This window comes from Coregonus clupeaformis, chromosome 5 (assembly GCF_020615455.1).
Source record: "Coregonus clupeaformis isolate EN_2021a chromosome 5, ASM2061545v1, whole genome shotgun sequence".
Lineage (NCBI taxonomy): Eukaryota > Metazoa > Chordata > Actinopteri > Salmoniformes > Salmonidae > Coregonus > Coregonus clupeaformis.
In genome coordinates, this window is record NC_059196.1 from 640,740 (window position 1) to 873,888 (window position 233,149).

The 233,149-nt window shown below is 46.1% G+C and overlaps 3 protein-coding genes and 1 pseudogene across 7 annotated transcripts; 2 read left to right on the plus strand and 2 right to left on the minus strand.

Moving 5' to 3' along the window:
- The first annotated feature begins 15,857 nt into the window (after positions 1–15,857).
- LOC121567024 (phospholipid scramblase 1-like) lies at positions 15,858–16,389 on the plus strand. The gene has a single exon (XM_041876963.1). It carries the CDS (start codon positions 15,893–15,895, stop codon positions 16,214–16,216), a length of 324 nt encoding a protein of 107 aa, XP_041732897.1. The 5' UTR covers positions 15,858–15,892; the 3' UTR covers positions 16,217–16,389.
- A 245-nt stretch (positions 16,390–16,634) lies between these two features.
- On the minus strand, positions 16,635–17,877 carry LOC121567025 (annotated as a pseudogene).
- A 518-nt stretch (positions 17,878–18,395) lies between these two features.
- Positions 18,396–171,680, plus strand: LOC121558156 (unconventional myosin-XVIIIa-like). Of its 4 annotated transcripts, XM_045211602.1 has the most exons (47): positions 69,142–69,278; positions 71,127–71,365; positions 72,186–72,233; positions 75,511–76,857; positions 78,026–78,136; positions 78,393–78,455; positions 79,573–79,638; positions 80,594–80,659; positions 81,953–82,040; positions 82,227–82,333; positions 83,366–83,542; positions 84,173–84,383; positions 86,802–86,944; positions 87,037–87,137; positions 87,305–87,368; positions 87,515–87,659; positions 103,249–103,422; positions 103,647–103,737; positions 104,020–104,212; positions 106,184–106,270; positions 108,074–108,375; positions 108,504–108,690; positions 109,371–109,578; positions 109,717–109,826; positions 115,572–115,637; positions 118,167–118,295; positions 125,811–125,954; positions 127,833–127,922; positions 128,135–128,254; positions 128,701–128,812; positions 132,782–132,909; positions 138,817–138,971; positions 140,105–140,228; positions 142,425–142,625; positions 142,839–142,949; positions 143,154–143,258; positions 143,453–143,599; positions 143,836–143,949; positions 146,416–146,532; positions 147,098–147,181; positions 158,644–158,781; positions 161,547–161,732; positions 161,966–162,105; positions 163,044–163,088; positions 167,434–167,553; positions 168,657–170,249; positions 171,590–171,680. In XM_045211602.1, the coding sequence occupies exons 2-46, from the start codon at positions 71,327–71,329 to the stop codon at positions 170,239–170,241; spliced, it is 8,289 nt and encodes a 2,762-aa protein (XP_045067537.1). In that variant the 5' UTR covers positions 69,142–69,278; positions 71,127–71,326; the 3' UTR covers positions 170,242–170,249; positions 171,590–171,680. The 4 variants fall into 4 exon arrangements, with proteins under 4 accessions (XP_045067538.1, XP_045067540.1, XP_045067543.1 ...); XM_045211603.1 differs by lacking the exons at positions 69,142–69,278; positions 71,127–71,365; positions 72,186–72,233; ... (2 more) ...; positions 78,393–78,455; positions 79,573–79,638 and adding exons at positions 18,396–18,476; positions 20,467–21,693; positions 99,306–99,317; XM_045211605.1 differs by lacking the exons at positions 69,142–69,278; positions 71,127–71,365; positions 72,186–72,233; ... (3 more) ...; positions 79,573–79,638; positions 80,594–80,659 and adding exons at positions 18,396–18,476; positions 20,467–21,693; positions 99,306–99,317.
- A 10,898-nt stretch (positions 171,681–182,578) lies between these two features.
- On the minus strand, positions 182,579–196,671 carry LOC121567026 (peroxisomal sarcosine oxidase-like). Of its 2 annotated transcripts, none has more exons than XM_041876964.1 (5): positions 196,554–196,671; positions 189,661–189,813; positions 188,856–189,005; positions 184,463–184,538; positions 182,579–182,995 (listed from the first exon to the last, which is right to left on the minus strand). In XM_041876964.1, the coding sequence occupies exons 2-5, from the start codon at positions 189,802–189,804 to the stop codon at positions 182,865–182,867; spliced, it is 501 nt and encodes a 166-aa protein (XP_041732898.1). In that variant the 5' UTR covers positions 189,805–189,813; positions 196,554–196,671; the 3' UTR covers positions 182,579–182,864. The 2 variants fall into 2 exon arrangements, with proteins under 2 accessions (XP_041732898.1, XP_041732900.1); XM_041876966.2 differs by having other exon boundaries at positions 182,905–183,254.
- Between the last annotated feature and the right edge of the window lie 36,478 nt (positions 196,672–233,149).

The following is a 233,149-nucleotide window of genomic DNA, read 5'->3' on the forward strand; positions in this document are numbered from 1 at the left end:
GGGAGCAATTTCCAAACGCCTGAAGGTACCACGTTCATCTGTACAAACAATAGTACGCAAGTATAAACAACGTGGGACCACGCAGCCGTCAAACCGCTCAGGAAGGAGACGTGTTCTGTCTCCTAGAGATGAACATACATTGGTGCGAAAAATGCAAATCAATCCCAGAACAACAGCAAAGGACATTGTGAAGATGCTGGAGGAAACAGGTACAGAAGTATCTATATCCACAGTAAAACGAGTCCTATCTCGACATAACCTGAAAGAAATAAAAGCTGAAAGAAATAATTCTCTACTATTATTCTGACATTTCACATTCTTAAAATAAAGTGGTGATCCTAACTGACCTAAGACAGGGGATTTTTACTAGGATTAAATGTCAGGAATTGTGAAAAAGTGAGTTTAAATGTATTTGGCTAAGGTGTATGTAAACTTCCGACTTCAACTGCATGTGATATCAACAGAGAGGTATATTTTCTGGGTGATTTAAATATTGACTGGCTTTCATCAAGCTGCCCACTCAAGAAAAAGCTTCAAACTGTAACCAGTGCCTGTAACCTGGTTCAGGTTATCAGTCAACCTACCACAGTAGTTACAAACAGCACAGGAATGAAATCATCAACATGTATTGATCACATCTTTACTAATGCTGCAGAAATGTGCTTGAAAGCAGTATCCAGATCCATCAGAAGTGGTCACAATATAGTAGCCATATCTAGGAAAACCAAAGTTCCAAAGGCTGGGCCTAATATAGTGTATAAGAGGTCATGCAATACGTTTTGTAGTGAATCCTATGTTGTACTCCTGAGTGGCGCAGTGGTCTAAGGCACTGCATCGCAGTGCTAACTGTGCCACTAGAGATCCTGGTTCGAATCCAGGCTCTGTCGCCGCCGGCCGCGACCGGGAGACTCATGGGCGGCGCACAATTGGCCCAGGGTAGGGGAGGGAATGGCCGGCAGGGATGTAGCTCAGTTGATAGAGCATGGCGTTTGCAACGCCAGGGTTGTGGGTTCGATTCCCACGGGGGGGCAGTATAAAAAAAATATGTATTCACTAACTGTAAGTCGCTCTGGATAAGAGCGTCTGCTAAATGACTAAAATGTAAATGTTGATGTAACTAATATTTGTTGGTCCGTGGTGTGTAATGAGGAGCAAACAGATGCTGCACTTGACACATTTATGAAATTGCTTATTCCAGTTACTAATAAGCATGCACCCACTAAGAAAATGACTGTAAAAACTGTTAAATCCCAGTGGATTGATGAGGAATTTTAAAATTGTATTGTTGAGAGGGATGAGGCAAAAGGAATGGCAAATAAGTTTGGCGGAACAACCGATTGGCAAACGTATTGCAAATTGAGAAATAATGTGACTAAACTGAATAAAAATAAGAAGAAACTACACTATGAAACAAAGATAATGACATAAAGAATGATAGTAAAAAGCTTTGGAGCACCTTAAATTAAATGTTGGGGAAAAAGGCTAACTCCATCATTCATTGAATCAGATGGCTCATTCATTACAAAACCAACTGATATTGCCAACTACTTTAATGATTTTTTCATTGGCAAGATTAGAAAACTTAGGCATGACATGCCAGCAACAAACGCTGACACTACACATCCAAGTATATCTGCCCGTCAGGAAGTCCAGGATCCAGTTGCAGAGGGAGGTGTTTAGTCCCAGGGTCCTTAGCTTAGTGATGAGCTTTGTTGGCACTATGGTGTTGAACGCTGAGCTGTAGTCAATGAACAGCATTCTCACATAGGTGTTCCTTTTGTCCAGGTGGGAAAGAGCAGTGTGAAGTGCGATTGAGATTGCATCATCTGTGGATCTGTTGGGGCGGTATGCGAATTGGAATGGGTCTATGGTTTCCGGGATGATGGTGTTGATGTGAGCCATGACCAGCCTTTCAAAGCACTTCATGGCTACCGACGTGAGTGCTACGAGGCGGTAGTCATTTAGGCAGGTTACCTTCGCATTCTTGGGCACAGGGACTATGGTGGTCTGCTTGAAACATGCAGGTATTACAGACTCGGTCAGGGAGAGGTTGAAAATGTCAGTAGACACTTGCCAGTTGGTTTGCGCATGCTCTGAGTACACGCCCTGGTAATCCGTCTGGCCCCGCGGCCTTGGGAATGTTGACCTGTTTAAAGGCCTTGCTCACATCGGCTACGGAGAGAGAGCGTGATCACACAGTCATCCGGAACAGCTGATGCTCTCATGCATGCTTCAGTGTTGCTTGCCTCGAAGCAAGCATAAAAAGGCATTTAGCTCGTCTGGTACGCTCGCATCACTGAGCTGCTGGCGGCTGGGTTTCCCTTAGTAGTCCGTAATAGTTTGGGAGCCCTGTCACATTTGACGAGTGTCAGAGCTGGTGTAGTAGGATTCATTCTTAGTCCTGTATTGACGCTTTGCCTGTTTGATGGTTCGTCTGAGGGCATAGCGGGATTTCTTATAATCGTCCGGATTAGTGTCCCGCTCCTTGAAAGCGGCAGCTCTAGCCTTTAGCTCGATGCGGATGTTGCCTGTAATCCATGTCTTCTGGTTGGGATATGTACGTACGGTCACCGTGGGGACATCGTCGTCGATGCACTTATTGATGAAGCCGGTGACTGAGGTGGTATATTCCTCAATGCCATTGGATGAATCACGGAACATATTCCAGTCTGTGCTAGCAAAATAGTCCTGTAGCGTAGCATCCACGTCATCTCACCACTTCCGTATTGAGCAAGTCACTGGTACTTCCCGCTTTAAATTTTTGCTTGTAAGCAGGAATCAGGAGGATAGAATTATGGTCAGATTTGCCAAATGGAGGGCGAGGGAGAGCTTTGTATGCGTCTCTGTGTGTGGAGTAAAGGTGGTCTAGAGTTTCTTTTCCTCTGGTTGCACATGTGACATGCTGGTAGAAATGAGGTAAAACAGCTTTAAATTTGCCTGCATTAAAGTCCCCGGCTACTAGGAGCGCCGCTTCTGGATGAGCATTTTCTTGTTTGCTTATGGCCTTATACAGCTTGTTGAGTGCGGTCTTAGTGCCAGCATCGGTTTGTGGTGGTAAATAGACGGCTATGAATAATATAAATGATTACTCTCTTGGTAGATAGTGTGGTCAGGTGAGCAATACCTCAAGACTTCTTTAACATTAGACATCACGCACCAGCTGTTATTGACAAATAGACACACACCCCTGCCCCTCATCTTACCAGACGTACAGTGGGGAAAAAAGTATTTAGTCAGCCACCAATTGTGCATGTTCTCCCACTTAAAAAGATGAGAGAGGCCTGTAATTTTCATCATAGGTACACGTCAACTATGACAGACAAATTGAAGAAAAAAAATCCAGAAAATCACATTGTAGGATTTTTAATGAATTTATTTGCAAATTATGGTGGAAAATAAGTATTTGGTCACCTACAAACAAGCAAGATTTCTGGCTCTCACAGACCTGTAACTTCTTCTTTAAGAGGCTCCTCTGTCCTCCACTCGTTACCTGTATTAATGGCACCTGTTTGAACTTGTTATCAGTATAAAAGACACCTGTCCACAACCTCAAACAGTCACACTCCAAACTCCACTATGGCCAAGACCAAAGAGCTGTCAAAGGACACCAGAAACAAAATTGTAGACCTGCACCAGGCTGGGAAGACTGAATCTGCAATAGGTAAGCAGCTTGGTTTGAAGAAATCAACTGTGGGAGCAATTATTAGGAAATGGAAGACATACAAGACCACTGATAATCTCCCTCGATCTGGGGCTCCACGCAAGATCTCACCCCGTGGGGTCAAAATGATCACAAGAACGGTGAGCAAAAATCCCAGAACCACACGGGGGGACCTAGTGAATGACCTGCAGAGAGCTGGGACCAAAGTAACAAAGCCTACCATCAGTAACACACTACGCTGCCAGGGACTCAAATCCTGCAGTGCCAGACGTGTCCCCCTGCTTAAGCCAGTACATGTCCAGGCCGGTCTGAAGTTTGCTAGAGTGCATTTGGATGATCCAGAAGAGGATTGGGAGAATGTCATATGGTCAGATGAAACCAAAATAGAACTTTTTGGTAAAAACTCAACTCGTCGTGTTTGGAGGACAAAGAATGCTGAGTTGCATCCAAAGAACACCATACCTACTGTGAAGCATGGGGGTGGAAACATCATGCTTTGGGGCTGTTTTTCTGCAAAGGGACCAGGACGACTGATCTGTGTAAAGGAAAGAATGAATGGGGCCATGTATCGTGAGATTGAGTGAAAACCTCCTTCCATCAGCAAGGGCATTGAAGATGAAACGTGGCTGGGTCTTTCAGCATGACAATGATCCCAAACACACTGCCCGGGCAACGAAGGAGTGGCTTCGTAAGAAGCATTTCAAGGTCCTGGAGTGGCCTAGCCAGTCTCCAGATCTCAACCCCATAGAAAATCTTTGGAGGGAGTTGAAAGTCCGTGTTGCCCAGCGACAGCCCCAAAACATCACTGCTCTAGAGGAGATCTGCATGGAGGAATGGGCCAAAATACCAGCAACAGTGTGTGAAAACCTTGTGAAGACTTACAGAAAACGTTTGACCTGTGTCATTGCCAACAAATGGTATATAACAAAGTATTGAGAAACTTTTGTTATTGACCAAATACTTATTTTCCACCATAATTTGCAAATAAATTCATTACAAATCCTACAATGTGATTTTCTGGATTTTTTTCCCTCATTTTGTCTGTCATAGTTGACGTGTACCTATGATGAAAATTACAGGCCTCTCTCATCTTTAAGTGGGAGAACTTGCACAATTGGTGGCTGACTAAATACTTTTTTTCCCCACTGTAGCTGCTCTGTCCTGCCGATGCACGGAAAATCCAGCCAGCTCTATATTATCCGCGTCGTCGTTCAGCTACGACTCGTGAAACATAAGAGATTACAGTTTTTAATGTCCCGTTGGTAGGATAGTCACGACCGTAGATAATTGAGTTTGTTTTCCAGTGATTGCATGAATCCTCACAAGGCACCCCGACCTTCTGCCTCTGTATCTCCGCCATTTCTTAACGCGAATGACAGGGATTTGGGTTGGTCTCTGGAAAGCAGTATGTCCTCCGCGTCGGACTCATTAAAGAAAAAATTCTGATGTCCAGAAGCTCTTTTCGGTTATAAGAAACGGTAGCAGCAACTTTATGTACAAAATAAGTTGCAAACAATGCAAAAAAACAAACAAGCTCCAGCACCGTTATTATCTCATCACATCCAGGTAGAATCAGGAATTCCCCAGGGCAGCTGTCTAGGCCCCTTACTTTTTTCAATCTTTACTAATGACAATCCACTGGCTTTGAGTAAAGCCAGTGTGTCTATGTATGCGGATGACTCAACACTATACATGTCAGCTACTACAGCGACTGAAATGACTGCAACACTTAACAAAGAGCTGCAGTTAGTTTCAGAGTGGGTGGCAAGGAATAAGTTAGTCCTAAATATTTCTAAAACTAAAAGCATTGTATTTGGGACAAATCATTCACTAAACCCTAAACCTCAACTAAATCATGTGGAAATTGAGAAAGTTGAGGTGACTCAACTGCTTAGCGTAACCCTGGATTGTAAACTGTCATGGTCAAAACATATTGATACAACAGTAGCTAAGATGGGGAGAAGTCTGTCCATAATAAAGCGATGCTCTACCTTCTTAACAGCACTATCAACAAGGCAGGTCCTACAGGCCCTAGTTTTGTCGCACCTGGACTACTGTTCAGTCGTGTGGTCAGGTGCCACAAAAAGGGAATTAGGAAAATTGCAATTGGCTCAGAACAGGGCAGGACGGCTGGCCCTTGGATGTACACAGAGAGCTAATGTTAATAATATGCATGTCAGTGGAGTAGAGATTGACTTAATCACTACTTGTATTTGTGAGAGGTATTGACATGTTGAATGCACCGAGCTGTCCGTTTGAACTACTGGCGCACAGCTCGGACACCCATGCATACCCCACAAGACATGCCACAAGAGGTCTCTTCACAGTCCCCAAGTCCAGAACAGACTATGGGAGGCACACAGTACTACATAGAGCCATGACTACATGGAACTCTATTCCACATCAAGTAACTGATGCAAGCAATAAAAATAGATTTAAAAAACAGATAAAAATAAACCTTATGGAACAGCGGGGACTGTGAAGCAACACTAACATAGGCACAGACACATGCATACACACACGATAACATACGCACTATACACACACGTACACATGGATTTTTGTACTGTAGATATGTGGTAGTGGTGGAGTAGGGGCCTGAGGGCACACAGTGCCCCAGGAAGAGTAGCTGCTACCTTGGCAGCAGATAATGGAGATCCATAATAAATACAAAATACAAATAGTAACGATGTGTGTGTGCCCTGTGGTGTTGGCTGATTGGTGGTGGTGCTGATGTTTCCTTTCACTCAGAAGTTATGTAGCAAGCTAAGGTGACAACAATGCCTGCCATGGACGTTTCCCAGTTGCTTTGAATGTTCAAAATCATAGTGTAAGAACACTTTTAAAGCCTTTTAAAGCCTCAAAGGACAAGATGATCCAACTTTCAAAACGAGTCCTTTTTGGCTAGCCACAGCAGTCAAGCTAGGTAAGTAGCTGTTTAGTTTTCTTCCACATTCAGCTATTTGTTTGTTAACAATTAACAAGCTAGTTCCACATGTTCTTGTCAAACTGTCAACAGAGTAGCTAGCAACAAGATATGCCAAATAACGGTCTAAAAACCACTTGAGGGCAAATAAATCAGATTGTGTCTGATTGTGTGGCTTGAAACATCCGATTCCATGTGCTTTTTGGCTGTTAAGACTTCAGGAAAAAGAACCGATTCGAATCGGATATGCAAAAAGATTGTCACTTCAAACTGCCTATATGAACAAGGCTTAAAGGAAAATAAAACATGTTGTGGCCTAGATTAAGCCTTGTGTCTGTGTTTCAGCCCAACAGTTTCAGCCCAACAGTTTCAGACCAAGACAGCTTAAATACAGCTGAGAGATGGGACTGACTGGGGAAATAGGCAGTAGTCTCAAATTCATAGAAAGGGCAATTGATGAAATGCAAGAACTGACAGTCCATAAGGTTGACATGTTAGCTTCAAACATTGTGATATGTCATGGCCTACTTATTAGTTTATGAGACATTAAGAATAAGAAGATATTATTCCAGAATCAATATGCTATCACTAATTGAAATGTCCATTGTCCAATTAGGCCTACATGTGCGTGTGCTGTTCACATTAATGCAGAACATGGTGCAGACAGTCAGGTGATTCCTGCAGTTTTGTACTAAATAGACCTAACTGTCTGTATTTCATTTAGCCCAGTTGTCTGTAATCTCATGTTTGGGAAAAAAAAGAGAACATTTCAGACAGCACACCTTCGCCCATGGACATGGGCAGCAAGTAGTGCACAGATAGGGCTCTCCCTGTGCAGAACACTTTTTTTTTTATATATATATATTTGTTTTTGTCGTTGTCCTGAACCCGCTGCCCACAAGTCGTCATTAAATTAATGATCATGTGATGGGTGGTTTGTAGGAGTAAGACGCAGAAGGGTAAATCACAGAATACAGAGTTTATTCCGGAATACAGAGTTACGCTATATAGCGTCGAACAGTCCAGTGCGCAAAACAGGCGCACAGGAAAAATATACCCCGGCAATACAAAATACATGTAGCTCAACCAAGCTACTCTCTCCTCACATTAAACAATCACCCACAAGGACAAGGGGGCAGAGGGAACACTTATACAAGTACTAATGAGGGGATATGAACCAGGTGTGTGTAATAGACAAGACAAAACAAATGGAATGATGAGATGAGGAGCGGCAGTGGTTAGAAGGCCGGTGACGACGAACGCCGAAGCCTGCCCGAACAAGGAGAGGAGGCAGCTTCCGAAGAAGTCGTGACATATCATCTATGCTTCAGAGGCAAAACGTGCCGCTTCTTGACTGTTAACCAATGTCATCAACGTTGGTGCACAAAGGCAGGCGTACATATCCAGATAGTGACCAGAAAGAACTTGTTTCATTTCCTCCAGTTTTGTCTGGCAAAAACAGAGTAGGCCTACGTTTATCGTCCATATAAAATACAGTTTAGCAATCTACTACTGACTCATCTTTGCCAGAACAATAGGCTACCTGGCGATTTGATTGATCATTTCAGATAGCCGGGTAGCTACTGGCAATATGCCTAAAGATAAGCAGCTGTAGCCTTCAGGATTCTTTTTTTTCACAACTGGCTACGTGATTATTGCAGCTCAATGGGTGTAACTTTTGTTGACAATTTTCGATACCTTTTGGAAACAAAACACATTTTATAAGGAGGATGGGATCCACCCAAATCATTTTGGTTCCTGGATCATTTCACAGCATTATAAGGCTGCGTTGAGACAATGATTTATCAATGACCCAAGTCCAGCTCAGTTAATCCCTACTATTGTGTCGCTGAGTCATCATAATGCTTCAGCAAATGTACATTACACCAGGGGCATTGGTAGACAATGTAAGTAACCTAATTTATGTCCCTCTTACTGCCCTGAATGCCTCAGCTGATTGTACAGCTATTGTATGCAGCAATCATGTGCCTATGAACCAGATTTATGCTGTTAGCACTGAGGCGGTGTGCCCTAGTAGGAAGTCCATTGTGTGCAGCTCACTCTGCACTAACATAAATAACATGTGAATATCTACTTCTGCTAAGCTTCCCAGTAAATCAATGAAACAACCAAGCATCCCAGAAAAGTGCTCAAAATAGCCCACGATAACATAGGTAGCTTAAGAAACAAGGTTAATGAAATTAATAACTTGCTAGTAACAGATGACATTCATATTCTGACTATCTCTGAAACTCACTTAGACAATACCTTTGATGATACAGTGGTAGCAATACAAGGTTATAACATTTACAGAAAAGCCACTGGTGTAGATGTTGCTGTTTATATTCAGAACCACATTCCTGTAAAGATTAGAGAGGATCTCATGTTAAATAATGTTGAAGTAATATGGCTACAGGTTCATCTGCCTCACCTAAAGCACATTACATTTACATTTTCGTCATTTAGCAGACGCTCTTATCCAGAGCGACTTACAAATTGGTGCATTCACCTTATGATAGCCAGTGGAACAACCACTTTACCATTATTATTATATTTTTTAGCTGCTATAGACCACCAGTCAGTATCTGGATAACATGTGTGAAATGCTTGATAATGTAGCCTATGTGATATCAACAGAGAGGTATATTTTCTGGGTGATTTAAATATTGACTGGCTTTCATCAGGCTGCCCACACTAGAAAAAGCTTCAAACTGTAACCAGTGCCTATAACCTGGTTCAGGTATCAGTCAACCTACCAGGGCAGTTACAAACAGCACAGGAATGAAATCAGCAGCATGTATTGATCACATCTTTACTAATGCTGCAGAAATGTGCTTGAAAGCAGTATCCAGATCCAGATGTATTAAATTGCTTATCCCAGTTACTAATAAGCATGCACCCATTAAGAAAATGACTGTAAAACGGTTAAATCCTCGTGGTTTGATGAGGAATTTAAAAATGGTATGGTTGAGAGGGATGAGGCAAAAGGAACGGCAAATCAATCTGGCTGCACAACCGATTGGCAAACGTACTGCAAATTGAGAAATCATGTGACAAACCTGAATAAAAAGAAGAAACTACACTATGAAACAAAGATAAATGACATAAAGAATGATAGTAAAAAGCACCTTCAATTACATTTTGTACGATGTAAAAGGTGGATTTTATGATGTAATATACATTTTATTCATTTCTATCCCGGGACCATTCAAATTTCAATTTACCCAGAATCCCATACCTTTATCACTGAGTGACAATGTAGACACACTAATCTACCAGGAGGTGGCATAATACTCATTTTATGCAGGAATTTAACAATTTAATTACGCCGTTACATAGGCAAGTCAGTTAAGAACAAATTCTTATTTACAATGATGGCCTACCAAAAGGCCTCCTGCGGGGACGGGGGATTAAAAATAAAAATATAGCGCAAAACACACATCACAACACTACATAAAGAGAGACCTAAAACAACAACACAGCATGGTAGCACCACAACATTGCAGCAGCACAACATGGTAGCAGCACAAAACATGGTACAAACATTATTGGGCACAGACAACAGCACAAACGCAAGAAGGTAGAGACAACAATACATCAATCAATTTTCAATCAATTTTATTTTATATAGCCCTTCTTACATCAGCTAATATCTCGAAGTGCTGTACAGAAACCCAGCCTAAAACCCCAAACAGCTAGTAATGCAGGTGTAGAAGCACGGTGGCTAGGAAAAACTCCCTAGAAAGGCCAAAACCTAGGAAGAAACCTAGAGAGGAACCAGGCTATGAGGGGTGGCCAGTCCTCTTCTGGCTGTGCCGGGTGAAGATTATAACAGAACCATGCCAAGATGTTCAAAAATGTTCATAAGTGACAAGCATGGTCAAATAATAATCAGGAATAAATCTCAGTTGGCTTTTCATAGCCGATCATTAAGAGTTTAAAACAGCAGGTCTGGGACAGGTAGGGGTGCCATAACCGCAGGCAGAACAGTTGAAACTGGAATAGCAGCAAGGCCAGGCGGACTGGGGACAGCAAGGAGTCACCACGGCCGGTAGTCCCGACGTATGGTCCTAGGGCTCAGGTCTCTCAGTTGGCTTTTCATAGCCGATCATTAAGAGTTGAAAACAGCAGGTCTGGGACAGGTAGGGGGTTTCGTAGCCGCAGGCAGAACAGTTGAAACTGGAATAGCAGCAAGGCCAGGCGGACTGGGGACAGCAAGGTGTCATCATGCCCGGTAGTCCTGACGTATGGTCCTAGGGCTCAGGTTCTCAGAGAGAAAGAGAGAACGAGAGAATTAGAGAGAGCATACTTAAATTCACACAGGACACTGGATAAGACAGGAGAAGTACTCCAGGTATAACCAACTAACCCCAGCCCCCCCGACACATAAACTACTGCAGCATAAATACTGGAGGCTGAGACAGGAGCGGTCCGGAGACACTGTGGCCCCATCCGAAGAAACCCCGGACAGGGCCAAACAGGAAGGATATAACCCCACCCACTCCGCCAAAGCACAGCCCCCGCACCACTAGAGGGATATCCCCAACCACCAACTTACAATCCTGAGACAAGGCCGAGTATAGCCCACAGAGGTCTCCACCACAGCACAAACCAAGGGGGGGCGCCAACCCAGACAGGAAGATCACGTCAGTAACTCAACCCACTCAAGTGACGCACCCCTCCCAGGGACGGCATGAAAGAGCACCAGCAAGCCAGTGACTCAGCCCCTGCAACAGGGTTAGAGGCAGAGAACCCCAGTGGAGAGGGGAACCGGCCTGGCAGAGACAGCAAGGGCTGTTCGTTGCTCCAGCCTTTCCGTTCACCTTCACACTCCTGGGCCAGACTACACTCAATCATATGACCTACTGAAGAGATAAGTCTTCAGTAAAGACTTAAAGGTTGAGACCGAGTCTGCGTCTCTCACATGGGTAGGCAGACTGTTCCATAAAAATGGAGATCTATAGGAGAAAGCCCTGCCTCCCGCTGTTTGCTTAGAAATTCTAGGGACAATTAGGAGGCCTGCGTCTTGTGACCGTAGCGTACGTATTGGTATGTACGGCAGGACCAACTCGGAAAGATAGGTAGGAGCAAGCCCATGTAACGCTTTATAGGTTAACAGTAAAACCTTGAAATCAGCCCTTGCCTTAACAGGAAGCCAGTGTAGGGAAGCTAGCACTGGAGTAATATGATCAAATTTCTTGGTTCTAGTCAGGATTCTAGCAGCCGTATTTAGCACTAACTGAAGTTTATTTAGTGCTTTATCCGAGTAGCCGGAAAATAGAGCATTGCAGTAGTCTAACCTAGAAGTAACAAATGCATGGATTAATTTTTCTGCATCATTTTTGGACAGAAAATTTCTGATTTTTGCAATGTTACGTAGATGGAAAAAAGCTGTCCTTGAAACAGTCTTGATATGTTCGTCAAAAGAGAGATCAGGGTCAAGAGTAACACCGAGGTCCTTCACAGTTTTATTTGAGACGACTTTACAACCATCTAGATGAATTGTCAGATTTAACAGAAGATCTCTTTGTTTCTTGGGACCTAGAACAAGCATCTCTGTTTTGTCCGAGTTTAAAAGTAAATAGTTTTCAGCCATCCACTTCCTTATGTCTGAAACACAGGCTTCTAGCGAGGGCAATTTTGGGGCTTCACCATGTTTCATTGAAATGTACAGCTGTGTGTCATCCGCATAGCAGTGAAAGTTAACATTATGTTTTCGAATAACATCCCCAAGAGGTAAAATATATAGTGAAAACAATAGTGGTCCTAAAAACGGAACCTTGAGGAACACCGAAATGTACAGTTGATTTGTCGGAGGACAGACCATTCACAGAGACAAACTGATATCTTTCCGACAGGTAGGATCTAAACCAGGCCAGAACTTGTCCGTGTAGACCAATTTGGGTTTCCAGTCTCTCCAAAAGAATGTGGTGATCGATGGTGTCAAAGGCAGCACTAAGGTCTAGTAGCACGAGGACAGATGCAGAGCCTCGGTCTGACGCCATTAAAAGGTCATTTACCACCTTCACAAGTGCAGTCTCAGTGCTATGATGGGGTCTAAAACCAGACTGAAGCATTTCGTATACATTGTTTGTCTTCAGAAAGGCAGTGAGTTGCTGCGCAACAGCTTTTTCTAAAATTTTTGAGAGGAATGGAAGATTCGATATAGGGCCGATAGTTTTTTATATTTTCCGGGTCAAGGTTTGGCTTTTTCAAGAGAGGCTTTATCACTGCCACTTTTAGTGAGTTTGGTACACATCCGGTGGATAGAGAGCTGTTTATTATGTTCAACATAGGAGGGCCAAGCACAGGAAGCAGCTCCTTCAGCAGTTTAGTAGGAATAGGATCCAGTATGCAGCTTGAAGGTTTAGAGGCCATGATTATTTTCATCATTGTGTCAAGAGATATAGTACTAAAACACTTAAGTGTCTCTCCCGATCCCAGGCCCTCGCAGAGTCTGTGCAGATCCAGGACAGCTAAGCCCTGGAGGAATACGCAGATTCAAAGAGGAGTCCGTAATTTGCTTTCTAATGGTCATGATCTTTTCCTCAAAGAAGTTCATGAATTTATCACTGCTGAAGTGAAAGCCATCCTCTCTTGGGGAATGCTGCTTTTTAGTTAGCTTTGCAACAGTATCAAAAAGAAATTTTGGATTGTTCTTATTTTCCTCGATTAAGTTGGAAAAGTAGGATGATCGAGCAGCAGTGAGGGCTCTTCGGTACTGCACGGTACTGTCTTTCCAAGCTAGTCGGAAGACTTCCAGTTTGGTGTGGCGCCATTTCCGTTCCAATTTCCTGGAAGCTTGCTTCAAAGCTCGGGTATTTTCTGTATACCAGGGAGCTAGTTTCTTATGACAAATGTTTTTCGTTTTTAGGGGTGCAACTGCATCTAGGGTATTGCGCAAGGTTAAATTGAGTTCCTCAGTTAAGTGGTTAACTGATTTTTGTCCTCTGACGTCCTTGGGTAGGCAGAAGGAGTCTGGAAGGGCATCAATGAATTTTTGTGTTGTTTGAGAATTTATAGCACGACTTTTGATGCTCCTTGGTTGGGGTCTGAGCAGATTATTTGTTGCGATTGCAAATGTAATAAAATGGTGGTCCGATAGTCCAGGATTTTGTGGAAAAACATTAAGATCTACAACATTTATTCCATGGGACAAAACTAGGTCCAGAGTATGACTGTGGCAGTGAGTAGGTCCAGAGACATGTTGGACAAAACCCACTGAGTCGATAATGGCTCCGAAAGACTTTTGGAGTGGGTCTGTGGACTTCTCCATGTGAATATTAAAATCACCAAAAATTAGAATATGATCTGCTATGACTACAAGGTCTGATAGGAATTCAGGAAACTCAGAGAGGAACGCTGTATATGGCCCAGGAGGCCTGTAAACAGTAGCTATAAAAAGTGATTGAGTAGGCTGCATAGATTTCATGACTAGAAGCTCAAAAGATGAAAACGCCATTTTTTTTTTGTAAATTGAAATTTGCTATCGTAAATGTTAGCAACACCTCCGCCTTTGCGGGATGCACGGGGAATATGGTCACTAGTGTAACCAGGAGGTGAGGCCTCATTTAACACAGCAAATTCATCAGGCTTAAGCCATGTTTCAGTCAGGCCAATCACATCAAGATTATGATCAGTGATTAGTTCATTGACTATGACTGCCTTTGAAGTGAGGGATCTAACATTAAGTAACCCTATTTTGAGATGTGAGGTATCACGATCTCTTTCAATAATGGCAGGAATGGAGGAGGTCTTTATCCTAATAAGATTGCTAGGGTGAACACCGCCATGTTTAGTTTTGCCCAACCTAGGTCGAGGCACAGACACAGTCTCAATGGGTATGGCTGAGCTGACTACACTGACTGTGCTATTGGCAGACTCCACTAAGCTGGCAGGTTGGCTAACAGCCTGCTGCCTGGCCTGCACCCTATTTCACTGTGGGGCTAGAGGAGTTAGAGCCCTATCTATGTTGGTAGATAAGAGGAGAGCACCCCTCCAGCTAGGATGGAGTCCGTCACGCGAAGCAGCCACAAGTGTCAGTAAGAGTGTCCATGATTGAGTCTTTGAAGTTTTGAGATAAAACTGTCCAGTTTGATTGTTTTTTGCAGCTCGTTCCAGTCGCTAGTTGCAGCGAACTGAAAAGAATAGAGACCCAGGGATGTGTGTGCTTTGGGGACCTTTAACAGAATGTGACTGGCAGAACGGGTGTTGTATGTGGAGCATGAGGGCTGCAGGAAGTATCTCAGAAAGGGGGGATGAGGCCTAAGAGGGTTTTATAAATAAGCATCAACCAGTGGGTCTTGCGTTGGGTATACAGATACACTGTATCAGGAACGCGAGCATACTGTCACAACTTTGGCGGAGGCTGCCTCCCCTCCTTGTTCGGGCAGGCTTCGGCGTTCGTCGTCACCGGAGTACTAACCACTGCCGCCCCAATCATCATCACAATTGTCTTGTCAATCACACACACCTGGTTCTAATCCCCTAATTAGTCCTTGTATAAGTGTTCCCTCTGCCCCCTTGTCTTTGTGGGTGATTGTTAATTGTGAGAGTATGTAGCTCTGTGGAACTACACATAACATTGTGTTGCCAGGGTAGATCCCGTGCCTATGTATTATTTGTGTGTCAACGAAGGAATAAACTCTGTATTCGGTGATTACCCTCCTGCGCCTGACTCCTTTCGCCACACTCACCACACATACCATAGAGAGGTGCGTGCATTCGGAGAGCGAACAAAAATCAAAACTTCAGACGCACTTTTATTGGAGCGCGCCAAAGGTCCTTTCTACATCCACACAGCCTACGGAAGTCATTCAGCCGATTCATTTTCATCAGGAAACTACTCGAAGTGTAGTTATGTGTTAAAAAATAAATCTGTGCATTTGAACGATAGAATGTACAGATAGCTAGTGAGGTTACTAAGGAAACGCATCCAGAGCTCTTTAAAAAATCCTTGAAGATTACACAAAGTATTATAGGCTACCCGTGTCTGTCATCCACATAAGAACACTTTGAGACAAACGGGTATGTTCATTTTCTTTTGCTACTGCAAAAAAAGAGAGTTTGCAACACACTGAGTCGTGTTTACAGTGTTTTATAAGCCCATTGCCCATGTGAACTGGGCATCCTGAAGATGCAAGACACTAATAATAAATTAAATCAAAGCAGGTATGCCTACAGTTACAGTATTCCTAAACTATTCGTTTTGTGTTTCTCTTAGGCTACCTGCTGATTTTGAAAATATGGAATGACATTTTTGGTGTGTTTTTAGGTCTTTTCAGAAGTGAAAGTGCATTGTTCCCATGGCCACCCAAGGTCTTGGATTGATTGGCACTGGCTTAGGAAAGGTGATCATGACCGAGGCCATGACATTGGTGCCACATGGCCATAATGTCAACTTTGACGTGAAGTCTCTGGATGAGACAGTGGTGGTGGGGCAGATCAGTAAGCAGTGGGTTGGATTCCTGTGGGAATCCTTCACAGATGCAGATAACTTTGGAATCTCCTTCCCCGTGGACCTGGATGTGAAGGTGAAGGTGGTGATGCTGGTAGCCTGCTTCCTCATCGACTTCATGTACTTTAAGAGAAGTAGAGGAGACGGATCACATTCCCATCCCTATGGGTGACATTTTCTGCCCAATGAACAACACCAGGATTAAAATGAGACAATAACTGTGTGACTTGAGGACTTCCATGTTCCATCCATTGATGCTCAACGTACAGCATGTTGAAATGTGATGTTAATAGAATGTTAAAGTTATAATCTGGGGTATTACCTGCTGCATTTATTCACTGAAAAGAGGGGTTACTATGTTCCGTTGTCCTTTGTTTGCTAAATCATAAGTTGTTAACTGAAAGTGTGTTATTTTACTTATGAGTTTCAAATAAAGTATTTAGTGCGGACATCAACCTTGGATCCTGAGCCTATGTACCCTGAGAAGGTGCACCTATGATAAATTGTACGTAAGAACAATAGAGTCCATTAAAAAAACACTCAGTATGCACAAAAATGTTAAAGAGAGGATATGAAAAGAATTGTCAGTAAATCCCCCATCAATATTCTCATTCATTTATTTCACACCCAAGAGTTCTCATAGTCCATTAAGAGTAGAAAGTGTGTGAGTAAAAGTCCATTTGGGACTTGAGGAAGCAGGCTCCCAGCAACACAGCCTTCATCTTCACTTCCAGGTCCATAGGGAAGGAGATGACAAGATGCAGATAACTTTGCAAACTTCCTGCAGCAATCCTACCCATTTCTTACTGATCTTCCCCACCACGTTTTCTCACCCAGTGACTCCTCTCATTATGCACAGTGAGTTTGGGCAGGTAAGGGTGCCACTCCTGCACCACATACCCTATGGGGTTACCAGGGGGACTCTGCACCTCCAGCTCTTGCAGGCAGCAGGAGAAGCAGCAGGAGTCACACCTCAAAGGGCGTATCAGGGTCATCACTTCCTGTCCCAGGTTGTCCTGGATGTGAAGGGTGAAAGGTCGGTCGGGGCCGCAGAACTGTAGAGTGCAGCAGTTGTTCTCCTCTGCTACAGCAAACACTTGCTGCCTGACACTGTTCTTTACAATGTAGTTATCATTCACCTCCCAGCCCAGAACCACTTCAGACAGATTAACTCTGATGGACGAGGAGCTGGTCAATCTGAGTCAGGTATTCCAATCCTGGAGGGCAACCTAGTGGTCTGAGAGGGGCAGGCATCATCACAGGAGCCTGACGGGGCACAAAGGCTGGGGGTAGAGAGACAGCATTATGGCCCCTACACGGAGTAAACGGGTGCCTGGGGTATCTGAGGAAATGTCAATCCATCCTTGAGTGACCATATGGAACAAGGCACTTCCACTATTGAAACTCGACCTAGCATTAAACATACAAAATGCAAAAATTAGTTTTCAGCTATGATGATGACATCATGATCAGCATGAACATTTACTAGACAATTTAGGAAATTGTTGTCCAAACTAAACATCAGCTTGTTTCAAACTCATTTGTGAGTCTACAGAATCCAAGGGCCCTCTCTTTCACGTAGGTCAAGTTACAGCATGACACAAATAACTATCCCCCTTAGCAACGCTGTCTTACCAGTAATGGAGTAACAGTCTGGCATATTCATCTCCTGCATTTTACAGTCAAGATGTAAGCTTCAAATAAGCCTAGGCCTACTATTTAATAAAGGTTGTTATAACTTACCTTATAGTTTATGACTCTATCATGCATAATGTTTCCACCTTCCAGGCTTACAGTTGATGCAGCAGCCAAACGTAGAGGCAAACAGTTCACATCACATGAGCGAAGGTGTGGTGTGAATTTCCACTACTGGTAAACCTACACCACAGAGGCGGCAAGTGCTATAAGCAAAATAAACAACTGCTTAGGGCCCACTTCAATGGCCAGGGGCACCCCACAAACTGTGAGGGTGGACCCTAAACAGGATCCTGCTTAGGGCCCCCAAAAAGCTAGGGCCGGTGATAAAAGTATTGGTAACCTGGTACCAAATGGTGCTTAATAGTGCTTGTTTGAATGAATCCCAAATAAACAAACAAGTCACTCCTAGGTTATTTACTGTGTATGTATTAATACTTTACCCAGAAAATATCAAATGAAACCGCAACCAATAGAAATCTATCATCATAGAGTGATAATGTAATCTTTCATAAGTAGTACATCCTGTGTCCAACTTGCAATAAACCCAACTGGCCAGCAGGAATCACTATTCGATATATTTTCAGTGATGTTGCATGCATTCTGTAACGAGCCATCTAGCTAATCATATACAGTCAACGCAGCTGCTTTCTAGCGCGAGCTGCATCAACACAGCTCTCTCGGATTCAAACACACCAGTGTCAACCCACCGACAGTGGAAGAACACACTGAAAACGGTGAGTCATCCATCATTTCATGAAGATGTTAGAATATCTCAAAATGAATCGATGCACCAATTTGAGCTAAACAGTGAAAGCAGAATGGCTTAGCGAGATAGCTATAGATAGAGGTCTCTCAGAAATCCTAAAATATTTTCCCAGGGATGTAGCAGCTAGCTATCCTAGCTGATAGGCTACACCAGAATTAATGTGGGCAAAGAACAGAGGTTTGGGCTGCCAGCTAATCGTGCAAGCTTACTAAAGGCGTATTGGTAGTTTCAAAATATCACTTTTCTCATTGAAATCTAAAGCCAGGGCTTTTCTGTGACAGCCAGGTTTAGAGGAAATTACTTTAGCTAGTAGCTTTCTCGCTTTTTGTCCTCCCCTGTCCATTGAGGGAATGGGGAACGATGACACCTCACTCGCTAGCGTAGTGGAGCATGCCTTCTATTTCAGCTGCATTTCATTGTGTAACAAAAAGCCTGGATGTAAGTGGCAAAATGATGTGCCCATAGCATCCCTGCGGTGGTGGGGGAAAAAAAGTGTAAACATCTGGAGCAACAAGGAAGCTTGGCTATAACCACGAAAGTGTATGACATTTTCAGCTAAAAATTAAGCTGTTGGGGAGCTTCATGCAACTATGATTCTATGGCATATTCTTTGCTCACATGATGCCAAATAGTGAGCAATATGTGACTATACCATTATTAATAATCAATTTCCATCAATACATCTAATTATTAATGATTTAATAATGAACTGTCTTTACGCTAGTTTACTTAGGCTACTACAGGTCTCCTGTAAAAAGGCTGACTGATGTGAGGTGTTGCACTTGCCAGTATATTTTTAACTGTGCATGTTGTGCTAGCTGCCAAGCCCTTTATTAGAAATGAATAAAGCTTATACCTATTGTGCAGGATATTCACATAGCTAGGGTATGTCCATCATGCTAGTTGTCAGATGGTCCTTTGCTCCTACAAGGAGGACAATTTGATTAATTTTTAATTTTTCTGTTTGTTGTTCTCTTCCAGATCATTTATAGCTAGTCCAGAAAATGCCTTGCTTCCTGTTTTTTGGGGGGGGCAAGAATCTGGCCCCTTGTTAATGAGGCTTGTTTATATGTAGGGGTATCCTGCTGCTGGGAACTCTGGGAACATCAGATAGAACTGGAACTTTGACACCAAAGTTTCACCCAGTGACTACCAGAGGGGACTGTGTGGATTCTGACCCATTTTGAGCGCCCCATCTGTCACTGGAACAGCAGTTAGGCTAGGCTAAACAGTTATTTCACATTCAAAATGTCTGCTATCACTCAGGTAGAGGAGGTAGGTATAAGCCTATTTGGGCTTTGACTTACATTGAATGTGATTTACACATATGAAACAGAGACTGAAATATAGCTTAGGCCTAGCCTACATCATTTGGGGATGAAGGCTGTTTGGGATTCCGCGCTATGCTACCCCATGTAGAGGGGAGTCCGAGTAGCTCCTCTGAGGCAGAAAAATAGTAATAAAACCCAGAAATTGGGAATGTGCTCCTGCCTGCCTTCTGCAGTATGTTGAGTGTCTCTTTGGCAAAAATATCTTCCTTGATGTTTGAGGTTTTGGCAAACACAGCTGTAATGGAGGCTAGGAATGTTGTCTCTTTTGCCAAGATCACTTAAACTGTTCCTTGGTTGTGATGTGTGTAATATTTTTTCCATGTTCACTTTATCGGCTAGTGCTTTCTGTGGCGTGCTAATGGTCTGTTGCAAGGTGTTAAGTAGTGGGTCGCTCTATCTATAGTCCTACTCAAAAGGCTTTGAAAGATGTTTGGTTAGGATAATTAAAAATTGTGTTTATTAAATGCACAATTTTATTTTCTGTGACAAATTCCTCACTCGTCATCTGCAATGGAAGTGATATATTGTGTGTGATCTAATTGTATTTATGAAATATAATAAGCGCTGTTCCTCATTCTCTCATGCCAGATGTGAAGATTGACTGAAGGTGTTTATTCTCTCCCTCAGGGCATTTTAATTAGTGGCAGCTTAACCCCTTTTTGGAGGTTACAAAAGACTGGACACACCCCCCAAAAAACTGGACCTCTGCCTCTGTATGGAAAAATCCCCCTTGCCTGCGGAAACAGGAGCCAAACCGGTTGGAGGACCCACTGTGTTGAGCAACACAGCAGGCACACCACCATGTTCAGTCTGATCAAAAAGGACAAGGATGGAGGGAAGAAGGAGAAGGATAAGAAGGACAAGAAGGAGAGGATGTCTGCGGCGGAGCTGCGCAGCCTGGAGGAGATGAGCATGAGGCGTGGCTTCTTCAACCTCAAGAGAGAGTCCAAGCGGGATTCCAAGAACAAGCTGGAGATCTCCAACCCCATCCCCATCAAGGTGGCCAGCAGCCACGAGCTCAGCCTCACTGACATCGAGTCAGACGGCCTGAGCAACCGCAGTAGCATGGTGCTTGACGCAGACGGCCTGAGCGCTGCCAGCTCCACCGACGACCTGAAGGGCGAGGGGGTCGGCGGTCTGGACAAGGACCGGGGCTCGGTGCGTGACCGTGTGGCCCAATTCGGCTCGATGGCCAAGCACAACTCCTCTCAGGTCATGAAGCGCTTCTCCTTCTCCCAGAGGAGCAAAGAGGAGAGCCCCTCGGAGACCTCCACGCCCTCGGGACAGAACTCAGCCACTCCGTCCCCGCAGGTGGAGAACAAGGTGTTCGACCCGCAGCGCAAGCACAGCCTCCAGCAGCAGAAGCCGGGGCCGGGGCTAGGGGTGGGGGTCGGGCCAGCACCTTGGCCAGTGCCGGTCAAGAAGGCCCGCATCCCTGAGGTGGTGGACAAGACCTTCCCTGCTGACCTGAGGCTCCCGGTCGTCATCCCTCCTCAGTCTCCGGAGCCAAGGGAGCTGGAGCTCCAGCGCCGCAACACGGGTGACTTCGGGTTCTCCCTGCGCCGCACCACCATGCTGGACCGCGGGGCCGACGGAGGGGTCTACCGGCGGGTGGTGCACTTCGCTGAGCCCGGGGCCGGCACTAAGGACCTGGCTCTTGGGCTGGTGCCGGGAGACCGTCTGGTGGAGATCAACGGGCTAAACGTGGAGAACAAGACCAGGGACGAGATTGTGGAGATGATCCGTCAGTCTGGGGACACGGTGAGGCTGAAGGTGCAGCCCATCCTGGAGCTGAGTGAGCTGAGCCGCTGCTGGCTGAGGAACACAGACGGCCAGCGCCGGGAGGCCCTGGATGTAAGTTATTCCCCAAATCACTCCTCCCCTTATCACCTAGATAGACATCCCATTCATGCCTACAACTTCTAGAGAGGCAACCCACGGGCTGGTTTGGCTCTTCTATACTGTAGGGGTGAATTGGACCCAACCCTCCCAACACATCACTCGTTGGTGTGGGTGTGTGCAAAGGGTGTGTGCAAAGTCAGTGTGTTGTTAACTTGGTGGAGTGATTCACCAATGCCAAGGTTATGTTTCATGTTTTAGCATGATGGGTGTTGTAACTCTGGAACTGTCTGATGATGATTACTGTTGCTAACAGACAACCACATTTCCCTCCCATTTCCCACACAACTCGTTTACAGGTGACCTAACCTATGGAGTGGCCCAGACACTTAAGTCTCTCATTGTTTCCACAGCACACTTCAATTCAAGTCCAGTGTGTTTTTTGTGTGAAGTAACAGAAAGCTCTCCAAGTAAAAAAATATGTTCTGTTGGGAAAAGTTAGTGACGAACTTACCACAGCTCTGACGGATTGAAGCAGTTTTTATGAGGCTCTTCTTGCCATGTTTCTTCCTCTCCTTATAGACCTTCTGTAATGTTTAGGTTTCAGCCATGCTTTCCTGTGGGTGTCTGGGCTTAATGTAGGAATGTCACCTTGATATGTGCAGCCCAGCCCCACATGGAGTGGTGGACGGAGTCAACTTCTGGCCGGACCGCCCGGTTGATATCAAATGGAAGCTGTTGAGGCTAATCTTGTATTTTATGCTCAGCTTGTTGGTTTTATCAGATAAGAAGGGCATTCTGCCCAGGTTTGAGCTTCTGTGAGGGTAGATACGTATGCAAGTGTGTGTACGTGTGTGTACGTGTGTGCTTCAAACACTATGTCTGCATGCTTCTATAAGTAGAATGTGTGTCTGTATGAACAGGCTACTGTTCTGGAACTGCTGTCCAGTTCAGAGTTCAGACAGATGAAGTGTGGTCGAGGCAAACAAGGCTCTACAACTCCAGCTGTGTGTGTGTGTGTGGGGGGTGGGGGGTTGGATAAGACTTCTTTAATCACATTAGGGTTAGAGAAGATGGGCCACACCCTCTTCATGCTAACTTGCAACTTGCAACAGTTGGAATTTAAATCCGTTTGTGATGATATCCGTTTATTACACTGCTATAAAAAGTGTGTGTGTTTGTGTGTTCACCATGTCCTGTAACCACTCAAGAACAGCAGACAATGTATCATGTTTGTTCAGTCATCTGCAAATAGTTATACTGCTGCATAAGTTATGTATCAATTATTATTTTTTAAAGACTTTTGAAAATGATATTCCTTTCCAAGAATTTTCCAACAGCTAGACCTAACCGCAGTCCTTGGAGCCAAGTCCTTGTTTGTAATATTGTTGACTGGATGTTTGTGATGTTGGTTAGTAAGACGGTTATGTTACTGTTCCAGTGCAATAGTGGATTGTTGTGGAGCGGTGAAAAGGGTGTGTTTTGGGTTGTGTGTGTGCGCAATTATGTGTGTGTCTGTATACTTGCAAGTGTGTGGTGTGTGTGTGTATGTAGTGTGGTAGGCCTTGTCCCTGATTAGATGGCACACAGTGGTCTGATTGCAGTCAAGGTCAGGGAGTGTTTGGATACATGAAGGATACTCTGTGCCTAATAATTAGGTTTACAAAATGGGCACACATACACTAGCAATTCATGGCCATTTCTGTTGTCATCCAACACCAAACTGCTCCTCTTGATTTTTGTATCTGACCTTCAGCCTGGAATAATTGGTTATTTGAAGCTTAAGGGCATCAAATGGGCCAGTCTTAATGCACAGGTGAAAAGTCAACACTCTTTGAAAAAAGGGTTCCAAAAGGGTTCTTCAGCTGTCCCCAAAGGAGAACCCTTAGTCGTTCTTTAGTTTAGTCTGTGAAAGGAGACCGTGTGGTGGAGATCAACAGGCTAAACAGGGGGTCAGTATGAAAATGTATGCACTCACTAATTGTAAGTCGCTCTGGATAAGAGCGTCTGCTAAATGACTAAAAAAATGTAAATTGGATCACTAAAAAATACAACTTTGTGGTCCTTCGTAGCTCAATTGGTAGAGCATGGTGCTTGTAACGCCAGGGTAGTGGGTTCGATCCCCGGGACCACCCATACGTAAAAATTTATGCACGCATGACTGTAAGTCGCTTTGGATAAAAGCGTCTGCTAAATGGCATATTATATTATATTATTAAAGGACATGGAATAGCAAGGCACAAGCTTGTCTTAGCACACCTGTCTAAGCTACACAGAGAAGACATGGTCGACTACTGAGAACCTCGGGTCATGAGAAATAAGATGCCTTGGAGAGACTTGAAAAACACTGGGGAAATGATCCAATCCACCAAAATGTGCTTTTCTCACAAATGGGTGACATGGTAGCACCGCAGAACCCCTCGCACTCCACCAACCCTCCTTTCTTCCTCACTCCGGAATTTTCGGCATTGTTCTATTTTGGAATTTACCAATAAACAAAGAAGGACTTGCTTTGCTGTGCTGTTCAGTTTGAGGCCAGCCTCCCCTTTGTGCTTTTCCTGGCAGTGTGCCTCCCTCCCTGTGTAGTGTAGGCTAACCCACTGCTGTCTCCCAGAGCAGAAACAGGGAGAGTAGATCAGAATCAGATCCCAGGCGCTGACTGACTTCCACTAATGTGAGAGGGTTAGAGTCTCAATCTGACAGATCATGATGATGCAGTCAACACCCTGAGAAGGGTGCTTTGGAGTAGGGCTGGGAATGGTCATGGACCTCACGATACGATATTAGCAAGATACAGTCCCTTGCAAAAGTATTCATCCCCCTTGCCGTTTTTCTTATTTTGTTGCATTACAACCTGTAATTTAAATGGATTTGGATTTCATGTAATGGACATACACAAAATAGTCAAAATTGGTGAAGTGAAATGAAAAAAAGAACTTGTTTCAAGAAATTCAAAAAAATAAATAATTGGAAAGTGGTGTGTGCATATGTATTCACCCCCTTTGCTATGAATCCCCTAAATAATATCTGGTGCAACCAATTACCTTCAGAAGTCACATAATTAGTTCAATAAAGTCCACCTGTGTGCAATCTAAGTGTCACATGATCTGTCACATGATCTCAGTATATATACACCTATTCTGAAAGGCCCCAGAGTCTGCAACACCACTAAGCAAGGGGCACCACCAAGCAAGCGGAACCATGAAGACCAAGGAGCTCTCCAAACAGGTCAGGGAAAAAGTTGTGGAGAAGTACAGATCAGGGTTGGGTTATAAAAAAATATCAGAAACTTTGAACATCCCAAGGAGCATCATTAAATCCATTATTAAAAAATTGAAAGAATATGGCACACAACAAACCTGCCAAGAGAGGGCCGCCCACCAAAACTCACGGACCAGGCAAGGAAGGCATTAATCAGAGGCAACAAATAGACCAAAGATAACCCTGAAGAAGCTGCAAAGCTCCACAGCGGAGATTGGAGTATCTGTCCATAGGACCACTTTAAGCCGTACACTCCACAGAGCTGGGCTTTACGAAAGAGTGGCCAGAAAAAAAGCCATTGCTTAAAGAAAAAAATAAGCAAACACGTTTGGTGTTCGCCAAAAGGCATGTGGGAGGCTCCCCAAACATATGGAAGAAGGTACTCTGGTCAGATGAGACTAAAATTGAGCTTTTTGGCCATCAAGGAAAACGCTATGTCTGGCGCAAACCCAACACCTCTCATCACCCCGAGAACACCATCCCCACAGTGAAGCATGGTGGTGGCAGCATTGTGCTGTGGGGATGTTTTTCATCGGCAGGGACTGGGAAACTGGTCAGAATTGAAGGAATGATGGATGGCGCTAAATACAGGGAAATCTTGAGGGAAACCTGTTTCAGTCTTCCAGAGATTTCAGACTGGGACAGAGGTTCACCTTCCAGCAGGACAATGACCCTAAGCATGCTGCTAAAGCAACACTTGAGTGGTTTAAGGGGAAACATTTAAATGTCTTGGAATGGCCTAGTCAAAGCCCAGACCTCCATCCAATTGAGAATCTGTGGTATGACTTAAAGATTGCTGTACACCAGCGGAACCCATCCAACTTGAAGGAGCTGGAGCAGTTTTGCCTTGAAGAATCCCAGTGACTATATAGCTTATAGATACATACCCCAAGAGACTTGCAGCTGTAATTGATGCAAAAGGTGTCTCTACAAAGTATTTACTTTGGGGGGTGGGGGGGGCTGGGGGGTGAATAGTTATGCACGCTCAAGTTTTCCGTTTTTTTTGGTCTTATTTCTTGTTTGTTTCACAATAAAAAATCCATTTTAATTCCAGGTTGTAAGGCAACAAAATAGGAAAAATGCCAAGTGGGGTGAATACTTCACTTAGCCTCTGTCCTTAGGTGCCAATACGATTTGTATTGCTTTTTAGTTTATTTGATCATTTAAAACAAGGTGCACTTGATTAAGAATCATTGAGGATAAACACGTTTCTGAATTTTATGATGGCATTTGGCAAGTTTGGCATACAGTGCATTCGGAAAGTATTCAGACCCCTTCACTTTTTCCACATTTTGTTATGTTACAGCCTTATTCTAAAATTGATTAATTTTGTTTTTCCCCCTCATCAATCTACACACAATTTTTCCCATTCTTCTCTGCAGATCCTCTCAAGCTTTGTCAGGTTGGCTGGGGAGCGTCGCTGCACAGCTATTTTAAGGTCTCTCCAGAGATGTTCGATCGGGTTCAAGTCCAGGCTCTGGCAGGGTCACTCAAGGACATTCAGAAACTTGTCCCGAAGCCACTCCTGTGTTGTCTTGGCTGTGTGCTTAGGGTCGTTGGCCTGTTGGAAAGTGAACCTTCGCCCCCAGTCTGAGGTCCTGAGCGCTCTGGAGCAGGTTTTCATGAAGGATCTCTCTGTACTTTGCTCTGTTCATTTTTCTATTGATCCTGACTAGTCTCCCAGTCCCCGCCGCTGAAAAACATCCCCACAGCATGATGCTGCCACCACCATGCTTCACCGTAGGGATGGTACCAGGTTTCCTCCAGACGTGACGCTTGGCATTCAGGCCAAATAATTCAATCTTGGTTTAATCAGACCAGAGGATCTTGTTTCTCATGGTCTCCGAGTCCTTTAGGTGCCTTTTGGCAAACTCCAATCGGGCTGTCATGTGCCTTACTGAGGAGTGGCTTCCATCTGGCCACTCTACAATAAAAGCCTGATTGATGGAGTGCTGTAGAGATGGTTGTCCTTCTGGAAGCTTCTCCCATCTCCACAGAGGAACTCTGGAGCTCTGTCATTGACCATCGGGTTCTTGGTCACCTCCCTGACCAAGGCCCTTCTCCCCCGATTGCTCAGTTTGGCCGGGCGGCCAGCTCTAGGAAGAGTCTTGGTGGTTCCAAACTTCTTCCATTTAAGAATGATGGAGGCCACTGTGTTCTTGGAGACCTTCAATGCTGCATACATTTATTGGTACCCTTCCCCAGATCTTTGACTCGACACAATCCTGTCTCCGAGCTCTATGGGCAATTCCTTCGACCTCATGGCTTGGTTTTTGCTCTGACAAACTGAGGAACCTTTATATAGACAGGTGTGTGCCTTTTCAAATCATGTCCAATCAATTGAATTTACCACAGGTGGACTCCAATCAAGTTGTAGAAACATCTCAAGGATGATCAATGGAAACAAGATGCACCTGAGCTCTATTTCGAGTCTCATAGCAAAGGGGCTGAATACTTATGTAAATAAGGTATTTCTGTTTTTAATTTTTTATAAATTTGCAAAAATGTATAAAAACCAGTTTTTGCTTTGTCATTATGGGGTATTGTGTGTAGATTGGTGAGGAAAACAATTAATTTATTCCATTTTAGAATAAGGCTGTAACGTATCAATGTGGAAAAAGTCAAGGAGTCTGAATACTTTCCGAATGCACTGTCTGTATGTATGTATGTATGTATGTATACATACATACATACATACATACAGTTGAAGTCGGAAGTTTACATACACTTAGGTAGGAGTCATTAAAACTCGTTTTTCAACCACTCCACAAATGTCTTGTTAACAAACTATAGTTTTGGCAAGTCGGTTAGGACATCTACTTTGTGCATGACACAAGTAATATTTCCAACAATTGTTTACAGACAGATTATTTAACTTATAATTCACTGTATCACAATTCCAGTGTGTCAGAAGTTTACATACACTAAGTTGACTGTGCCTTTAAACAGCTTGGGAAATTCCAGAAAATTGTCATGGCTTTAGAAGCTTCTGAAAGGCTAATTGACATCATTTGAGTCAATTGGAGGTGTACCTGTGGATGTATTTCAAGGCCTACCTTCAAACTCAGGGAAGTCAGGAACCAATATACACAATCAGTTAGGAAAGCAAAGGCTAGCTTTTTCAAACAGAAATTTGCATCCTGTAGCACTAACTCCAAAAAGTTTTGGGACACTGTAAAGTCCATGGAGAATAAGAGCACCTCCTCCCAGCTACCCACTGCACTGAGGCTAGGAAACACTGTTACCACCGATAAATGTACGATAATCGAGAATTTCAATAAGCATTTTGCTACGGCTGGCCATGCTTTCCACCTGGCTACCCATACCCCGGCCACCAGCTCTGCACCCTCCGCCGCAACTTGCCCATGCCCCCCCGCTTCTCCTTCACCCAAATTCAGATAGCTGATGTCCTGAAAGAGCTGCTAAATCTGGACCCCTACAAATCAGCTGGGCTAGAGAATCTGGACCCTTTCTTTCTCAAATTAGCCGCCGAAATTGTCGCAACCCCTATTACTAGCCTGTTCAACCTCTCTTTCGTTTAGTCTGAAATCCCCAGAGATTGGAAAGCTGCCGCGGTCATCCCCCTCTTCAAAGGGGGTGACACTCTAGATCCAAACTGTTACAGACCTATATCCATCCTACTGATCCTTGACTTTGGCGAATAGCTTCCAACACTCTACTCAGCAAATTGTATGTAGTCTATCACAGTGCCATCCGTTTTGTCACCAAAGCCCCATATACTACCCACCATTGTGACCTGTACGCTCTCGTTGGCTGGCCCTCACTACATATTCGTCGCCAAACCCACTGGCTCCAGGTCATCTATAAATCACTTCTAGGCAAATCCCTGCCTTATCTTAGATCATTGGTCACCATAGCAACACCCACCCGTAGTATGCGTTCCAGCAGGTATATCTCACTGGTCATCCCCAAAGCCAACACCTCCTTTGGCCGCCATTCCTTCCAGTTCTCTGCTGCAAATGACTGGAACGAACTGCAAAAATCTCTGAAGCTGGAGACACTTACAGTGGGGAGAACAAGTACAGTGGGGAAAAAAAGTATTTAGTCAGCCACCAATTGTGCAAGTTCTCCCACTTAAAAAGATGAGAGAGGCCTGTAATTTTCATCATAGGTACACGTCAACTATGACAGACAAAATGAGAAAAAAAATTCCTGAAAATCACATTGTAGGATTTTTAATGAATTTATTTGCAAATTATGGTGGAAAATAAGTATTTGGTCAATAACAAAAGTTTCTCAATACTTTGTTATATACCCTTTGTTGGCAATGACACAGGTCAAACGTTTTCTGTAAGTCTTCACAAGGTTTTCACACACTGTTGCTGGTATTTTGGCCCATTCCTCCATGCAGATCTCCTCTAGAGCAGTGATGTTTTGGGGCTGTCGCTGGGCAACACGGACTTTCAACTCCCTCCAAAGATTTTCTATGGGGTTGAGATCTGGAGACTGGCTAGGCCACTCCAGGACCTTGAAATGCTTCTTACAAAGCCACTCCTTCGTTGCCCGGGCGGCGTGTTTGGGATCATTGTCATGCTGAAAGACCCAGCCACGTTTCATCTTCAATGCCCTTGCTGATGGAAGGAGGTTTTCACTCAAAATCTCACGATACATGGCCCCATTCATTCTTTCCTTTACACGGATCAGTCGTCCTGGTCCCTTTGCAGAAAAACAGCCCCAAAGCATGATGTTTCCACCCCATGCTTCACAGTAGGTATAGTGTTCTTTGGATGCAACTCAGCATTCTTTGTCCTCCAAACACGACGAGTTGAGTTTTTACCAAAAAGTTCTATTTTGGTTTCATCTGACCATATGACATTCTCCCAATCCTCTTCTGGATCATCCAAATGCACTCTAGCAAACTTCAGACGGGCCTGGACATGTACTGGCTTACGCAGGGGGACACGTCTGGCACTGCAGCATTTGAGTCCCTGGCGGCGTAGTGTGTTACTGATGGTAGGCTTTGTTACTTTGGTCCCAGCTCTCTGCAGGTCATTCACTAGGTCCCCCCGTGTGGTTCTGGGATTTTTGCTCACCGTTCTTGTGATCATTTTGACCCCACGGGGTGAGATCTTGCGTGGAGCCCCAGATCGAGGGAGATTATCAGTGGTCTTGTATGTCTTCCATTTCCTAATAATTGCTCCCACAGTTGATTTCTTCAAACCAAGCTGCTTACCTATTGCAGATTCAGTCTTCCCAGCCTGGTGCAGGTCTACAATTTTGTTTCTGGTGTCCTTTGACAGCTCTTTGGTCTTGGCCATAGTGGAGTTTGGAGTGTGACTGTTTGAGGTTGTGGACAGGTGTCTTTTATACTGATAACAAGTTCAAACAGGTGCCATTAATACAGGTAACGAGTGGAGGACAGAGGAGCCTCTTAAAGAAGAAGTTACAGGTCTGTGAGAGCCAGAAATCTTGCTTGTTTGTAGGTGACCAAATACTTATTTTCCACCATAATTTGCAAATAAATTCATTAAAAATCCTACAATGTGATTTTCTGGATTTCTTTTTCTCAATTTGTCTGTCATAGTTGACGTGTACCTATGATGAAAATTACAGGCCTCTCTCATCTTTTTAAGTGGGAGAACTTGCACAATTGGTGGCTGACTAAATACTTTTTTTCCCCACTGTATTTGATACACTGCCGATTTTGCAGGTTTTCCTACTTACAAAGCATGTAGAGGTCTGTAATTTGTATCATAGGTACACTTCAACTGTGAGAGAAAATCACATTGTATGATTTTTAAGTAATTAATTTGCATTTTATTGCATGACATAAGTATTTGATCACCTACCAACCAGTAAGAATTCCGGCTCTCACAGACCTGTTAGTTTTTCTTTAAGAAGCCCTCCTGTTCTCCACTCATTACCTGTATTAACTGCACCTGTTTGAACTCGTTACCTGTATAAAAGACACCTGTCCACACACTCAATCAAACAGACTCCAACCTCTCCACAATGGCCAAGACCAGAGAGCTGTGTAAGGACATCAGGGATAAAATTGTAGACCTACACAAGGCTGGGATGGGCTACAGGACAATAGGCAAGCAGCTTGGTGAGAAGGCAACAACTGTTGGCGCAATTATTAGAAAATGGAAGAAGTTCAAGTTGACGGTCAATCACCCTCGGTCTGGGGCTCCATGCAAGATCTGACCTCGTGGGGCATCAATGATCATGAGGAAGGTGAGGGATCAGCCCAGAACTACATGGCAGGACCTGGTCAATGACCTGAAGAGAGCTGGGACCACAGTCTCAAAGAAAACCATTAGTAACACACTAAGGCGTCATGGATTAAAATCCTGCAGCGCACGCAAGGTCCCCCTGCTCAAGCCAGCGCATGTCCAGGCCCGTCTGAAGTTTGCCAATGACCATCTGGATGATCCAGAGGAGGAATGGGAGAAGGTCATGTGGTCTGATGAGACAAAAATAGAGCTTTTTGGTCTAAACTCCACTCGCTGTGTTTGGAGGAAGAAGAAGGATGAGTACAACCCCAAGAACACCATCCCAACCATGAAGCATGGAGGTGGAAACATCATTCTTTGGGGATGCTTTTCTGCAAAGGGGACAGGACGACTGCACCGTATTGAGGGGAGGATGGATGGGGCCATGTATCGCGAGATCTTGGCCAACAACCTCCTTCCCTCAGTAAGAGCATTGAAGATGGGTCATGGCTGGGTCTTCCAGCATGACAACAACCCGAAACACACAGCCAGGGCAACTAAGGAGTGGCACCGTAAGAAGCATCTCAAGGTCCTGGAGTGGCCTAGCCAGTCTCCAGACCTGAACCCAATAGAAAATCTTTGGAGGGAGCTGAAAGTCCGTATTGCCCAGCGACAGCCCTGAAACCTGAAGGATCTGGAGAAGGTCTGTATGGAGGAGTAGGCCAAAATCTCTGCTGCAGTGTGTGCAAACCTGGTCAAGACCTACAGGAAACGTATGATCACTGTAATTGCAAACAAAGGTTTCTGTACCAAATATTAAGTTCTGCTTTTCTGATGTATCAAATACTTATGTCATGCAATAAAATGCAAATTAATTACTTAAAAATCATACAATGTGATTTTCTGGATTTTTGTTTTAGATTCCGTCTCTCACAGTTGAAGTGTACCTATGATACAAATTACAGACCTCTACATGCTTTGTAAGTAGGAAAACCTGCAAAATCGGCAGTGTATCAAATACTTGTTCTCCCCACTGTATCTCCCTCACTAACTTTAAGCATCAGTTGTCAGAGCACCTTACCGATCACTGCACCTGTACACAGCCCATCTGTAATTAGCCCACCCAACTTCCTCATCCCCATATTGTTATTTACATTGTTATTTATTTTGCTAATTTGCACCCCAGTATCTCTATTTGCACATCATCTTCTGCACATCTATCACTCCTACTACATTTGCACACAATATATATAGATTTTCTATTGTGTTATTGACTGTACGTTTTGTTTATGTTTATTCCATATGTAACTCTATGTTGTTGTTGTTTTTATCGCACTGCTTTGCTTTATCTTGGCCAGGTCGCAGTTGTAAATGAGAACATGTTCTCAACTGGCTTACCTGGTTAAATGAAGGTAAAATAAAATAAAAAAATAAAAAAACTCAGTGCCTCTTTGCTTGACATCATGAGAAAATCAAAAGAAATCAGCCACGACCTCAGAAAAAAATGTGTAGACCTCCACAAGTCTGGTTCATCCTTGGGAGCAATTTCCAAACGCCTGAAGGTACCACGTTCATCTGTACAAACAATAGAACGCAAGTATAAACACCATGGGACCAAGCAGCCGTCATACCGCACAGGAAGGAGATGTGTTCTGTCTCCTAGAGATGAACGTACTTTGGTGCGAAAAGTGCAAATCAATCCCAGAACAACAGCAAAGGACCTTGTGAAGATCTTGGAGGGAACAGGTAGAAAAGTATCTATATCCACAGTAAAACAAGTCCTATATCGACATAACCTGAAAGGCCGCTCTGCAAGGAAGAAGCCACTGCTCCAAAACCGCCATAAAAAAGCCAGACTACGGTATGCAACTGCACATGGGGACAAAGATCGTACTTTTTGGAGAAATGTCGTCTGGTCTGATGAAACAAAAATAGAACTATTTGGCCATAATGACCATCGTTATGTTTGGAGGAAAAAGGGAGTCCCTTGCAAGCCGAAGAACACCATCCCAACCGTGAAGCACGGGGGTGGCAGCATCATGCTGTGGGGGTGCTTTGCTGCAGGAGGGACTTGTGCACTTCACAAAATAGATGGCATCATGAGGAAGGAAAGTTATGTGGATATATTGAAGCAACATCTCAAGACATCAGTCAGGAAGTTAAAGCTTGGTCGCAAATGGGTCTTCCAAATGGACAATGACCCCAAGCATACTTCCAAAGTTGTGGCAAAATGGCTTAAGGACAACAAAGTCAAGGTATTGGAGTGTCCATCACAAAGCCCTGACCTCAATCCTATAGAACATTTGTGGGCAGAACTGAAAAAGTGTGTGCGAGCAAGGAGGCCTACAAACCTGACTCAGTTACACCAGCTCTGTCAGGAGGAATGGGCCAAAATTCACCCAACTTATTGTGGGAAGCTTGTGGAAGGCTACCCGAAACATTTGACCCAAGTTAAACAATTTAAAGGCAAAGCTACCAAGTACTAATTGAGTGTATGTAAACTTCTGACCCATTAGGAATGTGATGAAAGAAATAAAAGCTGAAATAAATAATTCTCTCTACTATTATTCTGACATTTCACATTCTTAAAATAAAGTGGTGATCCAAACTGACCTAAGACAGGGAATGTTTACTAGGATTAAATGTCAGGAGTTGTGAAAAACTGAGTTTAAATGTATTTGGCTAAGGTGTATGTAAACTTCCGACTTCAACTGTACATGCATACATACATACATACATACATACATACATACATACATACATACATACAGTACCAGTCAAAAGTTTGGACACTCCTACTCATTCAAGGGTTTTTCTTTATTTTTGCTATTTTCTACATTGTAGAATAATAGTGAAGACATCAAAACGATGAAATAACACATGAAATCATGTAGTAACCAAAAAAGTTTTAAACAAATAAAAATATATTTTATATATGAGATTCTTCAAATAGCCACCCTTTGCCTTGATGACAGCTTTGTACACTCTTGGCATTCTTTCAACCAGCTTCACCTGGAATGCTTTTCCAACAGTCTTAAAGGAGTTCCCACATATGCTGAGCACTCGTTGGCTGCTTTTCCTTCACTCTGCCGTCCGACTCATCCCAAACCATCTCAATTGGGTTGAGGTCGGTGGATTGTGGTGGCCAGGAAATATGATGCAGCACTCCATCACTCTCCTTGGTCAGATAGCCCTTACACAGCCTGGAGGTGTGTTGTGTCATTGTCCTGTTGAAAAACAAATGATAGTCCCACTAAGCCCAAACCAGATGGGATGGCGTATCACTGCAGAATGCTGTGGTAGCCATGCTGGTTAAGTGTGCCTTAAATTCGAAATAAATCACAGACTGTGTCAACAGCAAAGCACCCCCACACCATAACACCTCCTCCATGCTTTACGGTGGGAACTACACATGCAGAGATAATCCGTTCACCCACACCACGTCTCACGAAGACACAGCGGTTGGAACGGAAAACCTCCAATTTGGACTCCAGACCAAAGGACACATTTCCACCGGTCTAACGTCCATTGCTCGTGTTTCTTGGCCCAAGAAGGTCTCCTCTTCTTATTGGTGTCCTTTAGTAGTGGTTTCTTTGCAGAAATTCAACCATGAAGGCCTGATTCACACAGTCCCCTCTGAACAGTTGATGTTGAGATGTGTCTGTGACTTGAACTCTGTGAAACATTTATTTGGGCTGCAATTTCTGATGCTGGTAACTCTAATGAACTTATCCTCTGCAGCAGAGGTAATTCTGGGTCTTCCGTTCCTGTGGCGGTCCTCATGAGAGCCAGTTTCATCATAGGGCTTGATGGTTTTTGCGAATGCATTTGAAGAAACTTTCCAAGTTCTTGAAATGTTCCGGATTGACTGACCTTCATGTCTTACAGTAATGATGGACTGTCGTTTCTCTTTGCTTATTTGAGCTATTCTTGCCATAATATGGACTTGGTCTTTTACCAAATAGGGCCATCTTCTGTATACCACCCCTACCTTGTCACAACACATCTGATTGGCTCAAATGCATTAAGAAGGAACGAAATTCCACAAATGAACTTTTAAGAAGGCACACCTGTTAATTGAAATGGATTCCAGGTGACTACCTCATGAAGCTGGTTGAGAGAATGCCAAGAGTGTGCAAAGCTGTCATCAAGGCAAAGGGTGGCTTTTTGAAGAATCTCAAATATAAAATATATTTTGATTTGTTTAACACTTTTTTGGATACTACATGATTCCATATGTGTTATTTAATAGTTTTGATGTCTTCACTATTATTCTACAATGTATAAAATACAAAAAATCAAGAAAAACCCTTGAATGAGTAGGTGTGTCCAAACTTTTGACTGATGGTGTATATAATTTGTAGAAATCAATATTTGGAGTCAAAGAATATAACTGTATCGATTTCCTCACTCCCAAATCACTACTTTGGAGCTGCTAAGACTAAATTCATTTAGTGACTTCTTTGTTTTCTGCAAACAACCCTGCTCCATTCCTGTTCCACACCCCTGCCAGCACTCTCCCTCTCCCCTCTGTCGTCTTCCAGCTGATGCCCCCTCTACAATACTGAGTCTTTGTTATCGCTTGTCATGTAGCTCTATCACGTAGCGAGCAGTCCTGTCCCCTAAGGGGGGTAGGGAAGCCAATTTGGAGCTTTTTGTTTGTGTCCCTCAATTGGCTGAGATTCAAGGGCCCTTGTGACACAAAGTCCTAATGAAAGGCTAATCTGCCCCAGCGAGCCCTGTTCTGGCCACATGTTGTTCTCTGGAGTTTTGGGGAGAAATAGTGACTCTGGGACTGTGGGCCCTCCCTCCTTGGGCCCTAGAGTTGGTTTCTTGGGAAAAGCCCCTTTGAGTCACAGTATGGAGAAGAGAGTTGTTTTTTGACCAAGTGGCCGAGCGCTCTGTTTCCATCACGCAAACAGGAAGTGAGGGCCGGTTGGGGTGTGGGTGCATTTTTGCGTGCGTCCCTTACTGATTTTATATGTCCCAGTTTCATTAAGCAGCAGGCCAGCTCTCCATCCTTTTGTCTTCTAAAACAAACATCAACAGCTTGTACGGTTGGGTCATCCGTTCAAATGAAGGAGAACCAACAGAACGGTAATTTCTCAGTTCAACAAAGGCTGTAATTGAGCAACACAGCCAGGAGGCACGCTTCACAGGGACACAAGCAGCTGCTCTACTCTCGTCTCCAGATTTATAAGCACTCTCCAGACCAATGGTAGATAGACATTCAATGCAGAGTCTGTTTCATAAACATGAACTATTTCATTTTTTTTATTCAAATAAAAGTTGTGGAAATATCCAGTGTGCAGGGCAGGCACCTCAGCAGTATGGATGAAAGGAAAGACTGTTGTCAAGCCTAGAGTAGGGAATATGAGCTTGTACCATAACTGTCGAAGTACCGTAGAGACACTAAATGGACATATGTGCTATATTTAATTAGTTGAAAGTCACATAGAGAAAGAAGTAATTCCAGTATTTGTGCTGTTTAGGGAGTGTACTGCAACTGTCCCCTGGATGCTACTGTGACACCTACAGAATGACCCTCTATCCGCCATCGTCTTGGAGCCAAGTAGCTCTTGGAGCGGGGGCGTTGGTCGGGCGCTAGGTTTGAGTAGGGTCTGGGTGTGTGGGTGTTTTTCTATTTTTAAAGTTTCCCCAAAAATATTACGTCCAACATTCCTTGGCAGAGAACAACATGTTGAAATTCTCCTCTTCCATAGCTAAGGAATGTGAGGAGGACATGGGTCAGGAGGCTGCCGGGGAGTATGCTCTGACACACACACACACACACACACACACACACACACACACACACAAAAAAGGGGATTTACCAGTGCCCCAGACAGACAGGAAGCTCCCAGTCAGTGGCTCATGTAGACAGGATATCCTGCGACGAGCACCAGGATGGGGAGAAGGGATAAAGCATTGCGGTTCACAGGAACAAACATGATACTTAGGTCTATTTTGGCCCTGGATAAGACTGAGGAGGGTCCACCCAGACAATGGGCCCATATAGGGGTGTGTGTGCATATGATTTAATTCTAAACTTAGGTAAAATACAACAGGGTGATTAACTTGTTTGAGGCTGCCAGTTTGTTGGAAAATGATTCATCCTCCCATGATGGACCGCTCTCTTGGCCTCAGCTGCCCATTTCTCTTAAACATGCCTTATTGCTCTCCCTGAGCATCTCTCAGAGCTTAACCCCAAGGCATCCCAAATTTACTGTACCTGGATCCATGTCAAACCTGAGCAGTAACGCACGCCATGCCACGCCAGCATCCAGACATGTAGCCATGTCTGCTCCTCTCTCTCTCTCCTGCCTCCTCAGCAGATACCTCTGAAAACGCTGCACACGCAAAAAACCCACAGCAACCCCAACCAAGCCCAGCTGGAGTCATTTCAGTCCACGATCCAAAGTGGCTAAGGGATCCAACAATTGTTTTTTCTATTGTATATTATTAAATGTATTAGTCAATTGTTTACGTCTGGGTTTTATGATGCACATTAGTTTAATAGCTTCATGGCTGCCGTTTCCTTTCCTCTCCAGTCCTAGTTTCTAGATGTGTTGTGACTGTAGAGCAACGTTGTGAGTCAGTATGTGGATGAGGCCCAGTACCTTTTTAGTAGGCCTCTCTGGACTCGGGTGTAATATCCCCTGTGAGAAGAGTTGTTCTGTGACCTGTCTGGGTGGGCCCCAGGCTAGCTGGCTAGTTCTCCACAGTGGAGGTAGGAGACTGCTGAGGAGAGGAGACTCACTACCTTGTAAAGATGCAGCATGGCTTGTTACTGCAGTGGTGCCCACGGAGAGGTTGTCTAGGACTGCGGCTGGTCTCTCCACCCACAGCTGTGTACCAGATGTGGGCAACACACACTCACGTGTATATACACTCATGCACGCAATACAAACTTACATACACACACACACACTGGCTGAATCTACAGTGCATTCGGAAAGTATTCAGAGCCCTTGACTTTTCCCACAATTTGTTACATTACAGCCTTATTCTAAAATGGATGGAAAATATATATCATCATCAATCTACACACAATACCCCATAATGACAAAGCGAAAACAGGTTTTTAGACATTTTTGCAAATGTATATAAGTATTCAGACCCTTTGCTATGAGACTCGAAATTGAGCCCAGGTGCATCCTGTTTCCATTGATCATCCTTGCTGTTTCTACAACTTGATTGGAGTCCACCTGTGGTAAATTCAATTGATTGGACATGATTTGGAAAGGCTATATAAGGTCCCACAGATGACAGTGCATGTCAGAGCAGAAACCAAGCCATGAGGTCGAAGGAATTGTCCGTAGAGCTCTGAGACAGGATTGTGTCGAGGCACAGATCTGGGGAAGGGTACCAAAACATTTCTGCAGCATTGAAGGTCCCCAAGAACACAGTGGCTCCATCATTCTTAAATGGAAGAAGTTTGGAACCACCAAGACTCCTTCTAGAGCTGGCCGCCCGGCCAAACTGAGCAATTGGGGGAGAAGGGCCTTGGTCAGGGAGGTGACCAAGAACCCGGTGGTCACTCTGACAAGGCTCCAGAGTTCCTCTGTGGAGATGGGAGAAGCTTCCAGAAGGACAACCATCTCTGCAGCACTCCACCAATCAGGCCTTTATGGTAGAGTGGCCAGACGGAAGCCACTCCTCAGTAAAAGGTACATGACAGCCCGCTTGGAGTTTGCCAAAAGGCAGCTAAAGGACTCTCAGACCATGAGAAACAAGATTCTCTAGTCTGATGAAACCAATATTGAACTATTTGGCCTGAATGCCAAGCGTCACGTCTGGAGGAAACCTGGCACAATCCCTACGGTGAAGCATGGTGGTGGCAGCATCATGCTGTGGGGATGTTTTTCAGCGGCAGGGACTGGGAGACTAGTCAGGATCGAGGCAAAGATGAAAGGAGCAAAGTACAGAGAGATCCTTGATGAAAACCTGCTCCAGAGTGCTCAGGACCTCAGACTGGGGCGACGGTTCACCTTCCAACAGGACAACGACCCTAAGCACACAGCCAAGACAACGCAGGAGGGGCTTCGGGACAAGTCTCTGAATGTCCTTGAGTGGCCCAGTCAGAGGATCTGCAGAGATGCCAAGCTTGTAGCGTCATACCCAAGAAGACTCGAGGCTGTAATTGCTGCCAAAGGTGCTTCAACAAAGTACTGAGTAAAGGGTCTGAATACTTATGTAAATATGATTTCAGTTTTTTATTTTTCTAAATGTGCAAAAATTTAGAAAAACACGATTTTGCTTTGTTATTATGGGGTATTGTGTGTAAATTGATGAGGGGGAAAAACACATTTAATCAATTTTAGAATAAGGCTGTAATGTAACAAAATGTGGAAAAAGTCAAGGGGTCTGAATACTTTCTGAATGCACTGTATGCTGAATACACCTAGAATGGTTATGGGTAATCCCTGGAGGGTCCATAGTCCCCTTTGTTGGCATCTTCTCTGTTGTCCTGGAGAGGCCTTGTTGTTCACAGCCCTAGATCCCCAGCCTGAAACAGGACAGCAGAGCATCTCTGCTATAGGAACGCAACAAAAGCACCTCATTACAGTAACGACTCACTGCCACAAACACTCCACTGACTAACTAGTGTGTCCCACTCCCAGCCCAGCCAGCTCTTCTCTAGCCATGCTGCTGTTTGTTGTCAGTGTGAAGTCAGCCCAGCAGAGAAATGGCTTCTCTTGGGAGCGGCCTGGTGTGTGTGTGTTTGTGTGTACTAAACACAGCTCTAGAGGACTGGCCTGCCATGCCACTGACCCGCAACACAAAGCCTTCTGGGAACTTTCCGCCACATTCCACCACGGCCAGTCGGCCACGCTGTGTTGCTCTGCTCTGAGGCTGAGGAACAATACCAGCAATGGTTATTATTTTGTGATTGGGCCCAACGTTTTTTTGGAACAGTGGAGAGCTTGTTTAGCTCTCCACTGGTCCTCTGTAGCTCAGCTGGTAGAGCACGGCGCTTGTAACGCCAAGGTAGTGGGTTCGATCCCCGGGACCACCCATACACAAAAATTTATGCACGCATGACTGTAAGTCGCTTTGGATAAAAGCGTCTGCTAAATGGCATATTATTATTTATTATTATTTAGAAGGAACTGTTGTTTAGTGTTGATCTTCACTGGAGAACAATATGCTCCCAAATGCCATAGTGATCAATGAGAGAATGCTGAGTGTGTTGCGAAATGTAAGAGTTAATGGGTACAGTGCAGATTTATCTTCACCCTGCAGGGATATGTACTTCTATTTCAGTCCCATCATGCAGGCTGCGGGCTGCAGTCCCACCCCTAATGTACTACAGCCTTGGTTCAGGTTTGGTTTTGATGTTGTTTTCACAGTCACCTCTGGTGGATGCTGTTTAGAAGGAACATCCTAAGCCGACTTGCTTCTTTATCCCCTCAAACAGTCGCTAGCTCACTGGCTGTTAGAATTCACAGATTTCTACACAATACAGTAGATCTTCTTCATCAAATTGAAACAGTCAGACTATGCCTATTTCTGTCCCTAGAAAGGCTGAAGTGATTTGGCTCCATTTGGCTTTATCTTGGTGCACTCCGTGAGTTTGTGTGTTTACTTGAATGTTACAGTTTAGTGGCAGACTGGCAGCCATCTGTGATAAATCAGTAGCTCTTCTCTCCTCTCGTTGGTTATCATCCATTTCAGAGCCTCACTGTCTGTCTGTCTTGCTTCTTATTACCACCTCTTTCCTTCCCCGTTCCTCCCCCTTTCCTTTGATTCACCCCTGGTTGTCCTTTCCTCCTTTCTCCCTCACCCTGCAACCTTTTTCTCTCTCTCTCTCTCCCCCCCTTGTGTTCTTGGGCTCTTCCTCTCAATCTACAGTAGCTTTGTGTTTCTCCCCCTTTCCCTCTTCCTAACCCCAAACTCTACACCCCTCCCTCTCTCTCTCTGTTTCTGCCCCCTTCCTCTCTCTCTTTGGCAGTGGGCTCTGGTATTTCCCGTTAGCTTGGCATCAGTTCTAAACTGTCTGGGAGCCATTTTGGTACATTTGAATATTTAATATGTACTCTGAAAAACAACAACCTCAGTCAGACCTAGAGGAACCCCTGTAAAAGATTAGAGAAGAGCGCTCTGTAGGGTGGAGAGGAGCCCTAAAGCATGGATCTGTGTGTGCCCTCGGTTCACTGCCTCTGTAGGGTGGAGATGTGCCCTAAAGCATGGGTCTGTGTCTGCCCTCGGTTCCCTGGCTGGCTTGGAAATAGATTCCCAGTGACAGAATCGATGCATATCATCCACAGGGCCTTGCTGGTGTGTGGGTGCCTGTGTGTTTGTCACAGTCTTTACTGGTTCGTGTTGGTATGCTTTAGCATACATTAAACGCACACACACTCACACACACACACACACACACACACACACACCTCTCATTACAGTGTACCCGTGCTGCTGACATGTTATTTGACTCCGTTCAGGAAGCAATCTTGATTTGATTGGCTCCCATTTTATCTAAATCTTCTCAACATTTCTGAACATACTTTTTCCGGACCCCCCCTCTCTTTTCCCTACATCCACCTAAACACTGACTGAGCTCCAATAACAAACCCATAGACATTGGCAGGGAGTTGGAAAGTGACTGTCTTGTGTTTTTCATTCTACTTGAAAAGAGACTTATGCCACATAGCAGTACTGACTGGATGATAACAAATCCAGAAATCTGACTTGGTATTTTCCCCTTCTTTTCTCCCTGGAGGTAGAGAGACCTTCTGTATATCCTGCCTGCAGTATTTTCCCCTTGGTGCCAGCGTGAGCTGTTGACAGGGCTGCTGTGAGTTCTGAGTCTGTGTGAAGGACAGGACATGATATGAACTCCCTCCTCTCCGCCTCATTGCTCCCATCATGCTTAGTACTTAGAGAGTGCCTCCCACTGAGCTCGAGGTCATAAACTTGTATGGCGCCCTGGTTAATTTGGCACAAGCTCAAGTTAAGTACGATTAATGAGATTCTTCTGACATGTGTTTTAACACCAGTCCTCATTAGTAGGAATGATTCTATAGCCAGCTATATCAGTATGCTAACTACACTAGCAAAATATGTAATGAGGCCTTTAGGCTTAATTCAGAGATTTGCATTGTGTTATGAACCCCCTACAACCTCCCTCCCCATACAACACCTCCCTGCCTCAGGAAGTTTCATCCTACTCCTGATATCACAGCTTGCCTCCTGGCACCATTCCTGAATCCAGGGACGTATCAGAAACGGGTCACCTTACAACTTCCCCTGCGCCACGCTTACAAATGAAACTCCCTGGTTTTATCGCTATTAAACTTTTGGGAAAGTGTGTTAATACAACAGCATGGGGTGTGTCGGGCCCAAGCGTGCAGAGGAGGAAGCAATAGAGGCTGGACAGGAAAGCCTGCCACAGGAACTGGCAGCCAGATTGATTCATGGGTCAAGGGCTGTGAAGTACAGTACTGTACCTTCTTGGGTCAGTGTCTGTCTAGTGTGTGTTGTAAGTTGGACTGTACTGTACTCTACCTGCTACATTGACTAGGCATCTGGTCCCAGAACCATAGGGAACTTGTAAAGTGACGCTCAGATTGGTCTAACACTGCTTTCCTTCATAGCCTCTGAATAGAAGGTGATGATCGGTGACGGCAACATATTTGTGCACAGACAAAGACAGAGGAGATCAAGAGGAGAAATGGGAGAGTATTGGGACACAGCCTGCGTTGGATCACTACTATACCTCTCTGTACTGGTGTACTGTACATAGCCTAACTCTTGGGCTAGACGCCCACTGTTCTACAGTAGAAGTAGTCTGGATGTGTGGGAGGAGAGGAGAGGCTAGTCTGAATAGAGTCTGTCTGACATGTAGCTGCCCATGCAGGTTACACAAGGTTTCCATGGAAATGAGCACCTCAAGCCTGACTGACAGACCAGCAATGTGAAACCAACTGCCTACATCACAGGAGAGACACAGACTCCTTCTAAAAACTCTGCACTTTCTGAAAACTCCCTCTTTACCGCACATCATAATTCACTTATGAAGGAACTATTTGAGGCATTTGTGTTCTCACATATGAAATATGGTGGAATAGTACCACTGTAAGTCCATACCCTTACACGTATGACATTGATTTGTATGATGCATATACAGTGGGGAAAAAAAGTATTTAGTCAGCCACCAATTGTGCAAGTTCTCCCACTTAAAAAGATGAGAGAGGCCTGTAATTTTCATCATAGGTACACGTCAACTATGACAGACAAAATGAGAAAAAAAAATCCAGAAAATCACATTGTAGGATTTTTAATGAATTTATTGGCATATGATGGTGGAAAATAAGTATTTGGTCAATAACAAAAAGTTTCTCAATACTTTGTTATATACCCTTTGTTGGCAATGACACAGGTCAAACGTTTTCTGTAAGTCTTCACAAGGTTTTCACACACTGTTGCTGGTATTTTGGCCCATTCCTCCATGCAGATCTCCTCTAGAGCAGTGATGTTTTGGGGCTGTCGCTGGGCAACACAGACTTTCAACTCCCCTCCAAAGATTTTCTATGGGGTTGAGATCTGGAGACTGGCTAGGCCACTCCAGGACCTTGAAATGCTTTTTTACGAAGCCACTCCTTCGTTGCCCGGGCGGTGTGTTTGGGATCATTGTCATGCTGAAAGACCCAGCCACGTTTCATCTTCAATGCCCTTGCTGATGGAAGGAGGGTTTCACTCAAAATCTCACGATACATGGCCCCATTCATTATTTCCTTTACACGGATCAGTCGTCCTGGTCCCTTTGCAGAAAAACAGCCCCAAAGCATGATGTTTCCAACCCCATGCTTCACAGTAGGTATGGTGTTCTTTGGATGCAACTCAGCATTCTTTGTCCTCCAAACATGACGAGTTGAGTTTTTACCAAAAAGTTATATTTTGGTTTCATCTGACCATATGACATTCTCCCAATCCTCTTCTGGATCATCCAAATGCACTTCAGACGGGCCTGGACATGTACTGGCTTAAGCAGGGGGGACACGTCTCGCACTGCAGGATTTGAGTCCCTGGCGGCGTAGTGTGTTACTGATGGTTGGCTTTGTTACTTTGGTCCCAGCTCTCTGCAGGTCATTCACTAGGTCCCCCCGTGTGGTTCTGGGATTTTTGCTCACCGTTCTTGTGATCATTTTGACCCCACGGGGTGAGATCTTGCGTGGAGCCCCAGATCGAGGGAGATTATCAGTGGTCTTGTATGTCTTCCATTTCCTAATAATTGCTCCCACAGTTGATTTCTTCAAACCAAGCTGCTTACCTATTGCAGATTCAGTCTTCCCAGCCTGGTGCAGGTCTACAATTTTGTTTTTGGTGTCCTTTGACAGCTCTTTGGTCTTGGCCATTGTGAAGTTTGGAGTGTGACTGTTTGAGGTTGTGGACAGATGTATTTTATACTGATAACAAGTTCAAACAGGTGCCATTAATACAGGTAACGAGTGGAGGACAGAGGAGCCTCTGAAAAAAGAAGTTACAGGTCTGTGAGAGCCAGAAATCTTGCTTGTTTGTAGGTGACCAAATACTTATTTTCCACCATAATTTGCAAATAAATTCATTAAAAATCCTACAATGGGATTTTCTGGATTTTTTTTCCTCAATTTGTCTGTCATAGTTGACGTGTACCTATGATGAAAATTACAGGCCTCTCTCATCTTTTTAAGTGGGAGAACTTGCACAATTGGTGGCTGACTAAATACTTTTTTTCCCCACTGTATTCTCAGAAACTAAAAGCACATAACAGGATTGTAAATCCTCTCCAGGGACTGTACTGTACATCAGATCAGCGCGGAGATGCATTGGAACACATCTTGGCTTGTAAAATCCTCAGGGGCCAGAGAGTTACCTTTTTGAAGTTGTTGTGTTTCTGCTTGGAGTCTAGCTGTGGGAGTAGAGATGGAGGGTAGGCTGTGAGAGAGATAGGAAGGAGGGGAGGCTGTGAGAGAGATAGGAAGGAGGGGAGGCTGTGTGAGAGTTAGGATGGAGGGGAGGCTGTGAGAGAGATAGGAAGGAGGGGAGGCTGTGAGAGAGATAGGAAGGAGGGGAGGCTGTGTGAGAGTTAGGATGGAGGGGAGGCTGTGAGAGAGATAGGAAGGAGGGGAGGCTGTGAGAGAGATAGGAAGGAGGGAGGCTGTGTGAGAGTTAGGATGGAGGGGAGGCTGTGAGAGAGATAGGAAGGAGGGGAGGCTGTGAGAGAGATAGGAAGGAGGGGAGGCTGTGAGAGAGATAGGAAGGAGGGGAGGCTGTGAGAGAGATAGGAAGGAGGGGAGGCTGTGAGAGAGTTAGGATGGAGGGGAGGCTGTGAGAGAGTTAGGATGGAGGGGAGGCTGTGAGAGAGATAGGAAGGAGGGGAGGCTGTGAGAGAGATAGGAAGGAGGGGAGGCTGTGTGAGAGTTAGGATGGAGGGGAGGCTGTGAGAGAGTTAGGAAGGAGGGGAGGCTGTGAGAGAGATAGGAAGGAGGGGAGGCTGTGAGAGAGATAGGAAGGAGGGGAGGCTGTGAGAGAGATAGGAAAGAGGGGAGGCTGTGAGAGAGATAGGAAGGAGGGGAGGCTGTGTGAGAGTTAGGATGGAGGGGAGGCTGTGAGAGAGATAGGATGGAGGGGAGGCTGTGAGAGAGATAGGAAGGAGGGGAGGCTGTGGGAGTAGAGATGGAGGGGAGGCTGTGAGAGAGATAGGAAGGAGGGGAGGCTGTGGGAGTAGAGATGGAGGGGAGGCTGTGAGAGAGATAGGAAGGAGGGGAGGCTGTGAGAGAGATAGGAAGGAGGGGAGGCTGTGAGAGAGATAGGAAAGAGGGGAGGCTGTGAGAGAGATAGGAAGGAGGGGAGGCTGTGTTAAAGATAGGAAGGCGGGGAGGCTGTGAGAGAGATAGGAAGGAGGGGAGGCTGTGAGAGAGATAGGAAAGAGGGGAGGCTGTGAGAGAGATAGGAAGGAGGGGAGGCTGTGTGAGAGTTAGGATGGAGGGGAGGCTGTGAGAGAGATAGGATGGAGGGGAGGCTGTGAGAGAGATAGGAAGGAGGGGAGGCTGTGGGAGTAGAGATGGAGGGGAGGCTGTGAGAGAGATAGGAAGGAGGGGAGGCTGTGGGAGTAGAGATGGAGGGGAGGCTGTGAGAGAGATAGGAAGGAGGGGAGGCTGTGAGAGAGATAGGAAGGAGGGGAGGCTGTGAGAGAGATAGGAAGGAGGGGAGGCTGTGAGAGAGATAGGAAAGAGGGGAGGCTGTGAGAGAGATAGGAAGGAGGGGAGGCTGTGTTAAAGATAGGAAGGCGGGGAGGCTGTGAGAGAGATAGGAAGGAGGGGAGGCTGTGAGAGAGATAGGAAGGAGGGGAGGCTGTGAGAGAGTTAGGATGGAGGGGAGGCTGTGAGAGAGTTAGGATGGAGGGGAGGCTGTGAGAGAGATAGGAAGGAGGGGAGGCTGTGAGAGAGATAGGAAAGAGGGGAGGCTGTGAGAGAGATAGGAAGGAGGGGAGGCTGTGTGAGAGTTAGGATGGAGGGGAGGCTGTGAGAGAGATAGGATGGAGGGGAGGCTGTGAGAGAGATAGGAAGGAGGGGAGGCTGTGGGAGTAGAGATGGAGGGGAGGCTGTGAGAGAGATAGGAAGGAGGGGAGGCTGTGGGAGTAGAGATGGAGGGGAGGCTGTGAGAGAGATAGGAAGGAGGGGAGGCTGTGAGAGAGATAGGAAAGAGGGGAGGCTGTGAGAGAGATAGGAAGGAGGGGAGGCTGTGTTAAAGATAGGAAGGCGGGGAGGCTGTGAGAGAGATAGGAAGGCGGGGAGGCTGTGAGAGAGATAGGAAGGCGGGGAGGCTGTGAGAGAGATAGGAAGGCGGGGAGGCTGTGAGAGAGATAGGAAGGCGGGGAGGCTGTGAGAGAGATAGGAAGGAGGGGAGGCTGTGAGAGAGTTCTGGCTGTTCCATAGGGGAGTTCTTAAAAAGACAGTCCTACATTTCAGAATCAATGGGTATGATTCATTTACAGTAAATTACCATTGAACATCAGTATTGTAGATTGTACCATTAACTACCACAGCCAGGTAGGAGTTTCAACTTCCTTGCCTCCATCCACCAGTCAACCGTCTGGTTTGACCGAATGACTGGGGGGAAGTAGGGAAGCAGACTCCTCCCTGAAGTTCCACTCTGGTATTTATGGAATCTGCTTTTGGTGCAAACATGACACTTCCTGACCCAGTCCCTGGAGATTGTTACGCAAAGGAGGAGGGGGAGGGAGGAGGAGGAGGAGGGGGAGGGAGGAGGAGGAGAGAATAACAGTTTGATGTCTGGTATGTAGAACAACAGAGTTGGTCACAGAATGAACACAGCTTACTGAGTAAATCAGTCATGTATTTAACCCACATAATTTAGTGTTGGAACCTTAGCCTCAAACCGTTCTCCAACCCAGTCATGCGTGAGGCTTTGTTTGCATTAGTGTCACCCTAACCTCACCCCACTTTCTTTGCCAACTGACCGACCAACATCTTTGACTCCTTCCGGCAGATTGAGTACATTGACTTCCTTCCTCATTCCCTGGCTGCTTGTGCCACCTGTTGTTTCATTCACAAAGCTCCCATTTAAGAGGGGAAGTGTGTGGAGGAAGAGGGAGAGAAAGGCCGGGAGCGGAGTGGAGAGGAGAGCAGCCATTCCCCCAGTGGCCCCAGGTCAGTCTGTGGCTCCGGCCTCCAGTCTCGTTAGAGCAGACATGGCTTCCTCTCAGGATGGACCTTTCATCCATGTCATGAGAAAATATTCCCCTGGTCCCCCTGCGACTGGCTGGCTGCAATCAGACCCTACCCATCCCGTCTACTCCCCCCAACCCCCTCGGTCTCCTCCCTCCTCCTCCCTCCCCAGGACTCAGACTGAGGCCTTCCCTGGAAAACCCCTGCCTCATTAACTCCCCATGGAAATTCTCTCTATCTGACACCCCCTCTCTTTGGAATCATGGAACAGTCCACTCTCAGATACAGACAGACGGAGCTCTCCATTAACATTTTGCTCATGTGTCGCATGCATACAGTATTCTGTCCTCCCCTCTGTTTCCCCAGGACAAGGCCTTGTTTTGGCTCTGGCTGCTGACCTGCAGTGATCCTTACGGCAGACACAGAATGGCTCCTCTGAGCTCGCAGCATTCCCTTCAGCCCTCTCTCTACTCTCTACGCCAGGCATCGAAGAGACCAGCCCACAAACTGGTTAATCAAGCTGAAATGAGGGAGGGAGGATAGAGGGATGGATGAAGGGTTGATTTGGTGGTCTGCAGGCTGATTGATAGATAGGGTGTTTCAGTGTAATGACGAGTAGAACAACAGGGATTTCTGCCTATCAGCAGCTTGCTGATAGAAATGTCATGCAATCCTCTACCTTGCCTCCTGCATGTTGACTACTGCTGTGTCTGTGTATGCGTGTGTGGACCTCCTGCTCCAACACAGATGGCATGAGCACAGACACACCCCGGCCTGTAACACAGCAGTAGTTTCAGAGCAGCCTTATACAACACTAACCAGTCTATTCAACCTCACCATCTATTAGCAGGCAGGAATACATTGTGTTACTCTAACTTACTTATGGCTCCTCAGAATAGAAACAACTTAGAGGGAAAGGATTGAATGGAATGCTTTTTGTCTCCCAGGGGCTGAATGAGATTGAGTTTCCTTTACTCCACTGTGAGTCCACACGGTCCCATATATAGTGATTGTGGTTAGAGTTGGATATTTGGTTTGAATTCCTCTGATTCCTGATGCTCTGATCTGTTTATTGTAACCTTTTGGCTGCACAGTCTGCTACGGATCAAGCTTGTGGACATTTTTCTCTAATGCTCCCATTATATGCAGTTACCTAATAGAGGTGTGTGTGAGTAGGAGTGTTCTAGTGTTTATGTTGTGAATCACTCTCCTATCATTTCAGCAGCAGCATTTTACAGCAGATCAGATCACAGGACATACTTTGTGATCTCTAAAAGGACTCTTTTCATCCTCTGTTGTGAGAGGCTCTCCCAGCTGGGACAGACAGAGGATTGTAATGGGGATGTGATAGGGACAGACAGACAGACAGACTGACCGACCGACAGAGGCTTGTGATGGGTTAGGGACAGACAGACAGACTGACAAACAGAGGCTTGTGATGGGTTAGGGACAGACAGACAGACTGACAAACAGAGGCTTGTGATGGGGATGGGAAAGACAGACAGACTGACAAACAGAGGCTTGTGATGGGTTAGGGACAGACAGACAGACAGACTGACTGACTGACTGACTGACTGACAAACAGAGGCTTGTGATGGGGATGGGACAGACAGACAGACAGACAGACTGACTGACTGACTGACTGACTGACTGACTGACTGACTGACTGACTGACTGACTGACTGACTGACTGACTGACAAACATAGGCTTGTGATGGGGATGGGACAGAAAGACAGACAGACAGACAGAGGCTTGTGATGGGTTAGGGACAGACAGATAGACAGACAGAGGCTTGTGATGGGGATGGGACAGAAAGACAGACAGACAGACAGACAGAGGCTTGTGATGGGTTAGGGACAGACAGACAGAGGCTTGTGATGGGGATGGGTTAGGCATAGAGTGAGTAATGGATGACTCACCATGACAATGTCACTCTGTCTGTCTTTCAGTCTGTTATGCTACAATCCTAGTGTCCTCTCCTACTAATACTTCAATAGAGGAACTCAACTGTCCACTGATCTTTATGGGCCAGTTTCCCAGATTAAGCAACATCTGTATCAAAAATGTTTTTTAGTCCAGGAATAGGCTTAATCTGGTTTTGGGAAACCCTGCCCTAAAGGGCATAACCCCCCCACCCCCCAACCCTCCAAAAATCCCCCCAACCTCACCAACCCCCCTCTCCATAATAAAGACCACCATAACTAACTAGCCTCCTCACCCCACCAACCTCCCTCTCCATAATAAACCCCACCAACCCCCCTCTCCATAATAAACCCCACCATCCTCCTCTCCATAATAAACCCCACCATCCTCCTCTCCATAATAAACCCCACCATTCTCCTCTCCATAATAAACCCCACCATCCTCCTCTCCATAATAAACCCCACCATCCTCCTCTCCATAATAAACCCCACCATTCTCCTCTCCATAATAAACCCCACCATCCTCCTCTCCATAATAAACCCCACCATCCTCCTCTCCATAATAAACCCCCACCATCCTCCTCTCCATAATAAACCCCACCATCCTCCTCTCCATAATAAACCCCACCATCCTCCTCTCCATAATAAACCCCACCATCCTCCTCTCCATAATAAACCCCACCAACCCCCCTCTCCATAATAAACCCCACCAACCCCCCTCTCCATAATAAACCCCACCAACCCCCCTCTCCATAATAAACCCCACCATCCTCCTCTCCATAATAAACCCCACCAACCCCCCTCTCCATAATAAACTCCACCATCCTCCTCTCCATAATAAACCCCACCATAACTAACTAGCCACATTAAATCGGAGACCAGATGTTCTAGTGTCCGTCAGTGAGATGTCATGCTGTGAGAGTTAATCTGTGCTGCTTTTCCACATTGGTGGATTAGACACCCCTGGGTTGATAAGAGGGAGGGTGGCAGTACTGAGTTAAATGGGTTGCTGGATATCGAAAGGTAAACAAAGGATAAAGTGACTGACAACACATGGTGGGATAGCAGCTAACCTCCTCCTCCTCCCTGTGCCGGGCCTGCCTGCCTGCCTGGCTGGCTGGTACTGCCCTATGCAAGTACGTACATGGCCACCACGTCATAGGGTGTGGTGTTGAAATGCTGTTTTTACTTATAATTTTCTTTTAAGGGGTGGAACAGCTTTAATATTGCAAATAGATTGTGGCTTCTATCAATGTAATTGTCTGCATTATTTCCAATCCCCCATATTTTTTAAATGGATATATATTATTTTAAATATATATTTGTTTTATATATTTGCCTTTATTATTTTCCCCTAACCCTACCAATCCTCCCCTAATTGGAGTAAACTAATGAACAACAACACTTAGGCTTCTACTTCCAGCTGATACATACTATATACATTTTACGGACACAGTATATTTTACATTAGTTATATTTTGTTTGTTTTTAGTCCCATCCTTCAGCTACCCTCAACCCTTCCCATCTATCTCTGAAGACCATCCAGTTTTGATTTATATTTGCCATATATTTTTCAACTGTGCCGTGATGTTTCACAAAAGTTCTGAATCTATAGACATTTTACGGACACAGTACATTTTATATTTAGCTATCTTGTTTTATTTCTTTATTTTTAGTCCCACCCTTCAGCTGCTATCCCACCATCCATCTATCTCTGAACATCATCCAGTTTTGATGGTTCTGAACCTTTCTTTTCTCATAGTTTCTACAGATTGTAAATTAAAGATAAACATTTTTGCTAAGACTATTGTTATATTATTGATCAATTGACTATGACTTTTCAGATCACCCAGCAGTGCTATTTGCAGAGTTAACTCCAGGTAAATGTTGCAATTCTTCAGCCATTCCATAACCTGCGACCAAAAACAAGCTACATATGGACAGTACCAAAACAAATTATCTAATGATTCTGTCTCTTCGCAGCAAAATCTGCAGAGCTGGGATGGTTGTAGCCCCCATATATACAGTGCCTTCGGAAAGTATTCAGACCCCTTGATTTTTTCCACATTTTGTTATGTTACAGCCTTATTCTAAAATGGATTAAATAAACATTTTCCCTCAGCAATCTACACACAATACCCCATAATGACAAAGCGAAAACAGGTTTTTATAAATGTTTGCAGATTTATAAAAAATTAAAAACAAAGTATTCAGACCCTTTGGTATGAGACTCGAGCTCAGGTGCATCCTGTTTCCATTGATCATCCTCGAAATGTTTCTACAACTTGATTGGAGTCCACCTGTGGTAAATTTAATTGATTGGACATTATTTGGAAAGGCACACACCTGTCTATATAAGGTCCCACAGTTGGCAGTGCATGTCAGAGCAAAAACCAAGCCATGAGGTCGAAGGAATGGTTTGTAAAGCACTGAGACAGGATTGTGTCGAGGCACAGATCTGGGGCAATCGGGTGAGAAGGGCCTTGGTCAGGGAGGTGACCAAGAACCCGATGGTCACTCTGACAGAGCTCCATAGTTCCACTGTGGAGATGGGAGAATTTCTGCAGCACTCCACCAATCAGGCCTTTATGGTAGAGTGGCCAGACGGAAGCCACTCCTCAGTAAAAGGCATATGACAGCCTGCTTGGAGTTTGTCAAAAGGCACCTAAAGGACTCTCAGACCATGAGAAACAAGATTATCTGGTCTGATGAAACCAAGGTTGAACTCTTTGGCCTGAATGCCAAGCGTCACGTCTGGAGGAAACCTGGCAACATCCCTATGGTGAAGCGTGGTGGTGGCAGCGTCATGCTGTGGGGATGTTTTTCAGCGGCAGGGAGACTAGTCAGAATTGAGGGAAAGATGAGAGGAGCAAAGTACAGAGAGGTCCTTGATGAAAATCTGCTCCAGAGAGCTCAGGACCTCAGACTGGGGCGAAGGTTCACCATCCAACAGGACAACTAACCTAAGCACACAGCCAAGACAACGCAGGAGTGGCTTCGGGAAAAGTCTCTGAATGTCCTTGAGTGGCCCAGCCAGAGCCCGGACATATGGAATTATGTAGTAAACAAAAAAGTGTTAAACAAATCAAAGTATATTTTATATTTGAGAATCTTCAAATAGCCACCCTTTGCCTTGATGACAGCTTTGCACACTCTTGGCATTCTCTCAACCAGCTTCACCTGGAATGCTTTTCCAACAGTCTGAAGGAGTTCGCACATATGCTGAGCGCTTGTTAGCTGCTTTTCCTTCCGTGGTCCTCTGTAGCTCAAGGAAAGCCAAGGTAGTGGGTTTGATCCCCGGGACCACCCATACACAAAAAAAATGTATGCACGCATGACTGTAAGTCGCTTTGGATAAAAGCATCTGCTAAATGGCATATTATTTATTTATTTATTTATTATTTATTCTCAAAAATTTAAATATTCCAGGCATTTATATATCAATTCCAGTCGTACTTTATCAAAAACCCTTTTCAAAGTCAGGTATGAATACAGGGCCTGGTTTCCCAGATTTTTCATAGTGTTCTATTGTTTCGAGTACTTGTGTTTATATTATCTCCGATGTATCGTCCATATACAAACCTGTCTTATTAGGATGAATAATATCCTAAGTACCTTTTTAATTCTATGCGCTATGCATTTTGCTAGAATTTTTGCGTCACAACACTGAAGACTGAGGGACCTCCAATTTTTTTCATGGACTGGATCTTTATATTTACCACCTGGGTCCTGTTTCCATAATGGTGAAATCAGACCTTCTTGTTGAGTATCTGATAATCTACCATTTTTATAGGAGTGGTTAAAACATGCTAATAACGGTCCTCTGAGTACATCAAAAAAGTTTGATATACCTCAACTGGTATGCCATCCAGCCCTGGAGTTTTCCCGGACTTAAAGGCTTTAATTGCATCAAGAAGTTCCTCCTCTGTAATTTGGACTTCACATGAGTCTTTCTGTACAGCTGTTAATTTGACAATATTAATAGAAAAAATTATTTACAGTTCACTTCGGTTAGTGGAGATGGAGGAGACTGAAACGAAAACATATGCTTAAAGTACTTTGCTTCTTCTTTCAAAATATGGTTTAGTGAATTATGGGTGACTCCGTCATTTGTAATAACAAGTTTAAGTACATTCTTTTTGGTAGCATTTCTACGTTGAAGATTAAAAAAGAATTTGGTTCATTTTATTCCCCATATTCCATCCAGTTCGCTTTATTTTTAATAATATAATACATTTGATATTTCTTTAATAAGTTCCTCCAGTTCTTTTTGTTTTTCCTTTAACTTATTCTGTGCCTCTATGGTATAGTTTTTATTGCTATCTATCTGTACTGTTAGTCCCTCTATTTTCTTTGTTAGTATGAACTCTTTTGACCTAAATTGCTTTTGTTTTAAAGATGAGTATTGAATTGCATGGCCTCTAAAGGCATATTTAAGTCCACCATACAATAAGGGGTCTGCTGTACCTATGTTATGTTGGAAAAGTCAGTTATAAATTATTCTGTTCTGGTTAAAAACAAGTTGTCATCTAATAGGCTTTGATAAAATTTCCAATATCCTCGCCCACGTGGAAATTCTGTAAGGGTAATGTATATGCCAATTATTTCATGGTCCGACCATATTCTGTCCCCTATCAACACTTTTTAATCTTTTGGTGCCAACGAGAATGACATAAGAAAGTAGTCAAGACGACTAGCTTGATTGAGCCTCCACCATGTATATCTCACTAGGTCAGGGTATTTAAGCCTCCATATATCCACTAGTTCCAATATATCCATGATATTCGTGATTTCCTTAAGTGCATGAGAGTTATAGTTTTTAATGTGATTTCCTTTACCATCCATTGAGGTATTTAAAACCGTATTATAATCTCCCACCATAATAATAGTCTTCTATTGCTTGTAGGCTTGATAAATTATTATTGTGATGCGTGTGATAGAAGGAGTCAGGCGCAGGAGAGTAAGAAGCATCCAAAGAGTTTATTCCGTGGATAAACAGTTGCGCAAGCATTCGACAACAAAACTCAGGCACAGGGGAAATATCTACCCTGGCAACAACAAGGTAAGGGTAGCTCAACCTAGCTACACACAGCTCACAACAAACAATCACCCACACAGACAAGGAAGCAGAGGGAACACTTATGCAATGACTAATTGGGGATAAGGACCAGGTGTGTGTGATTAATTAGACAAGACAAGTGGAGTGATGATAAATGGATCGGCAGCAGCTAGTAAGCCGGTGACGACGAATGCCGAAACCTGCCCGAACAAGGAGGGGAAGCAGCCTTGGCGGAAGTCGTGACAATTATATATATTTTCAAAGAAGCGTGGATCATCATTATTTGGACCGTATAGATTAATGAGCTAAATCTGTTTATGGTCCAATAACATATTTTTAAAGAATCCATCTTCCTTGCGGATCTGTTTGGACAATTTGCAAATTTCATCAAAATTATTGTTAATGAATATCATCACCCCTTTTGAGTTTCTTTGCCCATGGGAGAAGTATATTTCGCCCCCCCAGTCCTTTTTTCACACAACTTCATCTAAAATTGTTGAATGAGTTTCCTGTAAACAATAGATATTATGTTCAGCTACTTGCTGTCTCTCGTTGTTCTGCAGATGCTCTTATAGAACCACTTATCACTAGTCAAATTAGTGTGGGCTTATATCCAGTTTTTACAAGGAGGCACAAAGTAACAAGCAAATACATGAGAGATTATTTTTATGTCATTACATGCCATAACTGTAATCCATAAAACACCACTAGTCATGGTGAGTCACTGTTTGCTACACATACTGTAGGCCTATCCCTTTCCTTTCCCTACTGCACAGGACATCACGTTGAATCATATCAGCACGCTGCCGGTGTCTCACAATAAAAAAAACACAAAAAAAACTGCACAGCACTATCCTGTCCTGGCTGCCATTCACAGCACCTGCCACAACAGAATACCCTGGATAACTGGGAGCAGAATTCTGTTGATGTGCCCTTGAGCAAGGCACTTCATCCTAATTGCTCCTGTAAGTTGCTCTGGATAAGAGCGTCTGCTAAATGACTAAAATGTAAATGCAACTAGGCCTACATGATCAATTAAGGACACAGACGTGGTTCCCCCTATAGGTCTGTAGAGGCCAGTGTTTTCAAACCCCTAAATCACCAGTCGTACTCCGTTTGCTATTGTTCTATTTTATTGTTATGAACTTCCTCACCCTTAAATCAGACCACTCACTGGTCACTATGTCTGGATGGTTAACTGAAAAAAAAACTATCTCACCACATTTCAGCATCAGTATGAACTTGACATGACACCTTAAATGCTTTAAATACATCTCTCCGAATCCTATAAGCAATGAGAGGAGGACCTTGAGGCTTCTCTAAAAACAATAATATTGTGCTGTGTTGTGGAGGCGGAGGTCTCTTTGCATGGGGTGGGAGTGAGTAGAGAGAGTGTGTGTGTTTGGTACAGAGCTATGAGCATGGTTACTTACCCACTTGTCCACCCAGACATACCATTCATTCCCCAGTCCTCTCATCCTCCCAACATTCCTGTCCACCAGTGAGACTTCAGCCCTATACCACCAGTGAGATGTCAGCTCTATACCACCAGTGAGATGTCAGCCCTATACCACCAGTGAGATGTCAGCTCTATACCACCAGTGAGATGTCAGCTCTATACCACCAGTGAGATGTCAGCTCTATACCACCAGTGAGATGTCAGCTCTATACCACCAGTGAGATGTCAGCTCTATACCACCAGTGAGATGTCAGCTCTATACCACCAGTGAGATGTCAGCTCTATACCACCAGTGAGATGTCAGCCCTATACCACCAGTGAGATGTCAGCTCTATACCACCAGTGAGATGTCAGCTCTATACCACCAGTGAGATGTCAGGTCTATACCACCAGTGAGATGTCAGCTCAATACCACCAGTGAGATGTCAGCTCTATACCACCAGTGAGATGTCAGCTCTATACCACCAGTGAGATGTCAGCTCTATACCACCAGTGAGATGTCAGCCCTATACCACCAGTGAGATGTCAGCTCTATACCACCAGTGAGATGTCAGCTCTATACCACCAGTGAGATGTCAGGTCTATACCACCAGTGAGATGTCAGCTCTATACCACCAGTGAGATGTCAGGTCTATACCACCAGTGAGATGTCAGCTCTATACCACCAGTGAGATGTCAGCTCTATACCACCAGTGAGATGTCAGGTCTATACCACCAGTGAGATGTCAGCTCAATACCACCAGTGAGATGTCAGCTCTATACCACCAGTGAGATGTCAGCCCTATACCACCAGTGAGATGTCAGCTCTATACCACCAGTGAGATGTCAGCTCAATACCACCAGTGAGATGTCAGCTCTATACCACCAGTGAGATGTCAGCCCTATACCACCAGTGAGATGTCAGCCCTATACCACCAGTGAGATGTCAGCTCTATACCACCAGTGAGATGTCGGCCATATATTACCAGTGAGATGTCGGCCCTATAGCCCTACCTCTCTAGTCTCCACTAACCAACAGTGGTCTGCTCTGCTATCCGTTGCACCAAGGTCTTGTTTATAGTGAGTTTCCATGTAGCTCAGTAGTGAGTTGATGATTGGCTAGGCTGGGCTGGGGCTGATCTCCACCTAGGAACATAAAGAAACAGAACTCTAGAACCATGGTACATCAGAGTAGAGTGGAGATCTAGGAACATAAAAATAAATAACTGTCAGATATCTCTCTATGTTCCTAGATCTCCACTCTGATGTACCGTGGCTCTAGTCTCTGGCCTCCTCTTCCTCCTTCTCTTAATAATTTATCCAGAGATGCTGCAGGGTGACTGAATAATGGAGGAGCTAGTCAGGCACAGACATGTCACACAGAGAGGAAGGTGAGCAGGTGTAGCCTAATCGCAGACAGAGAAAAATGTAGAAAAGAGAAGAAGGGTATTTAATCACAGACAGAGAAATAGGAGATGAAATCCCAGACTGCTGCAATAACAGCTTATGTTCCAGTAAGGGCCTGCTGTCATTACCTCACCATGACAGGATTGACTTTTTACACTCCTGTTACGCTAAATTAGCGTTGTTAATGTAAGTGTTTACATCACCCTTCCATCTCCACCGGCGTTCAGGGTTTACCCACCTTTTTCCCACTTGCTTCTAAGGATAAAGGGACTTCTAGTGACGTGCACAGACACACAGGCAGCAGGCAGCACTCCCCTCCCTCTGCAGAAACAGAATGACACAGCAGAACGCTCCGTTAGCGAAAGCCCGTTGTCACTGCTGAGACTGCACTGCACTGGCACGTTAGTTTCCATGGTAACGGGCATCTTCAAGTCTCCTCCCCCCATGCGTTTCTGAGATGTTATTATTTGAAGATGACTCTCAGACAGACGGACTGTCACTCAAACAGACTGGCTGGACTATATGACTTCTCAATCAGATCACAGACTCACTCAGGGGAGGTTTGTGCATTAGTTAATAGCCAGCCACTAATCTCCCTCTTCTGCACAGATTGTCACAGCTTGACATGAGCGCTTGGGTTCTGTTCCAATATCCATACTGTATTAGCAGACCAAGTCTACAAATGCATGCCCATAGTGTGGATATTAAAACAGCTTTGGTTTCTGGTTGCCTTTGCAGTTCCCTCCCTCGTTCCATGAGGCAGGCAGCCTTTAAGACTGTCAGACCTCTGAATCAGTTTAAGGTCATCCAGGGGTGACAGGCCACAGTCAGGGATTCAGACCTCAGTCACCTGTCGCCAGTTTATGTCACTTTGGATAGGAATTGTCTCCATTCCACACGCAGGGCCAGGAGAACCCTGGCCTGGCGTGTCTCCTTCCTGTTTCCACACACACGGTCAGGAGATCCATTGGGATTAGATGCTGGGAGGTTCATAAGGCACCGGAACTGACAATTAAGAAGCAAGCCACCGTGTCACACAGTGGTGGAACATTTATATGCACGCAGACACGCACTCACGCAGACATACACACACACACACACACACCCTTGCTGGCCCCCTTGAAAGATAAACCATAGCTAGCCAGCCCCTCTGGGCATCTTTGCTTCAGAGTTCAGACAGACAGTAGACCCCTGTAGATGTACAGGCAATAAGCTGTCCTACCAGTGTGTTTGTTTGGTAACAGACACTCTGACTGAGGATAACTTTACAGCAGGGGTCCCCAATTACATTCAGCCGTGGGCCTATTTTTCCTTGAGCGGGGGGTCGGAACATAGTTGTAAATAATTTGTACGCTGCAAATTGACTGCAAACAGAATCATTTCAAACATTGATTACATTGGGATATGATCACATATGCCTCTATTTATGCGTGGTAATACTTGGGAACATATTTCCTAAATTAAAATCAATTGGAGCTGATTTCCTGGTGATTTAACAGTCTTTTGTCCAACAACGAACATTATTATTATACAAATGTTTTTAAATAATAAAAAAATTGCTCAGAAAACTTTTGGGGCCAAATAAAACCACCTGCATGCCAAATTTTGGCCTGTGGGCTGCCTATTTGGGGAACCCTGCTCTACAGTAACAGCAGCCCTGGTTGGGACCAGGCCACTGTTTACAATCTGAGCGGATATTACAGTGGGAGGTTTAATGTTTGTGTGAGTGCGTGTGAGAGCAGCGCTGGGCCATTAATCAATGCAGTCCTGTTAGACATTGTAATGTAATGTCAGGCTAACATCCCTGAGTGACTACGCCTAAGGACGGCTCCACTAATGACATCTGTGTGTGTGGGGAAATATTACGTAAGCAACTGCCCATGTGCTGCTAGGGTGTCCAATATTCATCATCTTCTTATTGTGAGGTAAGTGATCTGCACAGCTCCAGACAAGATCAACAAATGACAATGGAGCCGTTATGGGACTACGACCATCAGACACATGCAGGTGTGTGTGTGTGTTTGTGCGTGTTTACTCACCCCTGGGGCCTGTCTGATGAGGCAGATTGAGCTCAGACTTGTCCCAGGGAGGTGGAGATACTCTTTGCCCCCAGCTTTGTGTGTGTGTGTGTGGTTGGTCTATGTGAGTGTGTGGGTGCCTGTGTGTGGTTGGTCTATGTGAGTGTGTGGGTGCCTTCTATGTGAGTGTGTGGGTGCCTTGTGTGTGGTTGGTCTATGTGAGTGTGTGGGTGCCTGTGTGTGGTTGGTCTATGTGAGTGTGTGGGTGCCTGTGTGTGGTTGGTCTATGTGAGTGTGTGGGTGCCTGTGTGTGGTTGGTCTATGTGAGTGTGTGGGTGCCTGTGTGTGGTTAGTCTATGTGAGTGTGTGGGTGCCTGTGTGTGGTTGGTCTATGTGAGTGTGTGGGTGCCTGTGTGTGGTTGGTCTATGTGAGTGTGTGGGTGCCTGTGTGTGGTTGGTCTATGTGAGTGTGTGGGTGCCTGTGTGTGGTTGGTCTATGTGAGTGTGTGGGTCCCTGTGTGAGGTTGGTCTATGTGAGTGTGTGGGTCCCTGTGTGAGGTTGGTCTATGTGAGTGTGTGGGTCCCTGTGTGAGGTTGGTCTATGTGAGTGTGTTCATACCGTCTCACTCCCTCTCATCTTCTCTCCATTTCCCTACTAAACTAAACAAACCTAGAGACTGTAAAGCTAATCACTGTTGCCCAACGCACAGCTAAGCTGAACAATCTATTACAATCACCAGAGTCCGTCACTGACCTCTATACAGGACACAGGAAGGCTCTGGCTTTTTAAATCTATAGTTATAACTTGTCTTGGGACCATGTGTGTGCATTCCTAATAATCATAAACAACATCATGTGAGGGAAGTTGAGAAAATGAGCTTTTAAAGGGCTCTGTAGCTGCTCTGCTTGATCACAGACACTGTAACGTTAGTTTACTACAGTCACATTGTTCTAACCCAAATGTACACCCATAATTACATTATAAAATTCTGTCATTAAAAAGACTGGTGCCCAATGATCATTACACACACACATTAGATTGTTATGAAGACACATTATTACTATTGACAGTAATTATTGACTGTATTATTACACATTGTAAAACGGTCTTCCTAAACTGTACTGTGCCTATACATTTTGTGTGTGCAGGCAGACGCTGGAATTAAAATGTACAAGTGCATAACTGGCCTGAAGGCTTGGCCATGTTAAAAGATATTGATTGATGTTGTGCCCTCTCTCTCCCCTCCCACCCCCAACCCCTGATCTATGTTGCTCACTAGTCTAGTTATTGAGCGGCCATCCCAGCACAACCCAACCCAGCTGACAGAGCAGAATGTGATTGGCTCTTGATGTGCTCGCGGCCCTGTAGAACCTCCCCCCTGATCATTGCCCCTGCACACGGGGTCAGAGGCCAGCTCAAATCCCCAGGGTTGTGTAAAAGCGGCCATATTCCCCACGCATTCCACAGAGATTACAGCAGTAGCCTGCAAGTCCTGGCTGCCATGGAAACAAGCAGAGGTTGTGGCGTTGCAGTGCCTGTACCCAGAAGGAAGACTTGGGTCAGAGGGGAGGAGAGATGAGGGGATAGGAAGAGTGAAGGGGAGGGTTCTTGTATGTGTGTGTGTCAACTGTAGTACTGTGTGCGACCCCAGCTGTGTCTGCTGATGTCAGCCCTGACCTGGCCTATAGCCTAGCTGTAACTGACCTGGCCTATAGCCTAGCTGTAACTGACCTGGCCTATAGCCTAGCTGTAACTGACCTGGCCTATAGCCTAGCTGTAACTGACCTGGCCTATAGTCTAGCTGTAACTGACCTGGCCTATAGCCTAGCTGTAACTGACCTATAGCCTAGCTGTAACTGACCTGGCCTATAGCCTAGCTGTAACTGACCTGGCCTATAGTCTAGCTGTAACTGACCTGGCCTATAGCCTAGCTGTAACTGACCTGGCCTATAGCCTAGCTGTAACTGACCTATAGCCTAGCTGTAACTGACCTGGCCTATAGCCTAGCTGTAACTGACCTGGCCTATAGCCTAGCTGTAACTGACTTGGCCTATAGCCTAGCTGTAACTGACCTGGCCTATAGCCTAGCTGTAACTGACCTGGCCTATCTGTAACTGACCTGGCCTATAGCCTAGCTGTAACTGACCTGGCCTATAGCCTAGCTGTAACTGACCTGGCCTATAGCTTAGCTGTAAATTTACATTTTAGTCAGTTAGCAGACGCTCTCATCCAGAGCGACTTACAGTTAAGTGAGTGCATACATTTTCATACTGGCCCCCTGTGGGAATCGAACCCACAACCCTGGCGTTGCAAACACCATGCTCTACCAACTGAGCTACATCCCTGGCGGTCATTTCCTCCCCTACCCTGGACGATGCTGGGCCAATTGTGCGCCGCCCCATTGGTCTCCCGGTCGCAGCCAGCTACGACAGAGCCTGGATTCGAACCAGGATCTCTAGTGGCACAGCTAGCACTGCGATGCAGTGCCTTAGACCACTGCGCCACTCGGGAGAACATGCACCAATTCACGTTGTTACTCCTATGACCAGAGAAAGTGAAATATTCCTCGATATTAAAAAAGACACAAGCCACTAATAATAACAACGCAAGTTTATCATAACACTTTGCTATACTCATTCATTGCAGCTGCAGTGCTGGTTGTATTGTGAGTGGAAGTAGTGAGAACACCCATTTTATGGCTTATAAAACTGTTGAACCAAGTGTTGACAGTGTTGAGTAACAACTTAAACATGAACTTACTCATAAAAACAGCAGCTGTTTGCTGTATTCGTTGAGTCTCTTTCTAGACATGTTTTGAAATCTCACAGTATCAACTTTGTTGTGCGTTCGAGGCTTCTTTTTAGAGTCTATGGCTCGAGGAAACCGTGCAGACACTGTGATCTGAGCTATCTGATTGGCCAGTGGTAGGTCTATAGGTGCACTTGATTTGCTCTCTGGGCCTGCCGGGTAGGCGGAGTTCTACCTTCAGACACATGAAATGGTTCAAAATGGGAACACATTGCCTTCCCGGCGCTAGGGCTGCTGAATCAAGTGCACCTATCGCCAACAGCGCGAAACGAATAAAGAAAATAGGGCCGTTTTTTTTTTTCTCTCAGAAATGTTTGGTGATCGACTAGAAATGCCTTGGAGATCGACTAGAAATGCCTTGTAGATCGATCAGTTGATCGCGATCGACTGGCTGACCAAGCCATGTGAAATGAGATGTATCTCCAACTGAAGAGCATGGCTTCTCTGGTTGTATATCAAACAAAAGAAGTGTCATGAAGATATTTAACCTCTGTACGTATAGGGTTAAATGCCAAGGTTGTGTAATGGCTTGATTGATGTGTGTTTTGACAGGCTGGCTTGCCTTTGCCCTCTCTGGCCCTTCCTGCTCTGATCAGGCAGGCTTTGTGTGTTCACACTGGTGGCCTAAGAGCCTTGTCGTGTGCTCGGCTAGCCTCCTCATGTGGGGAGGGGGTTGGGTCTGGTTTGTGTGTGTGTGTGTGTGTGTGTGTGTGTGTGTGTGTGTGTGTGTAGGGTGTTGGTGTGTGTGTGTGACAGTGACCTAGATCTTCCACCCTGGATCACAGTGGAGACATGGTGAGTGGAGACCGGTCAGGCGTGGTCTCTCTCTCTGCAACAAAGTCTCACCAGACGTCAGCCTCTGTCTGTCTGTCTGTCTAGTGCCTGCTTACCCATAGCACATACAGTACATACAGTGCTACTTACCCATACATACTGTACATACATGCAGCCTGTGTGAAAGTATTTGGGGTCAGCTCTAATGCAGTGTATTCCTATGGAATAGTGTTGCTGATGTACAGTACATTGTTACTAATGGGCTCACTGTCATGTGGATTTGAGGCACATTGGTGCTGTTAACATTAGCAGGGAAGTGTACAAAGGCATCAACTGTGTTAATGATAGTGAGGGCACAGACTGTTCAATACATTGGAATGTAGAATATAAGAAGCTATTGTTGCCGTTAGGTTTTCTGTTCGCTTCAGGACTTGTCTTGTATGGGACGGAAAATGTGGGCACTTGATCTATTTCTCTATAGCCGATTGTGTTCAGTACAGTAGGTCAAAACAAGGTCAGACTGGTGGTGCTTACAGCTGCATAGGGGCTGTGTGGGGATTAGCTACAGTACCTGGAATGGATGACAGGTACGCATCACACATTCTCTGACACACACACACACACACACACACACACACACACACACACACACACACACACACTCACTCTAAATCTCTCTCAACCCTCATTCTCCTTCTTTATCTCTGATGTCATTCTGAGCTTTGTAATCAGAAGTCAAATCTATGAAACCCAGACAGTCAGTGACTGTGTGTGTCTCCTCCCAGTTCAAGAGATGCTATCAGTCTGTTTTAGCCACTCCAGGGATGTGTACTGTACACTGCAGTGCTGCAAATCCCTCAGTGCTGCTAAGAATAGATTATCCTCTGAGGCCAAGAGCCCAGAGAGGAGAGGACCCAGAAGCTGTGTGTGTCTGTACACAGGAGGAGGCTTATCTTAATGAGGACCTCCTAATATCAGAGATGGACAGACTGAGGGATGGGGAGGGGGGGCTGTTTGCTAAGCTAAAGGCCCCATACATTAGCTAAACAAGCAGCCCTGGCCAGAGTGGCCTTCAAGAGCCAGTAGTTACCCTCTCCTCCATTACATTACATTACATTACATTTTTACATTTTAGTCATTTAGCAGACGCTCTTATCCAGAGCGACTTACAGTTAGTGAGTGCATACAATGTTTTTATTTTATTAAATGTTTAATACTGGCCCCCCGTGGGAATCGAGGCCACAACCCTGGCATTGCAAACGCCATGCGCTACCAACTGAGCTACACAGGACATTACAATCTAGGTGCCTTACAGGGAGGGGTTGAACAAGGGATGATGCTCTATTGTCTTGGCTGACTAGCTGGCAGATAGTGAGCTTTATTCTGACCATGTCATCATGGTCTCCATAAGGACTGACTAGCTGACAGATAGTGAGCTCTATTCTGAACATACCATCATGGTCTCCATAAAGACTGCTCAAGACCGATTGTTTCATACTATAGCTTTCATAACACCTGCCTTATGCCTTATGGGTCAGAAGAACACTCAGCATAGACTGGGGCCTGCCAAGGGACTGTGTGTGTGCGTGTGCGTGCCTTAATACTGTAATGGGTATCATTGTGCCTTAGCTAACTACCGTATTGGCTGTGGTTATTCTTTGTATGAGTCAGTGCTTTGGGAGTATTTAAAGACAAAACCTTAAACAAACAACAGCGTCTGTTTGTGGGCTTATGCATATTTTGTGTGTGTGTGTCTTTCTGTAGTAATGTGAAAGATGAGTTAAGTGTGTGATGGTAGAGGACTTGGACTAAAGGTGATGTGTAATGACTTGGCGATATATCGTCTTTTAAGGTATACTGGTATGGAGCCAAATAACGGTATGGATTTTTACAATACCGTCTATAACAATATGTTGATACAGTGCTAAATAAATGAAAAGTTCCAAAAAATTGGACTACTTCACTTTCAGTTTTGATCTAGTTTGGTTGAGTATAAATGGAGAAAGCCCATTAAAACCACGTAGAATTCATTTGTTGCCATCCTAGGGTCATGCACTTCTCATAAAACAGATTAGGTACCTTAAAAAAAGCATGAAATACCGCCATACCGTAAAAAATACGAAAATTATTATATTTTGGCCTTATGGCACAGCCCTCAATTGTACTAGTCTGTGTATGCTGGGACCCATGTAGAGGCTGGCCAGGACATGTCTGATGACAGACAACTGGGTTAGTCACTGGGTTTCTCCCTCAGTCATTGTTAGTAGCCACTGGAGGACTGTGTTATTATGACTATGTTACAAAACTGACCTACAGCGTTGGAAGACTACACATATTGTGAAGATACAATCTTCTACCACAGTTTGACCAAAAACAATCCTCAAAATGAATGGGAGATATTATCCTGCTTGAGTCAGTGGCATTGATGACCAAAGCTCTGAAGCTAGAAGTAATCAATGTGTTTAGGAGCCATGACCTCACTGCCATAACATGTTCACTATATCAACAGGGACAGTGCTTGGCACTGATTTGAGAGGGTTCATTCCTCGATGACTTGTGATATTCCCTTAATACCCTTCCTCGATAGGATAGGGTCTTCTGTCAACAGGCCTGGGCAGCAGATGGTCACATTATTACGGAAGCACTCATCACATCCTGGTTCATACACACCAATCAACCTGGAAGACTAGGGATTAGGGAGGAAATCATAGTGTTTGTGTGTTACCAGAGCATGGATCAATTCATTTTACATTCCTGTGAATTGTATTGGACGACATGGAATTCGTCCGGAGGGGGGACCGACAGATTCAATCTCTGAATTGGCAGGAATTTTAATCAAATGTAACACAGATTTAGTGTTTTCAATGAAAATGTATTGTGAAATGTAGGGCATTGTTTCCGCCGTGGGTACTGTGAATATTGTGTTGAATACCATTGCAGTTGAGTGTAAAGGGGGTTGGACATTCCGGCTCTGTGCTTGTCAGAGGCAGCATGTTATTCCTGTTAGTGGTCCTCTGTAGCTCAATTGGTAGAGCATGGCGCTTGTAACGCCAGGGTAGTGGGTTCGATCCCCGGGACCACCCATACGTAAAAATGTATGCACACATGACTGTAAGTCGCTTTGGATAAAAGCGTCTGCTAAATGGCATATTATATTATATTATATTATTCCCAGCCGACAAACTCATACCTTAATTTCCTTTTGGATCCTACTGTTTGCCATGCGTACATGGGAGTGCCTTCACACAGCATCCAGTGGACACACTTCCAGGCCCGCTCTGTCTCTCTCACCATCAGTGTTCCTTGAAACAACTTCTTGTTACTGTTACAATGCTGATGTCATGAAGTCAGATAGATCTATCTGTACTATACTGTACCACTGATCTATAAGGTTATTATGCTTTAATACACACGTTACACAAGCAGACAAGTAGACACACACACACACACACACAAAAACACTGCATGCACATTTTGCACACATGTAGCAGCGAGCATTTATTTTAATTTTTTATTTAACCTTTATTTAACCAGGAAAAGCCCATTGAGACCAAGAGTCTCTTTTCCAAGGGAGACCTGGCCAAGAAGGCAGCAACAATCAATACATTACAGAATTAAAACATACAACAATACAATACAACAACATGATCCAGCCTAAAAAAAGCATTTACACTCCTCTGTAACAGTGTCCCATCAACATTTTAAATTAATTCATTGACACTAACATAACTAGATGAAGCATGGATTGTAGACTATTCCATGCCACTGGTGCACAAGAGGAGAAGGCAGTCTTGCCTAATACTATAAATGTCTTGGGACTTTAAGTAGCATGCATGCAACCACACACACAAACAGTGATGTATACACACGAACTCAGTGACATCACTGTATTTCTGTGCTCCATGTTCTGAAATCGTCCTTGTGCAGCAGTTCCCACCCTTCATCCCACAACACCTCTCTGGCCAGCTTCTAGAAGCACTCTCCCTCAGCACTGACCAGTATACAGTACAACACTCTGCTCAGATTCCCCACACAGCTAACTGGATAACAGCCTAGCCTAGCCTTGTGTCATACTATTCCTAACCTTGTGTCATACTATTCCTAAGCTTTTGTGGCGCACATGACTTGGATTTGTTTCCTCTCTTCCTCTGTAGCGTGACGGCAGTTTGTTGTGATTGGTGAAGAATCAGCTCTTTGTCTTTGTGCTGCTGCTGCGGTCACACGGTACAGGCTTGTTTATATTTAGTGTTCTTACTCCGCCTAGTGGCTATGTGAGGGCGTTGAATACATATACAAGTCCTTAAATAGGAAGTGTTGCCCTCTAGTGGTGTTTAGTGATATAACATTGAGAATAGTTCTATAAGAGAAGTAGTTCTGATATTAAATTAAGTGGCCTGAGGTCTTGTTTTGTTAGGAGGGTGTGAGTAGATAATAGCATTGATTTATGTGCCTTTGGATTGTATCAATATGGTATTCTGTGCCTCTTCCCTTAGTGACACTGCACCACTGTTTGTTTACTTGTTGACTGTTTATTACAGTTCCCCTCAGAGAGAGAGAGAGAGAGAGAGAGAGAGAGAGAGAGAGAGAGAGAGAGAGAGAGAGAGAGAGAGAGAGAGAGAGAGAGAGAGAGAGAGAGAGAGAGAGAGAGAGAGAGAGAGAGAGAGAGAGAGAGAGAGAGAGAGAGAGAGAGAGAGAGAGAGAGAGAGAGAGAGAGAGAGAGAGAGAGAGAGAGAGAGAGAGAGAGAGAGAGAGAGAGAGAGAGAGAGAGAGAGAGAGAGAGAGAGAGAGAGAGGGGGACAGAGAGAGGGAGAGAGAGAGAGAGAGAGAGAGAGAGAGAGAGAGAGAAAATGATTGAGGATTGAAACCTAATGTTGTACCCAGTGTGCACTACAGCCCTTTGTCATTTCCTGTGCCCCGTGTCATAGCACTTCTGGTTTTCTCCTCAGTTTCCGTCCTTTCCCGCATTTTGTTCTGCCACTCCCAGCCTCAGACAGACCTGCACACAGGAGAAAGGACTACGCTTCCCTCATAATCAAAACAAACAGGAGAAAGGACTACGCTTCCCTCATAACCAAAATACACAGGAGAAAGGACTACGCTTACCTCATAACCAAAATACACAGGAGAAAGGACTACGCTTCTCTCATAATCAAAACAAACAGGAGAAAGGACTACGCTTCCCTCATAATCAAAACAAACAGGAGAAAGGACTACGCTTACCTCATAACCAAAATACACAGGAGAAAGGACTACGCTTCCCACATAATCAAAACACACAGGAGAAAGGACTACACTTCCCTCATAATCAAAACACACAGGAGAAAGGACTACGCTTACCTCATAACCAAAACACACAGGAGAAAGGACTACGCTTCCCTCATTACCAAAACACACAGGAGAAAGGACTACGCTTCCCACATAATCAAAACACACATGCACCTTCAGGTCTGTAGTACACGCTTACAGTAGACTGTCTGACAACAGCAAAACACTTTATTACACTACATTTATCAGACATCCATCACTCCTCAAATAAGTCACAACAGAGATTTGACACATAGGCCACAGACACACACACACACACACACACACACACACACACACACACACACACACACACACACACACACACACACACACACTGACTTGACTGGGGTCCCCAAGGAGCAACTGAGGAGACAGCAACTGCCGTGAGAGAGAGAGGGCTGCTAGCTGGCCTGAATTCTTGAGGTGGGGGGCTAGCCAGGGAACCAGGGGAGGCATTAGTGACAGCGGTGTTGGTTCTGGGGAGCTATTTTTAGCCCCCTGGACCCTCGTATCGTGACAGCTGTCTCCTCCTTGTCTCTCTGAGAATAGGCAGCCTATCAGTGGGCTCCTCTCTCCAGCCTGTGCCCTGTGTGACGTGACGTGAGTCCGCCGGCTATCTCAGCTCTTTCACACACTCTCAACTAACTCTGGGTTGAACCCCCGTTACCGGCAACGTTTTAAGGGCTTATTTCAGTCAGGGAAGGATTGGCTCTACCAAACCTAACTCTACACTACTCACCTACACAGGACAGCAGGTAAAGGAGGAGCCGTGGTTCCAGGATTGTTGGGGGAAAGCGAGAGGCCTTCTGTGGGCTGAGTGTGCGGTCTCTACCAGGGCCCTGCCGGTAACACTATTTTTAGGGCTGAAAGTGAGGGGGACTAACCATCTCTCTCTGCAACTGAGCTCAGGCTCAGCTAAGGGGAGCCATTTTGGCTCTGGAGATGCTAGGTAGCTATGCTAACAGCCTGTTGCCTGAGCCTTGGTGTAGTGTTAGGGAAAGTAACTTGGTTTATTTGGTTTGATCTGTGTGCTTTAGCATGTTATGACAGTAGAATACTGTAATAGTAGAAGTGAAAGGAGTGTGTCTGCCAGGAAGGCTGTGGTGGTAGCTGTCTGGAACTGGCTTTCATAGGCAGATTGGGCAGAAGTTGAATGGAGCCTTTGTGTCTTTTGAGTCTCGCCTCTGTTGGAAAAGTCACGTTAACTGTTCAGTGTGTGTTGGTACTTGGTATAGTGAGCTATGCTATTAGCAATGCAGACCCATAGTCTTTTGTGGAAATTCCAGATACATTTTTTGTGAGTTTCCTCATCTAGCCTACTGTTCTGACCAACTGTTGAGGGATAACCTATTGAAGAACAACGTTTGCCAAGTTTGGATGTGGAAAATGGATCTGCTATCCTGTGATTTCCTGTGTAGGGTGCCATCTGTGGGTTGACTTCCTTTTTCTATTGTAGGGGGACCAGCCTGACCCTAGCCTACAGTACAAAGTGGATCTGAGATGCAGAAAGAGTGTGTGCTGTTTCCTCTGTCAACACCAACTGGCTGCCCTAACTCTTAACTCTCTCTCAGTGGACGAGTGATTACTCAAGATCAGTGTTGTTTTGTCACTGTTGGTTGTGTGTTGAGTTGTAGACCCCTGCGATGACTGTCCCTCTTCCTTGTCATATCAAATCAAATCACGTTTCCAATAAGCTTTGTTATCAGGCTACGTACTTCTCTGCTTTTCATGTCAGAGTCAGTCAGAAAGCGGTTGTAATATTTCACAGTGACTAATAGACATTAAAGTATGTTCCTCAGATAGAGAGTCAACCAGAGAGTCAACCTGGCTGTCCAACCTGATGTTTCCCTCTGAGGCATTATGCCCACGTGGCTCTTCCTAAAAAAAGCCCTGTCCTGTCTCCCTGGCCGCTGCCTGGCCGAGCCTGCCGAGTGTCCACAGATAAGCAGCAGACCTCAGCAACCCCCCTGTTATAGACACATTAGAGCCTGTGGTGGGAGAGCCAGAGCCAGGCTACAGACTGGCTGACCCCACTAAAGCGCTCTGTACTGGGGGGGATTAGGACCAGGGCTGCTCCTAATACACAGACCTACAGTAGAGCAAGGGGACTGTGCATGGGGCAGGAGGCCTGGGCAGGAGGCCTGGGCATGGGGCAGGAGGCCTGGGCATGGGGCAGGAGGCCTGGGCATGGGGCATGGGGCCTGGGCATGGGGCAGGGAGTGACAGGGCCTGTCTTGGTTGGCACCATGTTTGAGCAACAGCCGGATGTGATAAGAGAAGGGGCCCCCCACTTAACCCACAGATTGAATGCTCTCAGCAGGGACAGGGAGGCGTTCTAACCCGCCTCACTGCAGCTTCTCAACAGTCTGGTATTTGGCATTGAATGTTTTCTTTATAGAAATATCCCAAAGGTCATGTGTATGTATTGCTGTATTGGTGTTCTGTTTGTTTTTTACTGTGATGACATCAACATTTCCTAGATACTTTTTGTGTGACAAATCACTTGTCAATCATAAGTGAATGGTTGAGTCTTGGTTCTGTGTGTTCCTGTATGTAGGTTTGTGTATCTTATCCCTCTCCTCTTGCTTTTCTTGGTACCCTAGACTTGTTCACTTCACTTCCTGCGACACGTGGTCCTTTCACTATCCCACTGGTTACGGCCCCTAGAGTGAAGAACCAGTGATTTTGGCCTCTATTGTGAAGATCCACCCTTCCATCCGTCTGTCCAGCACTTCTTTCCATTCCTGCCCTCCCCCCTCTTCCCCCCTCATCCGGCACAGCTCATGACATCAGCGCAGCCAACATGGCATTCTCATCGCGCTTTTCCTTCTGGGAGCAAAAGGGAAGTCCTGTTCAGTTTTCCTCACAGCACAGTTGGTGCGGCACTGCACGGTGTGGGGACATGGGGTGGGTTACGTTGGTGTGTCTGCCTGTAGAAATGTGTGCCCTGCATGTATCACACCTCCACTAAGCGTCCATTTTGGGGCTTGAGAGTGTCACGTCGGTGAAAGCTTGCGGTCTGACAGCCATGCCTCTGCCGTGGTTTTCTGACGGGGTGTGCTAAAAGTAACCGTTGTCATCGGATGCATGATCCAATATCAGTGTTTGACTCACCGTGGAAAAACCTTGACTGGAGTAATGTGCTTTGGCAAAATGACAAGCTCCGTGATATTGCTTCAAATACTTTATTCTGGGGGAGCTCTGACAGCCAAGCTGGCTTTTGATTTCATTTTGATTCACTGCCATTTTGTTTGACCATCACAACACATCCTGTAGCTCCACAGTAAACTGATGCCTCCCCAAACTGTTACCCAAAAGAAAAGATCATAGTGCTAAATAAATAAAAATAAACCCGAAGCCTTTTTAAGCAGGCCTTGTAGTTCTCATGTGTCACTATTACATATTAATGTTCCTTTGTGGCTACAGATTAGTATCTGTGAATATTATTAGCCTTAACGTTCAAGTAGACACTGTGTGGTGTGTGGTATGGTAAGTGATAGATAGCTCTTCCACATAGCATACATCCAGGTTTGCAGCATGGTGTGTGTTTTGCATGTTGTGCAGTGAGGGGAGTGTTTCCTGCAAGTACCCCTGGCGAGTGACCACTTCTTCTAAGTGTCCCAGGTTTTGACCTCAGTCCCTTGTCTTACCGAACTCTTTAGGTCAAAGAAGAGGTCAGACCACCAGGCTCCAAGACCTCAAACCAGGGTGTAAGTTGAGTGGTATCTTTCTCATGTTGTGAAGTTCTAGAGCAGGGCTATTCAATTCCGGTCCTGGAGGGCCGAAACACTTCCGGATTTCATCCTCTTTTTCTAATCAGGTACTGATTTAGTGCAATGAACTACCAGGTAGAAACAAAAACCAGAATTGTTTCAGCCCTCCAGGACCGGAATCAAATAGCCCTGCTGTAGGCTTGAAGGGATACTTCGGGATTTTGGCATTAAGGACCTTTATCTACTTCCCCAGAGTCAGATGAACTCGTGGATACCATTTTTATGTCTCTGTGTGCAGTTTGAAGGAAGTTGCTAACTAGCACTAGCGCAATTGCTAACTATTGTTAGCGCAGTGACTGGAAAACTACCTCTGACTTCCTTCATACTGGACTTGGAGACATAAAAATGGTATCCACAAGTTCATCTGACTGGGGAAGTAGATAAAGCCAAAATCCCAAAGTATCAGTTTAAGCAGGAATGTGGAGTGTGTGACTAAAGGGATCACAGGTTTCTGGGGATTGGAGTCCATTATGGTATCCTTACAGATGAGGAGAGGAAGCCACATCAGACTATTGAGATGTGCCTGTCACGTCACTGGTCTCTTACCTGGAGGTTTGCCATCAGTACTGTGTTTCAACCAGTTGAGCCATTGGAACCAGACACACCCTGGTAGCTCCTGACATAAGACAATTGTCTTTCTCACCACGATAGGAAACAGTTACTAATTAACAAGCCGATGTGAAAACAGGCACAACGTGGAAGAGCGTTGTTATTTTTCTATTCTGGATGTAATGTCACAGACGGATGCACTTTTTAATTGCACAACAAACGCCTGGTGATCCGTGCTGTGTTTGGCGTCTGTAATTGCTTTGTAAATAGTATAATTCCTTTATTTTCAAATGACGCTGTTTTTTCCTGAAGTCTGTAGCCTCGCTGTGAGAATTGCAGCCATATCCCAACGTAGCCTAAATATTAACAAACAGACAGTTTATAATATGCAACACGCGCACAAATATAAAAGATATTCAGCAACTCTTGGGGGACAATACTTTATTATTAAAACCAGCGTGTTTCTGACACCCTGATGAAGGGTATTCGTTTTGATAATAAACAAGTATGTTTCAACTTATATTGTCCTTCAAGAGTTTATGAATATCTTCCACATTTCCAGTTTTCTCTATTAATGCAGCTTGGTTGGAAAGCGAAGATAGCGAACCACAGTTGACCTTTTTCCTCTCCCAGTCTGAGAGCTCACACAGTGTTCCCTCGCCGGGTACTGTAGGGAGACGGATCAAATCAAATTGATTTACAAAGCCCTTTTTACATCAGCAGATACAGAAACCCAGCCTAAAACCCCAAACTGATGTGCTGAGCCAGGCAGTGTTCCCTCGCCGGGTACTGTAGGGAGACGGATGTGCTGAGCCAGGCAGTGTTCCCTCGCCGGGTACTGTAGGGAGACGGATGCTGAGCCAGGCAGTGTTCCTCGCTGGGTACTGTAGGGAGACGGATGTGCTGAGCCAGGCAGTGTTCCCTCGCCGGGTACTGTAGGGAGACTGATGTGCTGAGCCAGGCAGTGTTCCCTCGCCGGGTACTGTAGGGAGACTGATGTGCTGAGCCAGGCAGTGTTCCCTCGCCGGGTACTGTAGGGAGACGGATGTGCTGAGCCAGGCAGTGTTCCCTCGCCGGGTACTGTAGGGAGACGGATGTGCTGAGCCAGGCAGTGTTCCCTCGCCGGGTACTGTAGGGAGACGGATGTGCTGAGCCAGGCAGTGTTCCTCGCCGGGTACTGTAGGGAGACGGATGTGCTGAGCCAGGCAGTGTTCCCTCGCGGGTACTGTAGGGAGACGGATGTGCTGAGCCAGGCAGTGTTCCCTCGCCGGGTACTGTAGGGAGACTGATGTGCTGAGCCAGGCAGTGTTCCCTCGACGGGTACTGTAGGGAGACTGATGTGCTGAGCCAGGCAGTGTTCCCTCGCCGGGTACTGTAGGGAGACTGATGTGCTGAGCCAGGCAGTGTTCCCTCGCCGGGTACTGTAGGGAGACTGATGTGCTGAGCCAGGCAGTGCTCCCTCGCCGGGTACTGTAGGGAGACGGATCAAATCAAATTGATTTACAAAGCCCTTTTTACATCAGCAGATACAGAAACCCAGCCTAAAACCCCAAACTGATGTGCTGAGCCAGGCAGTGTTCCCTCACCGGGTACTGTAGGGAGACTGATGTGCTGAGCCAGGCAGTGTTCAGCGCAGGGCGAAAGAGGACAGTGTGTCTTTAACACTTACTCTGCAGCAGTGCAGACAGAGAGAGAGAGACAGAAGAACAGTAGAGAGCCAGCAGGGATCCAGGCCTTGATCCCCAGCCTGCCGGCATCCCAAGGGCTGCATCCCCAGCACTCAGCCGCCTGTCTGGCGGGGGATCCATAGCTAAGCCCCCCCCCCCCGGGAGCCATGGAGCCATGCCAGGTACTGGAGCGACTGGAGCATAGGAGGAGGGGAAGATTAAACACTAAAGCAGGTTATTAATGCATTAAAGTGTTACTGTCCTTCAGAAGTGTTGGTTAGCCTCTTAGGTGGAGGTAGGCTCCGTCTGTGGAAGGCAGTGTAGTATGTTGGGTTATTACAAGGCTTATAAGACGGCAGGGATATTCAAGTGTGAAATACTAGGGGAGAGATAAGAATGTGTGTCATTGGCACGATGCTCAGTTAGCGTGGGGAGTGAGGTCAGGAAGGACAGTGTGTTAGTGTGTGATATGCAGCTGGGAGAAGGATTCCGCACAGGTGTGTGTGTGTGTTTGAGTGATATAGCAGGATTTGCTTGCAGCTGAGTGAAGGTGTGTGTGTCATTAGATCTTTCATTAGAAGCGAGGTGCTGCAGTGCAGAGAGGGGGCCAAGTCTGCACCCATAGACACCTCTACTATCTCAGTCTGAAACCTCCACCCACCACCTCTCATATCAACCCATCCTGTTCTATTTCAGGACCTGGGCAGGCATGTGGCAGTTGGGTGAGCATAATAGCGCGCCTGTCCAGGAGAGCAAACAAGCACAGTAGCCACAATCCTGCTAGTGCGTAGGACCTGTGATCCCTTTGGTCAGCCATACATACACTATGAGACGATCCAGACACATCCAGGGCTGCTCAGATTAAGTTTTTGGTTGAGTAACCAAAGTGGAGTTTGCATATGCTTTAAGCTGAACTGCGTGACTTTACTTTAAGTCTGTTCTGGTTTCTCCTCATTTGTCTTGCTGCTCTGCTCTCTCCCTCCCTGCTGTGTGAGTAGTCAGACAGCGACAGTGGCAGTATGAGTAGCCGCTCCCAGTCCGTGCCCAGTCTGGAGCCTGGCAGGGGCCTATTCCGCACCAAAAGCCCAGAGCCTGCCAAGACACAGCCCGGGGTCAGGGTCAGGAGTCCCTCACCACCCAGGGTACGCAGGGCCGTAAAGGTCCCTGAACGCTTCATAAGTCCAGTGCCTCCGATCCAGACGCCAGCACTGCGCTTCAGGAGCCCTGACCCACGCATAGCTTCCATGATTAGCCCTGAGCCTGTGCTGAATGGGAACAGCAAGCCCAACGGATCCGTTAACGGCAGTGCCATCAATGGAAGCTCTGCCAACGGCAGTGCCAACCAGCCAGACCTGGACAACGATGATCAGAGCCTTACCCGTAAGAAGGTAGTGAAGGTGGTGCGTCGAGTGGTGAGGAAGGTACTACCTGCAGAAGAGGAGGATGCTCCAGCTCCTGAGCCCACCAAACCTGCTACTGAACCTCCTAAATTGGTACCATCGCAAGCGCCAACATCTGTGCCCAAGGTCCCAAAGGTTCCATTGTTCTCTTTCAAGCACGACACCATCAGGACAGAGGAGAAGGACGATATATCAGCTGGGCTGGCCAGCCTCATGGTCCGCGGGAGGACCAGGGACCGCCCTCGCACACGCAAAGATGAGCCACCTGAAAAAAAACAAGAGGAAGCGGTGAAAAGAGGGGAAAAAGAAAGCCCAAAGTTGGTTGATATTAAATCTAGCCCTAAAGTCGGCCCAGTTTCAAAACAGGAGGATAAGACTCCCGTGTCGACTGCACCTGCCAAAGTTCCTCCTACTACTTCGAATTTGACCTCGGTTCCATCCAAGTCTGCACCCGCAGGCTTCATCCCTGCCTCAAAGCCTTCCCCGCTCTCACCTCCTGCAGGTTTCATCCCACCACCAAAATCAGCCTCCCTTTCTCCACCTGCTGGGTTTGTACCAGCCCCAAAATCCACTGCTGTTAGTCCTTCAGTTTCCACTGCAGCCCCCAAATCCTCCCCAGCCATTCCCCCATCATGCTTCGTCCCACCACTAAAATCGACCCCCATGTCCCCACCTGCCGGGTTCATACCAGCCCCAAAATATACCCCCCTTTCCCCACCTGCTGGTTTTGTCCCCTCTTCTAAATCCTCCCCTGTCACTCCCCCTTCAGCATCCGTTCCCACCTCCAAGTCCTCCCCCAGTACTCCCGCTGCAGGTTTTATCCCAGCCCCCAAGTCCTCGCCTCTCTCCCCTCCTCCCACCTTCATCACTCCCAAGGCGAGTCCCCTCTCGCCACCACCGGCGTTCATCCCGCCCCCCAAACTACCAGCCGTGAAGAAGCCTGAGGTAGGCTTACTGTCCACACTGCATGGATCACTTTTGAGAACACTGTGTGAAAAACCGGACGTTAATCGCTAATACACAGAAAGCACTCATTGCGTCTCCATGATAACCCCAGTTCTTTTTGTGTGTGTGTGGGGTGTTATTTGAACTAACTTCACTTATCTTTATGAGTTCTCCACTTGTTAGCAGAGTTTAGGCTACATTTTGGGGCCACGTTGGGCCCAGCCTGCCAAATTGCTCTCAACTCCCTATTGAACTGTTTGTTTCTCCAGAACTTTCTCATCTGCACAAAGTCAGTTTGTTTCTCAGTTTGTTAAAGGGCGCAGTCTCATGGGGCTGAAGCTTTTGTTGTGTTCGATGCTCTGATACCAGCTCCATCTTTCTCTGAGTTTCTCATGGGGGATGGAGCCTGTCTCACATCTCTCTCCTGTGAGACGCCAGGGCTGCTGAGACAGCTTCCAGTAAAACAAACAACAAGTTCAGTAGTTATTTTTTCCCCCAGCCTCAACCCAAGAGACCCTGCTGTCGTCTGCAGCTTGGAAACATTGTTTCCAAAGGAGGAAAAAGAGTATCGGGGTGGAATATTCTGTCGCTGTGACCTGGAGTTCCAGGGAGACCCGCAGAGCTAATTACCGATAGTGACATTGTCTTTCTGGGGAAATAGTTTAAAGCTGCGCTGCAGCCACTTTGGCAGGCATTGGGATAAGAGAACTATCTATACAATTTGCAGATGCCAGATATGTTAAAAAGGTTTTGTCTTTTTGCTGGATTCTTGCTGAGTTTTGGCAATTACCGGCCTCTCAGGGTCTTTGTTTACTTGCTAGCAGACCACAGGCTGGCTTTGACCGCTACGGTGGCTATCTGAGTTTGATATAGTTGTCTAAGGCTAAAGTTTGCTTGTGGATTGTTATCCAAGCTAGTTATAGTTTTGCTTGGCTTCGCCCTGTGCGTTGAGATCTGAATGATTTCACATCCCAGTGGGCTTTTGTGTCCCTCGACTGTTGATTCGCTCAATAGCTTAGCTAGACTCTGGACGTCTAGAGCATGGTTTGTTGTGAGTTTGTTCAGCATGGTTGTATAATTTCTTTATCTTATAGACTACTTGTATGTGTGTGTACATTACTTACGGTGTGCTTGTGCGTGTGGATGTATCTGTGTGTATCATTTGAAGGTGAAGGCTTTAGCAGCCTCTCCTCTGTCCTCTGTTCCCATTGAGAAGGCTTCACCGCAGAACAAGTCATCAACCGTTGCATCAAAGACTACCCCAACCATAACCCAAAAGGTGTGTGTGTGTGTGTTGGTGTGCCCCACAGCATTCACACAGGTCACTGTTGCTATGCTGTGGACATGAGGTATTGTATCCAAGTGTGTATGAGTTCAGGATTGGCACGGCATCTAGCTAACATCTCACAGCATGAAAAGTACACTTTTCTGTTATCTATGAAGCAGTGTTAAGTGTTGTATGTGGTCCGCTAGAATAGTGCGCTTTGATAGCCTAGTAGTTTCAGAGCTCATCCTGTTGGTGATCTGACCTCCAGGAGGCGCCACTCAGTCCCACTGAAGAGGCTCAGAGACGCCTGGAGAGGATCTTCACTACGCCTGTAAAGACCCACCTTCCCTCCTTGTCTTTCTTTCTTTCTTTCTTTCTTTCTTTCTTTCTTTCTTTCTTTCTTTCTTTCTTTCTTTCTTTCTTTCTTTCTTGCGCTCTCACTCTCGCTCTCACTCTCTTTCCCTTGCTCTCGCTCTACATTTCTCTATTATTTCCTCTCTCTCTCTCTCTCCCTCTGGACTGCGTAGATACATGCTTCTCCTCTCATGTCTTTCACTTTTTTAATCTTTACTTTCTTTCCTTTATTCATTTTAACAGGACACATTGATTAACATTCCATAAATGAATTTAGAGGTGCTTATTTCTTTTCCATTAACAACCCATCATGCTCTCTATCTCTCCTCCTCTCTTTACATCTTTATCTTGATTGCTAATAGTAATTTGTAATTTTCTTTTTTGGCACATTTAATTAAAAGTACAGATTTATTAATTTGGGCCATATCCATTGCCTGGCTACCCAAACGCTACGCCCACGAACATTAGTTTCTTCTCCACAATTAATCTGTATCTTAGTACCTCCCCGACGAGTTCTAGAACGCAAACACATTCTAACCATTTTGATTGGTCCCAGAAACGGATGGATTGGGCCAGAGCCAGAACACACGTGGATAAAGCAGCGTTTTGAAAATTCGTCATTGGCTTTGATACACTGATTAGTTAGAAAGGGTCCAATCGCTGATGACTTTGTTTTGTACAACACCCCTCATTTTGACATCACTACAAATTACTTCATTCATGGCAGTCTCAGACCGAATTATGTATCGAACATAGAGCAGCGGAGGAAGTCAATTTGAGTGGTCAGGCAACCATATCCATGCATGACTGGGTTACTGTGTTCACATGTTCACTAATCATTGAAATCATTTTCTGTCTGCTGCTTTTTGTTTCCATTCTTGTTTTGTCACCTGTCAAACATTTTATATTCTATATATCTCTCTTTGTCTTTCTCTCTCTCCCTCTCTCCCTCACTCTCTCTCCCTCTCTCCCTCTCTCCCTCTCTCCCTCTCTCCCTCTCTCCCTCACTCTCTCTCTCCCTCTCTCCCTCTCTCCCTCACTCTCTCTTTCTAATTGGTGCTTGGCTGCGTCTTTCTGTGGCTGTTGTATGCTAGCTGGAGCCGGTGGTTCGTGCCTCAGCCCCAAGCCTTTCTCCGGCCCCAGCCCCAACCCCCACGCAGGTACTGTGGCCCCCAGGCGTCCCCTCTGGCGGCCTGGTTGGAGTGTGTGCTCGTGTGGCGTGTTGGAGCGTAAGCCTAGATTCCTCTTCTAACTTTCCCCTCTCTCACCCTGCCTGTCTATGTAAGGTTCATCTGTAATGGTGCTTGGCGTTTGCTCTTCCTCATTTGTTTCAGACGCCGAACTCTCTGATATTTGTCCCTGATATTACCTGGTTCAATCGTTGCCTGCCCTTCCTGTTTTTGGAACACAGTCTGTATTAAACAGTGATAGTGTCTAGATGCCTCAAGGGAAATCAAACAGACCTTGACCTGCATGGAAACTGACAAACCAACCCAGACAAAGGACTTCAATGTGCAGTTTTTGTTTTGTCAATAGCATGGCAGTGGAATGGATGGCTGCATGTTTGTAAGCCCCATGTGGTGTCCAGTCGCAGTGTGAGTGAATGGCGGTGGGTGGGGGGTTATCGCAGCTGTGTGTGATTTATGACTGTCAGGTGTTCCTGTCTCGTTGCTCTCTCTGCCTCCCCTTTATGACATGATTAGCTCATCTCACAGACATAGAGCCTGACCTCTCGTTCTTTGCCATCCCCCAGTTTTTCCTCCCCATCCCTCCTTGATCTTGACCCTGATGACTTACATAATGTACTCGTTACTTTAGAGAATAATGAAGGATGAGTTAGCCTATCATTTGGTCCAGATTTGCTCAAGCCATGTTCATTCAGTCCATAAGTGAACAGTCTGTAGGGATATCGCTCTCCTCGAGGATGACTCCTACTCTCTCTGTCCCTATATATCTGTCCATTCCAGCAGCCCATGATGATGAAGGATGATGACTTACTGGACATGCTTGATGTTTTGTGTTGTTTAGTGGATTGCTATCCATCTTTCCACTGTAGCTCCTCTCTAACTATGACCTTTGACCCCTTCTCCTCCCCTCACGCATGCCGTCCTCCAGGGACAGGTGGACGAGGACCCTGTGGCCATCCTTCAGGCGTCTCACGCCGCTGCCCAACAACCCAAGGTCTGGTCTTTGCTGTGCCTGTGTGTAATTCACCCCCTCCACCACTCCCACCACCGACCCCTGGAGTGCTGTGTACTCTGTGTGTTGTGTTCCGTTGCAGTGTCGTCCCCCACCCTTCCCCCCACCAAACACATCTGCGTAGTATTCACGCAAAGCCAAGCCACCCGCACTCCTTTGGCCATCTTTCACCTAATTACAAACATTTCTGGGGAAATCAACACTCAAAATGAAGCTTTTTCGATGGCACATAAGATTTGTGGTTGTCTGGATTCCATAGGATCAATCATACCATCACATTTTGTCTGGTGTAGATGTCATTACATGACGGCAGTTTTCCAGTTAGGAGACAATGAGACAGACCCGCTGCAAAAAACATCACCTGATTGTGGCTGATTATGCATTATTAGAAATAAGCTATATAGGCCTACATTTCACACAATGTGAATTTCATATGTTTTTTTTTATCCCTGTGTTTATGTTTTACTTTATAATGTCTTGTTGTCATCCCTCGGGATACGGTCAATCTCTAGCATTTGGTGTGTGTTGTGCTGCTGTGCTGTGTGGATAGTGTATTTATTCCCCTCATACTCCTCCCTCCTCTCACCACCATGCTGTGTAACATTGATGTGCATCCAACAGTGTCTTTGTCCAGATTCGGTTCACTGATAATTCATGTTCTCTGTCAGATTTCACTGACTCCTGCTCTCTCTCACTCTCTCACTCTCTCACTCTCTCTCTCTCTCTCTCTCACGCTCACTCACACTCTCACACACACACACAGCCGGAAGGAGCATGTCCAGTGGAGTGTGAGAGGCTTTGGGAAGGTCAAGCGTGGTAACACGGATTGGTCAGGCGTTTCTAGGCGACACTCCGAGCAGAGCTGAGCTGGAGAAATGTCTCTCTGTGATCTGGGACTCCTAACTGGTTTTTATCTCTGCCTGCTCCACCAACGCCTCTCCAGCGCCCTGCCTTTCATCACATGATGCACTATTAGCAACTCCACTGCATGCCCACTGTCAGCCCATTATCTCCAATGCTACTGTACATAATTGTGTAACATGCTATAAGCTCTCAACGCTGGCCTGATAACCAGATACTTTAAACACACGTGAGTGAATGTTATTGATGTGAACAGGTGTCTTTGTAGGGAGCACGTGTCCTCTCAAGTCTAAAGACCTCACTGTGGTTGAAAACTGCTGAGTGGTAGCTACTGCAGCCCAGTGAAAGCTGACCTGGCCTAAGGTCATTGTTGTGCTGTGTGTGTGACTGTTGTCTTCTCCCCATCTCTTCCAGGTGAAGACAGAGGAGCAGATAACCACAGAGCAGGCATGGTACGGCTCAGAGAAGGTCTGGCTGGTCCACAAGGATGGCTTCTCCCTGGGTAAGTTCCTGTCTTACATCTTGGTCCAGGAGGGGTGCAGAGCTCTGGCCATGCTAATATTTACCATTGCTTTTAAACTATGGGCTATAGTTTTTTCCTGAAACCATGTCTGTGCACACTCCAGCAAATACGTTATATCCCAATACGTTTTTTTGTGTGTGTGTCTGTGTGTGTGTGTATCCATAGCGACGCTGCTGAAGACTGAGGCAGGCTCTCTACCGGAGGGGAAGGTGAAGATCAAACTGGAACATGACGGGACAGTACTGGACGTAGATGAGGACGACGTGGAGAAGGTGGGGAGGAGGAACTACACCTTCAGTACGGGGGGGGTGGGGGGCATGTAGGGGAAAGATCCAAGAAGAAGGGAGGGGGTCGTTGCACCCGTCAGTCAGCCTGCCTGGAGCGTGTAGCAGACACAGATGGTCAGCCGGGACGCAGACAGTCCCCAGACACAGGGGATTGTGGGACATCTGTGGAGAGGGGGACAGGTTAGAGTGGAAAAGGTGTGAGTTTGGCAGGCCTCGATCAGGTGACTCACACAGACATGGCACCAGGCTCGAATCACAGAGAGATCAGTGACAGGACGCTTTAAAAACAGTTTTGGCACAAAGCATCAAAAACCTCCCATCATTCACAACATGCTGTCTCCAAGACCTTGACTAGAGGATGTCTGCGCTGCTTTCAGGATGGAGAAAAATAAGAAATCTCCACCTGGTGTTATGGACAGTCATTTAACTGTCGTAGGGTGAACTGATAATAAGGGTGACTTTGAACAGTTAGTGTTTTCAAAGGCGTCAAGGTCGCCATCTAATCATACATTTAATTCTGTTTGATTAAGGAAGTGCAAACTTGTACCCGTCTGAGGTTGGAGGGAGACATCTGTTTTAATTGCATCAAAGACTTGGCATCAGGTTCCTGGTGGCTGGTGGCAAGTCACGGTGTGGCATACTAAGTCCCTGCTCGACTTCTCTTAATACTGCTCCTCTACTTCTCAGTGAAACTCAAGATATTACCAGTCAGATTGCCAGTCTCAAATGGACCCCTAGCCTCTACCCCTACAGAGGGCTCTTTGTTTAGATCAATCTGACAATACAAAACAGGTGTAGGCAACCTGGAGAAACTTCAACCTGTCTAATCAAAAGGCAAGGTCTTGGCAGATTTGAATTCTGTTGTTGGTCATTTCTGTAAGCAGTCCCACTTCAGACAACCAGAGTCCCAGTATGTATGATGTTTTCATATTGCTGAGTGTACCTTTAATAAAGCTCTAGTATTACAATACTCCTCAGTCATTAATCGTTCACCTTTGACTTTTGCTCCTGTCCCAGGCGAACCCCCCGTCGTTTGACCGCTCTGAGGACCTGGCCTCGCTGCAGTACCTCAATGAGTCCAGTGTGATGCACTCCCTGCGCCAGCGCTACGGGGGAAACCTCATCCACACACAGGCCGGGCCCAACATGGTCATCATCAACCCCCTCAGCGCACCCTCCATGTACTCAGAGAAGGTGAGGAGAGAGGACACACACAGCAGATACATGTCTTCACACACACACGCACATACCGGCAGACGCACATTTCATGACCTTTGAGAACATACCTGTACCACTCCACTGACATGATTCTGGTTTATTCACTGTTTAGAATGGTATCATGCATGCTATTTGATGTACACATTGGGGTCTACTAAATGCTAGAATTTGTTGTGTATTTCCTTGCTATTATGTCATTTCCTGTTAGGGAGAGGAGGATGGATGAATTGAAACAGGAGAGATGACTAGGAGGATAGAGGGGGAAGTCTTCAGAGGTCCACAGCATGACAATGAAATCCAATTATCCTAATGAGATTTAGAGGTTACAGTATTGAGGAGGCCTGCAGGCTGTAATATCTACTTAACATACTGGAACGACTTCCCATTAGACGGTACAGACAGGGTGCTTAGCTGGGATGGTGGCGATTTAAGGACACACACAGACGCATGCACGCACACACACACACAGACCCCCTCTGAGGACCGTACAGGAGTCACTGGGAGGACATGAGGTGAACTACAGTTAAAATGTTGTGTACCTCGCTCTCCCCCATCCCCTTCTCTCTCTCTCTCTCTCTCTCCCCTCCCTCTCCTCTGTCCCATCAGGTGATGCACATGTTTAAGGGGTGCAGGCGAGAGGACACAGCACCTCACATCTACGCGGTGGCCCAGTCGGCCTACAGGAACCTGTTGACCACGCGTCAGGACCAGTCCATCGTGCTGCTGGGGCGGAGCGGCAGCGGCAAGACGACCAACTGTCAACACCTGGTCCAGTACCTGGTCTCCATCGCTGGCAGCACCGGAAAGATCTTCTCTGGTGAGAGAGTCCTCAGCTATGATGAGTTAATCGCTCTCCTTTTGAACTGGTCCTGGACTCTACCAAAATTGCTCCTTTACGCCCAGCAAGCAGTAAAGCTAGTGTTCAGGGATTTTTGTCTATTAAATGACTGAGGGAAATTTATAAATGAAATGTAAAGAATGTTGAAGGATTGTTGGGGATGGTGGCTTAGTTACTTAAGTGTTACTTGATGACCGTGGTTGCTTAAATTCACTTAATTACTCTGTAGGTAATTAGTATTAATAGCTTAATAGCTAATTAAGTAAATAATCTAATGACTTCACACAGATTGTGCATGTGTTTGTACACAGGAGGACATTCACTGAGTTGTTACTGATTTAGATCAGTGTCAACTAATTGACTGAGAACTCAGCAGAAATCCAGGTGCAGTAGATGTGTTAGTTAGTAGGGTAAGATAAAGAGCTGTTCCAACATGCTAGCCAGAGAGGTAGACATGGGGGAGAGTGTAGGGGTGGTAATGAGAGGAGGAGGAGGAGGAAGCTGACTTCGAAACTTTGGTTGGAAGATTGGTTGTGGTTGGCTCAGTATTCCAGGTGTGTGTGTGTGTGTTCGTGCGTGTGAGAATGTGCTCCTGTGCATTTGTGTGTGTGTGTGCATGTGTGTGTGTGATGGATGAGGGAGCCCCTAATGATGCCCTGTGGAGCTGGGGGATAATTAGCAAAGCTTATCAAAACTCCTCAGCTTCTCCTGGTTAGCTGTAATGGGCTAATGAGAGCTCCAGAACCCAGCCACTACTAGACTAGACTGTTAAACAGGGGAGCTGCTATGGGAGGTACAGTAGGCTATATACACTACATGCCACAAAAGTATGTGGACACCTGCTTGAACATCTCATTTCAAAATCATTGGCATTAATATGGAGTTGGTCCCCCCTTTGCTGCTATAACAGCCTCCACTTTTCTGGGAAGGCTTTCCACTAGATGTTGGAACATTTCTGCGGGGACTTGCTTCCATTCACCCACAAGAGCATTAGTGAGGACGGGCACTGATATTGGGCGATTAGGCCTGGCTCGCAGTCGGTGTTCCAATTCATCCCAAAGGTGTTCGATGGGGTTGAGGTCAGGGCTCTGTGCAGTCCTTCAAGTTCTTCCACACCGATCTCAATAAACCATTTCTGTATGGACCTTTGTGCACAGGGGTATTGTCATGCTGAAACAGGAAAGGGCCTTCCCCAAACTGTTGCCTCAAAGTTGGAAGCACAGAATCGTCTTGAATGTCATTGTATGCTGTAGCGTTAAGATTTCCCTTCACTGGACTAGCCCGAACCATGAAAAACAGCCCCAGACCATTATTCCTCCTCCACCAAACTTTACAGTTGGCACTGTGCATTCGGACAAGTAGCGTTCTCCTGGCATCCGCCAAACCCAGATTCGTCCGTCGGACTGCCAGATGGTGAAGCGTGATTCATCACTCCAAAGAACGCTTTTCCACTGCTCCAGAGTCCAATGGCGGCAAGCTTTACACCACTTCAGCCGACGCTTGGCATTGCGCATGGTGATCTTAGGCTTGTGTGCGGCTGCTCTGCCATGCAAACCCATTTCATGAAGCTCCCGACTAACAGTTATTGTGCTGACGTTGCTTCCAGAGGCAGTTTGGAACTCATTAGTGAGGGAGGGTTGCAGCACTCGGCAGTCCTGTTCTGTGGTCTTGTATGGCCTACCACTTCGCGGCCAGAGACATTGTTGCTACTAGATGTTTCCACTTCAAAATAACAGCACTTACAGTTGACCGGGGCAGCTCTAGCAGTGCAGAAATTTGATGAACCGACTTGTTGGAAAGGTGGCAATCCTATGACGGTGGCACGTTGAAAGTCACTGAGCTCTTCAGTGTGGGCCATTCTACTGCCAATGTTTGTCGATTGCATGGCTGCGTGCTCAATTTTTTACACCTGTCAGCAACGGGAGTGGCTGAAATAGCCAAATCCACTAATTTGTCCACATACTTTTGGCCATGTAGTGTAAGTTTCACATACATACATTTACATTTTAGTCATTTAGCAGACACTCTTATCCAGAGTGACTTACAGGAGCAATTAGGGTTAAGTGAGTCAGACCTGCTCTTTGAGTAATGAGGTGTTCCTGCTCATCTTGAACTCGAAGGAGGGAAAGGAGCTCCACTAAGGGAATCATTGACAAAGCCTAACTGACATGACATAACATGATTATCAAAGAAACACACAGCATGGTAGTCTAATCCCCTCACAAATAGATCATTATTGAATGTGAAATCCCAAAACACTGACATGATATTTGAAATAAATAAAGCTGTCCTCTAACTGTCCTCTAACTGTCCTCTGTCCCCCTCGCTGTCCACCCCCTTCCTTCCTCCCTCCTCTTGTCCCCCGACCACATGCCCTACCTCCCTTCATCCCTGCAGGGGAGAAGTGGCAGGCAGTATACACCATCCTGGAAGCATTTGGGAACAGCTCCACCTGCATGAACACCAACGCCAGCCGCTTCTCTCAGATTGTCTCTCTGGACTTCGACCAGGCTGGCCAGGTGGCCTCAGCATCCATACAGGTAGGCAGTATCACGCGCACACACACGGGCATGGACACTGACATACGCACACACACATATTGACATCTTGTTGTCCTCTTCCTGTACCTCAGACCATGCTGCTTGAGAAGCTGAGAGTGACCAAACGGCCAGAGACTGAGTCCACCTTCAACGTCTTCTACTACCTGATGGCCGGAGCTGACACCACACTCAGGTGAGCCCTCTACCACCTCTCAATTGGGATTGAATTGAAGTGGGTGGTTGCAGTAGATTGCAGAAGCTTGGTCTTGTGTATATCATCTTGTTCTCATGTTAACCTTGTGGTGTAAACTAGCTATTTACGGTGATTTCAACCTGTTCATTTCCCCTGTTTCCTCTCAGAACGGAGCTGCACTTTAACCACTTTGCAGAGAACAGCGCCTTCGGAATTGTGCCTCAGTCTAAAGTAAATTGCTGTTTTTATGCTCTTATTATTATGTGTATTATATGTCCTTTTCTGAATTGTGTGTGTGGGACAACTGGTAAACTGTCTTAACCCCTCCACCTCTTCTCCCTCCCTCCCTCCCTCCCCCCATCCCTCCCTCCTTGTAGCCGGAGGACAAACAGAAGTCATCTCAGCAGTTCACCAAGCTGCAGGCAGCCATGAAGGTGCTGGGCATCTCAGTGGAGGAGCAGAGGGCTCTGTGGCTCATCCTAGGGGCCATCTACCACCTGGGGGCCGCAGGGGCCACTAAAGGTAAGGACCCGTATCCCTGTCCTACTCGCTGTAGGATATCTACTGGACCACTACCCTACTCACTGTTTAACTAATTGACTGAGAACTCAGCAGTAATCCAGCCATGTTAGGATGCAGTAAGTGTGTGTTAGTTAGTAGGGTAAGATAAAGTGCAGTTCCAACATGCCAGCCAGCCAGCCAGAGAGGTAGACATGGGGTAGAGTGGATGTTAAAGGGATACTTTGGGATTTTGGCAATGAGGCTCTTTATCAACTTCCCCAGAGTTCATCTGACTCTGGGGAAGTAGATAAAGGGCCTCATTGCCAAAATCCCAAAGTATCCCTTTAAGAGTTTGGAAGAGGAGGAGGTGCAGGGGAAGGAGGGAGGGGCAGCTTGCTCTTGTCCGCTCACTGTTTACTGCTCCCACCAGGGATCTCTTATAAAGCTTTCAGTGATACATAAAAAAAAACATAACTATGTATGTAGAGTGGGGGAAAAAAGTATTTAGTCAGCCACCAATTGTGCAAGTTCTCCCACTTAAAAAGATGAGAGAGGCCTGTAATTTTCATCATAGGTACATGTAAACTATGACAGACAAAATGAGAAAAAGAAATCCAGAAAATCACATTGTAGAATTTTGTAATGAATTTATTTGCAAATTATGGTGGAAAATAAGTATTTGGTCAATAACAAAAGTTTCTCAATACTTTGTTATATACCCTTTGTTGGCAATGACACAGGTCAAACGTTTTCTGTAAGTCTTCACAAGGTTTTCACACACTGTTGCTGGTATTTTGGCCCATGGTAGGCTTTGTTACTTTGGTCCCAGCTCTCTGCAGGTCATTCACTAGGTCCCCCCGTGTGGTTCAGGGATTTTTGCTCACCGTTCTTGTGATCATTTTGACCCCACGGGGTGAGTTCTTGCGTGGAGCCCCAGATCAAGGGAGATTATCAGTGGTCTTGTATGTCTTCCATTTCCTAATAATTGCTCCCACAGTTGATTTCTTCAAACCAAGCTGCTTACCTATTGCAGATTCAGTCTTCCCAGCCTGGTGCAGGTCTACAATTTTGTTTCTGGTGTCCTTTGACAGCTCTTTGGTCTTGGCCATAGTGGAGTTTGGAGTGTGACTGTTTGAGGTTGTGGACAGGTGTCTTTTATACTGATAACAAGTTCAAACAGGTGCCATTAATACAGGTAACGAGTGGAGGACAGAGGAGCCTCTTAAAGAAGAAGTTACAGGTCTGTGAGAGCCAGAAATCTTGCTTGTTTGAAGGTGACCAAATACTTATTTTCCACCATAATTTGCAAATAAATTCATAAAAAATCCTACAATGTGATTTTCTGGAATTTTTTTCCTCATTTGTCTGTCATAGTTGACGTGTACCTATGATGAAAATTACAGGCCTCTCTCATCTTTTTAAGTGGGAGAACTTGCACAATTGGTGGCTGACTAAATACTTTTTTTCCCCACTGTACAGTGCATTCGGAAAGTATTCAGACCCCTTGACTTTTCCACAGTTTGTTACGTTACAGCCTTATCCTAAAATTGATTAAATTGTTTTTTTTGTAAATGTATTAAAAATTTAAAACGGAAATATCACATTTACTTAAGTATTCAGACCTTTCCTCAGTACTTTGTTGGAGCACCTTTGGCAGCAATTACAGCATTGAGTCTTCTTGGGTATGACGCTACAAGCTTGGCACACCTGTATTTTTTTTGGTACCCTTCCCCAGATCTGTGCCTCGACACAATCCTGTCTCGGAGCTCTATGGACAATTCCTTCGACCTCATGGCTTGGTTTTTGCTCTGACATGCACTGTCAACTGTGGGACCTTATATAGACAGGTGTGTGCCTTTCCAAATCATGTCCAATTAATTTAATTTACCACAGGTGGACTCCAATCAAGTTGTAGAAACATCTCAAGGATGATTAATGGAAACAGGATGCACCTGAGCTCAATTTCGAGTCTCATAGCAAAGGGTCTGAATACTTATGTAAGGTATTTCTGTTTTTTATTTTTAATACATTTGCAAAAATGTATAACCTGTTTTTTCTTTGTCATTATGGGGTATTGTGTGTAGGTTGATGAGGACATTTTTGTATTTAATCCATTTTAGTATAAGGCTGTAACGTAACAAAATGTGGAAAAAGGGAAGGGGTCTGAATACTTTCCGAATGCACTGTATGTACAGCGTGTGTGTGTATGTACAGTGTGTTTGTGTGTGTGTGTTATTTCCCAGAGATAAGGAATACATACTCAAATGAAGCGCGATTGCGTCGTAAATTATATTTGCTTCTCATCCATGAGTCGCTTAATTAAATAATGAGTTCAAAGAAATGAACAGGCGCACATGCCGAGCCATTCATTAGGCCTCCGAGAGAGGAGTGCTAACTTTGTTCTCTCGCTGTGCATAAAGTCCTTTTGAAGTTGTTTAATTTATAAAACTGTTGGAGTGTTGAATGTGTGCAGATATCTCTCTTATGTTAATAAAGACCGATATAATAGCTGTGTCTCTGTGCTGCTAGTCTAGAGAATGTTTATTAATGCTCTCTGATATTGCCTCCCCCGCAGTCACAGACCTAGACGAATGTGGTAATGAACTTTTTAGAATCATTAGGCTCCAGACTGCCCCATCTCCATAGACTGTACTCTCTGTGTGCGTGCGTGTGTGCTGTTTTTCTTTCATATACACAGGGCTGCAGCAGGGTTTTGAGTTGGGTGTAATCATGAAGCGGGCGGGGGGTGGGCTGGGGGAAGACCAGTCTCATGTCAACAACCGTTGCCACGCTTGCACTCACTCACACATTCTGTCATGTCCCTACTGGCTGTTCTCTCAAACTCATACTATTTTATTCTCTCCCTCCCCCGCTCTCTCTCTTTCTCTGACTATCTCTCTCTTGTTCTATCTCTCTATCTATCTCTATCTCTATCTCACACCACTCCCCTTCTACTACTACTGCTAATACTGATAATATTACTGCTATTATTATTATTACTACTACTACTACTACTACTACTACTACTACTACTACTACTACTACTACTACTATACTGAACAAAAATATAAACGCAACATGTAAAGTGTTGGTCCCATGTTTCATGAGCTGAAATAAAAGATCCCAGAATTTTTCCATACGCACAAAAAGCGTATTTCTCTTGTGCACAAATTTGTTTACATCCCTGTTAGTGAACATTTCTCCTTAGCCAAGATAATCCATCCACCTGACAGGTGTGGCATATCAAGAAGCTGATTGAACAGCATGATCATTACACAGGTGCACCTTGTGCTGGGGACAATAAAAGGCCACTCTAAAATGTGCCGTTTGTCACACAACACAAGGCAACAGATGTCTCATGTTTTGAGGGAGCGTGCAATTGGCATGCTGACTGCAGGAATGTCCACCAGAGCAGTTGCCAGAGAATTTAATGTTCATTTCTCTACCATAAGCCACCTGCAACATCGTTTTAGAGAATTCGGCAGTACGTCCAACTGGCCTCATAACCGCAGACCACGTGTAACCACGCCAGCCCAGGACCTCCACATCCGGCTTCTTCACCTGCGGAATGGTCTGAGACCAGCCACCCGGACAGCTGTTGAAACTGAGGAGTATTTCTGTCTGTAATAAGCCCTTTTGTGGGATAAACTCATTCTGATTGGCTGGGCCTGGCTCCCCAGTGAGTGGGCCTATGTCCTCCCTGCCCACCCATGGCTGCGCTCCTGCCCAGTCATGTGAAATCAATAGATTAGGGCCTAATTTATTTATTTCAATTGACTGATTTCCTATATGAACTGTAACTCAGTAAAATTGTTGAAATTGTTGCATGTTGTGTCGTTTGTTTTTGTTCAGTATACTACTACTAATACTACAGATACTACTACTACTACTGCTCCTAATAATACTACTACTACAACTGCTACTACTACTATGGCTACTACTACTACTACTGCTACTACTGCTCCTAATAATACTACTACTACTGGTACTACTGTTACTACTACTACCACCACTTCTACTACTACTACTACTACTACTGCTACTACTGCTCCTAATAATACTACTACTACTGGTACTCCTGGTACTACTGTTACTACTACTACCACCACTACTACTACTACTACTACTACTGTTACGACTACTACTACTATCTGCTCTCATCAGCTGATTGGTTCCACAGCAGGGTTTGGTCCTACCAGCAGAGGGCAGTGTGTACATGCTTCTCTCCATGGCATGATGCTGTTGATTGATCAACGCTGTGGGAACTAAAGGATTAGCGTCCATCCATCTATTTAACACTTCACTTCACGCTATAATGTCCTCTTTTCCATACCTGTTAAAAGGGTGATTTTAACCAACCTCCCTGTGTTCCTTGGTCCCTTAGCACAATTTTCTCTTTACAACAGGGGTGGCTAACGACAGTGTTTGGGGACTGCAGGCTTTTGTTCCAGCCCAGCACCAACACGCCTGAGAAAACTAGACACGTTCTAATTTGAAGATCATGATTAGTAGATGTATGTGTGTTAGAGATGGGCTGGAACAAACTGCAGCTCTCCAGGACCAGGAGCAGGTCTTTCCTCCTCTTAGCATGCCCACGGTATCTTCACTCACATGGTTTTCCTGCCTGCGCCTCAGAGCATGGATGGTGTTAGTTCTATTATATACACTGAGTGGACAAATCATTAAGGACACCTTCCTAATACTGAGTTGCTCCACCGCCTTTTGCCCTCAGAACAGCCTCAATTCGTTGGGGCATGGTGTCAAGCGTTTCACAGGGATGCTGGCCCATGTTGACTCCAATGCTTCCCACAGTTGTGTCAAGTTGGCTGGATGTCTTTTGGGTGGTGGACCATTCTTGATACACACGGGAAACTCTTGAGCGTGAAAAACCCAGCAGCGTTGCAGTTCTTGACACAAACCGGTGCGCCTGGCACCTACTACCATACCCTGTTCAAAGGCACTTAAATATTTTATCTTGCCCATTCACCCTCTGAATGGCACACATACTGTACACAATCCATGTCTCAATTGTCTCAAGGCTTAAAAATAATTTTTTACCTCTCTCCTCCCCTTCATCTACACTGATTTGAAGTGGATTTAACAAGCGACATCAATAAGGGATCATAGTTTCACTTGAATTCACCTGGTCAGTCTATGTCATGGAAAGAGCAGGTGTCCTTAATGTTTTGTACACTGTGTATGGTAACATGTCTGTTCTCCAGTGATACATGTCAGTTGTTAATAAATGAACTGAATGCTACCAAAAATAATTTATTGAAACTGGTTACAAATGACGGAGTCACCCATGATTCACCAAATTATATTTTGAAGGAGGAAACAAAGTACTTTAAGGATATGTTTTCGTTTCAGTCGCCTCCATCTCCTTTAACTGAAGCAAATTGTAGAGATGTTTTTTCTATTGATAATGTAAAATTAACAGCCATACAGGAAGACTAATGTGAAGGTGAAATTACAGAGGAGGAACTTCTGGATGCAATTAAAGACTTTAGGTCCTGGAAAACTCCAGGGTAGGATGGCATACCAGTTGAGGTATACCAAACCTTTTTTGATATACTCAGAGGACCGTTATTCACATGTTTTAACCACTCCTATGTAAATGGTAGGTGATCAGACACTCAAGAAGAAGGTCTGATTTCATTATTACTGAAACAGGATACAAGTGGAAAATATTATCCTGTTCCAGTCCATTAAAAAAATTGGAGGACTCTTACACTTCAGAGTTGTGATGCAAAAATTCTAGCAAAATGTATAGCGCATATAATTAAAAAGGTATTGTCGGACATTATTCATTCTAATTAGACAGGTTTTTTACATGGGCGATACATTGGAGATACAGTGGGGGAAAAAAGTATTTAGTCAGCCACCAATTGTGCAAGTTCTCCCACTTAAAAAGATGAGAGGCCTGTAATTTTCATCATAGGTACACGTCAACTATGACAGACAAAATGAGATTTTTTTTCTCCAGAAAATCACATTGTAGGATTTTTAATGAATTTATTTGCAAATTATGGTGGAAAATAAGTATTTGGTCAATAACAAAAGTTTCTCAATACTTTGTTATATACCCTTTGTTGGCAATGACACAGGTCAAACGTTTTCTGTAAGTCTTCACAAGGTTTTCACACACTGTTGCTGGTATTTTGGCCCATTCCTCCATGCAGATCTCCTCTAGAGCAGTGATGTTTTGGGGCTGTCGCTGGGCAACACAGACTTTCAACTCCCTCCAAAGATTTTCTATGGGGTTGAGATCTGGAGACTGGCTAGGCCACTCCAGGACCTTGAAATGCTTCTTACGAAGCCACTCCTTCGTTGCCCGGGCGGTGTGTTTGGGATCATTGTCATGCTGAAAGACCCAGCCACGTTTCATCTTCAATGCCCTTGCTGATGGAAGGAGGTTTTCACTCAAAATCTCACGATACATGAACCCATTCATTCTTTCCTTTACACGGATCAGTCGTCCTGGTCCCTTTGCAGAAAAACAGCCCCAAAGCCTGATGTTTCCACCCCCATGCTTCACAGTAGGTATGGTGTTCTTTGGATGCAACTCAGCATTCTTTGTCCTCCAAACACGACGAGTTGAGTTTTTACCAAAAAGTTCTATTTTGGTTTCATCTGACCATATGACATTCTCCCAATCCTCTTCTGGATCATCCAAATGCACTCTAGCAAACTTCAGACGGGCCTGGACATGTACTGGCTTAAGCAGGGGGACACGTCTGGCACTGCAGGATTTGAGTCCCTAGCGGCATAGTGTGTTACTGATGGTAGGCTTTGTTACTTTGGTCCAAGCTCACTGCAGGTCATTCACTAGGTCCCCCCGTGTGGTTCTGGGATTTCTGCTCACCGTTCTTGTGATCATTTTGACCCCACGGGGTGAGATCTTGCGTGGAGCACCAGATCGAGGGAGATTATCAGTGGTCTTGTATGTCTTCCATTTCCTAATAATTGCTCCCACAGTTGATTTCTTCAAACCAAGCTGCTTACCTATTGCAGATTCAGTCTTCCCAGCCTGGTGCAGGTCTACAATTTTGTTTCTGGTGTCCTTTGACAGCTCTTTGGTCTTGGCCATAGTGGAGTTTGGAGTGTGACTGTTTTGAGGTTGTGGACAGGTGTCTTTTATACTGATAACAAGTTCAAACAGGTGCCATTAATACAGGTAATGAGTGGAGGACAGAGGAGCCTCTTAAAGAAGAAGTTACAGGTCTGTGAGAGCCAGAAATCTTGCTTGTGTGTAGGTGACCAAATACTTATTTTCCACCATAATTTGCAAATAAATTCATTAAAAATCCTACAATGTGATTTTCTGGATATTTTTTTCTCATTTTGTCTGTCATAGTTGACGTGTACCTATGATGAAAATTACAGGCCTCTCTCATCTTTTTAAGTGGTGGCTGACTAAATACTTTTTTTCCCCACTGTAATATAAGGCAAGTACTGGAAACAATAGAACACTAGGAAAAATCTGGGAAACCAGGCCTGCTATTCATAGCAGACTTGGAAAAGGCATTTGATAAATTACGACTGTGGTTTATATATAAATGCCTGGAGCATTTCAATTTTGGACAATCTCTTATAAATTGGGTTAAAATCATGTATAGTATCCCTAGGTGTAAAATAGTAAATAATGGCTGTTTCTCAGAAAGTTTTAACCTGTCAAGAGGAGTGAAACTAGGTTGTCCACTATCGGCATATCTATTTATTATTGCCATCGAGATTTTAGCTATTAAAATCAAATCCAACAATAATATCAAGGGATTAGAAATCCAGGGCTTAAAAACAAAGGTGCCATTGTACACTGATGATTCATGTTTTCTTTTAAATCCACAACTTGAATCCCTCCACAGCCTCATAGAGCATCTAGATACATTTTCGAACCTCTCTGGATTACAACCAAATTATGATAAATGTACTATATTACGTATTGGATCACTAAAAAATTAAATTTTTACATTACCATGTAGTTTACCAATAAAATGGTCTGATGGTGATGTGGAAATACTCGGAATACATATCCCAAATGAAATAAATGATCTCACTCCAATAAATGTTAATAGAAAGTTAGCAAAAATAGATAAAATCTTGCTACCACGGAAAGATAAATACCTGTCAATTTGTGGAAAAATCACCCTGATTAACTCTTTAGTATTATCCTAGTTTACCTATTTGCTTATGGTCTTGCCTACGCCTAGCGAACAGTTTTTTAAATTATATGAGAAAATAATATTCAATTTTATTTGGAACGGCAAGCCAGACAATATTAAACCGGCCTATTTGTATAATGAATATGAATTCGGAGGACAGAAATGATTAAATATTAAAGTATTAGACCTATCACTAAAAGCTTCAGTCATACGTTTACATTTTACATTTTAGTCATTTAGAAGACGCTCTTATCCAGAGCGACTTCATACAAAAGTTATACTTAAATCCGAACTGGTTCTCTAGCAAATGAGTAAGATTGTCTCACCCAATGTTCAAGAATGTCCCTTTTCCCTTTATTCAGATTACAACCTCTCACTTTAAGTTATTTGAAAAGGAAATAATCTCCCAAATATCACTATTTCTAAAACAAGCCATAGAAAGTTGTTTGCAATTTCAATTTAATCCTCCAGAAACGACAGAACAAATAATGCAACAAATATTGTGGTTAAACTCAAATATACTAATTGATAAAAAACCTTTTTTTTTTTGACAAAATGTTTAAAAAAGGTATAATCTTCGTAAATGATATTACATATGGAAATGTCTGCTCTACCCAAAATTACAACCAAATAATTGCAGCATTACCGCAAAAATGGAAAAGGAAAGTGGAAGGGGGAAAAAGTAAGGAACTTGTCTGTCGGCCCTGCATTAAATAATATAATTGGTTAAAGAAAATTGTGATAAATAAAAAAGTATACCAGTTTAATTTAAGGACCAAAGGATTGACAGCCGTCCCATATAGATTGCAAAATAGTTGGGAAGAGATTTTTGACGTACCGATTCCATGGCATAGTGTTTATGAATTGATACGCAAAACGACGCCGGATTCAAAACTTAGAATTGTAAAATTTTTTCATTATTATATAAAATTATTGCTACCAATAGAATGTTATTTATATGGGGGATACAATCTTCCCAGCTCTGCAGATTTTGCTGCGAAGAGACAGAATCATTAGATCATTTGTTTTGGTACTGTCCATTTGTAGCTTGTTTTTGGACACAGGTCCAGGAATGGCTAAAGGATTGCAATATTTACCTGGAGCTAACCTTGCAGATAGAACTACTGGGTGATCTGAAAAGATCTGTAGAAACAATGAGAATAGAAAGGTTCAGAACTTTTGTAAAACATCACAGTACAGTTGAAAAATATATGGCAAATAGAAATCCAATATGGATGGTGTTAAGAGATAGATGGGAGTTGTTGAATGGCGCTGAAGGATGGGACTAATAACAACAACTAATAACAACAAGATAACTAATGTAAAGCATTCTGTGTCCATAATAAATATATAGGTTATAGGTTGAGAGCTTTTGTGAAAGAGCACAGTTAGAAAAATATGGCATATAGAAGCAAACCAGATGGACATCATGAAAATGATCGGAGGAAGTTCAGGAGTAAAAACAAACAAAATATAATTATTGTAGAATTTGACTGTGTCCATAAAATGTATATAGTATGTATGGGCTGGAAGTAGAGGCCTAAGCGTTGTTGTTCACTAGTTTACTCCAATTGGGGAAGGGGTGGTGGGGTTGGAAAGTAATGAAGGGAAATATCATTTAAAAAAGGATATGTATGTGTGTATGGATGTATGTATGTATGTATGTATATATGTGTATGTGTATGTGTATATGTGTATGTGTGTATATATACAGTGAGGGAAAAAAGTATTTGATCCCCTGCTGATTTTGTACGTTTGCCCACTGACAAAGAAATGATCAGTCTATAATTTTAATGGTAGGTTTATTTGAACAGTGAGAGACAGAATAACAACAAAAAAATCCAGAAAAACGCATGTCAGAAATGTTATAAATTGATTTGCATTTTAATGAGGGAAATAAGTATTTGACCCCTCTGCAAAACATGACTTAGTACTTGGTGGCAAAACCCTTGTTGGCAATCACAGAGGTCAGACGTTTCTTGTAGTTGGCCACCAGGTTTATACACATCTCAGGAGGGATTTTGTTCCACTCATCTTTGCAGATCTTCTCCAAGTCATTAAGGTTTCGAGGCTGACATTTGGCAACTCGAACCTTCAGCTCCCTCCACAGATTTTCTATGGGATTAAGGTCTGGAGACTGGCTAGGCCACTCCAGGACCTTAATGTGCCTCTTCTTGAGCCACTCCTTTGTTGCCTTGGCCGTGTGTTTTGGGTCATTGTCATGCTGGAATACCCATCCACGACCCATTTTCAATGCCCTGGCTGAGGGAAGGAGGTTCTCACCCAAGATTTGACGGTACATGGCCCCGTCCATCGTCCCTTTGATGCGGTGAAGTTGTCCTGTCCCCTTAGCAGAAAAACAACCCCAAAGCATAATGTTTCCACCTCCATGTTTGACGGTGGGGATGGTGTTCTTGGGGTCATAGGCAGCATTCCTCCTCCTCCAAACACGGCGAGTTGAGTTGATGCCAAAGAGCTTCATTTTGGTCTCATCTGACCACAACACTTTCACCCAGTTCTCCACTGAATCATTCAGATGTTCATTGGCAAACTTCAGACGGGCCTGTATATGTGCTTTCTTGAGCAGGGGGACCTTGCGGGCGCTGCAGGATTTCAGTCCTTCACGGCGTAGTGTGTTACCAATTGTTTTCTTGGTGACTATGGTCCCAGCTGCCTTGAGATCATTGACAAGATCCTCCCGTGTGGTTCTGGGCTGATTCCTCACCGTTCTCATGATCATTGCAACTCCACGAGGTGAGATCTTGCATGGAGCCCCAGGCCGAGGGAGATTGACAGTTATTTTGTGTTTCTTCCATTTGCGAATAATCGCACCAACTGTTGTCAACTTCTCACCAAGCTGCTTGGCGATGGTCTTGTAGCCGATTCCAGCCTTGTGTAGGTCTACAATCTTGTCCCTGACATCCTTGGAGAGCTCTTTGGTCTTGGCCATGGTGGAGAGTTTGGAATCTGATTGATTGATTTGCTTCTGTGGATAGGTGTCTTTTATACAGGTAACAAGCTGAGATTAGGAGCACTCCCTTTAAGAGTGTGCTCCTAATCTCAGCTCGTTACCTGTATAAAAGACACCTGGGAGCCAGAAATCTTTCTGATTGAGAGGGGGTCAAATACTTATTTCCCTCATTAAAATGCAAATCAATTTATAACATTTTTGACATGCGTTTTTCTGGATTTTGTTGTTGTTATTCTGTCTCTCACTGTTCAAATAAACCTACCATTAAAATTATAGACTGATCATTTCTTTGTCAGTGGGCAAACGTACAAAATCAGCAGGGGATCAAATACTTTTTTCCCTCACTGTGTATGTATCTATATATTTGCGAGAAAAAATACATAAGGGGGGTTGGAAGTGATGCAGACAATTACATTGATGGAAGTTACAATCTATCTGAAATATTAAAGCTGATCTACCCCATAAAAAAATGAACTGTGTTTCTAACCCCCTCTCTCTACTTGCATGTTTGCATGCTGCGCCCTTTACATGCAGAGGCTGATGAAGGTAATGAAAAAAACAACAACATTAAAACCTATCTTTCTTTCTTTTTTTCTAACATAGTCTTGTTGTTATGTCGTCTTTCTTAATGCATTTATCACGTTTTGTCACTAGCGTTTTTTTATTGTTTTCTTTCCTCTCTCGCTCTCCCTCGCTCTCTCTCTCTCTTACTTTGTCTCATGAATCAGAACTTTGTTGTCCTTTAAAGTTCTCTGTCTGATTTCTCTCCATGTCGCCTACTTCCAATTCCACAGCACTGTTATTATTATTCAGACCCAAACCAAAAGCAAAGCTTGTTCATTTGAACCTGTTTGGTTTGTCCCCCCATCCCCTCCCCAACCCACAGGGGAACTTTCTAGTTGTTTGTGTCAGAACATTGTTTTGATTCTCTATGTTCTAACTGTCTCACTAGTCTAGAATGTTCTTCTTGGGCTCTGTGGCAGAGTGTTGTTTGATGAGAGGTTAGAGGCGACCATATTGCCTGAGTCGCTGTGTCTCTGTGTCTTTCAAAGCGCTCCAGAAAACAGTGGGGGTGATCTGCCACACGGAGCCAGTAACATGGGGAGACTGAGAGTTGTTGTAAAACCAGCTAACAGTGCTTAGCAGTCTAGTCTCAGGGTTGTTCAGTTCAATCCTGCCCTTTTACCCATGGTGGTTATTCCAGTCTACCAGTCTTTGGTAGAGGAGGCCTCAAAGCTCAAAAGATTGGCTGCAGTCCAAACTGAAAGTAGACAGCCCTCGGCCCTAAACCCTCAGCCGAGTGTACCTTAAATGTCCGTTGTCCAAGCGAGGGAGAGTGATGATCGAAGAGGCAACGTCCTTGGTGGAAATCTTGAAGTTGAGCTAAAAAACAACCAACCTAAAGCTATTAATGTACCTAGCAAGCTAACATAGCTACCTAGCTAGAGTTACCCATACTAGCAGGCTAGCTAGTTTTATAGTTTGGTCATTTATTCCAATACATTTCAGAATTCCCCAAAATATTTGTATTAAGCTAGCTACGTTTTATAGGCTCCGCACTCCGAGACTAAGCCAATTTGCGAACTCTAAAATCAATGTCATATATATATATATATATATATATATATATATATATATATATATATATATATATATACACTGCTCAAAAAAATAAAGGGAACACTTAAACAACACATCCTAGATCTGAATGAATGAAATAATCTTATTAAATACTTTTTTCTTTACATAGTTGAATGTGCTGACAACAAAATCACACAAAAATTATCAATGGAAATCAAATTTATCAACCCATGGAGGTCTGGATTTGGAGTCACCCTCAAAATTAAAGTGGAAAATCACACTACAGGCTGATCCAACATTGATGTAATGTCCTTAAAACAAGTCAAAATGAGGCTCAGTAGTGTGTGTGGCCTCCACTTGCCTGTATGACCTCACTACAACGCCTGGGCATGCTCCTGATGAGGTGGCGGATGGTCTCCTGAGGGATCTCCTCCCAGACCTGGACTAAAGCATCCGCCAACTCCTGGACAGTCTGTGGTGCAACGTGGCGTTGGTGGATGGAGCGAGACATGATGTCCCAGATGTGCTCAATCGGATTCAGGTCTGGGGAACGGGCGGGCCAGTCCATAGTATCAATGCCTTCCTCTTGCAGGAACTGCTGACACACTCCAGCCACATGAAGTCTAGCATTGTCTTGCATTAGGAGGAACCCAGGGCCAACCGCACCAGCATATGGTCTCACAAGGGGTCTGAGGATCTCATCTCGGTACCTAATGGCAGTCAGGCTACCTCTGGCGAGCACATGGAGGGCTGTGCGGCCCCCCAAAGAAATGCCACCCCACACCATGACTGACCCACCGCCAAACCGGTCATGCTGGAGGATGTTGCAGGCAGCAGAACGTTGTCCACGGCGTCTCCAGACTCTGTCACGTCTGTCACATGTGCTCAGTGTGAACCTGCTTTCATCTGTGAAGAGCACAGGGCGCCAGTGGCGAATTTGCCAATCTTGGTGTTCTCCGGCAAATGCCAAACGTCCTACACGGTGTTGGGCTGTAAGCACAACCCCCACCTGTGGACGTCGGGCCCTCATACCACCCTCATGGAGTCTGTTTCTGACCATTTGAGCAGACACATGCACATTTGTGGCCTGCTGGAGGTCATTTTGCAGGGCTCTGGCAGTGCTCCTCCTGCTCCTCCTTGCACAAAGGCGGAGGTAGCGGTCCTGCTGCTGGGTTGTTGCCCTCCTACGGCCTCCTCCACGTCTCCTGATGTACTGGCCTGTCTCCTGGTAGCGCCTCCATGCTCTGAACACTACGCTGACAGACACAGCAAACCTTCTTGCCACAGCTCGCATTGATGTGCCATCCTGGATGAGCTGCACTACCTGATCCACTTGTGTGGGTTGTAGACTCCGTCTCATGCTACCACTAGAGTGAAAGCACCGCCAGCATTCAAAAGTGACCAAAACATCAGCCAGGATGCATAGGAACTGAGAAGTGGTCTGTGGTCACCACCTGCAGAACCACTTCTTTATTGGGGGTGTCTTGCTAATTGCCTATAATTTCCACCTGTTGTCTATTCCATTTGCACAACAGCATGTGACATTTATTGTCAATCAGTGTTGCTTCCTAAGTGGACAGTTTGATTTCACAGAAGTGTGATTGACTTGGAGTTACATTGTGTTGTTTAAGTTTACCTTTTATTTTTTTGAGCAGTGTATGTATATATATATATATATATATACACTACCGTTCAAAAGTTTGGGGTCACTTAGAAATGTCATTGTTTTCGAAAGGAAACCAGAAACTAAACACTCTAATGTATTTGTCCTCTTGCTCAGTTGTGCTCCGGGGCCTCCCACTCCTCTTTCTATTCTGGTTAGAGCCAGTTTGCGCTGTTCTGTGAAGGGAGTAGTACACAGCGTTGTACGAGATCTTCAGGTTCTTGGCAGTTTCTTGCATGGAATAGCCTTCAGTTCTCAGAACAAGAATAGACTGATGAGTTTCAGAAGAAAGTTATTTGTTTCTGGCCATTTTGAGCCTGTAATCGAACCCACAATCGCTGATGCTCCAGATACTCAACTAGTCTCAAGAAGGCCAGTTTTATTGCTTCTTTAATCAGCACAACAGTTTTCAGCTGTGCTAACATAATTGCAAAAGGGTTTTCTGATGATCAATTAGCCTTTTAAAATGATAAACTTGGATTAGCAAACACAATGTGCCATTGGAACACAGGACGGATGGTTGCTGATAATGGGCCTCTGTACGCCTATGTAGATATTCCATTAAAAATCAGCCGTTTCCAGCTACAATAGCCATTTACAACATTAACAATGTCTACACTGTATTTCTGATCAATTTGATGTTATTCAAAGACATTTCTAAGTGACCCCAAACTTCTGAACGGTAGTGTATATATATTTTATTTAGCAAGCTAGCATCATAATTTTGTCTGACATGCCGAAAATGCAGCCGTGTTGATTAAATATGACACTTCGCGGCCACCGCAGTATGACACGTGAGTACAGTTTGCGTTTAATTGTGGGTCATATTAACCCCACAAGTGATCAAAGTTCTTCACTCGCTCCCTCGAGCTAAATCGAGGGCCGAGGGGGCAACGTTAGTGTTATGAACTGGTTTCGACAGGGATTCCCCCAAGGGAAAGTGGCTAGCGCGAGGGCTGAGGGGGTAAAAATAAAGTGTTTGGACTGCAGACATGAAGTTGTTTGTTAGCGTTTATTAATGTACCTTTATTGTGATAGAAAAACACAAGGCTCCAACCAACTTAGCCACAAAACCAATGTGTTTATCTTTGAGCTACAGTATGGAAGAGATCATTGAGTTAATTCTAATAGCCTGTGATTAGGGGTGGGAATTCTTGTTCTGCAAAGGCTAGGTTGGGTACAAGCTTTTGTAGTTGAAAGTTCTGAATTGTGTATCCTGTCCCTGGTCCCCAGCTGGCCGTAAGCAGTTTGCCCGTCATGAGTGGGCCCAGAAGGCAGCCTACCTGCTGGGCTGCACCCTGGAGGAGCTCTCCTCTTCCATCTTCAAGCACCAGGCCAAGGGGCCCATACAGAGGTCCACCTCCTTCCGCGGGGGGCCCGACGAGGCCGGGGCAGGAGACAGCTCAGGTAAGGGACCTTCAGTGACCACCAGTCTCCAATATGAAGTTGAATGAAATAAATAGAATAGAATGACAAACTAAAGGCTATGCGTGTGCTTTTTAACTCACAACTCCCTTTCTCTCGCTCTCTCACTCTCTCTCTCGCTCTGTCTCACGCTCTCTCTCTCGCGCGCTCGCTCTCTCGCGCCCTCTTTCTCGCGCTCTCTCTCTCTCTCTCTCTCACTCTCTCAGGCTCTAAGATCACAGCCCTGGATTGTCTGGAGGCCATGGCTTCAGGCCTGTACTCAGAGCTCTTCACCCTCGTTATCTCCCTCGTCAACAGGTCTGTCAGCTCATCTCTCTTTTCTCCTCTTTCTCATATTTCTTACTTTACCGTTATTTATCTACAGTATCTCTTTCTTTCTATTGCTCTGATTTCCATCATTTTCTCCGTCTTTCTCTCCATTTGCCTCTGTCTCTGTTTTTTTCTCTCACTCCCTCTCTTTCAGTACTCCCTCTCTCTGCTTTTGTACGTTTTGCTCTAACCCATTCCTCTCTGTCTCTGTCTGTCTGTCTGTCTCTCTCTCTCTCTTTCTGTGTTCTGATCCTTTGTATTGTGTGTCAGAGCTCTGAAGTCCAGTCAGCACTCTCTGTGCTCTCTGCTCATCGTGGACACACCGGGTTTCCAGAACCCTCGCATGGCCAAGCGCCAGCGCGGTGCCACCTTCGAGGAGCTGTGCCACAACTACGCCCAGGAGCGCCTGCAGACCCTGTTCCACGAACGCACCTTTGTACAGGAGCTGGAGAGATATAAGGAGGTGCAGTGATATACAGTGCCTTGCAAAAGTATTCATACCCCTTGGCGTTTTTTCCTATTTTGTTGCATTACAACCTGTAATTTAAATTGATTTTTATTTGGATTTCATGTAATGGACATACACAAAATAGTCCAAATTGGTGAAGTGAAATGAAAAAAATTACTTGTTTCAAAAAATTCAAAAAAATCTATAACGGAAAAGTGGTGCTTGCATATGTATTCACCCCCTTTGCTATGAAGCCCCTAAATAAGATCTGGTGCAACCAATTACCTTCAGAAGTCACATAATTAGTTAAATAAAGTCCACCTGTGTGCAATCTACGTGTCACATGATCTCAGTATATATACACCTGTTCTGAAAGGCCCCAGAGTCTGCAACACCACTAAGCAAGGGGCACCACCAAGCAAGCGCCACCATGAAGACCAAGGAGCTCTCCAAAAAGGTCAGGGACAAAGTTGTGGAGAAGTACAGATCAGGGTTGGGTTATAAAAAAATATCAGAAACTTTGAACATCCCACGGAGCACCATGAAATCCATTATAAAAAAATGGAAAGAATATGGCACCACAACAAACCTGCCAAGAGTGGGCCGCCCACCAAAACTCACGGACCAGGCAAGGAGGGCATTAATCAGAGAGGCAACAAAGAGACCAAAGATAACCCTGAAGGAGCTGCAAAGCTCCACAGCAGAGATTGGAGTATCTGTCCATAGGACCACTTTAAGCCGTACACTCCACAGAGATGGGCATTACGGAAGAGTGGCCAGAAAAAAGCCATTGCTTAAATAAAAAACGAAGCAAACACGTTTGGTGTTCGCCAAAAGGCATGTGGGAGGCTCCCCAAACATATGGAAGAAGGTACTCTGGTCAGATGAGACTAAAATTGAGCTTTTTGGCCATCAAGGAAAACGCTATGTCTGGCGCAAACCCAACACCTCTCATCACCCAGAGAACACCATCCCCACAGTGAAGCATTGTGGTGGCAGCATCATGCTGTGGGGATGTTTTTCATAGGTAGGGACTGGGAAACTGGTCAGAATTGAAGGAATGATGGATGGCGCTAAATACAGGGAAATTCTTGAGGGAAACCTGTTTCAGTCTTCCAGAGATTTGAGACTGGGACAGAGGTTCACCTTCCAGCAGGACAATGACCCTAAGCATACTGCTAAAGCAGCACTCAAGTGGTTTAAGGGGAAACATTTAAATGTCTTGGAATGGCCTAGTCAAAGCCCAGACCTCCATCCAATTGAGAATCTGTGGTATGACTTAAAGATTGCTGTACACCAGCGGAACCCATCCAACTTGAAGGAGCTGGAGCAGTTTTGCCTTGAAGAATAGGCAAAATTCAATTAATGTGCCAAGCTTATAGAGACATACCCCAAGAGACTTGCAGCTGTAATTGCTGCAAAAGGTGGCTCTACAAAGTATTGACTTTTGGGAGGTGAATAGTTATGTACGCTCAAGTTTTCTGTTTTTTTTGTCTTATTTCTTGTTCGTTTCAGAAGAAAAAATATTTTGCATCTTCAAATTGGTAGGCATGTTGTGTAAATCAAATGATACAAACCCCAACAAATCCATTTTAATTCCAGGTTGTAAGGCAACAAAATAGGAAAAATGCCAAGGGGGGTGAATACTTTTGCAAGCCACTGTACAACTCTGACAAATACCTTCACCATTACATAGTAGAAGTATTATTTCTAACAGGATACCAATGATTTGAAACTCTCAAACCCTCTCCCCCTCTGTTCAAACTTTCCTGAAGAGATGTCTGTCTAGAAATCCAATCATAAACGTCATTAACATACCTGTATTGTTTTAGTGTGAAAATAACATAGAACGTCAGATTTAGCTTTTTTGATTGTAATGTCATTGTTGTCAAAATGTGTAATTCTATAGACTCTTACATAAGCGGATCTATAACTGAAAATCACTGACTCCAATCACATTTAACCAACCCCTCTATTCCCATCTAGGAAAACATAGAGCTTGCATTAGATGACATAGAGTCCAGTACCTCAATGTCTGTAGCAGCTATAGACCAAGCATCAACCCAAGCGCTGGTAAGGAGAATCTCTCTGTGCCTCTTTTGAATGTACAGTATCAGGAGTGGACTTTATCTTGGATTTCATCATGTTGTGAGCATCAAGTGGGGTTAAACACAGTCCTTACTCTATCTCTTCTTTGCCAATGATAGGGCTCCCCTAATTCAAATTGAGTCTTGAACTTTTTGACTCTGTCAGACAAATGACTGTGTGTAAGCCATGTCAGGCTTATTACCTCCATCCAATTAACTTGGCTTTTGATTGTTTGTTTGTTTGTTTTTATTTAGGTTTTATCCTAGCAGTTTAGTTTTTGGAATTCATCCCACATCATCAAAGATATTAATTGCAGTCAAGTTTGATTCCTTTCCCCCTCAATGAGTTGAGAGCCTTTTTCAGTCAGGGTTGGCTTCTCAGAGCAAAGCTATCCAATTCAGTTTATTTATGAGACGACTCTGCATGGCACGCGCTCTTAACCGAAGTGTGTTGCATTGATGTGTATTGGCCTGCGAAAGTGACATTAACAAGAATTAGATCAAAGTGAATGAGGATGGGGTTCACAGGAATTTATTGAAAAGTAGAGACGAAAGTAAATAACTGTTTGTGTGTGTGCGTGGGTTTGCGTGTGTGTGCTTGTGTGTTTGTGTGTATGTGATTGAATGAGTGCACAAGGGCACGCAGGACCAAACACAGCTGTAAGTCGGACAAACAAACAAACAGCATTGAACCAGCGGCAGACTTATTGGAAACCAGCTCAAACTCCAAGAAAAGAACAAGAGAGCTATAGACCTAGATGTGGAGTGCCTGAAAAAATGCCATATTAGAATCCAAGTTATATCCACAGGTCATTCACATCCAGCTTGCAGTGTCAAAACATCTGTAAGGGTATAGGATCGTTCTTAATAAGACGTTCTTATTTCTCATCTCTCTCTGAAAAGGATCTGGAGATATACCTGACTTGGCAATTAATTAGTTGACTGCTACTAGAGAAACCAACACAGTACAACAGATCTGCAGTGCTTCTAGCAGTTAAATAATTAAATTGGCAAATAATTAAAAAAGGCTTTAGCTTCAGTAGCTTGTTCTTGTGAAGTAGCCTTGCCTGCACCTCCCTCCAGCCACAAAGAGATTTAATGAGTCCACCAAAGAGGTGTCTACACTCTCACATAGACTAATACCACCATTCATTATCAAAGTGGACTGTCAGAGAGCAAGGTTTCAAAATGCTCCACTGCCCAGGAGTTTATTTGAATACCAGCTCTATAATGAGGAAGCCATGGACAGACTCATCTCTCTTATAGCTTTCTACTTCCCAAAACATTGTGATTGCCTTTACAAAATGACTTGTTTTGTTACAGAAATGTACAACAGAGATGTTGAATCATATTAGGCCGTTTGAACACAGTGCTGGTGCATAATTAAGAGTTTCTACAAATGTCACAGCAAAGCAGGTGTAATGTTATGGCAACACTGGGCCAGGGCTAAAGGCTGTGTTGTGACATTTAAACGAGGAGTAAAACATAATAATTGGAGACTAGGTTGCTTTATTGGTTTTGGAGAGTGTTGCTGTGTATGGAGTTAACAGTGTCGTGAATGGATGGATGAGAGGAGCTGTTGATGACTGGTGGAGTGGAGATGGGTGAGCGTCTCTGTGCTGTTGTGGTCTAATGTGTGTGTCTGAGGTGCTTGTGAAAGCTGCACCTGCATGTTGGACTGAGCTGTGGCCCTAAGCTTTCTGCACAGCTGCTTCACTTGTGTTTGTGTTAGACTCAAGTGATAGATCCCCACCTCTCTAACCTGTGTGTGTTTCTGCGGTGGTCCCAGGTGCGCACCCTGGCGAGGACAGATGAGGCTCGAGGTCTGCTGTGGCTGATGGAGGAGGAGGCTGTGCAGCCAGGGGGCTCTGAGGACACTCTGCTGGAGAGACTCTTCAGTTACTATGGCCCCGACCAGGGGGACAACAAGGGACACGCCCTACTCCTGAAGAGCGACAAGCCACGTCATTTCCTGTTGGGCCACAGCCACGGGACGGACTGGGTGGAGTACGATGCTCAGGGTTGGCTGAGCCACGCCAAGCAGAACCCCGCCTCCCAGAACGCTGCCACTCTGCTGCAGGACTCACAGAAGTACGCATTTAATTCACTGATTGTTCTCCAAAGTAGCACTTTACAAAGAAAATATACTTACCTATTTGTCTGTCTCTCTCTCTCTCTCTCTCTCTCGCTCTCTCTCTCTGTCTCTCTCTCTCTAACAGGAAAAACATCAGCAGTCTGTTCTCTAGTCGTAGTGGAGGGCCCACAGTGCTGTCTGGCTCCATCGCAGGGCTGGAGGGGGGATCTCAGCTGGCCCTCCGCAGAGCCACTAGCATGAGGAAGACCTTCACAACCGGCATGGCCGCCGTCAAGAAGAAGAGCCTCTGCATCCAGATCAAACTGCAAGTGGTGAGTGTATGACAATTAAGCGTTATACAAATAAAACTATATATAAAAAAAAGATATACCGTATTTTCCGCACTATAAGGCGCACCGGAGTATAAGCCGCAGCAGCTAAATTGAATGATATTGAATGATGTGTACATATATAAGCCGCACTGGACTATAAGCCGCAGGTGTTTTAATGTTTAATTACCATATGTAAGGGTTCGTGCACAGAGGGGATTGTCGGGAAAGAGACAAACTGTCTCGCTCTCGTAATGTCTGTCTGTCTTGCTCTCGTTCTGTCTCTCGTTCTGTCTCTCGTACCACTCTCGGTTCCACTTTTACTTTTGCGCGCTACCTGTCTCACTCTTTTCCGGCCTCCAGCTTTTCCTGCTGGAGCCCGCCGCTTAAAGGTGGGGGGCGCGGACCGGTCATAGAGCCCATAGAGTTAAAGTTGGTGGAATGTAACCTGTAAAATCCGTAGATTTTGGAGGTCTTCTAGTGGCCGTTAGCTGTAAAAAATCCATAGATTAGCCGCACCGTTATATAAGCCGCAGGGTCGAAAAATTGGAAAAAAGGCGCGGCTTATAGTCCGAAAATTACGGTACATTCAAATGTGTACAAACTTAAGTCTTTGTTTTAATGAATGTGTGTTTTTGTGTGTGAGTGTAAGTGCTTTAACTCCCTGTCCTCCGTCTCTCCAGGATGCTCTGCTGGACACGGTGCGCAGGTCCAGGGTTCACTTTGTCCACTGCCTGCTGCCCAAGGCAGATGCGGTGGGGGTGGGTGGGGAGCCGCGCGTGGCCCATGGAGAGAGCTGCGACTCAGGCCTCATGCAGCTGGATGTGGGCCTTCTGAGGGCTCAGCTCCGTGGATCTAAGCTTATCGACGCCCTGCGCATCTACAGGCAAGGTAGGACTGGACACCACCCAAGTCAAGTCAAGCTGAGTCATGGGAGGGACATTTTCCCCATTAATTATTCTTATTGAATTGTATAATTCATCAAAATGATTAAATAAATGTTGACCTTGTTCTGTCTTTTCCATAAAGGATACCCTGATCACATGGTGTTCTCCGAGTTCCGACGGCGCTTCGACGTGCTGGCGCCCCACCTGACCAAAAAGCACGGGCGCCACTACATTGTCACAGACGAGAAGAGGGTGAGTGTCGAGGCGTTCCCTCCACCTCGTAAACGAGTGATAATATAAAGGCCTCCCTCCTTTCCTCCCTCTCTTCTCCCCCTCCCTCCCCCTCCTAGATCTGCTCTTGTGTGTAATTAATTATGATTACACTGGCTGGCAGCATATGGTTGGTGTGCTGATGAATTACGTGCAGCACAGAGAGATAGCTCTCTCTCTCTGTGCTTCCCTTCATCTCTTCTTCCTCTCTCTCTGTCTTCAGTACCTACTGTATAGTGGAATAGTACTAAAGCTATTAACCTACCCTACCTACTCAGATGTGTGGTTAAAACTTAGGAATCTAGTAAAAATATTTTCAGATGTAGAAATATGAAATATGTTCAATATCTACTGATGTAGCTGGAATTGAAGAAATGGAATAGACAGTCTCTTGGCTGAAATGTGTTATTTTCATTGTTGTGTAAGGAGGTTGTGTTTTTGAAGTAGAGCAGTTAAAGAGGTCCTCTCTGTCACAGCTAAAACATACAGTGAGCTATGGAAGCGTTAAAGAGGAAACAAGACTCCTTGGAGACATGCTTAGGAAGAATAGCCTGCTCAGAAATAATTAATGGACAAAAAGGTACTTCATTCTCTGGGGATAGACAGACCGAGAGGGAGAGAGTGAGGAGAGACAGAAAGAGAAAGAGAGGGAGATACAGCTCAGCTGGTAGAGCACGGCGCTTGTAACGCCAAGGTAGTGGGTTCGATCCCCGGGACCACCCATACACAAAAATGTATGCACGCATGACTGTAAGTCGCTTTGGATAAAAGCGTCTGCTAAATGGCATATTATTATTATTATTATTATTATTATTATTATTATTATTATTATTATTATACAGTGCCTTGCAAAAGTATTCATCCCCCTTGGCGTTTTTCCTATTTTGTTGCATTACAACCTGTAATTTAAATTGATTTTTATTTGGATTTCATGTAATGGACATACACAAAATAGTCCAAATTGGTGAAGTGAAATTAAAAATATAACTTGTTTCAAGAAATTCTAAAAAATAAATAACGGAAAAGTGGTGCGTGCATATGTATTCACCCCCTTTGCTACGAAGCCCCTAAATAAGATCTGGTGCAACCAATTACCTTCAGAGGTCACATAATTACATTTACATTTAAGTCATTTAGGAGACACTCTTATCCAGAGCGACTTACAGTTAGTGAGTGCATACATTATATATACAGTGGGGAGAACAAGTATTTGATACACTGCCGATTTTGCAGGTTTTCCTACTTACAAAGCATGTAGAGGTCTGTAATTTTTATCATAGGTACAATTCAACTGTGAGAGACGGAATCTAAAACCAAAATCCAGGAAATCACATTTTATGATTTTTAAGTAATTAATTTGCATTTTATTGCATGACATAAGTATTTGATCACCTACCAACCAGTAAGAATTCCGGCTCTCACAGACCTGTTAGTTTTTCTTTAAGAAGCCCTCCTGTTCTCCACTCATTACCTGTATTAACTGCACCTGTTTGAACTCGTTACCTGTATAAAAGACACCTGTCCACACACTCAATCAAACAGACTCCAACCTCTCCACAATGGCCAAGACCAGAGAGCTGTGTAAGGACATCAGGGATAAAATTGTAGACCTGCACAAGGCTGGGATGGGCTACAGGACAATAGGCAAGCAGCTTGGTGAGAAGGCAACAACTGTTGGCGCAATTATTAGAAAATGGAAGAAGTTCAAGATGACGGTCAATCACCCTCGGTCTGGGGCTCCATGCAAGATCTCACCTCGTGGGGCATCAATGATCCTGAGGAAGGTGAGGGATCAGCCCAGAACTACACGGCAGGACCTGGTCAATGACCTGAAGAGAGCTGGGACCACAGTCTCAAAGAAAACCATTAGTAACACACTATGCCGTCATGGATTAAAATCCTGCAGCGCACGCAAGGTCCCCCCTGCTCAAGCCAGCGCATGTCCAGGCCCGTCTGAAGTTTGCCAATGACCATCTGGATGATCCAGAGGAGGAATGGGAGAAGGTCATGTGGTCTGATGAGACAAAAATAGAGCTTTTTGGTCTAAACTCCACTCGCCGTGTTTGGAGGAAGAAGAAGGATGAGTACAACCCCAAGAACACCATCCCAACCGTGAAGCATGGAGGTGGAAACATCATTCTTTGGGAATGCTTTTCTGCAAAGGGGACAGGACGACTGCACCGTATTGAGGGGAGGATGGATGGGGCCATGTATCGCGAGATCTTGGCCAACAACCTCCTTCCCTCAGTAAGAGCAATGAATATGGGTCGTGGCTGGGTCTTCCAACATGACAACGACCCGAAACACACAGCCAGGGCAACTAAGGAGTGGCTCCGTAAGAAGCATCTCAAGGTCCTGGAGTGGCCTAGCCAGTCTCCAGACCTGAACCCAATAGAAAATCTTTGGAGGGAGCTGAAAGTCCTTATTGCCCAGCGACAGCCCCGAAACCTGAAGGATCTGGAGGTCTGTATGGAGGAGTGGGCCAAAATCCCTGCTGAAGTGTGTGGCAAACCTGGTCAAGACCTACAGGAAACGTATGATCTCTGTAATTGCAAACAAAGGTTTCTGTACCAAATATTAAGTTCTGCTTTTCTGATGTATCAAATACTTATGTCATGCAATAAAATGCAAAGGAATTACTTAAAAATCTTACAATGTGATTTTCTGGATACTTGTTCTCCCCACTGTGTATATATATATATATATATATATATATATATATATCACAACCCTGGCATTGCAAACGCCATGCTCTACCAACTGAGCTACATCCCTGCCGGCCATTCCCTCCCCTACCCTGGACGAAGCTGGGCCAATTGTGCGCCGCCCCATGGGTCTCCCGGTCGCGGCCGGCTACGACAGAGCCTGGATTCGAACCAGGATCTCTAGTGGCACAGCTAGCACTGCGATGCAGTGCCTTAGACCACTGCGCCACTCGGGATTAGTTAAATAAAGTTAATTAGTAAATTAATAAAATTAGTTAAATAAAGTCCACCTGTGTGCAATCTAAGTGTCACATGATCTGTCACATGATCTCAGTATATATACACCTGTTCTGAAAGGCCCCAGAGTCTGCAACACCACTAAGCAAGGAGCACCACCAAGCATGCGGCACCATGAAGACCAAGGAGCTCTCCAAACAGGTCAGGGACGAAGTTGTGGAGAAGTACAGAACAGGGTTGGGTTATAGAAAAATATCCGAAACGTTGAACATCCCACGGAGCACCATTAAATCCATTATTAAAAAATGGAAAGAATATGGCATCACAATAAACCTGCCAAGAGAGGGCCGCCCACCAAAACTCACAGACCAGGCAAGGAGGACATTAATCAGAGAGGCAACAAAGAGACCAAAGATAACCCTGAAGGAGCTGCAAAGCTCCACAGCGGAGATTGGAGTATCTGTCCATAGGACCACTTTAAGCCATACACTCCACAGAGCTGGGCTTTACGGAAGAGTGGCCAGAAAAAAGCCATTGCTTAAAGAAAAAACGAAGCAAACACGTTTGGTGTTCGCCAAAAGGCATGTGGGAGACTCCCCAAACATATGGAAGAAGGTACTCTGGTCAGATGAGACTAAAATTGAGCTTTTTGGCCATCAAGGAAAACGCTATGTCTGGCGCAAACCCAACACATCTCATCACCCTGAGAACACCATCCCCACAGTGAAGCATGGTGGTGGCAGCATCATGCTGTGGGGATGTTTTTCATAGGCAGGGACTGGGAAACTGGTCAGAATTGAAGGAATGATAGATGGTGCTAAATACAGGGAAATTCTTGAGGGAAACCTGTTTCAGTCTTCCAGAGATTTGAGACTGGGACGGAGGTTCACCTTCCAGCAGGACAATGACCCTAAGCATACTGCTAAAGCAGCACTCGAGTGGTTTAAGGGGAAATATTTAAATGTCTTGGAATGGCGTTGTCAAAGCCCAGACCTCAATCCAGTTGAGAATATGTGGTATGACTTAAAGATAGCTGTACACCAGCGGAACCCATCCAACTTGAAGGAGCTGGAGCAGTTTTGCCTTGAAGAATGGGCAAAAATCCCAGTGGCTAGATGTGCCAAGCTTATAGAGACATACCCCAAGAGACTTGCAGCTGTAATTGCTGCAAAAGGTGGCTCTACAAAGTATTGACTTTGGGGGGTGAATAGTTATGCACGCTCAAGTTTTCTTATTTCTTGTTTGTTTCCCAAAAAAAAATGTTTTGCATCTTCAAAGTGGTAGGCATGTTGTGTAAATCAAATGATACAACCCCCCCAAAAATCCATTTTAATTCCAGGTTGTAAGGCAACAAAATAGGAAAAATGCCAAGGGGGGTGAATACTTTCGCAAGCCACTGTATAGAGAACTCAAACAAAGCCTCTCTCTCAGAGCTGGAAGCATGTCTGTCACTTCCTCTTAGCTTGGGCTGTGTTACTGTGGCTGTGTTACTGTAGCTGTGTTACTGTAGCTGTGTTACTGTGGCTGTGTTACTGTAGCTGTGTTACTGTAGCTGTGTTACTGTAGCTGTGTTACTGTAGCTGTGTTACTGTAGCTGTAGTGACTTCATCCTCCACTGAGCCTGTTTACCTACCAAACCCAGTACTCCTGCTGATATCCTCTCTGCAAAAAGTCCTTTAAGTAACTGTCCACTGTCCACTTTTAAAAGTTCATATAATGTGGTTGACTCATCCTATACTCATATTTGTGGCCAGAGCATAAATAAATAAAATACTATTGTTTTTAAACACCTCATACAGACTGTTTAAAAAATGCTTGCTGTTTCCTCAGAGAGGATGATGTCATCCTCCTGAGGAGGATGAGCTGGCCAATCAGTGGGCTACTCGTATGAATACTTTTAATGACCATGTTGGGAAGAGAACACAGAAAAGCTGCTTTTTAACATACTTCATTAAGTTTTTTTTTAATAAAACTATTTCACTCATATTATAATTCATTATTGGTCATATTTCATAGAAATCTGGAAACACTGGACAGTTACTTTTAAAACAGCTAATTCTATTCAACTCAACTCCCACCCTCCCCCTTGAGGCTCCAGCTATCTTCCAACTTCACTTTGTACTCAAACTTTAAAGACCCTCCTCCTCCTCTCCAGTGACTGATTTAGAGACAGTACACAGTCCATATTTAGACCATTAGTGACCTGAATCAAATCAAATCAAATGTTATTTGTCACATGCTCCGAATACAACAGGTGTAGACCTTACCGTGAAATGCTTACTTACAAGCCCTTACCCAACAATGCAGTTTTAAGAAAATAGAATTAAGAAAATATTTACAAAATAAACTAAAGTAAAAAAATTAAATAAAGTTACACAATAAAATAACAATAATGAGGCTATATACAAGGAGTAACGGTACCGAGTCAATTTGCGGGGGTACAGGCTAGTCGAGGTAATTTGTACATGTAGGTAGGGGTAAAGTGACTATGCGTAGATAATAAACAGCAAGTAGCAGCAGTGTAAAAACAAAGAGACATGGAGGTTACAGATAGCTAGCTAGCTTGGTGCCTTAGCTGTAGCTTTGTTCGCTTGGTTGTTTTGGTCTGTGGTCTCCTGTTGTATAGGCTGATGTTAGGGGAGCGTGCCTGTTGCTATGACGCTGTGTGCAGTCCTTTGGGGTGACGACAGAGGGGAGCTGACTTTACCAGAGCACTGTCTGTCTGTTTGTCCATTGCTGTTGATCTCTTCATTGATCTGTCTGTCTGTCCATCTGTTTGTTTCAGGCTGTGGAGGAGCTGTTGGAGTCTCTGGACTTGGAGAACAGCAGTTACCACATGGGCCTGAGCAGGGTAAGTAACACACAGACACAGACAGACACTCTGCATCTCAAAACACAAATTGTCTATGTCTCAAAAGTTAAGAGAACAACTCACATTAGGAGAGAATATGTAAACTAATAATGAACTATGTATAAACCATTAATAAATTATTCGTAAAAGTGTAATGACTACAGGTGACACTATGACAATAGGTGTGAAGGCTTAGCACAATCTAAATTAGGCCCTAGGTGTTCTGTCTCTGCCTGGGAGGCACAGCTGTTTACCCAGCATGCCCTTCTCTCTGGAATCATGGGTGGTTCCATGCTGGGTCCCTGGGCTGGCAGCCTTTGTTGGCGGTTGGCAACACTGGGAGACAATTACCCCCCACACACACACACACACACACACACACACACACTGATCAGGCTTGACTTTAAGTTGGGCCGGGGGAAAGGTTGCTCCACAGTTCTTCTGCTTCTTCAGAAGAAAAGAAGTCTGGCTTTCTCTTTGTTGTTTTCCCTCCTGTTGCCCCCTGTAGCCATTGATTTTGGCAGGCGATAGCTCTCTTTGTTTGTGGCGCTTCGCCGTGGCACGCCGATAACCCTCCACAAACACCAATCAGCACAGTGAGATTCAATCCTTTCAGATGCAAAAGAGAAAATCCAAAGGAAATGACAGGCTGATAAATTGCTAATTAGCGGAGGAGGCTTTTTCAGAATGTCTCCGGAATAGAGGACAGCGGGAAGTATTGTTCTGAAGTAAACAGTAGGAAAAGGGTGTTTAGGGAAGTTTGACATTGGCAATGTGTGTGCGTGTGTGTGCGTGCCTTCCCATCTCTCGTCATGCTGAGAAAAATGGACGAGAGGCTGCGGTTACTGACAAAACAACAAGCCCCAAGTGATCTCAGTCGACCTTTAGAGTTGCATTCAGAGACAAAGAGGTCCAATATGTTCCCCATGTTCCTTCACCCACGCTGACACTCATTGCTATGCAGAAGGTCATCCCGCTCTGGGGGAAGGCCTGTGTGACTAGGCCTTTTACTGTGACACATCACACATCCCATTGGCGTTGCTCAGCGGTTGCATCACTAGCGGGTCGTGATGGTGGGTGGGAAAGTCCCAGGCTGGAGAGTATTCTCTCAGCTCCTCGTCGTGATGTGATAGTGTGTCTGTGTGTTCTACTCAGTCTACTGTATAGGAATAGGTAAAGAGAAAGGGGGATACCTAGTCAGTTGCACGACTGAATGCATTCAACCGAAATGTGTCTTCCACATTTAACCCAACCCCTCAGAATCAGAGAGGTGCGGGGGACTGCCTTAATCAACAATCCATGTCATCGGCTCCCAGGGAGCAGTTAGAAGTGTGCATTATTAATGCAAGCATACCATGCAAGCTGTTGATTTGTTAACATGCCATTTTGGATCCATTTAACTTGTATGATAACAGAATGCCCGTACAGTGTATGATAAGTCCTCTACTACTGAATAGAGGTAGCAAATTCAATCCGATGTGCTATTCTCTGGCGGTAAAGACATCCCTCTCCAGTCTGACGCGTTGCCCTACGGCAGAGAAGTGTGGGTGCCGTGTGTTTTTACCGCGCCCAGACTACTCTCTTGGCTGTACACACACTTCCCTGAGAGCTGGGCTCTGAGCTTTGATTGTCTGTTCTGGGTAAAGTATTTTCTCTCATCCTGTGCTTCTGATAGAGGATAATAGGTTGTTAAGGGCCCTGGAGTACTGTGTTAGACCAATCCAGATGCATCATGATGCAATTGCTGCATAAGACCACCACAGCTCTCGTCTTGAGGAGCCACTTGGTGAAATCTGAACAAATCACTCTGTGGACTAACCATCTCAATTGTTTTAGAGTTGAAGAAAACACAGTGCCTCTGACAAACTGGAGATGACGGCTAAATCCAAGAGTAGTTTCCCCAGAAACATCCTGTCTTTGTTAGTTTCCTTTCTGTAACCACGGCAGCCACATGTGTTGCTAACACAAGGTAGTTTTAATGAGGATTTTGTGAAGTTAAGCATAGCTCTCCCACTAACACTATTAGCATGTTAATGCAATTAGGCAGCATTCAAAGAGTTTGATGAGCTCTCAGCTCTGGCCTGAGAAACTGTAGGGAAGTCCACCACCAGCTCCCCACCCAATCTCCCAGAGCAGATCAGAGAATGGAAATTACTCTAAAGCGTTTGTGGTAATCCAACTCAATTAAACGACACCGCTGTTAACGCCATTGAAATGCAAAGTAAACGCAGGACGTGATGTAGTTGATATGCAATCCCTGAATCCCCGATGTATGGTTGCAGATTTCTAGGCGGATTCCAACTCGGCAACTTTAAATCATATAAAAACAAATTAAGGTAATTTTTCATTTGTATGCCACAATGCCCCCAAACAAATATTCAGTTTTATGTTTACTGTACTTCTATTCCATAGTATTGTGCAACCTTGCACACATCCATAAACAGACACACATGCTCCCTGTCTGACTTCAATACAATTCACTTTAGTGTCATGAATAATCAGCATCTAACCGTCCCTGTCTCTCTCCAGGTGTTCTTCAGAGCGGGGACCCTGGCCAAACTGGAGGAGCGGAGAGACGTCCAGACCCGACGCAACATCACCATGTTCCAGGCTGCCTGCAGAGGATACCTGGCCAGACAGGCCTTCAAGAAGAGGAAGGTGAGTGAGCGCTCTCAACCCGGAAAAGTAGTTCTTACCACCCCAAAGCCCAGCTCAGATTAGATGGCGAAAGGAGCAAAACTGACTTTAGATCAGCAATACTGACCGTTTCTTGCCACTCAACCACGTCACACAGTGCAGTTTTGGCACCTAATGCCTACACTTTCAAATGCCTGTCGTTGACATTGAAGAGCTGTGTATCCCTTGCCAGTACAGAAAGTGCTTGTGTCAGTGTTGCTTTGCTGCTCTCTTTGTTCTCTGCCTCAGACAATAGCTGTGTTTGAATACCCATACTAACATACTGTATACTACATACTACATACATAATGAGTATATACTACATACTATATACTATTAGTTCATTTTATTATACTGTAAACGAACGGTATCCTTTCAATTGAGCGTACTAGCGCTTCGCTTGTCTACCAGAAGTTGATGCTGTTGTTATGCCATCTCTTGCTAGGTTGTTAGTGTAACAAATTACTAGCTAGACATTTTACCACTTCTGGTGTGTTATTAAATTGATCAGAGCGTGCTGACCTACGGCAGTCAAGCACCCAAGCTAACTGGCTAACTTGCTAGCTACTTCCAGACACAAATGAGAGAACACCTCACTCTGACCATTTTAATCGCCCTAGCAGAGCTGGTTAGGCTGTTTTCGTGTTATCCAGAGCGTTGGTGACTGTAACTGTGCTGCTTGTAACAATTTAATTAAGTTTTTTTTGTCAACGTTTACTGACACCGGCAATATTCAACTGGTGTTGAGCGTTCGTAAATTCATCAGTTATTCTGCGCTCTGGCACACTCAGACGAGAGTGCTCTGAAATCGGAGTAGATAGCCAGAGCGAATTTACGAACGCACCCGAATGTCCATTGAGAACGCACAACTATACCACTTAGCTAAACTAAGAATGACGGGAATAATCAAGTCAATAAATGTTGGATAGTTAGTTAGATAGCATATAGTTAATATACTGGCAAGTTTGATGTATTAGTAGCCAACTAACGTTAGGTAGCTAGCTAACATACCGGTACATACTGCTGTAATGATATGCAGTTCGTAAGGATAGCGTAGCTAACAAATTGTCAGCCAACATAACGTGTAAGGTAACTTATTTGAAAAGTCATTACTTCGGCTGCGTATTTTCCCCCATTTTCTTCAAATCTGAAAACGTTGTGAAACCACGCCCATTTTCTGAAGAACTGCATTATGGGCGCTAAAAGCACGGAAATAGTGCCCAATGCTTGGATACTTCATATTTTGGCGAATATAGTACGATATCCGGGAACTTTTGGCATACTAATTATGTCCATACTATGACCAATAAGCATACTATACACTCGATTTACATCACAAATAGTACGGTTAGTGCAGTTGGTATGAATATTCGAACACAGCTAATGTCTTGGGAAAGCTCAGAAAGGGACTGAAGCTTCTATTCTATCATATAGTTATTTGTCTCCTCCGACACTTTTTAATTTCTCCTCCATTATAGTGAAGTTGGTCTATGTGATGTCATGAAAACTAAAGAGAAGACACGTGTGCTTCTTTCAGAGAGGAAGAGAATATTCCATATATATGGAAACATTAGAATGATGGTCTCCTCTCTCTCTCTCTCTCTCTCTCCCTGTCCCTCTCTCTCTCTCTCTCTCTCTTTCTCTCTCTCTCTCCCTGTCCCTCTCTCTCTCTCTCTCTTTCTCTCTCTCTCTCCCTGTCCCTCTCTCTCTTTCTCTCTCTCTCCCTGTCTCTCTCTCTTTCTCTCTCTCTCTCTCTCCCCCTCTCGCCTCTCTCTCTCTACCCTCTCTCTCTCTCCTCCTCTCGCCTCTCTCTCTCTACCCTTCTCTCGCCTCTCTCTCTCTCTCTCTCTACCTCTCTCTCTCTCTCTCTCTCTCTCTCTCTCTCTCCTCTCGCCTCTCTCTCTACCCTCTCTCTATCTCTCTCCCCTCTTTCTCTCTCTCTCCTCCTCTCGCCTCTCTCTCTACCCTCTCTCTCTCTCGCTCTCTCTCTACCCTCTCTCTCTCGCTCTCTCTCTCTCTCTACCCTCTCTCTATCTCTCTCCCCTATTTCTCTCTCTCTCTTTCTCTCTCTCTCTCCCCCCTCTCTCACTGCCTCGTATTAATGGCATGCTCTCGCTCCATTGCTCTGCCACCCACATCTGTGGGGCGGTTTAGCGGCTCACTAAATCAAAAGTTCATCAGAGCATAGTGTCATAAATCCATCCTGCCACCGCTGGCCCCCGGCCTGGAAGATAGCCTTCAATCTGCTGCTCCTCTGGGACACACACACACTCCCCCACGTCCCCTCAATCACAGCCTTATCGATTACCGCACCAGAACACACACACACCTCGCCCTATCCCCTTCTCACTCTCTCCCTCCTTTTTAGCATTTCCTCTGTCTCTCACACTATAACCTAACCTCTGATCTACAGTATGTAGTGGTGATGAGGGTCAAAAAGAAAAGGAAAGGACTGACAAATAATAGGACACACCTACAGTATGGTACAGTCTCTCTACTTTCCTATTTGAGCAGTAATAACTTTATTTATACACGTCACAGCCCCTGTACCCTGCCTTTCCCAACAATATTTCTGTCATAGCATGTTCTTGGTGGCTGGCACTGTGGAGTGGTGGGGGGAACTGGAGGGGGGTAAACATTGGGGCTGGTCTTTCTAAAGGGTATGATTATTATTGTAGATGCCTGTCATAATCCCTGCTCCAGTCATAAGGGGGAGGTTTGGGACTGGAGAGAGACACGGCAGGGGCAGAGCTGTGTGTGTGTGTGTGTGTGTGTATGTTTTTGGCGGATGACAACAGTCCACCCTGCATGCCCCACCGCACCAGAGTGATCTTGACGACCAGGAATATAACACCCTCCACTGAGTGACTGGAACCACCGGTGGGGATCTGTTCAGCTCTGTGTGTTGTCCTGTACTGTCCTGTAGTGTGTGTTTGTCTGTATGTGCATGTGTGGGTGCTTGTCTGTGTGTGTGTGTGTGTGTGTGTGTGTGTGTGCTTGTCTCTGTGTTTGTCTGAGGGTGTGAGGGAGAGAGAGTGGTTAGCATGTGTGAACTAACATAGACCTGTGTATGAGTATGCGATGTGTACGTGTGTAGCAGTAACCTACATATGAGTCTTGGTGTGTCCATGTGTGTTTGGAGAGATTGGGCTTCGACCGCTGTGTCTTCCCAGTCCCTGCCATCCCCAGCTCTGGCAGTTCTTTGGTGCTGAGCTGGGCTCAAGGTTGCTGTCTGTAAATTGCTTTTCAAGGAGGGGTGGGCTTTTCTTTATTGCTCTGCCTCCTGTGAAGGAGTCCTGCCTATTTCATTTGAGTGCTGCCTCTCTTTGTAAGTTGTTTATCCTGATTGTTTGTTTTGATTTAGGAATAGGATATTGATAGTTTCCTTTGTTTGAGACGTGTTTAGTTGTAGTTGTAAACGTCTCTATTAAGAGTGATTGTTATTCCTTGTCATTCCTCACAGTGGGGCTGACTGAGGGTCAGTCTGGACTGGAGAGTGTTGTGTAATGCTGGGAGGTAGAGGTCTTCACGGGTTCAAAAAGTTGGACCCGTTCCGAAATGGACCTGGGGCTTTCCCACCCTGACCCGATATGCATAAATATATATTTTCAATATAGAGACCTGGTCCGGACAGACCGAGGATAACTAGACTCGTTCCATGTAGACCTGGTCGGATCCAGACCCAATCCATGTGAGGGAAGCAGCAGAAAATCCCCTTTTTAAACTACTTTATTAACCAGAGCTGATAAAGCGCGAGAGGGCGGGGGAGGGGCTGTGCTGTGAGCGAGTGACACGGGGAGGAGGGAGGGAGAGACGAGAGACTGCAACCAACTAAGCCGACTCTCACTACAGTGGACTAATAGCTGCCATAGCTAGGTTATTTATCATCAAAAATGATTACTTAGTACCTGTCTTGACTGCATCAAACCGGGAGAAGCTAGTTAAGCTAGCTAATGTTAGCTAGCTAGGCTAATTGAGGCTGCAGTGCATGCACTTTCTCATCCTACAGTTACAAATAAAAACAACTCCATTCAGAATATTAAGTAGCAGCCTACCTGTTGGTTCTTGGTCATTGTAGCGCCAGGGTAGTGGGTTCGATCCCCAGGACATACAAAAATGTATGCACGCATGACTGTAAGTAGCTTTGGATAAAAGCGTCTGCTAAATGGCATATTATTATTATTATTATTATTATTAGCCTATCCTTCTCCTTTAACTTTTAATTCCATCTTGCATTGATTAGATATCTTCTAACCTTTGCCACACGGAGGCTTTATGACTGTAGCCTATTGCCGCTTTGATTACTTATGATTAGCCAACAACAAGCTACACGTGCCACGCTCCTCTCTCATGAAGAGCAGGAGCGTAAATTAACAATTTCTCTCTCTCTACTGCAGCAGTCACGTTCAGATCTGTACGGGCCCTTCTGGACAAGTCAGAGACCTGTGACAATCATATCAGATCTGACCCAGATGCTTTACATTATTTAGAATTCTGGATCCGGTCCCGGATTGGGTCTTGGGTGTTTGGGTACAGGTGGATCCGTGAAGACCTCTACTGGGAGGCCCAGGGGGCAGCAATGGAAAAATATCACCACTTATTGGCTCTAGAACATTTCTCAAAAGGCTTTTGTGAGCCAAAGTTCTGCTTTACAATGTGTTTCTGTGTACAATACAGTACCCTACCCTCTAGCAGTTATGAAAGGTACAGGACCCTACCCTCTAGCAGTTCTGAAAGGTCAGGACAGAACCCTACCCTCCAGCAGTTATGAAAGGTACAGTACCCTACCGTCCAGCAGTTATGAAAGGTACAGGACAGGACCCTACCCTCCAGCAGTTATGAAAGGTACAGTACCCTACCCTCCAGCAGTTATGAAAGGTACAGGACAGGACCCTACCCTCCAGCAGTTCTGAAAGGTACAGGACAGGACCCTACCCTCCAGCAGTTATGAAAGGTACAGTACCCTACCCTCCAGCAGTTATGAAAGGTACAGGACAGGACCCTACCCTCCAACAGTTATGAAAGGTACAGTACAGTACCCTACCCTCCAGCAGTTATGAAAGGTACAGTACAGTACCCTACCCTCCAGCAGTTATGAAAGGTACAGGACAGGACCCTACCCTCCAGCAGTTATGAAAGGTACAGGACAGGACCCTACCCTCCAGCAGTTATGAAAGGTACAGGACAGGACCCTACCCTCCAGCAGTTATGAAAGGTACAGGACAGGACCCTACCCTCCAGCAGTTATGAAAGGTACAGGACAGGACCCTACCCTCCAGCAGTTATGAAAGGTACAGGACAGGACCCTACCCTCCAGCAGTTATGAAAGGTACAGTACAGTACCCTACCCTCCAGCAGTTATGAAAGGTACAGGACAGGACCCTACCCTCCAGCAGTTATGAAAGGTACAGTACCCTACCCTCCAGCAGTTATGAAAGGTACAGGACAGGACCCTACCCTCCAGCAGTTATGAAAGGTACAGGACAGGACCCTACCCTCCAGCAGTTATGAAAGGTACAGGACAGGACCCTACCCTCCAGCAGTTATGAAAGGTACAGTACCCTAACCTCCAGCAGTTATGAAAGGTACAGGACAGGACCCTAACCTCCAGCAGTTCTGAAAGGTACAGTACAGTACCCTACCCTCCAGCAGTTATGAAAGGTACAGGACAGGACCCTAACCTCCAGCAGTTATGAAAGGTACAGGACAGGACCCTAACCTCCAGCAGTTATGAAAGGTACAGTACAGTACCCTAACCTCCAGCAGTTATGAAAGGTACAGGACAGGACCCTACCCTCCAGCAGTTATGAAAGGTAGTTACAGTAAGGTTTAGTTCAATGTGTTTTCATTTGATCATCTGATTCTCAGGAAGTTGAGACAGAAAGAGTAAGTTGAATATTGTTGTTTTATTTAAGTTGAACTCAACAATTAAGTATCTATTTACACACACAATGAAGAATTTGCACAATTCTAGCTAAGGCATGTTTTAGAGGAAAATGTGTGTTGAGGAGAGTGGTAGTGGTGAATATCTGTGAGGCTTGTGTCGTATCGAGGTAAGCTGGTTTGATATTTACAGGAAAATGTTCTCTATGTACAGCTAAGCAAGCAGACTCACACTTGATTACAAGGCAGTATAGGGTGTTACATTTGAACCTTTGGCCCATATTTCTCAGAGACACAAGACATGACCATGCAAGTGTTGACTTCCTCGACTGAACACTGACGTCCCCTCTGCCAAAAAATCTATTAGTTTGTTTCTCTCTCTGTCTGTTTGATTGCTCCGGGGGGCTCCCCGCACCTTGAAGTCCTCTCAGCCTGAGCCAAACCCTCACAGGGATTTGTTTTCAAAGTGCTTTGAGGGAGAAAGAGGGAGAGAGAAAGAGAGTGTCGCTTCTCTGAAACGGTGCTTCACCATGAGGGATTAGATGAATAGAAGGGATCCAGCATGGCGTTTGAAGCCCACAGCCTCCTCTCTCTTTGACATTTTGTGGAATGAACGAGCGGCGGCATGGTGAAGAAAAGGATGGAGGCGCATGGGGGATTCCTCCGTCAGCCAGTCGGCCCATAGTGTGTCTAATTAAATAGTTGCCTTAAGACAAAGCTTCCTCCCCGACTGGGAACATGTATGTGTGTGTCAGTGCATGGATGTGTTACATATATGGCCTCGTGTGCTCAGCAAAGGCCTTGTAGCTGCACAGACACTCAAAGGGAACTCTGTAAAGGAGAGGCAGAAGGCAGAGTAAAAAGGGAGAGAGAGACAAAGAGATAAATGAATACATTCTGCTCCTGTGTCTCTGTAAGACCATCAATACCTGTTTGACACAGAGACAGATCCTCTTTCTAAAGGCTGCAAGGCCCCCCCATCCCTTATTGAGTCTACACAGGATTTGTTAGACTTGTTTAGGTCTAAGCATGACAAACAAGCTTTAGGGGACATAACCTGCATGCCTGTTCAGTCAGTGACCAGGATGGCTAAGCAGCATTTAGGTGCTCTCACGGCGTGACGAATACGAATCGTGTTCTCCGTCATGGCAACCCCAGTGGATGTGGTTGCATTGTGCTGCTCTAATTGGGTTGCCAGATAATGGGTGGTTTATTGGAGATGCCCATGTTGCGGGAGCATGCAGCTCCTCCTAATGCCTTTTTAACAGGCTGCCAAAGTGGTATCGATGTTTGGTTTAATTTCTCTGAAGACCTCTGTCTCTGCTCTTAAAGCCATGAGAAACCAGAAGACCTTTGGATTGTCTTGATTCTAGCTCGCCCAAATTGTCACACTTGATGCAAGTGCCTGTTATCGTGCCAGTAGACAATGACCCTAAGCAGTATCATTTCTTATTTTCTTTATTTATCACAAGTTACATATTTGATAAATATTTGTGATACATATAGATATCCATGTCAAAGAACTTGAAGAATCCTACATGTTGGCAGACACAAACACCCACACATACAGTTTCCTTCATTGTAAGTCCCTCTGCTCCTCTGTGTGTGTTTCAGATCCAGGACCTGGCTATCCGCTGCATCCAGAAGAACATCAAGAAGAACAAGGGAGTGAAGGGTTGGCCCTGGTGGAAGGTGTTCACCACAGTACGCCCCCTTATAGAGGTCCAGCTCACAGAGGAGCAGATACGCGGCAAAGACGTGAGTACACAAACTCTATACACACCCTCCATCTACTGTTGATCAGGGGCATAATCATTACCCAAACAGGGATGGAAACTAGCGTTTCTATTGGACAGGTTCAGCAAACAGGGATGGACCTACAGTGAGGGGAAAAAATATTTGATCCCCTGCTGATTTTGTACGTTTGCCCACTGACAAAGAAATGATCAGGCTATAATTTTCATGGTAGTTTTATTTGAACAGTGAGAGACAGAATAACAACAAAAATATCCAGAAAAACGCATGTCAAAAATGTTATAAATTGATTTGCATTTTAATGAGGGAAATAAGTATTTGACCCCCTCTCAATCAGAAAGATTTCTGGCTCCCGGTGTCTTTTATACAGGTAACGAGCTGAGATTAGGAGCACACTCTTAAAGGGAGTGCTCCTAATCTCAGCTTGTTACCTGTATAAAAGACACCTGTCAACAGAAGCAATCAATCAATCAGATTCCAAACTCTCCACCATGCCCAAGACCAAATATCTCTCCAAGGATATCAGGGACAAGTTTGTAGACCTACACAAGGCTGGAATGGGCTACAAGACCATCGCCAAGCAGCTTGGTGAGAAGGTGACAACAGTTGGTGCGATTATTCGCAAATGGAAGAAACACAAAAGAACTGTCAATCTCCCTCGGCCTGGGGCTCCATGCAAGATCTCAACTCGTGAGTTGCAATGATCATGAGAACGCTGAGGAATCAGCCCAGAACTACACGGGAGGATCTTGTCAATGATCTCAAGGCAGCTGGGACCATAGTCACCAAGAAAACAATTGGTAACACACTACGCCGTAAAGGACTGAAATCCTGCAGCGCCCGCAAGGTCCCCCCTCAAGAAAGCACATATACAGGCCCGTCTGAAGTTTGCCAATGAACATCTGAATGATTCAGAGGATAACTGGGTGAAAGTGTTGTGGTCAGATGAAACCAAAATGGAGCTCTTTGGCGTCAACTCAACTCGCCGTGTTTGGAGGAGGAGGAATGCTGCCTATGACCCCAAGAACACCATCCCCACCGTCAAACATGGAGGTGGAAACATTATGCTTTGGGGGTGTTTTTCTGCTAAGGGGTACCGTCAAATCTTGGGTGAGAACCTCCTTCCCTCAGCCAGGGCATTGAAAATGGGTCGTGGATGGGTATTCCAGCATGACAATGACCCAAAACACACGGCCAAGGCAACAAAGGAGTGGCTCAAGAAGAAGCACATTAAGGTCCTGGAGTGGCCTAGTCAGTCTCCAGACCTTAATCCCATAGAAAATCTGTGGAGGGAGCTGAAAGTTTGAGTTGCCAAACATCAGCCTCGAAACCTTAATGACTTGGAGAAGATCTGCAAAGAGGAGTGGAACAAAATCCCTCCTGAGATGTGTGCAAACCTGGTGGCCAACTACAAGAAACGTCTGACCTCTGTGATTGCCAACAAAGGTTTTGCCACCAAGTACTAAGTCATGTTTTGCAGAGGGGTCAAATACTTATTTCCCTCATTTAAAATGCAAATCAATTTATAACATTTTTGACATGCGTTTTTCTGGATTATTTTGTTGTTATTCTGTCTCTCACTGTTCAAATAAACCTATCATTAAAATTACAGACTGATCATGTCTTTGTCAGTGGGCAAACGTACAAAATCAGCAGGGGATCAAATACTTTTTTCCCTCACTGTACCTGAATCTGTCCAATAGAAATGCTAGTTTTCATCGCAAAACTGAATATTTTGCAACTGTTTTGAGTAATGATTACACCCCTGCATTTGATTCCCTCCCCCTGCTTTATAGAGGCTATACAGATTTACCTCCCTCTAATACTGTAATACGTTTTCTCTCTCTCCCCCTCCCTCTCGTTCGGTCTATCCGTTCCCAGGAGGAGATCCAGCAGCTGAAAGGGAGGCTGGAGAAGGTGGAGAAGGAGAGGAACGAGCTGAGACTCAACAGTGACCGCTTGGAGAGCCGGGTACACACACACACACACACACACACACACACACACACACTGCGTTGCAGACTAATATAAGAACACATTGTACCAGCGGATCTGTATGTATAAATAAAGGATGAACAGATAAAGGTTGTAAGTATGTCATGAAGTTTAACTGTATTGCACTGTATGCATAAGACAGGGTGCATGTGTAACCCTCTTGCTAATTGCAATTGTGTGTATGCCAGATCACAGAGCTGTCGACGGAGCTGGCAGACGAGAGGAACACAGGAGAGTCAGCCTCTCAGCTGCTGGAGTCTGAGACCTCAGAGAGACTGAGACTGGAGAAAGACATGAAGGACATGCAGGTAAACACTGCCAAGGAGAAATGAGACATCCTTAACTGTTGTAGGATGTACACAATTATTTCATTCAACCCATTATTTGAACCAGATAGGTAAATGGAAAACCGATTCTTATTTGCAATGACGACCTTGACAGTTCTGTTGGCTGAAACGTAATGGTGTAATCAGATTGTTGACCCTGCCTTCCCCAGCCTTTTAGTTTTCTATTTGGCATTTGACATAGATTTTTCCACTGACTGTTCAGATAGCACATACTGATGGGTTGGGCTGGGTACAAATGACCTCGCTTCTAGAAATGAGCGATTGGTCATTTAGAGGAAGTGTGTGTGTGTGTGTGTGTGTGTGTGTGCAATGAGCGTTTGTGTGTGTACGTGCAAGTGCAATGTGAGGTCTATCTGTCATTATGTCTATCTTGTGTTTTAATGCATGGCCTCTGATTCTCTCCCCAGACTAAGTTTGACTCGATGAAGAAGTCTATGGACTCTATGGAGATGGAGGTGATGGAGGCCAGACTCCTCAGAGCCTCAGAGCTCAACGGAGAGATGGACGACGACGACACAGGTCAGCGGCACACACACACACACACCTTTGTTTTACTATCCTTGTGGGGACCAAAACATTTATTCCCATTCAAAATCCTATTTTCCCTAACCCTAAACATAACCCTTATCCTAACCCTAACCTTAACCCCAAACGCCTAAAACTAAACCTGACCCTAACTCCTAAACCTAACCTCTAACCCAACCTTAATTCTAACCCTAATTGTAACCCTAAACCTAACCCCTCAGCCTAAAATACTATTTTTCCTTGTGGGGACCGACAAAATGTCCCCACTTGTCCAAATTGTCCTTGTTGTACTATCCTTGTGAGGACTTCTGGGTCCCCACAAGGATAGTAAAACCAAACCACACACACACTGTTGCCATAGTGACAACTTAGCACCATGAAAACCAGCACACAAATGTACACCCCAAGATCAGGATCGAAGTAGGCTGTTTCTGGTTGAGTCCTTTCAGTTGTTTGGTTGGATCAAGCTGACCACCCGTAGACTGCAGTGCTGCCTGAAATCAATGAGGAGACAAAAGGTTTGTAAGACATGGCGTAGAAATGGATTATAAAAGACAGCAGGCGTCCTCAAATTATATTTGATCGCATGCCGAACAGACTTCCATCTAGACTGCGAATGCAGTCTTTGTTTGGCTATTCTGAATGTAGAATAGATTTTTTCTCAGTGTTTTGTTTGAAAGTTTCAACACCCCACATTTTAGGTGGAATAGACAACCCTGTTTAAGAGATACACTACATGACCAAAAGTATGTGGACACCTGCTCGTCGAACATCTCATTCCAAAATCATGGACATTAATATGGAGTTGGTCCCCCCTTTGCTGCTATAACAGCCTCCACTCTTCTGGGTGGAGCCTCCACTCTTCTTTCCACTAGATGTTGGAACATTGCTGCGGGGAGTTGTTTCCATTCAGCCACAAGAGCATTAGTGAGGACGGGCATTAGGCCTGGCTTGCAGTCGGTGTTCCAATTCATCCCAAAGGTGTTCAATGGGGTTGAGGTCAAGGCTCTGTGCAGGCCAGTGAAGTTCTTCCACACCAATCTCGACAAACCATTTATGTATGGCCCTCGCTTTGTGCACGGGGGTATTGTCATGCTGAAACAGGAAAAGGCCTTCCCCAAACTGTTGCCTCCAAGTTGGAAGCACAGAATCGTCTAGAATGTCATTGTATGCTGTAGTGTTAAGATTTCCCTTCACTGGAACTAAGGGGCCTAGCCCGAACCATGAAAAACAGCCCCAGACCATTATTCCTCCTCCACCAAACTTTACAGTTGGCACTATGCATTCGGGCAGGTAGCTTTCTCCTGGCATCCACCAAACCCAGATTCGTCTGTCTGATTGCCAGATGGTGAAGCGTGATTCATCACTCCAGAGAACGCGTTTCCACTGCTCCAGAGTCCAATGGCGGCGTGCTTTACACCACTCCAGCCGACACTTGGCATTGCGCATGGTGATCTTAGGCTTGTGTGCGGCTGCTCGGCCATGAAAACCCATTTCATGAAGCTCCCGACGAACAGTTATTGTGCTGACGTTACTTCCAGAGGCAGTTTGGAACTTTGTAGTGAGTGCTGCAACCGAGGACAGACAATTTTTACGCACTACGCGCTTCAGCACTCGGCAGTCCTGTTCTGTGAGCTTATGTGGCCTACCACTTCGCAGCTGAGCCGTTGTTGCTACTAGACGTTTCCACTTCACAATAACAGCACTTACAGTTGACTGGGGCAGCTCTAGCAGGGCAGAAATTTTCCGAAATGACTTGTTGGAAAGGTGGCATCCTATGACAGTGCCACATTGAAAGTCACTGAGCTCTTCAGTACGGGCCATTCTACTGTAAGTTTCACATACCTACATTTACATTTTAGTCATTTAGCAGACACTCTTATTCAGAGTGACTTACAGGAGCAATTAGGGTTAAGTGAGTCAGACCTACTCTTTGAGTAATGAGGTGTTCCTGCTCATCTTGATCTCGAAGGAGGGAAAGGAGCTCCACTAAGGGAATCATTGACACAGCCTAACTGACATGACATAACATGATTATCAAAGAAACTCACAGCATGGTAGTCTAATCCCCTCACAAATAGATCAGTATTGAATGTGAAATCCCAAAACACTGACATGTGGCTGAAATAGTTCTAGATAGGTCTGGATTTGGAGTCACCATCAAAATTAAAGTGGAAAACCACACTACAGGCTGATCCAACTTTGATGTAATGTCCTTAAAACAAGTCAAAATTAGGCTCAGTAGTGTGTGTGGCCTCCACGTGCCTGTATGACCTCCCTACAACGCCTGGGCATGCTCCTGATGAGGTGGCGGATGGTCTCCTGAGGGATCTCCTCCCAGACCTGGACTAAAGCATCTGCCAACTCCTGGACAGTCTGTGGTGCAACGTGGCGTTGGTGGATGGAGCGAGACATGATGTCCCAGATGTGCTCAATTGGATTCAGGTCTGGGGAACGAGCGGGCCAGTCCATAGCATCAATGCCTTCCTCTTGCAGGAACTGCTGACACACTCCAGCCACATGAGGTCTAGCATTGTCTTGCATTAGGAGGAACCCAGGGCCAACCGCACCAGCATATGGTCTCACAAGGGGTCTGAGGATCTCATCTCGGTACCTAATGGCAGTCAGGCTACCTCTGGCGAGCACATGGAGGGCTGTGCGGCCCCCCAAAGAAATGCCACCCCACACCATGACTGACCCACCGCCAAACCGGTCATGCTGGAGGATGTTGCAGGCAGCAGAACGTTCTCCACGGCGTCTCCAGACTCTGTCACGTCTGTCACATGTGCTCAGTGTGAACCTGCTTTCATCTGTGAAGAGCACAGGGCGCCAGTGGCGAATTTGCCAATCTTGGTGTTCTCTGGCAAATGCCAAACGTCCTGCATGGTGTTGGGCTGTAAGCACAACCCCCACCTGTGGACGTCGAGCCCTCATACCACCCTCATGGAGTCTGTTTCTGACCGTTTGAGCAGACACATGCACATTTGTGGCCTGCTGGAGGTCATTTTGCAGGGCTCTGGCAGTGCTCCTCCTGCTCCTCCTTGCACAAAGGCGGAGGTAGCGGTCCTGCTGCTGGGTTGTTGCCCTCCTATGGCCTCCTCCACGTCTCCTGATGTACTGGCCTGTCTCCTGGTAGCGCCTCCATGCTCTGGACACTACGCTGACAGACACAGCAAACCTTCTTGCCACAGCTCGCATTGATGTGCCATCCTGGATGAGCTGCACTACCTGATCCACTTGTGTGGGTTGTAGACTCCGTCTCATGCTACCACTAGAGTGAAAGCACCGCCAGCATTCAAAAGTGACCAAAACATCAGCCAGGAAGCATAGGAACTGAGAAGTGGTCTGTGGTCACCACCTGCAGAACCACTTCTTTATTGAGGGTGTCTTGCTAATTGCCTATAATTTCCACCTGTTGTCTATTCCATTTGCACAACAGCATGTGAAATTTACTGTCAATCAGTGTTGCTTCCTAAGTGGACAGTTTGATTTCACAGAAGTGTGATTGACTTGGAGTTACATTTTGTTGTTTAAGTGTTCCCTTTATTTTTTTGAGCAGTGTATATAGTGTACATGTACAGGCCATAACAGTACTGTACCGACTCTAATATGGCTTCAATACAGCTTAATACATTACCTCCTGACTAATGCAAACCCCTTCCATGGTCAAACAGACTTCCTTTCAAACTGGCTATTTAATTTCAACTTAGTTCTATTTGAAGACATGTTGAATGCGATGGAGGCTGCTGAGGGGAGGACGGCTCATAATAATGGATGGAACGGAGTCAATGGAAACCATGTGTTTGATGTATTTGATACCAATCTGCTCCAGCCATTACCACGAGCCCATCCTCCCCAATTAAGGTGCCACCAACCTCCTGTGATTGAATGAACTGGTGTGGTTCTTGTAGTGCTGTCCACAACCTGTCTGCTAACTGTGCTGTATCATGTTGTGTCTTTTAGGGGGAGAGTGGAGACTGAAGTATGAGAGGGCCATCAGAGAGATAGAGTTCACCAAGAAGAGGCTTCAGCAGGAGTTTGATGACAAGCTGGAGGTGGAGCAGCAGAACAAACGGCAGCTGGAGAGGAGGGTAAGGCAGCGTCGGACACACACACACTTCTAACTCAACCTTGCCCTGCTTACACACACTTGCACGTTGGGATTTACCCCTACCTCATCTAGCTACACACACACACACTTCTAACTCAACCTCGCCCTGCTTACACACACTTGCACGTTGGGATTTACACCCACCTCATCTAGCTACACACACTGTCAGGGTTGAGTGTAGAGGTAACGTGGAATCACACGCAGGACACACAGAGATTCGAAACAGATGTCTTCAGTGAAGTCCGAAAATACAAGCCAAACACGGCAACAGGCCACAGGCGAAACATACGCACACTGGTAAGAACCAAAGTAAATGCGCACAACGTGCAGGACTCTCTCAAACAAAACGAAATACAGAGAGCACAGAACAGCGAACCAACTACTACACGTGACATCGAACAATTACACACAACACCTGACCAAACACAAGAGAACTAAATAGGACGCATAATGAACACTTAACAATGAACAGGTGTAACAAACAGACAAAACCAATCAAACATAGAAACATAGAACGGTGGCAGCTAGTACTCCGGAGACGACGACCGCGAAGCCTGCCCGAACAAGGAGAAGGAGCAGCCTCGGCCGAAACCGTGACAGTACCCCCCTTGACGCGCGGCTCCAGCCGTGGCGCTCGACCCCGGCCTCGGGGACGACCAGGAGGACGCGGAGCAGGGCGCGTAGGATGACCACGATGGAACTCGGTCAGAAGAGACGGGTCTAGGATGTCCCTCCTCGGCACCCAGCACCGCTCCTCCGGGCCGTACCCCTCCCACTCCACGAGATATTGGAGACCCCCATCCGGCGTCTCGAATCTAGGATGGACCGAACAGTGTGCGCCGGAGCCCCTCGATGTCCAACGGGGCGGAGGAGTCTCCTCTATCTCATAGTCCTGGAGTGGACCAGCTACCACCGGCCTGAGGAGAGACACATGGAACGAGGGGTTAATATTCTTGTAATCAATGGGCAGTTGTAACCTGTAACACACCTCGTTCAATCTCCTCAGGACTTTAAAAGGCCCCACAAACCGCCGACCCAGCTTCCGGCAGGGCAGGCGGAGGGGCAGGTTTCTGGTTGAGAGCCAGACTCGATCTCCAGGTGCGTACACTGGCCCCTCACTGCGGTGGAGATCGGCGCTCGTCTTCTGTCGACGGATGGCTCGCTGCAGATGGATGTGTGCAGCGTTCCACGTCTCCTCCGAGCGCCGCACCCACTCATCCACCGCAGGGGCCTCGATCTGGCTCTCATGCCAAGGTGCCAGAACCGGCTGGTACCCTAACACACACTGGAAAGGGGTTAGTTTAGTGGAGGAGTGGCGGAGAGAGTTCTGTGCCATCTCGGCCCAGGGAACATATCTCGCCCACTCCTCCGGCCGGCCCTGGCAATATGACCTCAGAAACCTACCCACATCCTGGTTGACACGTTCGACCTGCCCATTACTCTCCGGGTGGTAACCCGAGGTAAGGCTCACCGAAACCCCCAACCGTTCCATAAACGCTCTCCAGACTCTGGAGGTAAACTGGGGGGCCTCGATCAGACACTATATCCTCGGGTACCCGTAATGCCGGAAGACGTGGGTAAATAGAGCCTCAGCGGTCTGTAGGGCAGTAGGAAGACCCGGCATGGGAAGGAGACGACAGGCCTTCGAGAACCGATCCACAACGACCAGGATGGTGGTATTCCCCTGTGAGGAGGGAAGGTCTGTAACAAAATCCACCGAGAGGTGAGACCAGGGTCGTTGTGGAACGGGCAGGGGTTGTAACTTACCCCTGGGCAAGTGTCTGGGTGCCTTACACTGGGCACACACCGAGCAGGAGGAGACATAAATCCTCACATCCCTGGCTAACGTTGGCCACCAGTACTTTGTGCTAAGGCAGTGCACTGTCCGGCCAATACCTGGATGCCCAGAGGAGGGTGACGTGTGAGCCCAATAAATGAGCCGATCCCGGACCTCGAGCGGGACGTACGTCCGACCCACCGGACACTGTGGAGGGCTAGGGTCGGTGCGTAATGCCCGCTCGATCTCCGTATCGACCTCCCATACCACCGGTGCAACCAGACAAGACTTAGGTAGTATGGGAGTGGGCTCAACGGACCTCTCCTCCGTGTCATACCGCCGAGACAGGGCATCTGCCTTCCCGTTCTGGGACCCAGGGATGTAAGTGATCTTAAACACGAACCGGGCTAGAAACATAGTCCACCGAGCCTGGCGAGGATTCAGTCTCCTAGCTGCCCGAATGTATTCCAGGTTACGGTGGTCAGTCAGAATGAGAAAAAGGGTGTTGAGCCCCCTCAAGCCAATGCCTCCACACCTTTAGGGCTTGTACCACGGCTAACAGCTCCCTGTCCCCTACGTCATAATTACGCTCCGCCGGACTGAGCTTTTTTCGAATAAAATGACCAGGGGCGGAGTTTAGGGGGTGTGCCGACCCGTTGGGAGAGAACAGCCCCGATACCGGCTTCAGACGCGTCCACTTCCACTTGGAATGGTAAAGCGGGATCCGGGTGCGCCAGCACTGGAGCCGAGGTAAACAGGTCCTTCAGTCTCCCAAAAGCCCTGTCCGCCTCAGCTGACCACCGCAAGCGCACCAGTCCCCCCTTCAGAAGGGACGTTATGGGAGCTGCCACCTGTCCAAAACCCCGGATAAACCTCCGGTAGTAATTCGCAAAACCCAAGAACTGCTGCACCTCTTTAACCGTGGTTGGGGTTTGCCAATTACGCACTGCTGACACACGGTCAACCTCCATCCTCACCCCTGACGCAGACAACTGATAACCCAAAAAGGAGACCGACTCCTGGAAGAACAGACATTTCTCGGCTTTGACATACAGGTCATGCTCCAACAACCTCCTCAATACTCGGCGCACCAGGGCTACATGTTCGGCCCGGGTAGAACTGTACACCAGAATATCGTCTATGTACACGACTACTCCCTGCCCCTGCATGTCCCGGAAAATCTCATCTACAAAGGATTGGAAGACTGATGGAGCATTCATTAACCCGTATGGCATGACGAGATACTCGTAATGACCGGAGGTAGTACTAAATGCTGTCTTCCATTCATCGCCCTCTCTAATGCGCACCAAGTTATATGCGCTCCTGAGGTCCAATTTTGTGAAGAACCGTGCCCCGTGTAATGACTCAGTCATAGTCGCAATCAGCAGGAGTGGATAACTATATTTCACAGTAATCTGATTGAGACCGCGGTAATCAATACACGGGCGCAAACCTCCATCCTTTTTCTTCACAAAAAAGAAGCTCGAGGACGCGGGTGAAGTGGAGGGCCGTATGTATCCCTGTCTCAGAGACTCGGCAATGTATGTCTCCATTGCCCTCTTCTCCTCCTGTGACAAAGGATACACATGGCTCCGCGGGAGCGCAGCTCCTGCCTGGAGGTCTATCGCACAATCCCCCTGTCTATGAGGTGGCAACCGCGCCCGGCTCTCGTCTTGCTAAACACGAGTGCCAAATCCTCATACTCGGGGAATGTGCAATGCGGGCATTTGGTTCGGACTCTCCACCGAGGTCGCCCCTACGGAAACACCCAGACATAGCCCCTCACACTGAGCAGACCACCCCTTAAGAGCCCTCTCTCGCCACGAAATAGTAGGATCATGGGTAATCAACCAGGGAAGCCCCAGTACCACCGGATACGCAGGAGAGTCGATCAGATAGAGCTGAATCGTCTCCTCATGACCCCCTGCGTCTCCATCCTAAGTGGCACTGTGACCTCCCTAATCAACCCGGATCCTAACGGACGACTATCTAGGGCATGTACAGGGAAAGGATTATTTACCGGAAGGAGGGGAATCCCTAACTCTACACAGAATTTGCGATCTACAAAATTCCCAGCTGCGCCTGAATCTACTAGCGCCTTATGCTGGGAACGAGGTGCAACCTGTGGAAAACAAACAGGTATGGTTATGTGTACGACAGAAAGCTCTGGGTAAGTGGGGCGCCTACTCACCTGGGAGGACTCCCCAATGTGTGGCCTGCCTTCTCCTCCACCAGGAGACCCTCCCCAGCACCTAGCCGCGGTGTGCCCTCCACGGCCACAGTTGGTGCAGGGGACGGCCCCCCTCGGGCTCCTTCTTCTCCTTCCTCTAGCGCCAGCACCTCCGAGCTCCATAGGGCTCGGCTCGGAGGTGCTGGAGGGTGGAATGGGCGACCCCCACCTGGGACGCCCGCGGGTAGCGAGCAGGGTGTCCAGCCGAATGGCCATGTTAACCAATTGGTCAAATGAAAGCGTGGTATCCCTGCACGCCAACTCTCTGCGGACGTCCTCCCGGAGGCTGCAGCGGAAGTGGTCTATGAGTGCCCGCTCATTCCACCCCGCATCTGCCGCTAGAGTCCGGAACTCCAGTGCAAACTCCTGAGCACTCCTCATCCCCTGCCGGAGGTAGAATAGATGCTCCCCCGCCGCCTTCCCCTCCGGTGGATGGTCAAACACTGCACGGAAGCGGCGGGAGAACTCCGCATAGGTGATAGTAGCGGCGTCTATTCTCCTCCATTCGGCGTTGGCCCACTCCAACGCCTTGCTGGTGAGACAGGAGATGAGGGCGGAAACGCTCTCGTGTCCCGAGGGCGCCGGGTGTACGGTGGCGAGGTAGAGTTCAACTTGCAACAGGAACCCCTGACACCCGGCAGCGGTGCCGTCGTACGCCCTCGGGAGCGAGAGCCGAATCCCACTGGGTTCCGGAAGTTGGACAGGCGGGCTGACCGATGGTGATGGTGGGGGTGTGGGTACCCCGCTGGTCTCCCATCGATGGAGGGTGTTCATCACTCGGTCCAGGGCGTGCCCGATTTGGTTGATCCTGTCCTCCTGTCCACGAAGGCGCTCCTCGATGATCTCTGTGGGTGTGGGTGCTCCTGCTGATTCCATAGAGATGGTGTGTAATTCTGTCAGGGTTGAGTGTAGAGGTAACGTGGAATCACACGCAGGACACACAGAGATTCGAAACAGATGTCTTTAGTGAAGTCCGAAAATACAAGCCAAACACAGCAACAGGCCACAGGCGAAACATACGCACACTGGTAAGAACCAAAGTAAATGCGCACAACGTGCAGGACTCTCTCAAACAAAACGAAATACAGAGAGCACAGAACAGCGAACCAACTACTACACGTGACATCGAATAATTACACACAACACCTGACCAAACACAAGAGAACTAAATAGGACGCATAATGAACACTTAACAATGAACAGGTGTAACAAACAGACAAAACCAATCAAACATAGAAACATAGAACGGTGGCAGCTAGTACTCCGGAGACGACGACCGCCGAAGCCTGCCCGAACAAGGAGAAGGAGCAGCCTCGGCCGAAACCGTGACACACACACACACTTCTAACTCAACCTCGCCCTGCTTACACACACTTGCACGTTGGGATTTACACCTACCTCATCTAGCTACACACACACATCTAACTCAACCTCGCCCTGCTTACACACACTTGCACGTTGGGATTTACACTTACCTCATCTAGCTACAAACACAGAAGTAGTTGACTACTGTCGTCGGTGGGTCTGTCTGTCTCTCTGTCTCTCCTTTTATATCTCCTTTCTTCATTGTTGGGCAGGTGTCTGTCTGTCTGTCCCTGTCTTTGTCTATCTCTGTCTGGCTTTTCTTTATCTCTGTCTTTTTCTCAGCCCCTTTCTCTGTTTTGACAACTCCTCTGTGCTCACTCGTAAAAGGAGCAGTGAAGCAATAACTAGTCTTTTCTTTCTCTCTCTGTCCGTCTCACCTGGTCGGCCACTTAGACGGACAGCTTGACAGAAGCTAACAGACGCTTTGACCTATTTCATGCCTCTGCTTATTTTGAAAAAAGATTTTAAATGTTACACATCTCTCTCTCTATCTCCCTGCCTCCGTCCCCCTCCAGCTAAGTGACCTCCAGGCAGACAGTGAGGAGGTGCAGCGTACGGCCCAGCAGCTGAAGAAGAAGTGTCAGAGATTGACGGCTGAGCTACAGGACACCAAGCTACACCTGGAGGGCCAGCAGAGCCGCAACCATGACCTGGAGAAGAAACAGAGGAAGTGAGTTCAGTTCATAATGCACACACTCTGTAGGTCGACAAACACACGTGAACACAGACCATAGAGATAGATAGAGGACTCTAGTACTCAAAAGTCTGTTGTAGCATGGGCAGCACCATTGAGGACTTTCACCATTTTGAAGTAGTCAACTGGGTGGGACTTTCTATGGGTTAAGGATGGTTTCATATAATTCCATCCAGGTCACCAGGACGGATCAGCCAATGAATTATACTCATGAGGAAATATTCCATAACTGCAGTTGGCAGTAAATTGCCAACCTTGGCTTTATACCTGTTTAAACAACACATAGGTGACATGGTGCACCCTTTTAGTTTGTTTACCAACTCATAGAAGAAGAAGAAGAAAATGGTCTACTTCAAAATGGAGATGGCCTCAATGGCACTGTCTATGCTCTCCTAGACACCGTAATAAGACAGATACAATGATGCGATGTCTATCTAAGTCTATGATGCAGACACACGCAAATACACACAGGTGTGCGCCACACACTCATACACATAACTCAAACAGTACATTCAGATCTGCAACTACAACCTGATATTACTCATACTCTCTCACTGTGACTTGAAGAAGAAACAGAGCTCACTACCTTAGATCTTCACTGTAACTTTAAATCTTTAAAGTCCTGGGTAAAACACCACAGTACTCTCTCAATCTCTCTCTCTCTCTCCCGCTCTCTCTCCTCTCTCTCTGTCTCCCCACCCCCTCTCTCTCTCTCTTTCTCTCTGTCTCTCTCTCTTTCTCTCTCTCTCTATCTCTCTGTGGTAATGGTTACTGAGTGATATCACACCTCAGCAGAGTAGGAGAGATATAATACAAATGAATCTAGGAGATCAGTAAAGGCTAGGAAACTTACTTGGGATGCTGCAAAAATGTGTGGTCTCTAAGCTTGGCTGTGCTGGTTAGAGGCCCCTGCTGTCTAAGCCCCTTTAGTTCAATAAGTAAACAGGACGACAGATACTCCCCCCGTGGCTGTCACGGCTATGGGGAGTGTGTGTGTGCACATGTACTGTACCAGTATGAGTATGTTGTTCTATGTCGATAGAGGACTCACGGCAGGGTGTGTGTCTAGCCAGACAGGGTATTAACATGACTGTGTGTGTGTGTGTCAGGTTTGACTCGGAGCAGAACCTCTCTCAGGAGGAGGTTCAGAGGGAGAAGAATATTAGAGAGAAGTTGAGCAGAGAGAAGGACATGCTGACTGGAGAGGTGTTCAGCCTGCGACAGCAACTGCAGGTACTGTACTGTACTCTACTGTACAAACACCAACACTACTGGCCTACCACATCTCTGTGTGTGTGCCAAAAATGGATTCAAATATTATTTGAAATCTTTCAAGTACTTTGAGCATTTTAGTCTTCCCGGAGTGTCAGGTGGCTGGGGTTGCATTTTTGAGACCATTCCATTGGCTCCATGGCAAGCTCAATCAAGCACAGCTATTTGAATGAACATACTTTTGGATTGTGTGTGTATCCACCTATAGGACAAGGATCTGGAGATATGTGTTTAGGGTGTTTTCACATATAGTCAACTCTGTGGTAAAATAACTCAGTTCCCTTTGTATTCACACTGCCCTTGCCTTTGGATGAGGACTCAACTCTTTTGCCAGTTCACTTCACCTATTTTGTGGTCCGAGTCCTATTTGAATTTCACATTGCTATGTTTAGAAAGAAACCAATATCTTTTTCCAACATTCACTCAATGCACTCAAGTGCAGGACAAGCCATTCCATCAGAATGTGTTATCGGACAGCTAGATATACCTACATACATTTTGGAAGCTAATAGATTGCATTTAGTTAAAAGATGAGACATAATAATTGTAATCAGAAGATACTATTAACATGTACATTTGATTGGTAACAGAATAAATAGCACATCAATAACTGCAGAATAAAGAATGCTGTAATTGAAAATTGTACACCCAATGTAGGCTACTGCCCCTTTAAGAGCTAGAATTGATTTTGTATCCTATGTTTGATTCTCATCAAATACACTACATGGCCAAAAGTATGTGGATACACCTTCAAATTAGTGGATTTGGCTATTTAAGCCACACCCGTTGCTGACAGGTGTATAAAATCGAGCACACAGCCATGCAATCTCCATAGACAAACATTGTCAGTAGAATGGCCTGTACTAAAGAGCTCAGTGACTTTCAACGTGGCACCATCATAGGATGCCACCTTTCCAACGAGTCAGTTCGTCAAATTTCTGCCCTGCTAGACCTGCCCCGTTCACTGTAAGCACTGTTATTGTGAAGTGGAAACATCTAGGAGCAACAACTGCTCAGCCACGAAGTGGTAGGCCACAGAACGGGACCACCGAGTGCTGAAGCGCGTAAAAATCATCTCTCCTCGGTTGCAACACTCACTACCAAGTTCCAAACTGCCTCTGGAAGCAATATCAGCACAAGAACTGTTCGTCAGGAGCATCATGAAATTGGTTTCCATGGCCGAGCAGTCGCACACAAGCCTAAGACCACCATGCGCAATGACAAGCATTGGCTGGAGTGGTGTAAAGCTTGCCGCCATTGGACTCTGGAGCAGTGGAAAAGCGTTCTCTGGAGTGATGAATCACGCTTCACCATCTGGCAGTCCGACGGATTAATCTGGGTTTGGCGGATGCCAGGAGAACGCTACCTGCCCGAATGCGTAGTGCCAACTGTAAAGTTTGGTGGATGAGGAATAATGGTCTGGGGCTGTTTTTCATGGTTCGGGCTAAGCGCCTTAGTTCCAATGAAGGGAAATCTTAACTCTACAGCATACAATGACATTCTAGACAATTCTGTGCTTCCAACTTTGTGGCAACAGTTTTGGGAAGGCCCTTTCCTGTTTGAGCATGACAATGCCCCCGTGCACAAAGCGAGGTCCATTCAGAAATGGTTTATCGAGATCGGTGTGGAAGAACTTGACTGGCCTGCACAGAGCCTTGACCTCAACCCCATCAAACACCTTTGGGATGAATTAGAACGCCGACTGCGAGCCAGGCCTAATCGGCCAACATCAGTGCCCGACCTCACTAATACTCTTGTGGCTGAATGGAAGCAAGTCCCCACAGCAATGTTCCAACATCTAGTGGAAAGCCTTCCCAGAAGAGTGGAGGCTGTTATAGCAGCAATGGGGGGACCAACTCAATATTAATGCCCATGATAGTCTGCCCATGATAGTCTGTCCTCTATAGGACAAGGACCTGGAGATGTGTGTCTTAATGTGTCCCCTCTCCCTCTATAGGACAAGGACCTGGAGATGTGTGTCTTAATGTGTCCCCTCTCCCTCTATAGGACAAGGACCTGGAGATGTGTGTCTTAATGTGTCCCCTCTCCCTCTATAGGACAAGGACCTGGAGATGTGTGTCTTAATGTGTCCCCTCTCCCTCTATAGGACAAGGACCTGGAGATGTGTGTCTTAATGTGTCCCCTCTCCCTCTATAGGACAAGGACCTGGAAATGTGTGCGCAGAACGTGAAGTTAGAACAGCTGGAGGCGGAGCTGCTGGACCTGTCATCCCAGGAGACCAAGGACGAGGCGTCGCTGTCCAAGGTGAAGAAGACGATACGTGACCTGGAGGCCAAGGTCAAAGACCAGGAAGAGGAGCTGGATGAACAGGCCGGAACTATACAGATGCTGGAGCAGGTACAGAGTTATACACACACACATACACACACACACACATACACACACACACAGAGAGACACACACGTGTACACACACATGCAGACACACACACACACACACACACACAGAGAGACTCACACAGAGACTCACACTTGTACACACACATGCAGATGCGTGCACACACACTCCACTGAGGATGACACTCATATACTCTGTCTTTGTGTTGTGCAGGCTAAGCTGCGTCTGGAGATGGAGACAGAAAGACTGCGCCAGACACACTCCAAGGAGATTGAAAGTAAAGACGAGGAGGTGGAGGAGATCAGACAGTCCTGCAGTAAGAAGGTACAGCACACACCGACAACCTTACATGACTCTAAAGGCAAATGATTAGTTGTGGCAATGTGTGACTATAGTAGCCACAAATAGCTGGTTTCGTCACCAAAGCACAAACATAGACGATGACTCAGTTTTATTATGTAAACATGTCTCTTTCAGTTGGATCACATTTCATGGGTCACCATATAGTGTGTGTTCCTGTGTTTTCAGCTGAAGCAGATAGAAGTCCAGCTGGAGGAGGAGTATGATGACAAACAGAAGGTCCTACGTGAAAGGAGAGACCTGGAGACCAAGCTACTGTCTGCCCAGGACCAGGTACAGTCACACACTCCCTACCAGTCTACCGTCTACCTTGTACAGGCTTTCCCCAGACTAGTTATATGTCCAGTGGTTGTCAACCCTCCTACTGGATAGTTACAGATTATGCAGGCTTTTGTTCGTACTATGTTTAGTGTGTGGTGTAAGGTGTTCAGCTGGTCGTAATCTGGTTGTGTTGCTGCTGTCCCCAGGTGAACCCCAGAGATGTGGAGACAGAGAAGAGGCTGAGGAAGGATCTGAAGCGTACCAAGGCCCTGCTGGCCGACGCCCAGATCATGCTGGACCACATGAAGAACAACGCCCCCAGCAAGAGAGAGATCGCCCAGCTCAAAAACCAGGTAGGTAGTACCCCTAGCACACTCGTCCAGTTCCTACACCTCCCTGACACACCACAGAGATACTGGGAAAGTCAAGAAACATCACAATAAGATTTCAATTGAATTTCGATAATGGATTTGAATCTCTTTCTCTCTATGTCTGCCTGTCTATCTCTCTCTCTCTCTCTCTCTCTCTCTCTCTCTCTCTCTCTCTCTCTCTCTCTCTCTCTCTCTATCTCCCTCTCCCTTTGTCTCAGCTGGAGGAGTCAGAGTTCACCTGTGCGGCAGCAGTGAAGGCCCGTAAATCTATGGAGGTGGAGATTGAGGACTTGCATGTGCAGATGGATGACATCTCCAAAGCCAAACAGGCTGTGAGTACAGTACACCATTTCCTACCACTGACCTATTTCATACATCATGACCTTTTCAGCGGTTGAATAACATTTATTCAGAGCGCACAAGATGTTGGGGAGGAGGGGTGGGGCGGTGCTGTGGGATTATTGAATATACTCTTTGAAGAGGAAGGGTTTCAGATGATTTCGGAAGATGGGCAGGGACTCTGCTGTCCTAGATTCAGGGGGAAGCTGGTCCCACCATTGGGGTGCCAGGACAGAGAAGAGCTTGGACTGGGCTGAGCGAGAGCCAAGAAACCAGAGGTGGCAGTACGGAATACTCGGGTTGGGGTGTAGAGTTTGAGCATAGCCTGAAGGTAGGGAGGGGCAGTTCCTCTTGCTGCTCCGTAGGCAAGTACCATGGTTTTGCAGTGGATGCGAGCTTCAACTGGAAGCCAGTGGAGTGAATCTCTCTCCCTTTCTCTTTCCCTCCCACGTCCTCACCTCTTTCTTGCTGTGACATCAATTTTTTTTACATTTTAGTCATTTTGCAGACGCTCTTATCCAGAGCGACTTACAGTTAGTGAGTGCATACATTTATTTTTTTCATACTGGTCCACCTCTGAGACTGCCATTATGAGTGCAGGGAAATTATTTTCGCCCATGATGGCATGTTTCCCTAAACATTTCTAATTTGAACAAGACGTATCACCTTGAAATCCATTACAGTTTAATACAGCAGTCGTTGGGTGAATATTATCTCCGCAGCGAGAGGGAAAGGTCATTGAGTTCACACAGCAGCAGGTCAGGAACAACAGATACTAGGAGAGATGGATGGAGAAATGGATGGATAGATGTTTTGCAGGTTGCAGCACACACTGATTTCATCAGTCTAAATGTACATTTTAATGACATGATTGTCTATGGTTTATTTAATGTTTTCCTGGCATGGAAGTACAGCAGGAACAAACAAGTCAAGGTTGGGGTTGATATTTACTTTACTTGCACATATTTTTTGGAAATGAGGGCATTTATTTGGTCAAACATAGGAAATAAACATTGAATGGGTATCTCCTTATTAAAATAACAACCATGTAATTAATACCAGTATGAAATCTTGCAATTTCTTTCCAAGGAATTCTGTTGGTTCTATTCCCCAGGTCGTTTTCCCCTCCATGTTAATAAGACGGATGTCATTGTGCCAGCGTGCTTTACAAGTCCTCTCATCCCTCAGCTATGTACTAATGGATTCATTAGCCTTTTCTGATATCCACATTATTCATCATGTATTAATACATCCCCTGACTGTCCCCAGCCCCGCTCATCTCCCTGCTGCACCTCTCTGCATTGTTGAAGTAATTATAGAAATGGGATTACGCCTCTGACGTTCCCACTGAAGTCAGTTAGGAGCACCCTGCTAGCATTAGCCGCTAATTGGCTAGGTTGATAATGACTGGGAACAGACAGTGTGTTAGCCCATGATCAGAGGAGAGTCTTTGTGGAAGGGGTAATATGCCTCCACTGTAAGATTCTATTGTACTGCTAAGCATTCTTATGGTTTATAACATATGGAGTAAATCGTGAATATATCCTGAAACAATATTATTCTAGGGTCAGTTGGTTGGCTCAATATTGATGTGGAAAAGTTTGGCCTTATACTAATCAAAGAATCAAAGTATTTCAGAGTTTTTGTAGAATTAAGATAGACTTTATTACAAATAGACAAAAGCCGAGATGATTTGTAAAGCATCTCCCGTCTACCTCTCAGCTCTCCGTTTATATAGTCATATTCACATACATCTTAGCTTAAAGACCCTCCCTCTTAGGTTCCCCCATCATTATCTTCAGTTTCCCCCTCTCGACCGCTCCGCCCACTTCCTTAGTCTATGATAGCGGCTACATTTGACTTCTCTTCAGTTTAGAAACAATAGTAGTACAATCAATCAAGCCCTTGTCATGCAAAAACAATCATGTTCAGTTTAAACTCTGTTCAACCCTGGCTTGACCTGAAGATTGTTTGTTGGACATGACAGGTCCACACTCAATCTCTCAAACATACCCAAACCCAACTCCTCTCTCCCCTCCCGTCATGCTGTAATTACTCATGATTAGTCTGAACTCTGTTCAACTCTGGCTCCGCTCTCAGGACTTTGTTTGAGGAGAGAGGCAAAAGGCAACAGTCTGGTTTCAGTCTCTGATAAAGTAGGACAGCCATGGATTAGGTAAGAGCGAGGAATTCGACCCGAGGTCAGATCCCCACACACACACACACAAACCCAGTGAAAGGAACCAATTAAGTTCTTGCCCAGCAACAGAGAATTCTGACTATATGTTCGCCATGTCTGTGATTAACTTTGTTTATCCAATAGTTTACTGAAAAATCTTCATCAATATCCGTTTCACAATATTGAATGTACAGTTACAGAAGTCAGCATCCTATTTTACACATTCTTTATATCTCTCTCTCCCGCTCTCTCTCTCTCTCTCTCTGTCTCTCTCTCTCAGCTGGAGGAGCAGTTGAGCAGGCTGCAGAGGGAGAAGAATGATCTGCAGTCTCGTATGGAGGAGGACCAGGAGGATATGAACGAGCTCATGAAGAAGCACAAGTCAGCTGTCGCCCAGGTAACACACACACACAGTCACACACACACAATGCGAGGGTAATTCTGCGTTATTTCAATGGTGTAAGTAGTATTTGGCACCAGCTTAGTGCTCTCCATTAGTGTTAATGTATCTGTGTAGAGCAGATTGCTATCAAGTGGAAATGAAAATTGAGCTCTGTCTGACACTGGTGGAAATATGAGTGATCCGCTTCCACTAGTTCCAAATGAATGTATCCCGTCCCTAATCTCTAAGAAGTGCTTTCACATCGGTCACATTGAAATTAGATGTATTGATGTCTCCCCTCCTTGCTCTTGCTTTTAAAAAGATATCCCTGTGACATTGTCCCCATCAATATGTTTGTTTATGGTTGTTTATCAATCTGTTGGCTGTGTAGACAAAATGGGAATGAATATATTATGTTGTACTGTGATACTAAAGTAAACATCATGCAGTACACTGTAGAGATAACTTAGTGTTAAACCGATCAGACAGACCAGTAGCTAACCTCTCTGTGTGTGTGTGTGTGTGTGTGTGTGTGTGTGTGTGTGTGTGTGGGCGGGCCGGCGGGCGTGCGTACGTGTAGTCGACTCAGAACCTAGCCCAGATCTCTGACCTACAAGCCCAGCTGGAGGAGGCCCTCAAGGAGAAGCAGGATGTCCAGGAGAAGGTACAGTTCACTGGAACACAGTTGTTTAGCCGGGAGGGTATAGGGAATAGACAGGGCTATCCTATCCTAATGCAGCGCTTTGTCTGCACTTATAACAACATAATGGGACTCATTGAGCAGGACTAGCTTGCTGACATAAGTCATCTGCCTCATGGAATTTAAATTCCTCCACCCCTATCCCCTCTCTTTGCATGGTAGTCCTTACAAATGATTGACATGGTATAATCAATGTGTCATTTTTGAAAGATGTGTATCAGAATAACAGAATTGGTCAACTCCGTTTGACAGTTGAAGATGGAGAACGTCTGTCTGACTGTTGTCTGTCACGGTGCCCAGTCAGGCTGTGACGTTTGGCTTTAGTAGCCCACAGCTTTAGCATATGCACCCTTCAGTCCTAGTGATTTCATTGTAGAGTCGTGTAGTGTGGTCACAGTCTGTGTGGCTGTTCTTGTCAACATCAAATCAAGGTGACCCTGCAAGGGATCAAGCCTGTAATACCTTTACCTCTCTCTGTCTGTTGCCCCGTGATCCCACCCAGACATGGGACATTTTGTTGTAGCGTGACACACGGTGTGGTGCTCCAATCTGGAGATAACCATCAGAGACCCTGGCCTCGGAACAATTATCCCCGCTGTCGCTGAGAGGGAGGGGGATGGGGGATCTATGATCATCAGGCTAAGAGGACCGTGTCCAAATCCCCCTTTTTCTCTAGCTGCCTCTCCCCCCCCTCTCTTCCACAAGCTCTCGCCCCCTCTCTCTCTCTCCCCCCCTGCTCTCTCTCGCTCTCTCTCCTCACGCTCTCTCTCTCTCTCTTCCACTCTCTCTCTGATACCTAGTCAGTCATTATGACAGGGAAGCTGTCATCTTATTGAACGTACACGGTGCTCCCAGGGGCTCCCTCATACAGGAGCTTGTAAAGGACAGTTTCTTTCACTTCACCTCGAAATACATAATAATAATAATTATATAGTCAGTATGTTTTAAAACGGTCAACTTTTCTTTCCTTGAAGATTACTTTAGGCCTATTTAAAGACTTGAGTTGGACTGGCGGGCATAAAGCTAGATGTTAGTTTATTGGTTTCAGATTAAACAAAGAGGCCTCGTCTGACCGCCCACACACATCCCAAAGTCAATATTCTGGAAATTACTATTCCTAGCAAATAGTTTCTGTCTGTTTTGAAACAGCGGAGCAACTTTTAGAAAGAATGAAAAGGAATTCAGTCTGGGGCACGTCTCTACGCTTTGAATAATATAAATGAAATGCCTGTAACGATGTCTGGTGTTTGAAGCCCTATCCTGGTCTGAACTATGTTAAAATTCTGAAGCGCTCTGTAGAGAGATGCCGGGCTACTCCTAAAGAGGAAGGTTGATCTGGATCTGGAACCCCTGTAGAGATGTGAAGTGTTTTCAACTTTTCACTCAGGGGAGAGAACAATGACAGAGGTGCATGGCTCAGAGAGTAGCCCTCAGGCCTAAGGACCTGGTGTGGAAATAGAGAGTAGCCCTCAGGCCTAAGGCCCTGGTTTGGAAATAGAGAGTAGCCCTCAGGCCTAAGGCCCTGGTGTGGAAATAGAGAGTAGCCCTCAGGCCTAAGGCCCTGGTGTGGAAATAGAGAGTAGCCCTCAGGCCTAAGGCCCTGGTGTGGAAATAGAGAGTAGCCCTCATGCCTAAGGCCCTGGTGTGGAAATAGAGAGTAGCCCTCAGGCCTAAGGCCCTGGTGTGGAAATAGAGAGTAGCACTCAGGCCTAAGGCCCTGGTGTGGAAATAGAGACTAACCCTCAGGCCTAAGGCCCTGGTTTGGAAATAGAGAGTAGCCCTCAGGCCTAAGGCCCTGGTGTGGAAATAGAGAGTAGCCCTCAGGCCTAAGGCCCTGGTGTGGAAATAGAGAGTAGCCCTCAGGCCTAAGGCCCTGGTGTGGAAATAGAGAGTAGCCCTCAGGCCTAAGGCCCTGGTGTGGATATAGAGAGTAGCCCTGAGGCCTAAGGCCCTGGTGTGGAAATAGAGAGTAGCCCTCAGGCCTAAGGCCCTGGTGTGGAAATAGAGAGTAGCCCTCGGGCCTTGGTGTGGATATAGAGAGTAGCCCTCAGGCCTAAGGCCCTGGTGTGAATATAGAGAGTAGCCCTCAGGCCTAAGGCCTTGGTGTCGATGTAGAGAGTAGCCCTCAGGCCTAAGGCCCTGGTGTGGATATAGAGAGTAGCCCTCAGGCCTAAGGCCCTGGTGTGGAAATAGAGAGTAGCCCTAAGGCCCTGGTGTGGATATAGAGAGTAGCCCTCAGGCCTAAGGCCCTGGTGTCGATGTAGAGAGTAGCCCTCAGGCCTAAGGCCCTGGTGTGGATATAGAGAGTAGCCCTCAGGCCTAAGGCCCTGGTGTCGATGTAGAGAGTAGCCCTCAGGCCTAAGGCCCTGGTGTGGATATAGAGAGTAGCCCTCAGGCCTTGGTGTGGATATAGAGAGTAGCCCTCAGGCCTAAGGCCCTGGTGTGGATATATATTTTTTACATTTTAGTCATTTAGCAGACGCTCTTATCCAGAGCGACTTACAGTTAGTGAGTGCATACATTTTCATACATATATAGAGAGTAGCCTTCAGGCCTAAGGCCCTGGTGTGGATATAGAGAGTAGCCCTCAGGCCTAAGGCCCTGGTGTGGATATAGATCACCAGTTGTGTGGAGGTTGTGTTTCAGCATTGGTGGGCTGTAACACTAGTGTTCTGAGAACATTAGCACTATTACTGTAGGCTGTTGCATTCATATATGATAACATAATATACACGGAACAAAAATATAAACGCAACATGTAAAGTGTTGGTCCCATGTTTCATGAGCTGAAATAAAAGATCCCAGAAGTGTTCCATATGCACAAAAAGCTTATTTCTCTCAAATGTTGTGCACAAATTAGTTTACATCCCTGTTAGTGAGCATTTCTCGTTTGCCAAGATAAACCATCCACCTGACAGGTGTGGCATATCAAGAAGCTGATTAAACAGCATGATCATTACACAGGTGCACCTTGTGCTGGGGAAAATAAAAGAACACTCTAAAATGTGCAGTTTTGTCACACAACACAGTGCCACAGATGTCAAAAGTTTTGAGGGAGCGTGCAATTGGAATGCTGACTGCAGGAATGTCCACCAGAGCTGTTGCCAGAGAATTTAATGTTAATTTCTCTACCATAAGCCGCCTCCAACGTCGTTTTTGAGAATTTGGCAGTATATCCAACCGGCCTCACAAACGCAGACCATGTGTATGGCGTTGTGTGGGCGAGCCGTTTGCTGATGTCAACGTTGTTAACAGAGTGCCCCATGGTGGGGTTATGGTATGGGCAGGCATAAGCTACGGACAACAAACACAATTGCATTTTATCGATGGCAATTTGAATGCACAGAAATACCGTGACGAGATCCTGAGGCCCATTTTTTTTAAGGTATCTGCGACCAACAGATGCATATCTGTAAATTGTTGCATGTTGCGTTTATATTTTTGTTCAGTATTAATACAGTGCATTCGGAAAGTATTCAGACCCCTTTTACACATTTTGTTACGTTACAGCCTTTTTCTAAAATGGATTAAATAAATACAAATCTTCATCAATCTACACACAATACCCCATAATGACAAAGTGAAAACAGGTTTTTAGAAGTTTTTGCAAATGTATTACCCTTTGCCATGAGACTCAAAATTGAGCTCAGGTGCAACCTGTTTCCATGAACATCCTTGAGATGTTTCTACAACTTAATTGGAGTCCACCTGTGGTAAATTCAATTGATTGGACATGATTTGGAAAGGCACACACCTGTCTATATAAGGTCCCACAATTGACAGTGCATGTCAGAGAAAAAACCAAGCCATGAGCTTGAAGGAATTGTCTGTAGAGCTCCGAGACAGGATTGAGTCGAGGCACAGATCTGGGAAACGCATTTCTGCAATATTGAAGGTCCCCCAAAACACAGTGGCCTCCATCATTCTTAAATGGAAGAAGTTTGGAACCACCAAGACTCTTCATGGGCTGGCCGCCTGGCCAAACTGAGCAATCGGGGGAGAAGGGCCCCTTGGTCAGAGAGGTGACCAAGAACCCAATGGTCACTCTGACAGAGCTCCAGAGTTCCTCTGTGGGGATGGGAGAACCTTCCAGAAGGACAACCAACTCTGCAGCACTCCACCAATCAGGCCTGTATGGTAGAGTGACCAGACGGAAGCCACTCCTCAGTAAAAGGCACATGTGTGATGAGGTGGTGTTGAAGGAGTCAGGCGCAGGAGGGTAAATCACAGAATAACAGGCTTTAATCCGCAAAATACAGGTTTACGCAGAAATGCGTCAAACACAGGGCACAAAACAGGCGCACTGGAAAATAGAAGGCACATGGGAAATACTCCCGTCAATACAAAATACACGAGCTCCACCGAGCTTCACTAACCTCCACAATAAACAATCACCCACACAGACAAGGAAGCAGAGGGAACACTTACAGTGGGGAAAAAATGTATTTAGTCAGCCACCAGTTGTGCAAGTTCTCCCACTTAAAAAGATGAGAGAGGCCTGTAATTTTCATCATAGGTACACGTCAACTATGACAGACAAATTGAGAAAAAAAATCCAGAAAATCACATTGTAGGATTTTTAATGAATTTATTTGCAAATTATGGTGGAAAATACAGTGGGGAAAAAAAGTATTTAGTCAGCCACCAATTGTGCAAGTTCTCCCACTTAAAAACCAAATACTTATTTTCCACCATAATTTGCAAATAAATTCATTAAAAATCCTACAATGTGATTTTCTGGATTTTTTCCCCTCAATTTGTCTGTCATAGTTGACGTGTACCTATGATGAAAATTACAGGCCTCTCTCATCTTTCTAAGTGGGAGAACTTGCACAATTGGTGGCTGACTAAATACTTTTTTTCCCCACTGTAAGTATTTGGTCACCTACAAACAAGCAAGATTTCTGGCTCTCACAGACCTGTAACTTCTTCTTTAAGAGGCTCCTCTGTCCTCCACTCGTTACCTGTATTAATGGCACCTGTTTGAACTTGTTATCAGTATAAAATACACCTGTCCACAACCTCAAACAGTCACACTCCAAACTCCACTATGGCCAAGACCAAAGAGCTGTCAAAGGACACCAGAAACAAAATTATAGACCTGCACCAGGCTGGGAAGACTGAATCTGCAATAGGTAAGCAGCTTGGTTTGAAGAAATCAACCGTGGGAGCAATTATTAGGAAATGGAAGACATACAAGACCACTGATAATCTCCCTCGATCTGGGGCTCCACGCAAGTTCTCACCCTGTGGGGTCAAAATGATCACAAGAACGGTGAGCAAAAATCCCAGAATCACACGGGGAGACCTAGTGAATGACCTGCAGAGAGCTGGGACCAAAGTAACAAAGCCTACCATCAGTAACACACTACGCCGCCAGGGACTCAAATCCTGCAGTGCCAGACGTGTCCCCCTGCTTAAGCCAGTACATGTCCAGGCCCGTCTGAAGTTTGCTAGAGTGCATTTGGATGATCCAGAAGAGGATTGGGAGAATGTCATATGGTCAGATGAAACCAAAATATAACTTTTTGGTAAAAACTCAACTCGTCGTGTTTGGAGGACAAAGAATGCTGAGTTGCATCCAAAGAACACCATACCTACTGTGAAGCATGGGGGTGGAAACATCATGCTTTGGGGCTGTTTTTCTGCAAAGGGACCAGGACGACTGATCCGTGTAAAGGAAAGAATGAATGGGGCCATGTATCGTGAGATTTTGAGTGAAAACCTCCTTCCATCAGCAAGGGCATTGAAGATGAAACGTGGCTGGGTCTTTCAGCATGACAATGATCCCAAACACACCACCTGGGCAACGAAGGAGTGGCTTCGTAAGAAGCATTTCAAGGTCCTGGAGTGGCCTAGCCAGTCTCCAGATCTCAAACCCATAGAAAATCTTTGTAGGGAGTTGAAAGTCCGTGTTGCCCAGCGACAGCCCCAAAACATCACTGCTCTAGAGGAGATCTGCATGGAGGAATGGGCCAAAATACCAGCAACAGTGTGTGAAAACCTTGTGAAGACTTACAGAAAACATTTGACCTGTGTCATTGCCAACAAAGGGTATATAACAAAGTATTGAGAAACTTTTGTTATTGACCAAATACTTATTTTCCACCATAATTTGCAAATAAATTCATAAAAAATCCTACAATGTGATTTTCTGGAGAGAAAAAAATCTCATTTTGTCTGTCATAGTTGACGTGTACCTATGATGAAAATTACAGGCCTCTCTCATCTTTTTAAGTGGGAGAACTTGCACAATTGGTGGCTGACTAAATACTTTTTTCCCCCACTGTATACAATGACTAATGAGGTAATAAGGACCGGGTGTGTGTGATTGAAGACAAGACAAATGGAGAGTTGATAAATGGATCGGCAGTAGCTAGTAAGCCGGTGATGCCGAAACCTGCCCGAACAAGGAGGGGAGGCAGCCTCAGCAGAAGTCGTGACAACATGACAGCCCGCTTGGAGTTTGCCAAAAGGCACCTAAAGGACTCTGACCATGAAAAACAAGATTCTCTGGTCTGATGAATCCAATATTTAACTATTTGGCCTGAATGCCAAGCGTCACGTCTGGAGGAAACCTGGCACTATACCTATGGTGAAGCATGGTGGTGGCAGAATCATGTTGTGGGGATGTTTTTCAGTGGCAGGGACTGGGAAACTAGTCAGGATCGAGTGAAAGATGAACAGAGCAAAGTACAGAGAGATCCTTGATGAAATCCTGCTCCAAGAGCGCTCAGGACCTCAGACTGGGGCGATGGTTCACATTCCAACAAGACAACGACCCTAAGCACACAGCTAAGACAATGCAGGAATGGCTTTGGGACAAGTCTCTGAATGTCCTTGAGTGGCCCAGCCAGAGCCCGGACTTGAACCCGATCTAACATCTCTGGAGAGACCTGAAAACAGCAGTGCAGCGACGCTTCCCATCCAAAGCTTGAGAGGATTTGCAGCGAAGAGTGGGAGAAACTCCCCAAAAACAGGTGTGCTAAGCTTGTAGCGTCATACCCAAGAAGACTTGAGGCTGTAATTGCTGCCAAAGGTGCTTCATCAAAGTACTGAGTAAAGGGTCTGAATACTTATGTGAATATGATATTTCACTGCCCATCTTAAACTTTTATTTTTATTGGCCAGTCTGAGATATGGCTTTTTCTTTGCAACTCTGCCTAGAAGGTCAGCATCCCGGAGTCGCCTCTTCACTGTTGCCGTTGAGACTGGTGTTTTGCGGGTACTATTTAATGAAGCTGCCAGTTGAGGACCTGTGAGGCGTCTGTTTCTCAAACTAGACACTGTAATGTATTTGTCCTCTTGCTCAGTTGCGCACCAGGGCCTCCCACTCCTCTTTTTATTTTTTATTTTTATTCTTTTTTTCTCCTCTTTCTATTCAGGTTAGAGCCTGTTTGCGCTGTTCTGTGAAGGGAGTAGTACACAGCGTTGTACGAGATCTTCAGTTTCTTAGCAATTTCTCGCATGGAATAGCCTTCATTTCTCAGAACAAGAATAGACTGACGAGTTTCAGAAGAAAGTTCTTTGTTTCTGGCCACTTTGAGCCTGTAATCGAACCCACAATTGCTGATGCTCCAGATACTCGACTAGTCTCAAGAAGTCCAGTTTTATTGCTTCTTTAATCAGCACAACAGTTTTCAGCTGTGCTAACATAATTGCAAAAGGGGTTTTCTAATGATCAGTTAGCCTTTTAAAATGATAAATTTGGATTAAAACACAACGTGCCATTGGAACACAGGACTGATGGTTGCTGATAATGGGCCTCTGTACGCCTATGTAGATATTCCATTAAAAATCAGCCGTTTCCAGCTACAATAGCCATTTACAACATTAACAATGTCTATACTGTATTTCTGATCAATTTGATGTTATTTTAATGGACAAAAACATTTGCTTTTCTTTCTAAGTGACCCCAAACTTTTGAACGGAAGTGTGTATATATATTGTGATGTCACGAGAGGCTACACAGCTTTCAGCGGGATTGCTCAAGTAGTGCAAGGAGACCAGGTTCAACCAAAACAAGGATTTTATTAAAGGTCTTGGGAAACTAACGAAAGTATAACACAATTCTGTTCTCTGGTGGCTCTTTAAGGGTTAACAGTTCAGGGATGTCTCTTCCACATCCAAAATCATAACTCTCCCTCGCTCAAATAACGTTTCCCCAGTCTTACTGTATTCCACGTTGCAGCTAGTGGCCAACCCAGCAAAACTTCCTTCCAAATGTCCCACACGTATTTCCACAGGTGCATATATCCAAAGGTGAGTATTTCCCAAAGGTAAGTATCTCCAAATCCTTATATTCCTCATGGAAGTGGACGTGCAGCACTCTTGTCCTCCAGAGAGCCCAGCTTGGAGACCGTGTCTCTTCCCTTCAACAAACCTTCAGCTCATCACCTCCTGATTGGTTTCAGCTGCGTGGGAAGATTGGCCATAGAGGGTTGGAGTTCCCGACCATACCAGCAGATGGAGCCATAGCTGTCTGGGTTTGCAGCCATCTCAGGGGATGTAACGTCCCTCCAGGACACAGCCTCTCGTGACATCACACATCCCCCTCCTCGGGACCGACGCCTCGCCGGGTAAAGGCAGCGAAGAAGGCATCACGCCGGGAGAGGGCGTCCCGCATTGCCGTGGTGCTTGCCAGACTGCTCTCTCTTCAACTCCTCCAACTCTAGGACCAGGGACTCAGCCTCCTGTTGTCTCTCCTTGAGTTTCTTACTGAACGATCAGCCTTGGTTTTAGCAGAGTTTAGCTTCTGTTGAGCAGCTTTCAGTTCCTTCTCTCTCTCTGCCTCCGCATTCTTCATCTTGTTCTCCAACACCTTGTACTTCTCCTCTGCCTTCTTCTGGACCTCCTTACTACTGCGCAGGGTCTCCTCACACTCCTCGATGGTCCTGCGCAGCCTCTCCAGCTCCTCCTGTTGCTTAGGGAAGGAGCTCTGTTGGAGTTTAGCCTGGAGGATATCTAACTCTTCTGTCTTCATGTCTAACTGTTGCTTTAACAAACGATACCTCTCAGCGGTCCCCTTCAGACCAGACAGTTCTTTGTCCAGATTCTGTAGCTCCGTCTCTGTGTCGGTCTGGGCACCTGCCATCCCTATCAGAGCCCGGGCGGGAGTGAGTAACTCGGAGGATTGCACCGGAGCCTTCCCAGGATGAGTCTTGCCTCTCCGTTTCCGAGGTACTCGGGTTATCCTCTCCTGAGACTCTCTCCAGAGTGGGTAAAGGCTGGGCAGTCTCGTCCAATTAGGACAGGGACGGGGAGGGAATCAACCACCCCCGCCCGTCGTGTGTATGGTTCCCCGTGTGCTGGTCATTGTAAGTTCAGTAATGGGGTATTCTCTGGTGTCCCCATGGACACAGGAAACTGGGAGGACTTTCCCCGGGGTCAGACACGTTGGGCCCACCAAATCCTTACGCACCAGGGTGGCCCGGCTACCAGAATCCAGTAAGGCCTCCACATCATGGTGATTCACAGTTACCGGGCAGGTGGGGGGTCGATCTGGGCCGCCATCTACGACTCCCAAGAGCGAGGCAAAACGGTGTGTGGGTGCTGAGCTGGAGGACTCCGCAGTGGACATAGGTTCATCGGCTGGTTTCCCACACTGCCAGGAGATATGTCCCATCTCCCCACACCGGTAACACTGTCGAGTTTCCCCCTCCTGGTGTACTCTTCTTGGACCCGCCTGGTTTCTGGCTCCCCCTGGAGCCGGGATAAGTCCTGACGTGGCTGGGTTCGAGACCTTGGGGTCCTTTGGACGGGTTCTTCCCATTGGTGGTGGGGCCGCACTCCTGGGGTCTTTTCGGGAAGCATTCAGCATCTCCGCTGTGGCCTGGTACTTTTCCACAGCTTCCACGGTCAGATCAGCCGTGGTCAAGGCCTGTTGACTGATGAACCGTTTTGCCTCATAAGGCAGGGGCGCGTAGGTAACGATCCACCACAACGGCCTCCACCACCGCCGCTGCTGTATTCCTCTGCGGATCCAGCCATTTCCTTGCGATTCGGACAAGTTCATGCATCTGCGCCCGAGGAGGTTGGTCTGGTTGGAAGGTCCACCTGTGAAAGCGCTGGGCCATACCAAACTTTGTGAGTCCATATCTGCTGAGGATCTCAGACTTCAGGGGCATCATAGTCAGTAACCTGGTCAGGGCCCAGGTCCCGGACAGCATTCAGCGATTCCCCGGTTAGAAAGGGGGCTAACAGACCAACCCACTGTTGCTTGGGCCAGGCTTCCCTAGTGGCCGTGGCCTCAAATGCATGCAGGTATGCCTCAATGTCATCGGTAGCTCCCATCTTAGATATAAAGTCACTTGCCTTTATTGGGCGGGTATTTTGGACCACCCTCTGTCTCTGCAACTGCACTTCCTCTGCCTTCAGAAGGTTGGCTTTCTTTTGCTCCTCCAAGAGAGCCACGTTTGCTTGCATCTGGGCTTGCTGGCCAGCAACAAGGGCTTTCAATATGTCCTCCATTTCAGTCGGCGGGGAGCCTACGGCCAACTTGGAAAACTGGGTGATCAAACCTTCGGTATCCTCCTCTGACCTGCACTATTAACGCTTGAGCGTGCCTGTATTCTCCACCATCTGTGATGTCACGAGAGGCTACACAGCTTTCAGCGGGATTGCTCAAGTAGTGCAAGGAGACCAGGTTCAACCAAAACAAGGATTTTATTAAAGGTCTTGGGAAACTAACGAAAGTATAACACAATTCTGTTCTCTGGTGGCTCTTTAAGGGTTAACAGTTCAGGGATGTCTCTTCCACATCCAAAATCATAACTCTCCCTCGCTCAAATAACGTTTCCCCAGTCTTACTGTATTCCACGTTGCAGCTAGTGGCCAACCCAGCAAAACTTCCTTCCAAATGTCCCACACGTATTTCCACAGGTGCATATATCCAAAGGTGAGTATTTCCCAAAGGTAAGTATCTCCAAATCCTTATATTCCTCATGGAAGTGGACGTGCAGCACTCTTGTCCTCCAGAGAGCCCAGCTTGGAGACCGTGTCTCTTCCCTTCAACAAACCTTCAGCTCATCACCTCCTGATTGGTTTCAGCTGCGTGGGAAGATTGGCCATAGAGGGTTGGAGTTCCCGACCATACCAGCAGATGGAGCCATAGCTGTCTGGGTTTGCAGCCATCTCAGGGGGATGTAACGTCCCTCCAGGACACAGCCTCTCGTGACATCACAATATATTTGCAAACATTTCTAAAAACCTGTTTTTGCTTTGTCATAATGGAGTATTGTGTGTAGATTGATGAGGAAAAAAACAATTTAATCCATTTTAGAATAAGGTTGTAACGTAACAACATTTTGGAAAAGTCAAGGGGTCTGAATACTGTATGATATCAGTTTGTTGCTGGTACAGTATGTTGTTCATTCTAAAACTCTGCCTTGTGTGTGTGTTCCTAATCGTGTGTTTCACTCCCTCAGCTCTCGGCACTGCAGAGCCAGCTGGAGTTCCAGGAGACTTCTATGGTGGAAAAGTCTCTGGTCAGCAGGCAGGAGGCCAAGATCCGAGAGATGGAGACCAAGATGGAGTTTGAGAAGACGCAGGTCAAACGCTTGGAGGTGAGTGCAATCAGGGGGTTGAGGGATTTTCTAGAGGAGGAGCGCTGGTTTGCGTCTGGCGGCCTGTCGAGTGTGTGCGTGCGTGAGTGCCTGAGTGTGGGTGGGTGTGTGTGAGTGCGTGCGTGCGTGTGTGTGTGTGTGTTTGTGGAAGGTTAGGGCTGAAGAATTGCCCAGGGGATGAATGGGCTACTTTTTTTGGAGTAAATGAAAAACATTTCCTCAGGACGATTGACTCCCACTACCTCCACCCCCCTCTGTTATACCATGCAAGTATTGCCCACTCAGTGCTGGGTTCAGCCTCACATAACCTTCTTCTAGCTCGGACTGTTATCACAGTTAGTTAGAAAACACCTTCTGCTCTGTTCTATTCTATTCACTCCACAATATAATTTAATAATTTGTTATTCTGTCAGTTTCAAATTACATTCTGGGACAAACGTTTAAGTGAAGGATAAAGGTTACTGTTCGCACACAGCCAGGGAAACATTTTAATCAATTTTCTGCCTCACTGACAAATGCATCTCTGCTGGTTTTGGCAACTTTTAGACTTGTAATTACCAGCAATGTTCCAGACACACTGCTTTAACTTTTTACACTCAAAACTAAAGGGGGAGGGAGGGAGGGAGGGAGGGGTTTGGGTTTTTCTGTTTCTGTTCTTATATCTGAAAATCTATAAATAAAGAACAAAGAAATAAACAAATAAAAGTAAAACTCTCTCCGAGAATCCCTCTCTTTCGATGTTCTCCACTGGCTGGAATAATACAAAGACCATCTAAGACTGGTTAAGCATTGTTCAGCTTTGGGAAAGATACAGTGAGGGAAAAAAGTATTTGATCCCCTGCTGATTTTGTACGTTTGCCCACTGACAAAGACATGATCAGTCTATAATTTTAATGGTAGGTTTATTTGAACAGTGAGACACAGAATAACAACAAAAAAATCCAGAAAAACGCATGTCAAAAATGTTATAAATTGATTTGCATTTTAATGAGGGAAATAAGTATTTGACCCCTCTGCAAAACATGACTTAGTACTTGGTGGCAAAACCCTTGTTGGCAATCACAGAGGTCAGACGTTTCTTGTAGTTGGCCACCAGGTTTGCACACATCTCAGGAGGGATTTTGTCCCACTCCTCTTTGCAGATCTTCTCCAAGTCATTAAGGTTTCGAGGCTGACGTTTGGCAACTCGAACCTTCAGCTCCTTCCACAGATTTTCTGTGGGATTATGGTCTGGAGACTGGCTAGGCCACTCCAGGACCTTAATGTGCTTATTCTTGAGCCACTCCTTTGTTGCCTTGGCCATGTGTTTTGGTTCATTGTCATGCTGGAATACCCATCCACGACCCATTTCCAATGCCCTGGCTGAGGGAAGGAGGTTCTCACCCAAGATTTGACGGTACATGGCCCCGTCCATCGTCCCTTTGATGCGGTGAAGTTGTCCTGTCCCCTAAGCAGAAAAATACCCCAAAGCATAATGTTTCCACCTCCATGTTTGATGGTGGGGATGGTGTTCTTGGGGTCATAGGCAGCATTCCTCCTCCTCCAAACACGGCGAGTTGAGTTGATAACAAAGAGCTCGATTTTGGTCTCATCTGACCACAACACTTTCACCCAGTTCTCCTCTGAATCATTCAGATGTTCATTGGCAAACTTCAGACGGGCCTGTATATGTGCTTTCTTGAGCAGGGGGACCTGGAGCCCCAGGCCGAGGGAGATTGACAGGTCTTTTGTGTTTCTTCCATTTGCGAATAATCGCACCAACTGTTGTCACCTTCTCACCAAGCTGCTTGGCGATGGTCTTGTAGCCCATTCCAGCCTTGTGTAGGTCTACAATCTTGTCCCTGACATCCTTGGAGAGCTCTTTGGTCTTGGCCATGGTGGAGAGTTTGGAATCTGATTGATTGATTGCTTCTGTGGACAGGTGTCTTTTATACAGGTAACAAGCTGAGATTAGGATCTCTCCCTTTAAGAGTGTGCTCCTAATCTCAGATCGTTACCTGTATAAAAGACATCTGGGAGCCAGAAATCTTTCTGATTGAGAGGGGGTCAAATACTTATTTCCCTCATTAAAATGCAATCAATTTATAACTTTTTTGACATGCGTTTTTCTGGATTTTTGTTGTTATTCTGTCTCTCACTGTTCAAATAAACCTACCATTAAAATTATAGACGGATCATTTCTTTGTCAGTGGGCAAACGTACAAAATCAGCAGGGGATCAAATATTTTTTTCCCTCACTGTACATCCAGAGTTATAAGGGGTTTTAAGGTCGTGTTTAGCCATGTCTTTTTGCTACGCATGGCATTTGAAACCACTGTGAGTGGCTGGATACATCTCATCTTAGCAGACAGCGAGCAGAACTCACAGTGTGAAACATGGAGGGGCTGAAGGCTAATGGTATACTTTAACAAAGTTGGCTGTTTAGTATTGGTATGGAGGCTGGATTTAGCCTTTTCAGTGCATTAAAGTTGTTATAAGTGCTCGTAAGAAATGCTGGAGAATTCCTCTGTGGTGCAAATACAGTATGTAGCAGAACTATGTTTTGCAGGTAGGCTGTTTAATGAGTAGGCCCAGTTTCTTGCCCTTATTTGGGGAAATATCTCAAATGCAAGTAAGTGTAGGTTTTTCCTCAACTGAATCCCCTTTTAGATATGGAGCATCTCTCATAGCTGCATGTATGATAAGGTCTCTCGCCTGTGCCAGATACTGTATAGACTGTGAGTGCAGTGGTTCTTCTAACATGGTCCCTGCTGTTGGTCATTCAGAGCCTGGTTGCCCGTCTGAAGGAGAACCTTGAGAAGCTAACAGAGGAGCGGGATCACCGCAGCACCAGCGAGACTCGGGAGAAGGAGCAGAACAAGCGGCTCCAGAGACAGATCAGAGATATCAAGGAGGAGATGGGAGAGCTGGCCAAGAAGGAGGGAGAGGCCAGCCGCAAGAAACACGAGCTGGTAAGACCCAAAGTCACAAATGGGCCAAGCCGACTGGGACAGTGTACAGACTGGCTTTTTACAGTGGCGCACTTTGAAGATATGAAATAACGGCTGCAGTTCCCATCAACCTTGTTTTGTTCAGGAGTAGTAGACATTTAGGGAAATGAGACTGACAAAGAGACTTCAGAAATTGTCAGATGTAGGTGTAATGCTGGGACCTTAGTTTAGAGTGTCTCACTCTCTTCCAACAGGAAATGGATATTGAAAGCTTGGAGGCAGCCAATCAGAGCCTGCAGGCGGACCTTAAACTAGCCTTCAAGAGGATTGGTGACCTCCAGGCCGCCATCGAGGACGAGATGGAGAGTGACGACAACGAGGACCTCATCAACAGGTATAGCTGTCTATTTAGTGGCCGAACATATACATTCACTTAATAGAAAGAATTGATTAATTTACCTCTTGTCCTCTCATGACAGCAAGTATAGGCTAGTCAGCACACACTCAGCATAGAGAGCAGCTACTGTTACACAGTTAAACTGTAGATTGGAAGATGGATGTTCCATTGAAAGAGGCCTTGGATAAAGCAATCAGACAGAACTCTCCCCCGACGCCGTCATTTCTTATTCACACACTGAAAGATTTATGCCCTGAAAAATGCTGGGCTTAATTTTCTGGCATTTTTTGGGGGGAAATATTACTCTGTTTCCTGTATTCGATGAGATAGGCGGCTAGCTAAAGCTACATCAATGAAATTGAGTTCTGTCTCCTCCCGTTCCTTATTTATGTACTCGCTCCTGCCGAGCCTTGTTTGTTTATTTGTTTGTTTATGAGTGCAGTCCCGGGGAGAAGGACTTTCAGCAGTAAATAGCTCTGTAAAACAGGTTTGAGTATACTGTGTACTCTTTCTTCTCCACACAGTAACTGGATGTGGATCAGGATGATAATAATAAATAATAATATGCCATTTAGCAGACGCTTTTATCTAAAGCGACTTACAGTCATATGTGGCGTGCAATATGCAGTGGTTGAATCTCTCCCACTGGGAGGAAATATATTTAATAGAACAACAGGGTCATCATCATAGAATTAGGATTTAGAATAATAGTAATTGAATAGGATCTCTATGGTCGTCATCATCACCACCATAACATCAGCCGTGATATCCACAATGATTTAGGATGTAGATCCTTCAAGCATTAGCCTAATCATCACGTTCTTTTGGTTTACTGGACTACTTACCTACTTCCGGTCTCACTTTTCTTTTGTTTGTTTTGTGTTTGTATTCTTTGTTTCTTTGTGTCTCTGTCTGTCATCCTTCATCATGACCAGTTTACAAGACATGGTGACAAAGTATCAGAAAAGAAGGAACAAAACGTGAGGAACTGGAGCTCGTGTTTGACATTATTTTAAGCACGGTTTTGGAATAGCCTGTTGCCCTTCATTGGAAAAGATGCAATATCAAGCAGCAGATATATTGTCAATGTTCAAGCCATCTCATATAAGTTCAAGTTTATGACTTATGGCATAGTTCATATGTCACTGCATATGGACTTAACTATGGGATACCATTCAACGAACAAGCTCAGTGATACTGCATCATTATTCCAGGGCTCATCTATTCCCCCATAACCCAATTTGCTCTACACTTCACTGCATGATGCCACATGTTGAACTGCATGAATGCCATTGACAACATGCTTTTCTAAACCAAGCATGAAACAACCCCTTCCCCAGAGTGTACGTGTGGTTATTCATCCAGTAACCCCTTCAACTGAGGGTAACAGATGTAACATATAATATCTAACTGGTGTAGTAAGCATCCATCGCTGGGTAAGTGTCTTGCCCCACTGGTCAGTCATTGTGGTGTCCCACAGGGCTCGGTTCTTGGACCTCTGGGGGTCTGTTGGACACCACTGTGCCTTGTTTGAACAGTGTTCTGTGCCCAGCGGCCACCCCCCTGCTCTCATGGCCTACTGAATATTTCAGAGCCTTGCTCTGGGGTGGATGTGAGATGTGACTGTCTGCCTCCGACGACGGAAAGACGAGGGGTGTGTTCCTCATCAATCTTTTACACTCACTATATAATGCAGAAACCTCAAATGTCTTACAAAAAGCTCTCTGCTAGTCTGGAAAGTGGCTCACACACAGTGTTAACCTCTGGCTCTGGGCCATTCCAGTCCCATGTCAATGTTCACTCACAGCAGTCACTGCCGTTTCAGCTGTTAAACCCTTGTTAAGCAGTATTGTAAAGTGCTGCTTTTTGTTAAAGCAGAAAGGGTTCTGAATGTTAAAGGTAGACTCAGCGATATGACGTAGATGCAGAAAGTAAACAGCATAGTGGGTCATTTTCCAAACCAATTAAGAGTGTTGAAGCATGAGGATAAACTTCTCTGCTGTTTTGGTCCCGTAGATGCCACACTGTGAACAGAATGAAACGAACACGTGCACATGCGCAGATACTGTATGTGACTGTCTGAGAGCGAAGTCTTGCATCTCACTCATCTCATTATCTGTGGTGCTGCTCGTGGCAACGTCATTTCGCTGAGTCTACCTTTAATGATGGGCTTGTACAACACTGGTACATTACAGTAGAGAATACGGTGTTGGGAAATTCATGTTTTTTACATAGTAATTGGATGGGAGACCCCAGCTGTTCTTTCCAGGGTTTTTGTTATTGAATCATAATAACCATGTTCTTTATGTTTTTCAGTACTAGGCAGTAATAGTAATAATAGCTACTGATTTGATAACAATGTTTTGTTGAATGGGCATGTACACAATACATACGAATAATTGGAGACTATTGATTGACACAGGATTTAGTTATTTCAACGTGCTATGTTTTAATTTCTGTTTGCAAATTGATTGGAAATGTAATCCATGTCTGTCGTTGTTCGATCACAAAAAAGGTGCCAAGTGATTTTATACTAAATGAACAACGTCAGGATGAAAGAAAGTCAGAGAGGTTTCTTTGCGTCACAATCTCCCCTTTTAATCTGGTATTGGAGATCACAGCAATGCTCCCAGTATATGTGTCTTAATAGGTTTTGAACAGATGCGTATGCCTGGCTGGCTGTGTTGAAGCCCCATAGGGAGCTGCTGTCTAGGCTGAGTTGCCTAATAAAAGTCCCAATATTCTGGGAATCAACACAGACGCTTGTAAGACCCAGGGACACCAAGGAGGAGCAGTGCAGAGGGAGCAGAAGAGGATCCATAGGAGCTAATGATGAATGTAATAGTGTGTAACAGAGATGTACAACCACTGGAGGCAGATTGTCACAGACAATTAATGTCTCCCTCCACACTCTGTGTTTGTTTGCTTCCCCTGGGCTCTCGGCACGGCTTAATTAATGGTATGGCGGTCAAGGATATAAATCGTGTGTGACACCATGTGTGAAGCGCTCGATTACAAAGGGCCCATCGTCCCGTCGGTTTTGTTTTGGCCCCGGCCCGGGGAGGGAAGGCCTCTGTGATCTGAATACATCACCTCCATTTACCCAGTGGCTCCTCCTTGGACAAAATGCACATGTGGAAAGAGATGCACATCCTTCAAGTAGAGGACAGGTCTCTCTCACCCCCCCAAAATATTTAAATCTCAACAGGATTGTACCTGTATAAATGAAAAAAAAATTAGTGCTTAAGGAAATTCTCTCCATGAAGTAATGGATTTTTGACTATTTTGTACAGAGGGTTTCGGCATTGATTTTGCAAAATGACAGCTAGTGTAATTTTGCCCTGGGGAACGCAAGCGATGTCATCAGGGTCAAGAGAATAAAATACCAAAAAAGATTCTTCAAAAACAATATAGCTTTTCCTTTTTTTCTTTCTTCAAAGCAACATCAGTGCTCTTAGTATTCCTGGAGCGGCGATAGTTCTTTAAAGCAGTATGTTGCCAGATAAGTGAACGGATAAAAAACAAATCTTAAGAGGCTGGGGAGGTGTTGACTCGCAAAGCCCAACAAACACACAAATCCAAGCGTTTTTGTTTTTTCTCTGAGGAGAGGAGATGAGCAAACAGCCTTGGAATTGTCTGCTCCGGTTAGCTAACGTTAGCTCCTTTTTCCCAGGGCTCCTTCACTCTTTGTTTACACCCTTATTGACAAGGCCTCTGTGCCAAAGCCAGCCAGCCGCTCACTCTGTCACAATAACAATTCTCACTGACGTTCCCCACATTGTCTAATAGGCCAGGCATGGCCTGCAAAGTTAATTACAGCCTCCCTCCTAGAGAAATGCTTTTATCTCGACTCCCAACCTTTCCTTTCTCTTTCCCTTCTAAACACTGCCATCTTAGTGCCTAGTATTTGATGTTATTGTACAGTTTAAAACAGAGTGGGCTAGTTATGACCGAACCCATAATTAAATATGAGATCCTTCTGCGATAAGGGGAGGCTTTTGTATCTCTGCCTCTTAACGATTTTAATTGTAGCTACTGAATGTGGTGGTGGGCCAGATTAAGTGCAGAAAAAGAAAACGCTATTTGCTCTCTCTACTCCACAGCAAGACAAGGTTTTTAAAAGCAGTAGTGGAGATTGACACCCTCCCAATCGATGTCTCTGTTTTATTATTAAGCTGTAACAGCTTAATTTCGCAGCACCACATGAGCATTGGGCTCTGCGGCACTTAATGAGTGTCATGCTCTTTTCAACCATGTCAAATTTCGAACAACCCTCCATTTCTCCTCACGCTTCGCAGTAGGCTGTCGACGCAGTAATGATAATTTAGAGAGAAAACAGCTCAGCAACCAAGCTGTGCACCAAATCATTTTGTCAAGAGCTCAACTGCAATTTTGGGGGACTGTGGAGGGAATAGATAAGTGAGAGAGAGGAAAGTGAAAATCCCTTCATTTTGTGCCTTACTCTCTTCACTTTCCACTTCATCCCATTCCTGGTCTCTCTCCTTATGCGCCGCCTTAACTGGAGTGGCTTTGGATCAGAGTGAATGGAATTGAGCCCTCTTTGTGCCCCATTGCCAGCTAACCACAGGGCCACAGTGATAACACTCCTAACAGTGACAACAAGTGTGACCGTGTCTGTGTGTGTTTCCTAGGGCTCCTGTGATCTAGTGCATGTGGTTTTCTTCTGTCTTCTCTCCCAAAATAAAATATGTGATCCTCCTCAGTTGCCTCACTAACACTTCCAATACAGAATCCTTCTCTCCCCCTCTTTCTCTCCCTATCTTTTTCTCTCTTTCCCTTCATCATTCTCTCCTCAACTTCACTCCATCCCTCTCTCACCCCTCCCTCAATCTCCTCTCTCACCCCTCCCTCAATCTCCTCTCTCACCCCTCCCTCAATCTCCTCTCACCCCTCCTCAATCTCCTCTCTCGCCCCTCCCCCAATCTCCTCTCACCCCTCCTCAATCTCCTCTCTCGCCCCTCCCTCAATCTCCTCTCTTACTCCTCCCTCAATCTCCTCTCTCGCCCCTCCCTCAATCTCCTCTCTCGCCCCTCCCTCAATCTCCTCTCTTACTCCTCCCTCAATCTCCTCTCTCGCCCCTCCCTCAATCTCCTCTCTTACTCCTCCCCCAATCTCCTCTCTCACCCCTCCCCCCAATCTCCTCTCTCACCCCTCCCCCAATCTCCTCTCACCCCTCCTCAATCTCCTCTCTTGCTTCCTCTTTATACCTTTTCTCCATCACTCTCTTTCAGCTCTTCCCCACCTCTCTTTTTCTCTACTCTCTCCTCCCACTGACGTTGTGTTTTGTCCCTCCCTGCCACACAGTGAGGGAGACTCATCTGACTCGGAGGTGGAAGACCGTGTGGACGGGGTCAAGTCCTGGCTGTCCAAAAACAAAGGCTCGACCAAGAACCTTTCAGATGACGGCAGCCTCAAGAGCTCCAGGTCAGTATGGCACCCCCTTCCTCCATCCCCCTGGATCCCCCTATCTTCACCACTGGGTCCTATCTTCACAACTGCCAAACACACACACACATTCCCCCTGCTTACAAAGCAGCCCAAACTGGTTTTAGTATCCAGTCACCCCCTATCAGGATTTTACGTGGTACATCCAGCATAGCACTTGGAAGGGAACACTTGGCTAGACATAGGGGGGTGTTATTATTATTACTGGTGTTTCCTCCAGCCTCTTTGTCTTTTATTGTCACTGCCTTGATGACAGCCGCCTCCCTGGCAGAGTTATCGACATGCCCGGTGGCCAGCTGGTATGCATACCTACCCCCCCTCCTCTCTCCCATTCTCCCCTCTTCCTAAGATTAATGGATGTATCTGCCAGCTGACAGCTTCGATTGCCCTAGATTTGTCTCCTTACCAGAAGATTGAACTGTCCCACACCCCCACTTCAGACGCTCACAACTTTGAACAACTTTTAAGAGTTTTTAAATCTCTCTTGACTGTGTGTCCCCACGGACTCCCTCCCTTCCTTCAGGAGAGCTCAGTTCCTTGATCTCAGTTCTGTGTTTTGGTTAAGATGTGCACACACACACACAACACAACACACACACACACACGGGAAGTGTGTGTTCAGCTCTCTTGCTGAATCACTCAACATATTTAACCACAATGAGATGCTTGACTAGAATTCTGTGTAACATTTACACACATCAAATTCAAATGAATATCCCATAAAAACCTAGTTCAATACAGAGATTTTGATTTTGCATAAAGAAATTGGTTAGGACAAGACAGCACAGGTGTTTTCTCCAGTCAGTACATGTCTTGTCTGTGTTTTGTCTTATTTGTTTTTTTTCTGTGCTGAAGTTGTGAATCCAAAAAGGCATTCTCTACCCCACATTCATTTCAATAATTGTTCTATCTACTTTACTTTCTTCCTACTGAATTAAATCTGTTGCTCATCTTATTCCTGTTTTAAGTATCATTAATCTCTCTCCTTTTAAGTTTGTAATTCCATCTATCATTCTTTCTCTCTTTCTCTTCCTCCTCTTCCACTATATCCATCTACATGAACGGTTCTCTGTCCTCTCTAGATTTGCCGTAAACATAGACGCAAAGGAAGAGAAAGAGTGGAAAGAGGGTAAGGAATGGAAAGAGTTGAACAAAGAGGGCAAAGAGAAAGAGGTAGATCAGAGCAGGCCGGTGTCTGTGATGAGTTCCCTGAGCTACAGGAAGCGCTCCAACATCAATGACTCCATTGGAGGTAAAGGGGATGACAGCTCCCTCTTCAGTTCCCTCAAGAAGGACCAGGACTCCCAGGAGTCTATCACCTCTTTTCGTAAGGCCAAGCCCAAAGGCTCCTTACCCCAGGATGACTCCTACTCAGTCAGCTCCAGCTCCTGGAGGAAGTCCCAGACTGGGGACGATGATGACCGTGGCTCGGTTATCTCCCAGGCCTACACTGAAGCCACCAGCAGGGCTAGGAAGGGCATGGACAGCCGCTGGGGAGACTTCGACAAAGAGTCCACCGTGTCCTCCATGGCCCCCAGCAGGGCCTCTGTCGCCACCACGCGCCGTGGCCTGAGACCAGGCGACGACACCAAGTCGACCATCAGCCTGGGTATGTCCAGTCCCCTGAGCCGCCGCCGCAGCACCTCCGCACACCGAATGGACGAGTCATATGGAAAAAGCGGTTGCAGCCCCAGCAGCCCCTCTCTCAGTCGCCATTCTGGGGGCAGGAGCCCTAGCAGCATGAGCCGTGCTGACTCACGCATATCTGACTTCCGCAGCTGCCGCCTCAGTGAGTTTGATGACATGGAGGACGGGCACAGCGTGGCCTTCACCGAGCGCTCCTCGGCCTACAGCCCCCACTCCTCCACAGGACGCAGCCTGTCCATGCCCCCGCCACGTGCTCGCTCCTCCTTCAGAGATGATGACGAGATCCCTGACACCTCGGACGTCAAGCCGGCCACCGTCAGCCACCGCAACTACCTGGACCCCGACCTGGAGAAGGCCATCAACGAGGTGCTCAACTTCAAACCCATCAAGTTCAAACGCACCAGCCTGGAAGACTCGGAGGCCGAGGCAGGGAAGAAAGAGGAGGACACAGAGGATGACAGGAAGAGTGTGCTTAGCGTCAGGGGGAGAGGCGACCGGGAGGTGGACAGCGGGCGCAGCACCAGCAGTCTGAGACGCTCAGCTTCGGCCGTGGACTGTAGGAGGTCCTCCAGCAGCATGAGCAGCCGCAGTCGCAGCCACAGCCGCAGCGCAAAGAAGAGCAAAGGCAAGAAGAAGAAGAGGAGCCACGGCTCCGAGTCAGACAGCTCCGATGATGACCGCCGCAGCAAGAAGGGCAGCACCAAGAAGAAGGGCAAGAAGTCCAAGAAGAAGTCCAAGAAGAAGTCCAAAAAGGAGACTACTTCTTCTTCTTCCTCATCCTCGGATTCATCATCTGACTCAGAGTCTGGCTCCAGCTCTGGTGCCTCCACAATCTCCTACAAAAGCACCAACAGTGTAAAGAGAGCCCCTGGCCGCCAGGCCTCTAGTCCAGAGGGGGAGAGGGAGGCTGGGACACCTGCTGAGGGGCAGCCCCCTCCTAACAAGAAGGAGGAGAAGAGTAGGAAGAAGAAAGTGGACAACCTGATGATGAAGTATCTGTACAGACCAGACAGTGACTGAGGCTTGCAGTAGGTGATGCCTGGTGTGGAGTGTGTCTACTGCATGGTGTGATGTGGCTAACCACAGAGAGAGGTACCTCAGTCAATCCTCTCCTGCTGAGTCTCACATTCAATGGACCAACCCCCCCCTTTTATAATCTAACCCAAATATCCAGTCACCTTTTGAAAACGTCAGTTGTGTTATGAATGATACATCACTTTGACTTACTTGACTTATTCCTGTTAGGGCTTCAACATTACTGTAGAAATGTAGAATTTCACTCGGTTCATCTCAAGACATTTTTGTTTTTTAATTGCACTCTCAATCCCTAAATACTAATTGAGGTAATTGAGGTCCTTAATTCACAGGAGCTCATCTGAAAGCAATTTGAATTTACATCTCTTCAATGGCAATTATTGTGACATTGCTTTGCACTGCTGTAATTCCGTTACGGTATTTTCGGGGGAAAGAAAGACAGAGAGAGAGAGAGAAGGGTATAAGCGTGTTGTGGATGCATTACAATGCTGATTAGCCTAGCAGCATGGGGGTTAGAGCCAAGGAAAAGACTAAGCTCACGTGGGTGTAGCTGTAGTGCTGCTCGCTAATTCTCCACCCAAACTTCAGCGTGATTTATGGCGCCGGAAATAGGAAAATACCAGGAGTCGTCAATTAAGATGGCCACCATAGATTTCCCCTCCAACCCCCTTAACTCTGGGCGTAATTAGACCCAATGCATCGATTTACACAAGCAGCAAGTACATTTAAGTTGCACGATTTACAGTAATTAACCCTAGGTTTGCATAATTTAAGTGGGCTTGAATGTTAAATCAGCTTCAAACACGCAGTAGCAGTAGGCAGGTAGAATATCTAATGACAGAGAGAGGGTACGTCAGAGTATGCTCTACTGACGATTCATGAGGAAGATTTTATCTATTGATTAGAAGTCATTAGAGTGAATAAAAGGTTAACTGGTGTTTTGTTTAAACTGAATGGTATTTGATTGTCCTACACTTGAAGTGAAGCCAGGCAGTGCAGTGTAGGTGTGCCATTCTTCTGTTTTTGGAGAGGAAGCCACAGTGCATAGCAGATTCATTCAACCACAAACCAGAACCAAAATCCATCACATTCTCTCTGTGTAATAAGTTGTGTCTAAAAATGGAATACAAACGGACCTAATTTTGTTTTATTACTAGAGGTACGGTAGTATGCATCCGTGCATGGGTTTGTGAACATTTAGTTGGTTGAAGCACAATATGTCGAACATTACATAAAGGATAAGAAAATTTGATCAATGTTTGGTAATGATCATGCCCCACTGTGTAACTATCTCAGGGCCTGTCTTTGATTATTTCTTTCTCTCTCCCTCCAGTCCTCCTAGCCGAAGACGGTTCTGCTTTGACAAATCTGACGAAGAAGAAGAGGAGGAGGAAGAAGAAAAAGCAGAAGGTGGTGTGTCCCGAGGGTCCTACCGCTCCAGATACACACGCGGCAGCTACTTGAACAACAGTGACAGCAAAGACAAGCCCTCTGAGACAACGTAGTTAACACACACACACACACCAGCCAACACATCTTGCATGTTGAGAGGGCCCCAGTGGCGCACGATTGGACTCACTGTGCTGTCATCACACTCACACACACAAACACTCTACTGTTCTTCTAACCCTGCAACATGGCAATGATACTATTACTATCATTATTATTCTACTATTACAAAGCAGCTTGCATTGCTAAGATCTACAAAAGGTGCCATAGTACGTCAATGTACAGTACACAATACTAATGGTTTCGCTCACTCTCCACTCCACTGTGCAAAACCCTCTCTTGGTGTATTTCACAAGTCATATGTGACAATGTCTCCATCTTGGATCTGGCCCCTCCAGTTGAACAGCGCCTCCATTAATAATGGCTTGTCTCTGCTGGCTGCATGAGGACAGCTGCTGCTTGGCTGGCGCCATCGTCTCCTCCTTCCTAGACTCTATTATCATCATCATGGCTGTAACTGAGCCAAATAACTAGTTATGTTCCCTTGTGTTTTATCACTGCATCGGGGGACCAGAAAGAAAATAAGTACCAAAAAAGCCTTTGTTGTAAGTATGTGTGTACACAGTGTTATTGCTTATAAACGCTGAGTCCTGGTAAAAAGCCCAGAGTTTCTTTTTGGGAGTTCCATTGATATACAGTAAGTAGGGTCCTCTACAGCTGTGCTTAGATTCTGGCTGCAGCGCCGAGCTCCGCCACCCCCCAAAAGAAGACGCTTTCATCTGTTCATCTGATTGTTTTTTATTGTTTGGTTTTAGCAGGAGAAGGGGAAGAAGAGAGCTACAGCACCAAACTGCTTTGTGATGAAAGTTTAGGCCTTTCTCTTCTTATTTTTTTCATCCTTTTGTTTTTGAGAGTCCTGCCATCAAGAAAATGAATTTCCAGGAGGTTCGAGCGTAGCGTACCCTATGAAATGCCTTGTCTCATTTTATTTCAACTTGAATTGAACTAAGTACTTTGCAGAAATGCTTTTGGGGTGAGAGTCTTTGGCTCAGCTGTTTTTATTTTCTCTGTGGTTGTGGTTGTTCTCATGCTTTTCACTCGTTTTTTTTTCTCCATTTGATGTGCTTTGCTTTCTAAAGGGAACGATATTCAACACCATGCTTTATGGTGGTTTGCCTTTATTTTCAATCTCCTACAACACACATACACGTCTTCTTTTTCTGACTGGTGAGGATTGGGTGTCCTCAACCAGCATGTTAAATCCTCCTGTGTTGCATCACCACTCTGTAATCTGGATATAATGCATTCAAATCCTTTTCAGTGTCTCTGAAGCCTAATTGTTATGTAGGATTCATCAGTATTCTGTCCTGAACCAATGCTACCCTTTATAACAGTGCAGCAGTTTAACCAGGAAGATATTAAAGACCCATGTTTTTACGGTTGCTTGGTGTTACATTGAACCCTTTGGCTGTCTCTTTAGTATTTATGAATTAGCGTTAATGAATTGAGCAGGCCTTCCAAAATGTCTATTATCCATCTGTACATGGCAAGTGTGGCTGAAAGGATTTTGTTGATACTCTTGGTGAAGGGAGAAGTTTGGAGCGTTTTTTAAAGACACATCTATCACATCACCTTTTTCTCTATGCCAGGGTTTCCCAAACTCGGTCTTGGGGCCTGCCTGGGTGAACGTTTTGGTATTTGCCTTAGCACTACACAGCTGATTCAAATAATCAAAGCTTGATGATGAGTTGGTTATTTGAATCAGCTGTGTAGTGCTAGGGCAAAAACCAAAACGTGCACCCAGGGGGGCACCAGGACCAAGTTTGGGAAACCCTGCTCTATGCAGTCAACATGAGTTTTAAAAGGAATTTGAAACTGTTTTATGATACTCTTAAACCTGAGTCACCATAAAAACACCAGGCAAAACAAAGAAATGAGCTAACATAACAATGCTGACTGTACACATTAATATTTATATAAATATCTGTACTGATTCATGCTAGCTTTCAAAATAGTTCGTTTATTTTAGTTATTGAACAAAATGACCACTTGTTATGAGTAATAATTTTGCATTACAGTTTAATATATTGTAAATAAATGACTCCAGACTGTAATTTTATTTTCTCTGTGGGTTTTTGTTTGATATTTTCTGCATTGGTGTTTCAGCCTCCAAGCTCTCTTTTCAGACTTAAATATGCACATTAGAAAATAGTCTCGCACTTAACATTTCTGGAGGGCATACTGTGGAAAAAAATGTATGAAAGGAAAATAAAAAATAAATTATGTTCTCTGATGCATCCAATTTGATGTTTTCTGCAGGTTTGAGAAATGTCAACACTATCACTGACTCTGAGGCCTTTCAAAACAGGAACACATGTTCATATTGAATATGGCCTTTATATTGTTTTCAAAGAAATCTGTTCCCTCTCTTGTGTACGTTTTCATGGCAAATGGTTTTCAGTGCGAGGAGAAATGGAGTGATTCACTATACAGCAAAGGAGAGACCCGGCACTATTACATTGTTTAGTCTACCAAGCATAGTGCTTTCTTCATAATCTACAACACAACAGCTATTAGCAGGGAAACCTTGATTACTGTGTGGGAGACGCCACAACCACCACGGAAAATGTCATCAGATTCCACCATTATATGTTAACATTAGACCTACTGTACGTAACTATAGGGGCAAGGCACAGCAGATAGCGGAGTACTGAACTGAACAATTGGAAGCCCATTGTAATTATTTGTACTTCATTACAATTACTGTATGTACCAAAAGATGAAGGTTCCATCCTGGTTAGTGTTTAACAGAATCGTCACCTCCCTATGTAACTAGAAGCACGGCGCAGCAGATAGCCAATTACTGCTATCACCAAGGAACAAAAGGGAAGAAGCCCACTGTAGCATTACATTACTGTATCTCCCAACAGATAACCATTAACGGAAATAATCATCTCCCCTTTCCACCATTATCAAATATGACAGCCACGCCCACATTGCCAAGGTGACCTTTTAATCCTGCACCTTCCAAATACCATTGTTCAGAATCAATACATGTTCTCTACAACAGGGCTACTGCACGCTAGTTTATAAAGTAGCCACTCAATCATGGTCTCTCTCATTGTAGTTTACTATGTTTGAAAAGTGGTCGCACAACGTCCTTCAGCACTAAATGTGATACAACCCTACTATATCGTACTGTACTTTTCATTCACACACATAATTGTCTTTGAAATGCTACAATACATAGCACATAGGATATAACTCTCCATGGACCTATATAGGGGAACACTTTAACTTGATAAAAAAACACTGTGAAGAATGTCAATGAGCAATATTTTTATGATGGGCCTTATTCTATCATAGCACTGTTATATAATTGTCTGGTCTTTGAGAATTGCTGACAAGATAGAAATTGTTCTGGAAATTGCTAGAAGGACATTGGATTTACATTGGGGGAGGAGCAAGATCGAATCTGTCAAGCAGTCAATATTCAATTAAGATGGGGACAGGAGAGTAGGGAATGGAAGGTTAAGATGGGGACAGGAGAGTAGGGAAGGGAAGGTTAAGATGGGGACAGGAGAGTAGGGAAGGGAAGGTTAAGATGGGGACAGGAGAGTAGGGAATGGAAGGTTAAGATGGGGACAGGAGAGTATGGAATGGAAGGTTAAGATGGGGACAGGAGAGTAGGGAATGGAAGGTTAAGATGGGGACAGGAGAGTAGGGAATGGAAGGTTAAGATGGGGACAGGAGAGTAGGGAAGGGAAGGTTAAGATGGGGACAGGAGAGTAGGGAAGGGAAGGTTAAGATGGGGACAGGATAGTAGGGAATGGAAGGTTAAGATGGGGACAGGAGAGTAGGGAATGGAAGGTTAAGATGGGGACAGGAGAGTATGGAATGGAAGGTTAAGATGGGGACAGGAGAGTAGGGAATGGAAGGTTAAGATGGGGACAGGAGAGTAGGGAATAGGGGAGGGAGGGCAGGATAAATAAGAGGAAGGGATAGCGAGGGAAGGAGGGAGGGAGGTTTGGTGGGGAATAGGAGGCGAGCATGGCTCCTACCCTTGGAGGAGGTGACAAGAAGATGTAAAAGCATATAATGCCTTCAGTGTTCTCCCTGTCTCCCGGCAACAGTGCCACCAAGCTCATTACACTTCCAAATGCTGCTACTGTATCCCCTTCCCCCTGGGCCTCCTCGTGACAGGCCCTTGTTTTTTGGCTGACTCGTGACCCCTGCGTCTGAACCCGTGTCACATCAACCACACACTGCCCAGCGCAACTGTCATTTGCTCTGGCATGCAAGCTGTTCGATAATGTTTAATCTTCAACAAGAAGGAAGGAGACAGCCAGGAGGAATAGTACTGTGTGGTCCTGCCTGGTCTGTCTCTGTGTGGTGGTCAGCGTTGTCTGGAAGCAACATAAAACTGTTTAATCAGCTGTCTAATGACATGTCATGCAGTACTTTACATTCGCTATGCAATTTAGTAAGGGAGTAAGGAATGGGATATTGATCGGCCATTTTGCACCATCCAGAGGAGTCCTCAACGCACCATAAACACCAAGATCAATGAATCAATGCACCATCAATACGTACTTGGCCAGTCCTCCTAGTACTTGTTAGGATATTAATCTGAAACTCTCCTTTCCCTATCCATCCCCCCTTCAGGAGTAAACTATGACATCATAACCCCCATGGTTCTCTGAATGCGGCAAAGCAACAGCGTTTAGGCTATATTAGTCAACCTATTCAACATATTCATCAACCTGATGAACAGTGGTTAAATTCAGCCGGGCTCCTGAACCTTGGGTTCAAATTAGGGTTAGGGTTGTGGTTGAGGCTACGTTTAGGGTGAAACTGGGATGTGGACATGAAGCTAGGGTTAGAGTTTGTGGTTGAGGCTGAGGCCAGTGTTAGAGTTGTACTGGGATGTGGACAAGGGTTAGGGTTATGCCCTAATTTTGGCACAACACTAAACCCAGCCTCTACCACAACCCTAACCCCAGCCTCTACCACAACCCTAACCCCAGCCTCTACCACAACCCTAGCCCCAGTCTCTACCACAACCCTAACCCTAACCCCAGCCTCTACCACAACCCTAACCCCAGCCTCTACCACAACCCTAGCCCCAGTCTCTACCACAACCCTAACCCTAAACTCAACCCAAACCCCAACCCTTGCCTTATGTTAAACCCTGTCTCAACCTTAATTCTGACCCTAACCCGCCCAAATAAGGCTCCCCCACCTCCAAATTGTAAATTTAACCCATGCTGACAAACCTTGCTTTATCAAATGAGCTGAATTGAAACATCACCCTTGGGCCAAGAGCAGCAAACAGTGAGTAGAAATTCCCTACCTTTCCCTAGCTTTATATTGTTTTATCCAGGTCCTGTAACTACTGCACCACATTTGGATGTGCATGATTCCTCCCTCTCTATGGTTGCAGGCAGGCAGAATGCCTTGAGTTTTTAGCCTCCCACCACCATCATGCCCTGGAGACCTCTCTGCTCTCCCTTGCCCTCCTGCTTCATCCTCCTTCCCCGTAGGTCCCTAGCAGGGCATGGTGTGTGGATGGTGGATTGTGGATGCCCAAGGGTCCTGCTGCTGCCTAGAGGCTCAGTAACCCAAGGATACTGTTAATCATGGAGACAGGTGGGCCAACCGACACCATGCCTGGAACCTGGAGCTTTGCTTGGAAGACTGAGCTTATGCCAATGCTCACCTCTGGGGTTTTGTGTGGGAGGGGCTTGACCATATGGCAGTGGTTTACCCCAAAAGGACTCTGCTTTTTACATTACAGATAGTGGTGAGGTCATCAAAAGGTCTCAGAAATACTGTATTTACTGCACAGATTTGACAGTATTTAAGATTACAACTTCTCATTGGGACTGTTCCTCAGTTTACATTATGAAACAGCATTTTCTGTTGGTTTGAATTCATTCTGACCTTTTTATGCCATGATCTTCGCAGTGGAGTATCTAACGTTTAATTTCTTTATGGGGAACAAAATATGGATACATTTGCCACACTATGCAACATATTTAGAAGTTACTTTGTTACGAGGTTAATTCAAACTTTGGATTAATTTAACACTTCAATACAATTTAACACTTGATAATGTTGCATTTTAATGTCAAAAACAACAACTGATGACATTAGCCCCAAGCAAGCAGAGTATACTTACCAAACTAATCTTTCAAGTGTTTGTTTATTGAGAAATTGTCACGCCCTGACTCAGGGGACTCTTATATGTTGAGTCAGGGTGTGTATATTCCTTGTTGTGCTTTTTCTATGTGTGGGATCTAGTATGTATAGCTCTATGTTGGCCGGTGTGGTTCCCAATCAGAGGCAGCTGTCGCTCGTTGTCTCTGATTGGGGACCATATTTAGGCAGCCTATTGGCACTGTCTAGTTGTGGGATCTTGTTCCTGGTAAGGTTAGTTGTGTGTCTACCTTAGGACTTCACGTTTCGTTTCCTTTGTTGTTTTGTCGTGTGTTTATAGTTCAATAAACATGTACGCATATCACGCTGCGCCTTGGTCTGACCCGTCATTCAACGAACGTGACAGAAATGAAGACCAGAATGGCCTACCACCCAGAAGGTCATTGTTTTTAAGTGAAGTAGCCCCTGAAACACTCAAACTCCTTTGAATATTAATAGACAAACACAACTGTACGTGCTAAAGGCCAATCACAGCTTATCGTGTGGTAAACACAACAACATTTCCATTTTCATGTGTTTGAACAGCTAAAATGAAAACAAACCAAAATGTAACCAGTCTACAGTATGGATGTCTCATAGCATTCCTTATTTCTCACCATCTGGTCCTCAGTGTGTTGACTGTTTCCAGTTGTCACCTTGATGCTATTTTGATAGCAGGTAATAATGAGGAAGATGCTATCTGTTAGTAATCCAGACAGGTGTCTAGCTACCAAACAACACTTAACATACTGCATGTTGCTATGCACCTTCAGTTGACTACCAACCTTCCTTCCACCACCTGTTTCAGATCCACCTTGGTTCCCGATCCTAACCACCCCTGTGTACCCCTCATTACTCACACCATTCCATTTACCTTGCACAAATTCTTCCAAATCACAGTCGTTTCCATGGCTACGGTGAAAAAGGATTTGCCCTCTTTTTGATTTTCTCTATTTTTGAATTTTTTCTATACTGAATGTTATCAGATCTTCAACCAAAACCTAATATTAGATAAAGGGAACCTGAGTGTACAAAAAAAAAAAAAAAAGATATACTTATTTCATTTGTTTAATAAACATAAAGTTATGCATCACCCATAAGGCACCCCGACCTTCTGCCTCTGTATCTCCGCCATTTCTTAACGCGAATGACGGGGATTTGGGCCTGGTCTCTGGAAAGCAGTATGTCCTCCGCGTCGGACTCATTAAAGAAAAAATTCTGATGTCCAGAAGCTCTTTTCGGTTATAAGAAACGGTAGCAGCAACTTTATGTACAAAATAAGTTGCAAACAATGCAAAAAAACAAACAAGCTCCAGCACCTTTATTATCTCATCACATCCATTCACTAAACCCTAAACCTCAACTAAATCATGTGGAAATTGAGCAAGTTGAGGTGACTCAACTGCTTAGAGTAACCCTGGATTGTAAACTGTCATGGTCAAAACATTGATACAACAGTAGCTAAGATGGGGTATAATAAAGCAATGCTCTACCTTCTTAACAGCACTATCAACAAGGCAGGTCCTACAGGCTCTAGTTTCATCGCACCTGGACTACTGTTCAGTCGTGTGGTCAGGTGCCACAAAAAGGGACTTAGGAAAATTGCAATTGGCTCAGAACAGGGCAGCACGGCTGGCTGTTGGATGTACACAGAGAGCTAATATTAATAATATGCATGTCAATCTCTCCCGACTCAAAGTGGAGGAGAGATTGACTTCATCATTATTTGTATTTGTGAGAGGTATTGACATGTTGAATGCACCGAGCTGTCTGTTTGAACTACTGGCGCACAGCTCGGACACCCATGTATACCCCACAAGACATGCCACAAGAGGTCTCTTCACAGTCCCCAAGTCCAGAACAGACTATGGGAGGCACACAGTACTACATAGAGCCATGACTACATGGAACTCTATTCCACATCAAGTAACTGATGCAAGCAGTAAAATTTGATATAAAAAACAGATAAAAATACACCTTAGGGAACAGCGGGGACTGTGAAGCAACACAAACATAGGCACAGACACATGCATACACACACACGTACACATGGATTTTGTACTGTAGATATGTGGTATTGGTGGAGTAGGGGCCTGAGGGCACACAGTGTGTTGTGAAATCTGTGAATGTATTGTAATGTTTTTTAAATTGTATAAACTGCCTTAATTTTGCTGGAACCCTGGAAGGCAGCAGCTAATGGGGATCCATAATAAATATGAATGCAAATACAAATACCAATGGTCAAGCATGGTGGTGGTAGTATGATGGTTTGGGGATGCTTTGCTGCCTCAGGACCTGGATGACTTGCCATTATTGAACGAACCATGAATTCTGCTCTGTATCAGAGAATTCTACAGGAGAATGTCAGGCCATACGTATATATGAGCTTAAGCTGAAGCGCAGCTGCAGTCATGCAGCAAGACAATGGTCCAAAACACACAATCAAGTCTACATAAAAATGGCTGAAAAGCAACAAATTTGAACTTTTGGAATGGCCTAGTCAAAGTCCAGATCAAATCCCAATTTAGATGTTGTGACAGGATCTGAAACGAGCAGTTCATGCTTGAAAACCCACAAATGTCGCTGAGTTAAAGCAGTTCTGCATGGAAGAGTGGGCCAAAATTCCTCCACAGCTATGTGAGAGACTGATCAACAACCACAGGAAGCTTTTGGTTGGAGTCATTGCAGTTAAAGGTGGCACAACCAGTTATTGAGTGTGAGGGGGCAATTACTTTTTCACACAGGGGCACTGGGTTTTTCATAACTTTGTTTATTAAATAAATTAAATAAGTATGTAATTGTCTTATTTGTTCACTCAGGTTCCCTTTATCTAATATTAGGTTTTGGTTGAAGATCTGATAACATTCAGTATAAAAATATGTAAAAATAGAGAATATCAGAAAGGTGGCAAATACTTTTTCACAGCACTGTACCTAGCACTCACTCTCATAGTTGACAGTCATTTTGTCCTTTCTGTCTCTCTCTCACACGTTTGTTTTTATTCTTAAGACTCTGACACATCTGGGACTATTTAGAAGGCTTGTCACAGATGGGGGCAGATGGAGAGGGAACAGACAAATGAGAGGAAAAAAACTACTGAGTGGAATCTGTGTTATGTTAGTTGTTTTATCTTCCATGGAAGCTGACAGAGCTCTGATTGGTGAAAAATAACAGCCATTGCTCTATTGGCATTGAAGCAGTGGTAGAAAGATATTTGTATATGCAAATCAGAGATGAAAACCTTAAGACCCTTAAGCACATCTTTTCAAATTAATGGCAGGTGTTCAATCTGATAGGAGCAGCATTCTTGCCCTCTGAACCTACCTGGCAGATAGGACAAATAACCCTCCTGAGAGGAGAAAACATTAAAACAGGTCTTGTTTATCTGTTTGTGTTACCACCTTCTAGCAGTGTGGTGATGTGGAAAAAGCTGCTATCAGTGTGAGTTTCCTAACATTCTCCGAGCTACATTTCTTCCTGTTTCTCCATGTCATATCGGCAGCAACAAGGGTGAGCTTCTGGTTCCTCATGGTGGCTTGTCTCCCCTCAGACTACGGTTTCTGTGTTATACTATAACATGGCCTATGTCTGATTACCTGAGGGTAAAGTCTAATTGCCCACTGACAGACCATCATTATCCTTTGACAATCAAGTGCTTAAAGGGATAGTTCAACACTTATTACATTAACTTGTATTTGTGGCACAGCAAGTGTGGCAAGGTCAATTGTACAAAAAAGGCGCTAGGACCCAGAGCCATGAAGCTGGCTATAGAGAAGCAGAAAAAGGGCACTACTTTCAAACGTTACTCTTCTTATTAAGAGCGTATCCCATACAGACATGTTTAGAAATAGATGTTCCAGTGTGTCCTTTCCCCTTGAATATTAGTGGGTGAATATTTGCATTTGCATGTTTAATGATCTTCTAATTCTCTATCAATTCAAAGTCACTTAGAGCCGAGGGACTGTGGTGCGCTGATCTCTCTGTGTCTCGCTGTATCATTTTCTCATTCCCGCTGATGGCTGTGGTTGGCACCCATTGTAACAGGCTGGCTGATTAGTGATTAAAATGTTTACATGGGGAAATAGGTACAGGCAGAGGCACACACGAGCCACTGAAGGCTGCACACTGCACACACACAAACACACAGCTGGCTGCGCAAAGACAAATGGTTCCACGGCTGATGTCTTTTTAACTATGCGCTTCGCTTGAAAAAGGCCTCACTCGGGGGAGTGAGAAGGGGAGAGGTAGTGATGCATAAAATCATACAAGCCAATAAGGGTACCATTTTAAAAGTTGAATACCATTTGTCACAGATTAATGCGTTTACAGTCGTCCAACAATGTTATAGTTGGACTTTAGACTTACCTCTATCAGGTGGCCTCCCATTATGGCCGTCCTCCTAGACTTTGATTGTTGCTTTCATGATATGGTTAGATACTGTATATTTGTTTTGTTATTTTAAACTATTTTTTTATTTGATATTTTATTTTGTGCGCTTTGAGATTATTCTTGTATAATGAAAGCGCTTTACAAATGTAATAAATAATTATTATTATTATTATTATTATTATTATTATTATTATTGGTCTGGTTTGAAATTATGCAGGATGGGTCCCAGGTCTAAGCAGAGGCTATGAGAGTATGATTTACAGAGCAGTATTAACAACACAGCAGGTGAGAGATCAGCTTTAATGAATCATTGAATTGTTTCCACATCTCATTTCAAGGCTCTCGTCCCTACGTCACTTTTCTCAACAATTAGCTAGAAAAGTACGTATTTATTTGCCAGCGGCCATTGTTTGTGTAGGCTTCAGCCACACTGGTATGAAAACCTTCAATATCTTCATTTTGTAAAGGTCTGATTCCTGAGAAAATGGTTAAGGCCATTGCTATCTTCATTCAATTATTCTTTGTGGTTTGGCACATTCAAGTCTTCAATGTTATAGCCAGTGATCCCGATCCTACAGTGCTGACTTGGAGTGGGCTTGGAAGCGTCTGATTCTGAAGGGGGAGAGGTCATAGGAGGGCACTTCTCCCTGGCTCAGTTCACACAGCAGCTTGCCAACGATTGGGCCAAACTTGAACCCGTGACCTGGGGGGAGAACCAATCACAGTGAGTGAGGCAGGTCCTGTTTGAGCCCTGCATGACGGAGCACATAAAAGGGGACAGGAGCCATTGCTCTGACCGTCACAGGGCATCTATTCATTTAAGTGGGCTCAAGCCAGAGATAAATTAAGGAGATTTGTCCCTCCTTTCAGCGATGAGCGTGCCGTGAGCTGTCAGCCTAGGGGTGAGATGAGGAAACAGACGCTCTACTCAGGAGAGGTGTATTCTTCTTGTTGCTATGGGTCTGAGGGAGGAAGGAAAACTCAATGTCAATTGGGCTTAAGAATGCCTTGCTTTAGTTTTCTCTCTGCTTGATAAAGGTCTCAGAGCTCCCGGGCTTTGAAGTCGTAAAAGCCTCAGCGCTATGTGTCCGGGGCTATAGCGAACAAACTGTAGGCCACTCTGACAGTTCGCCACATGCGTTTTTCGTAGGAAGAGGCGAGGGGCCCTCGATGGCAGGCCCAAACCCACTGGGTGCCTTTGTAACCATGGCAACCCCCAGGACTTTCTTTAAAGCACTTGTGCATATGGCCTTTGATACCTCAAGGGGGGGGGGGGGAGTAGCCATGTGCACTGATTGAACATACCACAATGGGCCTCATCCTATTATGGTTACTTTTCCAGATTCCACCACCAAGGGACCAATGGGTTCAGAAGCAAAACACTTATTTAATTCATACTTGTCCCTGTATTGATTATGTGGCTTCTCAAATGTCTTTCTCTAACCCGTGGAGTTAATCCTCCCTGTTATACAGTAGCGCTCTCTCTCTCTCTCACCAGCCAACTGCACTGTGTGCCAGCCAGGTCCTTTAAAAGCAATTACAAGTGGAAATTAATTACACATATAATTACTGTAGGAGGCGGCTATCAGAGCAGATGGAACAGGAGCCAGGAGACCCCAGCCGTCTGCCCTTTGGGACAGGGAGAGGAGAGGACCACCACCCTGCCTCTCGCTCTCCCTCTCACACAGACAGAGAGAGAGCAGACAGAGAGAGAGAGAGAGAGAGAGAGAGAGAGAGAGAGAGAGAGAGGGCCCCTGAGAGCACCACAAACGTTAATTAGTGAATAAAACGGGTCTGGACTCAAAGCTCAATTCTTCACCTTTCACAGCAGGCTTGAAAGACTGTCTAATTAAAAGTTGTCTGACTTTCCCCTGTGTAAGATGTCACTCTAAGACATAGCTACAGCACACAGAGCTGAGGTAGGTTCAGAGGGCTCTGTGATGTTCAGCACCACTCTGGACCTGAGTGTGTGCCAGGTCTCAGTGGTGAAAAACATTTTTAAAGCCAAACTCTTTGGGTTTTGCTCATCCACACACACCCACTGTTATACTGTATGTTGTGAGTGACACTATGGATGTAGCCATGTTGGGGTATGATGTGGAGCTGCGGGGCATGTTATGTTGGGCCACAAAGGCTCAGAGGACAATACACATGTTCAGCACGTACACACCTGAGAAGCCTGCTCCGATGACGATGTTACTGTGAGTGGGATGGTGGGCCAGGACAAAATGGTTGTCTGGCGTGACCTGCAACAGAAAGAGATGGTGAATTGAGAGAGCGAACAAGAGAGGGGGAGGTGATTCAGGCTAAATGTGGCAATAGGATAGGGATGGAGGGAGTGAGCGATAATGGGAGGGAAAGAGAGAAAAAAGATTGAGGGAAACAGCAGCTTGGTGAAAGAAACTCATCTGAGAATAATAAATCCTGTCCATTTTGGCTGCAATCTGTTTGCGGATTGGAGATGACATCCAGTAGTGGAGAGTGGGGTAAGATGAGCAAAAGCCACCCTTGTTTCTAGGAAACATACACAAAATTAATAATTTGACCTAATATTTAGGAAGAGGTCGTCATTTCATGGAGTGTGAAAGAAGAAACCACATGGAAAAAGTGGTGAGCAAATTAGGTCCAAAAAACAGATTTTCATCAAGTCAAATGAATTTATTCTTAGAGGTTTCATGATGCTTGTCCCTAAACCAAAGTAGATAATTTAAAGATTGTTCTATACATCAGTTAGGGTCTCTATAAGCTTCAATATGAGGTTCTAAACCTAGCAAGATAGAGCATCCTTGTAGCTGTGGGCTAATATAGTCAAAATGTTTGCCTTGGGGTAACTTGAATCAATGGTTGAGCCAATGGCAAGATGAGCAAATTGAAGCGTTTTCTTCCCAGGCGTAATGCAAGGCATTATCACTGGGATATGAGGTAACAACAGGGCTTGGCCTATGTAAAAAGTACAAAGTGTTTGTTAGGTGTTAAGGCTGTGTTAAAATATGCTTAACATTATTAAAAGACAAAATGTGATTGTGATGAATTGTGTTTGAAAAATAAAGACAGACATGGTTTTAAAAAGGTATTGGTAATATTTCATTCAGTACATAAATGTGTAGGGGGCTTAATTTACCCTGTCCCATGTCTCAACTTACCCCATACCCGGGGTAGGTTCTGCCAAGAGACCACTTTTTTTGGACAAGCTATGTTTTCAAAACTGTAATGTTTACATGAATTCTGATTATTTCCAGGGATACACAACATCCTGAAATATATGCAGATATCTTTGTTACAAATAATACTATATTTCCCTTGATGGAGTGATGCTGAATGTAAAGAATGGCTCAACTTACCCCACTCTCCCTTACTGTGCTTTAATAATTCTCCAATCAGTAGGCTACTCTGACTACAGCACAGGAATGACATGTGGTGTCCAATGATATTCAGTGTCTGTGATGTTTTCCATTAGTGTTTTAATCCCAAAGGTAATGCAGTCATGCAGCATGTGATGTGATTGGCATGGCAAACAGGACAATGGTTCTCTCTCTGCGTTTTCAACTCCAGAACCACCCTCATCACATTTCTATTCTATACCTTGCCTTGGTGGGAAGATCAAATATTAAAATAGGCTTTTTTTAGATTATAAATACAGTGAGGGAATTAAGTATTTGATCCCCTGCTGATTTTGTACGTTTGCCCACTGACAAAGACATGATCAGTCTATAATTTTAATGGTAGGTTTATTTGAACAGTGAGAGACAGAATAACAACAAAAAAATCCAGAAAAACGCATGTCAAAAATGTTATAAATTGATTTGCATTTTAATGAGGGAAATAAGTATTTGACCCCTCTGCAAAACATGACTTAGTACCTGGTGGCAAAACCCTTGTTGGCAATCACAGAGGTCAGACGTTTCTTGTAGTTGGCCACCAGGTTTGCACACATCTCAGGAGGGATTTTGTCCCACTCCTCTTTGCAAATCTTCTCCAAGTCATTAAGGTTTCGAGGCTGACGTTTAGCAACTCGAACCTTCAGCTCCCTCCACAGATTTTCTATGGGATTAAGGTCTGGAGACTGGCTAGGCCACAACATGACCTTAATGTGCTTCTTCTTGAGCCACTCCTTTGTTGCCTTGGCCGTGTGTTTTGGGTCATTGTCATGCTGGAATACCCATCCACGACCCATTTTCAATGCCCTGGCTGAGGGAAGGAGGTTCTCACCCAAGATTTGACGGTACATGGCCCCGTCCATCGTTCCTTTGATGCGGTGAAGTTGTCCCCTTAGCAGAAATCCCCCCCCCCCAAAGCATAATGTTTCCACCTCCATGTTTGATGGTGGGGATGGTGTTCTTGGGGTCATAGGCAGCATTCCTCCTCCTCCAAACATGGCGAGTTGAGTTGATGCCAAAGAGCTCCATTTTGGTCTCATCTGACCACAACACTTTCACCCAGTTCTCCTCTGAATCATTCAGATGTTCATTGGCAAACTTCAGACGGCCCTGTATATGTGCTTTCTTGAGCAGGGGGACCTTGCGGGCGCTGCAGGATTTCAGTCCTTCACGGCGTAGTGTGTTACCAATTGTTTTCTTGGTGACTATGGTCCCAGCTGCCTTGAGATCATTGACAAGATCCTCCCGTGTAGTTCTGGGCTGATTCCTCACCGTTCTCATGATCATTGCAACTCCACGAGGTGAGATCTTGCATGGAGCCCCAGGCCGAGGGAGATTGACAGTTATTTTGTCTTTCTTCCATTTGCGAATAATCGCACCAACTGTTGTCACCTTCTTACCAAGCTGCTTGGTGATGGTCTTGTAGCCCATTCCAGCCTTGTGTAGGTCTACAATCTTGTCCCTGACATCCTTGGAGAGCTCTTTGGTCTTGGCCATGGTGGAGAGTTTGGAATCTGATTGATTGATTGCTTCTGTGGACAGGTGTCTTTTATACAGGTAACAAGCTGAGATTAGGAGCACTCCCTTTAAGAGTGTGCTCCTAATCTCAGCTCGTTACCTGTATAAAAGACATCTGGGAGCCAGAAATCTTTCTGATTGAGAGGGGGTCAAATATTTATTTCCCTCATTAAAATGCAATCAATTTATAACATTTTTGACATGATTTTTTTTTTGTTATTCTGTCTCTCACTGTTCAAATAAACCTACCATTAAAATTATAGACTGATCATTTATTTGTCAGTGGGCAAACGTACAAAATCAGCAGGGGATCAAATACTTTTTTCCCACACTGTAATTAAGCCTAACTGAAAGGATGATGTTACACTGATTCAGAGTAAATTGCCATTGTGGATCAATTTAATATGGCCATTACTAGGACAGAGTAAGCAGCAGAGATGTTAACATGATGTACATGCAGCTCTGAGACTGGTAATACTCACTGTGTACATGCAGCTCTGAGACTGTTAATACTCACTGTGTACATGCAGCTCTGAGATTGGTAATACTCACTGTGTACATGCAGCTCTGAGAGTATTAATACTCACTGTGTACATGTAACTCTGAGACTGTTAATACTCACTGTGTACATGCAGCTTTGAAACGGTTAATACTCACTGTGTACATGCAGCTCTGAGAGTATTAATAATCACTGCGTACATGCAACTCAGAGTATTAATACTCACTGTGTACATGCTTCTCTGAGACTGGTAATACTCACTGTGTACATGCAGCTCTGAGACTGGTAATACTCACTGTGTACATGCAGCTCTGAGATTGGTAATACTCACTGTGTACATGCAGCTCTGAGATTGGTAATACTCACTGTCTACATGCAGTTCTGAGATTGGTAATACTCACTGTGTACATGCAGCTCTGAGACTGGTAATACTCACTGTGTACATGCAGCTCTGAGATTGGTAATACTCACTGTGTACATACAGCTCTGAGACTGGTAATACTCACTGTGTACATGCAGCTCTGAGATTGGTAATACTCACTGTGTACATGCAGCTCTGAGAGTATTAATACTCACTGTGTACATGTAACTCTGAGACTGTTAATACTCACTGTGTACATGTAACTCTGAGACTGGTAATACTCACTGTGTACATGCAGCTCTGAGACTGGTAATACTCACTGTGTACATGCAGCTCTGAGATTGGTAATACTCACTGTGTACATGCAGCTCTGAGAGTATTAATACTCAATGTGTACATGCAGCTCTGATAGTATTAATACTCACTGTGTACATGTAACTCTGAGACTGTTAATACTCACTGTGTACATGCAGCTTTGAAACTGTTAATACTCACTGTGTACATGCAGCTCTGAGAGTATTAATAATCACTGCGTACATGCAACTCAGAGTATTAATACTCACTGTGTACATGCTTCTCTGAGACTGGTAATACTCACTGTGTACATGCAGCTCTGAGACTGGTAATACTCACTGTGTACATGCTTCTCTGAGACTGGCAATACTCACTGTGTACATGCTTCTCTGAGACTGGTAATACTCACTGTGTACATACAGCTCTGAGAGTTTTAATACTCACTTTGTACATGCAGCTCTGAGACTGGTAATACTCACTGTCTACATGCAGCTCTGAGACTGGTAATACTCACTGTGTACATGCAGCTCTCCACCACAGCAGGGATGGGCACCAGGCCAGGGAAGCAGCGGATGATGTAGCGCTGTAGGATGTCTATGTCCCCCCTCTCTGTCTGTCTGTCCCTCTCGTCAGGGTCCGTCTCAGGGCCCTTGTGGCAGCAAATCTTCGAAAACAGAGAACAAAAATAACATCAACTGACCTTTAATTCAGTTCAATACAGTTTGTTTACATAGAGTCTAAGTGCACTTACCAGGAACATTGACTGTAGGCAGAACAGTATAACGCCTATATAATGTAAATACAATGTTCTATGACGTGTGGCCACATTTTATTTTGGAAGGTAATTAAGTGTGGCAACATTTTATTTAGCATTAGCCATCTATCTACAGTACATGGGTTACAAAGCACTGTTGACTACACCACAGAGTGAATAATGTGATGTGGCACAGCCATCTGTCCCTCTCCTTTGCCTGCATGTTGGGTGCTGCTATTACTCTCCCAACTCCTGCTGACTCGCCATCATGCTGAAAATAGAGATGGAATAGAAAATGGAAGCGCAACACAGTCAACATTCCGCTGTGATTATGTATCCGGAAGTGTTGGCGAACTTTGGAAGCAGACAGTGTTGCTGCCCTACTTCTGAGCTCAGCAAAAGTTTAATGTATTTCTATTTAAATTCGACACAATAAGACCAGGAAACAGTGTAATGGAGGTGGTTTGGTGAACTATGCTTGTGTGTTTAGTAACCTTGCTTGAGACCTAAAGCAAATGCATCACTGAATCCTGTGTGGAACATTATGTTATCTAAAAGCCCAAACCTTCATCAGGCCTGGGTATTCATTGGATGGGAGGCCGTAGATGTAATGCTTAGCCTCCTCTGACTCCAGCTGGATGAAGCAGGGGAAGCGGTGCTGGACGTTGTAGGAGCCAGGGACCTTTTCCCTCCAGTAGCACACATTCATCTTTATCACCTAGTTAATCAGGGGAGCAACAGACAGACAGATAGACAGATAGACAGACAGACAGGACGGACGTGGGGCCCAAGCATAGGCCTCCATAGAAATGATTCTGGGTTTGATTAGGGATTTGATTAAAGAAGATCCTTGCACTTGGGAATATGTTTCCCTCCCCCCTCCACCTCACCTCCCTCTACAGTGGGGAAAAAAAGTATTTAGTCAGCCACCAATTGTGCAAGTTCTCCCACTTAAAAAGATGAGAGAGGCCTGTAATTTTCATCATAGGTACACGTCAACTATGACAGACAAAATGAGGGAAAAAAATCCAGAAAATCACATTGTAGGATTTTTTTATGAATTTATTTGCAAATTATGGTGGAAAATAAGTATTTGGTCAATAACAAAAGTTTCTCAATACTTTGTTATATACCCTTTGTTGGCAATGACACAGGTCAAACATTTTCTGTAAGTCTTCACAAGGTTTTCACACACTGTTGCTGGTATTTTGGCCCATTCCTCCATGCAGATCTCCTCTAGAACAGTGATGTTTTGGGGCTGTCGCTGGGCAACACAGACTTTCAACTCCCTCCAAAGATTTTCTATGGGGTTGAGATCTGGAGACTGGTTAGGCCACTCCAGGACCTTGAAATGCTTCTTACGAAGCCACTCCTTCGTTGCCCGGGCGGTGTGTTTGGGATCATTGTCATGCTGAAAGACCCAGCCACGTTTCATCTTCAATGCCCTTGCTGATGGAAGGAGGTTTTCACTCAAAATCTCACGATACATGGCCCCATTCATTCTTTCCTTTACACGGATCAGTCGTCCTGGTCCCTTTGCAGAAAAACAGCCCCAAAGCATGATGTTTCCACCCCCATGCTTCACAGTAGGTATGGTGTTCTTTGGATGCAACTCAGCATTCTTTGTCCTCCAAACACGACGAGTTGAGTTTTTACCAAAAAGTTATATTTTGGTTTCATCTGACCATATGACATTCTCCCAATCCTCCTCTGGATCATCCAAATGCACTCTAGCAAACTTCAGACGGGCCTGGACATGTACTGGCTTAAGCAGGGGGACATGTCTTGCACTGCAGGATTTGAGTCCCTGGCGGCGTAGTGTGTTACTGATGGTAGGCTTTGTTACTTTGGTCCCAGCTCTCTGCAGGTCATTCACTAGGTCCCCCCCGTGTGGTTCTGGGATTTTTGCTCACCGTTCTTGTGATCATTTTGACCCCACGGGGTGAGATCTTGCGTGGAGCCCCAGATCGAGGGAGATTATCAGTGGTCTTGTATGTCTTCCATTTCCTAATAATTGCTCCCACAGTTGATTTCTTCAAACCAAGCTGATTACCTATTGCAGATTCAGTCTTCCCAGCCTGGTGCAGGTCTACAATTTTGTTTCTGGTGTCCTTTGACAGCTCTTTGCTCTTGGCCATAGTGGAGTTCGGAGTGTGACTGTTTGAGGTTGTGGACAGGTGTCTTTTATACTGATAACAAGTTCAAACAGGTGCCATTAATACAGGTAACGAGTGGAGGACAGAGGAGCCTCTTAAAGAAGAAGTTACAGGTCTGTGAGAGCCAGAAATCTTGCTTGTTTGTAGGTGACCAAATACTTATTTTCCACCATAATTTGCAAATAAATTCATTAAAAATCCTACAATGTGATTTTCTGGATTTTTTTTCCTCAATTTGTCTGTCATAGTTGACGTGTACCTATGATGAAAATTACAGGCCTCTCTCATCTTTTTAAGTGGAAGAACTTGCACAATTGGTGGCTGACTAAATACTTTTTTTCCCCACTGTATGTGATGAGGTGGTGTTGAAGGAGTCAGGCGCAGGAGGGTAAATCACAGAATAACAGGCTTTAATCCGCAAAATACAGGTTTACGCAGAAATGCGTCAAACACACTCCAGGGCACAAAACAGGCGCACTGGAAAATACAGGGCACACGGGAAAATCTCCCGTCTATACAAAATACACGATCTCCATCGAGCTTCACTAACCTCCCCAATTAACAATCACCCACACAGACAAGGAAGCAGAGGGAACACTTATACAATGACTAATGAGGGATAAGGACCAGGTGTGTGTGATTGAAGACAAGACAAATGGAGTGATGATAAATGGATCGGCAGTAGCTAGTAAGCCGGTGACGCCGAATGCCGACACCTGCCCGAACAAGGAGGGGAGGCAGCCTCGGCGGAAGTCGTGACACTCTAGCTACCCATTACCATCGTTGTATCTAATCCAACTGCAACAGTAGCGGTGGTGTAGCGGAAGCTAGAATGGGGATTTAATTAAATGCATACACACTCATACAAATCACATCTTCCCAGCATGTGGTAATAAGGATACAATGTTCGCTAGCTTTCAGTTTAAAGAGAGAGAGAGAGAGAGAGAGAGAGAGAGAGAGAGAGAGAGAGAGAGAGAGAGAGAGAGAGAGAGAGAGAGAGAGAGAGAGAGAGAGAGAGGAGAGAGAGAGAGAGAGAGAGAGAGAGAGAGAGAGAGAGAGAGAGAGAGAGAGAGAGAGAGAGAGGGAGAGAGAGACAGAGAGAGACAGAGAGAGAGAGAGAGAGAGAGAGAGGGGAGAGAGAGAGAGACAGAGAGACAGAGAGAGAGAGAGAGAGAGAGAGAGAGAGAGAGAGAGAGAGAGAGAGAGAGAGAGAGAGAGAGAGAGAGAGAGAGAGAGAGAGAGAGAGAGAGAGAGAGAGAGAGAGAGAGCAGTATTTGAGGCAAACTCATACCTCATACTTTCTCTATGTGCTCACTCAGGCATGGCTTCCATGGGCCCCTCTCGCTATCCTGAATAATGCAATTCCAATACCAACTCCAATTCTCAACTTAAATAACGCCCAGTATTTTTTCATCAGCTTTTCATTTGGGTGGGTGACATATTATGAGATTGCTTGGCAGGATCCGTCCCTACCACCCTGTGTAAAAGATAGTCTGGGAATGGTTGTTTTGTTTATTCCTCATAGTAGATTGAGTGTTCCGCCAGCAGTGGGCTGCAGACTCTCCCTCTTGGTTTGCTGTGAACCAACCAGAGCAATGGCGAGTCATTGCTCCCTGCTTATAGCCTGTGGGAGGGAGGCTATATTTAGGGAGATTGGACTTGTTTTTTGACCTGGGGTTGGACAAAATGTTGCCCTTCTCTACTAACATTAATGATGTGATGGGGTAAGGGTTTTATGGTAACATGCTGAACTCTGGAATAGAGCTTTAAATCCTTTCTGCTTTAAATCCTTTCTTTAAAACCTTTCTTTTGGTTTCCGAGCTGGTCATGGGTGCACTTCAGCCACGCTCAAGGTCCTAAACAATATTATAACCGCGATCGATAATAGACAGTACTGTGCAGCCGTCTTCATCGACCTGGCCAAGGCTTTCGACTGTCAACCACCGCATTCTTATTGGCAGACTAAATAGCCTTGGTTTCTCAAATGACTGCCTCGCCTGGTTCACCAACTACTTCTCAGATAGAGTTCAATGTGTCAAATCGGAGGGCCTGTTGTCTGGACCTATGGCAGTCTCTATGGGGGTGCCACAGGGTTCAATTCTTGGGCCGACTCTTTTCTCTGTGTATATCAATGATGTTGCTCTTGCTGCTGGTGACTCTCAGATCCACCTCTACGCAGACGACACCATTTTGTATACATCTGGCCCTTCATTGGACACTGTGTTAACAAACCTCCAAACGAGCTTCAATGCCATACAACACTCCTTCAGTAGCCTCCAACTGCTCTTAAACACTAGTAAAACTAAATGCATGCTCTTCAATCGAACACTGCTGGCACCCGCCCACCCGACTAGAATCACTACTCTCGACGGGTCTGACCTAGAGTATGTGGACAACTACAAATACCTAGGTGTCTGGTTAGCCTGTAAACTCTCCTTCCAGACTCACATTAAGAATCTCCAATCCAAAGTTAAATCTAGAATCGGCTTCCTATTTCGCAACAAAGCCTCCTTCACTCATGCTGCCAAACATGCCCTCGTAAAACTGACTATCCTACCGATCCTTGACTTCGGCGATGTCATTTACAAAATAGCCTCCAACACTCTACTCAGCAAATTGGATGTAGTCTTTCACAGTGCCATCCGTTTTGTCTCCAATGCCCCATACACTACCCACCACTGTGACCTGTACGCTCTTGTTGGCTGGTCCTCACTACATGTTCATCGTCAAACCCACTGGCTCCAGGCCATCTATAAATCACTGCTAGGCAAATCCCCGCCTTATCTTAGCTCATTGGTCACCATAGCAGCACCCACCCGTAGTCTGCGCTCCAGCAGCTATATCTCACTGGTCATCCCCAAAGCCAACACCTCCTTTGGCCGCCTTTCCTTCCAGTTCTCTGCTGCCAATGACTGGAACGAATTGCAAACATCTCTGAAGCTGGAGACTCTTATCTCCCTCACTAACTTTAAGCATCAGTTGTCAGAGCACCTTACCGATCACTGCACCTGTACACAGCCCATCTGAAATTAGCCCACCCAACTACCTCATCCCTATATTGTTATTTATTTTGCTCTTTTGCACCCCAGTATCTCTATTTGCACATAATCTCTTGCACATCTAGCATTCCAGTGTTAATACTAATTGTAATTATTTTGCACTATAGCCTATTTATTGCCTTACCTCCATAACTTGCTACATTTGCACACACTGTATATATATTTTCTGTTGTATTTTTTAACTTTATGTTTTTTTACCCCATATGTAACTCTGTGTTGTTGTTTTTATCGCACTGCTTTGCTTTATCTTGGCCAGGTTGCAGTTGTAAATGAGAACTTGTTCTCAACTGGCTTACCTGGTTAAATAAAGGTGAAATAAAAATAAATTAAAAAAATTACATCTTGTGTTGTCAAATACATGCACCGTAAATCTTGATTGCAAGTGGCATATTGTCTATTTGTATTTGAGTGCATAACATGTGTGACAGTGTGGTTAATATGAGTGACAGTGCGGTTTGACCATATCAAAGATATGGAGCATATCATAGCATGCCTGGTGTGACAATAGTGGACTGCATTCCACTGGAGTGCATTGGAGTGTGAGCTCATGTTAGAGTTGACTGGTTCTAAGCTAAGGATCCTGGGACTAAACACCTCCCTTTGCAACTGGATCCTGGACTTCCTGACGGGCCACCCCCAGGTGGTAAGGGTAGGTAAAAACACATCTGCCACACTGATCCTCAACACGGGGGCCCCTCAGGGGTGCGTGCTCAGTCCCCTTCTGTACTCTCTGTTCACCCATGACTGCATGGCCAGGCACGACTCCAACACCATCATTAAGTTTGCAGACGACACAACAGTGGTAGGCCTGATCACCGACAACGATGAGACAGCTGTAGTGTATGGAAATTATGACTGTTTTAAATGTTTTTCATGAAGAAATGGAATGTTGGTTATGTTAGTATCAAAAGGCAATGTTTAGTATAATGTAACATATAATAGACAGGAAGTGTATTGTAAAACTGGCCAGAAGAGGGAGCCCATCTTGTTGCATTGGTTATAAATAGGGGCACACGAAGAAGATAGGACAGAGCAGACATTAGAATTGGAGGACACTGCTCTCCGGGTGTCATGTCACCTGTTACTCATGCTGAAGCTTGTGATCTGAATAAACCTTATGATCAACGTTCAGTATGAGCGGACTCCTTTTGTTCATCAGCAAGGACGACCACCATTCATCATATACGACACAGCCTATAGGGAGGAGGTCAGAGATCTGGCCGTGTGGTGCCAGGACAACAACCTCTCCCTCAACGTGACCAAGACAAAGGAGATGATTGTGGACTACAGGAAAAAAAAGAGGACTGAGCACGCCCCCATTCTCATCGACGGGGCTGTAGTGGAACAGGTTGAGAGCTTCAAGTTCCTTGGTGTCCACATCACCAACGAACTATCATGGTCCAAACACACCAAGACAGTCGTGAAGAGGGCACGACAAAGCCTATTCCCCCTCAGGAGACTGAAAAGATTTGGCATGGGTCCTCAGATCCTCAAAAAATTCTACAGCTGCACCATCGAGAGCATCCTGACTGGTTGCATCACCGCCTGGTATGGCAACTGCTTGGCCTCCGACCGCAAGGCACTACAGAGGGTAGTGCGTACGGCCCAGTACATCACTGGGGCCAAGCTTCCTGCCATCCAGGAACTCTATACCAGGCGGTGTCAGAGGAAGGCCCTCAAAATTGTCAAAGACTCCAGCCACCCTAGTCATAGACTGTTCTCCCTGCTACCGCACGGCAAGCGGTACCGGAGTGCCAAGTCTAGGTCCAAAAGACTTCTCAACAGCTTTTACCCCCAAGCCATAAGACTCCTGAACAGCTAATCATGGACTATTTGCAGTGCCCCCCCACCCCATCCTTTTTACGCTGCTGCTACTCTGTTAATTATTTATGCATAGTCACTTTAACTCTACCCACATGTACATATTACTTCAACTATCTCAACTAGCCGGTGCCCCCGCACATTGACTCTGCACCGGTACCCCCCTGTATATATAGCCTCCCTACTGTTATTTTATTTTACTTCTGCTCTTTACTTCTGTTATTTTATTTTACTTCTGCTCTTTTTTTCTCAACACTTTTTTTGTTGTTGTTTTATTTTTACTTTTTTTGTTAAAATAAATGCACTGTTGGTTAAGGGCTGTAAGTAAGCATTTCACTGTAATGTCTGCACCTGTTGTATTCGGCGCATGTGACCAATACAATTTGATTTGATTTGATTTGATTCTACAGTGAGTAGCCTACCTGCAGTGGTAGCTGAAGGCTCTGTACACCCCGCTGACTGTCGTCACGGTTACCACAGAGCCCGGTATGATGACAGTCACCTTCTGTCTGTCCTTAATCACACCCCCAGTTTTTGGAACTGTCCCTGGTGATGGAGAGAGAGAATGGTTACTGTAGTGTGAGGTACGCAAGGTGTGTTCAAAATGAATGAGACCAAACTGACACAGAGGAACCTTAGTAACTAAAGTGGAATAGTATCAAGCAGGTAACGTGTAAATAAATGAAAGTGCAAGTGAAGTTTACGGTCCATATAAGCATCCCAGGCACAACAAATCCTGAGGTGAACTTCTCCATCATCGAGGGTTTGTTAAAGTTGAATAGGAAGGGAGGGGAATGTGGATGTCTAGGCAGGTAATAGAGAACCAACCAAGGGGCAGGGCAGCTGAAACCGGAATGAAGCAGTCTTAATATCTACTAGATTAGAGTGCAGGTTAGTGACCTGCGAACCTCTTTGAGCTTGTGAGATACAGCCTATCTGCTGAGTGTGATGGGTGAGTTCTAGTCTCTGTGTACAAAGGTACAAGGTCAAGGAGGCTCAGAATGATACAGTCAGAGAAGAGTGGTCTGTCTGTCTCCGCATAGTAACGGCTGGCATGGTAACAGCTGGGTCTGACAGAGAGCCAAGTTGGACATCTACACCAGTCAGTCCCAGAACTACTGCTGATGATAAGAGTCCAGTTAGAGGCATTAACATGACTGATATGTCAGAAACCTTGGCTTCAGACTTGAAGTGAGAGTAGTTTGTTCATAATCACACAGTTAACATACGTATAGCGGAAAAACACTCACGGTTATGCACATGTGCAAACTCTCAAAGACACACCCCCCTTTCACAAAACATCAAGGAGAAATGATCGATGCTGGCAGATTGTGAGACAGAATGTTGATAGGAGGTTATGAAACTAGACATTCAGACAGAATAAAATGCATGGTGGAAATCTTGGCGGCTGTAGAAACATCTATTATCACAACTAATGACAAATTGTAATGTATGCCTTATGCTTGATCTGCACAAAAGAGAGGAAAAATCTGTTCAATCAATACTATACAAGACAGGATAATTGTTCCAAGACAGCAGTAAAATAATAAAGCGTTTCAGTTGGTGTTTTCAGGCTGTTTCTCTCCAATGCTTTGTTTCTCCTTGCCAATGTCTGAATAAACTGAATTCAATGCTATAAAAAGTTATTGTGTAGATTGTTTTCATTGTCGAAAAATACTACTTTTCTCATTGCAGTATGTGTACCTAGGCATATAAATTAAATGTGGTATATGAGAGCTATATGTCATTGTTCAGTTCATATTGTCTTTGTCTATCTGTCTCCTTCACGCCATATACAGTATTCCCAAATTGTGTGTACAAGCCATTATGTATTTCCTAATTAGTGCGCAATTGGGCAATACATAATGCCTAATTACCTAGCTGCTGATAAACACTAATGAATGATCATTACAGAGTCCGACACTCATTGGGGTAATGTAAAGGATAAACAGGACAGCACTAAAGGAAAGGGAAAGCTGTACTTTATGGAGTTCTTATCACACCCTAGAAGCAGCACTGAGCCAATGTGGGTTAAAGGTACAAGGCCAATCAATTAACAGCATCTTGTAATAACGACCTCTTCTAGGATGCAAACATAATCCAGAATGCCTTTTACGGATTTGTAAGCAATACATACCAAACTGTTTGTCACTTTTACCTGTACAGTTTTGAGTGTGCGGTCAGCATACAGCATCTTACCTGTACAGTTTTGAGTGTGCGGTCAGCATACAGCATCTTACCTGTACCGTTTTGAGTGTGTGGTCAGCGTACTGCATCTTGCCTGTACCGGTTTGAGTGTGCGGTCAGCATACAGCATCTTACCTGCACCGTTTTGATTGTGCGGTCAACGTACAGCACTCCGGCGGTGGTGTCCACCAGGGCTGCGTTTCCATGGGCAGGTTAACATGAGGGATGTGTTGGCTGAACTCCTCCCTCGGCAGGATCACTATGGGAACCTTGTTCCTCTCCAGGGTGGACTTGAACACCTGGTAGTCCCCCTGCTCTGGACCCATGACTAGCAGACCTGTACATCTGGGAGAGGAGGTCCTAATCATTATGTAGTGAATGTCCAGTTTTCATTTGTGGAAATAGAGATAAACTAAGGCCGAGATTCAATCCGTATCACGGAAGATCTGCACAATAGCATGATAAAAAAATTTAAGCAATGTTTCCGTGTTTACGGAGACTGCATTCACGGTATACACTGCATATGTCGGCTCAACCGGAAATTACCTTTACATTTCAATTGCGCTATAACGTGGATCTTATCAATATGGATTGAATCTAGCCCTAAGCTAAAATCATTGGGGTTCAGAGAACCATGCTCACATGAGGAATAACCATGTCTGAGACCTGAAGACGTGTGTTAGCCTCCCGAGCTAATGGCTTTTAGCTCAGCAGGCTAACATAGTCTTGTGATACCACAGGAGGCTGCTGAGGGGAGGATGGCTCATAATAATGACTGAAACAGCGCTAATGGAATGGCATCAAACACATGGAAACCATGTGTTGATGTATTTGAAACCATTCCACTAATTCCAGTCCAGCCATTACTGTGAGCCCATCCTCCCCAATTAAGGTGCCACCAACCTCCTGTGCGTGATACATAGAAGACCTGGGTTCAAAGCCAGTCGTCACATTTGCAAGTGGTTTGAACCTTAACATCTACAACATACAGCAAGCCTTGTCAATCAATCAACAGCTTGCCACACATCACAGGAGGTTGGTGGCACCTTAACTTGGGAGGACGGGCTCGTGGTAATGGCTGGAGCGGAATCGGTGGAATGGTATCAAATACATCAAATACATGGTTTCCATATGTTTAATGCCTTTCCATTTGCTCCATTCCAGACATTATTATGAGCCGTCCTCCCCTCAGCAGCCTCCACTGCCATACATGTAAGTATACTGCAAATAAGGTCACAGATGGCCTCTTACAATCTAATCTAATGAAAGCAATCTGATGCAACAACAGTTTGTAAACCGAGTACACTGAGAATAATTAATGTTCTAAAATCCCAGCCTGTGGTAAATTATAGGGTCTCAGAGTGAAAGGTTATGAAACACAGGGGGCCCTAATGAAGCAGTCTGGTTGATGCATGGATGGCTGGCCTGCTCTATGAGAACAGTGCTTTCTAAAGGCTGCTCCAACATCTGTCAACGGACATGACGCATGGGCCACACCTGCTAACGGCCTTACCCATTCATCAGAGAATTTTACGAGTGTGTCTCGCTCTCCACAGTGTGTGCGCGTGTGTTTATGTGTGTGTGTGTGTGTCTGCACATGTGTGTGCGAGTGCATGTAAGGTCCTAAACATGATGCATGCTTCCATGCCACCCATGTCACGCTGTGTGATGACTGAGTGACGCTGGTTCGCTGGTTGCAATGTATGTGTGTGGCTATACCACTACACAGCATGGCCTGTAGCCAAAGGGCTTTTGGCCATCGTCCAACCAACTCAAAGTCTGTCCCCAGGGCTGAGAAACGACAGAGGCGTAAAGCATTGTTCACAAAGATTCACACAGCCATAGCCTCAACATTTCTCATTGTGCTGCAGTTTTATCCAGCCCAAGGGCACAGGTGGCCTTAGTGTGGGGACCGATCAGTCATCTGCCGTGGATGGCTGCTCCGAGGGAGAGAGCGCTATAGCTACTGTGTGCTAGCCTTGGGAACATAACATGGGTGGGGTAGGAGACTGGTGATTGATCCATCAGTCATCTAACAGTATAATGATCAATGTGTTATGTAGCTGACTGATACTGACAACCAAAAGGGGTTTCAAACTAAGACAATGGTTCAGGGAAGCTTTAGGTGGGGAGGTAGAGGTTGAAGGCTCTGACTGTCTGGCTCTAACTTTGATCCTGCTGTAGTATTTACAAGAACAAACCCTCCTCGCTCTGGGAATGAGAATTGGGGTTTATTGAGATGAAAATCCTTGTTTCACATTCAAAGGCAGACAGGGAGCTGTCTGGGGTGATTCAGTGACGTGCGAGGTAATGAGAAAGTCATCCATCTATAGCTCACAGATTGAGTTACTGCTTGAACACTGGCGAAACACATTGAATGTAACAAATCTCAGTGTTCTGGTTTTTACAATGTTCTATTAATGCTGTATCCCCCCTACTGAGACAGACCTTATACTGTTGCTTATGCCACTCACCTGTAAAGCTCGACGTTGGCCTCTTTCTCCAGGTGAGACCAGAGCTGATAGCACATCATGTTGGTGTAGTAGTCTCTTCATAGGCCTTACGGATGATGCGTCTGGCCGTGAGAGCTGCCACGAGAGTGCGGCAGGACAAACTGAGGAACAAGACATTCAGAAACAGAGTTGGAGTTGCCATTTTCATATTCACAGGACTTTTTTCCCTAGGCTTTTGGGGGCCATACGCAACATCATAGGGCAAAGAGAAAATGTTGCCGTTTTAAAGCAAGTTTGCTGCAATTCTAGACATTATGCCATGGGTAGAGTGAAGATTTAGCAATTTTATAAATCATACAATTCTACTCATTTTGCCATGGGATGGAGAGAAACCTTTGCAGTTTCACAGCACATTTTCTGCAATTTTCTGCAATTTTTCCATGTTAACATGATATCTGAGTGAGTGCCTAACAAAATCAATGAGGGTCCCCTGGAGGTCAGGGCCCCTGGCACGTGCCCTGGGTGCCCTGTTGGTAATTCGAACATGATTACTACAAGTTTAGATAGCTGGCTAGACTAATTTACCAATATAAAAATGTTTTGCTGACATGGGCTAATTGAGTGATTGTCAGTGATTGACATAACAAGATAAATTGCACCTTGTGTATTCTACTATTCTAACGCTCAACAGTACGTTGAAAACCGACTTTGTCCCCACCCCCCAAAAAAATATATATATAAAAAATGAAGCAGTCTTATGCCTATAACCGGCCCTGCATGTTCACATGGAAGTTTGAAACATGCTGAAACTACAGCTAGGCCTACAGTAGGCCAGTTCAAAGTGCAAGAATATGACACTACAAAGAAAAACGTTTTCACTTCTAAATAATTTGTAATAACCCAGTCAATCATGCAATTTTGATGATGTAGGCTACCAACAAGTAGTTGCAGTGGAGTTGACACATTGCAACTGTTGCCAAATTGCCTTATAAATTACAAACCTGTTCAAGTAGAAGGGATTTCTTGTTCTTTTTCACAAGGTTATAGGCAGTGAAAGAGCCCTGAACCCCGGCTCCTATCACTGTGCAGTCGTAGTCTTGGGAAGACATGTTTTGGGTCTGCTGTAGACTGTATTCACAGCACACGGCACTTCCTCAATTGACCCGCTTTATATTAGTACAGTTCTCAAGCACACCTGGCCAAAGTTCTCCATTATGTAACAGCAAATGACAGCACGCTTAAGTCTACACCGCACCCCCCCCCCCGCAGCGTCACAGCGTGACTGCTAAATATTACTCTTATATGATGCACATTCAGAAGAAATGTTACCTAAGAAATCAGCTGTAGGCCTACATAACTGTCTCATGAGCTGTCAGTGCTCTAAACAATTGCGGGGCGCTTGTGAACATGGAGAACCAAGCTACGATGGAAATTCTAAAAACTCATGTTTTTTTTTGCAGGCTTGAGGTTTGGTCTAAATTATGTTAAAAAAAATAAAGCAATATTTCAAATACAATGAAAGCTCATCATTTCATACTATTTCCAATATGTATAACTTCCAACTGCCAGAGGAAAACATGTTATATACCATTAGTAGAGATGTCAAATTTGCAACCCTCTTGTCTTGAGCATTTTGAGAGGGTCAATCCTGTTGGCCAAATACATGGGAAACAGTGTATTCTCGCTCATTTTAGATGGCAGCAAAGTCAAATATATCAAGGGTTTAATTAGCTCTGACAGAGCCATAGATTGCTAGGCCTATCTTGGATGGTTGATACTGTTCAAGTTGCATGGTTATACGAGGTCCCCCTTCCCAATTGTCTATGAGGACACCTCCATGCTCCAATTGTACTTATGGTTACAATAATTGCACTCCATTTCTGGGTTAGTGTAAAAGTAAAGATAGTATCTTCCAACTCAACCAACAACCTGCCACAAATAAATTGTGTGTATGTCTTTTTTCATTAGTTTACTTCATTTCCAGAATTCACAACTCTAGTTTTTGACATAGAGTCACCTCCTGACCAATTTGGCATCCTAAAAATAGAACAACAAAAAACTTGTTTTATTGTCACACTGGATAGGTGCAGTGAAATGTGTTGTTTTACAGGGTCAGCCTTAGTGATATGGCGCGCCTGAAGCAAATTAGGGTTAAGTGCCTTGCTCAAGGGCACATTGACAGATTTTTCACTTTGTCAGCTCGGGTATTCAAACCAGCGACCTTTTGGTTACTGGCCCAATGCTCTAACCGCTAGGCTGCCTGCCACCTGTTATCTGAGAATCATATTTGTAAATGCACACAACCTCCCATTATGCAGCTTAGAATTGGTCTGGCTGTGACATGTATTGAGAGGAGACTCAAACAGCTCATTGATTTTCCCTCCCTCCCTCTCTCTCTCTCTCACTCTGTGGACAGACGGCGCGTTCCTCAGAATGGCTCTCATTTGCAATCGATCAGCACACAGATAGCTCATCCCCATCGACCCCAGACAGACAGACAGACAGACACACAGGAGAATAGAGGGACCATAGGGCTGAGGTGAGGCACAATCTCATTTAAAAACACAACAGCACCCAGCACATTCTCCCCTGCAAACTCACACCCTGACATTTTTGACCAAAAGTATCTTATTTTGAACACACAAAGATACTAATCTCAATCTTCTTCACTGTGATACAGTGGGGGGAAAAAGTATTTAGTCAGCCACCAATTGTGCAAGTTCTCCCACTTAAAAAGATGAGAGAGGCCTGTAATTTTCATCATAGGTACACGTCAACTATGACAGACAAATTGAGAAAAAAAATCCAGAAAATCACATTGTAGGATTTTTAATGAATTTATTTGCAAATTATGGTGGAAAATAAGTTTTGGTCACCTACAAACAAGCAAGATTTCTGGCTCTCACATACCTGTCACTTCTTCTTTAAGAGGCTCCTCTGTCCTCCACTCGTTACCTGTATTAATGGCACCTGTTTGAACTTGTTATCAGTATAAAAGACACCTGTCCACAACCTCAAACAGTCACACTCCAAACTCCACTATGGCCAAGACCAAAGAGCTGTCAAAGGACACCAGAAACAAAATTGTAGACCTGCACCAGGCTGGGAAGACTGAATCTGCAATAGGTAAGCAGCTTGGTTTGAAGAAATCAACTGTGGGAGCAATTATTAGGAAATGGAAGACATACAAGACCACTGATAATCTCCCTCGATCTGGGGCTCCACGCAAGATCTCACCCCGTGGGAGTCAAAATGATCACAAGAACGGTGAGCAAAAATCCCAGAACCACACGGGGGACCTAGTGAATGACCTGCAGAGAGCTGGGACCAAAGTAACAAAGCCTACCATCAGTAACACACTACGCCGCCAGGGACTCAAATCCTGCAGTGCCAGACGTGTCCCCCTGCTTAAGGCAGTACATGTCCAGGCCCGTCTGAAGTTTGCTAGAGTGCATTTGGATGATCCAGAAGAGGATTGGGAGAATGTCATATGGTCAGATGAAACCAAAATATAACTTTTTGGTAAAAACTCAACTCGTCGTGTTTGGAGGACAAAGAATGCTGAGTTGCATCCAAAGAACACCATACCTACTGTGAAACATGGGGGTGGAAACATCATGCTTTGGGGCTGTTTTTCTGCAAAGGGACCAGGACGACTGATCCGTGTAAAGGAAAGAATGAATGGGGCCATGTATCGTGAGATTTTGAGTGAAAACCTCCTTCCATCAGCAAGGGCATTGAAGATGAAACGTGGCTGGGTCTTTCAGCATGACAATGATCCCAAACACACCACCCGGGCAACGAAGGAGTGGCTTCGTAAGAAGCATTTCAAGGTCCTGGAGTAGCCTAGCCAGTCTCCAGATCTCAAACCCATAGAAAATCTTTGGAGGGAGTTGAAAGTCTGTGTTGCCCAGCGACAGCCCCAAAACATCACTGCTCTAGAGGAGATCTGCATGGAGGAATGGGCCAAAATACCAGCAACAGTGTGTGAAAACCTTGTGAAGACTTACAGAAAACGTTTGACCTGTGTCATTGCCAACAAAGGGTATATAACAAAGTATTGAGAAACTTTTGTTATTGACCAAATACTTATTTCCCACCATAATTTGCAAATAAATTCATAAAAAATCCTACAATGGGATTTTCTGGATTTTTTTTCCTCATTTTGTCTGTCATAGTTGACGTGTACCTATGATGAAAATTACAGGCCTCTCTCATCTTTTTAAGTGGGAGAACTTGCACAATTGGTGGCTGACTAAATACTTTTTTCCCCCACTGTATGATAAGACCTGTTGAAACTGATATCGATCCCCTCTCATTTTTAAGCACATTAAGTAGTCAATCTACCGGTGATAAAATGGTCAGCAACCCAGTAATGAGTTGGATGGAGTTAGAGCGATTGAGGGTGTTATTAGCCTGTTATTACCAAATATCTGCAACCTGTACATTCAGAACAGCTTTAGGAGGTGAAAAGATGGAGGGATGAGTACAGGAGGAGAGTGATGGTGTGATAATAAGAGGTGGGTGGGGTAGTAGGTGGAGGAGGGTGGAGGGCTGACCATAGCGGTGGCTCTGTGTTTAACGGGTGGTTGGGGATGTGGGTGGAGGAGGCAGAGGGCTGACCATAGCAGTGGCTCTTTGTGTAACAGGGTTATGGTCTGTGGCGTGGATAGTGGGCAGGACAGCAGGCTGAGCAGATGGGTCCTGTGGCACGTCGGGCCTGCAGAGGGTCAGCTGGTCACACGCCCCACTGTTCTGCCCTGTCATGCACAGAGGAAGTGTGAGCCTCCCCACAGATATGGGCTGCCATATCACACTTCATTAACCAGGCAGAGAGCACATCCTTCCTCTTTATGACTGTCACACTCACAGTGGATTGTTGCTAGAATGATAATCTAGCAACAATTACATTTTTTCTGATGAGACTTGCTGACATTACAGTATATTTATACAGACTATGTTTTCATTAATCGTCTGCATTTAACCCTATTTACACTATAATCCTATTACCATATGGTGAATGTACAATACCAGATTACCTGTGTGTCTGCTATTATTTCATGTTGAGGCCTGTATGTCCTGATCATGTGTACACCGCCTGCTCATAGTGGCATTGCTGGTCATCAGGATTTTTCCCAGCCAGGCCTTATTCCCCAGCCAGAGCGTAGCTAGACTGCTAAACTCTGTGGAGAGATCCAATGAGACAGTGTGTTGTTTACGACTGGAGAGCCTTACTGGGACACTGAAATCACCATCTGCCGGCAGTGAAAGTTTATCCCCTGCGACCGCATGGCAGAGGAGTGCCGCTGAGACACCAGCGAGGCACAGCAGTCCTGCCTCTTCCCCTGCTGTAATATGATGAACGGCATTTTAACGCTTTACTTTGTAAAGTCTGCTCCCCTTTCTACTCTGCCTGCAGCTAGCAGCATTTAAAACTGCAGTGTCAGGACGTTCCAGGGAACATTACCATGTCTCAACATCAGGAACTGTTTGAATGGATAATAATGATGTTGTTGCAAAGGTTTTAGTGACTCAAGGGAAAATAATTTGCAGTCAACATTTCTTTGATGTTGGGAGCTACTCTATTATGTAAGATCTGTTTACATTTTCCACTTAAAACTTTCCAGAGAAAGTTTGCAGGTAGGCTTTTTGCGACCTTTACAGTTCAGACAAAAAATATCAATTCTTGCTAGACTTTTGGGGTTAGCTCTAAATGTTTAATGTATGGCTACTGTCATGCTTCTAGACTTCTCCCCATTTTTGCTATTTGGTCACAATGGATAGATTGTCGCCCAGAAAATTGTGAAAAACAAGATGTAGTACAGCTCCATATTGGAAAAGGTCAAGCTTGAAAATAACATTCAGCACCACCATGAACCTCAAGTACCATTCTAGTGCTATTTACCTGGCATTTACTGCCAGCTATTTTATTTCAAGTCATTATCACGTTCGTTCATTGATGGGTCAGACCAAGGCGCAGCGTGATATACCTACATGTTTATTAAACCAAATAAACACAACGACAAAACAACAAACTAAACGAACCGCGAAGTCCAAGGTAGCGCGCCGCGCACGCACGCACGCACGCACGCACGCACGCACGCACGCACGCACGCACGCACGCACGCAACATACCTTACACGGAACAAGATCCCACAACTCACTCGTGCCAAACGGCTGCCTAAGTATGATCCCCAATCAGAGACAACGCGAGACAGCTGCCTCTGATTGGGAACCACACCGGCCAACATAGAACTATACATACTAGACAAGCCACATAGAAAAAGCACAACAAGGAAAATACACACCCTGACTCAACATATATGTGTCCCCTGAGTCAGGGCGTGACAGTCATGTTTAAATATAAAGTACCTTGTGTATAAATTCATGATTGACCATGCCAACAATACAGGAGGATGCTCAGGTTTGTCTAATGAATAACTGAAGATCCATGAATAATAAATAGCTTGCGCTTTCCGCCCTCTGCCTCACAGACTGAGTATCTTTCAGCTGGGAGCTGTGTCAGTAGAGGTAAGAGAATATATACACCAAACGGAGGTTGTTTGTTGTCTTATAGGTTATGTGACGGTGCACCATAATATAGACAGAGCAAATGTTTAAAAATGTCTCCCAGAAAAAATCTGTTCTGTTTTACCCAAATCATTCCCCCTTCCCCCTACTGTATATCTCCATTGGAGTGCTCATCTCCTCTCCTCTGTACATGAATGGGCTGAGGATTAGATGAGGAAGGTCCCATCTCTCCATGGCCCTATTGCTGCCAATTGAATGGCTGCTCTTTGGTGCACAGATAGATTTGTGATCACTCAGGGAGAACGGGATTACCTTTGCTTCTGGAGTGTGCTCTTGGATAAGGGCTTTTGGCGGTAATATTTGTGTGTGTGTGCATGCACATGTTAATGCGTGACCTTGCATTTATAAAACCAATGATCTGTCATATAGAACCTTCACTAACGCTGTTCATGTATATTAGGTAATAGTGATTGTTCTGTAATACTGTTTAGCATGTTCAACCTTTATTCTCTAATAAAAAGCATGAGCTGGCGCACACCCAGAGAACATAATTTAGCGTAGAGGTGCTGACCAACGGCGAATAAACTGTAAGCTACACAAACAAATAAAGAGAGTCGCACACTCTATGTATAAACTCCCAGTAATTTATTGGGTAAGAAACCCCCAACGTTTCGGCATCACTGTGCCTTCTTCAACCTTTATTCTCTGTCATACATGAGAGTCTGATGATTATGGGCATCAATGGAGACACACACATTGTATTTTGTGGGAAATGTTTGCACGTTTGGAATATTTATTAAGCCAGCCATTTCAAACCTGCATTTATTAAACATTTCCAGGAATAGTGCACACTCCATCATTAAATACCATATCTCTGGGTAGCCTGGGTCTCAACGGGGGAGGTAGGGACAGCTGTCGATATCTCTCCCTCTGGAGCTGCCAGACAAGCAGAGATTCACTAATGAAAAACACAGTGGGACAAAGCCCAGAATCAACCTACAAAGGATAGTTTTATATTTAGTAACATACATAGATAATTTATATTGTTCAATGGAATTTGGTAAGGCTATGTTCATGTTACACACTGTATTGAATTCCCTCTACTTTGAAACCCTTTATCCCATAGAAAATAACCTAAAACACTAATAGTTATTGTCTGTGAGCTGCTTCCTCATGGAGGCCTAAATCTGTAGTGATATTGTTGACTTGACCTGAGGATCCAGGGGATCCACTTAAAATGCTTCTTGAACGTTGTTCTTCGAAACGAGTAAAAACTGTACTCAAAGTACCTTCTGCAAGCTGTGGTGGTTTTGCCCCCAGGCTGTGTCCAGGACAGTACAGATGAACTTTGCCCTTTAGCTTTTATTTGGGAATGAGGAATGTCAGTGCAGATCAGATTTGCTGTAGGCTCTGCAGTGCACCGTGACAATAAAACTGCAGGTCTGAGAAAGCAGGAAGCTGTGAAGATGTGTAGAGCAATGAGTCTGTTGACATCTGTTAGGACTTTACCTGGTAGAGTGCACTTTACCTTGACAAGATGTGCAACAGTCTTGGAGATACTAAGGATACATCATATGAAGCCTGCATCATTTTAAGGAAGTCATATTATATGATGTGTTTTGCTATTTGAAACATCAGTCAGCTATAGCAGAAGTACAGGAGGTTTTGTTAGATTTTTGATCACGTAATAATGATACTTTTTTGGCATCTGGGAAGCTTTCAGTTCAAGGAGATTACCGGCTCACCTGAAGAGATTGTCAAAATTGGTGTCCATACAAAATAAAACTCGAAAACGAAAAACAGTGTATTTATTTGAAACAAATTCGTTTTGAGCACAGAAGTTGCAGGTTCAGTGGTTTTCATTCTCTACCAACCAATTCACAATTTTTTCCTTCTATTTTTTGTTGTTGAACCAGTCAAAATACACAGAAGCGCCATGTGAAACAATTATTCTTTGGGACAGGTGTCGCCATGGTGCAAGGCTCTCCATTCCCCCAAGCTAAATGGTTTCTGCTTCCCGTTGCATTTATCTGGGAGACCAAGCACACGGACGTCGGCAGAACAAATATCTGGCCAGCGGAGATGTGTCCCCGGGGAAGAAGGGTGGAGGTGGGGGTGGTGGAGATGTATGTGTCCCCGGGGAAGGAAGGTGGAGATGAATGTGTCCCTGGGGAAGGAGGGTGGAGGTGGGGGTGGTGGAGATGAATGTGTCCCTGGGGAAGGCGGGTGGAGGTGGGGGGTGGTGGAGATTAATGTGTCCCCGGGGAAGGAGGGTGGAGGTGGGGGTGGTGGAGATGAATGTGTACCTGGGGAAGGAAGGGAGGAGGTTGGGGTGGTGGAGAGGAATGTGTCCCTGGGGAAGGAGGTTGGTGGTGGGGTGGAGATGAATGTGTCCCTGGGGAAGGAGGGTGGAGGTGGTGGAGATGAATGTGTCCCCGGGGAAGGAGGGTGGAGGTGGGGGTGGTGGAGATGAATGTGTCCCCGGGGAAGGAGGGTGGTGGTGGGGGTGGTGGAGATGAATGTGTCCCTGGGGAAGGAGGGTGGAGGTGGAGGTGGTGGAGATGTATGTGTCCCCGGGGAAGGCGGGTGGAGGTGGGGGTGGTGGAGATTAATGTGTCCCTGGGGAAAGCGGGTGGAGGTGGGGGTGGTGGAGATGAATGTGTCCCTGGGGAAGGAGGGTGGAGGTGGGGGGTGGTGGAGATGAATTGTCCCCGGGGAAGGAGGGTGGAGGTGGGGGGTGGAGATTAATGTGTACCTGGGGGAAGGAAGGGAGGAGGTGGGGGTGGTGGAGATGAATGTGTACCTGGGGAAGGAAGGGAGGAGGTGGGGGTGGTGGAGATGAATGTGTCCCTGGGGAAGGAGGTGGAGGTGGGGGGTGGAGAGGAATGTGTCCCTGGGGAAGGAGGGTGGAGGAGGGGGTGGAGATGAATGTGTCCCTGGGGAAGGAGGGTGGAGATGACTGTGTCCCTGGGGAAGGAGGGTGGAGGTGGGGGGTGGAGATGAATGTGTCCCTGGGGAAGGAGGGTGGAGGTGGGGGTGGTGGAGATGAATATGTCCCTGGGGAAGGAGGGTGGAGGTGGGGGGGGGGGGTGGTGGAGATGAATGTGTCCCGGGGGAAGGAGGGTGGAGGTGGGGGGTGGTGGAGATGAATGTGTACCTGGGGAAGGAAGGGAGGAGGTTGGGGTGGTGGAGATGAATGTGTCCCTGGGGAAGGAGGTTGGTGGTGGGGTGGAGATGAATGTGTCCCTGGGGAAGGAGGTTGGAGGTGGTGGAGATGAATGTGTCCCGGGGAAGGAGGGTGGAGGTGGGGGGTGGTGGAGATGAATGTGTCCCCGGGGGAAGGAGGGTGGTGGTGGGGGTGGTGGAGATGAATGTGTCCCTGGGGAAGGAGGGTGGAGGTGGAGGTGGTGGAGATGTATGTGTCCCCGGGAAGGCGGGTGGAGGTGGGGGTGGTGGAGATTAATGTGTCCCTGGGGAAAGCGGGTGGAGGTGGGGGTGGTGGAGATGAATGTGTCCCTGGGGAAGGAGGGTGGAGGTGGGGGGTGGTGGAGATGAATTGTCCCCGGGGAAGGAGGGTGGAGGTGGGGGTGGTGGAGATGTATGTGTCCCCGGGGAAGGAAGGTGGAGATGAATGTGTCCCTGGGGAAGGAGGGTGGAGGTGGGGGTGGTGGAGATGAATGTGTCCCTGGGGAAGGCGGGTGGAGGTGGGGGTGGTGGAGATTAATGTGTCCCCGGGGAAGGAGGGTGGAGGTGGGGGTGGTGGAGATGAATGTGTACCTGGGGAAGGAAGGAGGAGGTTGGGGTGGTGGAGAGGAATGTGTCCCTGGGGAAGGAGGTTGGTGGTGGGGTGGAGATGAATGTGTCCCTGGGGAAGGAGGGTGGAGGTGGTGGAGATGAATGTGTCCCCGGGAAGGAGGGTGGAGGTGGGGGTGGTGGAGATGAATGTGTCCCCGGGAAGGAGGGTGGTGGTGGGGGTGGTGGAGATGAATGTGTCCCTGGGGAAGGAGGGTGGAGGTGGAGGTGGTGGAGATGTATGTGTCCCCGGGAAGGCGGGTGGAGGTGGGGGTGGTGGAGATTAATGTGTCCCTGGGGGAAAGCGGGTGGAGGTGGGGGGTGGTGGAGATGAATGTGTCCCTGGGGAAGGAGGGTGGAGGTGGGGGTGGTGGAGATGAATTGTCCCCGGGGGAAGGAGGGTGGAGGTGGGGGGGTGGAGATTAATGTGTACCTGGGGAAGGAAGGGAGGAGGTGGGGGGTGGTGGAGATGAATGTGTACCTGGGGAAGGAAGGGAGGAGGTGGGGGTGGTGGAGATGAATGTGTCCCTGGGGAAGGAGGTGGAGGTGGGGGGTGGAGAGGAATGTGTCCCTGGGGAAGGAGGGTGGAGGAGGGGGGTGGAGATGAATGTGTCCCTGGGGAAGGAGGGTGGAGATGACTGTGTCCCTGGGGAAGGAGGGTGGAGGTGGGGGGGTGGAGATGAATGTGTCCCTGGGGAAGGAGGGAGGAGGTGGGGGTGGTGGAGATGAATATGTCCCTGGGGAAGGAGGGTGGAGGTGGGGGGAGGGGGGTGGTGGAGATGAATGTGTCCCCGGGGAAGGAGGGTGGAGGTGGGGGTGGTGGAGATGAATGTGTACCTGGGGAAGGAAGGGAGGAGGTTGGGGTGGTGGAGATGAATGTGTCCCTGGGGAAGGAGGTTGGTGGTGGGGTGGAGATGAATGTGTCCCTGGGGAAGGAGGTTGGAGGTGGTGGAGATGAATGTGTCCCCGGGGAAGGAGGGTGGAGGTGGGGGGTGGTGGAGATGAATGTGTCCCCGGGGAAGGAGGGTGGTGGTGGGGGGTGGTGGAGATGAATGTGTCCCTGGGGAAGGAGGGTGGAGGTGGAGGTGGTGGAGATGTATGTGTCCCGGGGAAGGCGGGGTGGAGGTGGGGGGTGGTGGAGATTAATGTGTCCCTGGGGAAAGCGGGTGGAGGTGGGGGGTGGTGGAGATGAATGTGTCCCTGGGGAAGGAGGGTGGGGGTGGGGGTGGTGGAGATGAATTGTCCCCGGGGAAGGAGGGGTGGAGGTGGGGGTGGAGATGAATGTGTACCTGGGGAAGGAAGGGAGGAGGTGGGGGGTGGTGGAGATGAATGTGTACCTGGGGAAGTAAGGGAGGAGGTGGGGGTGGTGGAGATGAATGTGTCCCTGGGGAAGGAGGGTGGAGGTGGGGGGTGGTGGAGATGAATTGTCCCCCGGGGAAGGAGGGTGGAGGTGGGGGGTGGAGATGAATGTGTACCTGGGGAAGGAAGGGAGGAGGTGGGGGTGGTGGAGATGAATGTGTACCTGGGGAAGTAAGGGAGGAGGTGGGGGTGGTGGAGATGAATGTGTCCCTGGGGAAGGGAAGTGGAGGTGGGGGGTGGAGAGGAATGTGTCCCTGGGGGAAGGAGGGTGGAGGTGGGGGGTGGAGATGAATGTGTCCCTGGGGAAGGAGGGTGGAGATGACTGTGTCCCTGGGGAAGGAGGGTGGAGGTGGGGGGGGTGGAGATGAATGTGTCCCTGGGGAAGGAGGGTGGAGGTGGGGGGGGTGGAGATGAATATGTCCCTGGGGAAGGAGGTTGGTGGTGGGGTGGAGATGAATGTGTCCCTGGGGAAGGAGGGTGGAGGTGGTGGAGATGAATGTGTCCCCGGGGAAGGAGGGTGGAGGTGGGGGTGGTGGAGATGAATATGTCCCGGGGAAGGAGGGTGGTGGTGGGGGGTGGTGGAGATGAATGTGTCACTGGGGAAGGAGGGTGGAGGTGGAGGTGGTGGAGATGTATGTGTCCCGGGAAGGCGGGTGGAGGTGGGGGTGGTGGAGATTAATGTGTCCCTGGGGAACGGGTGGAGGTGGGGGTGGTGGAGATGAATGTGTCCCTTGGGGAAGGAGGGTGGAGGTGGGGGTGGTGGAGATGAATTGTCCCCGGGGGAAGGAGGGTGGAGGTGGGGGGTGGAGATGAATGTGTACCTGGGGAAGGAAGGGAGGAGGTGGGGGTGGTGGAGATGAATGTGTACCTGGGGAAGGAAGGGAGGAGGGGGGGGGTGGTGGAGATGAATGTGTCCCTGGGGAAGGAGGTGGAGGTGGGGGGTGGAGAGGAATGTGTCCCTGGGGAAGGAGGGTGGAGGTGGGGGGTGGAGATGAATGTGTCCCTGGGGAAGGAGGGTGGAGATGACTGTGTCCCTGGGGAAGGAGGGTGGAGATGAATGTGTCCCTGGGGAAGGAGGGTGGAGGTGGGGGTGGTGGAGATGAATATGTCCCTGGGGAAGGAGGGTGGAGGTGGGGGAGGGGGTGGTGGAGATGAATGTGTCCCCGGGGAAGGAGGGTGGAGGTGGGGGTGGTGGAGATGAATGTCCCTGAGGAAGGAGGGTGGTGGTGGGGGTGGTGGAGATGAAAGTGTCCCCGGGGAAGGAGGGTGGAGGAGATGAATGTGTCCCTGGGGAAGGAGGGTGGGGGTGGGGGTGGGGTGGGGGGTGGTGGAGATTAATGTTTCCCCGGGGAAAGCGGGTGGAGGTGGGGGTGGTGGAGATGTATGTGTCCCCGGGGAAGGAAGGTGGAGTTGAATGTGTCCCTGGGGAAGGAGGGTGGAGGTGGGGATGGTGGAGATGAATGTGTCCCTGGGGAAGGCGGGTGGAGGTGGGGGTGGTGGAGATTAATGTGTCCCCGGGGAAGGAGGGTGGAGGTGGGGGTGGTGGAGATGAATGTGTATCTGGGGAAGGAAGGGAGGAGGTTGGGGTGGTGGAGATGAATGTATCCCTGGGGAAGGAGGTTGGTGGTGGGGTGGAGATGAATGTGTCCCTGGGGAAGGAGGGTGGAGGTGGTGGAGATGAATGTGTCCCCGGGGAAGGAGGGTGGAGGTGGGGGTGGTGGAGATGAATGTGTCCCGGGGAAGGAGGGTGGTGGTGGGGGGTGGTGGAGATGAATGTGTCCCTGGGGAAGGAGGGTGGAGGTGGAGGTGGTGGAGATGTATGTGTCCCCGGGGAAGGCGGGTGGAGGTGGGGGTGGTGGAGATTAATGTGTCCCTGGGGAAAGCGGGTGGAGGTGGGGGTGGGGGAGATGAATGTGTTGTTGGGGAAGGAGGGTGGAGGTGGGGGTGGTGGAGATGAATTGTCCCCCGGGGAAGGAGGGTGGAGGTGGGGGGGTGGAGATTAATGTGTACCTGGGGAAGGAAGGGAGGAGGTGGGGGTGGTGGAGATGAATGTGTACCTGGGGAAGGAAGGGAGGAGGTGGGGGTGGTGGAGATGAATGTGTCCCTGGGGAAGGAGGTGGAGGTGGGGGGGTGGAGAGGAATGTGTCCCTGGGGAAGGAGGGTGGAGGTGGGGGTGGAGATGAATGTGTCCCTGGGGAAGGAGGGTGGAGGTGGGGGTGGTGGAGATGAATTGTCCCCGGGGAAGGAGGGTGGAGGTGGGGGGTGGAGATTAATGTGTACCTGGGGAAGGAAGGGAGGAGGTGGGGGTGGTGGAGATGAATTTGTACCTGGGGAAGGAAGGGAGGAGGTGGGGGTGGTGGAGATGAATGTGTCCCTGGGGGAAGGAGGTGGAGGTGGGGGGGTGGAGAGGAATGTGTCCCTGGGGAAGGAGGGTGGAGGTGGGGGGTGGAGATGAATGTGTCCCTGGGGAAGGAGGGTGGAGGTGGGGGTGGTGGAGATGAATATGTCCCTGGGGAAGGAGGGTGGAGGTGGGGGAGGTGGGGGGGTGGTGGAGATGAATGTGTCCCCGGGGAAGGAGGGTGGAGGTGGGGGTGGTGGAGATGATTGTCCCTGAGGAAGGAGGGTGGTGGTGGGGGTGGTGGAGATGAATGTGTCCCTGGGGAAGGTGGGTGGAGGTGGGGGTGGTGGAGATGAATGTGTCCCGGGGAAGGAGGGTGGAGGTGGGGGGTGGTGGAGATGTATGTGTACCTGGGGAAGGAAGGAGGAGGTGGTGGAGATGAATGTGTCCCTGGGGAAGGAGCGTGGAGGTGGGGGGTGGAGATGAATGTGTCCCTGGGGAAGGAGGGTGGAGGTGGGGAGGGTGGAGATGAATGTGTCCCTGGGGAAGGAGGGTGGAGGGGGTGGGGTGGAGATGAATGTGTCCCTGGGGAAAGAGGGTGGAGGTGGGGGTGGTGGAGATTAATGTGTCCCTGGGGAAGGAGGGTGGAGGTGGGGGTGGTGGAGATGAATGTGACCCTGGGGAAGGAGGGTGGAGGTGGGGGTGGTGGAGATTAATGTGTCCCTGGGGAAGGAGGGTGGAGGTGGGGGTGGTGGAGATGAATGTGTCCCCGGGGAAGGAGGGCGGAGGTGGGGGGTGGTGGAGATGAATGTCCCTGGGGAAGGAGGGTGGAGGTGGTGGAGATGAATGTGTCCCCGGGGAAGGAGGGTGGAGGAGATGAATGTGTCCCTGGGGAAGGAGGGGGGAGGTGGGGGTGGTGGAGATTAATGTGTCCCTGGGGAAGGAGGGTGGAGGTGGGGGTGGTGGAGATGAATGTGTCCCCGGGGAAGGAGGGCGGAGGTGGGGGGTGGTGGAGATGAATGTCCCTGGGGAAGGAGGGTGGAGGTGGTGGAGATGAATGTGTCCCTGGGGAAGGAGGGTGGAGGTGGGGGAGGGGGGGTGAGATGAATGTGTCCCGGGAAGGAGGGTGGAGGTGGGGGGTGGTGGAGATGAATGTCCCTGAGGAAGGAGGGTGGTGGTGAGGGTGGTGGAGATGAAAGTGTCCCGGGGAAGGAGGGTGGAGGAGATGAATGTGTCCCTGGGGAAGGAGGGTGGGGGGTGGGGGTGGGGGTGGGGGTGGTGGAGATTAATGTTTCCCCGGGGAAAGCGGGTGGAGGTGGGGGTGGTGGAGATGTATGTGTCCCCGGGGAAAGAAGGTGGAGGTGGGGGTGGTGGAGATTAATGTGTCCCTGGGGAAGGAGGTTGGAGGTGGGGGTGGTGGAGATGAATGTGTCCCGGGGAAGGAGGTCGGAGGTGGGGGGTGGTGGAGATGAATGTCCCTGGGGAAGGAAGGTGGAGGTGGTGGAGATGAATGTGTCCCTGGGGAAGGAGGGTGGAGGTGGTTGAGGGGGGTGGTGGAGATGAATGTGTCCCCGGGGAAGGAGGGTGGAGGTGGGGGGAGGTGGAGATGAAAGTGTCCCCGGGGAAGGAGGGTGGAGGAGATGAATGTGTCCCTGGGGAAGGAGGGTGGGGGTGGGGGGTGGGGGGTGGGGGTGGTGGAGATTAATGTTTCCCCGGGGAAAGCGGGTGGAGGTGGGGGTGGTGGAGATGTATGTGTCCCCGGGGAAGGAAGGTGGAGATGAATGTGTCCCTGGGGAAGGAGGGTGGAGGTGGGGGTGGTGGAGATGAATGTGTCCCTAGGGAAGGCGGGTGGAGGTGGGGGTGGTGGAGATTAATGTGTCCCCGGGGGAAGGAGGGTGGAGGTGGGGGTGGTGGAGATGAATGTGTATCTGGGGAAGGAAGGGAGGAGGTTGGGGTGGTGGAGATGAATGTGTCCCTGGGGGAAGGAGGTTGGTGGTGGGGTGGAGATGAATGTGTCCCTGGGGAAGGAGGGTGGAGGTGGTGGAGATGAATGTGTCCCCAGGGAAGGAGGGTGGAGGTGGGGGGTGGTGGAGATGAATGTGTCCCCGGGAAGGAGGGTGGTGGTGGGGGGTGGTGGAGATGAATGTGTCCCTGGGGAAGGAGGGTGGAGGTGGAGGTGGTGGAGATGTATGTGTCCCTGGGGAAAGCGGGTGGAGGTGGGGGTGGTGGAGATGAATGTGTCCCTGGGGAAGGAAGGGAGGAGGTGGGGGTGGTGGAGATGAATGTGTCCCTGGGGAAAGCGGGTGGAGGTGGGGGTGGTGGAGATGAATGTGTCCCTGGGGAAGGAGGGTGGAGGTGGGGGTGGTGGAGATGAATTGTCCCCGGGGAAGGAGGGTGGAGGTGGGGGGGTGGAGATGAATGTGTACCTGGGGAAGGAAGGGAGGAGGTGGGGGTGGTGGAGATGAATGTGTACCTGGGGAAGGAAGGGAGGAGGTGGGGGTGGTGGAGATGAATGTGTCCCTGGGGAAGGAGGTGGAGGTGGGGGGTGGAGAGGAATGTGTCCCTGGGGAAGGAGGGTGGAGGTGGGGGGTGGAGATGAATGTGTCCCTGGGGAAGGAGGGTGGAGGTGGGGGTGGTGGAGATGAATATGTCCCTGGGGAAGGAGGGTGGAGGTGGGGGAGGGGGGGGGGTGGTGGAGATGAATGTGTCCCCGGGGAAGGAGGGTGGAGGTGGGGGTGGTGGAGATTAATGTCCCTGAGGAAGGAGGGTGGTGGTGGGGGTGGTGGAGATGAATGTGTCCCTGGGGAAGGTGGGTGGAGGTGGGGGTGGTGGAGATTAATGTGTCCCTGGGGAAGGAGGGTGGAGATGAATGTGTCCCTGGGGAAGGAGGGTGGAGGTGGGGGGTGGTGGAGATGAATGTGTCCCTGGGGAAGGCGGGTGGAGTTGGGGGTGGTGGAGATTAATGTGTCCCCGGGGAAGGAGGGTGGAGGGGGGGGTGGTGGAGATGAATGTGTATCTGGGGAAGGAAGGGAGGAGGTTGGGGTGGTGGAGATGAATGTGTCCCTGGGGAAGGAGGTTGGTGGTGGGGTGGAGATGAATGTGTCCCTGGGGAAGGAGGGTGGAGATGACTGTGTCCCTGGGGAAGGAGGGTGGAGGTGGGGGGGTGGAGATGAATGTGTCCCTGGGGAAGGAGGGTGGAGGTGGGGGGGTGGTGGAGATGAATATGTCCCTGGGGAAGGAGGGGTGGAGGTGGGGGGAGGGGGGTGGTGGAGATGAATGTGTCCCCGGGGAAGGAGGGTGGAGGTGGGGGTGGTGGAGATGAATGTCCCTGAGGAAGGAGGGTGGTGGTGGGGGTGGTGGAGATGAATGTGTCCCTGGGGAAGGTGGGTGGAGGTGGGGGTGGTGGAGATGAATGTGTCCCCGGGGAAGGAGGGTGGAGGTGGGGGTGGTGGAGATGTATGTGTACCTGGGGAAGGAAGGGAGGAGGTGGTGGAGATGAATGTGTCCCTGGGGAAGGAGCGTGGAGGTGGGGGGTGGAGATGAATGTGTCCCTGGGGAAGGAGGGTGGAGGTGGGGAGGGTGGAGATGAATGTGTCCCTGGCGAAGGAGGGTGGAGGGGGTGGGGTGGAGATGAATGTGTCCCTGGGGAAGGAGGGTGGAGGTGGGGGTGGTGGAGATTAATGTGTCCCTGGGGAAGGAGGGTGTAGGTGGGGGTGGTGCAGATGAATGTGACCCTGGGGAAGGAGGGTGGAGGTGGGGGTGGTGGAGATTAATGTGTCCCTGGGGAAGGAGGGTGGAGGTGGGGGTGGTGGAGATGAATGTGTCCCGGGGAAGGAAGGTGGAGATGAATGTGTCCCTGGGGAAGGAGGGTGGAGGTGGGGGGTGGTGGAGATGAATGTGTCCCTAGGGAAGGCGGGTGGAGGTGGGGGTAGTGGAGATTAATGTGTCCCCGGGGAAGGAGGGTGGAGGTGGGGGTGGTGGAGATGAATGTGTATCTGGGGAAGGAAGGGAGGAGGTTGGGGTGGTGGAGATGAATGTGTCCCTGGGGAAGGAGGTTGGTGGTGGGGTGGAGATGAATGTGTCCCTGGGGAAGGAGGGTGGAGGTGGTGGAGATGAATGTGTCCCTAGGGAAGGAGGGTGGAGGTGGGGGTGGTGGAGATGAATGTGTCCCCGGGGAAGGAGGGTGGTGGTGGGGGTGGTGGAGATGAATGTGTCCCTGGGGAAGGAGGGTGGAGGTGGGGGTGGTGGAGATGAATGTGTCCCCGGGGAAGGAGGGCGGAGGTGGGGGGTGGTGGAGATGAATGTCCCTGGGGAAGGAGGGTGGAGATGGTGGAGATGAATGTGTCCCTGGGGAAGGAGGGTGGAGGTGGGGGTGGTGGCAGGAGGAGATCCAGAGGATGAGGGTCGGTGTCTGTGGCCTTGTGTCTTTCCCTTCTCTTTCCACCTCTGGATCAGATACCAGGGACTCCAGACAGGTCATTTCTCTAGACTAATAGCAGTGTGACAACAGGGTTGGTGAGGGGAGTCTTGGGTATGCAGGTCACACCTGGTCAAGGTGCAGTCTGTCTGCCTCGCGCTGAGAGAGGGAAGAATTAGTAGAGCACTCTTCACTGAGCAGAGCATAGTTGGAATGTTCAAACAGACGAAATTCTTGATGGATTAAAAACTAGCTGTGGCTTTTTAGCATACTGCACGTCGTATTCCACTTAGAAAGCCGTCCGTGTCTATATTGAGGCATAAAGAAAACAAGTTATTTATACCACATAGCATATCATGCTGTCACGAGTGTCAGTGTAATGCGGTGGATCGAAGTCAGGCGCAGGACACAGAACTCTATGAAACGTACTTTACTGAATAAGTAAAGAAACCAATACAAAATACCTCCACACAGGGAAGAACAACACGCACAAAACACAATCGGAGGCACCGGGTTAAATAGGGAAGGAGTAATCACATAATGGGAAACAGGTGTGTAACAATCAGACAACAGGTAGAACATAGATCGGCAGCAGCTAGTATTCCGGTGACGACGAATGCCGAAGCCTGCCCGAGCAAGGAGGAGGGTCAGCCTCGGCAGAATCCGTGACAGTACGCCCCCCCCCGACGTGCTGCTCCAGCCGTGCGTCGACACCGGCCTCGGGGACGGCCAGGAGGACGCGGCGCGGGGTGAGTCGGATGACTGCGGTGGAAATCACTATTTTACTTTACTTTTACTTTTTAGTAATTTAACAGACACTCTTATCCAGAGTGAATACATTTTTATTTTATTTTTTCATACTGGCCCCCCGTGGGAATCTAACCCACAGCCCTGGAATTGCAAATGCCATGCTCTACCAACTGAGCTACATCACTCAACATAGAGGGATTGAGGATGTCCCTCCTAGGGACCCAGCACTGTTCCTCCGGACTGTACCCCTCCCACTCCACGAGATACTGCAGGCCTCCCAACCTCCCGTATCTCAGACTCCTGGAGTGGACCAGCAACCACCGGCCTGAGGAGAGATACATGGAACGAGGGGTTAATACGATAATCAGGAGGAAGCTGTAACCTATAACATACCTCTTTCAATCTAATCAGGACTTTGAATGGCCCCACAAACCGCCGACCCAGCTTCCGGAAGGGCAGGCGAAGGGGCAGGTTTCGGGTCGAGAGCCAGACCCGGTCCCCCGGGGCATACTCCGGAGCCTCACTGTGGTGGTGGTCGGCGCTCGCCTTTTGTCGCCCGATGGCCCGTTGCAGGTGCACATGGTCGGTTATTTGTAATTGTACTATTTCACTGTAGATCCCCCAGCCCAGCTAAACCTGCCTTAGATAGCTCCTTTGTCCCACCCCCCATACACGCGGAGACCGACTCAATTGGTGCCTCCAGTGATGCTATCTCTTTCATTGTTTCCCAACGCTTAGGTTTACCTCCACTTTACTCATATCCTTCCATATCGTTGTCTGTACATAATGCCTGAATCTTTTCTACAACGCCCGGAAATCTGCCCCCTTTATTCTATGTACCCAACGCACTAGAAGACCAGTTCTTAAAGCCTTTAGCCGTATCCTTATTCTAGTCCTCCTCTGTTCCTCCGGTGATGTAGAGGCTAACCCAGGCCCTGCAGCCCTCAGTATCACTCCTACTCCCCAGGCGCTATCATTTGCTGACTTCTGTAATCGCAAAAGCCTTGGTTTCCTGCATGTAAATATCAGAAGTCTACTTCCAAAGTTTGAGTTATTCACTGCGTTAGCACACTCCGCCAACCCTGATGTTCTAGCAGTGTCTGAATCCTGGCTTAGGAAGGCCACCAAAAATTCTGAAATTTCCATCCCCAACTATAACATTTTCTGTCTAGATAGAACTGCCAAAGGGGGTGGAGTTGCAATCTACTGTAGAGATAGCCTGCAGAGCTCTATCATACTATCCAGGTCTGTGCCCAAACAGTTTGAGCTTCTACTTCTAAAAATCCACCTTTCCAGAAATAAGTCTCTCACTGTTGCTGCTTGCTACAGACCCCCCTCAACCCCCAGCTGTGCCCTGGACACCATATGTGAATTGATTGCCCCCCATTTATCCTCAGAGTTCGTACTGCTTGGTGACCTAAACTGGGATATGCTTAATACCCGGCCATCCTACAATCCAAACTAGATGCCCTCAATCTCACGCAAATTATCAACGAACCTACCAGGTACAACCCTAAATCCGTAACCATGGGTACCCTCATAGATATCATCCTGACTAACTTACCCTCTAAATACACCTCCGCTGTCTTCAACCAGGATCTCAGCGATCACTGCCTTATTGCCTGCGTCCGTAACGGGTCCGCGGTCAAACGACCACCCCTCATCACTGTCAAACGCTCCCTAAAACACTTTAGCGAGCAGGTCTTCCTAATTGACCTGGCCCAGGTATCCTGGATGGATATAGATCTCATTCCGTCAGTAGAGGATGCCTGGTTGTTCTTTGAAAGTAATTTCCTCTCAATCTTAAATAAACATGCCCCATTCAAAAAATACAGAACTAAGAACAGATATAGCCCCTGGTTCTCCTCAGACTTGACTGCCCTTGACCAGCACAAAAACATCCTGTGGCGTACTGCATTAGCATCAAATAGCCCCCACGATATGCAACTTTTCAGGGAAGTTAGGAACCAATATACACAAGCAGTCAGGAAAGCAAAGGCTAACTTTTTCAAACAGAAATTTGCATCCTGTAGCACTAACTCCAAAAAGTTTTGGGACACTGTAAAGTCCATGGGGAATAAGAGCACTTCCTCCCAGCTGCCCACTGCACTGAGGCTAGGAAACACTATCACCACCGATAAATCTACAATAATCGAGAATTTCAACAAGCATTTTGCTACGGCTGGCCATGCTTTCCACCTGGCTACCACTACCCCGGCCACCAACTCTGCACCCCCGCTGTAACTTGCCCATGCCCCCCGCTTCTCCTTCACACAAATTCAGACAGCTGATGTTCTGAAAGAGCTGCAAAATCTGGACCCCTACAAATCAGCTGGGCTAGACAATCTGGACCCTTTTTTTCTAAAACTAGCCACCGAAATTGTCGCAACCCCTATTACTAGTCTGTTCAACCTCTCTTTCGTAACGTCTGAGATCCCCAGAGATTGGAAAGCTGACGCGGTCATCCCCCTCTTCAAAGGGGGTGACACTCTAGATCCAAACTGTTACAGACCTATATCCATCCTGCCCTGCCTTTCGAAAGTATTTGAAAGCCAAGTTAACAAACAGATCACCGACCATTTCGAATCCCACCGTACCTTCTCCGCTATGCAATCCGGTTTCCGAGCTGGTCATGGGTGCACTTCAGCCACTCTCAAGGTCCTAAACGATATTATAACCGCGATCGATAATAGACAGTACTGTGCAGCCGTCTTCATCGACCTGGCCAAGGCTTTCGACTCTGTCAACCACCGCATTCTTATTGGCAGACTAAATAGCCTTGGTTTCTCAAATGACTGCCTCGCCTGGTTCACCAACTACTTCTCAGATAGAGTTCAGTGTGTCAAATCGAAGGGCCTGTTGTCTGGACCTATGGCAGTCTCTATGGGGGTGCCACATGGTTCAATTCTTGGGCCGACTCTTTTCTCTGTGTATATCAATGATGTCGCTCTTGCTGCTGGTGACTCTCAGATCCACCTCTACGCAGACGACACCATTTTGTATACATCTGGCCCTTCATTGGACACTGTGTTAACAAACCTCCAAACGAGCTTCAATGCCATACAACACTCCTTCAGTAGCCTCCAACTGCTCTCAAACACTAGTAAAACTAAATGCATGCTCTTCAATCGAACGCTGCTGGCACCCGCCCACCCGACTAGAATCACCACTCTCGACGGGTCTGACCTAGAGTATGTGGACAACTACAAATACCTAGGTGTCTGGTTAGACTGTAAACTCTCCTTCCAGACTCACATTAAGAATCTCCAATCCAAAGTTAAATCTAGAATTGGCTTCCTATTTTGCAACAAAGCCTCCTTCACTCATGCTGCCAAACATGCCCTCGTAAAACTGACTATCCTACCGATCCTTGACTTCGGCGATGTCATTTACAAAATAGCCTCCAACACTCTACTCAGCAAACTGGATGTAGTCTATCACAGTGCCATCCGTTTTGTCTCCAAAGCCCCATACACTACCCACCACTGTGACCTGTACGCTCTTGTTGGCTGGTCCTCACTACATGTTCGCCGTCAAACCCACTGGCTCCAGGCCATCTATAAATCACTGCTAGGCAAATCCCCGCCTTATCTTAGCTCATTGGTCACCATAGCAGCACCCACCCGTAGTCTGCGCTCCAGCAGGTATATCTCACTGGTCATTCCCAAAGCCAACACCTCCTTTGGCCGCCATTCCTTCCAGTTCTCTGCTGCCAATGACTGGAACTAATTGCAAAAACCTCTGAAGCTGGAGACTCTTATCTCCCTCACTAACTTTAAGCATCAGTTGTCAGAGCACCTTACCGATCACTGCACCTGTACACAGCCCATCTGAAATTAGCCCACCCAACTACCTCATCCCTATATTGTTATTTATTTTGCTATTTTTCACCCCAGTATCTCTATTTGCACATAATCTCTTGCACATCTAGCATTCCAGTGTTAATACTAATTGTAATTATTTTGTACTATAGCCTATTTATTGCCTTACCTCCATAACTTGCTACATTTGCACACACTGTATATATATTTTCTGTTGTATTTTTTGACTTTATGTTTTTTTTACCCCATATGTAACTCTGTGTTGTTGTTTTTATCGCACTACTATGCTTTATCTTGGCCAGGTCGCAGTTGTAAATGAGAACTTGTTCTCAACTGGCTTACCTGGTTAAATAAAGGTGAAAAAAAAAAAAAGGTCAGCGTTCCAGGTCTCCTGCAAGCGCCGAAACCATTCATCCACCGCAGGTGCCTCGATCTGGCTCTGATGCCAAGGTGCCAGAACCGGCTGATAACCTAATACATACTGGAATGGAGTAAGGTTAGTGGAGGAGTGGCGGAGTGAGTTTTGGGCTATCTCTGCCCAGGGGAGGAAAACCGACCACTCCCCCCGCCGGTCCTGGCAATATGACCTCAGAAACCTACCCACCTCCTGGTTGACTCTCTCCACCTGCCCGTTACTCTCGGGGTGAAACCCTGAGGTCAGGCTGACCGAGATTCCCAGACGTTCCATGAACGCCCGCCAGACCCTTGAGGTGAACTGGGATTCCCGATCAGACACTATATAGCCTCAGGTACCCCATAGTGCCGGAAGACGTGTGTAAATAGGGCCTCAGCAGTCTGTAGGGCCGTAGGGAGACCGGGCAGAGGAATGAGGCAGCAGGACTTACAAAACCGATCCATAACGACCAGGATCGGGGTGTTCCCTTGTGAGGGGGGAAGATCAGTCACGAAATCCACCGATAGGTGGGACCACGGTCGTTGTGGAATGGGTAGGGGTTGCAATTTCCCTCTGGGCAGGTGTCTAGGAGCCTTACACTGGGCGCACACCGAGCAGGAGGAAACATAAACCCTCACGTCCTTAGCTAAGGTGGGCCACCAGTACTTCCCACTAAGACAATGCACTGTCCGACCGATGCCAGGATGACCAGAGGAGGGTGACGTGTGAGCCCAATAGATCAAACGATCGCGGACCTCCAGCGGAACGTACACACGACCCTCTGGACACTGGGGGAGGAGTGGGTTTTGTTACGCAACGCCCGCTCGATGTCCACGTCAACCTCCCACACCACCGGTGCCACCAGACACGACGCTGGAAGTATGGGAGTGGGCTCCACGGAACTCTCCTCCGTGTCATACAGTCGGGACAGAGCATCTGCCTTAGCGTTCTGGGAACCTGGCCTGTAAGAAAGGGTGAAAACAAAACGGGTGAGAAACATGGACCACTTTGCCTGGCGAGGGTTTAATCTTCTCGCCGCTCGGATGTACTCCAGATTGCGGTGGTCAGTCAAAATGAGAAAAGGGTGTTTAGCCCCCTCAAGCCAATGTCTCCACGCTTCCAGGGCTTGGACCATAGCCAACAGCTCCCGGTCCCCCACATCATAGTTGCGCTCCGCCGGGCTGAGCTTCTTCGAAAAGAACGCACAGGGGCGGAGTTTGGGTGGTGTGCCCGAGCGCTGGGAAAGTACAGCGCCTATCCCAGCCTCCGACGCATCCACCTCAACCGTGAAAGCCAAGGAGGGATCCGGATAAGCCAGCACTGGAGCCGAGGTAAACAGGTCCTTCAGGTGACTAAAAGCCCTGTCCGCCTCAGCTGACCACCGCAGACGCACCGGTCCCACCTTCAGCAACGAGGTAATGAGAGCCGCTACCTGACCAAAGCCCCAGATAAACCTCCGGTAGTAGTTGGCAAACCCCAAGAATCGCTGCACCTCCTTCACCGTGGTTGGAGTCTACCAATTACGCATGGCCGAAATGCGGTCACTCTCCATCCTCACCCCAGACGCGGACATGTGGTACCCTAGGAAGGAGATGGACTCCTGAAAGAACAGGAATTTCTCCGCCTTGGCATACAGGTCATGCTCCAACAGTCGTCCAAGCACCTTACGCACCAGGGACACATGCTCGGCCCGTGTAGCGGAGTATGTGAGAATGTCATCAATATACACCACTACACCTTGTCCGTGCAGGTCCCTGAAAATCTCATCGACAAAGGATTGAAAGAATGATGGAGCATTCATCAACCCGTATGGCATGACGAGGTACTCATAGTGTCCTGAGGTGGTACTGAATTCCGTCTTCCACTCATCTCCCTCCCGGATACACACCAGGTTGTACGCGCTCCTGAGATCCAATTTCGTGAAGAAGCGCGCCCCGTGCAATGACTCCGTCATACAAGCTATCAGAGGTAGTGGATAGCTGTACTTGACGGTGATCTGATTAAGACCACTGTAATCAATGCATGGGCGTAACCCACCATCCTTCTTCTTCACGAAAAAGAAACTTGAGGAAACAGGTGAAGTGGAAGGCCGAATGTATCCCTGTCTCAGAGATTCGGAGACATATGTTTCCATAGCCGCCTTCTCCTCCTGTGACAGAGGATACACGTGACTCCGGGGAAGTGCAGCGCCTACCTGGAGATTTATCGCACAATCCCCCGGATGATGGGGTGGTAATTTTGTCGCCCTCTTTTTACTGAAGGCGAGAGCCAAATCGGCATACTCGGAGGGAATGTGCATGGTGGAGACCTGGTTTGGACTCTCCACCGTAGTAGCCCCTAAGGAAACCCCTACACACCTCCCTGAGCACTGACTGGACCATCTTTTGAGAGCCCTCTGTTGCCATGAAATAGTGGGGTCATGAGTGGTTAACCAGGGAAGTCCCAACACCACAGGATACGCAGGAGAATCAATCAGATAGAGACTAATCCTCTCCTCATGACCTCCCTGCGTCCTCATTAAGAGTGGAGCGGTGACCTCCCTGATTAGGCCTGACCCTAACGGGCAACTATCTAATGCATGTACAGGGAAGGGCACATCAACACGTAAAGTAGGAAGGAACTAAGTGAATACTGATGATCAATAAAATTCCCAGCTGCGCCTGAATCTACTAGCGCCTTATGCTGGGAATGAGGAGAAAACTCTGGGAAAACAACCTCTATACACAGCTGACCAACAGGGAGCTCTGGGTGAGTCGGGTGCTTACTCACCTGAGATGGTCGACCAGTGCTCTGCCTACTGCCTCGACTCCCTGGGAACCCTCCCCAGCACCGACCCGCAGTGTGTCCTCTGCGGCCACAGTTGGTGCAGGGGACGGCCCCTCTCCTGGTCTCCCTAAGCGCAGCACCTCCGAGCTCCATGGGGGTAGGGTCGGAGGTGCTGGGAGATGGAATGAACGGGCTCTGATCAGAACGTCTGCAGGTCTCCAACAGGTTATCCAGCCTGATGGACATCTCCACCAGTTGGTCCAGGTTGAGGTTGGTATCCCTGCAGGCCAGTTCCCGCCGAACGTCCTCCCTTAGGCTGCAACGATAGTGGTCGATCAGGGCCCTCTCATTCCATCCTGCGCTGGCTGCCAGTGTTCTGAACTCCAGCGCAAAATCCTGGGCGCTCCTCCTCTCCTGTCTTAGGTGGAACAGACGGTCGCCCGTCGCTCTCCCCTCCGGTGGATGATCGAATACCGCCCGGAAGCGGCGGGTGAAATCCTCGTAGCGGACAGATGTAGCGTCAATTCCTCCCCACTCGGCGTTGGCCCACTCGAGCACCTTCCCCGACAGACAGGACATGAGGGCGGACACGCTCTCGTATCCCGAGGGCGCCGGGTGAATGGTTGCCAGGTAGAGCTCTACCTGGAGAAGGAAACCCTGACACCCGGCTGGTGTACCGTCATATGCCCTCGGGAGCGAGAGCCGAATCCCACTGGACCCAGGTGGCGAAGGGGTGGACAGTGGTGTGGGTGGTTGAGTAGTTGGAGGAGGTGTAGGAAAGCCACCTCTCTCCCATCGTTCCATAGTATTCACCACCCTCTCCATAGCGGTGCCGAGAGCCTGGATCATGCTCTCCTATCGTTGCACGCGTTCCTCCATTGATCCGGACTGACTGGCTGTACCTGCTGACTCCATCTTTGGTGCGTGTTTCTGTCACGAGTGTCAGTGTAATGCGGTGGATCGAAGTCAGGCGCAGGACACAGAACTCTATGAAATGTACTTTACTGAATAAGTAAAGAAACCAATACAAAATACCTCCACACAGGGAGGAACAAACCCGCTCACCAACGACACACGAAACGAAAAAACAAACACGCACAAAACACAATGGGAGCCACCGGGTTAAATAGGGAAGGAGTAATCACATAATGGGAAACAGGTGTGTAACAATCAGACAACAGGTAGAACATAGAAACATAGAACATAGATCGGCAGCAGCTAGTATTCCGGTGACGACGAACACCGAAGCCTGCCCGAGCAAGGAGGAGGGGCAGCCTCGGCAGAATCCGTGACACATGCCGAATAAAACGTTGATTAGATTGCTTTTTGTCTCTTTTTCCCTTATTCCCTTGTTATGCCAGACAGCCTGTGCAGCCAGAATATCTTCATCAGGAAGGAAGTGATTGCTGATCTATCTTTGGTGCGGAATGGAAATGTATTCAGGGGATGGTTGTCTAATAGAGCAAGGACACTTTTCCTTATTAAGACAAATAGGCCCCTGAAGGTGGAGAGATGCTTTAATATAGGAGGAAGGGAAGAGAGGAGGGGAGGAAGGGAGGAGTGGGGTGGGGAGGGGAGGAAGGGAGGAGGGGGAGGGGAAGGGGTAGGGAGGTGGAGGGGTGGGGAGGAAGGGAGGGAAGGAGTGGGGAGGGGAGGGGGAGGGGAGGGGAGGAAGGGAGGAGGGGGGAGGGGAAGGGCTAGGGAGGGGTGGGGAGGAAGAGAGGGGAGGAGTGGGGAGGGAGGGGAGGGGAGGAAGGGAGGAGGGGGGAGGAAGAGAGGGGAGGAGTGGGGAGGGGAGGGGAAGGGAAGGGGTAGGGTAGGGGAGGAAGGGAAGAGGAGAGGAGGGGAGGAGTGGGGAGGGGAGGAAGGGAGGAGGGGAGGAAGGGAGGAGGGGGGAGTGGCGGCGGGGGGAGGGAGGGAGGGAGGGAGGGAGGGAGGGAGGGAGGGAGGGAGGTATTTGGTGCCAGTATTACTTAGATTACTCCCATTTTGCATTCAATTAAATATGATGAAGCCAATGGGGTGAGTTAATTAGTGTTACTTGCAGGGGGAGTATAAGGATCTGATTTATTTATTGGACAATATAACACAAGGCCTACTTTTGTAGTTGGTCACCCAGTCGTAGGTCAACCCTATGATCTAAAAAGCAAGTCCAAAACCTTGGATATTTACTGTGATAGTTTTCTGTCTCCTAGCCTTTTGCAGCCTTTCATCACAGCACACAATGAAGAGCTTATGTGGCTGATTTGTAGACAGTGCGATTGGCAGACTTTGAGTGGAGAGCGTAGGATTTCAGCAGAACCAGAGCAGAGCAACATCTAAAGACAGCTAACTCCCTGAGCGCAGAGCTAAACCATGACTGGCACAATGCGATGTTGGGCTTATTAGATTCCTCAAGACATTACACAAATTGACAAAGAGAAAACTCTTTCTGTGGAGGAATGCGCATACAGGAAAGGATTGTAGAAGCTGCAGTATTTAAATGTATCAGATGCTATGAAATAAGATTTCACTCTTGTGCATAATTTTAATATAGTTTGAATGCAATTTTCCATGGTGACATCTTTTAATTATATTCCTATTGGTACTATTTGAGTATGCATGAGCATATTTGTGTGTGTGTGTGTGTTTGTGTGCGCGCATGTCTGTGGATCCTTATAGTTGATTTTGTACGCAAGGCCAGCATTGAGAATGTAAATGTAGTTTCTATGCCAGAGGCTAGTTTGAGACACAGCATGAATTTGTTTGTTTGGATTCTAATGTTGTCTCAGTAAAAACACCAAACCACACAACGTTGTTGGCATCATTCTCATGGTGAGACAATCGATAGCCGAGGGTCGACACATACAAACTAAGACAGTAGCTGGTTCTGAAATGGCACTCTGTTCCCTATTGCGCTATATAGTGAATAAGGTCCCATTCAGACATAGCCAGTGAGATCAGTTACCCAGAGTACCATCAAAGGAGATGATCGTGGACTTCAGGAAACAGCAGAGAGTGCACTCCCCTATCCACATCGACAGGACCGCAGTGGAGAAGTTGGAAAGCTTCAAGTTCCTTGGTGTACACATCACCGACAAACTGAAATGGTCCACCCACGCAGACAGTGTGGTGAAGAAGGCGCAACAGAGCCTCTTCAACCTCAGGAAGCTGAATAAATTTTGCTTATCACCTAAAACCCTCACAAACGTTTACTGATGCACAATTGAGAGCATCCTGTCGGGCTGTATCACCGCCTGGTACGGCAACTGTACCGCCCACAACCGCAGGGCTCTCCAGAGGGTGGTGCGGTCTGCCGAACGCATCACCGGGGGCAAACTACCTGCCCTCCAAGACACATACAGCACCCGATGTCACAGGAAGGCCAAAAATATCATCAAGGACATCAACCACCCGAGCCACGGCCTGTTCACCCCGAGGTCAGTACAGGTGCATCAAAGTTGGGACAGAGAGACTGAAAAACAGCTTCTATCTCAAGGCCATCAGACTGTTAAATAGCCATCACTAGCACATTAGAGGCTGCTGCTGCCTATTGAAATCACTGATCACTTTAAGAAATGGAACACTAGTCACTTTAATAATGTTTACATATCTTGCACTACTCATCTCATATGTACAGTATATACTGCATTCTATTCTATAATATTCTTCTGTATCTTAGTCCATGCCGCTCTGTCATTGCTTGTCCATATATGTATATATTCTTAAATCCCATTCCTTACTTTTTTGTGTGTATTGGGTATATGTTGTGAAATTGTTAGATATTACTGCACTGTCGGAGCTAGAAGCACAAGCATTTCACTACACCCGCTATAACATCTACTAAACATGTGTATGTGACAAATACAATTTGATTTGATTTGATTTGCTCTGTGTCGGCACAGCAGGCCACTCTTGTTCAGTGCTCATTTAGCGGCTCTCTCAGTTAAAGTAAAGCAAGACATACTTATTTTACGTCTTTTAGCAGACACTCTTATCCAGAGCAACTAGGGTTAACTGCCTTATTTAAGGGCACAGCAACATATGTTTTTCACCTAGTCAGCTTGGGGATTTGAACCAGTGACCTTTCAATTACTGGCCCAAAGCTCTTAACCACTAGGCTACCTGACAGCATTGAAATCAACGTCTCTTTCGCGAAGGAGCCCTGCATACACACAATTTACAAAATACACTGAACAAAAATATAAACGCAACATGGAACAATTTCAAAGATTTTACTGAGTTACAGTTCATATAAGAAAATCTGTCAATTTATATACATTCATTAGGCCCTAATCTATGGATTTCACATGTGGGAATACAGATATGCATCTGTTGGTCACAGGTACCTTAAAGAAAAGAAAATAGGGGAGTGGATCAGAACCAGTCAGTATCTGGTGTGACCATTTGCCTCATGCAGCTCGACACATCTCCTTCACATAGAGTTGATCAGGCTGTTGTTTGTGGCCTGTGGAATGTTGTCCCACTCCTCTTCAATGGCTGTGTGAAGTTGCTGGATATTAGCAGGAATTGGAACACGTTGTCTTGCACATCGATCCAGAGCATCGCAAAAATGCTCAAGGGCTGACATGTCTGGTGAGTATGCAGGCCATGGAAGAACTGGGACATTTTCAGCTTCCAGGAATTGTGTACAGATCGTTGCGACATGGGGTTGTGCATTATCATTCTGAAACATGAGGTGATGGCGGTGGATGAATGGCACGACAATGGGCTTCAGGATCTCGTCACGGTATCTCTGTCCATTAAAATTGCCATAGATAAAATGCAATTGTGTTTGTTGTCCTTAGCTTATGTCTGCCCATACCATAATCCGTGGGGCACTCTGTTCACAATGTTGACATCAGCAAACCGCTCGCCCACACAACGCCATCTGCCCGGTACAGCTGAAACAGGGATTAATCTGTGAAGAGCACACTTCTCCAGCATGCCAGTGGCCATTGAAGGTGAGCATTTGCCCACTGAAGTCGTTTACGACGCCGAACTGCAGTAAGGTCAAGACGCTGGTGAGGACGACGAGCATGCAGATGAGCTTCCCTGAGACAGTTTTCTTCGGTTGTGCAAACCCACAGTTTCATCAACTGTCTGGGTGGCTGGTCTCAGACGATCAGGCAGGTGAAGAAGCCGGATGTGGAGGTCCTGGGTTGGTGTGGTTGCACGTGGTCTGCGGTTGTGAGGCTGGTAGTACATACTGCCGAATTCCCTAAAACGACATTGGAGAAGGCTTATGCCAGAGAAATGAACATTCAATTCTCTGGCAACAGCTCTGGAGGACATTCCTGAAGTCAGCATGCCAACTGCGCACTCCATCAAAACTTGAGACATCTGTGGCATTGTGTTGAGTGACAATACTGCACATTTTATAGTGGCCTTTTATTGTCCCCAGCACAAGGTGCACCTGTGTAATGATCATGCTGTTTAATCAGCTTCTTGATATGCCACACCTGTCAGGTGGATGGATTATCTTGGCAAAGGAGAAATGTTCACCAACAGGGATGTAAACAAATTTGAGAGAAATAAGCTTGTTGCACGTACATAAAATGTCTGGTATCTTTTATTTCAGCTCATGAAACATGGGCTCAACACTTTACATGTTGAGTTTATATTTGAGTTTATTTTTTCAAACAATTTCCTTCTATTTAGATATAATTACACGTTTCATTAACAAGCTTTGAATGGTTATGAATCTGAGGCAGTGCACCCAGAGTGTGGTCCCACAAACAGTAAACAGGTTTCAGGAGAAAGAAAGGACATTCCCCCAGAAACCGATACACTCCAAGAGGAAACAGGGGCGGCAGGTAGCTTAGTGGGTAAGAGCATTGTGCCAGTAACCGAAAGGTCGCTGGTTCTAATCCCTGAGCCAACTAGGTGAAAAATCTGTTGATGTGCCCTTAAGCAAGGCACTTAACCCTAATTGCTCATGTAAGTCGCTCTGGATAAGAGCGTCTGCTAAATGACTAAAATGTAAATGAAACACACAGAAGAGAGGCGACCTGCATTACCATTCAATGGATAACATTCCCAATACCTTAGCATCACTTAACAATTCTAAATTAGTTCCATAAACCCCTCTGTCTGCTGTCATGTTTGATTTAAAGTTGTTGCTCTCTCTATCTCTCTCTTGCCCTCTCTCTCGTGCAGATGTAGCTATTCCCAGAGTGCAACATACTAATGAGAAAGAGGTCACTATATGGGTAATAACAGTAAAATATG

Excerpts from the sequence above, each read along its gene's own strand:
- LOC121567026 (XM_041876964.1), bottom strand. The coding sequence starts at position 189,804 with ATGAATGTGTGCTACTGGAGGGAAAAGGTCCCTGGCTCCTACAACGTC. Across the intron at positions 184,539-188,855 it reads TGGAGAGCTGCATGTACACA|GTCACGCCAGACAACCATTT; the intron begins GTGAGTATTACC and ends TTTCTGTTGCAG. Across the intron at positions 182,996-184,462 it reads CATCGGAGCAGGCTTCTCAG|GTCACGGGTTCAAGTTTGGC; the intron begins GTGTGTACGTGC and ends TTCTCCCCCCAG.
- LOC121558156 (XM_045211602.1), top strand. The coding sequence starts at position 71,327 with ATGGCATTCTCATCGCGCTTTTCCTTCTGGGAGCAAAAG. Across the intron at positions 87,660-103,248 it reads GGCCGCAGGGGCCACTAAAG|CTGGCCGTAAGCAGTTTGCC; the intron begins GTAAGGACCCGT and ends CCTGGTCCCCAG. Across the intron at positions 147,182-158,643 it reads AGCAGGATGTCCAGGAGAAG|CTCTCGGCACTGCAGAGCCA; the intron begins GTACAGTTCACT and ends TCACTCCCTCAG.
- LOC121567024 (XM_041876963.1), top strand. The coding sequence starts at position 15,893 with ATGGCCACCCAAGGTCTTGGATTGATTGGCACTGGCTTAGGAAAGGTG.